This window comes from Leptopilina boulardi, unplaced genomic scaffold (genome assembly GCF_019393585.1).
Source record: "Leptopilina boulardi isolate dan_hultmark-lab unplaced genomic scaffold, ZJU_Lbou_2.1 LbouV2_386, whole genome shotgun sequence".
Taxonomy (NCBI): domain Eukaryota; kingdom Metazoa; phylum Arthropoda; class Insecta; order Hymenoptera; family Figitidae; genus Leptopilina; species Leptopilina boulardi.
In genome coordinates this window covers 1,173,947-1,424,864 of record NW_026137958.1, presented here as the reverse complement: position 1 = coordinate 1,424,864, position 250,918 = coordinate 1,173,947, and the positions used below count along the sequence as shown (strand labels likewise).

General features: G+C 28.6%; 2 protein-coding genes across 7 annotated transcripts; one reads left to right on the top strand and one right to left on the bottom strand.

Annotated features, from left to right (window-relative positions):
• The first annotated feature begins 62,667 nt into the window (after positions 1-62,667).
• On the top strand, positions 62,668-85,664 carry LOC127288404 (UNC93-like protein). Of its 3 annotated transcripts, none has more exons than XM_051315822.1 (8): positions 62,668-62,719; positions 67,857-68,332; positions 68,449-68,735; positions 70,899-71,115; positions 71,963-72,122; positions 72,355-72,622; positions 73,470-73,745; positions 85,395-85,664. In XM_051315822.1, the coding sequence occupies exons 2-7, from the start codon at positions 68,073-68,075 to the stop codon at positions 73,724-73,726; spliced, it is 1,449 nt and encodes a 482-aa protein (XP_051171779.1). In that variant the 5' UTR covers positions 62,668-62,719; positions 67,857-68,072; the 3' UTR covers positions 73,727-73,745; positions 85,395-85,664. The 3 variants fall into 3 exon arrangements, with proteins under 3 accessions (XP_051171779.1, XP_051171778.1, XP_051171777.1); XM_051315821.1 differs by lacking the exon at positions 85,395-85,664 and adding an exon at positions 74,092-75,581; XM_051315820.1 differs by lacking the exon at positions 85,395-85,664 and having other exon boundaries at positions 73,470-73,947.
• On the bottom strand, positions 75,717-240,457 carry LOC127288403 (POU domain, class 6, transcription factor 1). Of its 4 annotated transcripts, none has more exons than XM_051315817.1 (12): positions 240,399-240,457; positions 215,278-215,573; positions 94,948-95,110; positions 94,658-94,813; positions 93,813-94,007; positions 89,075-89,233; positions 88,733-89,001; positions 88,415-88,610; positions 87,000-87,180; positions 84,905-84,988; positions 79,612-79,763; positions 75,717-78,941 (listed from the first exon to the last, which is right to left on the bottom strand). In XM_051315817.1, exons 2-12 carry the CDS (start codon positions 215,542-215,544, stop codon positions 78,817-78,819), a joined length of 1,947 nt encoding a protein of 648 aa, XP_051171774.1. In that variant the 5' UTR covers positions 215,545-215,573; positions 240,399-240,457; the 3' UTR covers positions 75,717-78,816. The 4 variants fall into 4 exon arrangements, with proteins under 4 accessions (XP_051171774.1, XP_051171776.1, XP_051171773.1 ...); XM_051315819.1 differs by lacking the exons at positions 84,905-84,988; positions 240,399-240,457 and adding exons at positions 86,210-86,275; positions 227,771-228,844 and having other exon boundaries at positions 79,612-79,748; XM_051315816.1 differs by lacking the exon at positions 240,399-240,457 and adding an exon at positions 227,771-228,844.
• Positions 240,458-250,918: the final 10,461 nt, after the last annotated feature.

Below are 250,918 nucleotides of genomic sequence, written 5' to 3'. Positions count from 1 at the left end.
CACATCTTTGAGATTGCTGCCGCCACTCGTTTCTTTATCGAGAGAATAGTTTCTTATCTGTCTGATAATAAAGTTTCGATCAGAATCCACATTCTCTAACCATTCTTCATTTCGTGAATCGTTGTTGGAATTTGAAAATACTAGACGAGAAAACTTTGATTCCTTATTTTGTTCTGGGAAATATTTCGTTAAAATTTTCGATTTATTATCATTATTATTATTATTATTATTATTATTTTTATTTTTATCATTATTATTATTATTGTTGCTATTATTATTATTATTATTGTTAAATGAAGTTGGATATTTTAAGTGATCTTTTAATGAATTCCGAGTAGCGTTATCGGTTGACGTTAAAAGACTCTTGACTACTTGACCCCTTTTCGTTTTTCCATGCGAATAATTTAATTTACCCTTTGAAATCAAACTGCCTGGGCCTGTATTCATTATTCTTGAAATATCATTCAAAGTATCATCTTTCTCTCGGTTTACTCTTGTATTTTGCTTTATTTTATTTACATTCATTATCGTTGTATCATGTTCTAATGATTCGTTTAGAATTTCAAAATTTTTTTTCTTTTCATTGTGATAAAATTTTTTCTCCTTTAATTCATTATTTTTTGTTAATTGAAATAATTTAATTTGCATTTTTCGTAATAATTGATAATTTTTACGATTTTTTAATTTACGATTGAAATTTATTATTTTTGTTAAATTACGTTGAATATTATTGAATTTTTTTTTATTCAATTGTGTTGAATTGAATTTTAATAAATTTGAAACAAATAATTTTTTTTCACTTATGTTAAATTTGAAATTGTCTTTAACTTTTTGGAATAAATTCACTTTACGTGTCGGTGAACCAATTTCGGATTGAAATTTACTTGCGTCGTGGAATAAATTTGAAACTTCACGAGTCGTTGAATCTTTATTGACTATTGTCGATGGGAGAATTTCACTATTTCGATTTACTGTTTGAGAAAAAGTTTTGTCACTTTGAATTTGCTTATTTAATACACTCGCATTTAATGTTATCTCATGACTATTTGAAAGTTTCATCATTGAAGTTGAAAACTTTGATTGGGGAAACTTCTTAATGGTAAATAAAGATTTATCAGAATTTAATTTAGTTGAAGCTTTTTGTATATTGATACTATGATTTGATGGTGTAAAACTATTGGAATGAGATTCTTTAAAAGTCCGATAATTTGTTGTTGAAATGTTATTTTCAATAGTCGATAAAATTGATGATTGGTCGTTTAAAGTGAGTTGAAATTTTTCAGTAACATTTCTTGTTGGTTGAAGAACTTTTGAATTAATTAATTGATCATTAGTATAATTTTCCATCGTTGAGGAGATAATAAGTTTTGAAGTTTTATGAATATTTGAATTGGTAATCTTTTTCTCATTTTGACGTTCATCAGAGACGATGGTGAATTGAGATTTTGGTAATTTAACATAAATTTCATTTGGATTTTGATTTGCGGTTAAATTTTCACTTTGAACAGTTGTAACTGAATAAACATTAATTAATAATAACTGAGTTGGAAGTTGTGTAGTTATGGTTGGTATGAATTTAGTTTGTCTAGTGGTGAAAGTTGTTTTAGGGGATTTTCGAGTTATCATTTTGTGTTCATCTTTATGGAGGATTGAAGGAGATTTTCGGTTTTCCACGACGATGGAAGTTTCTTCTCTTTCGACGATGCTTTTTCGCTCGAGAGATTTTCCAGTGGCTGGGGAATTTGGCGAAGAAGTCGAATAAGTTATAGGTTGTTGAGTAAAACCGTTGGCGAGAATAATCAGCGAGGCCACCAGGGCCGTAAAGCCATAAAATCGCTTCATCAGCTTGGCGATTCATAGATCATTTTTTTAATTCTGAAACAAAATGAAAAAAGTCAAAAATTAATTCTTAGTTTGGTTTACAATTTTTTCAAATTTATTAGAGTTATTTTATTTAAAAGAATTTTAATTTTGTTAAGTAAAAATTCGTGTAAAAAGTAATTCTCCTAAATTTACAACTATTTATTCTTTATTTTCAATTAAAAAATTTCTCCACATCCAAATAATATTTGTATCAATATTATTTTATTTTTTTTTATTTTAAAATGAAAAAAATTTCTGTGGTGAAATATTTACACTGTGTGTGTAAAATTATTAAAAAAAAAAAAAAATATCCAACTTTAATTGAAAAGTCATGTTTATTTACAAATGCATTATTTTTGCACGAATATTTTTATATGTGAAAACAAATTTTAAACGTAGATATATATATATTAGACTTTTTTGCATTTGAAGGATATAATATTTTATTTTCATATTCTTTGAAAAAAAGAAAGCAAAAAGAATTATATTATTTATTTTTGTTGGTTTATTTGTAATAGTGTAAAAATGTGGTGGCTTTTTTATTTCATTTACATTCACTTTGCGTTATATTCATGGAAAATGTTTCATCAATATTTTAGCAACATTTAAATGGAATAATGGTGAATTTAAAAATTCTTTAAAAATTTTATTCAGGGAATATTTTAAAGTACTATTTTCACGAGAAAAAGTTGATAAAAAAAAAGTATATATATATATAAACCAGAAGAAAATATTTCTAAAATATTCAACAATATTTTAAAAATATTTCAATATTACGTCATGAGAACCATTTACTTAATTGATGGAAATTTTTTTTTGAAAAATATAAAATATATGAAGATATTATAATATATATATATATGTACATATATATTATATACAATATATCAAAGTTTCCCTTTTCAACAGTGGTTACGCCTTGTGAAGCAACGACAGTGGTTTCAGAAATGTGGGTCATGGTTTCGGTAGCAATATGGCATTTTGAACCAACTATATTCTCAAAACTTTCTATTCAGGATAATACATATATATATATATAAAATTTATCTACCCTTTTCCTAGGACATTTAATTAACAAAAATTATTTAGTTCAAAAAATTTACTAATTTCTATTGTTTTGAAAACAATATAAAAATTATAAAATTCATTTCCTTTATATCTCGTTTTTAATCATAATTAGCATTTAACACGGTGTTAATTACCTAATTACAAAATTGTTTGATGTGGTACAAATATTGGGACATCAAATATTTGGTATTATTATGAGTGAAATTATAATTATGTTCGGATAGTAATGTGCGATAAGCATTATTATGCTTTAAAACATAGCCATGTGAAATAATTATTATATGGAAAGAACAATTGAATTTGGATAAAGATTAATTGAAAATTGGTAATGAAATCCCGTGAATATACAAAATTTTGGAATAATGCCACTTTTTTTCGGGACGGGATTGGGAGGGAGGGGGAAATATGATATTTTTAATAGACATCTGTTCAGAAGTGCGTTCAGAAATTTACAGTTGATAGTTTGGACTCGTGCCAAATGATGCTTCCATTGATGTATATTCACCTAAAAATTCTTAATAATTGCTATACATATAGTTAAAATCAGTATCTTAATTTTGAATTATGTCTAAAAAATCAAATTATAAATTAAATTTACAAATTAAATTTAAAAATTAAATTTAAAAATTACTTTAAAAATTAAATTAAGAGACTATTATTGTCTAAGATAGTATAATTTGTAAATTATATATATATATAATTGGAAATTAATGAATCAGTTACATAATTGTAATTCAATTTAGTTTGATTTTCATTGTATTCCGCCTAATCTATTAACTTCGGAAATTGATTGTTGTTCGTTGAATTGACATTAAGTGATAAATTATACCCTCAGAGTACAAATATTGTTCTCTATCGTGGAATTTCCTTCATATATTGACAGATAAAACACATAATTTTCTATATAAAATGCGTAAAAAAAAAAAAGTAATATTTTTCTTCCTCTTCTTGTGTTTTATTCTGCAATGTATATATATTCGACTCAGAAAATTAAAGCTATATATTACTTGTACATTATTGGTTTATTCCCATTGGTACACATTTTCGATCTCCCCATCTATTTGTCTTTGAAACCACATTGGGGATCAAGATTCATGGATTATTTGAACAAATATGAATATGAAAGCGCAAAAACCGATTATAGTTTATTGACTTTAAAAAAAAAAAAGTTATAATATAATTTAATATTTATTGAATTTATATTCGAAATTTCATAACTGTAAAAAAAATAAATAACATTTTAGAGAAAATTATTCGTATCAAAAATTTTTAATATTTCAAAAAATTTCTCTTTCGAAAATTGAATTTATATTCTAAATTTTATAATTATTTATTAAAAAATATAAATAATATTTTAAAGAAATTGATATCAAAAAATTTTTAATATTTCAAAAAATTTCTCTTTCGAAATAAATTATATATCAAATGTTACTGCGAAAGTATTGAGTGTTCAGAAATGTTGATTGAAAAATAATTTGAAAAAATATCGAAAAATTTACAATAGAATTTTCCAATATTTACAAAATTGTACATATCTTGTAATGAAATTCAATTTGAAAAAATTGAATTCAATTGTAGAAAGAGTGAATTATTTTTGAAAAGTGAATTTAGAAATACCTAAATAAAAATGTTTTAATTTTGAAATTATTGATTTGATTTTGAAGACTATTTTTTTTTGTAAATTTCATTTAAATTGTTTTCATAATTATTTGAATATACATAGAATGATATTCTATTTAATGATGTATTATTAAGAACAGAAAATGGAATTTTTTGTTTGTTTGTTAATAAAGTGTTTTTGTTTTTCAGGTTATGCTTTCTTGAATTTCTATTCTCGTGGCTTCCTTTATATCGAATGAGAGAAGATGAAAGGAAATTGCATCAAAAGCTGTGTGTCCATGGCAAAACTTGAAGTTTCCTTTAATGTTCAGCTTGAACTCTGCTCTGTTTGTCTAAAATGAAGTTAGAATACCATCTACTGTGCGTACTCTTATTCAATGTTGGCAGGTATTGTACGCCGATTATAAACAGCCCAGTGAACTTCTTGGAGTTCTAAGTCAATACCTCCTCTTTATATCTAAATAATATTTAGATAATTATTTATAATTGAAAAGTGATTTATATATGTTTGTATAATTAAAATTATTTCTCTTTACATTTTAACCTTCGCCGGACTGGATACTTTTTATATACACGGTTGACAAGATCCCACCCAGGGTGGGCCAAATGTTTTCTTCTTTGTATATTGCAATAAAAACTTAGAATCATTCAGTTTTTTTCCAAAATTGTTATATGTTACCAAATAATATATTTTATTAATGTTTTGTTGATTTTTTATTTGTTTAAACAATTTATTATTAATAATTTATAACTTTTTCAAATATACATACGACAGTAGAAGAATTTTATAAATTTGTTACCTTTTCTTCGTAGTTATTAATTCAAAGGTTATAAATAAAATAAAATATATAATTCAATTTGCAACAACTATTATTATAAATTGTTTAAACAAATAATTGTTGCTATTTATTAACATTCTTCATAATATTCCTAGAAAATTGCAATTTTTTTCTAATTTTACAACTTAACAAGCTCAACATAATAAACATGAAGATTTTATATGAATTTAGTATTCAAACGATTGTTTAAACAATTTATTGTTGTTATTTATTAACTTTCTTGTAGTGTACCTAGAAAGATGCAGTTTTTTCCTAATTTTGCAATTTATCAAACCGAATATAATATAGCCAGACAGATTTGACATAAATTTACTAATTTAACAATTGTTTAAACAATTGTTGAATTTAAAATTTTACATCAAATCTATCTTTTATTATATTCGGCTTGATGAGTTGCAAAATTAGAAAAAACGGCAATTTTCCAGGTGCCGTACAAAAAAAGTTAGTAAATAACAACAATAAATTGTTTAAACAATTGTTGAATTAATAATTTTACATCAAATCTATCTTTTATTATATTCCGCTTGATAAATTGCAAAATTAGAAAAAAACTGCATCTTTCTAGGTGCAGAACAAAGAAAGTTAATAAATAATAACAATAAATTGTTTAAACAAATGAAAAATGCAATATAATATTTTTTATATCTATTATTTGACATCATAAAACACTCACAGTGAAAAGTCTGCATGATTTCAAATCTTTTTGTAAAATAGAATTAAAAAAATATCTGAATCATCCCGGTTATCTCCGTACATACATTGATAAAAGTTATAAATAATCAAGAAGAAATTTTTTTTAAAAATTTGTTTTTACATTTTTTGAAAGTTCTTAAGATTTTGTTCAGTGACTTAAAATCGCGATTCAATTAAGGCAAAACTTTAGAAGATATGGCAATTTCAATTTGTCTGGCCCACCCTGGGTGGGCATCTTGTCAAGCGAAGGTTAAGATGGAAATTTTCTCAAATTAAAGAAAAACTGTCTAAGAAGAAAAAAATTTTTGTATCCAATGAATTATTTTGTAATTTATTTTTTTTCCTACAAATAAACAATAATGTAAAAAAAAACTTTTTAGAATTTTTTTTTTTGTAATATCCGAATGTCTTTTATAATTTGTTTCTTAGTTCTATAAGTCACTTTGTTATAAGGAATCTTAAAAAAAAAAATTTTTTTTCTCTAAGGAAAAAATTTACCATTTTGGTTCACAGTGAATGTCTCACTTTCTTTTGTTTTGATATATATACATTTTAATAACAGTCCGGAGCATCGTTGCATAAAAGAATGCACCCCTTGTTAAATAAAAATGTAGAAACAAAAAATCATAAACAGAAAACATTTCTGATTTAAATATAGACGAAGAAAATTAGAATTAAAAAAAAATTAATTAATTTTCTTCAGAAGTCATTTTTTTTCTTTATTTTTAATAAAAATATTAAATATTAGAAAAAAGTTAAATGTTACTCTATCTTTAAATTAGAAATAATAAAATATGTTGGTTTTTACTGTCAATTTATGTTTGAGTAGTAAAAAAAAAAAATATTACAAAATATTCATGTAAAAGTTTAAATTCGACTAAGTGGAAAGTTGGTTTCCTTGCATACTTTACCTACTTGTTCAGTGATCTGATAATAATTTAAAATGACGAGTCCGGCCCTTTCACATGAAAATTATGATCCATGATGTTCTCAAAAATGGAAAACTTTAGTATTCAAGTTTCACGAAACTGCGCGGGTTTTATCATAAGTCGTCCAACTTTCTAAGCGTTACTTTTAAATAAAAAGACAAAGAGTGTATAATAAAAGACTCATATTCATATAATTAAAGTCATTGAAAATTCAAAAAAAAGCCACATAAAATATATTTCCAAAAAAAAATATCTATATGTATTGAAAAAAAATTTATTTGATTTTATTTATTTGAAATAAATATGTATTTGTTATTTGGTTTCAAAAATCATTTGGTTCAAGTAAATATTTATTTCAAATAAATTTGATAATAGTCAAGTAACTGATTATTTGAAGGAAATAAATTTTTTTGTATTTATATTTATATAATTATTTTTATCAAAAAAAGTAATAAAAATTAATTCACATTGATTGTGGATGAAAAAATATATAATTAAATGAGAGAAAACTCGCAATTGATGTTATTTATTGGAAGATTGCCATACATTTATATGTCAATAAAACTCGTCCTGAGCGGTTTCTAACTGTCTCGAAGGAATCTGTATTTATATATATATATATATTGTATATAAAAGGAGCGTATACACCTTAGGTGCATTTACAGGACTGACGTTTGTTATTGTCAACTTTTACTACCTTCTCTGACTTTTCCTGAACTTTTATCTCGTTCTTAAAATGAACCACTTTTCGTATTTGTTTCTCCCTTTTACATTGTGAAACTTGGAAGTGGATTTCAAGGATAAAATGTGAAAAAGACCCCGCTGAACGAAAGAATATATGACTCTATTAATTTTATTTCTCAAGGCACTATTCGCGCGAAGATTCCATTTTATTTTATTTTAATTTTCTTAAGTGAACATTTAACCCAGTGACGTCACATTTTCAAGAAGATATATATAAGAGAACATTTTCACATTTTATATAGAAAAATTCAATCACCACATTTTTAAGTCAATATTTAGAAAGCGATATAGCGATATAGCGATAACATATATATGTTTTATATAAATATATATATAAAAAATTATTGAACAAATACCTTTTTTTGCTACAAGTAGAAAAATCAGTTTTTAGTCAGACTTTTCATTTTACATTTTTCGATTTACAATTTCAGTAGTAGAAATCAGTTTTCGTCTGGAAGATTGACGTTGCTAGTAGTGAAAGACAATTTTAGTCAGACATAATTTGAATACTTTTTTGTAAACAGTGAATGCGAATATTATTTAGACTTAATTATTACAAATTTTCTGTCACAGGTGGAAGTAAATTTTAGTCAGACAGAATACTTATAGTTGTATTATTTTTATTAGTAGTTAAAGACAGTTTCAGTCAGACAGACTGCTTATAATTTTTCGTTTGGCAAATTTATAGTTATTTTGATATTAGTAGTAAAAGGTAGTTTTAGTCAGACATTACTTTAAATTTTTTGTCAGTAGAGAAGGTCAGTTTCACTCAGACAGAATACTTATACTTGTATTTTTGTTACTAGTAGGAAAATAAACTTTCAGTCAGACATAATATTATTATTATTATTTTTGGTCAGTAGTGAAAGACAGTTTTAGTCGGACAAAATACTTATTATTTGTCCTTTGTAAAATTAATTGTAATTTTGATATTAGTAGTGAAAGTCAGTTTTAATCAGATATAACTTCTATAAATTTTTTATCAGTAGAGAAAGTTATTTTTAGTCAAACGGAATATTTATAGTAATATTATTTTTATCAGTAGTGAAATACAGTTTCAGTCAGACAAAATACTTACAGTTGTGTTACTTTTCGTTAGTAGTGAAAGACAGATTAAGTCAGACAAAATACATATGAAAAATGTGAAATTGATAGTAATTTCAACATTAGTAGTAAAAAGCACTTTTAGTCAGACAAATTCTATAAATTTTTTTATCAGTAGTGAAAATCAGTTATTTTTAGACAGAATACTTATATTATTTTCTATTAGTAGTAAAAGCCAGTTTATGTCAGACAGAGATTAATTTTTGTAATCGTTATCTTTAGTAGTAAAATACAGTTAAGGTCAGACAAAAATTGATACCGAGTGCTTATAATTTTTCCATCAGTAGTAAAAATTAATTGTAGTCAGACATTCAAAATTTTTCCAATTTTGATAATAGTAGTAAAAGGCACTTTTAGTCAGACATAACATTTTTTTCACCAGTAGTAGTTAAAGAAATTTATAGTCAGACAAAATAATTTCTAAATTTTTCCAGTACTTATAGTCAGTTTTAGTCAAATTGAATTTATTTAAATAAATTAAATGTTAAAACTTTTGCAATTTCGTATATTCTTGAAATATTTGAATATTTTTTTAAGCAAAAATTTTCTAAAGATTTCAATGGAATATTCCAAGAATGGAATATTAAATTGATATTGAAGTTGAAATTAACAATTCTGATTGTGGTCTTTAAATATACATATATATATATATAGCAGAACTAGATATTTGTAATGACATAAATGTCACATCCCAGAGGACAATATCAACTATGGACAGTAAAAGTAGTTTACGAAATTCGTTCTCTGCCTGTAAAAGCCCCTTTGTGCATCTCATAGAGCATTTCCGAGTTGTAATAAACTAATTACTCACCTCTATAAACTTGTCATATAATTAGTTTTAAATTATGTATGATTTCAGTATTCGTGTTTAAATAATTATCAATTACTGTTTTTTAGAATATTTTATTTGTTTTTTAATATCGATAATTAAAGAAAGACGACAGACAAAAAGAAAAATATATAATTACAAAACTTAAAAATAAAAAATAAAATCTTTCTTCATTTGTTTTTAAATTAAATTGCATTTATATACCGTTTTATTTTAAATATGATTAGAATTTTCCTCTGCATTGGGATTTTAAAGGAAAAACATATTGTTGGCAATTTTCGATTGTTGATATATTTGTAATGTATTAAAAAAAAAAAAAAAAATTTTCGTCCTGACCCTAGAAAGAGAATGAATGGACCGGAAATAAAGGTACTATTGGGAAATCATACAAAATTAAATTTCCATTTGGTTTATTCAGATCGACACTAGAAAAGCAAATTAGTTTCTCCTCAATTTTTTCGTATATAGTTTGGAAAAATGCAATTTTGTTTAATCTCATTAACATGAATGTTTCGAAGAACATTACTTTTAAAAACTAAAAAAATATAAAAAAAGTCTATTTTAAAAAAGTATTAATTTTTATTATTATTATTAATATTGAATTGTTTTATTTTTATATTAATAATAATTTTTTTTTTCAATTAAGATAAAAAAAATAAATTTCTGAAAATGAATTTTCTTTTTTTAAATTAATTTAGAAAATGTATATCAATCAATTTGAAAATATTTTAACATGATAAATTTGAGAATATTTATACTATATTTGTCATTTATTTGACAAATTTCGATGAACTGAAACTCGTTAACATTTTAGCTTTTAATGTTTTGATGCATTAATCAATATACACTAGAACATGATAAATTTTAGCCATATGACGTTTGTTTGGAGAATATTATTTACAATGACATACTCATCAATACATATATATGATGGTTAATATAACATAAATTAAACACTTGCTCTAAATATGAAATATCACAGTTGCGTTTGGGGAATTAGAATTTTGAGCTTATATATATATACGTACGTTGAAATATGTTTTATTACGAGAAGAATAGAAGCTATTAACTACATCCACTGCGTGCGCTATCGAACAATAATTTAATGCATGTAATTTGCATTTTAGAACAGTTGAAAGGACGTATATTGAATATGTTATTAAATTAATAAGATTTCAAAAAAAAATTAATTGATAAAAATTAAATTAAGGTAAATCTTACACGCAGAGAAATATTATATTTTAGATAAATAAAATTTATTTGAATCAAATAAAGCAAATTTTTTTGTTTTTAGAGGCTAATAATTTTTTACTTGTTTCAAATCAAATTTTATTTAGCGCTAATAAAATTTTTGTTTAATCACAATCAAAAATTTACTAATGGCGCAGTACTGGCGCAGTACTGGCAAATACTGGCGCAGTACTGGCACCCAGTATTGGCGCCAGAGTTGGCGTAACTTTGGGATGATAATATTTTACCAGTATTGGCTACCAGAGTTGGCACCAGTATTGGTAACCACTACTGATTCAGTACTGGCGGAGTACTGGCAGTTTTGTAATTTATTGTATACGAAAAGAAAGCTTTAACTGTAACAGAGATAAGTTTCACTCCAGGTAATACTTTTTTTTTAGGAAAAAGTGTGTGAAATTTTTAGTAACCCAACACAAATTAAATATTAATTAAATTAGTCAACTTACTAATTAGTATTTTATTATATAAAATCGAAAACACCAAGAATTTTTATTCTTTCTTATAATATATAATATTATTATTAAAAAATCAAAAAATAAACATAAAAATATGTTTATTACTCTCTAAATCTGAATTAGTAAAAAAGTTTACTAATTTGAATTAGTGGCTCACTTTTTACTTCTCAATTAGTAAAATTTTACTAATTATTAGTAACTTTTACTAACAATTAGTAAAATTTAACTAATTCTAAAGCAAAAAGTGAGTCACTAATTTAAATTAGTAAAAATTTTTACTAATTTAGATTTAGAGAGTATAAAATCAAAGTTTTTATAATATATAAAAACAGTTCAGTAAAAATAAAAATGTTTATAAAATAATTATAATGTATATAATTATGCAATTAACTATTTAATTATTTTATTATTCACTTTAATTTATTAATTATTATATCAAATATAAATAAATTAACATTGAATTCAATTCAATTTACATAAAAAAAAATTAGTTTACAAATTAACTCATCACAAATATATAATGATTTAATAAATAATTAAATACTGAATTCCTGAAATTAGGTAATTATTAAAGAAATTATCTAAATTATTTTTAAATTAACATTAAATTTATGTTTATAATTCACTTTTGGAAAAAAACTGAAGAATAACATCCAGAAACAAATTACAATAATTTTATTGATCATTGAAATATATAAGTTTGTAGGTTTAACTATTTTTTATAATTTCTATTAAGAAAGGTTAATTATATATTTTATATTATTGATAATATAACATTTGTGCAATTTTACTTGCGATTGTATTTAATTTTTTAAATTAAATTTATATTATAAATTTTATTTTAAAAAATATTAATTTTCTATAAACAAATTTATTTATTTTTAGTTTGATCGTTTAAAATTTTTTTTGGTTTATTGCATATCTGAAAACAAATAGAAAATATTGCAAAATGTTTTAAACTTGGTCTCAGGAAACTTTTTGTTGAAATAATTTTACCCACAGAAAAGCAAAATAAAGTACATTTTAATTTTGAAAAATAAAATCAAGTTGAAAAAATTTTGATGAACAAAATATTTAAACAAAAAGATTCATCGGGTTTACTCTAGAACTTTTTGTAAACTAGTATTAATCAAAAAGAAAATATATTTGAGCCAGTACTGGCTCAATATCGGCTCAGTACTGGTTTGACAGTACTGGCTCAATATCGGCTCAGTGCTGGTTTGCCAGTACTAGGAGGGTGGTACTGCAACAGTACTGATACAATGAAAATACCAGTACTGGTTCAGTACAGGCTGCCCAGTTTCGGCAGCCAATACTGAACCAGTACTGCGCCAGTAGTCAACTCTGGTATAATACTGAAATTTTTGGTTGGGATCCAAATAAAATTTATTATTTTTTATTAATTTATTTTTTTTTTTTTATTAATTTATTATTTATTTTTTATTATTTTATTTATTATTTCTCTGGGTGTATCATTTATTTTATTTCATAATTAATTTTTTATCATAAAGATTAGTATTTGAATTTTTCTTTCATTTTTTATTAGAAAATTTTTCTTCTAATTGTGATATGAAATAATTTAATGAAAAAAAAAATCCTTTTTAAATAAAAGATGTTTCTATACTATCACTGTGATCCATGGGTCACTGTTTCTGAACTATTAAAATTATAAGGCTTCTTTAAGAGGCTTACTTGTAAAAAGATTAAGGCAATTGAGAAGCAACTTGAATGTTCGAGAGTTGATGATTTTCAATCAAAACTACAATAGAATTTGAAACCGTTGTTGTATTATTTTATAATTGCTGTAATAGATAAATGTACATTGAAAAAAAATTATTTTATTTAAATAATCGGTTAGAAAATAATAAATAATAAATAAATAAATTTTGTTATCAATTTGATATTTTTGGTATCGATTTGATACTTCAAAATTAAATGTGAGTGTAAAATTCTTAACTTTTAACATTCTGAGTTCTAAAATTTTATAATATGATTATGACTTTGCATAGAACATTTGAAATTTTCGCTTTTAATGCTATAATATGAATCTATTTTATATAAATACCCGCATGTACAATATATATATATATTTATATATGTGTAAGGAAGTATATATGAAGATAAAACATTCATCTGCTCCAGTTACTTTAAATTGCTTACTAACCTACTTGTTTATTGGTCCGATGTAAAACGAAAAGTTTATTCTATCCATTGAGAGAAATTTTTCAAAAGAAGACACAAACCATATAGACAAAAAAAAAAGTGAAACAGGAAGTTTACATAATGCCTCAAGTATATTCCCTTAAAGCTTAAATAAATTTTTCGTGCATTTAAAATTTTGATAGCGTTTGTTTTGTTTGTAAAAGGTGAATTTTATAAATTTTTTTTTTTTTTTTTATGAAAAATGTTCAAAGTATATAGAAAAATTGATTTTGATATTCTCATTTATTAAAAAGAAATTCAGGAACTAAGAGAAATTGGTAAATTAAATTTATTTCATATCAAATATTTATTTACCTCTTAGATAAATATATATCTATTTTTCTCTAAATGTTTGTCTAAAATTTAATCTAAACTTTATATAATTTTTTTTGGGAATTTTTTTCATAGATTACTAAACAGATTACTTGATTAATTTTCAGTGTTATATATTATGAAATGCATCAAAAACATGTTATAGTATTGAGAACACGAGAGATTGAATTCGAAACACGTAATGTAATTTGCTAATGTAATTTCGTCAGTTTCTTGTCAATTTTCAATTTTATTAATTCAAAAACTCTTTTTATACTATCATTATCTCATTAATAAAGCTTAAATTTTTTTTTTATTCTCTTTTTTATTTCTTTTCATATAAAATTAATAAAAGTTAATATTATCATTATGATATTATTATATTATATCAAAAATAAATGAGAATATAGTTGAAAATTATATATTCTAATTATGTTTAAAATTTTAATTGAAAATTTAATTACGATGATGTTTTCTTCATTTTATGGGTATTAAATATATATGGGGATTATTGGATTATTTCAATGTTATATATATATTATCAACTTTGTATCAAGTATATTATAGTTGTAATATTGAAAATTCGAAATTTAATCTCATATTCATAATGTAATCTACTAATTATAATTTTATATCATTTTAATTTTCACTAATTTTGAGAAAATTGCTTTTCATTACTTATTAAATATTTTCCCAAAAAAGAAAATGGAATTAAAATTTTTTTTTTTTTTGCCAATATTGTGATAGTCTATCGTAATGGTAAATTATTTGAATCGTTTATTTTCTTTTTAAATTCCAATAAATCTCAATTAAGGTAAAATTTAAATTCAAACCAATCTCTGCTGTGATTTCTTGATTATATTTGTTTTTCACGTCGTGTAGACGTAATTTTTTGTAAATTCAAATAAGTGACGAAAGAGTCGATTTTTATTGATACAGTTTTTTTTTTTTTTTTGCACAAATTCACTGTAATTCCATGAAATGAACTTCCTTTTTGTATAAATAAGACGTGAGAAACACTTTAAATGTGAAACAATTTATATCAAGTGTCGGGTGAGATTTTTCTTGATTCTTCAAGGGAGAAAATATTTTTTTTTTCTAAAATTGTATTTGGAAAAATTTAATTTGAATTTTTTTTCTTTTTTCTATTTTTGTAAATTTGGCCTTATGGGGTTTTTTAATTTTTGACGAATCTGATTATTAAAAATGGAGATTAAAATTTGTTGAAATATATATAAATATCATTTTTATTTACTTGCAGTGGAGTAACTTTAAGGAGTAAATATAAATTCCTTTACATCTCTATTCTGCTTCTTTGCCAGGATATTAAATTTTTCCCTGACTATATATTCGAATTTTTAGCGTTGCAGAATTTGTACTTGAAAATTAATTTTTGTATTCGTAATTATTAATCATATTGTTCCTTTCTTAAAAAAAAGGGACTAGAAAAAATTATTTGATTCAAATAAACGTTTACTATTATCAAATAAATATTTATTTATTTTTATTTATTTTTATTTTTTTATTTATTTTTATTCAATTAAATTTTTTTTATTTATTTTTATTTTTTTTATTATTTTTATTTATTTTTATTATTTTTTATTTATTTTTTTTTATGAAAATTATTTTTCCTCAAAAGTTATAAATAATTTTCATTAGAATTTCTTCTTGTACATTATTTGTAGTATATTTGTATTATTTGCTTTTTTTATAAAGCACTTTTTGATACTATCGAGAAATCAAAGTGAAGAGTTTCATTAATAGTAATACTTGAAGTAAAGATGAAAGATCAGTTTCATTTAGTAATTGAAAAATATTTCCAATTTTTCTTCTTTGGATTTTTATTTTTAAAAATGATATATTTGAAATGGTTTGAATTATGATTTCCTAAAAATGAGTATCAGTTGAAGAAATAAATGAATGGAATTTAAAAAGAAATTAAAAAACTATATTAAGGTTCGTTAATTTGTAAATAAAGTTATAAATAAAAATTTATAATAGTAAATAAAAATTTAAAATTTTATAAATAAATTTCTCCCTTCTAAAATATAAATAAAAAATTGCTTTTCAATATCGTTTTGACGAATTTTCCAGCTTATTTCCATTGATTCATCACGCAGTATATGAATCGATTTGAGTCAGCTGTATATAGTAGCTGAGCTGACAAATGAACGAAATTTTGCTAATTCTGATTTAGGAGAGTGATTCGAAGAGATTACGTGAACCCCGTGTGTTCGTAATTTCCCAGTTACTCCAACTAATATCCCTATATTTGTGTCTATATAAAAAAAAACTAAAGAGTGAGAATTTTTGTTTAAAATTTTCAACAATATATATTCTACATACATTTTTTTCCTCTCTTTTCTTCTTCAATTTTTCTTTTCTTCTATATATAAGAAATTTCCCAATATCACAAAACATTCGTCGCAGGCATATTTTAAAATTGCATTGGCATATTACCATATCTCGTTTACAAATTTTTGGTTCTATTTTTTTGTTCTAAAAAAATTTTTCAAATAAAAAATTTGCTATTTGAAAATTCATTTTTTTCCATCATTTATTTATTTCTCAATAGTCGTAAATAGAAGAATTTTTCTAACCATATGCGATATAAGTCATGTGAAAATATTTTTCTCTGAATTGAATTCTTTTTGAATCAATATAATATTTTCAAGGAAAATGATTTACTGTTCGTACAAGAGAAAACTAACTTCTTTTATATGAAGGAAAAGAACATTTATTTTCTAAACTTTTTTTTTTGATCCTATATGAAAATGACCTGAAAATTTTGTTAGACCCAGGTAGAAAAATTAACATTACTAACGTTACTAATATTGCTAACGTTAGTAATGTTACTAACGTTAGTACCTATAAAAAAATTAAGAAAATGTTTCTAAATTGTATTTTTGCAGAAACTTGTCGAAAATCGACCACCAGGAAGTATTTAATGTTCTTACCCGCACTTATTATAATTTTCATTTCTATTATCACTTCCACTTTTTTATTTTCATTACCGTTTCCACTTTCACTTTTTCTAATTCCTCATTCGCACTTCCATTCCCACTTCCACTCTTTCTAATTCTAATGTCCACTTCCACTTTTTTATTTTCATTACCACTTCCACTTTTTCTAATTTTTATTCCCACTTCCCTTTTTCTAATTTTCATTCCCACTTCTACTCCCATTTTTTCCACATCTAATTTTCATTAGCTGTTGCCATTTCGACTAAAACTCTTTCTAATTTCCATTTACACAACCATTTCCACTTTTTTTAATTACCATGGATGGAAATTAGAAAAAGTGAAAGTGATAATGAAAATTTTAAAAATTAGGAATGGAAGTGGGAGTGAAAATATAAAAAAGTTGTAATGAAAATAAAAAAGTGGAAGATGAAATGGGAATGAAAATTGGAACAAGTGGAAGTGAAAGTGTGAATGAGAATTAGAAAAAGTGGTAGTGGCAATGAATATAAAAACCTGGAAGTGGAAATAGGAATGGGAATGAAAATTAGAAAAAGTGGAAGTGAAGTGGGATTGAGAATTAGAAAGAGTAGAAGTGAGAATGGAAGTGCGAATGAGAATTAGAAAAAGTAGAAGTGGAAATGGGAATGAAAATTATAAATAAATGGAAGTGAAAGTGGTAATGGAAAAGTAGTGGCAAAGTTTCTGTGAAAATATATTTTAGAAACTCTTAATTTTTTTATAGGTACTAACGTTAGTAACATTAGTAATATTAGTAACATAAGTAACGTTAGTAACGTTAATTTTTTCACCTGGGGAAGGGATTCTTAATCATCGGGATCGTTGAGCTTAAGTGTATATATATATTGTAGAGGTTTAATGCTCCAGGACTTTGTGATAAATAATTACAAGGATTCTCAAACGACTTAAAGTGGACGATGTGTTTCCATATATTGTGTATTAAATTATATATATAACGCTTTTCCAGTAGGTAACTTTCGAGTAAATATATTCTATGTGAATATTTCTACGCGCAATATATAAATATATATGTTATAATAAGAAATTTTAATATTCAATGGAATATTGAATAATATGGATTCTCTCGCTTAGATTCGAATATTTATATGAATAATTACACACGTTCTTGGTTTTTGACTTGGTGTATATATATATATGTTTCGTCATAGGATGTACAACTAGAATAGAGACTCGTGTAGAAATTCCTCTTGTAGAGAAATCCCATTTGAGGTAAGTCAGCTGAATAAATTAATTATATTGTGTTTCAGTGAACATGACTGGTGTAGATTTCGTATTTACAACAAATGATTTATTCATACACATGGGATGTAAATTTGCCTAATGAAGTTGGTTATATTAATGAATAATTTACATTTTCACATTATCAATTTTTAATCAATCAATTTTTCGACCATTTCGATTAAATGATCAAAAATTTTAATTATAATTGTATATTTCCCCTCTGTTGGTGATTCATTGTTTTATCATTCACAAAAAAAAGTTTCAATTTATGAGAATTTTTTCTTTAAATTAAATTAAAAAAAAAGTTTTCTTTGCTATTCTACATTTTGCTTTCGTTCTAAAACTTTTTCTAAAGAAAATTTAAATTTTCAAAAAAAAACTTTTATAATTTCTCTTATCTTTTGGATATAAGGAACTTGGAATTCTGATTTAATTTTTGTTTGAAAAAGAGAAATAAAATTCAACGATAGAAATCTATCTTTTTTTAAATTAAATTGTGAATTTCGAAAAGTGATATTTATTGTTTGTACTTTTATAATTTGTTTTTGAATTATATATTTGAAAAAAAATTTGTGATTAATGGAAATGTGGTTTTTTTTCACTTTAAAAGTACTTAAAAAAGTATATTAAGTAATTTCTTGAAAGTAGCTTGCATTTTTTAAACAATGAATGTCGGAGAACAATAGGCCTTCCCAGAAAATAGCAAGACAAAAAAGTATGAAAAGTGAAGAGTAAGCATGAATAAGGGGGTTGACGAGAGGAGAATGGATTAAATTGAATTACTGTCTTCCGGTGTAAATTTGAGTAAATGGAACAAGTAAGAGAGTTATGTGCGGAGAAGAAAATTTACTGTTAAATTATTTTCCTCGGTATATCGCAATAATAATAGCTATATTTATGCACGATAATTATAAAATTGTTAACGAGAATTAATCGTTTTGTATAAATATAAAAAATTGTCAAAATGTTTTTCTTTTATTTTCTTATTTTATATAAATCAAATATATTATATTTTCTGATCTTCTCCAAGTTGCCAGGAAAATGTTTATCTAGAGAGAAATATAGCGATTTATTAGTGATTTTAAGAAATGAAATGAGAAAAGCTTTTCTCTTCAAAGAACACAGTTTTTATATATATTGTGACCTCTATTGGAATTTTTAAAATCAATTCTCGAAAATGTTGAGTGTCTGACGTAAAACGACAATTACTACTAATTCGGACTATATAGTTTTACTGTTGAAAAGTATTTTAATTAAGTTAATTTTTCTTTATATGGCTCTTCAACTTTTTTGCTTTTTCGTTAAGAAAATATTTTTACAACTGTGAAAAGTATTCTTTTATTTAAATTAAAATCTGTTCTTATTAGAATGTATTTTTTTAATTAATATTTTTAAAATTCGAATATATTTTTTGAATTCGAATTTTTTAAATTAAAATACATTTTTTTTATCAAAGTGCAAATTAAAAAATTGTTTTTTCCATTTTAAAAATATGGGCAAAATATTTTATTTTCTGACACTTTGAACAGATTCTAACAATTGAATATTGTTAGGAGAAATATCATTTTCTTCAATAGAGAGACCCAAGTATGCATATATATATATACAAGGTTAGACTCAGTCACTGCTTTTCATGTTAAAATTCTCTTTGACCATCGTAATACAATTTCGAGTAGAATTTCCAGACAACTTTTTCTCTAAAGAAGATTATAATGTTAAGATAATTAATGAATAAATTATTTATAAATAAAATTGAAATATCAATAAAAATTAGTTTTACTTCTCTAATCTGTGAGATTAGAAGCTTAAAATAGTCGCAGATTTTATCTTAAAAAAAATAAGATTTTATTTTTTTTCTGTGTTAAAAAAAGAAAAATTTGTTTATCGTTACTTTTAGAGTAATACACACTGTCTTTTTATTTATTGATGAAATTTATCTGAATTACATACGTGACAATGTCATGGGAATTCATTCAAATTCAACCCGTCCACTTGTCGGTAAGAAGTACCACTTCCGACATGGAATGGCGGAAATGGATAAACCTAATTTCCAGAGAATAGACTTACCTCTCTAGGTTCAAATGGAAATCATATTACAAGTTTCTTTCAAGGACGTGACTAACTTTCCGAATAGTTTCATGATTTCCTGTCTTTAAGGGAATTTCATATTTAAAAATAATTAGTATCAATCGTTTATATATACTTCCAGAGAAATGATATATTTGTCTAAGAGCCAAATATTTATTTGTTTCAAATCAATTTTATTTACACTGAATAAAATTTTATTTGCGCTGAATAAAATTTTATTTGATTTAAATAAAAATTGTATTTTTCATAAATAAAATTTTTATGCCAAATAAAATTGTCTCTGAGACAAATATATGTTATATTTGGTTCAAATAAAAAAATTTCTCTAGATGCTATAAGAAATTTTTTTTTTTCGTCTTTATATATGAAAATTATACAAATTAACGGGATATTTGTAAAATCAATTTCTGTTTTATACACGCGTATACTCTCGTATAAAGCTTGTGATAAAAATGCAAATATAGGGGGAAATCCTTTGCCAGTAAAGAACTGAAAATGACATCTCTTGGAATTCTGGTCAACGATTCGTTTTGTATTTGTCGTTTTCAATTTATTAAAAAAAAAAAAAAAAAAAACGAGGCAAAAACAATCGATGTTAAATATTCAAAGACAATGGTAATTTTCAAAATAGGACATATGAATAGAACGAAATTTCTATTCATTTGCAAATAAATATAAATATATTAGTAAATTATTTTTTTGTAAAATCAATTTTAGAAATTATTTTTAAATTCTCTATTTTGTGATTGATGAAATAAAATTTGATTATTCTTGTAAATAAATAGTTTTTCAACTCAAGTTATGATGTCATTTTGTTAAACATATATATATATATTACATTGTCTTGTGAAAGTTATACGACTTTACACAAAAGAGGCGTGAAAGTGACAAAAGATGAAAATAAATGCATCCGACTTCTAACGAGAATGTCAATTTCTCAAGTGATTGATGCTTTTCAGCAATGCGCAAAACATCTGAATGTTTTCCCCTCCCCTACGAATAACGAAGATAAAAGAGAACTCAATTTATGACTAAAAAAAAAAAAAAACTCTGCATTTTATTACTGAAAAAAAGGAGATGAATTTTATCAACATTTGTTCATGTGAAAAAAAATGAATATTTAAAATAAAAATTTATTTAATTTTTTTTTATAATTAAAACTTGACCGATAAATGTCATTTTTATTCTTTATAGAATTTTTTTCGTCCATTAAATTATTAATCGAACGTAAAGCAATTATTTTCTACTTGTAATAATCTTGTAATACAATATTCGCTTCCATCAATGTTACACTTTGTATATGAAAATAGAAAATTAATTAAAAAACTTTTCATCCCAGTTTGATATTTAAAGCAAAATTCAATTATAAAAAAATTAGATTTCACTTGAGAATTTTATTTTTAAAAAGGATTAAAATTGGATTCATTAAAATCGATCCTTATGATAAAAAAAAACGTAAATATAATAAAAAAAAAAAATCAACGAGAATTTTTTCAAAGGTTGAAAACTATTTTTATTCGACTAAAGTGAAAAAAGATTAATTTCCACTGTGCAATGAAGTGATGGAGAGACAAATTTGAAATTGAATAATTGAATATGAGAAGATTGGAGGAAAGAATTGAAAATGGGTCTGATGTACTCGACGTTTTCAATATTAAACTAGAAGTGATAGGAAACGTGCCTGAAGAAAAAAACAACTTGAAAGACGAATATATACATATATAGGAGATGGGCGCGTAAAGGAGTCTTGCAGTGATAAGATTTTTCTTTTTTTTTTTCCAATGGCTTTTATGTAAGGCTTTTTTCCAGAAAACGCTTACTCTTATTTTTTAAGAAAAAATAATAAAAAAAAAAAAAAAAAAAATAGCAGAAAAAAGAACCTCTGCAGACAGTGTGAAAAGATCTAAGATTGAATTTTAAGTGGAAAATCTTAACTTGGCTCTCACTTTATCATTCGGCACTGTATGTAGCTGAATCAACTTTCTCCAAAAGAACGTTTTCAAGAGAACGTAAAGAAAAAAAAAAAGGAAAATTGCTGTAAATCATATTTGAAAAAGAGCCATGGAAGTAGAAAATTGTGAGAATATATAAAGAAAATGGAAAACAAACTTTAAAATTCTCATTTAGTGCAGGATTCTTTTTTTTGGGGGGAGAAAATAATTTATTCCATTTATGCATATAAATAAAAAAATATATATATATATTTATTATAAATTAATATAACTAAATTATGATATTTTTTGGGTAATTTTTTTTACTGATTTTTAATTATTTTTTTAGGATTTCGTGGCTTATGCTCGAAAGCCTTATAGTTTTGCTTTAGCGTCCGTCCGTTCGTTTATACATTCGTACGGTTGCCATGGTAACCATTACCATAGCAACCGTTTCCATGACAAGCGTTAGTTTCCATGGCATCCGTTTCCATAACAACCATTTCCATAGCAATTGTTTCCATGATAACAGTTATCCTAGCAACCGTGCGTTACCATAGCAACGTTAAGTTCCATAGCAACCGTCAGTTTCCATAGCAACCGTTTCTATGACAACAGTTGCCATAGCAACCGTTAGTTTCCATAGCAACCATTTCCATGACAACAGTTGCCATAGCAACCGTTTCCATGACAACAGTTGCCATAGCAACCGTTAGTTTCCATAACAACCGCTTCCGTGACAACAGTTACCATAGCAACCGTTTCTATGACAATAGTTACCATAGGAACCGTTTTCATGACAACCGTTACCATAGCAACCGCTTCCGTGACAACAGTAACCATAGCAACCGTTAGTTTCCATAGCAACCATTTCCATGACAACAGTTGCCATAGCAACCGTTTCTATGACAACAGTTGCCATAGCAACCGTTAGTTTCCATAGCAACCGCTTCCGTGACAACAGTTTCCATAGCAACCGTTAGTTTCCATAGCAACCGATTTCATGACAACCGTTTCCATGAGAACAGTTGCCATAGCAACCGTTTCTATGACAACAGTTACCATAGCAACCGTTAGTTTCCATAGCAACCGGTTTCATGACAACCGTTACCATAGCAACCGTTTCAATGACAACCGTTACTTTATTCGAACATAAAGTACGAATTATCATCTATTTTTTCTTCCACTGATCGTAAATGTATTTTATAAGAAAACAAAAAGTACTTTTCGTTGGCAAAAAGTAGAAAGATTTAGAAAATCCTAAGAATTTAGTTTTTTTATACCGAAAGAGACTATTGTGATTGGCCATCTTTTTAAAGAGTGGGGGGAAATTGAAAAGCGTTCATTGGTGAGCGCACCACCGCACTAAAAACTTCATTTCCCACTGGACTGCGGTATTTCTTTACTGTCCGTTTTTTTTTTTTTTTTTATCGAAATTCTCACTTATTCCCCTATTTCCGTTTCACATCAATCAGATTTTTTTTTATGCTCTTTTTCCACAAATTTAATCCATGTGAATGAAATTTCAATTCCTTTGTGGATTTTTTTTTCTGTGTGTGTGTGTGTGTGTGAATATTTTTTGACTATTAGATTAAATAGATTGACCAACTGCGATGATGAATTACTTATCATAATTTCCTCTTGAGAACCGAGGAAGGACTTAATCTATGCTGGTGGAATGCTTAATCACGTAGATTTTTTTTTCCCCACTTTTTTTTTAATTGAAGTAGTTTGGATTTTAGAATAACTTTATGATCTGATGCAGAATTAACGAGGAGGAATAAATTTGTTAAAGAATTTGAGATTCAATTTCATGACAACGTAAAGTTTTGTAGTTTAAAAATAAAATTCAAGTGTTTTTTTTTTTCTTTCTTTTTTAGTCACTTTATATCAAGAAAGGCAATATTCGTGGTAAACTGTCGCCAATTATAACAAACAAAAAAGAAAAGAAATACGCCCGAGGAAAAATTATAAAAGAAAAGCCTATTGGAAAATCGATATTTCGCAGCGTCGCTTCTAAACTGCTGTTATCGGCGAAAAATTATAACTGCACTTAATTTTTTTTTTGTGACAAAAATTCATTTTTTGTTTATTAAAAAAAAAAGAAAAATTTTTTTATTTTATCTTTGGAAAATAATGAAGTAAATTTGTAATGGTAATTTTTGGTAAAAATTAAGAGTCGATGTAACTTAAAACATAAAGTAACGCTTAGGTTGGGTAGTAAATTGGAAGATCGGGCTCGGTATAAGTTCCTCGCGTTGTAAGCAACTTTATTTACCGGATAAGGAAAATTACACTCTTGAAGTTCAAGAAGCGGTTTTATCCTCTAGCTGGGAAAAAATATCACCTTAAGTCGACATTTTCTTGTGGGAGTATAACTTTTCTCGCTGAGATAAAAAGCCCCCCCCCCCCCCAACAAAAGTTAAAATACGATTAAATAATGAAGACATAGTAAAAAAAAAAAAAACCCCACAAGTAGAGAATTAAGAAAGCCTATTTTTTAATGAGAGATATTTCAACAATTTTATTGTTACGCTCTGAGTATAAATTTACTTTTACGTGCTTTACTTTCTTATTGCGGTTTTCGAACTTTACGTTGGTATATATATATATAGAAATGTTTCTCTTCAATAGGAAATAAATTTTACAACATTCGTTGTTGATGTGAAATGATCCTTTAGGGAAAATAAAAAAGTTTTCGTCACACTTTTTTTTTATAGTTTTACTCGCAAAAAAAAAAGTTTTACAGACAGTAGCTAATAAAAAAGTTTTAAATTGCGCAAAAATAAAAGGAATTGATTTATTTAATTCAACAAATGCGCTTTTAATTAGTTTTAAATGTTGAATATTTAATGTTTGTTTCGCCTCTCTCTCTCTCTCTTTCTCTGTTTCTCTTATCTTTTAGATTCCGACTAAATAGAGAATTTTGAACATTTATGCGATGTGGTTCGTAAATTCTTTCCTAATGTTACGACTTAAAATGCTCGAAACGATATAAGATTATATTTTGCAATGTAATTTTACTCTATTTACTTTGAATTAGATTCTGTGTGTTATTGTTCTATTACTAATTTTCCAGAAACTAATTCCAATTCTAATTGTTGCAAAAAGATATAGAAATTCTTTTCTATTTTAAAATGGGGGCGAATGTTATTATTTTTAATTAGAAAACGAAAAAAATTTAAATATCGAGATAAAACAAAAAAAATTTTTTTGATGTAAATAAATTATTTGGATTGTAAGAGATGAGAAGGGAATACATTGAAAAAAATTACGAATATTTTTAATAAATATTTTATAAGCACTTTACAAAGTTCATTAATGAATCTTCATATTTTTAGTTGCTGTAAATTTCTATATAATTTAAGGTATTATTATTACTGTAATTATTATTATTATTATTTATTTCAAAACTCATACGGGTTTATTGAGGAAAATTATTATTATTATTATTATTTTTATTATTATTATTACTATTATTATTATTATTATTATTATTATTATTATTATTATTTTCTTTTTTAAATTTATGTTTTAATTTATGTTTTAAGGCATTAAAATATTTTCGAAAAAGCAATACTTTGGGGAATTTATTTTGTGAACGAAAAAAAAAGAAAAGTTTTACAGTCAAATGATGTTTTGCATGTCTTAAGGCTTGAGATAAATTGAGGTCAACGAGAAATAATTCTTCACTTTGGTATGGAAACGAAGGAAGATGTCTTGTTATTTATGTAGAAAGTTGTCAAGGTGGAGAAAATTTACTTTCTGAACATTTTCCGATTTCAAATGTCATATTTACCACCTTCGTGTTTTTTCTATCTCTCTGTCTCGCTTATATTCGATTTTTTATCTCACTTTTATTTTTACGCCTGCCCATGTTTAGGTATAGTATATGACAAAAACCTTTTAGTATTATAGCTGTAGATATTTGCGTTTTGTAATTGAAGTTTTTTCGTAAAGATCTTAATTGTAAATTATTACCTGACACGAAAAAAAAAAAGAAATTTCTTTTTTTCTCACTTGTTTTTTGAAAAACGAAAAATTTTGTTTTCTATATTTCTTATATATATGTGAATAAATGTGGTATTTATTAATTAAAAATAATATTTAGATTGGAAAACGAAATGAAAATAAAGAAGAAAGAAATAAAATCAGACAGAAATTGAACATTTTAATTACTTTTCTCTAAGAGTAAACGAATTGGTTTTTGTTTTGGCGAAAAACATGCACAATTCACAAAAATTGTCTCAATTGCAAAACAGTTTCAACTTTATAACTTTATTTTTAAAAATTTTAAAGAAATAAAAAAGGATAATTTTAAATTAAATTTTTTTAAGAAACTAATCAATGAACTATTTTTCATTTTAAAATTTGTGGTTGAATAAATATATAACATTAATTTGGTAACAAAGAAGAAAATTTTATGAAAAATATATATATATCTAGATAGAAGTTATTATCTCACTTGAAGTGTCAAACGTTTGATGTGATCTGATGTAAAAGAAATTTTTTACGTATAATTAATATTCTTTGAAAAAAAAACGACACATTTGAGTGTTTTTCTTTTTATAATAAATATATAGATATCGATAATTTATCGTTTTTTCCGCACTGAAACCATGACACAGATGAACAATTTTTAATTAACTCTTTTATTTCAATGTTCTTTTAATGCTGTATTGCAATTCAGATAAATGCAAAAAAAAAAAAAAAAAAAAATTTTTGTAAAACATTGATAAATAAGTGGCTAAAACAATTCCTGATGGAAATTTGTTTTGTTTCGACTTCAACACTGTACGTGTACAAATTGTATCTGCTTTCTATTTTCAACTTTTTTTTCTCTCGATTTCTGTTTATAGTCCCCTGACTACAGCGGAATTTGGTCCCTCGTGCTAAACATTTATTGACACTGCATTGGTTTATTTTGTGACAGCAATTCGTTGTTTTTCTATTTTATTGGATAACATTTCATCCCCTTACAAATTTATCCCAAAGGTGAAAACATGTTTATTTTCAAAATTATTTATTATGTCAAAAAAAATTTATTATCAAATAATATTTTTTAATAATAATAATAATAATAATAATAATAGTAATAATAATTTAATCCGAAAATTTATTAATAATAAAAATTAAACTAGTAATTTAAAAGTGATTCTTTTATAATTTGTTTGAGTTCCTTTTCAGAAAAATGAAATATGAGTGAAAAAAGTTTTCGCTCACGAGTACTTAGATTATGGGGATAAAATATAGTGGTAATCGATAATATCCATCAAAATCCGAGATTAACTTTCTGCCTACTTATAGCGACCTTTCGCTGACATTTTTATTTTTAATACGTGATATTCTTAATTAATTTGAAAATGCCAATATGCTGTTCAGGGGAAAATTATTTTAAATTCAACAATATTTAATAACGACTTTATGAGTTTTAATTATAAAATTGTTTTACATATAATAATAAAAAAAAAAAATTCTGCTTTTTGCGTGGAAAGGAAAAATAATTCCAATTTTTTTGTTCTTTATTATTACATTAAACATTTATTTGTAATTTCTTTTCTCCTTTTTTATTTTTCATCAAATTCATTTGGATTTTTTGCTTTTAAGCTTAATAGCTTTATAACAACGTTTCAAAACAAGAAAACAACTAATTTACGACTAAAATACATTCGACCACAAAACTATACACAGGATTGTGTTGTTTCTGTTGTACTTTGTCAAAACTGTTTCAGCAGAGCTTGCATACGTGCAGAGCTATAAATAGAAACAGAGAGACGGCAGTAAACTCGTGTGAAATCCTTACTGAACTCAATGTCGTCGGTTTAGACGTAATCCACTTTAATCTTCCGCAATTGCAGTAGGCGTTGCAGCCAACATAAAGTGGACTGAAAATTATCATCATATATATAAAATAATTTTATTCGTCAAAGATGATATTTAAGATTTGGCGTTTTTGCGGAAAATATTAAAAAAAAATTTTTCACTAAATTTAGTTTTATATAAAATCACTTTCAAAGGATTCAGTAGGGAAAAAAAGGGAAATTTTTTTTTCTTTTTGTCAGTAATTCATCTTAAGAGGGGAATGCTCGAGAATTGTAAAAGAAAATTACTCATTTTTTTTCTGTTTACCAGTCTATATATGAAGAGAAGAAAGAGAAGAAGAAGAAGATGAGACAATTCATCTTTTTTTTGCGACACTTTTATTAGAGAGAATAATGATTAAAATTCATTTTTATTTATGTAATATCTTTAATATAAATTAGTAATTTTTAAAATTATTTTTATTTTTAAATTTTATTTTGTGAAATAGTATTTAAAAATGGAAATAATTATGACAAAAATGATAATTTCAAAATATTAAATCATAATAAGTAATAATAAATAATAATTATAATAATAAATAATAATTAGAATTTATCGAAAAGATTTTGGAAATTAGGAAAATTTGAAACATTTTGTCTGACTATAATTATTTGTACTACTGAAAAATATATTTACTACTTATTAAAGTAGAAAAAGAATGTAAATCGTGCTGTCTGACAAAAACTGACTTTTACTACTGAAAAGTATGTATTTACTACTGATTTTAATAAAAAAGTATAATAAGAGTGTACTGTCTGACTAAAATTGACTTTTACTACTGAAAATTATATATTTACTACTTCTTTAAAATTAAAAAACAAATATTGTCTGACTAAAACGGACTGTTTCTATTGAAACGTTTATTTTCTACCGATTTAAAGAAAATAAAAAATAAAAGTGGACTGTCTGACTAAAAGCGACTTTTACTACTGAAATTAATATTTTCTACTAATTTAAATAATATATAAGAACTTAAAGCGTACTGTCTGACTAAAATTAAATTTTACTACTGAAAAAAAGTATATTAAAAAAAAGTATATTATCTACTGATTTTAATAAAAAATGAAAAAAGTGTTCTGTCTGACTAAAAATTACATTTACTACTGAAATTTATATTTTCTAGTGATTTGAATATAATAACAATTAAAAGCTGATTGTCTGTCTAAATCTGACTTTTTATACGGATATTAATTTTTCAAAAATTAATAGCATTATCTCTGACTAAAATTGCTTTTACTACTGTAAATTGAATTTAATACTGATTTTAAAAAAATTGGACTGTCTGACTAAAATTGCATTTTACTACTGAATATTATATATTTCCTATTTATTTAAATTTAAAAAATATATATTGTCTGACTAAAACTGACTTTCACTACTGAAACGTATATTTTCTACCAATTTGAAGAAATTAAAAATTACAAGCACACTGTCTGACTAAATCGACTTTTACTACTGAAATTAATATTTACTACTAATTCAAATAATATATGAGTTTGAAGCGCACTCTCTGACTAAAATTGAATTTCACTACTGAAAAGTATATTAACTACTGATTTTAATAAAAAATGAAGAAAAGTGTTCTGTCTAACTAAAACTTACATTTACTACTGAAAATGATATATTTCTTACTTATTTAAATTTAAAAAAATATATATTGTCTGACTAAAACTAACTCTTACTACTGAAACGTATATTTTGCACCAATTTAAAGAAATTAAAAATTACAAGCGCACTGTTTATTATACCTTTAATATAAATTAGTAATTTTTACAATTATTTTTATTTTTAAATTTTATTTTGTGAAATAGTATTTAAGAATGGAAATATTTATGTTGTGACAAAAATCTTTTAAAATATTAAATAATAATAAGTAATAATAAATAATAATAAATAATAATTATAATAATAAATAATAATTAGAATTTATTGAAACGATTTTGGAATTTTGTTATCTTTCTACTTGTATCTATGTTTACATTGAACCTTTTCTTATTACGAAGGACATAACAATATGGCTGAAAAATCCCAAAGCTAATCAGTTGCAATTCATGTATTGACCTGTTCAGAAGTGGCTAACGTGTAAATTTTTTAATTTTGAAAACAGCTTTTCTCATGTTTGTAAATTTTTTCTGTGTTCGTAATTTTTAAAATCGCGATTCTTTAAATATTTAAAAAAAAGTATTTTTCCAAATTATTTAAAAGTAATTTCGAGAGTGTTCGTAATTTTTTAAATCACGTGTGTGCGAAAAAATTATCCACCTAAATACATCAGTTGCAGACTAAGGTTAGAGATATTTTTCACAAATAATAATAGATTAATTAATTAAATAATAAATCGCAATTAATTACTTTTACTAAACACTTCATCTATACATTAATTTTTCTATTAAAAAAATGGATAATTTTAAAAGTATTGCCTTTTCAAAGTGCTCGCTGATTAGTACAAAACGAAAATAATTTATTAACAATTTATCGCTTATTGTTGAAATTAAAATTTTATAAAACAAAATACGCCTCTATATAATGTACTTTAAATGGATAAATGTTGTCGACTTAAGTGCATTACATGAACGTACTTTGTTTTACAGTGGCACTTTAGAATTGTACATGTGTTGGGCTTTCAGAATCTGTAAATGTTGATGCAACAGTGGCTGATTGTGTGTATCAGATTATGCAGAAAGGTATATCATTTGGTTGTGTTTACTTCACACACGTGTAAATTGTGAACTGAATTAAAATACCCGAAATGCTTTTATACCCCCAGATATAGCGAGACTGATCCAATGCCATTTTAATAATAAAAATAGTTTACAAATTTATTTTTAATAAATAATATACAAAAATATATATAATTATTACTAAAAAAAAATTTATTTAATTCAAATAATTAATTGACATTATCAAATAAATATTTACTTAAACCAAATATAATTTTTAGTTGAATTAGAGTCAGCCGGGGTAAATCCGAACGCTTTTAGTAAGTTTCAACAATAACATAAGTTTTTTCTTTTAAAAGACAATACTTCCGGTATTCTGGTGCATGAAGTTGTTACATTACTTCCATAGAACAATTTTATGGGGTAGCAAAATTTTTTTATAAATTACAATCGCAGGAAACTTAGCGTTCGTATTTACCTCGATATTTTGCAAATTTCCTAAAATACCGGGGTAAATACGAACGCCACTGTATTTCAGAAAAATCTTAGGGAAAATAAATTTAAAGTATTGCAATTGTTAAACTTATATAAAAACTCAAAAAAAATACGATAATAAACCTATTATGTAATAATGCATCATATATATAAATACAAAAATCAAACAGGTTAAAAATTAAAATGCATTACACAATTAAAACCTTCAATAACTTTATCAAATCATAACGGATTTTTGCAAAACTTGGTACAGAAAGTATTTTGGAGTAATTGAATGTAAATACAAAAATAAAAGTCAAATTTTTTTAATTCAAAATGGCGGACTTTCCTAAAACTTATTTTTAAAAATGATCAAATTTGCTAACTCCAAATTTGTAATCAGCGACCCTGAAACCCCCCGAGTAACAATTTTCGAGCGAATCCAATGAATTTTTTAATTCTCGTCCGCCATTTTGAATTTTGAAAAACTGACTTCAAATTGGTAATCAGCGACCCCAAAAACCCTAGAATACCAAATTTTATTAAGATCCTGAAAAACCTTTTTTGAACAAACCATTTGGCAAAAAAAGTGGAACACTCCTTCGAGAGAACAGAGATTAAGTTTCTGCTTATTAATTACTAACGAGAGGATACATATAGAAAGAAAAACTTTTTTCTATGTACTTTTATAATGTTAAAATAATAGTGTAATCAAATAAAAACAATTTTTGATATAAGAAAAAATTATTGAAAATACCGTTCGGATTTACCCCGGTTTTCCAATTTTCCGGGGTAAATACGAACGATCTGATATTATTAATAAAATTTTACAGAAGGCAAAAATCAAAAATGGTTTCTGTTCTAGTATTCATAACAAACAAATAAAAATTATCTGAGGTCAAAATTCTCATGTCTAACTTATTTTTTAAAATTTTAATTAAGCTGAAATAATTAGCGTTCGGATTTACCCCGGCTGACCCTATAATTTTTAGTTGAATTAAATTAATTTCTGTATTTTCAAATAATTTCGGTATTCAAAATAATTTCCGTATTAAAAATAATTTCTGTATTAAAAATAATTTCCGTATTCAAAATAATTTCTGTATTCAAAATAATTTCTGCATTTACAATAATTTCTGTATTAAAAATAATTTCTGTATTCAAAATAATTTCTGTATTTAAAATAATTTCCGTATTCAAAATAATTTCTGTATTCAAAATAATTTCTGCATTTAAAATAATTTTTGTATTAAAAATAATTTCTGTATTCAAATAAATACCATTTAATTGACTAAAATAAAAATTATTCACTTCAAGTAAATATTTATTTTACAATATAGTCAATTAACCAAATTATTTGAATCAAATAATTTTTTTTTTTTATCTTTTCAAGAAACCTTTTTCTGTGAAATTAATTCTCAATAACCAGACTGCATGATTTGAAATGAAACTAATATATTAAAAAATAAAATTAATCCACTGTTCCCTCTCACAATTCTATCAACATGATGATGAAGAGATAAAATGCAGCGTTTGTATAGGGAGAATTTATTAATTTTTATTTTTTTTTTCTAACCACAATTCTAAAAGCTGTGAAAAAAAGCTTTTAACTTCATAATATAATTTTTGAGATATATAGCTTAGCTTTTTCTTAATATTTATGATGCTGGAATTTTTTTTTATTTTTTCTTCGGTTAAATCTCTTCGTACAGAGAGTGAAAAATAAATGAATATTAAAGATTCTCGGGAGATAAATATTGTAAGAAAGAAAGATAAAAAATTATTCGGATAGTTTTAGAGTTAGAACCAATTTGTTGAAAGAAGAGTGTAGACTTTTCTTAAGACTTGCTTTCGTTCTTTTTTTTTTTTTTTTGTAGTTATAAATGCATAATAACCACTTCTTTCCCCGAAGTAGTTAAATTGCCTAGAAATAAATTTTTCATGTAGAGATAAGAGTTGTTGCGCTATCTTGAATTCTTGTTCATGGTTGAAACTTTCTGTGAGTGAAACTTTTCTCACAACGTCCATTTTAAATTGGATTTACCTTTCCTCTCAACGAAGTTCTCTCTTTCTCTCTCACTCACTCTCTTATTTTTGATCTCTTTCTTTCTTGTGAAAATGTATATATATATATATTTATCTCTTAGTTAGTACATCAGTTACCTTCTAATTAGTTTTCTAACACCAAGTAGTCTGTTGATAAATTTCAGTTCTAGACAATTGTTTCATAAAATAATGTTGGAAAATAAATTCTTGAAACAATTTTTCTTTATTAGCGTTTTGAAAAAAAAATATTTCAATTGTCTTTCGATCATATGTGAAAATTAATTTTAATTTGTCTTTTGTTTTTTTTTGTATCGTTTTTAGATTTTTTTTTATTACTATTTCCATTTGAATTTTGACAATTCCTATTTACTTATTATATAGAAAACTGAATTTATTCTTTTGGACTCATCTCTATTTATTCTCAAAGGAAAGAAAAGATAGTTGATTATTTTTATCTGGATTTTCTCTACCATAGAGACTTTACTTTTCCTTTCGATCCAATTACATTTAAGCCAAGATATGATTCCTTTTCTGTTTTTGAATTAAATTTTGAGTATTTTATCATGAAAGTTGACTATTGTGTTTATTAATAAAAATTTTATTTTACTACACTACTCTCTTTTTTGGTGATAAAATTTTTAGTTTCTTAAATTAATTAAAAAAAAATATAAATGGATTATTGACTACAATATAAATTTGTTTATTGACAGAAATATATTTTAAAAAATAGTTATTAAATCCGTCTCATCTTTATTTCAAAGTGCAAAAATATAAACATTTTCAAATGTCAGACTAGAATCGCTTCTATCCAATATGTCATGTGTCAGGTTTTTTCTTTAATCCTTTCTTTCTATTTTATTTTTTAAAATCTGTTTTATAGGTCACGAAAAGTTAAGTATAAAATATAAGTGGCATTAAATATGAAAAGAAAAAAAATAGAGTATACGTAAAAAAATATATAGAGAGAGATAGAGAGAGAGAGAGAGAGAGAGAAAAGTTTCTGTACTTGCTATATAAGAAAGTGCGGAAATCCTTAACCTCAGCTTTCATAGAAGAAGTTTCACTATTTTATTAAGATATCATGATCGAAGGTTGAAGTTATACGTCAAGTGTTAACGAGTTCAGTAGAAAAAAAAAAGTTGACTGCATCTCCTGTAGATTCATGGATATATATACTTTTAGAAGAAATTCAATTCTAAGATTTATAAAAGTTTCTTATTAAAAGGGTTGGCAATTTTTTTTTTCCCTCGTTTCAACTTTCAATAAGTCAATTTTACAAAAACACAATCAATGTAAAAATAAGTTGTTTTTATTAAAGTTTTTAATCATAAAAATCTTTTTTACCATTAACATTAATTCGTAAACAATTATTTCTGTTGAATATTTCTTTGGAAGAAATAATTTTTATTTGACTCTGATAAAAATAATAATTTTTTTATTTCAAAATAATTTAAAAATAATTTTTACAATTGATAGAATAATTAGGAAAATTTAAAACATTTTGTCTGACTATAATTATTTGTACTACTGAAAAATATATTTACTACTTATTAAAGTAGAAAAAGAATGTAAATCGTACTGTCTGATCAAAACTGAGTTTTACTACTGAAAAGTGTATATTTACTACTGATTTTAATAAAAAAGTAGAATAAGAGTGTACTGTCTGACTAAAATTGCCTTTTACTACTGAAAATTATATATTTACTACTTATTTAAATTTAAGAAACAAATATTGTCTGACTAAAACTGACTCTTTCTACTGAAACGTTTATTTTCTACCGATTTAAAGAAAATAAAAAATAAAAGTGGACTGTCTGACTAAAAGCTACTTTGACTACTGAAATTAATATTTTCTACTGATTTAAATAATATGTAACAATTTAAAGCGCACTGTCTGACTAAATCGACTTTTACTACTGAAATTAATATTTTCTACTAATTTAAATAATATATAAGAATTTAAAGCGCACTGTCTGACTAAAATTAAATTTTACTACTGAAAAGTATATTAACTACTGATTTTAATAAAAAATGAAAAAAGTGTTCTGTCTGACTAAAACTTACATTTACTACTGAAATTTCTACTGATTTGAATAAAATAACAATTAAAAGCTCATTGACGGACTAAATTTGACTTTTTATACTGATATTAATTTTTCAAAAATTAGTAGCATTATGTCTGACTAAAATTCCTTTTACTACTGTAAATTGTATTTACTACTGATTTAAAAAAAACTGAACTGTCTGACTAAAATTGCCTTTTACTACTAAATATTATATATTTCCCATTTATTTAAATTTAAAAAATATATATTATCTGACTAAAACTGACTATCACTACTGAAACGTATATTTTCTACCAATTTGAAGAAATTAACAATTACAAGCACACTGACTGACTAATTCGACTTTTACTACTGAAATTAATATTTCCTACTAATTCAAATAATATATGAGTTTAAAGCGCACTGTCTGACTAAAATTGTATTTCATTACTGAAAAGTATATTAACTACTGATTTTAATAAAAAATGAAGAAAAATGTTCTGTCTGACTAAAATTGACTTTTACTACTGAAATTTATATTTACCACTGATTTGAATGAAATAAAATTTAAAAACGCATTGTCTTGCTAAAACTGACTTTTTCTACAAATTTTAATAAATAAAAAAAAATTAATAGAAGTCTGTCTTACTGAAACTGTCTCCTACTAACATCAATTTACGTTTATTATTACAAAACAAAAATACAAGAAGGATTTTCAAAAATATTTTCAAAATCACATTTTTTAATTTTTAATTTACATTTACATTTTAAGACTATAAAAACTCGTTGATAAAATATTTGAATTTACTTTCTTTTGTGTAGAAATATTTTCCTAACTAATGGAAATGAAATTTAAACCGCCTGTCAATATTTTACTTATACTATTATAAAATAAAATAAATTAGTATAAAGAATTTTTCTTTAATAACATAAAATTTTTCGATATTATATGCATTTTCAATGTATATTTTAAAGATGAGATTACAAATTTATTTTACCCCAAAAAGCTTCACTGTTTTTATATTAAATTACAGGATAGTGTTTTTCTATTTATTCGCGCTTTTATGTCGATAAATCACTAGATCGAGAATAATGGATTTCTTGAAGACAAAAAAAAAAAAAAAAAAAACTATGCATTCCCATAATACTTTTCGCGCGGTAAGGAAAATTTATACACACACATTAGTATATACGAAAAAAAGTCGATTCCTTTTGTTTTTTTGCTGCACTTTTATTTCAAGTATGAAAATCGTTTAGAAAGCTGCACCGCGCACACTTCCACTGTAAGTTCCTTTTATATACGACTCTATTCAATCATGAAATTGACATTTACGGGCAATTTCTTTTTCTCTTTTTGGGTTAAGAATTTTTGTTAGGAATTTGAGGAATCGATTGAATAATTCTTTTTTTTCTAAAATTTAATTTTTTTTTTAAAATTAGGTTTATTAATAATCGGGAAATTAAGAGAAATAATATTTTTCATTTTGGATTAATTGTAATTAATTCTTAATTCCCACTTGGAAAGATTCCCCGGAAAGTGCCCGGAAATTCCAACGTAATTCCGTCGAAATTTAATCGGAGTTCCCAAGAATTTCCGATGGGATTCCGACGGAATTCCGATTAATTTTTTTTTCAAAATTTTTAGAGTCCTACTTCCGTCAGAATTCCGTCGGAATCCCATCGGGAATTCTTTGGAATTCCGACAGAAGTACGTTGGAAGTTCCGGTGGAATTCCCTTACAACAAAAGGATATCCTGAGGATATCCTAAACTAATGTAGGATATCCTGAAAACGTCCATAGGATATCCTAGGATATCCTGAGGATATCCTCAGAACATCCAAACCGCCGTTACGTAGGATATTTTTGGGATATCCTGGGGATATCCTGAGGATATTTTAGGGATATCCTGAGGATATTCTAGGGATATCCCTGGGATATTCCAGGGATATCCTAGTGATATCGTGGGGATATTCTTGGGATAAACTTGGTATATCGTTAAAATATTTTAGAAATATCGCTAAGATCTCCCTAGGATATCATTATGATTCAAATTTTGACTATTTGAGATAGCGATTTTTTGATACAAATAGTTAGCGCTTGAGTTGGTTTCAAGATATTTTTTAAAGAAAAAGCAGAAAAAAGAATTCTTGTAGACAAGGTAAATCATTTTAGATATCTTGGAAATACATTATAAATACATCCAAAAAATATATTTTACATTTTTATTTAATTAATTTGTATGTTGGGGTTGTTTTATGGATACCTTAGGGACATTTTTAGAACGACTCAAGGATATTCTAACCCTTAAGATAATATAGACATATTGTGGATATCCTTAGGACGTCCTAAGGGCATCTCTAATTATTTCAGGGATATCCTTGGGATATCCTTAGGACGTCCTGAGGATATCCTAATAATATCCGGGGAAATAATTAGGATATCCCTGGGACGTCCTAGGGACATCCTTTGATATCCTTAGGATATCCTAACCGCCGCTACTTTGGATATCCTTAAAGTATCCTTAGGATATCCCTGGGGTATCCCTAGGATATCCAAGGGATGTTTTTGGAATATCCTAGGATATCTGGTGCTCTGAGGGTTCTGATAGAACTTCCAGGGGGCACTTTCCGGGGAATCTTTCCAAGTGGGTTACTTACTTTTAATTAATTTTCAATTACTTTAAATTAATTTTCAATTACTTTAAATTAATTTTCAATTACTTTAAATTAATTTTCAATTATTTTAAATTAATTTTCAATTTCTTTAAATTAATTTTGAATTAAATTCTATTTATAAAAATTAGTTTTTATAAAATTTGATAATATGGACTCAATTTTAAAATTTCTTGGTGAAATATAGGGAAACAAATTTTATTTTTCAGGTGCTTTCGTATATATTCGGAAGAAACGCATTTTTGTTGAGAGGTGAAAAGAAAATGTATGATATACACATAATAAATCAATCTTCTTTTTCCTATTCACAATAGATTTTTCTTGCCCATTATAAAACATTGTACTGCCAAGTCATGCAGCTTTTCTATTGTGATTTCAGAGAAATGTTCCATATTTATGAATTTGAAAACCTTATTTTACTGTGTGAAAGTGATACGCAATTTCTTTTTTTCTTTTTTTTCTTGCAAAACTATTCTCTAGTTTTTATGTAACATTATTTTCGTTATATAAAAATTTGTCAAACTATTTAAAAAAACAGATAATTTAAAAAAAAAAGTTAGGAAATATAAATTTTTTAATTTTCTCAAATTCAATTAACATAATTAATATTTTTTTTTGGAATCGAGGAAGAAAAGTGAAAAAAAATTTAATTTTTTTAATTTTCTAAAACTTAATTAACATAAAAGATATTTTCATATTTTTTTGGAATCGATGGAAGAAAATTGAAATATCCTCTAGAAAGTTTACTTTGCGATTCCTGTGTAATCATACGAATGGATCGCTTTTCGAAACGATATCATGAAAGAAATCAGGAGGAAAAAAAAAAAAAAAAGTTTTATTGTAACTTTTTTTTTCTTTTCTTTTCATTTTTTCTTTTTCTCTTGTTTTGTTTGTAGATGAAATATAAAGCGCATATCCAACAAATGTTTTCTGTCGTTTGATAGGTGAAGCATTTTAGATGAGAAATTGGAAAAGTCTCGTAAAACTTTATATAGGGACATATGTATCATCCCACCAAGAGAGTCATAAGACTTTGACATCCATCGTCGCACTCAGTGCACATCTCATTCAAGTTTAACTCGATACAAACATTTCCTTAAAAAGAGAAAAAGATCTTTTTACTCGAAAGATTCTCTCTTTCTCTTTCTCTCTGTTTATTCCCCCCGGGGACATATTCTAACGAACATTTTTTTTCTAATATTCCAAGAACTAAATCTTTGACTCTTCGCTCAAATATTGTTGAAAACTTTTCATTGACATTCTTTCTTGTCTTGAGAGGAAAAATGCTTTATTACAAATTCACATTTTTCTAGAAACGAAGTTTTTTTTCTCTCTTTCTAAAGAAAATTAATTAACTTTTATGTCGATTGAAATATTTTATGAAAATTTTATTTAAATGAAATAATTTTTTGTGAAACAATTATATTTTTTAATTTTAGTAAAATAATATAAATTTTAAAGAGGAATAAATTAATCGTCTCTCTGTTAAAGTAATAAGGTAAAATCGATTAAGTGACTTACTCATATTGCATTTGGTTTCATGTAATCAAATTAAATGGGCAGCGTTACGTGTATAATTGGGGATAAGAGGAGAGCGAGTATTATATTAGGTGAAATGCTTCAAATCGTAATATATATATATACAATTCAAATATTTCGTCAAATTAATTTTCTTACTCGCAGGTACTTTGAAAATACTTCTATTATTCTTATTATTATTTTAATTATTATTCTAATTATTATTCTAATTATTATTACAATTATTATTACAATTATTATTATTATTCTTTCAACAAATGAGTTTGTTTTATTTTATAGAAAACTTCATGTGTAAACAATTTAGTTTAATTATTCTAACATTAAATTTTATTTATCTTGGGTATTTTAATGTTTTTCTTTTCTTATTTTATGCAAAATGTACCTTCAGTTAGTTCTACATTTCGTAGCAATTGTAACTTCATTTAATTTTCTTTCCAAACAATTGTGGCTTCACTTAAGTATAATTTATAATAAATTCAGTATTATTCATTTTAGAGTATTAAAACAATAATTATATAGTTCCAAATTCTGCTAATGATAAAAAATATTACAAGAATTGAACAAAAATTTGAGTGCACTGTCTCTGACTAAAAGCGACTTTTACTACTTATTTAAATAAAATAAAAATTAAAAGCATAGTGTCTGACAAAAATTGCCTTTTACTACTGAAAAGTTTATATTTACTACTTATTTTAATACAAAAGAAGAATAAAAGTGTATTGTCTGACTAAAACTGACTCTTACTACTGAAAAGTATATTTTCTATTGATTAAAATAATAAGAATATGAAGCGCAGTGTCTGACTAAAATTACCTTTTACTACTGAAAAGTATAGTAACTACTGTTTTTAATAAAAAAAATGAATAAAAGTATACTGTCTGACTAAAATTTTCTTTTACTACTGTAAATTGTATTTACTGCGGATTTTAATAAAAAACAATGAAAGTGGATGTCTGACTAAAATTGACTTTTACTACTGAAAAAATATTTACTACTGATTTAAATAAAAAATAATATAAGTGTACTGTCTGACTGAAACTGTCTGTTACTACTCATATGTACATTTACTACAGATTTATATATAATTGGTATATGAATTAAAAGGGCATGTCTGACTAAAATTAAATTTTACTACTGAAACGTATATTTAATACTACTTTAAATAATATATAAGAATTTAAAGCGCACTGTCCGACTAAAATTGGATTTTACTATTGAAAATTATATTTACTACTGATTTTAATTAAAAAAATAAAAGCCGAGTGTCTGACTAAAACTGACTTTCACTATTGATTTGAATAAAAAAAGAATAAACATTTAATGTCTGACTAAAATTGCTTTGTACTACTGAAAATTATATATTTACTATTGATTTACATAAAAATGAAGAACAAAAGAATACTGTCTGACTAAAACCGACCTTTTCTACTGAAAATTATATATTTCTTACTTATTTAAATTTAAAAAAATATATGTTGTCTGACTAAAACTAACTCTTACTACTGAAACGTATATTTTGCACCGATTTAAAGAAAATAAAAATTACAAGCACACTGTCTGACTAAAAGTGCTTTTACCACTGAAAAATATATTTACTACTGATTTTAATAAAAAAAAAATTAAAAGTCCAGCGTCTGACTAAAACTGACTTTTACTACTGATTTGAATAAAAAACATAAAAATTTACTGTCTGACTAAAACTGAATTTTTGGACTGATTTTAATTTAAAAAAAAAGGAATTAAAATAATTCTGTCTGACTGAGACTGATTTTTACTACTGAAAAGTGTATATTTACTACTGATTTTAATAAAAAATGAAAAAAGTGTTCTGTCTGACTAAAACTTACATTTACTACTGAAATTTCTACTGATTTGAATAAAATAACAATTAAAAGCTCATTGTCTGACTAAATTTGACTTTTTAAACTGATATTAATTTTTCAAAAATTAGTAGCATTATGTCTGACTAAAATTCTTTTTACTACTGTAAATTGTATTTACTACTGATTTAAAAAACTGAACCGTCTGACTAAAATTCCCTTTTACTACTAAATATTATATATTTCCCATTTATTTAAATTTAAAAAATATATATTGTCTGACTAAAACTGACTTTCACTACTGAAACGTATATTTTCTACCAATTTGAAGAAATTAAAAATTACAAGCACACTGTCTGACTAAATCGACTTTTACTACTGAAATTAATATTTACTACTAATTCAAATAATATATGGGTTTAAAGCGCACTGTCTGACTAAAATTGAATTTCACTACTGAAAAGTATATTAACTACTCATTTTAATAAAAAAATGAAGAAAAGTGTTCTGTCTGACTAAAATTGACTTTTACTACTGTAATTTATATTTACCATTGATTTAAATGAAATAAAATTTAAAAACGCATTGTTATGACTGACTGAAAATTCTTACTATTGTTTTAAAAATGAAACTTTAATAAAATTTTGTCTGACTATAATATATTTTACTACTGACAAAATAAGTAAAAATATTTTTCCTACATTTTCCCCCAAAAAAAAACAGTAAAATTCTGTCATTGATTTTCACAACTTACACTAAAAATCATATAGAAATTTTGTCAAATGACATTTACCTTTTGATATACTAAAATATACGCCTGCTACTCAAATTATATATAGTAAAAGGTTAATTAATAATGTAGAATTATTTCAAAGCTTTTATTAATATGTCAGGCATTATTACTTTGAACTATATAACTAACTTATTTTTCCTAATTGTATAATGTAATTTAAATAGCGTTCATTTTACAAAAATTTAAATTAATGCTTCTTTATAAAACAAGCTTTGCACACACTTTTTTTTTTCTTGTTTGGTACTGAAAATAAAAAATGCCACAACAGGAGTGTTTTATTTTCACTTGTCCGGAAACATAGATTGTAGTATAACGTGAAACAGAGCGAAACAATATTTATTTTCCGCCTTGCACAGAAAATAATGTTCTTTGGTTTAGATAGTGAAATAAAAAAAGAAAAGAAATTATTTCCATCATTTCTTTAAAAGTGTTTATAGTGAACGTCATTTTCTTTCAATATGTGAATTATTTAAAAAAAAAATAATTCAAAATTTCGAAAATAGAATTTTTTTTTTAAATTCTAAAATTCGATATAAGAAAATAGTTGATATAAAAAAAAAAAATATTTGAACAGTTGATTACAGTGAATTTAAAATTGTAATATTCTTTACACATATATATAGATAGAAAAGAATATAACTTTACAGAAAATTCTTTTTGCATTCTCGAATGATGTCATCTTTTTATGGAGACAACGAAACCCGTGAGATAAGAAAAACCAAAAGTGTTAAGCTATATAAGCATTCACTTCTTTCGTCCTTCGAGTGTCGTAAAAAGGCCACCGTTATCGTTGGCGAACATTTTTCAATGTTATTTCCAAGCTACTTTCATCTGCTTTCATCCAAGCATGGAACTTGAGTCGAGAGTCAACGTAGATGACTTGTTCGAGCAAAAAGAAAAAAAAAACGAGAAAAAAAATAAAGACTTCCAAAAAAAAATTTCTTCTTTTCTTTAACGATATACAATTTCAGACATTAATTATTCTTATGAACATTATATGCATATCGTTAAATTTTAATTATTTTCTTTTCATTTTTATTTCACTCTCAGACTCATTATAAAATGAAATTTTTTTTTTTTTTGAAATGGAATGAAAATTAAAAAGATTTCATATTCATTTCCTAACTTAATGGAGGTTATTTAAATTTTTACAGAATATTTTCGAAAAAAAACAGTATTTAAAAATAAGAAAATAATAAAACAAAATAAGAAAATCGAAAAATAATAAAATAATTTAATTTTAATTTTATCTTTTATTTAATATTAAGGTGAAATAATAAATTATTATAGAGTATTAAATTTTAAAATATTAACGAATTTCGAAATAAAAAAATTATCACTTTTACCGAATGCATCTGAGAGAATAGTTTAGTGTCGGTTAAAACTTTTAGAAGACGAGTGGTAAAGTTTACGAGTTCTAAAAAGATTCTTTACAGCTTCAAGCGGAAAATAATGTGATTGGTATAAACACGTTAATTTTTTTTTTTTCATTCATTTAAAGAGAAAAATAAATTATACAAATGTTAATCTTTTGTTCCGTGCTTATTACTTTCAACTCTTTATTTTATTTTAAGATACTTTTTGCTAAATCTTTTTTTTTTCATGAAAATAAACTAAATCCTACATTTCAAAGTACTTTATTTTCAAAATCGGATTTCAACTTTTCCAACGACTGAAGAAAATGATAAGTGAAATATTAAAAAATAAAATAAATATTAGGTACTACTTTATTAATTTTCAATTTTTATTAATTTTTTCAAAAATAAATTTAAAAAATAAATTAATTATTTTATTCCGAAATGTAACTATTTTCGAAAAAAGATTTTTAATCAAAATTAATAATAATAATAACAATAATAATTATTATTCTATATAGATGTGTATTTTCATATTCTGTGAAATATGTCTGACTAAAATCTGAATATTCTACTTGTATGATTCTACTTTGGAGAATATTAGTTCCTTTTACCGCAGCTTCAGAGTCTAATTTGTGATAAATATAAAGGACAAACCCACCTGCTTCATGTCAAAGGCATCTCTCTAGGATTCTCATTCGAAATCTTTGCCAAATATCTCAAAATCTGGGTACAGTATATACTTACCAGAAGGTAACTGTTTTTCTTTGAAGTCACAAAGGTAACTTTTTTAACACAAGTACCGTTTTTTTTTTCTTTCTTTCTTTCTTCTTTTTTCTTTTTTTTTTTTTTGCTCTCATTCAAGTGAGAAATGTTCCTTTTTCATAGTGAGCTGAGGAATTGGTTCTTTGCTACGGCTCCTCCAATTTACTTTTTATTTTTGACCTCGTTAAAACGACTTTGTTAATAAAACGTGATCAAGGTAGGAAGAAATCGCTGAATGCAAGGAAGTAGCAAGATTTTATTTTTTATTTTTATTTTTCATTTTGTTAGAATATATTATTTTTTTGTACTATTATATAATACAGAAAAATATATAAAAATATTTTATATAATATTATTATATATAATAATATAATATATGGAATAATAATAATAATGAAAAAAAGCATAATACACTGAAAAAAAGGGTTTGGTATTGACAACCAAACGTTTGGTTGGTGTTTAAGCAACAAAAATTTTTTTTGTTGAATCAACAAAATTTTTGGTTGCCCCAAAATAGAAAAAAAAATAAAAAAATTTAAGGTTATATATAATAAAATCGTATTCCTTACGTCAAGAGAGAAAAATCTTTAGTCAGAGCAACCAAAATTTGGTTGGGCCAACAAAAATTTTTTTTTTTTTGGTATTTAAGCAACCAAACTATTTGTTTGAGTTAACAAAAAAATTTGGTTGAGTGGTTTTTGTTGGCATAACAAAAATGTTTGGTTAGCCCAACGAAATTTTTTTTGTTAGGTCAACAAAAATATTTGGTTGATCAAACAAACAGATTTTTTTGTAAAATTAAAAATTTTATTCTACCTTATTTGGTTGTCGCAACCAAATTTTGGTTAGGACAACAAACGATCATTTGGTTTTTTAGACCAAACAATTTTGTTGTGTTAACCAAATTATTTTGTTGTCGAAACCAAATTTTGGTTGGAATTTAAAAATGTTCAACCAAATAATTTTGTTGGCCTGACCAAATATTTGGTTGAGATAACTAAAATAATAATAATAAATAACTAAATACTAAATTTTTTTTCTCAGTGAACTCAAATGTATACTCAAATGTTTATATTATTATATTATTAATGTATGTTTATTTTAATGTTAATGCTTTCTCCACGAGGAAGCAAATTTTTTTGCTGCTCGTAAAGAGGAAGCAAAATGTTCATGTAATGAATATCTGAATTTACATCTTGTTTTTCTTATTTTGGTCGTGACAAAAAAATTTTGATTGAGTCAATTAAAATTTTGTTAATTCAACAAAAAAATTTTGTTTGCTTAAATACCAACCAAACGTTTGTTTGTTAATACCAAACCCTTTTTTCACTGTAATATTATAGTAAATTTATTATATATTATTTATATTTTTTATATTATTCGAATACATTATTCAAAAATTTAATACAAATTTTACACATTCGATATTCTTCGCGCAATGATGTTGCAGTGAATTTTAATGGCTTTTACCATCAATTGAAATTGGGATAAAGAATAATTTACGTGTTCTTCAATACGTGAGAGGAAACCCACGTAATAGCTTTTATATATTAACTTCCGGAATTGATTCTGACAGTGAAATTAATTATCTCTCTCAACAAAAAAAAAAAAAAAAAAAATTCTTATTCCTACGTGAATTTAAAAAATAAAATTTTTATCAAAAAAATATTTATTATTAATTTCTATTTTTTACATTGTTTTCCATTTTTATTATTTCTACTTTTTTTCATATTTCGATAAAAATTTCTTATTACAATGGATAAAACTTATTACAATTAAAAATAAAATTAAAGGAATTCTATATAGAAAAATATTTTATTTTCATAAACTTTGTCTTTCTGGTTTTTATATATATATATATACAATTGTTTGTATTTCGTTTCGGTAAAAGCTTTGTTCTTTGGTTTCCTTCTTGAGTGGCTTTTCCACCCTATTGCCGTATAGCTTTCAGGAAAGCTCCAGTCTTTTATCAGTTACATCGCCGTGGAAGTGAGATTTTAACTTTTCAGGATGTGGAAGTAGCAAAATCACTTTTATTGGAGAAAATCCGCAGCACTTTAAAAATCAATGACTTCAAAGCAACGTGTATAAAGTATAGCTTATTGTGATGTGACGATTTCTGTTTAAAAATAAAAAAAAATAAATAAATATATATACACACTAAGCTCGTTTTTAAAGCTATTGGAAACTATTGAAGCTATCAGAGCTAATGCAATTAATTCGCGAATAAAACGCTTCGTTGATTGCGACATTCATTGAAATTACACACAAAACTTAATACAGAATGTAAACTGTTTCAAATAATCAACTGAAAAGCGTAACAAAATCACGAATTTATTTAATAACTCGTTTTCAAAAAACAAATCAATATTCATTGAATAAATAGTATGATATTGATTGTATCAAAAATTTATTTTTATCAAAATAAATATTTACTTTTCAGCAGAATAATTATTGAATTAAAAAGGCAAATAATTATTCGAATTTGATTTAAATAAAAATTATTTCAAATAAATAATTACTTGGTCCAAAAAAATAATTATTTGATAATATTAATATTTTTTTTCAATTGATAATCTTTGAAATAAATAATCATAAAAAAAAGGTCTATTGTTAAATATTTCGTTTTCCATTTTTTTCACCGAAAAAAAAAAGACTTGAAAATGTCAATTAATTCCTTTAGCCGTTTCTTTTGATACATATATGTGTATTGCTAATTTGATCTAATTAATGGCAGTAGAGCATTTCTTTCGTGCTCCGCTAATTAATTTGTCCCAATTCTAATTAGAAAATAATTCCCCTTTTAAATTTTAATCAAAGCATCAAAATGATGTGAAAAAGCGTCGAGTAATAATGCTATTTGTATGTAGAAAAAAAAAACCCCCGTATGTACTATCAAAAAATTATATTATAATTTTTCCGTTATAAAAAGAATAATATGAACTAAAACTTTGTTTTGCATATAAAAAAAAAAGCATATGAAATGTTTATTTCCTGTGGATGAATTTGAATTATATTTCAAAAGAATGCTTATTTTATACATATACTTTTGGTATTAAAACACATTTTTATTTACTTTTTTTTTTATTTCTCTAAATTTATTTTTTAATTAATTAAAATTTATTATTTTTTTCCATTTTTTATTAATTTTATTATAGAAATAAATAAATTTATTATAAAAAATTTAAAAATTAGTTTTATTATAAAAAAAAATTACACGTAACAAATTTTCTGGAACAGCGATATGTTTCACTAAAACAGGGAAACTTTTCATTATTCTAGAGAAACATATCGCTGTTTCAGATAAAAATTTTTTTTTCTGTACTGAAAAAAATTATTTAAATAACAATTATAAAAAAATTGGTATTTATAGTAAGGTATTTATTCTTTTCTGATAATGAATGTAATCGAGGAGTTTATATTATTAAACGCTGCTTCATTATTTATAAAAGAATAGTGGATTTTTCAATTTTCTTAATTGAAATTTGAAACTTAATTTTCTTTCACATCAATGAAAAAATATAGATGACAATAAAAAAAAGGGAAATAAATACTTTTGCTTAATATGGGGCATTCTATGGGAAATTTTCATTGAAAATTTTTTTTTGTCCGAAACATTTTTTTTCGAAATCTATATGAAAAATAAGGAAATACGTATTTTTTTATTTTTTTATTTGATGAAAATGAAGGAAGTTATGATTTTTTGAAATTTAACGTCAACGAAGAAAGTGTGTTTTTGGAACATTTTTTAATCTATTGTACTAAGAAATTAAAAATTATGCTATATATGAAATTTGTTCAAATTTTTCAAATATGTGCTCAAAAATAACATACCTATAACAGAAGCAACAAAAAAGTTGAAATTAAACTTATAAAGTGAGTTTTCTCAAAAGAGACACTTTCGACTTTTAATTTTTTTTTTTGCATTACAATCTCTGATGATTGAAGAATTTTTTCCCCTATCTGCGAAAGTCGTATTTTTAGTTTTTAAATTACTATTTATAATTTTTTTAGTACGGCTCACAGAATTTAAGCATTTTTTCTACAAATATAACCTTTTTCCATTAACATTCATTTGTTTTTTTTTAATTTTCATAAAAACATACTAAAAATCGTTGCGTCAAGCTTAAAAATTGTAAATAGTAATTTAAAAACTAAAAGTACCACTTTCTCAGATAGGGGAAAAAATTTGAGAAAAAATGAACAAATTTCATATATAGCATAATTTTTAATTTCTTATTACAATAGATTAAAAAATGTTCCAAAAACACACTTTCTTCGTTGACGTTAAATTTCAAAAAATCATAACTTCCTTCATTTTCATCAAATAAAAAAATAAAAAAAATACGTATTTCCTTATTTTTCATATAGATTTCGAAAAAAAATGTTTTGGACAAAAAAAAATTTCAATGATTTCCCATAGAATGCCCCATATTGATTAAGTAAAATGAATTTATATCAAAGAAAAATAGAACATTTAATAATTATAAACAAATAAAATTAAATTTTATTCTATTTATTTACTCTCTAAATCTGAATTAGTAAAAATTTTAACTAGAATTAGTGACTCACTTTTTGCTGTTGAATTTGTAAAGTAATTAATAAATGAAATAATTGAGTTCGTTAATAATAATAATAATAATAATAATACCCAATAAAATTATTTACTAAATAATAGTAAAAAATATTTTACTATTTAGTAATATTTAACTAATTCAAATTTAGCTAATAGTTAAAAAAATCTACTATTCAGTAAAATTTTTACTAAAACAAATTTTATTATTTATTTCTTTTTTTTTAAATCTATATAATATAATTTAAATTATATTCGTAATGCTCTTTGAAATTCGGAAACGTTGGAATTTTATCATCTTAAAAGTCGGCAAGAACTTTTCAGTTGAATGAGCAAAGAACTACAATATTGATCTCTGGTTGCAGAAGTCTTTGAACGTTAAACTTATTTTCTAGTATATACGATATATCCCAGGCGTGAATGAATTTCCTATATAGTTCCAACAAGTTGGAATTTCAACTTTGTTGATGATAATAATAGCTTTTAAAAAAAAAAAAGGAACATTGTTCCTAACAAGGATGGTTTTATTTTCATTTCTTTTTTCTAATTTTATTTTACTTGTGCGTGTGTACACCCCTATTTTCAACTTTCTTAACCGCTAACCAACAGAAGCAACTGAATTCATTAAAACTTAACACTAATGAGTCTCTTGCTTCGAATTGTTTTGCTTCAGAAAAGTAAAATACAATAGACTTTGCTTTTTTTCTTTTTTACGTTACGTCTCATTAAATTTCCAATTTTCCCCTCACAGATTTCTTTATTGTTCACAAGAATGGTATTTCTTTTTAGTTAAACAGTGTCGGTACAATATATATTTTTTTCAATTTTTTTAATAAAGGAATCGAATATCCAATATTTAATAAAATTTCCGAATTAGGGTAACTGCACCAGTGGTGGATCAGTTAAGCCCCTTAACTTTCTTATTTTGACTTTGAAGTTCTGTATAGGTTGCTTTTAGACAAATTCGAGGTTATTCTTTATAGTATTATGGACCAGATAGTTCCAATAGACATTTCCTTCAAGGTTAGACTTAATTTTGACACCTACGTTTACTTTAATGCTCCATCAAAGATAATTTGTCAATGATCCTATTCTGGATCACTGTTTGCACCAGTCATGGTTATAGATTGCTCCAGTGGTGGATCATTTAAAAAATCATACTAAAAAACATTGCATTTTAAAATTACGAGACTGAGACGTTTTGCAACTTTTATAAGGCTTTACGGACAGATTTTCAAATTCACTTTCCTATCCATATCCCCTCCTCTTTCATTTCTATAGGTATAATGTGACTAAATATTAATTAATCATCTTTTTATTAGAATTTTTGGTAATAAATAAATAGAAACTCTTAAAGCTTCAGTTTCAATGATAAATAACATTTATTAATTCTGGGTATTTTAATTCAACAAAAATTTAACAATTTGAAATCAGAGGGTCGTTTACGTAACTTTCCCACTTCCCACATCTCACTTCCTACATTTTACATCCCACTTCTCAATTCCCACATCCCATTTCCCACATCTCACTTCCCACATTTTACATCCCACATCTCACTTCCTACATTTTACATCCCACTTCTCAATTCCCACATCCCATTTCCCACATCTCACTTCCCACATTTTACATCCCACATCTCACTTCCCACATTTTACATCCCACATCTCAGTTCCTACATTTTACATCCCACTTCTCAATTCCCACATCCCATTTCCCACATCTCACTTCCCACATTTTACATACCACTTCCCACATCCAACATCTTGTTGGAAATGGGAGAGATGTGAGAAGTGGGATATAAAAGGTGGGAAGCGTGATAAGAAAAGTGTAATGTACAATGTGAGATGTGAAGTGTGAAAAGTGAGAAGTGGGATGTGAAATGTGGGAAGTGAGATGTGGAATGTGAAATATGGGAAGTGGGATGTGGTATGTGAAATATGGGAAGTGGGAAGTGGATATGAAATATGGGAAGTAAGAAGTGAGATGTGAAATATGGGAAGTGGGATATGAAATATGGGAAGTGAGAAGTGAGATGTGAAATATGGGATGTGTGATGTGGGATGTAAAATGTGGGAAGTGGGATGTAAAATGTAGGAAGTGAGATGTGGGATTTGGGAAGTGGGATGTAAAATGTGGGAAGTGAGATGTGGGATGTAAAATGTGGGAAGTGAGATGTGGGATGTGGGAAGTGGGAAAGTTACGTAATCGACCCCCAGGTGTTGCCAATTAATAAACATTTGAATTAGTGTTAACTAAAATTTAACTCATAAAATTTTCAATAAAACAATGTGTCAACAGGCGAAAAGTAGGACTGATCCACCACTAGATTTTGTTACTTTTTTGGTTCCAGTCGTGGATCACCCCAAAACAATGGACACGCGCTACTTACAGACGTAAATATTGTTCTCAGGGCTCTATGGGGATGAAACGAAATGCCTCCTATGGTGAAAAGAATTAAAAATTGTCCTAAAATGGCTCCAAAGCTTTCTATTCCAAAATATACTCTTAACTTACATGTTAAGGAAAACTCTTGTTTTCTGTCACCACTTTAGTAATTGTTGTCCTGCTTTCTTCGCGATAAATTTAAAAATTTTTTAAATTGTAATATTGATCTGTATAACTTTCTTAACAATTACCGACACTTGCGGTTCATTTACTTACAAACGTGTAAACACAAATGACCATTTTTCTCGCAGTTGATCCACCACTGGTGCATGATCCACCACTGGTGCAGTTACCCTATAACTTTTTTTTTAATTAAAAAAATTTTTAATAGGATTTTTTTGAAAGTAGTTCATATTATGAAGTAAAGTTAATGGAAGAATGTGAATAAGGAGAGGAAATTTTTTTTTTTTTTGAAAAAAAAAACTTCATATTTCTTGCCCTGCTTCTTTATCAGCAACGATAAAAAATTACACCAAGAGATCTCTTTTTTGCGGCGCAAAGAAAACTCTGTGTGTGTGTGAAATTTCTCTCGTTTTTCGTGTCGTTACTTTAAAATGAAATAATGCTCATGTTGAAAGGTGGCAAATAACTTCCTATGCTTTTAATGTAATAACTAAAGTAACTTTGTACAACAGCATTACTTACGTTACAAGCTACAATCACTTCCATATGCAGGCATTATGTGTGGTAACACGTTTTCTCAACGCCCATATATAGCTTTTGGTATACACCTCACATACAGCCTCTCAATTCAGTTGCACAAAAAAGGAATTTAAATTTTTCTTTCTTTCTTTCAAATTCAGAAAATTTAAAACAAAAAATAAATTAATAATTACAGATTTTCTAGTAATGAAAAAAATTCTAAAAACTCGAAACACTATTTTTTTTCTTTATAAAAAATCTATTGACTTTTTTTCTAGAAAAAAAAATTTTCTGATTCATTAACATTTTCGTTAAATAATTTATAATTGAAAATTTTTTTTTTAATAATTATTATTGACAATAATTATTATATGTTTATTGTAATATAATTTTATAATTATATATTTGTATAATTATTATTTAAATTATTATTATTATTATTATTTATATAATCATTATATTATTATTTATATTTCGAGAGAAAATTGTCATTTATTTTTGAAAAAAAGTTTTTTCTTTTCTTTTTTTGTTTTTGTCTTTTCCTAATGGACTTGGGACAAGATTGAATTTTCGTAACGCTTTTTAAAAGTCCGCTCGCTACAAGGTCCACTCTAATGTAGCTGCGCGCATTTACTGAACAAGTTTTGCCGCGAGGGCGTCGTTTCTAACTGCCCCTCTTTGCAGCATCCCTCGACTCGCGCAATTTTCCTATCTTCACGACCTCCACCAACTCATATTCAGTATTTCTTTTTTCTTTTTCTCATTAAGAAAAAAAAAAGTTATTTTCATTTCTCTATACAATTTTAACTGTAGTTCTTTATATTGTCTAAGGAATTGAAAATTATTTTTAAATTAAAATCTCCTTCTTTTTTCAAATCATTTTTGTAATTCTCAATTTTAATGAGTGGAAAAAAAAATGTAATTATAACGTAATGTTGAGAAATTTAAATAATAAATACTGTTTCTAATTTTTTTCGTTTTTGCAGGTTAAAAAAAAATTTTGTAACAGATGCAGATGCCTCGAGAGTAATTTAACGATTAGTGGTATATGAAAAACATTTGGCGCGCGAGAGCAAAAGAGAGAGAATGATTCGCGGGAAAATTTTATTTGATTTTTATCTACAATTTTTTGCGACAAAGATCTGATTTCGAGTCTCAAATCTCAGTTAACCCAGTTGGTTATCGCTTCAATACTCTTTGACTTTATTCGCATATCTAGCTTTTATTGCTCAATGATATCTATTATTTGGCACCACAAAGAATCCAAATTGACGGCGTATTTTCAAATAATGGCAGGAATGAATTTCAAAAATTGTGCTCACCTTCAGTTTTTCGAGGTGGAGGATTATTTTTATTTCACAAATTGTATATTTTTTTTTTTCAAACATTTCTCTGATTTTTATTTTTTTTAAAATTTTAGTAATTATTATTTTTAATGTTTTTCATTATATAATAGATTTTTTTTTTTTTTCATAAAAAGTAGCGCCATTTAAAATTTTTTTTTATCATTTATGCAATAAAGAGTAAAAGACTATTTAGTCTTTTTAATATGTTTGAAGAGGAACTCTCAAGATGGATTTTGAATGCATATGGTAAATGTGGTTTTAATTTCACTAAACGAGATCAACATTTTTAAATATGTAAATGTTTTTCGACCACATTTTCATTTACAATATTTTTTTTAAGTGTATTCATATTAAAACTTTAATTGCAATTAAAATAATTTTTAATTAACTTTTTAATTATGTAATTAAAAACTTTATTATAGAAATATTAAAAAAAAAAACTGCATAAAATGTCCAATTAACTTTTTAGATATATTTTTTTTCATTTATATAATTTTTAAATCTAAAATAAGAAATAACGAAAAAATTTCTTATGCATAAAATTGAAAAAAATACTATATTCCTATATTTAAAATGAAATTTCGTAAGCACAGGTTTGAGAGAGAGTTTTTCTCAGGAGTAAAATTTTCGATATATATTTTTCTATATCTAAGCACGAAGAAAAGCATTATATTACATCATTTTTCGAAAAAGCACGTTATATAAAATATATGTATATATATCTTCATGAAAATCGACATAGACAGTTTGAAAAATAAAAATAACAACACCTATTTTCAGTCCGAAGAAAATGTCAAAATGAGAGAAAATATTAACTATGTTTAGACGTGACTTTTTCCTTACAAAAATATGATGCGAGAAAAATATATATTGAGGTATATATATATATATATATATATATATATATATATATATATATATATGTAGAAAGAAAGAAAAATCGAGATATGATGATTGAATGGACATATTGAAAGGATAACAATCGGGCAAGGAAAGTCTTATTCTACTTATCACAAAAGAAGAATAAGAAGTACTTTTTGGAAAAATAACTCCGATTTCAATTTTTTTTTTCCTTCTATATAGATATATAAAATAACAATGATATAGGCAGTATCGTTAATATTAACAATATAATAAAAAGTAAAAAATATAGATAATAAAAAAGAGAAAGAAAAATAAAAAATAAAAATAATATTAAATATAATAATAATAATAATAATAATAATAATAATAATAATTATTATTATTATTTCCATTAATTAATAATAAAAATAATTTTTATAACTATCATATGAAAAATTTCAGAATTTTTAAATTATTAATTTTTATAATAAATGTGAATTGAAATTATTATATTCTTATTACAATTGTTACCTAAACATTTGCAAAAAAAAATTTACCACTGAAAAGCGACAAATCTTCAACAATTTCAGGTGTTTTATTACAACATTATATATATATAACGTAAAAGTGTATTCAAAGTCGTGACCGATAAAATCTCGGGAAATGTTTTATAAACCTAGTTTGACACTTTAAATACCGTTACTTTATGTAGTTGTAAAACAACTTCCATTCCATGACAAAATGACTAGAATATACTCGTTGTTCTAGATAAAAAGAAAAAAAATATCACTTGACAAATCACGGTGCGCCAGAAGGTGGTTTAAATAAAAATTAATTGGCACTTAAAAATTCTTTTTGCGATTATGATTCTTAGATGAATAACAAACATTTCTCAATAGTTTTTAAAATCAGTTTACGTGCCCGATTTAAATAAAATTGAGTTTTTTATATAAAAACAGTGTTTTAGTGGGGAATCAGAATTTATTTAATCTAATAAATACTGTAATAAATGATAAAATAATTACTTATTTTCAATTTTACATATAAATAATTATATTGCTGTAGTGTTTGTGTCCGATTTTAAAAAATTAAATTATAATTTTAAAATAACGATTTTAAGAGTGACAAAATTTATTTAAAAGAGTCGAATGATCTCTGAAATTTTTTGGCAAGAAGAGACCTTTAATTATCGCTCTATAAAAATGGCACTAAACATGAAAATGATAAACATTGATTTTAAAATACTTTCTTCTCGAAAGACGGACACTTTTTACAAAAGCAGCTAGAGATCGTTATCTTATATAAATTTCCTAAATCCGAAAGATTATGCGAATCCATACAAAAACACGATTGCAAAACGAAAAGTAATATAATGAGGGGTTCATTACCTCCTGTCGCCGTCAGATGGCAGCAGCATGCAGGGCGCACAAAGTCGCAGCTGTTATTAGATTACTTTTCTACTTTTTGTTTTGCAACCATGTTTTTCTATGGATTCGTACAGTCTTTTGGATTTAGGAAATTTATAAGATGAGGATTTTGGCTGATTTTGTTAAAAGTGTTCGTATTTCGAGAAAAAAGTATTCTAAAATCAATACTATTTCACGTTCAGAGCGATAATTAAAGCTCTCTTCTTGCCAAAGAATTTCAGATACCGTTCGACACTCTTAATGCATAAATATAAAAACGAAACAAGAAAATAACTTCATTGTTAATAAATTTATATGAACCCAAATCTAAAACATCTATTATCTATACGCATATAAGTATACATTCTGGTTCCTCATAAAATACTATTTTTAAATATTTAAAACTCAATTTGTTTTAAATTCGGCACGTAAGCTGATTTTAAAACCTATTGAGAAAAGTTTTTTTATTCATCTAAGAACCATAATCAAAAAGAATTTTTAAGTGACAATTCATTTTTATTTAAACCTCCTTCTGGCGCATTGTGAAAGACAGATTGATATTTTCAAAAAGAAAAAAATATCTTTCTTAATATTTTTTATTTTTCAAAGATTTTTGAAAAAAAAATCAGAGACAAAAAATAATCAACTATTAATTTAAATAAAAAAATAATCATTAAAAATCTCATTTTTAAAAAGAAAATTATCAAAAACTTTTTGATAATTTTTTTTCCAATTTTTTTTTTTTTTGGTTAATTTCGCATTATTTTAAAATAATCTCCCACCTTAATTTATAGGTAAAGTAGATCAATTATTTAAAAGCTCTATTAGGTATAAGCGTCCTTGAATGTCCAATTAACGGGTAAATTATCAGTCGTATTTGGTTGCATTTGCACTCGAATATGTGTGTGGCTCTTTGTACAAAAGCAACTGATGGATTTCACGCTTTAGCTCATTTTCAAGAACTGGGTTATTAGATAGCTGTTTATTGGTTGAACCGAAGCTTCTGTGCGCGTACTGCAATCTCATGTTATCACGCTTCACATGTAAATGTGTTAATACCCTTTTACGATTTACGCAAAATTCACCCTCTTGGTTTATTTATAAAAAAAAAAAATCATTTTCTTTTTTGTATCTTTTTATCAATAAAAATATATTTTTCTTTTATTTTAAACAAAAAAGGAACAAAATTTTTCATTCAAAATAGTTATTTAATAAAAAATAAAATAATTTTTCAAATTATAATTTAATTATTTATTAGAATAGTAAATAATAATTATTATTTTTGTAAATCAATAATAATTTTATAAAAAAAATGTTTTTTGTGGATTTTTTTTTCTATTGAAATAATTGAGTAGAATTATTAGCCACTCTCTTTTTCATCGTGTCTTCTAAAGAGATATTGTTCTAATAAAGAGCCTATATAAGAGTGGAATTATAAAAGTGGTTCGTTCAGATAGTGTGCGTTCACCTTTTTTTTTTTTTTTTTTTTTTTCATTTTCCCTGCCAGCCCGTTGCGGCTTGTCATCCGAGAAAAATGTCACGACCCGTTTCTAAGACTTGAGTTTGACGATAGCAGTTTATTATGTGAAAAGTAGGTTTCTATAAGATTGGATTTCTATTTGAATAATATTGAATAATCTCAGCAAATGTTACCAGAACGAATCTTTCAGTTTAGTTGGAAGTTATTCATCGTGGCGAATTTCGACATTTGCCAATCGTACCTTCAATTCTCTGAATCTATATTTAATACAAATTTGATAAAATCTACTGCAAGAAAAAGAGTGAAAATAATTTATTACAAAAACTAAAATATTTTTATATATTTTTATATATATTTATATATTTTTATATATTTAAATATATTTTTATATATAATTTAATATTTATATGTAATTATAATACATTTGTATACTGATAATAAATTTTTTTGTATTATAGAAATAATACGATCCTCACGGAAAGTGTGAGAGTGGGGAGAATAGCGTTTTCTATCCTTCTCGCACTCATTGGTACCCCCTCTACTTTGTTTCCCACTCCGAGCGCACAATTCCCTTTCGCGTTACATGATTGGTGCTTTTCAGAGCGCTCCTGTTTATATAAATAGCTTCCTTTGTGGAATGTAATCAGTTCGGGCTTCAGCCTCTTCACGAGGAGGATCTACCCTCCTTCAATAATAATTTGATTTACTGTTTATTGTGCTATCATTCAGATAATGAACATATTATCTCTCTCAACTTATGACTTTCATAATCCACTCGTAACTTTAATATTCAATATAGCTCTGTTATATAGATATTTGGATAAATAATTAAATATTACTATTATCTTTATAGTATTATTAATAATAGTAATAAAAATTAATGTTAAATTATAATAAATATAAATTAATAATTAATTCATATTTTAATAATAAAAATTAAATAATAAAAATATAAAGAAAATTAACTAAAAGCGCATGAAATTAATAAAAACTAATTTTTACAAGGATATGAATAAATTATTTCAGTTTACAGTAAATAATAGTTTATACTGAGGAATAGGTGTTACTAATGAGAAACTATTTCTTTGAAGAAGAATTCCATCAAGTTCACAAGCTTCTAACTCAGTAGGACCTTGTTCGTTAAGGGGCTGCGAGAACTAAAGTTAGTAAAGGTCATAATGACATTGAGCTTTGCCAACAAGTTCTTGTAACTTCCACTTAAGAACCAACTTGAATTATTAGTTGAGTACTTTTAGATTCTTGTTGATTTACAAAAGTTCAGTATTCTTGGTCAACTGCCAACGATTTGAGTATAGAAATCATTTTCCAATTCATAAATCTCTCAATAAAAAATTTCTTCTATCTTTTCACAGATAATAAAATTTTTATACTAACAATATTACAAAAATGAAATATCTATTGACTATTATTATTATTATTATTATTATCAAATAAACAATAAAATTAACAATCGATGCTATTATTAATATTATTATCTATAATAAACAATGAAATTAACAATCGTTACTGTTATTATAATTATTACTATTAATCGAAAATTGTTATTAATAATGGAAAATGATGATTAATAGAAAAGTATTACCACTGAATAATAATGTCAGTAATTATATTGAATGAATGGTCGCGAAACTATACATTGATCATAATTTTCATTGGAGCGAAATTCATGCTTGTCATTAATTATTTCTGAAACACTATTAATTATTTACCTAAAACGTTGAATGAGATTTCGATTATATAAAGGTATTGTGATGAGAGATAATTTATGCCAATGAATGACACGTTTTAATATATATATATATATATAATGAAATTCTGCAAAATTAATTAATAACTCAATGAATTCTTAATATATATATATGTATAAGGATTCAAAGGAGAAAAAAAATATATATATAAAAAATCAACTTTCTCGTAGAGGAAGCAAAATTTTGCTTTTCTATCTAAATTTTTATTTTTTAAATAAATTATTCAATAACTAGCGAAATTAAACAAAAATTATTATTTATTAAATTAACAAAATTATTATCAATAATAATTTAATTTATTAGAATATTATTACATATTAAATGATAATAATGAAAATTGGATTATACGACTTTTTCCGACTTTTTTCAAAAATACGACTGTTATCGACTTATTTTAATAAAATGCGACATTTTTTTTTTCATTTGAAAAGAAAATGTAAATAAAATACATTTTTTTAGTATAAAATGTAGATCTTCTTCAGATCTTCTTCAATTCAATTATTTAACAAATTTTGAACTAAAATGATTCTTCACTAAATTAATTTTTTTTAATAATTTTAATGAAATACATCACAAATTCAATTATATCAAAATTACTTTTTCAATTAAAATTTTTATGAAATTTAACAATTGTTTATAATTTAAAAAAAAAATATCACAATAAAATTGAATTATTTTTTAAAAATTTCAATTCAAAATAAACTAAAATTCAATTATTACCCGAAATTTTAATTCAAAATTAATTAAAATTCAATAATTATCAAAAAATTTTCAATTTAAAATTTACCAAGTTTTCAATTTAAAATGAAATAAAATTTGATTATTTTCTAAAATTTCTATTCAAAATTAATTATTTAGATTTTGAATCAAAAATGAACTTAAATTAAATTATTATCCAAAATTTCAATTAAAATTCAATTATTTCCCAAAATTTTCAATTCAAAATGAACTGAAATTCAATTATTACAAGAAATTTTAATTCAAAATCAATTAAAATTCAATAATTATCAAAAATTTTCAATTTAAAATTTACCAAGTTTTCAATTTAAAATGAAATAAAATTCGATTATTTTCTAAAATTTCTATTCAAAATTAATTATTTAAATTTTGAATCAAAAATGAACTTAAATTAAATTATTATCTAAAATTTCAATTAAAATTCAATTTTTTCCCAAAATTTTCAATTCAAAATGAAATGAAATTCAATTATTTTCCAAATTTAAAATCAAATAAAATTTAATTATTCTCAAAAATTTGAATTCAAATTTAATTGAATTTTCAATAATTTGAATTTAAAAGCATCTAAAATTTAATTATTTCTAAAATTTTCCAGCGAAATTTTTTTTTTTTTGAAATTTAATAATTTCAATTATAACTCTAAGGAAATTCAATTATTTTTAACTATTTTAATAATATTCTTTGAAATTTCAACTATCTGAAACCATTTTTCAATTAAAAATGATTTTCAAATTATTGTATTTTGTCCGCATTTTCTAATAAATTTTTAGTGAAATCATTTAAAATTTTAATTAAAAATCACTTAAAGTTTCAATTAATTTCAAAAATCTCAATTTTACATCTTTGAAAATTCAATTAAATTAAAAAAATGTTTTGCAAAAATTGTTTGATAAATCATTTTTACTTCTGTAAAATTTAATAATTGTTTGAAAATGAACAATATCTTTTGAAATTTAATAATTTCTAAAAATTTCAACTTTAACCCTTCGAAAAGGATTATTATTAAAAAAAAAAATTTTTATTTAAAAATCTGTAAAATATTTTTGTTAAAATAAAAAACAAATCCACTTTTTTTTGGAATATAAATCGACTAAAACGACTTTTTTGTGACATTAAGTTGATTCGAGGCCTGTGTTTTTATAATTAATATTTAATAGGTATTCGTTGACCCCTGGTACCTTAAAAATAAATTTTTTTCAAATTACTATCTTGTACGAAATTTCCTGGCGCATCTTTTTTCTCATCATAAATTTTTTGTATTTGTATACAATTTTTGAATCAATATACAACCTTAAAAAAAAATTTCGTTGGTAAACGTTGTGTACTTCAGCTTCGTGAATTGAATTTTCGAATTTGGAATTTTAAAGAAACTTATTCCGAAATTTGGAAACACAATTATACAACTTTGGCAAAAATGAGAAAAAGAATTGTCAAAATTTGATACGTCATAAGATTACTATTCAAAAAAAACACGTGAAATCAGAAAAGGCCAACTTAGGACAGAAGGACAGACCAAGCATTTTATTATTATATAATTTTTATATTTTTAATTTCATGAATGTGAAATTTGATTTTTTTCGAGTAAAAATTAAAAAAATAGTAAAATACTTTTCTATCGTTTAACTATTCGTATAAAGTGAAGAAAAATGAAGATAGAATACTTTAATTTTCAATGCGCGATTTATCAAACTGATCAATATTATTGGCGAGGGGAAAAAAAAATTGATAGTGCTTCTTCTTCTTCTTTTTTTTTTTATCTTGTCGATACAAATTAGCTTTTGTTGATGTATACAGATTTCACATTTAATTGAAGCAAATAATGCATTGTTGGCAAATTCGTACGTAGATATATAATTAAATCCCTTCTCTCAACCCTTCAGGTAGACCTAAATTATATTATTGCTCACATTGCATTCTCTACGGATCTTAATTGGAAATCACAATCGCGTCACATGAACATTAACATGCTGCTTGGTAAATTCAAGCATATTAGAAATGTTGCTTTAAATTTACCGGTTTACAACATCCCCTTTATGAATTCCAAGAATTCCCACACAAATTTATTGTAATAAATAAATATTTTATTTTCTATTAAAATATTTAATTTTCTTTTATACTAAATATTCATTTCTATTAAAATATTTATTTTTTTAATGAGAAAAATAAAAATTAATTATGTGTGGCTAATTATAGAAACGGAAATTGAATGGATTAAAAAATGTAATGTAACAGATGTCAATCATTGATTTTATATGAGGGACAATATTTATTAATTTTAATGAAAGATTAGAATCGACATATATATATATTTCTTCGCGTGTCACTTTATATAGGTAATGTACGTTTAACGTTCTACTGAGCAAATATTTAATGAGTGGAAACATTAATTTTTTTTTTGCCATTGAATTAATGAATACTAATGAGCCATGGATTTTGCAATTTAATTTATCTTTGCCCCTAATTCCACTTGTGGAATTTCCATGGGACTTTTTTTTTTTTTTTTTTTGTAAAGTTGTTTCAATTAAATAAAATAAATTCTGGATATAAAGCGTGAAAATCTGAAATTTATGAATTAACTTTTTTTTTTTGGGTGAAAAAAAAAAAAATTTTCGACTTGGCCAGGAGTAAGAAAAATCTTAATACCTCATTAAATCCACTAATTGTCGGACTCTTAAAGTCATGAAAAGAATAAGGGTCTGTAATTAAGAAAGTTCTACAGTTACTCGTTAATGTAGGTCTCTAATTTTTGTTAAATACTTTACTTTTTTTTTTCTTTGTACTTTTGGATTTTCATACAGATTCTCTTGATTAAAAAGATACAGTAATATTTTTAATTTATTAATTACTGTTCTTTTTTAATTTTTTATATTTTTAATAATTTATAGTTAATTTAATAATTTTTGTCATTTAATACTTTCCGTCAATTAATTTGGTAATTAATTAATTAATTAATAACGTTAATTGTTTATTACATTAATTAATAACATTAAAATTTTTTTATATCAAATAATTTAATTTCAATATTCGAAAATTTTGAGAAAAATATTTTGTAATGAGTCTCTAAGAAATTTTATAAAGATTTAATTAGAATTGTTAATGTAACTATATAGATATTGTAATTATATTATAAGAGGATAAATATCGAGAATCTGATTGGGAGAACTTGAAAGAACCTCGAGATATATGTGAAAGCATGTGGAGGGGAAAAAACATATGATCTCCCAGACTCAATATGTAATCAGTTTGTCGTTCGTAGTCTATAGTGACGATTTAGTGTTTTCATCATGTAAAAATGTAAGTTGAGTAAAAAATACCATTTGTTTCTTGATTTTTATTTTATTTGTTTACAATATAGTTGAAATTATTTTTTTAAAAATTGCACCAATTAATTGTTAATTAAAATTCAAATTCTTTATAATTATTTATATTTTACTAAATTATTATTTTATTTATTTTATTATTAATTGTAATTAATAATATAATATTTAATTATTATTAATTATAATTAATAATAATAAAAAAAAAGTTATTGATAATTATCAAAATTTATTAATTTATTACGGAAAAAAAACTTTATCTGGAACAGCGATATGTTTTTCTAGAATAGCGAAAACTTTTTCTGTTTTATTGAAACATATCGCTGTTAGAGTGAAATTTATCGATATTCCAGGTGAACCTTTTTTTCCGTAAATAAAGTAATTAATAAAGTAATTAACTTTATATGTATAATTAATTAGATTAGCTTTTAAAAATTATTGTAAATTGTAACAATTAATGTAAATTTTCAATTACAAAAAACTGAAGAAATTGTTAATTGTTTGAAAAAAGTACAATAACGAAAATTATTAAATTAAGAAATCCAGGACAAAAATCCTTGAAGTTAAATGAAATACAAGACAAGTTTTATAAAAATTTTCTAGATAAAATCTAGTTATGTAAATTAAAAATGCGACTTGGTGTTGCTCTTTAAAATGCAACAGAAGTACATGAAATTTTTTTGAACTAAAATTTTTATTTATTTACTATTTATTATTTTTCATTAATTTCTGTTTTTGTTATTATTTATAAACAATATTATTATTTTTTATTTTTATTTTATTATTTATTATTTATATTTTATTTTTTTTTATTCCAATATTTAATTAATTTACTACCATATTATTTCATGAATTTATTTCCATTATTTAATAACAACAGAACAGTAAAAGAAGTATTATTATAAGACAAAGTATAATAATTAATTGGTGAAAAATTATAAATGATAAATAGTAATAATTATAAATGACAAGTATATTAATAATTATGAGCATTATGTGTATAATAACAATGAATAAAATTTACGTATCTTGAATTATGATCATCGTGGAGACAAAGCATTTTTTTTTTTTTTTTTTTTTTTTTGAAGGCAAAAACAAGGCCATATTGACTTTTACATTTTCATGCAAAAAAAAAAAGAAAAACGAGGAAATGAAATTGAGTAGAAGCAAGAGGATGGCAAAGTTCTAGTGAAGCTTTGTGTATTGATGAAGTTTGGGGAGGAATATTTTAGAGTCCTTTTGCTTTACAAAATGATTGATCGCCATGTAATTAATAACGTTTCCTAATGGACCAATTATTTGCACTATTAATTAAAATTCCGTCTCACTGATCAATGGAAATTTATCTTTTTCCCACGCTAAGAAATTTATATATATATATATAATATTTCCAATATGAAAATGATTTACAAATATACCATTAAGCTAATTAATAAATAACAATTATTCAAATATTCTCCCTTATTCATATTTAATTAAAAATTTTTCATTGAGAAAATGGAAGAAAAATATTCTTTAATCAAAAGAAAAATCATAATTTTGAAATTCCTTTTTTTTTATTTATGTAAAAAAAATTTCTTTTTATTTTCACCTTTTCTTTCAAAAATGAATAATTTTTTTATAGTTCAGTTTTTTTATTATTTTATAATTTATTTTATAAATATTTTATTTTTATTTTATTTAGTTAGTTAATTTCGTATCCAAAACGTTATAAAACCTTGAAAAAATAAAAATTATTTTTTTTTAATCAAATGAGAAGGGCTTAAAATTAGATTAAAATTTTACGATTGTTTCTAATCTAATCTTTCTGTTTTAGATAAGCCTGTTTCCACTAATAAATTTTGTATAATTTATTCTATCGATCTATTTATTAATTTAGTGCGTAAAAATGAAAGTTTTGTCCACTTATTATAAAATTATAAAAATTTAATAATAATAATAATAATAATTTATTTTCTTTACTATAAAAATTTAATAAATATTTTTGTTGAAAATTAATTTTGATTTAATTATTTAGTTAAAAATTTTTTTTTTTGAAATTGAAATTTTTAAATATGAGTATTTTATTAATATAAGTTGAGTAAATCAAAAGTTATAACTTTACCCCAGTTTTATTATCCTTAAATATATCCTGTTTTGTTGATATGAAAGAGGTTCTTGAAAAGCGAAAGAGAAGTTGAACCCTCATCTCAATTGACAGAAAGCTGTTTTAGCAATGTTCTCTAAAAGTTTTTTCATGTCAATGTGAAGTACTGCGTGAAAATTTTATCGCTCACTATTTGTGAAGTTCACCCTAAAAGTTGCGTATTACCCAAAAAATTTATTGTCCCGTCAAGTCGCTTGACTCTAAAGTTCAATAAATCCTCAAGTTAACTTTTTCCCATATAAAGAAACTTTATTTTAATTTTTTTCTTTCATTTGTTTTTTGTTTCTTTCTTTATATTTATTTATTTTTATTTATTCCTTTAAATTTAATTTTTAATTTTAATTTATTTAATATTTTAATTTTAATTTAATTATTAAAAATTATTGTTTATTTATTTGTATTGATTTATTTTTTATGAAAGAAAATAATCTCACTTTCTAAATCTACGATATACACGTGTTGAAATGTATAAATGGCCTTGAAGACAAAATGCATACTCATTTTATCCTTTCATGTCTTGTTTAGAATTTTCAGCATTTGAATATTTTATTGAAATGATAGAATTAAATTTATTTGAGAGAAAATAATTTTGTAATATATTTATATATATATATATAGTTGAATCTCAGTTATATAGTTTCATATATAATTGCTCAGTCATTAATCAAACCCTATTTTCGTCTATAGTATTGAGTAATAAAAAAATATAATAAAATGAAGAAAGGTGTACTATCTCTTTATGAGATGTGGGAGTAAAAATTTTTATGCTCTAATTAAAAAATTTCTTGAGTGCCTCATGACACTTTTATAACTATCTGTTTCGTAATATCCTTGTTAAAAAGTTGGTATAACTGAACTTCCAATATGATAAAAATATAAGTGAAATATTTGCCATAATTTTAGCTTGTATATTTTTCGATATAAAAAATAAGAAAATTTTTTTTTTTCATTAAAAAAAGGGTTTAATGGAAAAAGTTTAATTTTATGTATAGAGTAAAAGTTGTTATATTTCCTAAAAAATACTTAAGTCTTATTTTTTAAGTAGAAACAGTTATTTTTGTTAGACAATATTTGTTTTCAAGTAGATAAACATTCCTTGGTTGGATAAAACTTAATTTTTTTAAAGAGAAGAAGTATTTTTTCTCAGAAAATACTTAGTTATAACAAGAAAAATTAATTTTGTCAACTAAAGTTTTATTTTAAGTAGAAAAAATTGTTTTGGTCAGACAAAAATTAATTTCAAGTGATAAAAATTTCCTTGGTCAGACAAAATTTAGTTATCAAGCAGAAAAATTTGTTATTTCCAGAAAAAACTTGATTATAAAAAAGAAAAAATTAATATTGTTATGCGAAACTTTTTTTTAAGTGAAAAAATTAGTTCTGGTCAGACAAAAATTAATTTTTCTTAAGGAGAAGAAGCATTTTTCTCACAAAAAATTTAATTTTAACAAGAAAAATTAATTTTGTTACGAAAAATTTGTTTTTAAGTAGAAAAAGTTTTTTTGGTGAGACAAAAATTTATTTTCAAGTAAAAAAAATGTCCTTGTCCAGAAAAACATTACTTTTCAGGCAGAAAGCTTTTTTGTGACAGAGGAAGCTTCTTTTTAAGTAGAAAATGTTGTTGTGGTCAGAAAAAATTTATTTTCAAGTAGAAAAAACTTTCTTGGTCAGACAAAACTTAATTTTTCCTAAGAAGAAGAAGCATTTTTCTCGGAAAAAATTTAATTTTAACAAGAAAAATTAATTTTGTCACGAAAAATTTGTTTTTAAGTAGAAAAAGTTGTTTTGGTCAGACAAAAATTATTTTCAAGTAGAAAAAATGTCCTTGTCCAGAAAAACATTACTTTTCAGACAGAAAGCTTTTTTGTGACAGTAGGAAGCTTCTTTTTAAGTAGAAAATGTTTTTGTGGTTAGAAAAAATTTATTTTCAAGTAGAAAAAATTTCCTTGGTCAGACAAAATTTAGTTCTTAAGCAAATAAATTTGTTCTGGACAGACGAAAAGTATTTTCAAGTAGAAAGAATAATTTTGTTTGACATCGTTTATCTTTAAGTAGAAAAACAGTTTTTTTGCAGAAAAACCAGTTTTTAAGTAGAGAAGGTTATGTTGGTCAGACCGATCTTAATTTCTTTAAGAGAAAAAGTTTTTTTTAAAAAAAAAATTTGTTTTAACAAGAAAAATTAAATTTTCAAGAAAAACTTATTTTTAAGTAGAAAAACTTGTTTTGGTCAGACAAAATTTATTTTCGAGTAGAAATATCTTTCTTGGTCAGACAAAACTTATTTTTTTTAAGAGAACGAAGCTTTCTTCTCAGAAAGAACTTAGTTTTAACAAGAAAAATTAAATCTTGTCAAGAAAAGCTTCTTTTTAAGTAGAAAAAGTTGTTTTGGTCAGACAAAAAATTTTCAAATAGAAAAAGATTCTTTGGTGAGACGAAAATTAATTTTCAAGCAGAAAAATTTGTTTTTTTGAGAAAAAACTCGTTTTTAAAAAGAAAAATTAATTTTCTCAAGTGAATCTTCTTTTTAAGTGGAAATTTTTGTCCCAGACAGTCAATCTACTTACTTTAATGTAGAAAAACTTTCTTTTTTATAAGCAACGTTTTTATTTACTTATCTATTATTCTTTTTATTTAGTAACGTTTCTTTAAGTTAAAAAAATATTTCTGTCAAACAAATCTTATTCTTAAGTAGAAAAAACGTCCTCGGTCAGACAAGCCTTTGGTTTTTAAGTAGAAAAAGTATTCATTTGTCAGCCAAGGTTTTGTTTCAAGTAGAGAATAAGCATTTTTGTCAGACAGAAGTTATTTTTAATAGATAATAGTAATTAATTAACATAATTTAATATCATTAATATAAATATAAAATTATTAATATAATATCATATTATTAATATTATATAGTATTATATAATATTATCAATACCGAATAATATTATTAATATTATATGACATGCGTTTTACATTTCAGATAACACGTCATGTAATATTACATAGATGGACATACTGTAGAATATTATTATTATTAGAAAAAAAAATCATTAATTATGATAATATATTAATTTGACAAATAACATCGTATTGATTTTTCTCTCTTAAATGTGATGTAATAAATTTTTTCTATAAATTAATATACATACATATATATGTATTATATAAAATACGAGAGTCAAAAATAAAATCAAAGATGACTGTCGATAAAATTGATAGATCACAACAATTTGTTAAAGTCGATGATAGAGGTTTTCAGCCATCAGAAAAATGGAGAATATTAAAAAATATTTTAATGATCGGATTTGCATTCATGATACACTTCACTGCCTTTATGGGGGCGAGTAACCTTCAAAGCTCGATCAATGCAGATGAATCTTTAGGGACGTTCACTTTAGCCTCAATTTATGGTAGCCTCATCTTCAGCAATATTTTCCTGCCAGTGGTTCTAATAAGGTATTTTTAAGTTAAATTATGATTATTATTATTATTATACTTAAAGGGGCAATTATTTTTAATATTTTTTTAAAAAATTAATTTTTGAAAAAAAAAATTAAATTTTTTCTTTTTAGTTGGTTAGGATGCAAATGGACCATTTCATTGACCTTCATTGCATACATGCCATTCATTGCTGCTCAGTTCTACCCTAGATTTTATACGATGATTCCTGCAGGATTAGCAGTCGGTCTTGGAGGAGGACCACTTTGGTGTGCAAAGTGCACTTACTTGACGGTCGTATCAGAGGCTTATGCCAGTGTCTCAGATTTAAGTGCCGATATTCTAGTCACGAGATTCTTTGGTCTTTTTTTCATGTTTTACCAAATGGCTCAGGTCTGGGGAAATCTCATTTCATCAGCTGGTGATTATGAATTTTTAGAAATTACATTTTTATTTTTATTTTTCATTTTATTACATTCTTTTCTAAACATTAAAAAAATAACACACAAAAAAAATTGTTTCAAAAATTCTACACTGTAAAAAAATTAGAGAGTTAACGTTACTGGGAGTTGGGAGTTAAAATTTTCGAGTTAAATATCAACTCAAAAAGGGAGTTAATAATTAAATTAACTCCTTAAAACCAACTCCCACTTGGAAAGGTTCCCCGGAAAGTGCCCCCTGGAGGTTCTATCAGAATTCCGCCGGAACTTCCAACGTAATTCCGTCGGAATTCCATCGGAGTTTCATAGAATTTCCAATGGGATTCCGACGGAATTAGGACTCTAAAAATTTTGAAAAAAATTAATCGGAATTCCGTCGGAATCCCATAGGAAATTTTTTGGAATTCCAACGGAATTACGTTGGAAGTTTCGGCGGAATTTTGATAGAATCTCCAGGGTGTCAATTGCGTAACTTTTTCCGGATCCCACATTCCAGATTCCACATTCTGCACTCCACTTTTCACATTCTGTATTCCGGATTCCACTTTCAAAATTCTGTATTCCAGATTCCACAATCTGGATTTCGCTGTAAAAATTATGTCTTCTATAATCCGGATTCCACTTTTCACATTCCGTATTCCATATCCCACATTTTGAAAGTGGAATCCGGAATATGGAACGTGGAATATAGGATCCGGATTTCGGAATTTTAAAAGTAGAATCCGGAATGTGGAATATAGGATCCGGATTTCGGAATTTTAAAAGTAGAATCCGGAATATGGAAAGTGGAATCCGGAATGTGGAATATAGGATCCGGATTTCGGAATTTTAAAAGTGGAATCCGGAATACGTAATGTGAAAAGTGGAATGTGGAATCCGGAAAAAGTTACATAATAGAGCCCCAGGGGGCACTTTCCGTGGAATCTTTCCCTGGGCATAAAATTAACTTGTAAAGCATTAACTCCCTTCGCTTTAACTCCAAAAGGGTGGGAGTTGAATCGAAATTAGGGGGGGGAACTCCTGGGGAGTTGAAATTTAACTCCTTTTTTTACAATGTAGTTAGCAAAATTAAACGTGAAATTTTTCTCCAGTCAAAGAAATTAATTATCTCTCTCTCTCTTATATTTAGAAATGAATTTTTTTATTTTATATAATTTTTTTTTTTTTTAATTGAAATTTCAAATAATGATAACTGTGATGAGTGATAGAAATCGAACGTAAAAATAAATTGAAAATATTTATTTCTTCGAAAAAAAAAAATGAGGTCAAATGTGCAGTAAAATAATAGCTATCAAGTTGTTAGAAAAATAATAAATTTTTTTCTTCTATCCGTTTATAACATCGTAAATTCTCACGTTTGCTTGATAATGCTACACATCATATATATAACGTTGAATCCATCGTGCAACCATGGCACGAATTGTTCAATTGGTAACGGATATATATATATAAATTGAGAGTACTCACGTTCACTTTTAAATTATATCAAATCATCCCAATGGTACCTATAAATTATAGTTCGTTTTAGTGACAGGTATTTCAATTTATTTAAAAGGAAAAATTAACGACAGTGAATTAAAAGCATATTTCAATCACTATTTCCGAATTTTTTAATTCACATTTTTTTTTCAATTTAAATTTGTTTTGTACATAAAGAATATTATACAAAAAAAAAAAAATTTATTACCACAATTTTTTGGTAGGGTTATTTATTAATTTTGATAATTTTATTTATCATAAATATTTAATTTCGAGTCATTCTTTTCGTTTTTGTAGATTTTTTTGATTGAAAAGAAATTTTTTAATTATATAATAATTTTATTTTGTTTAAATATTAAATTTTTAATTCTTCTCTTTTTGATAAATATTTTTATAAATTCAAAAGAAATTTTTCATTTATATATAATAATTTTATTATTAAATATTTAATTTCGATTTACTCATCACTTTTTTTGTAGATTTTTTGATTAAAAAGAATTTTTTCATAATTTTATGATTTTTTTTGTAATTGACGAATTGAAAAGTTTGTATAAACCCTATTGGGTATGCAAAGAAATAAATTATTATTATTATAATTTTATTTGTGAATTAAATATTTAATTTCGATGCATTTTTTTTAATAAAAAAAAAAAAAAAAATTCCAGTACTCTCATATGGAATGGAAGCAAAGGAAGTGGAAAATGTATTAAATAGCACAGTGGTATCAGAAATTTGTGGAGCACAATTTTGTGGTATCGTTGAAGCAAATCCAAATTTAGAAGCACCAGCACCAGAAAGAATTTGGATGATTTCAGGGATTTATTTAGCTTGTATGATCATTGCGTGTCTGATCGTTGCATTTGGCGTAGATTCCTTGTCAAGGTAAATTATTAATTTATAGGTCAATGTTTAATTTACGATAGGTAGTTGACAATATTGACACTGACCATTGCTAATGTGTATGTATTATATCAATATACAGTTATATTAAACTCTCCTTTGACAAAACATATATATATATACATATGGTTTTGAGAAAAAAAATTTCCCAATTTTTCTAATTTCAGTGAAATATTCCTTTAGAATATTAGAAATAATTTGTTTTGGTAAAATATTCCATTTTTATTTCTAGAAGTAATTTTTAATGGAATATTTCATTTTTAATTTTATTAATACTGAGTAATAATTCATATTGGAATATTAGAAATATTTTTTCAAAAATATTCCATTCATATTTCTGGAATATTCAATTTTTAATGGAATATTTCATTGAAATTTTACTAATATTCTTGAATAATAATCCATATAATAAAATTAGAAATATTTTATTTAAAAAATTCCATTATCAAATAAATATTTATTTGAACTAAATAATTTTTATATAATATGAAGATATATAAAATACCACCGAGTGATAAATTCATATTATTATTAAATAATTTTTATTTGACTAAATAAATTGTAAAACGAATCCAATAATTTTCTTTATTTAAAACAAATAAATATTTATTTGATTTGTAAAGTATTTTAATAAAATAATTTTTACTTAATACAATAGTCGTAATCGTGGAATATTTCATACGTGAATATTTAGATTAAATTTATTAGTAATTAAAAATTAAAAATTAGAAATTAGTAATTAGAAATTAGTTTGAGTGGAATATTCCAAGAAAAGTAAATGGAATATTTCCCATATACGAAACTGGGATTAACGGAAAATTTATTATAGATACGATAGAGGCAGAAAGGGATCAGCAACTGGAACATCTGGTTTGAAATTGTTAGCAGTGACTTTGAAATTGTTGAGAGAGAGAAGTCAATTATTAATTTTGCCACTGACAATGTTCATAGGAGCCGAACAGGCCTTTCTCTTTGCTGATTATACTGCTGTATGTATAGAGACAATAGAAAAAAAAATACAAACACATATATTAATGAAAATTCCATAAAAATTCATTTTATTCTCATTTTTTTTTGAACGCATGAATATATTCTTGTTTAAATAACAAAAAAAAAATATATTTTTCACTGGAGAATGAAAATGAAATATTTGAAAATATTCCATCGTCATATATATATATATATTGGTAGGAGCTTATGAGATTTAATTTTAATTTTCAGTCGTTTGTTTCCTGCGCCTGGGGTATTAATAATATTGGATATGTGATGATATGCTTTGGTGTGACTAACGCTATTGCAGCATTGGCCACTGGTTCAATAATGAAACTGACGGGAAGGATTCCCGTAATAATCTTTGCTTTTTTTCTCCACATGGGAATTCTCATTGCCTTGATCCTTTGGAAACCTTCGCCAGAACAAGGTCCCATATTCTTTGTTATATCCGGCCTCTGGGGAATTTGTGATGCAATTTGGCTTGTTCAAGTCAATGGTGAGAGTATTTTAAATATTTTTTTCAAAAAAAAAAAAGAAAAAAATTGACAAAAAACAATTCTTAGTTTTTAATTAAAAAATATTTTTTTTCAATTATAAAGAAAATTATTTTTATAGGATTTTTAAATACTTTTTTTTAACAATTGGATTATATATTCAAATAGATTGCATTAAACATTTTTTTAATTATTAATAATTAATAATTAAAAATAATTCGAATATAGATTAAAAATAATTCAAATCCGAAAAATAAATTATCCCTTTAAAAAATCAAAAAGTTAAATGGTTATTTTGGTGTTTTTTAAATTAACTTTTTATTTAAATTGAATATTTTTTTTTAATTGTTTGCTATTCTCGAAATTAAACATTTGAAATTTGAAGAATCAATTTCAAATTTTGGTAAATTTGAAATAAAAATAAAAACCAAAAATCTACCAAAAGCGGAAGCGAAGCTACCAAAATCTTTTTCGTATTATTTCCAATAAATTTAAAATTAAATAATTGAAATATTACTACTAGCTCCATATATGGGATTTTCGGTGCAATTACTTCTTCAATATTACAGATTTCTTCGTAGGATACTTGTTTATCGATCAATGGTTAAATTTACCATCGGTCAATCTCTTTCTCTTTTCAAAAAATTTCCTCTCAAAATGGAAATAATTGTATAATATTTCTTTTTTTTTAAATTATAAAATTTTTATTCTTTAAAAATAACAATTTTACAAATTAATTTGTTTTAAGGAAAAATTTTTAACTGTGTAATTTTTATAATCTTGATAAGGTAATATCTATTGCTGTAAATTCTTCCTTATCATCGTATGATAATTAATATATGGTTTCAGCGTTATGCGGCTTGCTGTTTCCAAATAAGGAAGAAGCCGCGTATTCAAATTTTCGATTATGGGAAGCAACAGGATCTGTTATTGCCTATGCATATAGTCCCTATTTGTGTACAGTGAAAAAAATTTATATTCTCATGTTTATACTTTGTGTTGGTATGATTGGTTATGGAGTAATTGAAAAAACTGGCGCAGTGAGAAGAATTAGCAAAGATCAAAATAAACCCGATTTTGAACTCGTTGCCTCATTGGACAAGTGAACAAATGAATTTTATTCTCGTGAGTGAAATTTATTTTTAAAAGTATAAAAAAATATTGTTAAGCATGCAGTATTATCAGAATAATTTTTTAAAGTAATTTAATTAATACAGTCGTTAGGTTTTATTTATTTTTTAAGAAATTTTAATTGTTTTTCAAAAATTGAATTTATAAAAATTCTTTTAAAGGATACGAATAAAATAAAACTAAATTGTTAAAAAAAACAGAATTATTAGCTTTTTAAGGAAATAATTTTTATTAGTGATTTAATAATTTAGAATAATTTAGAATAATTTAGAATAATTTAATATTAAAATAAATAATAAAATATTAAAATAAGAAAATAGTACTAAAAGTAATTTTATAGAATCAGAGTGGGAAATGAGCATTAGTCTTTGTTTTATATATGATTTGTACCACAATATATGTTTTTATTTAATTCTTGTGGACACCTACTAGATTTTACACAGGTATTCGCTTATTTTCTAATTTTCTTCCTTCGTTTAAATACGTTGTTTAATGTTACATCGTGGTTAGGTGCTAACATTCAAATCTATAGCTACATTTTTCGCTTAAAATCTAATTCTATGTATGATTTTTTTATCTTCCAACTGCTTCTTGTGTGCTTTACATATTTTTTTTTTTCTCTATAATCGTGGTCAATTCAATTTTTATTTTCGATATTTTAACTCTGTACATTGCCAATAACGCTTTTTTTTATTACAAATAAAAGGGGGAAAAAATTATACAAATTAATTAATTTTCATTGAGAATAAATTCTATTTCCAAGAATAAATTTTACTTTCTAGATAGATATATATATATATATATTTATAACATTTGATTAATTAACTAATTAATATAGGAACATTCAATTGATATTTGAATGTTTAATCTTCGAGTATTTGTATCCATTAATTAATCAAAAATTAATAACTCCAATTAATAATTAAACTTCAATTAGCTTCAATTGGAAATAAATTTAATTTCAATGAAAAAGAAAATTCGCGTGGCAGTTATTTCATTTTAAGATACAATTATAATATGCTTTTTATTGACCACGAATTTAGGAGAATGAATTGTCTTTTTTTTTTTTTTTTGATAAAAAATTTCCTCATTGAAAAGGAAGATCGTCGAGAATCTTAAGTTTATGGATTCTTTTTCTTGTTCATATTTTTTTTTTTTTTTTTGAATCGTTTTCTGTGTAAAAGATTTTTTTTTTTTGCTTTAAATATGTGTCTTGATAGTGTCAAGACCTTGATCAATATAATGAATCAAGAAGTCAAATGATCTTGATTCAGTCTCGGATCATCTGATTGTATCGCGTGAGATTTCTAACTTAACTTCGCACCTCTCTGTATTATATGTACAAATTTTTTTTTTCTTTTTTCTTCATGTTAATCGCATTTTATTTTTTATAAAACGTAATAGGAACTTTGGTTTCGCTGGGCAATGTTTTATTAACAGTTTCCTTGAAAAATTGAAATTTTTTCAATAATAAAATAAAAATTATTTAAACTTTTTTGTAAATAATAATATAAATACTTTATTTCATATTTAATTTTTATTTGATACTACAATTTAATTAAATATATTTCTAGATTCAAAAATGATAATAAATAACATTTGTATAAATTTTTATTTTAATTACAAATTTTCTATATTTTTAGAATCCAAAGAGTTGTTGTTCTAATGGAAATTGTTGTAAAACATTGCCTTGTGGATTTGACTTCCTTAGAAATATGACACGATTATACTTTTAAATTCTTAAATACTTATAGTAATTAAGATTTTTTTTTTTTTTCATAATGTTAAATGGAAAAGTTTACGAAGAAAATACACATGATTTCTCGCTTATTTTATTTTTCCTAGTTTTCGTACACATTCTTATTAACATTCTTTCCTATCACTTTTTATTTTGTTCCTATCAAGCTCGAGTCGCTTCATATTAATTTCGATAATAAAATTTAATAACCAGAATATTTCTGTACAAATTTTTTTTTTTTTGGTAAATTAGCTTCTCTTTGTTAATTTTTATCAAAATGTCAACAGGAAAATTTGGAATTTAAAATTTTGCTTCTCAAAAGGGCTTATTATAGAATACATTTTTTTTTTTGGAAAAGAAAAAAAAAACGGTAAAATATTTTCTCTTTCTGATTATTTTAAATAAATATTTTTTAACCATGTACATTTTCTTTGCATCTAGCTATTTTATAGCTTCGATTAATAATAAGTTTATTACTTTAGCAATTGCAAATGCGTCTATCTCGTTATCTAGCATTATCATTATTCATATATTTACAGATTGAAAACTACGATTTTTTAGTCAGTAAAACCACACGTGTTAATTAGCGGATCGTCAAATATTTTCGTATTTTTTATTTTTATCTAAATGTACATGAGCTAAATTAGAAATTCAAATTTTTATTTCTTCTTTTTGGTTAAAGGCCAAAAATTACAGAAAGTATTTTTGATTTTTGTTTTTTTTTTCTATATATTAAAATGGTGAAATAATTAATCAAAGAAACTTGAATTAATGAGAATATTTTTAATGTATAGTACTTTTTATTGTACCTTATCAACACGAAAAGATTATTTGCAATCCGCTTGAGAGATGCAGATAACAAAATTTGCATGGCCTAACTTTCGCGACTCAATTATGATCATGATAAGATAATTTAATTAGCATTGTAAAAAAAGTAAATCCATACAAAAAAAAAATGTGCAATTTTTTTTTCAAGGTTTACGTGACAAAAAAAAATTAAAAATTTTTATCTTCACCTTTTTTTCTGATACCAATTATTGATTAAATCTAATTAATCAGCAAATTTTTTTTTCAAAATTCCAAATATTTTTTTATTGGAATATTTTTTTTTTGTGTGTATATATCTTGTTTTTGACTAATTTCCTTTTTTTGTTGAAAATTCTGCTCAAATCATCACACGAAATTAATAAGTAATTTCAGAAAAATTTAGAAATTACGATTTTTCGAAAATAGTTATTAAATTTTTACAGAAAAAACAAAACAAAAAAAAAATTTTTTTTTTAATAATTGAGTTATATGTATAGTTAATTTTGAGAAGGCACAATGATTATCACTTGGATTATATAATTTAAAAATTTTCCCATCATGAAAATTGTCAAATCCATGTTTAAAAATGTATTCTTAATTATATCTTAAATTAATACTTAATAAACAAATTCATTAAAAGTAGTCAGTAATTTTATCGTGAGAGAGATTGTGAGCAAAATTTTTAATTATTCTTTATTCAACGATTATTGAAATAATAATAAAAATTTTCTTAATAATAGTAATAAAATTAATTTATCTAAATAAATAAAAATTCTAAAAAAAGATATAAAGAAATAATTGAAACAAGAATAAGAAACTAAATTTTTCAATTTGAATAATAAAGTTCTATTGATTATAACTTTTTAAAAATAAGAAAAATTTAATTAAATTCTATCATTTGAAAAAGTATAAAATAATTTATAAAAATAAAATTTTTAAATAACTCTACCTTTTGTGTGTGTGTGTGTGTTTTTTTTTTTTTTTTGAAATTAATAATTAATTTTATTATCAACGTCAATCAAGCTTATCGGGCGTAATGTGTCTCCTCACTCGATTTCTCCATTGATTTCTCTTTCGATTTCCAGTTGTCTCGTAATTCTTGATATTATGCCGATATCACAGTTCCTTCTATGAATCAATCCACCCACAAACTTTCACGAATCGAGATTTAAGACTGTTCCTAATTTCAATCGTTTTATTTTTATTTTTTTAATATTAATCAATAGAAGAAAAAAAATGGAAAATATTATTTTCCACTTTTACCGAGAGGCGAAGAAGTAAATTATGAAATTTCACCTAAAAACAAAGGTTTAAGCGTTTCCGTTTTCTCATTTGAATTTATTAAAAAGAAAATTAAAAAAAAAGCCTAATGACTAATAGAAAAAACGATTCTTTTCTTTTTTTTTTTTTTTTTGCTATAAAAATTAGTCTTTGATAGATTGAGTATTAAAAAGTATGAAAAATTGGAAGTTATAACTGCGCTAATTGTAAGTAAAAGATCACATGAAACTTAAATACAATAATTCGAGAGATATTATCTCATTTTTCTTTTGCGATTCCAATAACTTGTACACGAGTTGTAATCGATTTCTGCTAAAGAGAAGATAACTTTCACACCACCAATATCAATAGTAATAATTTTTCATCAGCATTTAATTTAAAAATGATACTTTATTGCTTCTTTTTTTTTTTATCTCAAAGTTTTTTCCTCTTTAGCTCGAGGTTTTACATCCCGTCTATAATTGCAAAAAAAAATTTGTTTTTTTGGGGTATGTACATTTATTTTTTTTTTTTCAATTTTTTTGTTAAGATTTATAATATCTAGAAACATATTTACAAAGTTTGACGATTTTTTTTTTTTTTTTTTTTTTTTTTTGTTCGTCTGTGTTTATAACTTGTCGTCGCGGGATCACATATCGTCGAATCCTAATATTAAAATTATTTACAGAATAATACACGCGTATACGTTTTTGCGATCACAATGCTCGCGAGACGAATCGCGATTTTCCTCTCAATTACCCTGTTCGAGATTTCAGAAATCTGTCGATTCGTCATCGCCTTTCAGTCGTTATGGCTACGTTCACTAATTTTTTTTTTTTATTTATTGTAAATTGGAACGTTCCGAGTTTCATTGAAAGCTAAATAATTAAATGAGTCCAAATGAAAAGTATTTTTTTTAGCCATACTTTTCATTTTTTTTTTTTGACAATTTGGCTATTAATTTATGAAAACCTTCTTAGACAGTGTCAAATTGGGTGACATTTAAATTAGTTAATTTTGTTTGGGAAAAAATTAAATTATTTTTTATGTTGAAAAATTGTGTGATTTAAAAAAAGGAAATTAAATATTTTGAAATAAAAAAAAAAAAAATTTGTAACCGTCATGAGTTACATTTTTCAAAAAAAAATACGAGTTGTCCCCAGACACGTGAGAAGACGAATGTCACCAAAAAAAGAAGCTTGTTTTTGGCGCTAGTATTTTTTTTTTTTTAATATTATGGAAGATATAGTCGATTTACATTTATACAACGCCCTTTGACATCATTCGTACAGTATTCTTCAGAGCTTGCCTCTTATTGCAGAACCAAATCCTTATTACTTCCCTTTCGTAGCCCAGCTGATGCGCCAGCGTCGTGATCTCGTTTCCTGGGAACAAAGTTTAATTAAGTCAGTCGGCAGTTCATTGACGGTAGAATGAGAGGAGTATATATGCTATTTTAATGAGCTTTCGTCGTTGGAATCGCGCGGTTTGCAAGTTATTAAATTTTAATTAATATTATAATAGAGGTCATAATTAAATATGTGTGAATTTGCATCAGGCGATAGGGATACTGCCAATAGAATGTAATTGTTTAACTTCAAACTTATATGTAGAGGAGAGGGCTGACTGCACCAATTATTGGTTACTCAATCAAGATTATATTTATGCGCGGGTAAATAAATTAGTCAATGTCGTCCGATAAGTAGATTATTGACTCAATTTAAATTCATTTTGTCTATATAAGTATTTTGTATAATTCATATACACGTATACAATTATATAGTATATATAATTAATAAATTAATCAACATTTTTTTCTGTCTAGACAGTGTTGTCATATGCTTAAGATTTCTTTTTTTTTCTGTAATTTATTTATGTCTTTTAAATTTATCTGACGAAAACGAAATTATTAAAATAGTTCTATAAAGTTTTTTTCAGATTATAAAAATAAGAAATTATAAATTATAAACTAACTATAAAAATTATAAATTAAATTAATTTTCTTATAATTTATAAATTTTTTTTCTTCTGATTTTTTTTATGCATAATTCTTACCATTTGGATGAGTATTTCTGCCAAAGTGAGCATTCAACAATTCAAGAGCTTGGGGTGTAAAGGAAGTGCGTCGTTTTCTTTTTTTACTCGGTTCAACTCCGATGAAATCCATAAGATGATTGGCACCGCTTTTATTCCTATAATCAAAAGTACTACTCTCACTCAAATTCTGGCATTAGCTTCAATTATTGGAAGAACAATATTTAATATGGGGCATTCTATGGGAAATTTTCATGGAAAATTTTTTTTTGTCTGAAACATTTTTTTTTCGAAGTCTATATGAAAAATAAGGAAATACGTATTTTTTTATTTGATGAAAAATGAAGGAAGTTATGATTTTTTGAAATTTAACGTCAACGAAGAAAGTGTGTTTTTGGAACATTTTTTAATTTATTGTACTAAGAAATTAAAAATTATGCTATATATGAAATTTGTTCATTTTTTCTCAAATTTTTCAAATATGTGCTCAAAAATAACGTACGTACAGAAGCAACAAAAAAGTTGAAATTAAACTCAAAAAGTGAGTTTTCTCAAAAGAGACACTTTCGATTTTTAATTTTTTTTTTGCATTACAATCTCTGATGATTGAAGAATTTTTTTCCCCTATCTGCGAAAGTGGTATTTTTAGTTTTTAAATTACTATTTATAATTTTTTTAGTACGGCTCACAGAATTTAAGCATTTTTTCTACAAATATAACCTTTTTTCATTAACATTCATTTGTTTTTTTTTTAATTTTCATGAAAACATACTAAAAATCGTTGCGTCAAGCTTAAAAATTGTAAATAGTAATTTAAAAACTAAAAGTACCACTTTCGCAGATAGGGGAAAAAATTCTTCAGTCTTCAGAGATTGTAATGCAAAAAAAAAAAAATTAAAAGTCGAAAGTGTCTCTTTTGAGAAAACTCACTTTATAAGTTTAATTTCAACTTTTTTATTGTTTTTGTTATAGGTACGTTATTTTTGAGAACATGTTTGGAAAATTTGAGAAAAAATGAACAAATTTCATATATAGCATAATTTTTAATTTCTTAGTACAATAGATTAAAAAATGTTCCAAAAACACACTTTCTTCGTTGACGTTAAATTTCAAAAAATCATAACTTCCTTCATTTTCATCAAATAAAAAAATACATATTTCCTTATTTTTCATATATAGACTTCGAAAAAAAATGTTTTGGACAAAAAAAAATTTTCAATGAAAATTTCCCATAGAATGCCCCATATATAAATTTTTTTATTAAAAAAAAAAATAATAAAATACTCAATACCAAATTTATTCGAAATTTTTCAAATTTTATTTTACAGAACAAAATTAAAAATTACATGTTATTTAAGAAAAAAATACTAAATTTATTTAAATTAAAAATTCACAGAAAATTAAAAGGCATTAAAATAAGCTTATTATTTTAATCCAATTTTGCTTATTTTAATCCATTTTAGTATTAAAATAAGCAAAATTGGATTAAAATAATAAGCGTTGCAGCTAATTTTAATACCTTTTAATTTTCTGTGAAATCGACGAAATTTTGAAATTTTTTTTTTCCTACATGTAATCTTTAATCTTGCAAAGTGAGAGTCGTGTTGTTTTTTTGTGGATTTGTTGGTTGTGTTGTTCTTTTTTTTTGTAAGGGGTGGAAGGGAGGCGGAGATCGTCGTTTGCCGGTTAAAATTTATGTTTTTAATTTAACTCTGAATGACCAACTGTCGAGCGACATTCGAGGACGTGCGGAGGGTTTTTGGCGAAGGGTAACGACAACGAGAGGGTAGTAGGAGAGAGAGAGGGGGGGGGGAGGGAGGGAGCGGATAGCACGAAACAAAATTAGCATCGCGCGGTGATATTTCGTCGAATTCGCGAAAACAATATGCTAATGGAGAGAAGCGAGAAACCAGTAGTAGGTGGTATATATATATATATGGCAAAAAAGTACCTATATAAACAATTGTCAAAAAAAAGTTCATCTCATTACAAAAAAAAAAAAAAAAAAAAATGTGTTTAAAAAATAATTTTTTTCTTTGCCCAAAAATTCGTCAATTATTTAATAATATAGGTTGTTAATTTTTTTTGTTTAATGATTGGAAAATTTTTCAAGTAATTAAAAATTTGTACACTGAAAAAAATTTATTTATTTAATAATTAATTAATTTATTTATATATTAAATTATTTAATAATTTATTTATTATTGGTTCATATACCACGGGGAAAATTTATTTTACTGATTTTTGAACCCCCTCCCCCCATTGTAGATACAAAAATACATTGAATCGTGGACATTTTTAAACACCCCCTCTCCCTAAAGTCTCAACGTGGCATATGGACGGCCCCCGAATTAATTAATAATTTATTATTTAATAAATAAATAAATTTAAATAAATAATAAATATAATATAATATATAATAATAATAATATTAATAATATAATAATAATATATATATATATATATATATATATATATATATATATATATATATATAATAAATATAATATAATAATAAATAATAAATAAATAAATAATAAATTAATAATTAATTAATTAATAATTTATTTATTTAATAATAAATTTAATAATTTTCAAATAATTCGAACAATCGGTTACTTGACTATTTAATTAAATATTGATTAACTTTTATTAATTAATAAAAAATCAATTAAATATTGATAGATTTTTATTAATTAATAAAAAATTAATAATTAATTTTTACAAAATCATCCCTTATTGGTTTATCGTTACTTTTTTTTATTTATATTATTCCAAAGTCGGTTTATCGGGTGAAGAAAGAGAGAGAGAGAGAATTTGAAGATGAAGATTGAGACGACAGGACACTTTGTGGAGGGGAGGGGGGGGGGTGTAAGGAAAACGTGAATAAGAGAGTAGAGAAGCAATGTGGTGGATGGTAAAGGGGTGGTGTAAAAGGTGGTACTGGAAATGGTGCTAGAGAGAGTGAGAGAGAGAGAGAGAGAGAGAGAGAGAGAGAGAAGGCGGAGGTGGAGAGTAAAGAGGGGTACATCAGAAACCTGATTTTAATTAGTCCACAGTTTAATTACTCGGCAGATAAATCGTGCACGTGCACCGCATAAACCAGCCGCTTTCATTTTTCCGCCGCGCGCCACCTCACCAAGTATAGGTAAGCAAGTAGATATTTGTATATATATATGTGTGTGTGTGTGTGTGTGTTTGTAAGTATATAAGTAAAGTTAGTTGCGCGCGTCGCGATTCAAGCAATTGTGCACCACGTGCTTTTACCAGGTAAGTCGCGCACTTGTTTCCACACGCGTTCAAATAGTAAACCAAAAATCATTTTTTCCTCTTTTTTCAACTAATTTGAAAATTAATTCCCTACTCTATAATCTTAACTTCGAATATTTATTAATTAATTTATTATTTATTTCTTATATATTTTTTTAATTTATATTTATTTACTACATTTATTATTATTATTAATACTATTTATATTATTATTATTATTATTATTATTATTATCCTAATATTGGTACCAATTTGATCCAATTTGGTATCAACTTAAATACACTGAAAAAAAATTATTTGATTCCAATAATCGGTTACTTGATTATTATCAAATAATTATTATTTGAAATGGTATTTGTTTCAAATACAAAAATTATTGGTTCAAGTAAATATTTATTTGATAACAGTCAAGGAATCAAGTATTTGAATCAAATAAATTTTTTTGTACAGTGTACCTTCAAGAATAAACCACTTGGAAAGATTCCCCGGAAAGTGTCCCCTGGAGGTTCTATCAGAATTCCGCCGGAACTTCCAACGTAATTCCATCGGAATTCCATCGGAGTTCCAAAGAATTTCCGATGGGATTCCGACGGAATTCCGATTAATTTTTTTTTCAAAATTTTTAGTGTCCTAATTCCGTCGGAATTCCATCGGAAATTCTTTGGAACTCCGATGGAATTCCGATGGAATTGCGTTTGAAGTTCCGGCGGAATTCCGATGGAATTGCGTTGGAAGTTCCGGCGGAATTCCGATGGAATTGCGTTGGAAGTTCCGGCGGAATTCCGACGGAATTGCGTTGGAAGTTCCGGCGGAATTCCGACGGAATTGCGTTGGAACTTCCGGCGGAATTCTAATAGAACCTCCAGGGGTCACTTTCCGGGGAATCTTTCCAAATGGGAATCCACTTATAAAATTTTTTGATACATTTTCTTTTCGATGTAATTTTACACTGTCAATCATAATAATTGACCTAATGACAAAAGACACATAGTGAAATGCATATTTTAAGAGGTAAATTTTTTTTTCCTACTTTTGTTTTTGTTAGCGTGTTGGAAGACGCTAATCGAACCGGTATCGGGCGAGACCGCGGTGTTAATAAGCATGAAAGAAGGATTCAAGAATTTCTTCCTTAAGTATTTGGATTTTTTTTTTGTTTTTTTTTTTGAAAGACCCCACACTATATATGTGAAAGCATTGAATCGTAGTGCAAAGATCACAAGACGATATATATGTATGTGGTCACGATCTTTACGCGCGGCAAATTTGCCCACAATCTCTTTCTCTTTTTCTCTCAATTTTTTTTTTTTTTTTTACTTCTTCGTCACTCTAATTAACATTCCATGTATTTATTACACACGGTTTTGCAATTAATCAGGTGAATTCAATTAGCAATTTAACCAATTAGTATACGCATGCATTCGCACTATCGTTTCTTCTTTTATAGACAAAAGTCACTTGTTAGGATTTTTTTTTGTTAAAAAAGAAAAAATTTTATTAAAAAAAACATAGATAAAATAAATAGGTCTCCAAATTTAGAATATATAAAAATTATGAAGGAAAGTTTAAAAACTAAGTTGAATGATTAATAATAATTAATTAACGTTCACTTGTTTATGTTTCAAAAATTATTTTTTAATAAAAAATTATTACAATAAAAAATATATAATAAATTGCAATTTTGTCAATTCAAAAAGTTTTCGTTTATTTAATAAAATGATTTGCGTGTTGATAAGAAAGAAAAAAATATAATTTAAATAATCGGTTACTTGTCTATATTATAAATAAATATAATTACTTCAATTAAATAATTTTCACCTGAAGTAAATTTCGACTCGTATAATAATTATTTAATAAAAATAAATAAACATAATTACTTGAATTAAATAATTTTCACCTGAACTAAATTTTGACTCGTATAATAATTATTTAATAGAAATAAATATTTATTTCATAATAGTCAAGTAACGGATTATTTGAATCAAATAAATTTGTTTTTTTTTTCCAAGGGAGAAAGGAATTCGCTGATTACTGATAAGTAACTCACCTCTTTTTAGATTCAATTATAAATTTTTCCAAGACAGGCTTGATCCTCTGCGCGCTCTTTGGTGTAATGTCTAGTTTTTCAAACCTATAGTGAAAATGACGTTTTTGCGTATTTTTTTTTTTGTTATTTAAAGCATATTAAAAAAATGCTGCCGTAAAAAAAACATAGGAAAGCCAATTTTAACAAAAATAATAGAGAATATTGTGATATTGAAAAAAAATAGTTTAAAAAATTAATTAATTTAATTATTAATAAATAATTAATAATGAATGATAATAATTAATATTATTATCAATATTAAGTATTAATTATTAATTAATGAAAGAATAATTTCATTTTATTAAGTTTTTTTTTTCTCCAATTATAAAAACTGATTGGAAATTTAATTTTAATTAATAATAATAATGAAAAAAAGACAATATTCTCGTGAAAACAAATTGTCTAAAGGAGCACTAGAAAGGCATGCATCATTTTTTTTTTTTTGTTACAGGACATTGACAATGCGCGCATGCTTCTTGACTTGGTGATACGAAATGCACGATGTTGCCAACACGTGACTCGGTAGCGTGCAAAATCGTTTTTCTTTTAATTCTTCATCTATATAGGGTTGATTGGGAAATGAATTGAGTGTTTCAGTATTTTACAAAATATTTTTCATAAAAATTGTCAATGTGTATTTATAGTTATAATTTTATCTATTTTATATATTTATATTTTTATATATATACATATAAATAAATAAAAATATATTTTCATTGTATGTATTTTATTATTATAAAAATTTGTATAAAAGAAAGAAAGAGGGAAGGATTTGTGTTTGAGGTGTAATTATAGAAAAAAAAAATATGGATACGAGTCTTTCGCGTGTTGGCGACACCGTGCCCAAGCTTGCCAATGCCCTGGCTCAGAGAAAGTTTTTAAAAAATTTTGCTTCAAAAGTGCTCCTTTTTCATTTCCGTTCTTTTACTATTCTCATTAAGCATTTTTTTTTTCAAATCATCGCTTTTTCGTAAGAAAGAGAGAGAGAAAGAGAGAGAGAGAGAGTGTGTGTGAGAAATTCTGGATCTATAGCCTTCTTTTTTTTCAGCGGCGAAAAAAAAAATATTGGAAGAATTTCTTGAACACATCACGCTAATTTGATTTACATATATACATAGTCACGAAGATGGTATTCCTAATACGAGAAAAAAGGGACTTTTTTTTGGATATAATAATTTTGAATAAATTAAGTATTGAGTATAAGTGATTTGGTTAAATTTTCAATTAAATTATTAAGTAAAAAAAATGATAAGGGGTTGAACGTACATAGCTTGCTGTTGTTTCTCGTATTCTGCCAGAAAAGCCAGGGCACTGGGATACTTGGAAATCACACTGGGAAATCACCAATATTTTCAAATTAATCGAAACGATTCAAGTCTAACGTTCTTTTTTTGGTGGGTGGCTCTTTGGTAGCATGTCATTTTTGTTTACCTTTCTTTTTTTAAAAAGGATTTTACGAAATTATCCTTCCATGTGCCAAAATTCGTGTTGTATTCAATTTTAATTTTTTTTTTTAGCCCAATTTTTTGCATTAGTACGGATTTAATTTGTAATTATGTAATCACTTTATTTATATTATAAATAAAATTCATCAAAAATATTACTTATTGTTTTTAACGCACTAATTATATTTTTACATTAATCAAAAATTTATTGAAATGCTGCTAAAGTTCCACCCAGCATTACTTAAAATAAGTTCAATATTCAATCATTGATTACGTGAAATAACCCTCTGTCAATTTTTTCTAGTTCATTTTGCAAAAAATTATATAAGTCTTTTTATTTAGTACCAAATTATCGAAAAACTAGTGCAGATTATTAAATTTTCTTTTGTTTAAAAAATTAATTTTTTCTTCTATTTACAATTTATTTAAATAAAAAGATTTTTTTTTAAATATAACAAAAATTGAATTTAATACGGGAATAATTGATCGAAAAAATAAATAATTTAGTATTTAAAAAAAATCTAATTTTCTCATGCCATTTTCAGTGACCAGACACAATAATATATATAAATTTAAATTTTCAGGATTTTTTTTTTTCTTGAAAAACTTACCGGCATATTGCACTTTGACTGTAGGCTGGACCCTCCGTAACGCTAAGAGCTTGGCCAACTTGTGTTTGCGTTAATCCTAAAGCAAGTCGATCAAGTTTAAATCTTTTGGAAAAATCTCTCATTTCGTCTAAATCAACTCCTTCGACAATATTACTGGTCGCTTCGTTAATTGTTGGTTGATCTGTAAATATCAATTAAAATTCCAATCATTCATTGATTCGATATATAATTCGAATTATTTCATATTTTAAAAAAAAATTATTATTTATACAATTATTTTTTAAAAAATTATAAAATTTCAATAAAAATTCTAAGATTCTGTAATCGTAAAATTTGATGATCAATATGTCCAAACATTATAAAGGGACTCTCATGATTTGCAATCTAGATTAGTTACCCCGGTTTCAGGTAATAAACTTGCAAAGTCCTTCGATCATTAATTTCCAATCAAAGTTACCAGGAAAATCATACACGGTATCTCAAGCAAGTGATAAGCGAAATTTGTAATAATTAATTTAATGTTTCAAAAGTATTTTTTTTATTCGTTCCAACCATTTTTTTTAATATTAATTTCACTAAATTGAAATTTTATTCTCGACTTATTTTACAATAGTAAATTTCGTATTATTGAAAAATAATATTAATTTATCTCCAATTTTTTTTTTGGAATATTTTGGAAATTACTTTGGGAATATTTCATTCATATTTCAAATATGAAAAATAAAACTTATTTTTAATTATCAATTTTTGAAAATACTTTTCAAGTAAGTAAATTGGGAATATTATTAATTACAGGAATATTCGACAGGGAATGTATTACTATATTTACAAAATTCGGGAAAATATTCATAGGTGGGTTTGGGGGAAAAAAAATAAAAAGTTTCTTTATAAATAACATATAAAATTGAATTTAATTAACATATTTAATTATATTTAATTAACGAGTAATGTTTAAGACGAAAGACAAGAAACTAGTTAAAAAGATAGAAAGGATTATCGTGTTTATCATGGTAAAGAGGAATAAAACTATCCGATAAGTCTAATTAGAGTAGTAGATAAATTGATAAGAGAAAACTAAAACGGAATCATGATTTATGAAAATTATTTCTCAAGTGTAATTTTAATCGCATGAATGTTTTTTGTTCCAAATATTATTACTCGAATTAATAAAATAATCGGACTATTATCAAATAAATATTTACGTCTACCAAATAATTTTTGAAAGCAAATAAAAAATAATTTGTATTTGAAGCAATAATTTCTGTATTTGAAGCAAATATATCAAATAATAATTGATACAGCTATTTATTTGATAATAGTCGATTATTAATTAAATAAATTATTTTTTCAGTATGGGAATGGGAATAATAATAGTAATAATAATAATAATAAAAAAAATAAATTTTCACACGTACTAGGTGAATCATTGAGAAGATCGTCCTCCTCATCCTTGGAACTGTGCAAACTGCTTGGCGATGCTTTGACAACTGTCATAGTTATTTCACCATTATTGTTAGCCAGTCTGTTAAGAGCGGAAGCAGCGGAAACCACACCACCGTTCAAAGGCGACGATTGCTCCTGTCTATTATCTCTATGATGTTTTTCCGTCGGCTGAAAAATAATAGTGTTGCAGATAAAAAAAAAATTTGGTTTTACAGTTACCTTTTTGCAATACAATACCCCCTTTTTGGTAATGGAATTACGTTATTAAATATTGAGAAAGAAAAACTCACCGCATAATGGTTCATATGAGTAGTATGCCGATGGGCATGTTGTTGAGGTGAAGTAGTTAAAAGTGGTTGCGATGCTTGAGCAGCTTGAACAGCCTGAGCTTGAACTGCCTGAGCCTTAACTTGAGCCTGAGCTTGCGCCTGAACAGCCTGAGCAGCCTGCAACAATTGTTGTGGCATCAACAATTGTTGACTCGCTGTACTATTACCAAGAAGATGCGGTAACGCTGCCGGATTCAATGCTAATCCCGTCGCCAAACTCGGACTCGGTACTAGAATGAAAAAAGCATTGTTAATTCCAAATCAAAATTGGGAGATTAAAAAAAATTTTTTTGAGGAAATTACCATTACTTGTTGGTGTATTCATTAAATTTTGAGGTTGTGTAATCGACTGAAGATTCGCCAATGTTGTGGAGACAACTTGTCCATTGCTTAAGGGAAAGTCGACCATTTGATTATTGACATGATTGACAGGCGCTGCAATAATCGTCTGTGTAGAAATGCCTGAAAGTATACATATATAAATTTATAGTTTAGAACTCCTATTGATTCAAAATGGTTTTGGTAAACCCATCAGAGTCTCATAGAAGGATTATTAGCCAAACCCATAGGGCAGAAATAGGCTGTTCCGGTGTATATAGTTCGTAAACTATTATCGTCATCTTAATATCGAGGTACAGGTACTGGGCTTCGAGAAGGACGCCTAATCATACTTAGAATAGTTTCAGGATTACCTCCAGCTCCGCTAATCTGATAATCCTATACACTCGCTTAATATGATTACTGATCCTTAGAAGGCACCTGTGCTATACTATATTTAAGTAAATCCAGTTTTCTCAACAAAACTTTATCGAATCTCATTAATTTATTTTTTGAAATTATTCCGATTGGTTGCAGCCAATAGAAGCAGACAGACAATAGGAAAGAGGAGATGAGATTTGTTTTTGGTTTCTTGCGAGGTGTTACAGGAACGGAATTTTTGTTGTCGCATCACGCGAATAGTCACGTGTAGAAAGGACCCTGCACTTTTTACATTGAAAATGGCTTTCAGTCAAATCTTTTGAAACTCTGTTGTTTTGTAGTTTAAGGCTTCCTGAACAAAAAATCCTTATGCCAAAATTCAATCCTACACTAAGAGAAGAAAAGCACGGAATCTGAAATAGAGAAGTTCAGCATCTGTACACCAAGTTGAGCGCAGCAGCAGCGTCACTGTGTGATAAATGCCGTACTAAAATGTGAAATGGATGTTGTGCTTGGTGGTTCTAACTTGGCAGCGATAGTGACCGGACGGAATTTATTCCGGCACTCCATACATTTAACATTGATTTTGTTCTACCTTTGATTTGTTCAAATAAGTTTTAGTTCATTTTTAGCCAAGTTCTGTGCTGTGAATATATATGATTTGTTCTGCTTTTAAAAGCAACTTTTTAACCTTTTTTTTTAAACCGTTCGTTCTACCACGTGCTCTCCGAGGTGTTCTTCGAAGTTTGTTCTAATCCTGATGTGTGACTTCTATCCTCGCCCATTGTAATCTTTTTGTGAAATATCCAAATTTTTTGTGTCACCCTGAGGACCCATTTTATTGTTTTATTCATGACTTTTCATGAATTTTACTGGTTGTATCTGAGTTTGAAGTGACTCACTATTATCGTGCTGTGACCTCTGCTGTTTATAATGCTTTGTGGAACTATGTAAACATCTTTTGTATATCTGCGGTGTCACCTTGCAGTGTTGTGGTCTTCGACAGTTTAATATCTTAACTGTTGTTTAGTCCTAATAGCGTTTTATACTTTTATAATATGAATTTGGACAAGAACTTTCTAATTTTTATGATTGTTAAACATCTGCTGTGCAAATGTTTAGTACGAAAACAAAAATATTATTCTTAATCCTTAAATGGTGAGCAATTGAGTTATTTAGTTAGGATTTTTACCTTCGATTGTAAATACATTCTACATCGACTATTTTATAACTATAAGCTCCTTTTCAAAGTTTAAGAACTCATTTAGTTTATTAGGGGTAAGGAATATGTACCCATGTCGGCGCGCCAACATCGACCCTTTGTACCGAAATCCAGGTAATTTTAGTATCATTTTCAACTATTGTAACTTCGTTAATTTTCGTTCATTTTCGCAATATTTCGGAAAATAAAATACATACTCCACTTCCATACTTTTGAAAAAGACATCACTATTCGTCCGACCGTCTCTTGAAGTTGAGCTCTCGCTAAACCAACAATATTTAAGATGTAAACGCGAATCATATTTTTTTTCGTCCTTTTAATTGTACATTAGGTTAAATATTTAATTGAATAAATAAGTTTATATTTATCTAAAATATAACAAAAACCGAATCAAATTTTATTTCAATTTCTAACCTATTTTAATTCAGTCACACTAATGAAGAACTGTATACCCCTTATTCAAGGTTTAAGTATATTTAAGGTCTTTGAAATCCGGTGTGAACATTTTCCCCCCTTACAAGTACAATTGATGTTTCTCACTCAATCTGAGTTTATGTCTCATTGTTTTACCCAAAGGGAGCTCGACTTCAGTAGTCTTACTTTAACCTTCCATGGTTTTAATTTTCTGATAGAAAGTTAAAAACTGTTATTGAGATCAATTATATATATATATATATTTCAATGTATGCCCTATACGCTTAGAATTCAATTCTCGCATGTATTCTTCTCATGGGAATTTATTATGATTCATGAATGAATTCAACGTATGGCAAATTCATTTTCCTTGTACTCGACTTGTCCATTTCCAAGCGAACAATATATTTGATTCAATCTCAAATTTCCTATAAGCTGGATTTACTTTGCTGTTTTCTAACCTGTATTACCAACAGTGTAGCATATAGTGTATTCTAGAAATTTTTCGTCTTCTAAGTTTATTGTTCTGACAGTTGGCTAAGCCTCAAGTCATTTAAGAAGAAGAAGAAGGTGTTGTGCTTGGCTTGAGTATAGATACTGTACACAGATATGGAACTGTTTAGAAGTACAGTATCTGTCGGTCGCTATGAGACAGATTCCGTATAACTTAGTTCACACCGCTGCCGCGATGCTAGAGCTTAGTATCTGAACTATGAACGACACCAACTGAACAAAACTAAAGAACGGATACTGACACCCATTTTACACGTCCGGCGTTCGTCACAGTACGGATTTTGTGCTTTTCATCTCTCAGTGTATGAGTAGTTTTTTAGCTACAGCACTTTAAAGTTAAAAAATAATGTATTTATGAATGTTTTCTTTTTCACAAATGAATCAAAATCGCTCAAAATCTGTTAATCGGGGGTTTTTGGGGTCGCTGAGTACGAATCTGTGCTCAGAATTTCGGAATTCAAAATAGCGGATCCAATATGACGGACGCCCTTTCCTATTGTGTTAGATTAGGTTTAACAATTTTTTATTCGTTTATTACTTCAATTCTTTCTTCCTGTCGTATTCAGCGATCCCAAAAACCCCCGAATAATGATTTTGAAGTGAATTCAAGTGATTTTTCGAAAGCGTGTCCGCCATTTTGAATTCCGAAATTCTGAGCACAGATTCGTACTCAGTGACTTCGAAAACCCCCGATTAACAGATTTTGATTCATTTGTGAAAAAGAAAACATTCATAAATACATTATTTTTTAACTTTAAAGTGCTGTAGCTAAAAAATTACTCATAGGATTGAATTTTGGCATAAGGATTTTTTGTTCAGGAAGCCTTAAACTATAAAACTACAGAGTTTCAAAAGATTTGGCTGAAAGCCATTTTCAATGTAAAAAGTGCGGGGTCCAAACCCTACCAGGGTTTTAGTAGGATATTATTATCTGGCCTCGATCAGGGCAAATGTGGATTTCCTAATCAGTACCACATAAGGCACGGGTTTGCATTAAAATCCGATTAGGTCCCGATCTGAGCCATAGTAAAATTTCTACACGAAGTTGGATCGCGGTTATTATTAAAAATATCCACGACTGATTTGAATTGGGATAGTTGGTTTGAAATGGAAGAAAGTAAGATGGACATGGAAGAGTAAATTAGAAACTGTAGGCAACAAGCTGGCGTTCAGCTGCAACTTGGAAGTTAACCTCTAGAAGGTTTCTGTAGTGACCGACACTTAACATCATTCTCTCGATGAAAACTTTTGAATTCAAGAGTTAGAGGAAGCCATTCAATTGACGAAGCGTGTTACTCGTGAAGCTTATAATTCCATCGGTCCACGAGGACTGGTTTGATGTATATATATATACATACATGCACCTATATTTCGTGATAACTTGAATCCATTTAACCGGAATCCTAGAAGTTGTTGTCTATTGACAGAGAATGGAAGTCAGCAACTTGGTTAGAAACGAAGTTAGCGAGGAAGAACCACAATCAATATAATAGCGGAGGCAAAATTCGCTGTGTGTTCGAGGCTAGCCCAGGGTTAGCTGGACAAGTGTTAGTAATGGTCGAGAGGGTTTGTGAAGGACAGAGAAGATAGGGTATAAATGGGAGTTGGAGGAGGATGACGTCGTGGTGGTGGTGGTGGTGGTGGTCGAGAGTCGAGAAAGGGGGATGGTAGTGAGACGTTAATTATACATTGAAATTAGTTGCAGAGTTTGCCCTGTGCTTGCTAGTCTAGGGGGCCACACTAAGTATGGAAGGACGGCACCGGTTTTGGTCCCGCACTGGATGGTCCGAAGCTATGGTCAGAGATAGCCGATATTATAACGGCGCAAACTCGATTGTGTAATATTATGCAGACCCCTCTCTGCTCTTCCCCCCTTCAAAGTGTGATTAGGACTTTATCCTAACTCATACCAAAATCCCAACTTACGTTATAGCGACGGATTGAAAACGTCTCACCGGCGGGAAGCATTAGAACGAAATCATGTTATTTGCATTTTCAATCCCTCGTTACAAATATATTCAAATAGCTAAACAATTTTGGCTACATTTTCAAAAAATTATTGCTTTAATTTTTGAATTAATTTTAATTGAATTCTTAATACAGAATTTGTTGTTGGATTAAATTTTTTGTTTGGTTATTTTCTTTTATTGATCGAAGAGATTTAAACAAGTGGAAATAAAATAAATGACTCACCCTGAGAAGTTTGTATAAGAAGTTGGGCATGCTGAACATTTTGAATGAATTGACCCGACAATAAAATTAACGTCGGCACCGTAACGGGTTGAGGTTGAGAGAGAAGTTGAGGAAGTGTCGCCATGGGGGCCGAACTTGGCGGTGGCAAAAGATGAGACGCCACCGTTGTACTTGATGGAGTTGGTACTGTTCCGGCTGTCGAAATGAAAAAAAATTTCACAAATACATAAAAAAAAATTTCTAAACAAAAAATAATATTAAAAAAAAATAAATGTATTTAAAAATAAAAAAAATATATTTAAAAACGGAAACTTGAATAATTAAAAATAAAATCATTCGTTAATTAAATATGACAAATTATTTTCTCTCTTTTTCAAAAGTGAAGAATTAAATAAATAATTAAAAAATGAATTAAATAAAAAATTAAATGAAAAATTAAATAAAGAACCAAATAAAGAATCGAATATAAAATTAAATATAGAAACAAATAAAGAATCAAATATAAAATCAGAGGAATATAAAATTAAATATAGAACGATACAAATAGATCAAAACGATAAATGTACAGATACGAAACATAAAGTCAGTTACCATAATAATTAGATATAAATGATTTTGTAATTTGCTTTACATGATATTATTAAATTTTATTTTTTTCAACAAAGAGAGATTTCAAATAAAATTATATTTGTCGACTTGATGAATTCTTTAGACTCTTTAGAGAAGCAATTATTGTTAAACAGTCAAATATTAAGCAATGAAATTCTGAGATGATAATACAAAAATAACTCATATTTTGAAAGGAATTGTATATATATATAGTTTAAATATTTATAAATACAAACCTGACGAACTAACTGTGAGATTTAGTGGAGTATTAATTAATTGATTATTAGTTAATCTTGCCATTCCTTGAAGACCAGCCGCCAATGATGCTACTTGAGGTAAATTTTGTAAATTAGCCAAATTTTGATGATTCAAAAGAGTCACCATGTCAGCCACTGTAATTAGAACATTTTTCTTTTTTCACTCAATAAAAAATAAATATATTTTAGAATTTGTTAAGATTCAAAATAAAAAAAAAAGTGAAATTTAATTTTTTCTCATATAAAACAAAAAAAAAAAATGAATTTACTTGTGCCATTGAGATGAGCTTGAGCTGCACGTTTTACATGGTCCAAATTTTCCGGAGAAGGACTTCGTCGTCTTTTCCTTTTCATCCCTTCCAAAATCATTTGATGTTCTTGTAAAGTAACTGAGGCTGGCTCTGGACTTCCATTACTACTTCTGTCACTCTCCTAGAACAGAATATGAAAAATGTTAAAATTATAAATATTTTTTATAGTTAATTTTTAATTTTATAAAAAAATATAATCTTGCGATTATATTGAAAAAAAAAATGGAGAAAATAATTATCAATTTCATTTTCTTTAATTTACGTGTCTAAAAAAAAAACGATCGAGCATCGAAACATTAACATGAGTGCATGGTTAACGTATGTGTCGCCTTTTTATTGCGAATATTGAATTTAACGTTGAAAATTGATTAATATTCATTTACGACACTCGTTGGCGGAATTGTCGGATTTTGAAATGCGAAAATGGCAAAAGTGGAATGAGCATTGATAGAAATTTAATAATTTTTACCAACAAAAATTTCACATAGAAATTGCATTTTTGCCCGTCAAGATGAAAAAAAGAACACGTTTCAATGAATTGCATATTTTATCTTTTATCGACGCTTTATGCCCTGATTTAATTGCAAAAAAAAAATAAGGCAGGTTTTATTTTTCATTTGAATTTAAAAAAAAAATTTATTTTTTAAATATTCTCGTAATATCGTTAAATATTAAAGAAAATCTTTAATAATTAGAAATAAAATAAAAGTTTAGAAATGAAAAATATTTAATACATTTATTTTTAAATTATTAAAAAAAGTTTCAGGTGAAAAAGAATATTTTTTTTTCCCAAAGAAATAAAATGGTAATAAATTAAACACGGGGCAAAAAAAAAAAAAAAAAAAACTAGTAACGAACTATGTGTTTGTAGAAATGTAAAAAAAATCACCTCGTGTGGTCCTCTTTTTTTTCATGTGGAGCGGGGGTTGGTTGATTAAAATTGAAGGGCGATTTTTCGGGGAAATCGCAGGACATTTGGGGATTACAAGAGTGGTGGCGCTTTGTCGTATAAAAAATAGGTAAAAAGCGCGGTACAAACGACAATCGCCTCCATCGGAGAAATGCGGTTCAATTTTTTTTCGCGTAAATTCGTAAATACGCCCGGTAGGCAGACTATGCATTCACCCATATACATACGGTATAGCAACCGCAGTCAAGGGGATTAGCGAAACACGCGAGCCTCGGTGATTTTGCTTATAAAAGTGCCGAGAATAATGTGTTATCTCTTCACTCGAGAACATGTCAATAATTTCTCCCCCGCTCAAAAAAAAGGAAAAAAAAAAATTATTTTTCTAATAACACTCGCAAAAGTTAAAAGTATTTTTTTTCAGTAGTCAGACAAAAATGTTTATATTTTCGAATTTTTATGAGTAGTAAATAACAATTTTAGTGAGACAGAAAATTTAAAATTCTTCTATTTTGGTTATCAGTAGTGTAAAGACAGTTTTAGTCAGACTAAACGTTTTAGATTTTTTTACAAATTAATATATTTTTAGTAGATAATTTTAGTTTTTAGTAGAAAAAGGAAATTTAGGCAGACAATTTTTCTGATGTTACACTTTTTATTAATTTTGTATTAGTAGTCGTAGACAGTTTTAGTCGGGCAAAAAAATTTATTACACTGAGAAAAAAATTCGTTTGAAGCAACCAAATTTTGGTTAAATCAACAAAATAAATGCATTGATATACAATTAACCAAACATTTGGTTGCATAAACCAAATGTTTATTTAGCTCAATCAAATTTTTTCTTTGTTCAAAAAATTTTTTAAAATAAACCAAACAGTTATTTAGATCAAATAAATATTTATTTGAATTAAACAAATTTTGTTTGAACTAACCTAAAAATTGGGTTAAATATAAAAAAATGGTACATTTGGTTCAAACATATCTTTTTTCTGAGTGTAGTAAATGTAAGTTTCAGTCAGACAAAATTTTTACGAATTATAATTTTTAAAAAAGTCGTATAGTTTTAGTCAGACAAAATTTTACTGAATGCTAACTTTGATAAAAGTAGTAAAAAACAGTTTCAGCAAACAAATTCTTTCAGTATTTGTTTCAGTAGTAAATGTTAGTTTCAACCAGAAAATATTTTTCCGAATCCTAATTTTAATTTTAGTAGTAAAGGCCAGTTTCAACAAGACAAAAATCTAACGAATTTTTCCAGTTTTGGTATTAGTAGTAAATGTCAGTATCAGTCAGACAAATTTTTTCCAAATTCAAATTTGTTAAAAAAGTAGTAAAACATAATTTTAGTCAGACAAAATTTTACTGAATGCTAACTTTGATATAAGTAGTAAAAAACAGTTTCTGCGAACAAATTCTATCAGTATTTGTTTCAGTAGTAAATGTTAGTTTCAACCAGAAAATATTTTTCCAAATCCTAATTTTAATTTTAGTAGTAAAGGCCAGTTTCAACAAGACAAAAATCTAACGAATTTTTCCAGTTTTTGTATTAGTAGTAAATGTCAGTATCAGTCAGACAAAATTTTTCCAAATTCAAATTTGTTAAAAAAGTAGTAAAACATAATTTTAGTCAGACAAAATTTTTCCGAATCTTAATTTTAATTTTAGTAGTAAAGGCCAGTTTCAACAAGACAAAAATCTAACGAATTTTCCCAGTTTTGGTATTAGTAGTAAACGTCAGTATTGGTCAGACAAATTTTTTCCAAATTATAATTTATTGAAAAAGTAGTAAAACATAATTTTAGTCAGACAAAATTTTTTCAAATCCTAATTTTCATAACAGTAGTAAATTCTAAAACAAAAAACTAATTTAAATTAGTAATCATTTTTACTAATTCAGATTTAGAGAGTACAAGAAAATTTTAGCCAGACAAAAATTTTCCAAAACAAATAATAAATAACATTATCAGGAAAAAAATTTAAGAAATAAATTATCACCTTTTATCTCTAAGTTAGGAAAAATTGGTAACCAAAAAAAAAAAAGAGTTAAAATTCACATTTACCAAAAAAAAAAAAGGAGGGACGACTAATAAAAAAGGAAGAAAAGTACAGATTCGAAAATATAGAAATAAACATTGCTTATCGACTTGGGCACATTTTTTTTTAGCATTGCGATATTCTCGTTTGGCGATCGCGCAAAAACGCAAGTTTTTTGCAATAAAGTCATTTAACCCCCGCCGTTGAGTTATAACTCGCGCGCATATATGTGGAGGGTTTTTGCTCTCGTTGCTTTGGGTTCCGTCCATTGATTAGTATTAATGACTTACTGCACTCATTTCGTCCGAATAAAAGTAATTGGATTTGGCGCTTCGGCCTCGAATCGTTGCCGCCACTAGCAACCGATATGCGCCCTGAAACTCCCTCCCCCCTTCAAAAAAAAAAAAAAAAAAAAAAAAAACACAAAAAAACAAAACGACGCGCGTGTAAAAATACATTAATATCTGTTTGCGCTTAATAAACGATAGAAGTGCACGCGTTTTTGAATTTTTGGACTAATGGCTCAGAATATAGCCTGATATAAATGTATATCTACGCATTTTTTTTATATACGATAATCTACGTACTTCTTTCACCCCTCCCCCCTCTGGTGTACCATTAACTCATTCCCTTTCAGTTACAATATCATTTTTAGATTTGGGTCGTCATCGTTTATGTTTACTGCCAATTTTACAATAACCATTATTAAAATTTTTCGTAAAATTCAGAATTCTTTTTTTTTTAATTTCTTTTGTTTGTTTTAGAATATAGTATAAATTTTCTTGATCCCTAATATATTTTTTTTATATTTTTCATTATAAATTAAAATATTGAAGCATTATTTTCATTAAAAGTATTTTTTTTGCCTCATTCCGATTGTTCATATAAATTCCAATGTCAATAACAATGTTTGCCTCTGATATTGCGATGAAAAATGTTATGAATGAATAAATAAATGAACGTTGGTCAGTTGTAAATATACTGATGCATAACGCTTGATTCAATTATGAAATTGATCTGGGTTATTACGAAATACCAGTTCTATTTGTAAATTTTCAAAATCACATTGTAATTATACTCAAGTTAAACAAGTTGTTAGTTATATAAAATTTATCATTGTTAAATTTACTGATTAAAATTTTCAAATTTATTCTCAATTGGACAGAAAAAAAAAGAGTTTAAATAATATATTCACTCTAATTCAAATATAATTTTGATACAAATGATAATAATAATTATAATTAATTAAATTATAATAACTCATTTCTAGTAAAGAAAAATGGTTTTTAAAAAAATTAATTTACGAATATTAAAATTATGTTAATATTAACAACATTTTTTTTCAAGTACAAAATTTGCGGATTTTTAAAAAATTGTAAATACTCATTATCATAATAATTTGTATAGCACAGGGTCTTTAATGAATTGAGGTACTTGTGTGCTTTTAATTATTTGTCTAATTTTATTGCCTCTTGTTGCTCATTATTTTCAGGCTGAAAGAAAAGTTAATTGGAATTGGAGTTTCATTATATATAAACATATTACAAGACAGTTTTTTTTTTTTGATCTGAAAAGTGAGATTTGAAAAAATTATTTTTATGACAGAATGAGAAACGATTGCAGACGCCTATTTTGCTAAGCGAAGAAGATTGTAAACAAGCACATTGTATTCAGAATATAAACAAGCTAATTCGTTCCGACACATCGGGATTCGTTGAGGCAATAAAAGCTTAGATAAAAGCGCAGACCGTGGACGATGCACGGGTACGTCGAAATCGCGCCATATAAAGTATTCCTGAGGAGATTATCATTCGTACGTTTTCATTTTTATAGCTCTATTTATCCTTATCTGTCCAGATGCGTACGAACAAAAAAAAAAAAATATTTTTATCCTTTCTGATTTTTTTTTTTATCATCAAAACTTGAATTACTAATTGCAAGTATAAAATTATATACTTATTTGCAATTTTGTTTTGCAAAGAGAAAATTTAATTACAATTTTTATAATATATTATATTTTGTATAGTAAATAATTTTTTTTATGACCTTAAATGAAATTTAAAAATATTTTCTCTAAACAAAATTTCTTTTAATAAAAGAAATACATATGCATTTTAAATAATGTTTATTTATTTTTATTTTCTACAAATAATATATAAAAACATACATTTCTTCCGACCAAATTGATAAATATTTTAATTTAAAAAAAAAAAAATAATTTTTTTCCACAGAATAAGTGCGTGTATTTATGTGTGTATGTGTTTAAAACGAATCAGGTTGGACTCGTTAATTTAAAATTTTATTTCTTCCAGTTAAGTGGACTGATATTCAATTTAAACAAGTTATTTCTTTTAATGAAATTAGTTTTTTTTTTTTAAACATTGTATTAGTGAAGATTAAATAATTGTTTATTTTTTCTTCTATATATATAGAGAGCCAAATGAATAATACAAGTGTAAATTCATTAACTAATTATTCATTCGTACAAAAAAAAAGTCCCCTACTCTTTTTGTAAATTATATTTATTAAATTATAAGTAAAAATTAAAATAATAATAATACTTCTGTACGATGGAATAATAATAATAATAATAATAATATGTAAATATTTATTTAAACCCACTTGGAAAGATTCCCCGGAAAGTGACCCCTGGGGGTCGATTACGTAACTTTCCCACTTCCCACATTTTACATTCCACATCTCACTTCCCACATCCTATATTTCACATCTCACTTCCCATATTTCATATCCCACTTCCCATATTGCACACCCCACTTCCCACATTTCACATCTCACTTCCCATATTTCATATCCCACTTCCCATATTTCACATCCCACTTCTCACTTCCCATATTTCATATCCCACATCCCACTTCCCATCTTTCACATACCACATCCCACATCCCACTTCCCACATTCCACTTCCCATATTTCACATTCCACATCTCACTTCCCACATTTCACATCCCACTTCTCACATTTCACTTTTCACACTTCACATCTCACATTGTACATTACACTATTCTTATCACGCTTCCCACCTTTTATATCCCACTTCTCACATCTCTCCCATTTCCCACAAGATGTTGGATGTGGGAAGTGGTATGTAAAATGTGGGAAGTGAGAAGTGGGATGTAAAATGTGGGAAGTGAGATGTGGGAAATGGGATGTGGGAAGTGAGATGTAGGAAGTGAGATGTTGGATGTGGGAAGTGGTATGTAAAATGTGGGAAGTGAGATGTAAAATGTGGGAAGTGGGATGTAAAATGTGGGAAGTGAGATGTGGGATGTAAAATGTAGGATGTGGGATGTAAAATGTGGGAAGTGAGATGTGGGAAGTGGGATGTAAAATGTGGGAAGTGGGATGTAAAATGTGGGAAGTGGGATGTATGAAGTGGGAAAGTTACGTAATCGACCCCCTGGAGGTTCTATTAGAATTCCGCCGGAACATCCAACGTAATTCCGTCGGAATTCCATCGGAGTTCCAAAGAATTTCCAATGGGATTCCGCCGAAATTCCGATTAATTTTTTTTTTCAAAATTTTTAGAATCCTAATTCCGTCGGAATCCCATTGAAAATTCTTTAAAACTCCGATGGAATTCCGACGGAATTACGTTGGAAGTTCCGGCGGAATTCTGATAGAATCTCCAGGGGTTCACTTTCCGGGAAATCTTTCCAAGTGGGAATTAAAAAATGATAAAAAAGTAAATTTATTTTGTTGTAAGTAAATTAAAAGAATTAAAAAAAATTTTTTTTTTCTATTCACCTTGAACTAATATTTGCACTCGAGGGGAAAAAAAATGAATATCTAGTGAGAATTTAAATCTAATCATTGAGGAAACAATGAATTTCCAACAGGCCGGAATCTTGCCAACATTATACATAGCAGTGGGTCGCAATTATCACGTGGTCATTGCAAACCAGTGTTATCAGTAGTAGAGAACTGACCGTCCCTCGACTCAGGGTTCGCTTTGTCTGTAAGTGTAATTAGTTCAGGGTGGGGTTCCTAGCTCGGTATTCGTGAGGCGGGGGGGGGGGTTGAAGTAGGAGGGTTAGTTCATCCTATACACTGTCTCCCATAGAATCCTTCTCTCTCTCTCTCTCCCTCTCACCCCCTGCCACCCATCCTCAACCTTATTTATATGCAAATGAGCTTCATTTCGCGATATTAATGTTCCCATCCGAACCATGGGATGCGCGCCCCGAAAGGGTGCGAGGATACGCGGAAAAGGGTTCGTTTCGCGTTCATATGCTTACGCTCGTTTCATTCGCTCTTGGTTTTGGTGAGAGCATCGAAATTGCCTGAGCTACAACCCGCTTATGCACCCTCTTTAATATAAAATCTTATATTATATATATATATATATATTATTATTATTAAAATGGGGATTATACTTTCAATCGAAAAAAAAGAGGAATTAATTTTATTTTTTAATTTACTTCTCTCTTTTTACAATTGAAGTAATTATTTTTTTCTGTCAATATAATAATTAATCAATGATTTTTATGAGGAAAAAAAATTTCTTGTATTATCTACATGATTTCATGTGTTATTTACAAATTGCAGTTGTATAGTATCCACAAAACAGCTTGATTTTGGGAAATACACAAATTCGACTTGTAGACAAAAAATTTTTTGGCGCACACTAATTTTTTTTGTGAAAAAAATTTTGTAATCTTCCTAAACCTGTTGGAAACACTATTTTCTTTGTTTACTCTCTAAATCTCAATCAGTTTTCTACTAATGAAAGAGTACGGATTCGTTTACCAATTGAATTAGTAACAGTTTTGACTCTTTTTTAGTAGAAAACTACTAATTCATGGAGTAAATCGGCTTACTAATTTAAAATCGTAAAAAATACGATTTACTTCATGAATTAGTAGTTTTCTACTAGCAATTAGTAGTTTACTACTAAAAAAGAGTCAAAACTGTTACTAATTCAATTGGTAAACGAATCCGCACTCTTTCATTAGTAGAAAATCTACTAATTCAGATTTAGAAAGTACAGCACAGTTTTTACAATTTGTCTATTCTAGAATTGGAGTTGTGGCTTTTTTCGTGTAATAAAAGTTGTAAAATTCTCCTATACTTTGGTAATAAAAAATATATTTTGTACTCTCTAAATCTGAATTAGTAGTTTTCTACTAATTAATCAGTTTTACTACTAATTGGTAAACGAATGTTTACAAATTGCATTAGTAACAGTTTTTACTAATTTTTAGTAAAAAACTACTAATTGCTAGTAGAAAACTACTAATTCATGGAGTACATCGGCTTACTAATTTAAAATAGTAAAAGATACGATTTACTCCATGAATTAGTAGTTTTCTACTAAAAAAGAGTCAAAACTGTTACTAATTCAATTGGTAAACGAATCCGCACTCTTTCATTTGTAGAAAATCTACTAATTCAGATTTAGAAAGTACAGCACAGTTTTTACAATTTGTCTATTCTAGTATTGGAGTTGTGGTTTTTTTCGTGTAATAAAAGTTGCAAAATTCTCCTATAATTTGGTAAAAAAATTAAAAATATATTTTGGACTCTTTAAATCTGAATTAGTAGTTTTCTACTAATTAATCAGTTTTTCTACTAATTGGTAAACGAATGTTTACAAATTGAATTAGTAACAGTTTTGACTAATTTTTAGTAGAAAACTACTAATTGCTAGTAGAAAACTACTAATTCATGGAGTAAATCGTATTTTTTACTATTTCAAATTAGTAAGCCGATGTACTCCATGAATTAGTAGTTTTCTACTAGCAATTAGTAGTTTTTTTTACTAAAAAATAGTCAAAACTGTTACTAATTCAATTGGTAAACGAATACTCACTCTTTCATTAGTAGAAAACTATAAATTCAGATTTAGAGAGTAGAATTATATTTTATATATAAGATACTCATTTACACTGAGAGAAACGGTTGGTTCCGAGTACCATTTCGTTAGTAAGAGTATTTTTGCTAATTTATATTAGTTACTGTTCCCATTTAGTTAGTCAGCCTAACTATTTAATTAGTAAAGTAACTAATTAAACAGATAAACAAAATAATTAGTTACTCTCTAAATCTGAATTAGTAAAATTAGTGACTCACTTTTTGCTTCTGAATTAATAAAATTTTACTAACAATTAGTAAAATTTAACTAATTTAGAAGCAAAAAGTGAGTCACTAATTCAAATTAGTAAACATTTTCACTAATTCAGATTTAGAGTGTAGAATGTAGAAATTCTATTAAAATTTTTTTTAAGCAATTTTTTAGCTACATAAATTCAGATCAAAAAACTATTTTTACTGAACGGAGAATCACTATTTTTAACATATAACAAAACAAAAGGATATAAAATTTTTTTTGGTTAATTTTTGTTTAAACTAATAATTATTAGAATTTGACGAAATGACCATTTTGTTGTATTTGGATTATACATGTAGAATGAAATTTGCGTGATTCGTGGGATTGGAAATAAGTCGTGAAGTTGGCACGCTCTAAATATCACCCCCCCCCCTCCCCTCCTCTTTTACCTCCTTTCGCGGAGTGGCTCTTAGGCGGTTATATACTCAACATTCTCTACAATCTACCCTTTCTATCGGTCCTAATTTATGTTGAGTAAGGTAACAGCTAACCCGGCAGCCCGCCTTGGTGCACATAGGAAAGGCTCGGTAATGTTTCAAGTGGCTTGTCTGTTGTTAATTTACCCCGCTGGGGGCTTGATGGGGGTCTGTCTACCCGCTTACCCGACCGTTACGATAAATCGGTCACGGTAGATACGTTATAGTACGTATAGGTGAATATTCTCTCTCTCTCTCTCTTTCTCTTTCTCTTTCTCTATATATGTATATACACTTTGAAGAAAACCTGATCGCAGTTATATCAGTCCAATTTCATTTATAAATCTCTTTCGCGTCCTTTTAATATACACGCCCTTATAAACACCTTTTGGTTCTCCATTGACACTTTCCAACCAGTTTCCCTCGACAAATTGAATATAATTACACTACACGCACGCGAATGCATTATTTTCTTTTTAAATTCACTTTTGCTCTATTTACAAAACAAGGCGGTGCAAATCGTTCGCAAATAAATTTTATACATTTCAAAAAAAAAAAAATTGTGCACAACTAATTTTAGAGAAAATAAATTCTATAGAATAAAGTATACTCTCGAAATCTAAATTAGTAAAAACTAATTTAAATTAGTGACTCACTTTTTGGTTTAAAATTAGTAAAATTTTACTAATTGTTAGTAAAAGTTACGAATAATTAGTAAAAATTTACTAATTCAGAAGCAAAAAGTAAGTCACTAATTCAAATTAGTAAACATTTTTTACTAATTTAGATTTAGAGAGTAAAATTAAATTATAAATTTAAATTTGACTAATTGTTAGAAAAAGTTACTAATAATTAGTAAAATTTTACTAATTGAGAAGCAAAAAGTGAGTCACTAATTCATATTAGTAAACTTTTTTACTAATTTAGATTTAAAGAGTATAAAAAAAAAATTTACTACCAAATTGGTAAAATTTAACTAATTTAAAAGCAGAAGTCACTAATTTAAATCAATTAAAATTCTCATTTAAAAAAAGAGTATATTTAATTAAAAAACTGAGATCCCAACAATAAAAATAGAAAAAAAGAATAAAAATTTGAGTTAGTAAAAACTAATTTAAATTAATGTCTCAATTTTTGCTTTAGAATTAGTTAAATTTGACTAATTGTTAGAAAAAGTTACTAATAATTAGTAAAATTTAACTAATTCTAAAGCAAAAAGTGAGAGTCACTAATTTAAATTAGTAAAGTTTTTTACTAATTCAGATTTAGAGAGTATAAAAAAAATGATACAGTAATTTTTTTAATTTAAAAATTACAATAAATTTTGAGGTGCTACATTTATTTTTAAAATAAAAAGTCTCAGTGTATACCAAATTGTGCGCCACGCGGAGAATCGTATATATATATATTTTTTTACATATATGAGATTTTAAAGTCAAAGAAGGTCCATATGATCCCTTTAGTGATGCGCGAACTCAATTCTCAACCCTCGGAAAACTTAATTACCGACGACTCCTCACTGTAGAATAATTCGAAATACGAATAAACGTTTGTGTCGTGGGATTTGCATTTAATGGATATTAAAATGAATGACCATCGCTCATTAAGAATGCGTGGCATCGCTCGTGATAAAATCACGGGTAATGAAGTCGTGACGCAATCTTACTTGTAAATGGATCCTTCATTATATTTTTCGATATATTTTTTTTAATTTTTTCTCTTTTTTTTCAAACTTATTGAAATAATATCAACATTAGTTATAATCAAATTTAAAATACAAATTATTTTCATCATTAAATATTAAAATAATATATAATTATTTTTCATTCATTCGAAAAAAGTGTAAAAATCCGTTATTCTCTTTATTCGAGAATATTAAATAGCCCGGAGGGTAAAAAAAACAAATATATATATATATTTTTTTTCCAAAACAAATTTTAATGTTTGCAATTATATTTGAAGCAAGTTTTGAAGATATTAATAAGCGCACAGTTATAATGCTCAATCTATATTCAATCGTAAATTAAACTGTCATATCTCCTTTTTCAAATTGTAATGGAGTACATATAAATGTATATATATATATATATATATAGTGAGTGGTTAATGAAGCAGAAGAGCTGGGAGTAATAATTTTGAGCCTTTAATTCCTCGTCGCGCGCGTTTTGAATCCGCGATTCGCTATTCGTATTAAACCGCGCGCGCGTTCAAGAAGCAGCCGATAAAATTTTTATAGGCACACACTCATACACACACAAGTCATAAAGTCTGGAAACGAGGCATAAATCTATTTTCAACCCTCTTGTTTAGTGTCGGGTCTACTCTAAGGGTTTTGTGAAAGGAGGACGCGCGATAACGCAAAAGGAGAGTTTTCGAGCTAAAGAGAATCGGGGGAGGGAGAGAAGGATTTGAAGAGAAAGAAGGGGGAGGGGAGGGAGTCGACCAATGTATGAATATACATGACCTTACCCGCCAACCCTTACACCACAACGGAGCTCTGCTTACATTATTGTATATCTAATTCTGGCAGAGGTTCTCCTAATTTCTGTCGATTCTCCTATAGCTTCATTTCTTGCATATGTATATATATATATATATGTGTGTATGTATAAATTCTCCTCAAGGTTTGTTGGGAATTTTCCTCGAGATTCGTGTGTATTATATTGTGAGCACCCCTGCTAGCCTCACGACATTATGCAGGCAGTCTACATATTATACATTCGGACTGGGATTCAATTAAGTTTTGGTTAGACCGTCCTTCTGTGCCTGTACACACTGCCATGCCGCTCCAAATCGCGTCTCCGTTTCGAATCATTCTGGACTTTTGGAAAGAGAGGAAGAGAAAGAGGGAGAGAGAGAGAGAGAGACTAAATAAGCCGTCAGGGAAACACGACAGTTTTTGTCAAAGAAACCCTTTTTTTGAATTCACTTTTAATTTTTCATTTAACTGGAAAAAAAATTGCATTTTCGTATTCTAATCTCTGAGGAGCTATGTATATTTAAAAAAAAAATAGTTTAAAAAAGTATTAAATTTTACAACATGGAACAAAATTTATTGTGGCAATCACAATTCTAATTTTAAAATAGACAAATTGTAAAAAAAACTGCTGTAAACAAAGAAAATACCTGTTTTCAACAGGTTTGGGAAAATTACAATACAATCTGTATTTTTTGCAAAAAAAAATTTTGCGGGCGTCAAAAAAATTTGTTTTGTTCACAAATCCGATTTGTGTATTTTCCAAAATATGCTATTTTGTGGAGACTACAACTGTAGTTTGTAGATAACACGTGATATCCTGTAGATAGCGAGAACATTTTTTTACTCCAGAAATAGTAAAGTATACTCCGAAAATAGTAAAATTGAATACTGAAATAGTAAAAATTATTCCGGAAATAGTAAAATTTAATTCTGAAATAGTAAAAATTACTCCGGAAGTAGTGAAATTTACTCCGAAAATAGTAAAATTGAATACTGAAATAGTAAAAATTATTCCGGAAATAGTACAATTTAATTCTGAAATAGTAAAAATTACTCCGGAAGTAGTGAAATTTACTCCGAAAATAGTAAAAGTTAATTATGAAATAGTAAAAATTACTCCGGAAGTAGTGAAATTCACTTCGAAAATAGTAAAATTTAATTCTGAAATAGTAAAAATTACTCCGGAAGTAGTGAAATTTACTTCGAAAATAGTAAAATTGAATACTGAAAAAGTAAAAATTACTCAGGAAGTAGTTAAAATTTTTCCGGAAATAGTAAATTTTACTATTTCTTGAGTAAAAATTGCCAGAAATGCGCTGAAACTGCCGACAGTTAAGGTTTTTACTCTCTAAATCTGAATTAGTAATAAAGTTTACTAATTAGAATAAGTGACTCAGTTTTTGCTTCTCAATTAATATAATTTTAATAATTGTTAGTAAAAGTTATTAATAGATAGTAAAATTTTACTAATTCAGAAGTAAAAAGTGCGTTACTAATTCAAATTAGAAAACATTTTTACTAATGCAGATTTAGAGAGTAAAGTAGTAAAAGTTTCTTTATTCGTTTTTCCATTCTTGTCTGTGTCTCTATATTAAATAATAAGGAATATTTCATTCATGTTCCAAAAATATTTCATTGGAACGTTCTGAACATTCCTTTGAAATATTTCATCCATATTCCAGAATTATGAAAATATTTTGATCTTTGCAACGTTCCTGAGGAATGTTTTAGAAATATTTTTTACTGGAATATTGAGGAAATATTCCATTAAATCATTGAAGGAATATCCCATTGAAACATTTTGGGAATATTCCATTGGATCATTGAGGGAATATCCCATTGAAACATTTTTGGAATTTTCCATTGGATCATTGAGGAAATATTCCATTGGAGTTCCAATGTTCCAATAGAGTATTCCTTCAATATTTCAATGGAGTATTCCTTCAATATTCCAATGGTGAATTCCTTTAATATTCCTGGAATATTCTTCAGAGACGCTTCAATGGTCAGACACTTTCATTTTCCCCTACTCTCTAAATCTGAATTAGTAAAAACGTTTACTAATTTAAATTAGTGACTCACTTTTTGCTTTAAAACTAGTAAAATTTTACTAATTGTTAGTAAAAGTTACTAATAATTAGTAAAATTTTACTAATTTTTAGTAAAAGTTATTAATAATCAGTAAAATTTTACTAATTCAGAAGAAAAAAGCGAGTCACTAATTTAAATTAGTTTTTACTAATTTAGATTTAGAGAATAATATCGGTGGAATATTCCAAAGAAATGTTTTGAATATTCCAAGGAAATATTCCCGTAACATGAATGAACCGTATCTACTCTCGAAATTTGAATTAATAGAACCGAATTTAAATTAGTGACTCAATTCTCGCTTTTAAATTAGTAAAATTTAACTAATAGTAATCTCGAAATTTGAGTTAGTAAAAACTAATTTAAATTAGTGTCTCAATTTTTGCTCTAGAATTAGTTAAATTTGACTAATTATTAGTAAAAGTTACTAATAATTAGTAAAATTTTACTAATTAAGAAGCAAAAAGTGAATTCCTGATTCAAATTAGTAAACTTTTTTACTAATTCAGATTTAGAGAGTATAAAAAAAAATTGACTACCAAATTGGTAAAATTTAACTAATTTAAAAGCAGAAGTCACTAATTTAAATCAATTAAAATTTTCTCTTAAAAAAGAGTATATTTAATTTAAAAAAATGAGATCTCCACAATAAAAATAGAAAAAAAAAGAATAAAAATTGATAACCGAAAAAATTGACCAAACAGAAAATTCACGTGTCATTGCTTTAAATTAGGAAAATTTCGAGGGTGAGAAAGAAATGTATGTATATATATATACGAATATATATGATTATGGCATATGTGCCGCATGATTAAAGCTAAACAATTCTCGTCTGTTCGAAAAGCTTTTTGTTGGGGTCTCGTTACAATGTCACGATTAGAGTCGAGCTTGAAAGCTCGTCATCTCTCTAGGATTGGTGGGTTATGAACATAACGTCTAGTTAGGCAGTAGAAATGGAGGGAAATTTTCGGGGGGGAAGGGAGAGAGAGAGAGGAAGTGAAGGGAGTATGAGAGAGGAAACAATAGGCATAGCCGTTTAGTTGACAACGACACCCTGTATGGTTAGCATACGTTCTCGTAATATCGGCGTGCTTGTTTGACATTTTGGCGGCCCGAAACTACCCACGGCAATAAGGTTAATTGAAATACGTCAAGTAGCAACGCATTGGGAATACTTCGACGAGGGTTTCTATGTGCTCGATACCAATATATATACACTCACAAACTAATACTTATCTGCATGCACTCGTATCATGCCTTCCTATATATCGACAGTTCAGTGTAGCGTGGAACACTATACACGTGTATAACTATTTCACACTGAAACGAGAGAAAAACAGAGGGAGAGAGAGAAAGAGGGAAAATACACTTTCGTGTGCAAGAGGATAGGTAATTAGTCGAACCACGTGGATGCGCACAGTTTCCAAAAGTAAAGTGGGATAGGGTCGAGAGATCGAAAAGTTCAACAGGGTTACATTAATTCGAGATCCATTTTAGAATTTTAAATGTCTTATTGTTTAATTTTCCTCCACGAATATAAATATAGAATGAAATTGTTCATTAAAATTTTCAACTCAATTCTAAAGGGTGAACTAATTTTCTAAAAAAAAAAAAATGGAAAAAATTTTAAATAAATCTGAATTTGTAAAAATTTCCTCTCTAAATTTGAATTAGTACAAATGTTTACTAATTTAAATTAGTGACTCACTTTTTTCTTTGGAATTAGTTAAATTTTACTAATTTTTAGTAAAAGTTACTAATTGTTAGTAAAATTTTACTAATTGTTAGTAAAATTTTACTAATTCAGAAGCAAAAAGTGAGTCACTAATTCAAATTAGTAAACATTTTTACTAATTCAGATTTAGAGAGAGACTTCTTGCTTTTTAAGTAAAATTTAACTAATTTAAAAGCTGTCACTAAAATTTTTACTAATTCTTAAAAAAAGGAATAATAAATACTAAATTGTGAAAAGAAAAAAAAATTAGTAAAAGTATAATTTTTTTTTTTAGTTTACCACTACATACAACTCGTAGAATTTATGTGCATACTTATATAATTATGACATATTCATAATTTTCCAAGTATCGTTCAATTGCAGTTATATTACTTGTTTCATCATTTACCCCGTTAATGTATAATTAAAATATTTATTATGCATACAGTATATTAAGCTACATTTCATTATATACACAATAGACTCTAACTTTGTCATTTGAAATTTACAACACGCGACATTTGTTCTTTTGCCCAAAATGAGTCATAAAATTTGAAAAAATATTTTAAGAAACAAATTTTTAAAATTTTCTTAATAAAAAATTTTGTCCCTAAAAAATGACTGCTTTATTAAAAAAAAATAAAGTAACTAAAAAATTTGAAACACTGAGAGAACTAGTTTCAACCTTTAGAAAATTTCGCAATGAAATGAGAGACACATGAAACGACGTACGAGAATGCGCCCTCTTGATAATGACAGAAAATTGCTCGCTTCCAGCTTACACAGCTAGCTTACCCGGCACTTAATTCAATTCAATTGCGATACAGTTCAATAATTCGATTAATTAAAAAATATCGCAGCGTCGCTCAGCCTCTATCGGTTCAATGAAAATAGCATTTCAAAAACGTCCCGCCAACCGATATAACCAGTGGCAACAAAACCAAAGGCAGGAGAAGGGGGGGGGAGAAACAACCGGAAATAACCCCCTAGTGGCCTCAGAGAGAACCACTGACACTGACGCGCGCCGAGTGCTATGCGAATTCAAATTAATTGATACCAAGTACAGTATACATACATATATACACGACCTCGATATATTCCCATATATCATCTGTGATTACTTTATTATGAGCTCTAAGTGGACGAGAGAGATACTTCTAAAAAAAAAAAAAAAATTAAAAAAAAAAAAATGAGCAAGAGAAGCACTCTGTCCATTTGTAAATTTCTTTTTTTTACCCCGAAACAAACAACATATATATATATATAGCAAAAACTTTTCCCTGGAGGCTTACAATCCATTCGTTAAAAAAAAAACCCCATTATCCAAGCGTAATAGACAAATCGTGCTTTCGTAAACTGTTTTTGTCCTGCTTCGAAAAGGAAAGGAAAATTGTATTTCAACATTTTTATATATCAGACAAATTTTGCAAAAGTACGAAATTGAATAGATTTTACAGGACATTTTTTTTTATATAATTCCAATATTCATTGTTAAAATCGTTGAAAAGGATAATTAAATCTTGAAGAATTTGAATTCATTTGGAGAACAAAAAAATTTGTAACAATTAGTTAAAAATAGGAAGAAATAAATTTTTTTTTATAAATAAATCACAAATTATGTTTATTTTAATATTGAAAGTGGATTAAAATAAAGTAAAAAATTGTTTAAAAAAATGAATTCTATTATTATAATTACTTTTTAATAGAATTTTCATTTTTCGAATTAGAATTTAACGGAATTTCTTTCTAAAGGAATTTTAAACCAAATTTTTATATATCGAATTTTTATTCTACAGAATTTTTATTTATCTGAAATTATAAATGACCGAAAAAACAATCACAAAGATTTTTGTACGATTTTCAAAAATTGACCAATCAGAAATTGTCAAAAAAAAAATTGTGAATTTTAAAAATTGCGCCGAAATCTTTCTGCCGTTTGTTTGGTTATTTTTAATTTCGGACAAATGAAAATTCGGCGTCTTAAAAAAAAATTCTGTTAAATTAAAATTAAATTGAAATTATATTGTATTATTTTAAATCAATTTTTGGAAGACAGGTGAATAAATTGAAATTCATTTAAATAAAAGGTTATTGCAAAGAAAATGGCTAAAATAAAAATTCTGCAAACTAAAAATTTGGTAGCTTAAAAATTTTTTTACAAAATAATTCGTATAAAAAGTAAATCTGTTGAATTTTAATTCGAAAATTAAAAATTCATGTAATACGATAATTATTTCTAATAAAATAGTTTTTAAAAAAATTTAATAAATGATTTTTATCGGATATAATCGAGCCAAAAAATTTATTTGATTCAAATAATCGCGGTTACTTGACTAGTATCGAAGAAATAGTTTTTTGTAAGTAAACAGATTTTATTTAAATCGAATAAATTGTATTTAAACCAAAAATTGCTGTAATTGAATCAAATAAATTTTTTTCAGTGTATAATTAAATTTTACTAATTCAAAAGCAAAAAGTCAGTATAATTCAGATTAGTTAAAATATTAACTAATTCAAAAGGAAGTATGTCCTAGTTTACAGTGAGTAAAATATTTGAAAACAAAATCAAAATTATATAGAAACAAAAAAATTGTGAATAAATTTTCCTAGTCAAATCAAAAAAATATTGAAATCAAATGAAAAATATGTTTTTTTGTTTTTGTAAGGATAGTTATGAAATTGAGCATGAAAATAATAAATACAACGACCGCACAAGGCGTACGATTTTACTTTGAATAAAATACGCTCTCGAGATTTATTTTTTTTTTTTTTTTTGACTCTCGTTTGAAAAATGGCGACCGACAGTTTTCTCCTTTCCTGCCGTGAGACATTCAAGATATTATAATTCGCTGGGGTATCAGGATGATAATAATAACGCGTTAATTAAAGCCGTTGATTTATGCGCCTTTCATATTGTAATTACCTACCGAACTTGACTCGACTTCGAGCGAGCAAACCCGAGAGTCTGGAGACAATCTTTAGCTCTCCCCGGAAGGGTAATGAGAATAAATTAATTAATCAAGGCGCAATTAATACCAACTGTAAACCCCGCACGCTACGTCAAGCACTTTTTAAGTACACGGATTTACGTTTTTTTTTTCTGTTCAATTCTTGATAATTTTACGTAACTTTAACAACCTATCAATTACCTAATCAAAAACCTGTACATTAATTTTCAATTCTTTTATCAGTAATAATTTTTTTTTTTTCGAGGGGGGGATTGTAAATTATAGTAACGTTTAATAATAATCGTTAATTTCATATACATTTCCTTATTACTTGTTTATTTATATGTTTGGAAATTTTTTTTAATTGTTCCCTAGAAAATGGATATAAAAACTAACAAGTAGTTTAACAAAAGAAAATAAGTTCTTTTTTAAAAAACGGTAAAAAAAATTTAGTTTTTTTTTATAAAATTAAATTTTTGTTTAATAATTGAATAGTAAAAAATATTGACTAAAATTCGTGTTAATTTTAAGATGAAAGAAATGTGTTTTTATGTAAAAAAAAAGGATAATTTTGGAGCCTATAAAAAAAATATAAGTGATCGACAGATTGATGGTATTTTAGGAAATCTGTATATATGTATATAGATAGGGGTTAGGGAACCTTTTGCAACAAAATCCACTAGGGTGCCTCAAATTGAGGCAGAAGAGGCTCAGCTCGTAAAGTACAGGAAGATGCATGCCGGGGATATTAAGGCCATTATCGCCGTTGCATATTCATGCTGTATTATAATGAAAATACAGTTTATTACCAAAGATTAACAGCTTCTTACGACGACGTGCAGTTGCCACCGTGCAGGCCTTCTTCACTATAACCACACAATGTAATCGCCCTTCTCTCACTCTCTTATATACATATATACCACCCTCTTGGTTATTTCTTGGGAGAATTGTGATGCGGCCGCCGGCCTTTTCAGAGTAAGAGAGAGAGAGACCTTTAAAAATTTTCCTATTGCGCTCTCTCTCTCTCTCTCTCTCTTGGCACAGTAAGTGAATGAGAGCACAATAATACTTATACACTTTACGACGAACTGAACGTCACGAAATTAAAATACGAAATGAATCGTAAAAATTACTATTAAATTCGACCAAAGTGTACCATTATGCTTTTGTGAAAATATTATTAAAATATCTTAATTAATTCATTAAAGTATGAAAATTAATTAATAGTAAATTAATTAATTAATTACAATTATTTTCGTTATATATTTTTATTATTAATCATTTCTTTAGGTACCTACGCTCAAAACCTGAGTTAGTAGAAATTTTAACTAATTTTAACTAATTTTAACTAATAATTTATAATTTGAACTAATTTCAATTAGTGACTCATTTTTTGTTTTTGAATTAGTTAAATTTTACTAATTCAAAAGCGAAAAGTAAGTCACTAATTCAAATTAGTTAAAAAAATTTAATACTGATACTATAATAACATGACTTCAAATCCTTGTCTGAATAAATATATTTTTTACTACTGATGACGAATTAAGAAGAATTTGCTTAGTATGACTTCAAAAATTTTTTTAATAATAATACAAAATTAGGAGTGTTTGTATAGTCTGACTAAAACTAACTTTTACTACTGAATCTACAAAATAAGAAAAAATTTTAACAATGACGTCTGACTAATATTTACTTTTACTACTGATATTAATAATATATTAACAATTCTGTCTGACTAAAATTTGCTTTCACTACTGATATTAAATTAATAATACAGTTCTAACTAAAATTTGCTTTCACAACTAATAATAAATTAATAATACTTCCAACAGTTCTGTCTGACAAAATATGCTTTCACTACTAATACAAAATGGAAAAAAAATTAAGTTATTTTGACTGAAATTTACTAACACTAAAGTTTCAAGAATTTGAACATTTTTGAAATAATAAATTTTACTCTTCCTATTGATAAAAAAAATTAAGACTTTAGAAAAATTTTCTTTTAATAATAATTATATTTCATATTTAGTCTGACTAGAACGGACATTTACTACTGACATATATTGTCGAAAATTTACAAAGTCTGACTAAAGCAAGTTTTTACTACTAATACTAAAACAATAATCATTTCAATATTTATGTCTGACTAAAACTTACTTATACTACTGATATTAAAATAAAAGTTATAAAAATCAGATAACAGTTTCAATATTTGTCTATGGGTCTGTCTGACTTAAACAGACTTTTACTACTTATTGAAATTTCAAAAAAATTAAAATATAAAAACATACTTTTACTACTACTACAAAAATTACTGGAATTTGTATATTTATGTCTAATAATAAAATTACTAGAATTAAAAAAATTTGTCTGACTTAAATGTACTGTTACTACTAATAATAAAATTACCAGATTTTAAAACTTGCGCCTGACTAATATGGACTTTTACTACTTATAGAAATTGCCACGAATTTTTGTTAAGTCTGACTTAAATCTACTTTTACTACTGATACAAAAATTAGTGGACTTTAAAACTTCTGTCTGACTAAAACGGAATTTAACTACTTATCAAAATTTCCAAGATTTATTGTTAAGTCTGACTAAAATTAACACTTACTACTTATAGTAAAAATACTATGAAACCACAAATTTTTATAGTAGGTCTGACTAAAAACGACTTTGACTACTTATAGAACTTTCCAAGAAATTTTTGCTAGTCTGAATAAAATTTACTTTTACTACTGATACAAAAGTTACTACAACTTAAACATTTTTGTCTGACTAAAGCTGATATTTACTACTGATACAAATTTTTCTAAATGTCTTGTTAAGTCTGACTAAAATATACTTTTACTACTGATAAAAAAATTAGTGGAATTCAAAACTTATGCCTGACTAAAACGGAATTTAACTACTTATCAAAATTTCCAAGATTTATTGTTATGTCTGACTAAAATTAACACTTACTACTGATAGTAAAACTACTATGAAACCACAAATTATTACAGTATGTCTGACTAAAAACGACTTTGACTACTTATAGAACTTTCCAAGAAATTTTTGCTAGTCTGAATAAAATTTGCTTTTACTACTGATACAAAAGTTACTACAACTTAAACATTTTTGTCTGACTAAAGCTGATATTTACTACTGATAGAAATTTTACTAAATTTCTTGTTAAGTCTGGTTACAATTTACTTTTACTACTGATACAAAAATTAGTGGAATTTAAAACTTCTGTCTGACTAAAACGGACTTTTACTACTTATAAAAAATGGCACAAATTTTTGTTATGCCTGACTTAAATCTACTTTTACTACTGACACAAAAATTAGTGGAATTCAAAACTTCTGTCTGACTAAAACGGACTTTTACTACTTATAGAAATTTCCGAGAATTTTTGTTAAATCTGACTAAAATATACTTTTACCAGTGATACAAAAATTACTCTAATTTAAACATTTATCTTTTACATTCTAACTTTGGCAATATAATTATAAAGAAAAGCGAAAATTGGTCCGTTTTAGTTAAAATATTATACTCGTAATTTTTTTTTTAAAGATTAAAAATGAATAAGAAAAATTGTGCCTATTTTTCGCATTCTAAAACGACTGTCACATTAAATTTGATCTCTTTTTTGTTTCTTAATCTAACCCAAAGGTGATTTAAACACATTTCTTAATAACCCCAAGACAGCAAATATTTTTACGATTCCAAGTATTAAAAAAAAGGAACCAAAAAAGTAAAAAAAATCGTCGAAAGAAAAAACTTTTGTTATTGCATCCTTTCTTCTTTCTATACTTGTTCATGAAAACTTGGTGACAATCAGAGAACCGTGTAATCCATTGCCCCGTCACTGTAGTCGCAAAATCGTGTTTATGTGCCGTAAATAAGTAAATATTCATTCTCCGAGTCGCTTGGCATCGCAACTATACTACGTTACTGTAAGTGAAGGAAGGAAGGAAGGGGAAGGAACGAGGTGGGTGGAGGAGCGTCAGATTTTCTATTCGTGGGGTTTGAGGGAGGAGAATGCAAAACATAGGGGGGGGGGTGGGTTTCAAGAAGAGAAGAGAGAGAGAGAGAGAGAGGAGTAGTGCGAAATCTGCATAATATCGGTAATGCTCAAAATGCCAGTCGCGTAGGTGCCTTGCTTACTGCTTTACTCTCTCTCTCTCTCTCTCTCTCTCTCTCTCTCTCTCTCTCCTCCACGGCTACGTCAACTAAAACTTAATTATAATTAATTAATGCGACTGCTAACTGAGTTGGGTGGACAACTATTGGCTGTCCTCAGTAACGCTTGAAACTTGATGAACCAAAGTCTCATTCATGTAATGAATTTCGAATTTCTAATTTACTCGCGATATTCAAATTGATCTCTCTCTCTCTCTCTCTCTCTCTCTCTCTCTATGTACTATAAATTTTCGATTTTGAATAAATACCTCCTTTCCCCCCTGACGATGAAATAATTTTGTGATTTTGAAATTTTGACCACTTGACTTTTGCGTAAAGGACCAATTCCTCGAATATCAGGAAATATCATTGGGGGGACATAATTTTCACTGGCAACCGCGGTACTAAGTCTATGGCACCATATACAGTGCGTAATTAGAAACCTTTGTGCAAAATGAATACTGTTAATTAACGTACCTAAAAAGACATTATATCCTGGTGCCGTAAACTAAACATGGCCTCCGGCGAGCATATTACACCGTTCTCGTTGTAAATAAGCGATTTCTGCTTTCTGCTATATAGCTTTAATACTCCCTCCCTCTCTACATTTCGTATATTATATTAGGCTTCATGCGTGTAGTTTCCTTCGACATGTTTTGGTTACTTTAGTGTTTCAGAGTTTTTTCAAATTTTCTTTATGTAAAAAAAAAAAAATCTTTATCTGAAACAGCGATAAATTTCAGTGAAACAGGAATATGTTTCACTAAAACAGCGAAAGTTTTCGCTATTCTAGAGAAACATATTGCTGTTTCAGATAAATATTTTTTTCCGTGTTCCCTTTTCCGTTTATTTTTTTTAATTGGTAAAATCGATTAGTTATTGTAACGATCGAACTTTCTACTACTGAAAAAAAAATTTATTTGATTCAAGTACTCGATTGCTTGACTATTATCAACACAGAAAAAAGCTGGTGTTATTTTTGTTGCGGGTAATTTTCTGATGTTAAAATAACACTTTGTTTTTCCTGTGAAAAAAAAAAAAAAAAAAAAACCTATTTAATTAATTATAATTAACGATTAATTAATTCAATGTATTTTCATCTCTCATACACAATATTTATTTTTTCGAAAAACGGTAATTTTTTTTTCTTAACAAGTTATTGAATAATTGTCTAATAATTAAAAAAAAAATTATTCAATAAAACATCTCATATTCGAATACGAACTCGATTGAATGATATAATTAATCGAAATCTTTTTAGTTAATTGAAAAAAAAAATTTAGTTATAATTAGATTGACTTTAATTAAAAATTTATTTTTCTCATATATAAATTAAAGGAAAATAATTTACAATATTAAAAAGAATATTATTATAAAATATTCCAATTATACTCATTCAAAATTATAATTCAATCAAAATTTTGTTGATGTAACAAAAAAAAATGTTGGTTCTTCTTTTGAAAAAAAAAAAATCATAATAATTAAGTTTTTTTTTTGAAAATATTTTAAATAAAGTGAAACAAAAAAAAAATTACTAAATAAATTACGAGAATATCGTGTGAGATTTATAAAATTCATATCTATCAACGCTCAATCCTTGTGGTTTTGCAATGAACATCCTTAGGACTGACGGAAGAGTGTTCTTTGCAGCAATAAGTAGCTTTGTCGAATTGGGTGCTTGTAAGGCTTTCCAAGCGAGGCGGTGTGTTCATTACGTGAATGTCACTGCTAATTAATTCTGAGAAATGCATTTTATAATGTACCGGAAAATTATTCACTTGGCAATTCACTCTGATTATATATATATATATATATATCCATTTTTTTCTCAAAAGTATTAAAAAGAAACATTATATATATTTACCATTTTTCCCCAAACTTTTTCTTTTTAATTTTAAATAAGTACTCCAACAGAAACCATTCATGAATTTTTCTTCGTATTATAAACAAAAGGTTGAATTTTTATTTATTCTCAAATTTATTTTTTCTCTTCAATTCTCAAGGAAAGTTACCATTTAGCTTAATAATTTATTTTTAAAAAATATTATTATTATTATTATTATTTATTTCGAAATGCAAAAATACAAAAATTATTGAAAGTTAAACATTTTTGTCTGACTGAAATTGACATTTACTACTTATGGAAATTATCAAAGAATTTTTGTTAAGTCTGACTAAAATATACTTTTACTACTGATACAAAAATTAGTGGAATTTAAAACTTCTGCCTGACTAAAACGGACTTTAACTACTTACAAAAATTTCCAAGATTTATTGTTATGTCTGACTAAAATTAGCACTTACTACTGATAGTAAAAAATACTATGAAACCACAAATTATTATAGTAGGTCTGACTAAAAACGACTTTTACTACTTATAGAACTTTCCGAGAATTTTTGTTAAATCTGACTAAAATATACTTTTACTACTGATACAAAAATTAGTGGAATTTATAACTTCTGTCTGACTAAAACGGACTTTTACTACTTACAAAATTTTCCAAGATTTATTGTTATGTCTGACTAAAAATAACACTTACTACTGATAGTAAAAATACTATGAAACCACAAATTATTATAGTAGGTCTGACTAAAAACGACTTTTACTACTTATAGAAATTTCCGAGAATTTTTGTTAAATCTGACTAAAATAAACTTTTACTACTGATACAAAAATTAGTGGAATTTAAAACTTCTGCCTGACTAAAACAGAGTTTAACTACTTACAGAAATTTCCAAGATTTATTGTTAAGTCTGACTAAAATTAACACTTACTACTGATAGTAAAACTACTATGAAACCACAAATTATTATAGTAGGTCTGACTAAAAACGATTTTTACTACATATAGAACTTTCCAAGAAATTTTTGCTAGTCTGAATAAAATTTACTTTTACTACTGATACAAAAGTTACTACAACTTAAACATTTTTGTCTGACTAAAGCTGATATTTACTACTGATACAAATTTTTCTAAATTTCCTGTTAAGTCTGGCTACAATTTACTTTTACTACTGATACTAAAATGATAAGAATTTAACCGTTCTGTCTGCCTAAAATTTGCTTTTACTACTGATATTAAATGAATAATACAGTTATGTCTGAGTAAAATTTTCCTTCACTACTAATACCAATTTAATAATACTTCTAACAGTTCTGTCTGACAAATATATGCTTTTACCTCTGATACCAAAATGAAAAAAAATGTAATATTTTTTTAAAAATAAAATTACTAATACTCGATCTTTTGAATTTGGGTAAAATAAATTTTAAATATATTTTTAGTTATGTTTTTCCTTTTTATTTTGCAATTACGTCAATGAATTGAACCTCCTTCACAGAAAATTAAAAGGCATTAAAATAAGCTGCAACGCTTATTATTTTAATCCAATTTTGCTTATTTTAATCCATTTTGGTATTAAAATAAGCAAAATTGGATTAAAATAATAAGCGTTGCAGCTTATTTTAATATCTTATAATTTTCTTTGTTAATAGGCGCCAAGAAAATATTAATTTCTTTTTTGTTGTATTTAATTACAATAAAAAAAATTCTTCTGACAATTTCAAAAAGAAATCCCTTGGTCTTATTTTATAATTACCAAAAAAATTAGTTATCTTTGATTTCCGCGAAATTATTTTCAAAAATTCTCCATTCCTTTACAAATATAAATAAATTGTTCAATTTTCACATGTATAAATAAAAATAAAATAGAGTACAGAAATCTCATATACACAAACACACACATGTAAATATCATTATACGAGTAAATAAATCGAAAGAAAGCGATAAGCGCACGCGCTTATATAGTTATAGACAAAAAAAAAAAAAAAAATAATAAAAGAAAATGAAATAGAAAAAAGCAGATTTAAAAAAATAAAAAAAGGAAAAAAAAATTGTGGCTCCGAACACGGGAAAAATGTTTCTGGCATAGGATATAATGGGTGCATCGTACAGGAATATAATGAGATTTTACAGTGCAATTCACATAAAGCATTGGAAACAACGAATGTATAGGAGTGGGGGTAGGAGTTGGGGGGGGGAGGGAGGGAGTGAAGCAGGAGGAGAATGCGAGCGATAAAAAAGCCTGCGCCTAAACACATTATTTCTGTCCCGTACCCCTGGCTTTGAATACCCTCCTTTTTCTCTCTCTCTCTTTTTTTTGTCCCCCCAACGATTTCAACTGTCTCTCTCCTTTCCACTTCGATCTACCCTATGTTTTACCCCTTTTACCCCTTAAAATCCCAAACCAACCCCCCCCTCTCTCTCTCTCTCCTCACACCAATGTCCCCAGTCACCCACGCAGTTTAAAATGCAACGTAAATTATAACCTCCCTTTTTATCTGAATGCGCATTAATTAATCGCTTGATTAAAAGAGAGTCGCCCGTATTTTTGTGAATGCACATTTTACCGAGTCGCGCTTTGATAGGCTTGAATAATCGATTTCTTTAGGCGTTGATTTTCAATTTATGTCACCGATTTTCAATTTGTCAGTTTTTGAATAAAATTATTTTCATCTATTAATATATTGAGAGAGAATCACATTAATGGCTATATATATATATAATAAACCACCAATTAAAAGAATTAGAATAAATTTTTTTTACAATAGAATATATTTTTTTTATATTAAAAGCACTGAAATGGATACAAAAGAATTTTCGACGGATTGATTCATCAATCGGTGTTCATAGGCGATAAAAAAAAAAAAAAAAAAAAATAATAATAATGAAAAAAAAATAACAAAGAGATCGATCAAAAAGGTAAACCGTGCATGTCCCTTTGTTCGTCACTATCATTCTTTTCGCCTGATCTTTTATAATTCCGACATATTTTCGTCTATACACATAAAAAATGGTGGAATATTTGTGTCCCCCCCCCTCTCCTCTTACTAAACGAGTGATAGAGAAAGAGAGAGAGAGAAAGATGTCTCTTTTTTTTCCTATTTGCGTTTGAGTGGAGACAACGAGGGCAATATTCAAGCGCATGGAAGATGGTTTGAGAGTGGAAAAAAAAAAAAAAAATTATTGGCGACACGAAAATTTTTGTCACGAATGCGCTCGCGATCCTGGACCTATTAGTCTGTCGATAATGATCAAAAAATTGTGGCTTAAACAAAAGATTGCACGGATGGTGAGAGGCAATCTTTTTTCGTGGGTCATCGAGGCAGACCAACAAGAGAAGAGGGCTTTTTAAACTAGAAAAAGGCTTTGACTCTGCCCTCTATATATTGGCGGCATCCAAACCTTACGGGCGGTTATATTTAAAAAATCAGGGCGCGTTCTCCTGGAAATTCCCTATACAAAGAGTGAGAGAAAGAGAGAGAGAGAGAGAGGACCAGTCGGTTACATCGTGGGGGTTTGTTAAAAATCCAACGATAATACTTTACGTAACGATAAATATGAAAAAAAAAATATATAAAATACCAAATTTTTCCTCTAATTACGAAATTTTTGTTCCTTTTATTTGTTTGTTTTTTTTTGCCGATAATCAATAAAAAATTATAAAATTTATTTAAAATAAATTTTAATTTAAATTAAATACAAATAAATTATTGAAATTTTTATTATTTTCGACAAAATAAAATTTGTTTCAAAAATTATTTAATTTAATTTAATTAAATTACTTTATATTATTTTCAACTCTTTTCACATTACTTAGATTTAGTAGTAAAAGTCAATTTTCGTTGGACAAAATTCAAGTTTTTGTAATTTTAATACTAGTATTAAAAGTGGGTTTTATTTTCAAGCAGAATATTTTTGTTAATTTGATATAAGTAGTAAAAATAAACTGAATTGCTACATTCAGGTAATTTTATTATGAGTAGAAAAAGTAAATTTTTTGTCAGACAGAACGGTAAAATTTTTGTAATTTTATAATTAGTGGTAACAGTCAATTTTAGTCAGACAGAACTGTTAAATCATGTTTATTTTAATGTTAGTAGTAAAAGTAAATTTTTTGTCAGACAGAACTGTTAAATTCTTGTATTTTTTAAAATTAGTAGTAACAGTCAATTTTAGTCAGAACTATTAAATTATATTAATATTTTTATTATTATTAATATATTAATATTTTAATATCAGTAGTAATAGTAAATTTCAGTCAGACCTTCAAATTAGGATAATTTCATTATTCGATATTATTATTATTATTATTTAGAATTAGTAGTAACAGTAAATTTTAGTCCGACAGAACGGTTAAATTCTTATAATTTTAGTATAAGTAGTAAAAGTCAGTTTAAGTTAGACAAATTAAGTTAAATTTCGATTTAATTATTAGTAGTAAAATAAGGTTTTAGTCAGACATAAATGTTTAACTTCCAGTAATTTTCGTATCAATAGTAAAAGTAAATTTTAGTCAGACTTAACAAGAATTTTTGGAAATTTCTATTAGTAGTAAATGTCAGCTTTAGTCAGACACAAATGTTTAAATTGTAGTAATTTTTGTATCAGTAGTAAAATCAAATTGTAGTCAGACTTAAAAATTAATTTTGAAAATTTCTATCAGTAGTAGAAGTCAGTTTTAGTCAGCCAAAAATTTTACTTTTCCAATAATTTTTGTATTAGTGGTAAAAGTAAATTTTAGTCAGACATGAAAAAATTCTTCGAAAGTTCCATCAGTAGTAAAAGTCATTTTTAGTCAGACCTACTATATTATTATTTATTTTCTTATAATTTTAGTATCAGTCGTAAAAGTCACTTTAAGTAAGTCAAATCGTGTTAGTTTTTGATTTTATTATTAGTAGTAAAATTGAGCTATTTTAGTTAAAAAAATTAAATTTGTTTAATTTTTGTATTAGTAGTAAAAGTAATTTTAGTCAGACTTAACAAGAATTTTTTGAAATTTCTATTAGTAGTAAATGCCAGCCTTAGGCAGACAAAAATGTTTAAATTGTAATAATTTTTGTATCAGTAGTAAAATCAAATTGTAGTCAGACTTAAAAATTAATTTTGAAAATTTCTATCAGTAGTAGAAGTCAGTTTTAGTCAGCCAAAAATTTTACTTTTCCAATAATTTTTGTATTAGTGGTAAAAGTAAATTTTAGTCAGACATGAAAAAATTCTTCGAAAGTTCCATCAGTAGTGAAAGTCATTTTTAGTCAGACCTACTATTATATTATTTATTTTCTTATAATTTTAGTATCAGTAGTAAAAGTCACTTTAAGTAAGTCAAATCGTGTTAGTTTTCGATATTATTAGTAGTAAAATTGAGCTATTCTAGTTAAAAAAAATTAAAATATAATTTTTGTATTAGTAGTAAAAGTAAATTTTAGTCAGACTTGACAAAAATTCTTGGAAAGTTCTATCAGTAGTACAAGTAGTTTTAGTCAGACTAAAAAAACAAAATTCTTAATATTTTGATATCAGCAGTAAAAGTCAGAAAAAGTAATTAATTAAATTAATTAAAAAACTGAGTAAAAAAAAATTATATTATTATTCCTAAAAATTATATTCGCGAAAAAGAATATTGAAATTTACAAAAATATTTTTCCAATCACAATTCTTTTGTTTTGCCAAGTTATAAAGAATACAAAAAAAAATTGAGAAACAATGTCATTGTATAATTTGTACATCAAAATAAATACGGATAAGAATATTATTGAAAAGTTATTGAATACTTTGGGAAAATTTTTTTAAAAACCTGATTACTGCCGGGGGGGGGGTGGGAGTGGGGGAATAAAACTGTATTGTCAATTACAAACAGCTATTGAAGTAACATTGATTTTCTCATTGTATTCTTTGACAAGTTAATTAATTTGAAAATATTCATTTGGCTAATAATGTTGCTGTCTATACAAATAAATGAATTTGATTTATAATGATATACCGAATGAAAATTATTTTTATCATCGCACATTCAATTTCTCTCTTTTTCTCTCTCTCTCTCTCATCTTTTCGCGAATTACTATCAAAATTCGAGTGTTACATATAATAAAAGTAAATTACAATTTTTTTCTGGTCTGTTTATTAGCACATTAATTATAATGAAGCAAAAATGATCGAACTGGCGTGAAAATACAAAATTCAGTCGTGAATAAAAACTTATGAGCGACAATTTTATTTTTTATAATGGACCTTCAACACGAAAATTCGTATAATTAAACAGAATATATGTGATGAAAAAAAAAGAAAATCAAAATAAATAAATGCATCTATCGAGTATTGACAGAAGCTTTTATATAACCGACACCAGTCAGTATACACATCGATGTATATATATATATATGATCATGGCTTCTCTGATTTAGAGAAGCGAGCCAGATTCATTATTTTTAATTAAACGTAACAATAATACGGTTATTAATTGATTAATTAAACACGACGTATCTGAATTATTTTATCCTTTTTGTTGGACCAAGGTAACCCCCGCACACATTCAGTTATTTTATATTTCTTCAAAGAATTTTCGAATTAATTAATTTTAATTAATGATCTCTTTTTTATAATAATTATAAGGAAAAAAAAACTACAATATCAAAAAATTCATATAATTAACAAAAGTTACTGTTTTCAAAAAAAAAAAAAAAAATTCTAATAATTAATACACTAAATTGAAAAAAAAAATTAATTAAAAAACAAAAATTAAATTTTATACACATGAAATAATAAATCTACTTGGATAATAAGTATCGTTAGATGAATTTTATATTTTTTTAATTGTGTGTTCTTTTTAGCTCTCAACATTATACTAATGTCCGACCATTCATGAAAATAATTATACAGCAAAAGCGACCTAACTACTTTATTAAGCCAACAATTTTTACTCGCGTTCATTAACCAAGTTGAGGAGTTGCAAACAATAAAATTATCCAGGGGATGGAAAATCGTAATTTTAGTTGTAAAATATAATTTCATCATGCACAAGCGAGAGGTTCTCTTTTTTAAATATATAAAAAAAAAGGAACAAAAAAAAAAAAAAAGGTTGAAAAAAAAATTCGAGTCTCTACGAAATAGAAGTCCTTGCGCGGTGGCAAATGCTTTGCAACGTTAGTATGAACTGCCTTTGTCTTGCAAAAAACCCATGGACATATATATCACGCGGGACCCAAGCCACCGGCATTGTTTCACTCTTCGCATAATTACTGTGAGTCACGTTTTAAAGTTAAATTCCACCTAAATAAAGCTTAATGTTATTATATCGCGGCTCTCTCTTTCTCTCTCTATCTCTCTCTCTCTGCGTGCATCGCCATCGAGGCAGTTTGGCTCATTACACATCGTCCCAGCGGTTTCGAATGTCCTTTACTTTCTTCATTATATATCATTATAATATACTTTATACGACATAATAGAATATAATGCCACACTCTTGACGCCAAAGGGCGGTTCAATATATGCTTCTATTTAAAGCCAATTTTCTCATTACAAAAAATAAAAATTTATACAAAATAACGAGAGTAAAAAAAAATTTATTAAATTATATATTAAAACGTATTCTCAATATCAGAATTATTTTTATTTATTATTTTTAGCAAAGGGAAAAATTAGTTTTATTTTTTTACTTTTTCTATATAATCTAAATCTGAATTGAAACAAAATTTTAACTAATTATAATTGGTGACTCACCATTTGCATTGAAAATTAGTAAAATTTAATTAATTAATCGTAAAAAATTTTTTACCATAGAATTAGTAAAATTTAACTAATTCTAATTTAACTAATTAATAGTAAAACAAAAATTTATTATCGAATTAGTAGAATTTTACAAATTAACAGTAACAAAAAATTTATTACCGAATTAGTAGAATTTTACTAATTAAAATATAACTAATTAATAGTAACAAAAAATTTTATTTTTTTAATTTTTTTTTTTTATTTAATTACAATTTAATTAATTGAAAGTAATAAAAAAAATTACTATCGAATTAGTAGAATTTAACTAAGTAACAGTAAAAAATATTTACTATCGAATTAGTAGAATTTTACAAATTAACAGTAACAAAAAATTTATTATCGAATTAGTAGAATTTTACTAATTAAAATATAACTAATTAACAGTAACAAAAAAATTTAGTTTTAAATTATTAGAAATTAACTAATAACAATTTAATTAATTGAAAGTAGTAAAAAAATTTACTATCGAATTAGTAGAATTTACAAATTAACAGTAACAAAAAATTTATTATTGAATTAGTAGAATTTTACTAATTAAATTTTAACTAATTAACAGTAACAAAAAAATTTAGTTTCAAATTATTAGAAATTAACTAATTACAATTTAATTAATTGAAAGTAATAAAAAAATTTACTATCGAATTAGTAGAATTTAACTAAGTAACAGTAAAAAAATTTACTATCGAATTAGTAGAATTTACAAATTAACAGTAACAAAAAATTTATTATTGAATTAGTAGAATTTTACTAATTAAAATATAACTAATTAATAGTAACAAAAAATTTTATTTTTTTAATTTTTTTTTTTTATTTAATTACAATTTAATTAATTGAAAGTAATAAAAAAAATTACTATCGAATTAGTAGAATTTAACTAAGTAACAGTAAAAAATATTTACTATCGAATTAGTAGAATTTTACAAATTAACAGTAACAAAAAATTTATTATCGAATTAGTAGAATTTTACTAATTAATATTTAACTAATTAATAATAACAAAAAATTTAGTTTCAAATTATTAGAAATTAACTAATTACAATTTAATTAATTGAAAGTAATGAAAAAATTTACTATCGAATTAGTGAAAAACTAATTTCAAATTAAATTAATTATTAGTAAAAATTTCAACTATCAAATTAGTAACATTTAACTAATTCAAGAAATTTTTATCAAACCTGTTTCACGTATGCTGCTTCAAAATATCTCACCTGAAACAAAAAAAAAAGTATTCATTAGTTTCGAATTTTAATTTAAACGATAAAAATTCTAATCTACAATAATTTTTTTAAACTAAAAATCGATTACAGAAAATTATTTTCATAAAATCCTCTTTATTGTATAAATATTCTTATTAATTTCAACTATTCTTCTTTGTAAAAAATTTCATTTCAAAAAAATGCCATAAATAAAATATTCCTTTTTCATATTTTTCACATTTCAAAATTTATTTAACAAATAAACATTTCGCAATGTGAAAACGAAATATCGAATTAAGTTCCATAAAGTGTTTTTTACGTCAAAAAAAAAAAAAAAAAAAAAATCGGAAACTATTCTAACAAAATTGGCCATTTCGAGCAGATCACCTTGCCAAATAAATGACACGAATTCGAGTCACAGACTCGTATCGTCAACTTTGGGTTGAATTCGCAAATTCACGATGTGCCAGTATGGAGAAATAAAATTGCATTCCATTTGTGCCGGCGCGAAAAACGAGAATTTTTTTTTTATAGTTATCCATATATATATATATAGGTACCAGTAGGCTAATTGACCGAACGCTAAAAACGAGTGCAGAAAAAAAATTTTTTTTTTTCCACCGAACAAAAAAAGAAAAAAGTTTTTTTTTTTTATCACAACGCTTCGTTGATTCGTCTAGGCCATCAAAAAAATGGGTGCAAGTAAATTTGTTTAGGTGGAAATGTCGAGTGGTACCCCACTACCACTACTACCTGTGTCGACCAGTGGTGGCACGTGCATTAACGTTGGTACGTCAATGATAGCCATTCTCAATATCCATAATTATTATCACCGTCAGAATGGCTGTTGCCGTTTCAATCCCACCGTCACCCTACTTCACCCCCCCTCAACCCTCTCTCCCCAAAAAACCCCCCTCCCATCACAATGTGTATAGTATATAGCTTTTCAACCCCTTTCACTCATAAAATCCATCTCTGACAAAATATAAAATAATAACTTTCATCTGTAAATGTTTCCCAGTTTATTACTTCTATTGGTTTATCTCGAAAATGAAGTTGCTTGTTGTGAATTTAATAATCTCGTATTAGGACACCTATCCAGTAATTAATTACATACATTGCTTATTTTTCAATTTAATCATACTTTTTCAATTTCATTTTTTTTTATTTAAGAGAAAATTTGCTGAAAATAAATTTTTTGTGTTCTCTACTAACTGCTGTTGTAGTTTTTACAAAATAGCAGATTTTGTGGAATACATAAATTAGACTTGTGAACGAAACAAATATTTTTGTAGAAAACACAAATTAATTTGTAATTTGCCCAAAACTGCCTGTTGAAAACACTATTTTCTTTGTTTACAGCACAGTTTTTATACGGATGGAAAAAATTTACTGTGGCAGCGAATTATTTGCTGCCACATCAAATTACGTTAGCTAATATAGGGACAGCGAACAAATGTTGTAGTTTTTACAAAATAGCAGATTTTGTGGAATACACAAATTAGACTTGTGAACGAAACAAAATTTTTTGTGGCAAAAACAAATTAATTTGTGATTTGCCCAAAACTGACAGTTGAAAACACTATTTTCTTTGTTTACACTACAGTTTTTATACGCATGGAAAAAATTTACAGTGGCAGCGAATTAATTGCTGCCACATCAAATTACGTTAGCTAATATAGTGACAGTGAACAAATATTGTAGTTTTTACAAAATAGCAGATTTTGTGGAATACACAAATTAGACTTGTGAACGAAACAAAATTTTTTGTAGAAAACACAAATTAATTTGTTATTTGTACAAAAGTGCCTGTTGAAAACACTATTTTCTTTGTTTACAGCACAGTTTTTATATCCAGGGAAAAAATTTACTGTGGCAGCGAATTATTTGCTGCCACATCAAATTACGTTTGCTAATATAGGGACAGCGAACAAATATTGTAGTTTTTACAAAATAACAGATTTTGTGGAATACACAAATTAGACTTGTGAACGAAACAAAATTTTTTGTAGAAAACACAAATTAATTTGTTATTTGCCCAAAACTGTCTGTTGAAAACACTATTTTCTTTGTTTACAGCACAGTTTTTATAAACATGGAAAAAATTTCTGTGGCAGCGAATTATTTGCTGCCACATCAAATTACATTAGCTAATATTACAGCGAACAAATTTTGCTGTGGGGTCTTAAAAGTTTTCTGTGACAGTAAATTTTTAAAAATTAAGACTGATATTTTTTATCATAGCATACTTTTTCGTTGCCATAGTGAAAAATTTAGTTCTGGTTACTAATTTTCATAGATCCGATAGCGAACATCAGTTAGCATTTGTAAATTTCTTTTTTTCCGTGTAAAAAATGGCTATTCTACAATTAAGAGTTGTTTTCACAATTAATTTTTTTTCTTGTAAGAATTTTTTCAATAAAAACTCGATGTCCCTCCCCCCGTTGACAAAATGTTCATGAAGTTAGCAATCATAGCTAATATTTACCAAAAAAAATGTACTAAAATTTTTTACTAAATTTGATTAATTTACTTAATAAAAATGTATTTTATTACTCGAAAACAAATTTCGCAATGTCTCGGAATATTATAAAAACTGATAAAATTAATTCCTAACAGTTATTTTAAATTATTAAATCTTTCTTATTCAATTGTTTCGATGAAATTTTATTGCATTTCGGAAATTTTTTTTTTAAACTTAATTGTTTTCTTAAATTTCAATTTTATTAAAATTAAGATACTATTTACCGTACTTGTATCAATAATTGATAAAAATTTCATACTTTTTTCATACCTCCCCCCCAGCAAAAAAAAAGGAAAAACAAAATAAAAGCGTTAAATCCAAGAGAGCTTGTTGCTTTAATAGTTTTTCACGCAGAATGGCCGCTGATCAGAATAATAAAAACGGTAATTTGGAAAAAAAAAATTTTTTTACAACCGCATAAAAAGTCTTTTATACATAAAAGCATCAGCCAGAAAAGTGGACGAAAAAAAAAATTGGAAACACGACCCATGGGCAGTCGTAACGAGTTGACGAAATAGGATTTCGAAAAACGCCATTCCGGATACTTTTTTTTTACAGGCTTACGGTAAAAATGACTGTGACCGTAAAATCAGTCGTTATCCCACCACCACCACCACCACCCAATGTCCTCTCCTTTCCATTCCAACAACCCCCCTTTTGGTTCTGGTATGCAAATCGTGAATAACGCGTCGACGATTATAGCAACGCTTGCGCTGATGTAAAAATAAAAAAAAAAAAAAAAAAAAAAAAAAAGAAGAAAAAAAATCAGCGACTGGAAAAGCGTTTGTAAAAATCCCCAGGCCTGCCAATCGAATGTATTGTATCCGTTGGTTGAACAATACTGTCCTGAACGTTGCAGTCAGCAGTTGCGACAACAGTCACACACACATTTTTATTCCAATTGCTGGGCATTGTGGAAAAAAATTTTTTTTTTTTTTAATTTCTTGTTCCTAGCTACTTTCACCCACTATTTCCCTACACATCTGACAAAAATATTCATCAATCGTTTTACAAAAAAAAACCACTGTATTTTATTTTTCAAAAAAAAAAAAATCACAAAAATGATTTGCTCCAAAAAGACATTCTTAAATTTATACACTGAGAAAAATGCTTAGTGAGAGCAACCAAAATTTGGTTGGGCCAACAAAAAAATTTTTGTTGATATTTAAGCAACCAAACTATTTGTTTGAGTCAACCAAAAAATTTGGTTGAGTTTTTTTGTTGACACAACAAAAATGTTTGGTTAGCTCAATCAAATTTTTTTTGTTAGGTCAACAAAAATGTTTGCTTGATCAAACAGACAGTTTTTTTTGTAAAATTAAAAATTTTATTCTACCTTATTTCTTTTCTTTTTATTCTTTTTATTTATTTCATTATTTATTTATTATCAATTTAACATTGAATTTATATTTATCCAATTGAAATATTTATGGACTTTGAAAAATCTCTCTGGGATCGAACCTCTGTTTTAAAACTAAAGATCGGGAGCTCTGACCACTGGACTACCCATCCTTGTGAAAGATTTAAACTAACTGTTCTTTTAAGCTATGAGCTGAGAGCGAATCAAATTATTTAGTAGTCGCAACCAAATTTTGGTTAGGACAACAAACGATCATTTGGTTTTTTAGACCAAACTATTTTGTTGTGTTAACTAAATTATTTTGTTGTCGTAATCGAATTTTGGTTGGAATTTAGGAATGTTCAACCAAATAATTTTGTTGGCCTAACCAAATTAACTCTGCGACTTTGTTTCAGCCAACTAAAATTTGGTTACAAGAACCAAAATTGCCTAATCAAACAATTTTGTTGCAAACACTAAATTTTTTTTCACAGTGTAATTTTGTATGAGTTTTCTTGATTCTATTTTTTTGCCAGTGTACAAAAAGGAATATATATATTTGAAAGTATCGAATATAAGAGATAGCACCTAACAGTGCCACCTTGATCCTCCAGCGATACAATCAAGAGCAAGTAAAAAAAAAAAATGAAAAAAAAAAAGAAAAGGATCTCGCTTCGCTTGTCTGCATCGGGCATTCCTAGAACAGTAATCTTATTAAATTTACATATTAATCAACGGATTTTAATTATCCCCAACCCCTAACTATGGTGCAAGGAAGAAGGGGAAGACGAAGGTGGAGAGGGAAGGGGAAGTCGGAAACAGGAAAGAGAGACTAAAGCAATGTGTGTGGGTGAGAGACAGAGAGGGACATTTAGATAGGAGGAGAGAGTAAGGGAGAGAGAGAGAGAGAGAGAGAGAGAGAGAGAGAGAGAGAGAGAGAGAGAGAGAGAGTTCCACCCTTGTGCGGCGGAGACCGAGCCAGCTCTCGTAATTTACATTAATCCAATAATTGCATGGAGGTTTCCTAATTAGAAATTCAAATGAGGTGGTGGCAGGCAGGCTGGCTGGCTGGCAGGGCTACCAACTCAGCAAGCGGTAGCACCGCCATCGTCGAGCAAAGTCCGTTGCAGACCAAGCCCCCACGTTATACGTCTCTCTCTCGACCTAACACACAAGTTCGTGTAATACCGCGATGGACGTAGAGCGAGACCAAAATTACCGAAATCTGCATCGAGTTACTGACCACCGCTTCCCTAAAGTTTGTGGTTTCTATGCGAATATGCTGATTTTTTTTTTTTTTTTATTCTATAAATAGCTTTTTCGAATATAAAAACATCGATAGATCAACAGAAGGAAAAAAAATTACGTCACAGGTTCAATTTGGATCAAGTGCTTCAGTAGTACAATTAATTGTAGGTAGACAATGATTATGATGATAAAGAAGATGAGGATGAAGAACAGAAAGAAGTGGACGATGCTGATGATAAATAGGAAAAAGATTTATGATGAAGAAAGGAAGCAAAAGTTGAACTGCAATCATTATGATGATGAAAAGGACAGAAGGAACAAGATGATGAAGAATGAAAGCAAAAGTATGATTTTTATGATTATGATGATGATGAAAAGAAGCAAAAGTATGTTTGTTATGATTATGATGACAAAGAAACGAAGCAATTGTATGATTTTAATAATTATGTTCATAAAAGACAGAAGGAAGCAGATGATGAAGACAGGAAGCAAAAGTATGATAGTTCTTATTATGATGATGATAAAGAAAGGAAGCAAAAATATGATTTATATGATTATGATGATGAAGAAAGGAAGCAAAAGTATGACTGTTATTATTATGATGGTGAAGGACACAAGGAAACAGATGATGAAGAAAGGAAGCAAAAGTATGATTGTTCTTATTATGATGACGATGAAGAAAGGAAGCAAAAGTATGATTGTTATAATTATGATGTTTGAAGAAGAGAAGTAAAAGTATGATTAAAATCATTATGATGATAAAGAAAGGAATCAATAGTATGATAGTAATAATTATGATGATAACGGACAGAAGGAAGCAAAAGTATGATAGTTCATATTATGAGGATGATGATAAAGAAAGGAAGCAAAAATATGATTGTTATGATTATGATGATGAAGAAAGGAAGCAAAAGTATGATTGTTATTATTATGATGGTGAACGACACGAGGAAGCAGATGATGAAGAAAGGAAGCAAAAGTATGATTGTTATGATTATGATGTTTGAAGAAAGGAAGTAAAAGTATGATTACAATCATTATGATGATAAAGAAAGGAATCAATTGTATGACTGTAATAATTATGATGATAACGGACAGAAGGAAGCAAATGATGAAGAATGGAAGCAAAAGTATGATAGTTCTTATTATGATGATGATAAAGAAAGGAAGCAAAAATATGATTGTTATGATTATGATGATGAAGAAAGGAAGAAAAAGTATGATTGTTATTATTATGATGGTGAAGAACACAAGGAAGCAGATGATGAAGAAAGGAAGCAAAAATATAATTGTAATAATTATGATGATAAAGGACAGAAGGAAGCAGATGATGAAGAAAGGAAGCAAAAGTATGATTGTTATTATTATGATTGTGAAGAACACAAGGAAGCAGATGATGAAGAAAGGAAGCAAAAGTATGATTGTTCTTATTATGATGAAGAAAAGAAGCAAAAGTATGATTGTTCTTATTATGATGAAGATGAAGAAAAGAAGCAAAAGTATGATTGTTATTACTATGATTGTGAAGGAAAGCAGAATATCATACAATAGTATGATTGTAATAATTATGATGATAACGGACAGAAGGAAGCAAATGATGAAGAAAGGAAGCAAAAGTATGATTGTCACTATTATGTTGAAGAGAAAAAAGAAATAGAAGATGCTGATGATAAAAAGGTGAAAAAAGTAGAACATATGATGATGAAGATGATGAAATTGCTATAATAAATTTCATCATTTGATGATGATGATGATGATGATGAAGGAGGAAAAACATTAGAAGAAGATGAAGAAGTGCAAAGAAAAAAATAGAAGCTAAAAAAGAAAAAATCCTTCTCTATATATATGCGGAATAATAATTTAAAAATACATAATCCACTTTTGCATTAGGAATTAAATGCATTACTGAATAATGGTTATTAGTTTTCATAAATCAAAACTTGAAATCTCCACACTCTCGTCAAGAGAAGTTCACCTTCTACTATCGAATCAGATGTTTGACTTACACTATATATATACCGTTCCTATAAATGTTCCTCTCAACAAACTCAAATCGTGACTTATCTAAAATTACAATTTAAATCCTCCCAAGAAATTTAATTCCAAAACAAATAAAAACTCATTCATAAATATAAAGAAAAAAAAGATTTCTTTTCAGAAAGAAAGTTAATTCAGAAAAAAGTACATGAATCTTAATTTAATATCTTAATTTAAATTAAAATTGTAATTTAAATTAATTTAATCTTAATGTAAATTAAAATTCTCATTTAAATTAATTTAATCTTAATGTAAATTAAAATACTAATTTAATCTTAATTTAAATTTAATATTACAGTGATCATTTTGAAAAATCTTCTTTCATTCTAGGATTATAGTTTTTTTTTTCTTTTTTTTAATAAACGTCTTTTGCAAGTGAAAAAAATAATTTTTGAAAAAAAAAGAATGAAGAATATATTTTATGAGATTCGCGCAAAAGCAATTCGGGTGCAATATGACGTTGTTCGTCGTTACGTCTCGTTGCGTGTGGTGTGGTCCTTTTGTTGTTCCCCGGTGGGATCCACCGACAACTCTAACACGTCCCTAATACAGTTGCAGACTTGCTTGACCTCTATATAGCTATATCATTGGGATTCTATTGCCAGCCATTCCTGATAGTCTCTCGTAGTGGAACGATTAGCGCAGGTGTCAACCTGCTAAACATGACATAGGTGGGATCAAGTCGATAGTCTCCGACAGTTGATGCATATATAAATATATAGTTCTCACTTTCAATTCGCAAATATATTTATAAATTAAAAAGAAATTATTCAATAATTTGATAATAGGAAAAAATTACAATTAGTATACATCTCAAATTTTAATGAGATTAAAACGAAATTAGTGAGCAAAAATTATTTTAAATTATCATGATTGATTGTCCTCTATATCGATACTATTTATTTGTATATATAATCACTTGCAAACGCAAGAAAAGTTATTTAACGTTTGTATATAATTAAAATAAAATTATGTATAAATGATTATATTTACAATGCAAAAAAAAGTCGATTACAAAAATAATTTATACAAAACAATATATATTTGAATTTGATTACGGAATTTATTATTGTATTGATGTAAAATTTAAATTCTACAAATTGCTAAATAAATAGGCATAGTATTAAAATTAATTCAATAATTTAATTTAATAAACTAATTTAACAGTTGAAAAGAGATTTAAATTTTACTGAAAAAAATGAATATGTATACTAGAAGATATATTATTAATTACAATAATATTAATAATACAAATGATATCAAGAAATTTACATATTCATTTATGTTACAATTTAATACAAAAGAAGTTATTAAAATTTCACTCCATTTTAATACTCATGATATTAAATTTAATGCAGAATTTTAATAGTCAAATGTATTAAATTTCCTACCAAATTTTAATTAGATTAAGTCGCAGATAATGTTTATAAATGCAAATAATTTCATGTAAAATTAAATTTCAAGAAAATATCAATAATGAAATAATTTTTAGTTACATTGCATTTCAGAAATTTACTGAACAGTGTGAAATCTTGATTAATCAGTGTAGCTGCTTAATTAGTTAAAACATTAATTAATTAATCATTAGTATGTTAATGGTTAATTAATCAGTTAAAAAATTATTACAATAAAAAAATTATTACATAATCCATTAAATAATTATTTAATTAGAATGGATGCTTAATTAATGTGGTAAGCAATTAATTAATCAGTTAAATAACTGATAAATCATTGTAAATCCCTGATTCATCACAAAAGTCTTTGTATAATAAGTTAAAGAATTGATTAATTAGTATAAATCATTAATTTATTAATTAAACAATTTAGACAATTAATTAATCAGTGTAAATCCCTTATTAATAAATTTACATATGAATGTTCAATCTACTGATTAATCAGTTATTAAACATACAAATTAAACATTTATGTGGTATTACTAAGTATAACCTGATTAATCTACTGATTAATCTACTACTTGAATTATCAATTAGATAATTGATTAATAAGTGCGAATTCTAATTAATCAGTTAAATAATTGATCAATCAGTGTAAATCCTTGATTATTTAGAATAAATCCTGATATAATTAAGTACTATAAGTATTTAATTAATCAGACAAGTAACTGATTAATCAGCAGAGTAATGTAGCAATATGAGTCAGTTCCTGATAAACAGACGAAATTAATTAATACCATATAAACATTTCATTCATCAGGTTTGTAACTGATTAATCTGTAAAATAATTTACTAATTTATGTAAATCCGTTATTAATCAGTGAAGTTTTAGATAATCAGTTAAATATTTGATTAATTTGTATAAATCCTCAATTTATCCGTTAAACAATTTAAACAATTGATTAATCAATGTACATTTCTTATTAATCAGTTAACAATTGATTAATCAGTGTAAATCCCTTATTAATAAGTTTACATATAAATGTTCAATCTACTGATTAATCAGTTATTAAGCATACAAATTAAACATTTATGTGGTATTACTAAGTATAACCTGATTAATCTACTTCTTGAATTATCAATTAGATAATTGATTAATGAGTGCGAATTCTAATTAATCAGTTAAACAATTGATAAATCAGTGTAAATCCTTGACTTATTAGAATATATCCTGATATAATTAAGTACTATAAGTATTTAATTAATTAGACAAGTGACTGAATAATTTGCAAAGTAATTGAACAATATGAGTCAGTTCCTGATAAACAGGCGAAATTAATTAATACCATATAAATATTTTGTTCATCAGGTATGTAACTGATTAATCTGTGAAATAATTCACTAATTTATGTAAATCCGTTATTAATCAGTGAAGTTTTTGATAATCAGTTAAATATTTGATTAATTTGTATAAACCCTCAATTTATCAGTTAAACAATTTAAACAATTGATTAATCAATGTAAATTTCCTATTAATCAGTTAACAATTAATTAATCAGTATAAATTTTTTATTAATCAGTTAATAATTTAATAATCTAAGTAAATCCCTTATTAATCAGTTAACAATTGATTAATCAATCAAATCCCTTTTCAATCAGTTAACAATTGATTAATCAATCAAATCCCTTTTCAATCAGTTAACAATTGATTAATCAGTGTAAATCCCTTTTCAATCAGTTAACAATTGATTAATCAGTGTAAATCCCTTTTCAATCAGTTAAAAATTGATTAATCATTGCAAATCCTTGATGAATCAGAATGAATCCTTGGGTAATTAATTAAATAATTGATTAATTACTATAAATCTTCAATTAATTAGGTATATTAATAATTCAGCTACGTTAAAAATACTGATTCATCATTTATATTTTCTTCTAATTCCCTATCACTTAGCGAAATTCTATTGTTTATAAATTTAAAAAATATTAGATTAACTAACACAAAATATTGATTCACCAACGTAAATATGTTTCACTCTCGAAAAATATTCTACATTACTTAAGGCTTAATATATTGTCGACAGAAAATTAATTCAGTGATATATATAGATATATATATAGGTTTTGATGAAGTTTATGAAATGAAGTTTGAGTTTGCTTCCTCTGTTCAAAACTTGATAAAGCGATTCAACCCTTAAATCTCAGGTCTTTGCGCAGATTTTGCAAACGCAATGGGTCAGTGGAGTTTTGGACGTAGGTATATACAGTTCATGCAATTATGATAATGGCGAGCGTGTTACGCGAGTTGAGGTGAGAAACTCTGTACGTTAGTTCTGGTAGTTCTGATATCGTCTGTGTTTAAACAGAGCCCAAGCCTCTCTTGCTATCCTATATGTGGTAAGCATCACTGAAATGGTATAGATGGAGAATGGTGATGGTGGAGGAGTAACTGAGTGAGAGAGAGAGAGAGGGCGTCGGAAGAAGAGGGAGGATTGCGAAGGCTACGACGGAAATCTACATAATATAACCAACTATTGTTCAAATAGACGGCGCTCCACAGATTCAATTACCATTGTGATACAATTAATGTTGGAAATTTCATCAAATCGAGTGCCAGGCACGGCTCTTACATATGCATAAGTGAATCGAACAGATCGCACGGATTTCTGAATTCTAAGAAAATCCCACGACAAACTCACCATCGCACCGATAGTTGTCTGACATTGATTCACAATTGTTGAAAATTTTCAATATTTCATATTCTTTTATTAAAAAAAAAAAAAAAACAATTTATCCTAACATTTTAATTTATTTGAATTATTCATTATAGTTGATTAACTAAAATGTTGACTTGACGATATGGAAAAGGGTTGAGAACGACTGGTGGGTTCGCGTGCGAGGAACCATATAAATTCTGATTCTGCAATCAGCGATATCCAAGTTGGTTCTAGGCCGATCCTGGCCCACTAATTCTAACTACCAGAGCCCTACCTTCTTATATTTACCCGACAGTTTGTATAATGGCCATAATCAAGGGTTATAAGGTTTATAGCGAATTTGGCTATAATAATAATTACTTGAAAGTTTGAATTCTGGTGTTACGCGCGGCGCCGCCGCCACCGATCGCAATTCACCACCGCACCTTTTCATAATCTAACGAGGTGTGAGACGAAACTTTGTCTTCAAATCCCTAAAAGAAACGATTTGAGTTTTTAAACTTTATTTTAATATAAAAGTTTCACGATTTTTTTTAAATATATTTTCTTATTGTCGATTTTTGTCTGATTAATCAAATTAATGAATAATTACAAAATAGAAAATGAACTAAAAATTTATGAATAATTATTTTTTTAAACAATGGAATTTATATTAGATTTTAATTGAATGTTGCTGTGGTAAAAATTCGGATTATTAATTCAAAACTTTATTGAAATCACTGATTAGACACTGAAATGGAAATCCTGCAAATCTCTTCAATCATTAATCAGTTATTAAATTCTTATGAAAGAAATATTTAAACAATGAATGTTTATGGAATCACTATTTTGATTGATAAAAAATTTGGAATTAATCAGTAGATAAATAAAAAAAAATTAATGGATCAATAATAAAATCAATTATGATTTAAACTACTACACTGAGAAAAAAGGTTTGAGCTGACAACCAAATATTTCATTCAATATATGTGCAACTAAAATTTTTTGGTTGACACAACTAAACTTTAGTTGACAACAACCAAAGTTTGTTTCAGACGACTAAATAAGAAAATGAAAAAGAATTTGGTAGTCTCAACCAAACTTTGGTTGATGTCAACTAAAGTTTAGTTGTGTCAATCAAAAAATTTTAGTTGCACATATATTAAATGAAATATTTGCTTGTCAGCTCAAACCTTTTTTCTCAGTGTACAGATTTTTCAATTCAGTGGTAAAACACATTTTATTCATCTACTAAGAAAAAATGTAATTAATAAATTTGCATAAAACCTTAATTAATCTGATGAACAATTGATTAATCAGTAAAAATAGTTGATTAAAAATTTATTTATCAGTCAATTAATTATATAATCAGTTTAACAATTGATTAATCAGTGTAAATCAGTGATTATTAAATAAAGAATTTGATTAATCAGTAAAATCATTGTATAATCAGTTAAATAATTAAATAATTAATATAAATCACTAGTCAATCAGTTTATTTAACAATTGATTAATCCGTGAAATTCTTAATTAATCAACAAAGATCTTGAAAAATCAGTTAAATAATTGAATAATTAGTTAAAATCCTTAATTCCTCTGTTGTGTAACTGATTTATCTGTAAAATAATACACTAATCTATGTAAACCCTTGATTAATCAGTAAAGTTTTTGATAATCAGTTAAACAACTGATTAATCAAGGTAAATTTCTTATTAATCAGTTAACAATTGATTAATTAGTAAATATCCCTTATTAATCAGTTAACAATTGATTAATCAGTGTAAGTCCCTTATTTATCAGTTAACAATTGATGGATCAGTGTAAATCAGTGATTATTAAATAAAGAATTTGATTAATCAGTAAAATCATTGTATAATCAGTTAAATAATTAAATAATTAATATAAATCACTAGTCAATCAGTTTATTTAACAATTGATTAATCCGTGAAATTCTTAATTAATCAACAAAGATCTTGAAAAATCAGTTAAATAATTGAATAATTAGTTAAAATCCTTAATTCATCTGATGTGTAACTGATTAATCTGTAAAATAATACACTAATCTATGTAAACCCTTGATTAATCAGTAAAGTTTTTGATAATCAGTTAAACAACTGATTAATCAAGGTAAATTTCTTATTAATTAGTTAACAATTGATTAATTAGTAAATATCCCTTATTAATCAGTTAACAATTGATTAATCATTGCAAATCGTTAATGAATTTAAATATATCTTTGTATAATTAATTAAATAATTGATTGTATAATTATTTATTGATCAGTTTAACTATAATTAATTCGTAAAATTCTTGATTAATTAAAAAAGATCTTGAATAATTAGTTAAATAATTAAAAATTAGTAAAAATCTTCAAAATATCTAATAAAAAATTGACTAATCAGTAAAGGAGTTCAATAATTAATTAAATTATTAATTAATTACTATAAATTCTTAATTAATCAGTAAGTAAATTAATTAATCAGTTTAAATCCTTGATTCATTAGTATGTAAATTAATTTATCAGTGTAAATCCTTGATTAATCAGTAAGTAAATTAATAAACCAGTGTAAATCATCGATTAATCAGTAATTAAATTAATTAATCACTGTAAATCATTGATTAATCAGTAAAGTTCATTAATAAGTAGTCAAATAGATAATTAATTAGCACAAATTACTAATTAATCAGTAAATTATATGTTTAGCTATTAATTATTTCCCCTAAAAATTACTCCTCAAACATAAGTAAAAAAATGCATTATTTAATGGATTTAATTCGTCATTCCTGACTAATCAATGAAACTTCTCCATCACATCTGATTAATCAGCGTAACAGTATTAAAATTCCTAATTATACAATTCAAACAAAATATTCAACTAATTAATTGATAAATTCCTTAATTGATTCACATTAAAATCACAAATCAATAAAAAAAATATAAATCAAAAATTTTCACAGGAGTAATACGATCAAAAATTAAAAAATATGTACAACACGTAATTTAAAATTGTAAATTTAGAGGAAAATGATTCGTGATCTTCTTTTTTCTCCTCCCCCCCACACCCTTGAACTATAGGCAAATAATCGATTGAATAATTATCGTGATGTACCTACTAATGCCATGAAAATCAGCCTCTACGAGCTGATAGTCGGCGTAGGAAGCTGACGCCAGGTTAGGCGTTCGGAGTAGCGTACGGTAATTATATTAGTGACTAATGGATATAGTTAATTGCTAATTATGAGACCTGCCGAATGATCGATAGTACCGAGGTAACGTGGCGCAATTGCTCGATGAATTCGTTTCGGATAGCATATAGTGAACGTTGCCGATGAAGGGAAGGGAGGGGGGGGGGAAAGGCAACCAGGGGATTACCAAGAGTGTCATTCTGGTCTCTCCCGCTTCTGTTATCCTAACCCTTTCCATCCTGGATTAGGGCTTAGTAATTAGCAATTGGTGGTTAGAAATTACAATAGCATAAGCAATCGATTTTCCCAATGCTCTCTTCTCTATCTCTCCCTCGATTTCTCCTTATTATATAATGTCAAAGATGAATTTCAATTTCATAGAAAGTTTCTTTAATTTCATTTTTTTCAATGTTGAATCAATGAGACAATGTTATTTCAATCTTTGTCTCGAATAAGCGAAGGGTATTTCTGACCCAGAGTAGGTTAGAACATAACGTAGAATCTAATTTTGCAACAATTCAATACTCTCTAAATCTGAATTAGTAAAAATGTTTACTAATTTTGAATTAGTGACTCACTTTTTACTTCTGAATTAGTAAAATTTTACTAACAATTAGTAAAATTTAACTAATTCAAATTAGTAAACATTTTCACTAATTCAGATTTAGAGAGTAGTAATATTAAGTCACCGATTTAAAAATTCTAATGGCTTTCGAAAAATGTATCAATAAAATTTTTTCTATCGAGACTTTTATATCTAATTCAGATACTAATTCAGATTTAGAGAGAATATATTTTAATTTTATATTGTTTTTTTTGTTTAAAAAATTTATTATTTACTAACTTGTATTTTAGTACACCAAAAGAAATGCAGCTTTTTTGTAATTTTGTAAAAAAAAAAATTAAACCGTAAGGAATATGGACAGAATTGTATTTATATATATATAAGAGAATGGTGCTTTTAGCATAAAATTATTATTGAATGTATTGCATTATAGTTGGTAACGCACGAAGCTTGACGTATACAAACTGCATATTAAAAGATAAAGTCACTTGCCGCTGACTAACGAAGACATCAAAGAGCGCAAGTATACTGCGAAAGCGCCGTTGAGAGAGAGGGAGAGAGAGAGAGAGAGATGGAGGGGGAGGGGAGACTTTATTAGATCGACTATGTAACCTCGACGATAGTGTAAAATCTGACAAAGTGCTCTGGCAACATTCCTCGTCTTTGCCACGCTTTTGCTTTCAACGCCAACAAAGCAACGCATTGGCGAGTATACACGATGAAGAAGGAAAGACGAAGGAAAAGCCACCAAGGGTTCTTCTTAAGTACAAGACTTTGTTGTGAGAGACCCGCTCTCTGTATATATGTAAAAGGTCCTCAAAAATCAAGAATGGATGGAAAAGGAGAGGGGGGGGGGCAAAGAAGATTGCGGAATTACCTAATACAATTTTACTCGCGTGCCAAAGGATTAGAAATTTCCTCGCTAGTAAATTAACATCCTTATAATATCAAAGGTAAATGTGCTCTAAAAATAATTTAGTCACACACAAAGATCAGGTACTGAAATGATTCAATGACAATCAGTACTGATAATAATAAATACTGATTAATTAGTTGAAAACTGATAAAGTCTGCTTATGACTCATCAAATGATTTAAACCATTAATTAATGAGTAAAAATCATTGTTTAATCAGTGAAGAACTTGAATAATCAGGACTCTTAAGGTGAATTCAAGATCAATCAGTATAAATCCGTCACTAATTACTCAAAATCATCGATTAGTTAGATTCTTAAAATAATTCGTAAAGTAATTGAATTATCAGTTAAGTAAATAAATTATTAGTTGATATTTAATTCAATACTTCATGAATTATAATCTAGTAAAATAATTGATTAATCAGTCAAAATCATTGATTAATACATGGAACAATCAATTAAGTAATTGAATTATTAGTAAAGTAATTAAATTATAAATTAGGTAATTGAATTATCAGTTGATATTTAATTCATCACTGCAATAAATGTTAATTCAGTAAAATAATTGATTAATCAGTTAAATCATTAGCTATCTGATTTATGTAAATAATCGAGTAATCAATTAAAATCAACGATTAATATATGGAATAATCAGTATAATATTTGCCGAATCGATATAAATTTGATTTATCGATTGATCCTTGATTAATCAGTAAAGTAAACGATTATTGGATTTATCAATGATTTACAATTAATTTATCATTGTAAATCATTGATTTATCAATGGGAATAATAAATTTATTAATATAAACAATAGATTTATCAATGTAAATCATTGATTAATCAGTGGAAATAATTGATTTAATGATTTATCAATGGAATTAATTAATTAATCAGTATAAATAATTAATTTATCAGTGTAAATCACTGACTATCAGTATAAATAATTAATTTATCAATGTAACTAATTGATTTATCAGTGTAAATCATTGATTTATCAGTATAAAAAAATTAATTTATCAGTGTCAATCACTGATTATCAGTATGAATAATTAATTTATCAATGTAACTAATTGATTTATCAGTGTGAATCACTGATCTATCAGTATAAATAATTAATTTATCAGTATAAATAATTAGTTTATCTGTGTAAATCACTGACTCAGTATAAATAATTAATTTATCAATGTAACTAATTGATTTATCAGTGTAAATAATTGATTTATCTGTATAAATAATTAATTCATCTGTGTAAATCACTGACTATCAGTATAAATAATTAATTTATCAATGTAACTAATTGATTTATCAGTGTAAATCATTGATTTATCTGTATAAATAATTAATTTATCAGTGTAAATCATTGATTTATCAGTATAAAAAATTAATTTATCAATGTAACTAATTGATTTATCAGTATAAATAATTAATTTATCAGTGTTAATCACTGACTATCAGTATGAATAATTAATTTATCAATGTAACTAATTGATTTATTAGTGTAAACCATTGATTAACAGTGTAAATCATTGATTTATCAGTATAAACCATTAATTGATCAGAGTAAATCACTGATTATCTATATAAATTATTAATTTACCAATGTAAAGAATTGATTTATCAGTGTTAATCATTGATTTATCAGTGTAAATCATTGATTTATCAGTATAAATCATTAATTGGCCAGTGTACATCACTGATTATCAGTATAAATAATTAATTTATCAATGTAAATAATTAAGTTATCAGTATAAATCAATGATGTATCAGTGTAAATAATTAAGTTATCAGTATAAATAATTGATATATCAGTTAAAATAACTAATTATAGTGTCCTTTCATCCATCGCTATAAAAACGAGATCAAATTGAGAAATAGAAAAATATTTTAATTATATTAACAAGAAATGCAAATTTGAATTAACTAAAGCAAAACAAAATTAAAGCAAATAAAATAGTAAAAGTTTAATAACGCAATAAAGAAAATAATGAAAATACACATCATTTTTGGTATTAATGTGCATTATCGCTTAATTGAGCTAATTTGGTGATTTCATCTTTATCAGACTGTTTCGATCTGATGCTCATCAATTTGAGTTCTAGGGTATTATGTGGAATTTATGTCGCTAATAGAAGCTTGGACATGCGGATTCTCATCGACTGAATGAAGTAGGAGGGATCATCACTGTGGCTCATGGATATTGTATATACATACATATATATATATATATATATATATATATATAGTATCGCCGGAATATCTGGAATTACGCTCATTAACACCGAGGCATTCGCTAATGATTCTACTTGGCTTCAGAATTGTATAACTCAAGGACTGCGTGGAAAACGCTCGGCATGAATACTATAAGCTTTCTCAGAAGAGAGGCTGTACATGGATTACAAGTGAATTATAAATTAACTCATCGAATCCAATATTATTACAATTCAAAATAATTTCTAAATTGTATTTGTAAAATTATATTCAAAAATTTTATTTTATCAGGGAAAAAATTAATTTTTTTATTTATAATTTTTAAATTCTCACCTCAATAAATAAAAATGAACATTATTTTTAATGATTGACAATAATAATTGTTTATGAGGAATAGATCGATCTTATAATGTGATTGATTGAACATAATTTCTAATATGACTAATAATATGAACCAAGGAGATTGAGAGTTACATTCTGAGAAGCAATTGGCCATTTTACAAGGCGAACTAACGTTTATATAGTTATTGCAAGGCGCATAAGTTTCTCATATTAAAATCCATCTAGGGAGTTGTATATAGTATAAGATTGGACGGATTTAACGGCGCAATAATAATAATTTATTTCTCTCGGATGAGCCGGCAAGTAGATATCTCTTAACGTGTCGAGTGGTCGGTCGCACTGATGGCTTCTGGGAAGTCTTCACGGTGACTGGGCTCAACACGCGCATATATTGAGGAAAACGTCAGCGCATAATTACCGTAACGATCATAATGACCAAAGCGGCAAATGTATAATAACCAAGCATCTTTATATATGTCTTCAAAATTTTGCTTACAATGAATTTTTTATTTTCCTTTATTCAAATATATTTTTGTCAATTTTTTTTTCATTTGGGATATAAATCAATATTTAACGTTTCTGTATTTAATACCATTAAATTAATTATGCTTAATCCATTATATAATAATTGAATTGTAATCACTCAGTTTAATTGTTCCATAGTGCATTTCAATAATATAATTATATGATATTTAGTATACACAGTATGTATATATACGAATTCATTATATCATTATGTCACAAATAATCCATTGGCTATCAAAATTCATTCGAAATTGATAAAGAATTGACGGTAAAACTTTTGCTCAAGTGTGTTAAATTTACTGAGTAAAGATAATTAACATTAAAATTATTCTCTCTCTCTCTCTCTCTCTCTCTTCAATCAAAATGTTCTAATGGATAACAGAACACAAAACAGATGTTCTGATAATTGCATATATGACATCAGAAACTGTAATTAAAATGCCAAATTAATTCCTGGTAAAATAAATTAGAACTTTAAGAGCTATTTATCGTTTCTATACTATTTCACTAATTAAATATAAACCAAATTAAGAAACTATTATTATTTTATTATTTATTCAAAAAAATTAATTTCATTTTCACCAAAAGGTATATAAAAATTATTTTCCAATTGTAATTTAATTAATTTGATGTGAAAATTGGAAAAAAATAGGGGGGGGGGGAATAAATTTTTCATGAACAATAATAAAATGGCATTGTCTTTGAGGTCGGGCACATTTGTAAAATAATTCACGATAACTTGCCGCGCACGAGGAGAAGTTATATTAGGACGCGGCTTAATTAACTCCCTTCTCCAAACGCCCTCGCGATCTTCTCCCTCCCTCTCAACCCCTTCCTTGTTTTCGCAACATTCCCTCTCGATCCAATTCCATGCCACGAGGTCTGTCTTATAGCCCATACGTAACCTCTCTCTCTCTCTCTCTCTCTCTCTCTCTCTCTCGCCGCTCCTTATCCACTTTAGCTCATTAGAGATTACTTATTACGGAAATAGATTATGGATTAAATCTTATCCCCAAACTCATCAACTTTAATTACCTCCAGATAGAGTACATACACATATATATATATATATATATATACACGTTTACACGTGCTTTCATTTAACAATTTTATAATACCACGAGGACCTTGAAAATTTTCCTATTGTTTCGCATAAGCGCTAATTCACCAAAGCAGCATAAAATTCAAAATAAATCATTGCGTTTTAAAATTAAGAATTTAATTTCATTTTCGTATGTGAAAATAATAAAATTAATCCTTAGAATTAATTTAAGAAAATTAATTAGTATAATCAATTTAGGAAATTAATTATTATAATCGAAATTAATTATTGTAGTCAATTGAAGATTAATTAAAAAAGAAATGATGAAAAGGAAATATAATAAAAAAAAGTATTATTAAAAGTAAATTACTAACATTATTAATAAGAACTTCCTGAAATTTATTAAAATTGAATATATTTTTAATATATTTTAAATTTATTTGCAAATTAAATTCATTTCAAAGTAGAAAAAAAATTTGTGTTTTTGGCGCTACTTTTTAGTTCATGAGTGATGGCGCTGTAAACGGTGATTCCCCTAAATTGATCATTAAACATAACCTAAAATCATAATTTTATACTGAAAAATATTCAATCCTTTCCCCCCTAAAGGAATATAATCGATTCTTTTTTTTTTTAAGAACGAAAAATGCAACAAGAAAAGAAAAAAGAGAGAAAGAGTGTGTTGATTGGATAATTAAAGGTGTCAGTTTGTAGCTTTAGGAAAATCCAATTGCAGAGAAACACTATTTATTACAAAGTTTCGACGGCTTTGGAAGTCGAAGGCAGCTCACTTCAAGGTAATTACGAGGATTGTGTGTCCTTGTCGGGTATGTCGGGTTGGCGACTATCTTCATCTCTGTTTATTCGTCGACGTAAAGTATAGCACTGTCTCATTCTCACTCGCCGATTCTATCGGGCATAATTACCTTTTGCTGTCCCTCTCGGATAATCATTGTAACACCTAAGCACCCTACCTAACCTATTCAAAGCCTAGCCAGCATTTCCAACATTATTCTCCGCAGTCGATCGATGAACTTTCATGATAATTTCCGTGATATTCCTATATTATAACCAATCGTCACCCCTTTTAATGTATCCCCCCCCTTTTTTTTGTAGCACATTATCAGAAAATAATGTCACTTTTTTAATCAAAAAAAAAAAAATTAAAAATTGTTTTATAAAATTTTTACAATAAGAAACTAATTAGTGAATTACATTAATTAGATTCAGTCTGGAATATGTAAAATCAAATGAAAAGATGTTTTTAAATTTTAAACATAATTCATGTTAATTACATTTAAGTAAAATGGAAATTAAACTTTATTGAGTTTAGAATGAGATCATATTTAAATTTTTTATTTATATTATATTTATATGAAAAATGTTGAATTATAAAAATTATTATTTTTTTATTTTTATTTATATTTCTGAAACTCGGTTAAAAAGGAAACGGTAATCATTTAATCAATTGCTTAATATTTAATTAATAAAAGTATATATATATATATATGTTTTAACTTAAAATAACTGAGAAGTTTGCTAATTTTGATTCATTAATTTTATAACTGGTTATTTCATTCTTTAGCATTAATTGCAATTATTACGTTAATTTAAAACATAATTTTAATGTTATTTTAAAACTTAATTTTTATTTAATCTTAATGTAAACCTCAATTTTAATTTAATCTTAATTTAAACCCAAATTTTAATCTTAATTTAAACCCAAATTTTAATCTTATAATTTAAACCTAAATTTTAGTTTAATCTTAATTTATAGATTGAAAATTATTATCGTTTTCTATTCGCAATTTTGTATCATTAAACTTTTTAATGTTTCGTTCTAGGCTGCAGGTGTGTATTCTCGGTCATGACCAACTGATAACGCTGACGCATAATATACACGTGACAAAAAAAAATTTTCTCTCAATGAATATAAGTAAAGTGCATTTAAACTTTGCTGTCATTGAACTTTTCGTCCTATTTCTTAATCATCGATGATAACAATTGATAATTTTTAGTTTTATTGTAAAATTTTGACGCTTCTCTACGATCGACCGTTCGTCGCGATACACTTTTTTTTGTAATCTTTCTAGTCTTGGACAACTGACAACTCTGCTTTTTTTAAATCTTATAATCCCAAATCTTGTTAAAAAAAATTTTTTTTTAATTCTCGACCATCGCGATCGATTGAGTAATATAGAGATCGATGGTAAGGTTTTATCGATTCTCGTTTTAAACAAAGCTAGTATAGTCCACCCGATGAAGCAGCGGCGCGTGTGACGCATTAAATCATTGAAATTTATGCGGCCGCGTTCTCTCTGTACAGTATCTTTCACTTTTCATTACGGGATCATTTGTCATGTGGCGCGGATCCCTTATCACTTGGCGATCATAAACAACCGAGCATAAATTCCAACTTTCGCGAATAACCTGACGCAAAGCATCGACCGGCGCCGGCAATTTATTACTTCAAAACGACGAGCATACGTTTACCTACTGATAAACTTCTCTCTGTCTCGATACATTTTAGAAATTCTAATCATTTTCTGATAATAATCATCACTAATCGCAATTTTCGTTTTTTATGCACTTTCATTTTATATATTCTTAACAGAGATTTTTTTTAAAATTAATCTTTCTCCAACATTTCCACATGGGAAAAAAAAAATTATTTGATTCAAACAAACATTTACTTGAACGAAATAATTTTTTATTTAAATTAAATAAATTTTATTTGAACCAACAATTTCCGCACTGAGAAAAAAAATTTAGTGTTTGCAACAAAATTGTTTGGTTAGGCAATTTTGGTTCTTGGAACCAAATTTTGGTTGGCTAAAACAAAGTCGTAGGGTTATCTCAACCAAACATTTGGTTAGGCCAACAAAATTATTTGGTTGAACATTTTTAAATTCCAACCAAAATTTAGTTACGACAACAAAATAATTTGGTTAACACAACAAAATAGTTTGGTCTCAGAAACCAAATGATCGTTTGTTGTCCTAACCAAAATTTGGTTGCGACAACCAAATAGTTTAATTCGCTCTTAGCTCATAGCTTAAGAGAACAGTTAGTTTAAATCTCTCACAAGGATGGGTAGTCCAGTGGTCAGAGCTCCCGACTTTCAGTTTTAAAACAGAGGTTCGATCCCAGGCGGAGGTGAGATTTTTCAAAGTCCATAAATATTTCAATTGGATGAATATAAATTCAATGTTAAATTGATAATAAATAAACAATGAAATAAATAAAGAAAATAAAAAGAAAAGAGATAAGGTATAATAAAATTTTTAATTTTACAAAAAAAAACTGTTGGTTTCATCAACCAAACATTTTTGTTGACCTAACAAAAAAAATTTAGTTGAGCTAACCAAACATTTTTGTTATGCCAACAAAAAACACTCAACCTAATTTTTTGGTTGACTCAAACAAATAGATTGGTTGCTTAAATACTAACAAAATTTTTTTGTTGGCCCAACCAAATTTTGGTTGCTCTGACTAAACATTTTTCTCAGTGCGTATTTGAAACATATACCATTTAATAATAATAATTTTTTAATATTTATTTGATAATAGTTAATTTATATTTGAATTTTTTTTTCTCTGTCCAAACATTGTGAATTTGTTTCCTTTTTCTTGTTAATTGTTAATTTTATAAAATTTAATTTCTGTGGAAAAATTAATTTTCTTATTGCAAAAATTAAATGAATTTCATACGGTTAAATTTTTTATAAAAATAACAAATGTCATACATTAGATTATATTTATTGTCTTGTAGATATTGAGTTCATCTTTATATACAATCCAATTTGGTTGCTAGGTCCTGTAAAATTAATGATCGAGTGCTCGATTGAAACTGCCTATTTATGGGCAATAACCCAGATGCAGAACGGTAAAGCAATTTCTGCGACTATTTGAGAAATCATAAAAAATACAGAAATCCTTGTTGAATATACTTTTATAACGTCTCAAATATTTTATCGATTTATCTTAAAGTTTCCAGTAATATAGAGCTTTGACACAATTTTTTTTTTTTTTCTACTTTCTTTGTAACAAAATATTATTTCCGATATGAGAAAAAAAAATACATTGTAAACAGATTTTTAAGTTTAGAAATATAAAAAAACTGACTATTATGTAATAAATAATTTGGAATAATTTTTTGAGATTTGTTTCAAATACAAAAATATTTTATTTGCTTAAAAATTATTTGCTTTGAATATAATCGATTTGAATTTTTTTTTTTTAAATCGGTTTTAATATATATATTTATATAGAAAATGTGACATTTGTTGGCATAAATTAAAGACGAGAAATTGTATATAGACTGGTATATAGTCATCGTCGTTTCGTTAATTAAAGCTTATTGTAATAAAGATGACTTTTTATTCACTTCGTCTCTCGTTCAGTCAGCAATATTAGCGGGCACAAGCGTCGAGTAAAACGCACGTTCCAAGTGGACTGGGGGAATATTTTTATGCTTTAATTATGTTAGGTTTTACGAGTTTTATACGCTGTCTTGTGCCAACGTAAAATGGCCAATGTTAAGCTTAAAACTTTAATTGTCAGGCCATTTTGTGGTATTCCCGGAAATGTGCTTTTCACAGGCGCCTATCTTCTCAAGAATATTGCATCTCTCTCTCTCTTTCTTTTTTCAATTCTTAATATTTATATTCAAATAAAAATTTTAATACGTGTTTCCCGATAATAATATAAATTATCTCAAAAAATGAAAAAAAAATTATTTATAAATAAAAATGAGTAAAATTTTATATTGTTACATAATATACATAATTTTATTTTTATAATAATAGAAGCCCCCCATTGTCTGTGTATCACAAAGAACTTTTCATAATAAACAAGTCGACAATGTAATTAAATGCTCTCGAATAATTACATTTTTCGACTGTTGAAAAATCCGAGTGGAAATTTTCACGCCTGTCTTTAGTATATATATATATATATATAACAGTGGCGTTTTATATTGGCTTCGTTTACAAACAACATGGAAAAGGCCAGCTTTTTCATCACACACGTTGAAGGCATGAGAGTGTCCGCCACAGTGAAAAATACGTCGATTTGCAAAAGTGTGAGAATTTTGTTCGGAAATAACGAAGCGTGTGCGCGGGGTGCTTTTTCGGGTGTCGCCGATATCAATTAGCACATCGGGGAATTAATCTCGGGAATTAATGTCGCGACGGTCGCCAATTAATTTTCGTTAATTTCGAATCAGCAGTTTCCAGAGCCATAGTATAACCAGGATGTTCTGCAGCCCTCCTTTGAACATCTCTCTCTCTCTCTCCCTCCCTCATATCGAGCTACGACCTACGGATTTCCCTTAACCGTAGCATAATTCTCAGCCCACGTCAATGTGCTCTGTAGACACTTCACTGAAAGTTTTGCACGTGGCTTATATATGTAGAACGCTTTACTATAAACGAACTCTCTATCATCAATATGTACTTCCACAACACCATCACTTTCATAAGTAATCTTTATGAATATGTCGATTAATGTCATAGTAAACGTTTAACTAAGAAAACTTCTTAATGGAAATTACTACACACTGAGAAATTTATTCAAACTATTTAGGAGATTATATTTTCTATTTTTTTTTTTTATGTAAAACGATAATAATTTTTAAAAAGAAGAAATTTAAGATTAGTCTTAAAAAATGTTGCATCTTAAAATAAGATTCCTTTTCTTACCTAAAAAGGCCCGTGCAGAAATTTTGCCAGGGTCCAGATCGGGGCCAGACCAGGCTGCCCTATTAGGCAATAAAACGCCGTGCCTGATTTGGAAATCAACATTTTCTGATCGCCCTAATTTGGCCCTGATCAGGTTTAGCGTTTCATTCCCTACTAGGGCCCTGGTAGGTCAATTTCTACACAGGGGGGGGGGCATAATTATCCCATAAAAATCATTAGTTAGAATTTTCATTTTAAAGAATTTTATTAATTATTTTGCAGACGAATTTTCATTTGTCGAATTAGTATTTTAATTAATAATATAATAATAATAATAGTAATAGTAGTAATAATTAGTATTAGAATTTTTCTTTTTAAACGTATTTTTACTTAATAGAATTTTTATCAAACTTTTTTTGTTCGTCAGAATTTTTAAAACGCTGAATTTTTGTTTATCCGAAATTGCAAATTTCCGAATACAGAAAAGATTTTAATTAGTGCGAATTTTTAAAATCGCGCCGAAATCTTTTGGTCGATTGTTTGTTCGCACAAATAAAAATTCTAAGGAATAAAAAATGTGGTACCCAAAAATTTTTTTTTTTTAAGTAAAAACAAGAATACGTCAGAATTTTTTATTTGTCCGAACAAATAATTGACAGAAAAATTTTGGTGCGAATTTTCGGTTCGGTCATTTGAAATTTCGGACAAATAAAAATTCGACGTTTTAAGGATTCTGTCGAATAAAAGATTAGGTGAAAAATTCTGTTGAATAAAAATTCGTTTAAAAAAGAAATTCGATAAAATTATAGAAAAAAGCCGACGCCATTTTGAAATTTTTAATTCTAATATTGGATTTGTTATCAGTGACTGAAAACTCCCAAATAGGATAAATTTTGTTTAAATTCCAAATAAAATTTATATTGGATATAAAATTATAAATTTCTGAAATCGAACTTTAAAATTTTGATTTAAAATTAAAACACGGTAATTTTTTGAAAAATTTTCGAGAATAGGGTAAATAAATTAGGATAAAAAAATATTGTACCTTACTCACAAAAAATAATGAGATACACACACTCATTTTCATTATAACAACTATAACATTTCGTGGTAGTCTCATTGATTTTATAATTATGACAGGCGTTGTACTTATTAATTATAATACATATATAGTCATTAATTAAACATATATTTATGAAGAATATTATTTTATGTGTTTGATTAATTATGGTTGTTGGTAATAATTATAAAATCAATATATAATGACCACAAAATGCTGATTGAGTGAAAATTCTAAAAAGGGGTTAAAAAAAACATTTGTGAAATAAATATTTTCTATACATAATTTAAATACATTTTCTGAATAATAAATTATCTTAGAAAAGAAAATATAAATATATATGAAATAATATAAATAAAGAAAATAAAAATTATGTTCTAAATCAGAATAGAATTTTCTTTTTTTTTTTTTTGCAATTTTTTAAGAGTATAAGAGGTGTTAATATGCAAAGAAGAGATAAATTTAAGAACGAAAAGTGCGGGCTCCATTTCTTTCGATGTTACCTACGGTACATAAAGCGCGCGTCGCGTTATATGCAACCACTGCGTTTGTTAGAACACACATTTAATTATGCCGCGCATTGTTACCAGAAGAGGATACCGCCAGCGCTGCGTGTTTAATTCACACCTGGAGTCCCCCGTGACGGAGCGACTAACGCCGCTTAAATTAAAGCCGGATAATAAAAGTTCCCGCGCGCGTTACGACAGTTTCTCTCCTCTCTTTTTTTTTTTTTTATCTATCTCTCTCTTTCTTTATTATCGCACCCTCTTTTTTTTCAAACCGGCATCCGGTTAACGCGACGAGTACAAACTCTCTCTCTACATCTATGAGGAATCGCTATAATTTACCTTGAAAGAGATACAAAAACAGATTCCGTTCTTTTTTTTTCTTTTTTTTTTTTTTTTTTTTGTTATATTTGTGAGAATCTGGTTAAAATACAGATAAACATTTACCACACATTCGTCAAATGTGCACATTTGTCCTTTGTTCTCGTTTTCATTATTCGTTAATTTAAAAGCAATTATTTTATTTTTTTTAGTAAAATAAAGTGGGAAAAATGTTCTTTTTAATTTCAAATAGTTCGGATCCAGTTTTCTGGAAGATGATTTAAAAAAAAATTTTTTAATACAAAACCTATTTATTTTGTTAGAGTTTTTCTAAATCATCTTAAAGAAAACTTAACTGACCCACTGTTGCAAATTCTCCTACTATTTTAAACTAAAAAAAAAAATTTGGCACTATTTATTGAAAAAAAGAATTATCGCTAAACTGGTAACAGTTACCATAGCAACCGTTACCATAGCAACCGTTACCATGAAAACCATTACCATATAGCAACCGTTACCATGAAAACCATTACCATATAGCAACCGTTACCATGGAAACCATTACCATATAGCAACCGTTACCATGGAAACCATTACCATATAGTAACCGGTACCATAGCAACCGGTACCATAGTAACAGGTACCATATTGTAACCTGTATCATAGTAACAGGTACCATATAGTATCCGGTACCATAGTAACAGGTACCATATAGTATCCGGTACCGTAGTAACCGGTACCATAGTAATCGGTACCATATAGTAACCAGTACCATAGTAACAGTTACCATATTGTAACCGGTACCATATAGTATCCGATAACATAGTAACAGGTACCATATAGTATCCGGTACCATAGTAACAGGTACCATATAGTATCCGGTACCATAGTAACAGGTACCATATAGTATCCGGTACCGTAGTAACCGGTACCATAGTAATCGGTACCATATAGTAACCAGTACCATAGTAACAGTTACCATATTGTAACCGGTACCATATAGTATCCGATAACATAGTAACAGGTACCATATAGTATCCGGTACCATAGTAACAGGTACCATATAGTATCCGGTACCGTAGTAACCGGTACCATAGTAATCGGTACCATATAGTAACCAGTACCATAGTAACAGTTACCATATTGTAACCGGTACCATATAGTATCCGATAACATAGTAACAGGTACCATATAGTATCCGGTACCGTAGTAACAGGTACCATATAGTATCCGGTACCATATAGTAATCAGTACCTTAGTAACCAGTACCATAGTAACCGGTACCATAGTAACAGGTACCATATAGTATCCGGTACCGTAGTAACCGGTACCATATAGTAACCAGTACCATAGTAACTGGTACCATATGGTTACCCTTTCCGTAGTAACTGTATCCATATAGCAACCGTTACCATGGAGACCGTTACCATTTAGTAACTTGTACCATAGCATAACCGGTACCATATAGTAACCGTTACCATAGCAACTGTTTCCACAGCAAACTTACCATAGAAACCGTTACCATAGCAATCGTTTCCATGATAACCGTTACCGTAGCAACCGTTGCTAACGATTTTTTTCTTTAGCAACGCTAATATTAATATCGGCCACAAAACCAAGTATCCAAAAAAACTAAACTGGTCCACTACTGATTTTTACTTTTTTTGTTTAAAATATTCCACATTTTTCGAAATTAAATATTGTTCTTACAAATTTTTGCAAATATAAATAAAAAAATAATTGTTAAATCATTAACGAGAATTAAAAAAAATAAAGAGGGGGAGAGAAAGAAAATTGGGTAAATTTTTTTTCCCTAAAATAATCTCCTTCTTAATCTAGGCCTATATGAATAAATGTCTCATTATCGACACGTGCATGCATTCGTATGAAAGACATGGACATTTCCGTGCACGTGTGTATATACGAAAGGTACATATCAGTACCGAGAGTGTGTGTGTGTGTGTGTGAGAGAGAGAGAGAGAGAGAGAGAGAGAGAGAGAGAGAGAGAGAGAGAGAGAGAGTCATAATGGTATTGACTGTATGCACACTTAAGTGCACATTTGTACACAAGTACACATATAGCATTGTATTCAACCTGAATACAATTCATACCCACATCATCAAATCTCACAATCAGTCAAACATGATTTTCAATAATATTTATCTTCTTCAGTATTGCTAATTAAAAACAAAAATATTATTGTTTTCCGTTAAAATTCTTTTTGTGTATTTTCGCTTAAAAATTTCAAAACATAATCTACAATTTTTTTGCTTCTAACGTCCCTTTCTTCGCGATGCATCACATATTTATTAAAATTTATTTATTAATTGTCAATTCTAAATCATAATTAAAAAAGTACTATAATTATAAATATTTATTAATTATTAATATTAAAGAAATACGATATTATTTCCCATAACTAAATTTATACTTTATTCAAATTCAGAAAAAAAAAACTATTAATTTTACCCTCTATCACATTATTATAATTATACGTCTGTCATGCGCGAATAGATTAAACTCATTATAATAAAATTAAACTGAAAATATAACTAATCATTTAAAATAATTATCGCCAGCTTTTTTTTTTTTTTTAATATAATACTTTTTTTACATTTTCATTTAGTGAATACATTTTTCAATGTCATGATGAATAACGAAGTACACGTTATATATGTATATATAGAATAAGAGAACTGATTTAAATAACGAAATGCAGTTAATCAAAGGATTAATGAGGACTTGTGAAGGAAGAGCCTAATGAATTATGAATATATCAGGAGGGGGGATATGCGCGCGAGATAGGAAAGAGGATATAATATCTACCATAGAAGAGATGAAGAAAAGTCGCAAATATAATCGTAATGAGGGTGTAAAAAGGACAGAGAGAGAAGGGTGACATTCAGCGGTCCTAAATTTACTTTGTCACTGATGAAGCAAGGGAGAGTGGGGGGGGGGGGTGAGGGTGAGGGTGGCCAGAGTTAAAGTCAACCCCCCTTTTTGGCGAAGGACAAAGAGGGAAAGAGAGAAGGAGTTAGAAGAAGGTGGTGGGTACAGGAAAACTTTGTCTGCTCTCAGTCTATTTGCATAAAATCGTCGTGCCAGCGCCTTCGAAGATAATGAAATGAAACTAAACAAATAATGTAGATGTTAAACATTCATTTTGTTCGGTGCGCAAAACAAGACTAAAAAAGGGTATATCTCGAGAAAACCTTTCTGATAATAAAAATTATTTTAAAAATTACATTACATTTAAATATTATTAAATAATATTAAATATTATATAAAAGAGATAAAAAATAAAAAAAAAAACCAAATTGCATTTAATTTCTAGGACATTTCATTATAAATACAATTTTGTATGAGATTTAAGTTTCGATTTCTCGAAAGGTTCATAGAAAAATATTGAGTTGAAACATTATGCTGTACGTTGTATGATAAGCGAAAAGGGGGGGAATTGCCATTTTACCGAGTAGTATATATGCATTTTACGAGGATGTTGGCTCTCTTTCGCGGAGACATTGATGGACAAGCGTGGCTTTATATGGTGCTCACGGAGACGTATGTTGCCGTTTACATATTTATGTTATGACTCTGCTTCACTCGACTTAATTGACGGAATTGCCATAAATTTACGAATATCGCGTGGAGCCGCGCATCTTTCTTTTCCTTTTGTCCCGCCGTCTATGTACCTGTAAAACTTGTCGTACGATTCTTTTTCACATTTTCCATTGTTTTTAAATCATATCAAAAGGGGAAAAAAAATTGTCAATTTACCTGATCTAAAATACCAGTGGTGTATTTATAAATAAATAAATATTAATTTCATATTAAACAAACCATATCTGTTTGAGGAAAAAGGAATTTGCTTCAACAAACCAAATCTGTTAGCAGAAGAAAGAATTTGCTACAACAACAAGGCAGATATGCTAGAGGAATAAAGAATTTGCTATAAACGAAAAATAAGATTTGTTAAATGTACAAATACTTTATTAAAATAAAAAACCAGATCTGTTAGATGAACAAAGATTTTACTGCAACAACAATCTAGATTTTTTTAGATGTACGGAAAATTTGTTGCTACAACAAAGCAGATCTGTTAGAGGAACAAGAAATTTGCTGCAACAACAATCAAAATCTGTTACAGGAGCTGCAATAAAAATTCGGATCTAGATGTACAAAAAAAAATGTGCAACAAACAACCAAATCTGTTAGAAGAACAAAACATTTGTCCCAACAACAAACCAGATTTGTTAGACAAACAAAAATTTTGTAGCAATAACAAATTAGATTTGTTAGTTCCATATTAACAATCCGATTGTGAGTCTAACAAACCTTTTTCTCATATAAAGTAAGATAGTGAATAATAAAAAAAAAAAAAAAGTATATTCTAGAGACAAGGCGGAAACATTCTTCGAATGATGTAGAAGAGCATAAAGTGGACAAACTGGGGGCCATTTGTCTGTGAGTCGCTACGTATATACGACAACACTGTTGGAGAGAGAGTGAGTGAGAGAGAGAGAGAGAGTGGACGCGGGCACGCTGGTTTATTTCAGGGATAATCCAAACAAATGTACTCGGTAGCTAGAGAGTAAATAACATGCAAATGCCGTAATGCTGGTTGACCGATGGCTTCGCTCGTCTCCGGCTTTGGTATACGTGCCTCCTCGCGAAATCTGTTCGTCGCTTTTCTCTTTCGAAAACTGTTTGTCAGAAACAAGTTAGAAAGGCGGAACAAAATTTCCATTTTCCACTTATTATTTTTTCTTTTTACTAAATTAATTTTTTCCAAAACATTTTAAAGTTCAAAGGGAATATTATTGACCATAAAATGGTAATTCTGATGGGATGAAGAAAGAGTGTGTGTGTGTGAGTGAGAGAGAGAGAAGATGGAGGAAGACGAAACCACAGATGGGGTGTTGGCTAGTGGCTATATCTCAAGACTTGGCTGCTCGTCTTGTGTGCTGGCAGACGACCTCCTTTCTCCACCCCTGACATCGTGTTACTTCCATCCCTCCCTCACCCCCTTTATCCTCCACCCAGAACACCTTCGGGCACCCTCCTTTATCCATTCGCTGACCAACCACCCTCATAGTTTCCTGCAAGATCGATTGTTATGCATAGCTTGTATTTGCCCATCTACTACCATACCAAATACTATTATATCTTCTCTGTTGGTGAGAGTCACTACTACAAATGCTTGTAAACTCTAAGACGACTGGTCAGTCTTGGAGACCAGAAGGGACCAGCCAATTTCAAGAAACTCCTTTCCGAATACACTAGATACAATAAATTAAAGATTGATGATTGAATTTCCTTAGTAATTCGAAAGTGGAATATTCGTCATTAGAACAAATAATGGAGAAAAAGAATTGGTACATTGACAATCGGATTGTTAATACAAAACTAACGAACCAGATTTGTTGTAACAAATTTTTAGTTTATCTAACAAATATGGTTACTTCAAGAAATTTTTTGTCCTTCTAACAGATTTTGTTTGTTGTAGCTTTTTTTGCATCAAACAGATTTGGTTTGTTGCAGCAAAAGCTTTGAACAGATCTGGTTGGTTAATTGAATAAAGTATTTGTTCCTCTAACAGATTTGGTTTGTTGTTGCAGTAAAAATTTATATCAATATTAATATTTACATTAGTACAATAAATGAAAATCAAACTAAAAAGAAAATAACCGAAAATTTTTACAAGTGTCAATAATGACTCTAAAGCGAAGTTTTCTCGAAACTATTCTGGAATTCTGTATATATATATTCCACATCGTCGATCAGTCGAAAACGATTCATCCATCTGCATTTTTGCAGCCCGTCGTGTATCTACAAAAAAAAAAAAAAAAGAGGAGGAGATTTCGTCGGTAACGAATTTCGGATGTTTTTTCAAAGCTCTTCGCACGATCATTGTGAATCAATGGGCGAATGTACGCGCGGCATGAAGGGGGGGGGGGGGTGATTTGCAAAACGTAACGTGAAACGCATCAATGGCCATTCCAATTCGGCAAAAGGACGCATCGAGTTGATCAACGTAATAACACTACCGACTTTTACATTTGCGCTCATAATGGAGAATTTGATGCTGCACGATAGGGGGTGTGAGAGGAAAAAAAAAAGAATTTTTTTCGGGGGAGGAATGATAAAAGCCGGCTTAAAACATTATTATTTTTTATACATGTAAAAACAGAAAACAAAAATGTTTCAATTAAGCTAAAAATTATTTTCCAAAATGGCATTTTTTTCGAGAGAGAAAGATAATGATAGGGACGCACCAAAAGGATAGAAGTCAGGCGTGTGAGTTTAGGGGAACGTCGACAGCTGACAATAACGATGGAGAAAGTGGGATCCTGATAGAGATGGAAGATTGTCTTGATAAGAACGATGATAGAGAGAGACACACACACACACTCTCTATGAGACGGACTTTGTCCAGCTTCAAATGTTTATTCTTGCACAGAGCAGGGACATTCGATGCAAACAGCAAAATGCAAATTGAGATTACCCTCACTCGCTGTTAACCTGAATTATTCGAATCTTAATGAGGGTTTAGGTGCTCGCCCACTGATCTAAGGGATTAGGCTGTGAATATTGCGAGGTTTAATGAACGGTTCGGAATTAGGTGCCGCTAGTCAGGATTTTCTACTGTTTGGGGGGTTTGAAAAAAAAGAGCGCAACCTATTGTTTTTCTTCATTTTCTATATTGATCCATTCTATTTTTAATTATCTTTTGACAAAAAAAAAAGATTAAATACTTGTTTTTCTATAGAAGCAAAAAAAAAAGTCTAAAAAAAAAATTATCCTAAATACTTTTTTTCCCCTTCTGGATATAATGTTAAATTTAGAAGAAAGAGCACTTGAAAGTGATAAACGAGAATGTAGAAATGATATAACATATACCCCCTTTCGAAGATAAGGTTGTTGAAATATTGAAGCTTCCATTTCTTGTGCAAGCCCTGACGTGTATAGCTTTTGGCGTTTATGTGTTCATAAAGTCCGAAGTACATATCTCGAAATCGCTTTGAACGCACGTAGTAGTCGAGAAACTATGTCGAAGGGAAAAAGAGAGGGAGTGAGGATAAGAGAGAGAGAGAGAGATATAGAGTAAAATAGAAAGAGAAAGAGGTTGTGTTGGTCGTGGAGGGTGTTAAAGGGGGGGTGACCAGAGAGAGCGAACGAGGGTGTTTTTCCACCACCAGTTGCTCGCGGCATCCGCAAGCCTCTCTTTCTCTCTCTCTCTCTCTCTCTCGATCCGAGACTGTAAAAGTCCCAAACTCTCAGCTTGCCATTACTTCCTCCATTCAGTACCATAACTACCACTCTCAATTTCTACACTCAAAAAAAAGTACTCTTTTTTTTCCATTCAATTTATTCATTCTAACATTTGTTCCTGAAATTCGTCGTTGATTTTTTTTTTATTGAAATAAATTTCTTTTTTCAAATTATCTTTTTTTTTTACTCTGACAGTTTTTGACACTAGTAAAAAGACATTCAACTTTATAAATATATACGAGACTCGTAAAATTTTGCCAAAGATTTTTTTTTATAAAAATTAACAATGCACATTCATTTGTCAAATGTGTCCAATATTGACATAGTTATTATAAGGGTATAAAAATTTATTCACGATACAAAAAAAAAAAATAAGACATAAATTTTTTTTTTTTTTTTTTTTTACGATAACCAAGCTGTGATAGTCGAGATGACGTGTCAATGTAGGTATACAATGTGACGATATATAGGAGGAGCGATTCGTCGAGGTTTTGGGTGGGATGAGAGATGAGCAGAGAGTGTCCAGGTTGGAGGGTCGTTTATTGATCTCTCAAGTCTGAACCTCTCTCTCTCTTATGTAGACGGGACCTAGTGTCCATCCCCCTTCGTTCCCCTTAACCACTCTTGTGACTGGCCACAACCATCCCCGGCGGCCGCACGCCGAGACACTGGACACAACGACTACTACCTCAAACCTCCTCCTTCTCTACCTTATTCCTCAAGCCCTCTTGGGATGATGGGTTCCCAACCCGATCCTTCTCACCAAATGAGAGGAAGAGAGTGCATCATTAAAACGTCTGACAAAACCAAAGAATCTCTTAATGAAACTTTCTTACATATCCTCTTTACTTCGAGTATATACAAAATTCGACAAATTTTACCTTAGGCAATAATTTCCCAAAAAAAAATGAATAATCTTAATCGATGAATCAATTATATAACAGGAGATAAAATTAGATTTTAGATTTTTTGATATTAGAATTAATAATTTGTATATGGAAAAGTTGAAATTGAGAACCATCCACTTAGGAAGGGTTGCTAGTCAGAGATAACTTATTCCAACCTAGCTCTACCCTCTAGTTCATCCTTAGCCCCTCCGACACAAAACCCTCATGTACATCTTTGGCTACATTGGTGAGCGAGTGGTCATCTTTCCTCTCTCACTCCCTCTCTCACCCCTTATACTTCCAACTCCTCTCCATTGCACCGCACAATATGGATTGCTGAATGCCCCCTGTTTCGACAGCATCTTCCCATAGACAAGTCCACTTAGTCTGTCGATAAATTCAGATCGTCTCACCGAAAACCCTACATCTATTCGACACCTTCATTCGACATCGGTCAGCCCCTCATCTATACGTGTTATGCACGAATTAACAAAGTGCTTTCACTTCCAATCAATCCGACGAAAAAGCCATTTGATAAAAAATCATATTTCAATTGGTCAAAATAGGTGAAAAGTTGTAAAAATTTTTTTTTTTTACAAAAAATAGTTAATTCTAAAGTCTAAAGTAAAAATCTATATCAATTAGAGCCGAAGAGTCAAATCTGCATTATCATTAATCGGTAAAACAGATTTCAATCGAAATCTGCATTATCATTAATCGGTAAAACAGATTTCAATCGAAATCTGCATTATCATTAATCGGTAAAATAGATTTCAATCGAAATCTGCATTATTATTAATCGGTAAAACAGATTTCAATCGAAATCTGCATTATCATTAATCGGTAAAACAGATTTCAATCGAAATCTGCATTATCATTAATCGGTAAAATAGATTTCAATCGAAATCTGCATTATTATTAATCGGTAAAACAGATTTCAATCGAAATCTGCATTATCATTAATCGGTAAAACAGATTTCAATCGAAATCTGCATTATCATTAATCGGTAAAATAGATTTCAATCGAAATCTGCATTATTATTAATCGGTAAAACAGATTTCAATCGAAATCTGCATTATCATTAATCGGTAAAACAGATTTTAATGTTCCAATGAAAACCTGCTTTATCATTAATCGGTAAAACAGATTAAACTATTTCAATCAGTAAATATTTCTACAAATTTCCAGTAAATTATAACTGAATTTCAGTGGTTTTCAGACGAAAGAAATTTTGTAATTGACAAAATGTTATTTCTCAAATAAGGATACTTGAGTGTATTCTGACATTCTTTTTTTCTTTCTCTCTATACTTAAAAAACCCTTTCTCTCTCTCTCCCTTCACCACCCAAGAGGATTTTTGCATCTAACTCCTAATAATAGCTATCGCTTCATACATTTTCATGGCATTACAAGATCGGAACAAATAGAGTGTGCATGCGGCAATTACGAATGCATTATGCAATATAAATATTGATGCTTCCTGCAAAAACGAAAGCCAGGACCGAAGCGAGCGAAATGCAAAACGAATCAAGTAGAAGGCTCCAGGCAAGGGCAATGGAGAGGGTATAGGGATAAATCGACCAACTAGTTTCTACCTTCTTATAAATTCTATACACTGGAAAACTTCCACCTTTCTTGCCCATTATTCCAAGAGAAAGAGAGACCTCTATCACAATATTCTACAATTTTCTCTAAATTTACATTCGATCATCAAAAAAAAATCAAATTGAAGAAAATTCTTAGTTTCTCAACTGGGACAACAAAATTGTCGAATGTGCTAGACTAAGAGTCCATATTTTTGAAATAGAAACCTGTTAAACCTGATACTTAATATGCTATGTAACGCCTGGTAGACTTTGCTTCCGTCCATCCACGCTCGTGTTCAAGCGGTAATTCAGCACACTCGTAATTAATCCCACGTAGGTAAATCACTACCTTCGACAGGGGGAGATGAAAAAAGAGAGAAAATCCTCACTGCAAAGAATATAGAAAGAGAGGCATAAAAAAAAGGAAGAGGGGATATGGAGGAGATAAGCAGAGATAAAACATATTTTACTTTTCACGAAAAAAAATCGGGGACAACTTTCCCGCAAATAGGTGTGTGTGTCTGTGTCTGTGTAACCTGTATTTTACACTACGTGGGAAAGTCGAGTAGCAACTCGATATATCTCGTTATGTTGCAATTATCTTGAAAATTTATTGTGCTTATTACGATAGACGAGGGGGCCAATTGATTCGTAATTGAGATTCAAATCTGTGTCACGTGACACCCTTTAACAACAACTGGCATTATATTGCTATGCCCGCACGTAATTACTGTCGTGCAATTACAATTTCTTGTTCTCCTATTTAAAATAATATCAATTACAAATGAATGAAATTGAAAAAAGATTTTAAATCTTCGATAGCTGCGGTCGTTAAGTGCTTCGATTTCAATAATACATTTGGGGTTCGATTCCACTGGAGTTAAATTTTTTCTGATTGATCTATATCTTAAAATACTGTATTAATCATTAAAAATTGAAAAATAATTAATAATTAATATTATAATATTATTAAAATAAAATAAATAAAAAATTCAAATAATTTATAAAATTTTCAAAACTGTTATATATTTTTTTTTTTACATTAATAAAACCGGTGGGATAATATTTATCGTATATAAGTCTCAGTGGATATCGTATTAGTAATTAGTTGTATAATATTAATGTGTCAGTTTTGCAAAATGAATATAAATAGCACGGTCGTTTGTCTCAGATTCGAGTTAATTGAACAATCTTTTCTGGACACTCGAATTTTCTCAGCGAATTAAATGCTCTCTCTCTCTCTTTCTTTCTCATTCTCGGTAGCCGTGTAGGCGTTGCGTATATATTCGATAAACTTTATGACGCTCTATTATAATAACCATCGTCTGTGCGTATATACACGTGCTTTTACTCTCACGTACATTTACATATTAATTATGTGCGTACATCCAGCGGCTATGTAAAATCTCAAAAAAAAAAAAAAATTTAAAAGATATTACCTTTGCCATATCATAAGACTTCGTTTTCTCAAGAAATTACATACTTAATAAACTGAAAAACAAAATTTGCGAACAAATAATTTTCTCGGAAAAAAATTTATACAATTTTTTTTCGAGATAAAAAAAGACAATTAATTATAAATATTTTAATAATTAAAAGAAATGTTAGAAAAAAATTCTAATTAATCGTCAACTTGATAAATCAATGACATTTTATCGTTTTAATCAAGAGTTCTAGAAGAAGTTGATGACAATTTCTCGACACGCGTGACTCGAAAGCATTATAACTGCTTGCATTGTATTTAAGTCCAACTACTTCCACAACCACATCACACGTGATGATAACTCGAGTGCACAACATATATATATATATAGTTACATAAATGTGACTATGGATATACGCTGTGGCGAGTTAGAGGCCAATAAAACTTAACTCCTAATTAAGAAGCGTGAAGGATGAATCTATTATCCGTAAACTAAACGCAGAGGGAGAAGCGGAGAAACTGACGAAGAAGATTTAAAAAAAAAAAAAAAGAAAAAGACGAAGAATTAGAGGAGTGGGGAGAGAAATCATATACATATATATATATACAGAGTGGCAAATATACGAGAGACAAGTAATGTTGCCAATGTGATACAAACATAGCAACGAACATGGGCAAGCATACGTGTTCATTAGGCGTATTTGCTGTTTAGCATTTCAAATTTGGCCAGTGCCACAAACGATATACCAAGATGTAAACTTGTCCCTCTCCTATAATCCTTTTGGGGGCAATCAAATATTTTAATTTAATCGCTCTACTAATGATCCACCTTACACGTTTGGTACGTGGGTGCCCTTTTGGTTGCCCTTCTTGTTATGTCTCAGTACCTCTTAATTCGAGCTCAATTCGAAAGAGAGATATCGAACCAGCCTTCTTAATTTCTTTATCGCGCTTTCAACTTGTTCCGATAAATATATATATATATATACACTTGAGAAAAATTATTTTCACTCTTCGGAATGTGTTAATTATTTTAATTTCTTTTTTTTAAATTAAGAATGTTTTTTGCATTTATACCTTTTGTTGATTTATTTTTTATTCTCTTATCATACTAAAAAGAGGGTTTGGTTTTGATAACAAAATGTTTGGTTGGTATTTAAGCAAAAAATATTGTTGTTGCTTCGACAAAATTTTTCGATTGTCTCAATCAAAATTTAGTTGACACAAGCAAAATTCGAAAAAAAGGATTTTTGTCAAAACTGATTGGAACAACCAATTTCTGTTGCGCCAACAAAATTTTGGTGCCTTTGGGATTTAAATACCAACCAAAAGTTTTGTTGGCAAAACTAAACCCATTTTCAGTGTATTATCAAATAAATATTTACTTGTATGAAATAATTATTATTTGATGCAGTAAATTGATTTTGTTACAAATGCAGAAATTATTTCTCCATATAAGGAAATTATTGGTATAAATACAGAAATTATTGTTCCAAATAAAGAAATTATTGTTCTAAATACAGAAATTATTGGTACATATACAGAAATTATTGGTACAAATACAGAAATTATTGTTCCAAATAAAGAAATTATTGTTCCAAATACAGAAATTATTGGTACAAATACAGAAATTATTTGGCACAAATAAATATTTATTTGATATTAGCACAAGTAACTAATTATTTCTATCAAATAAAATTATTTTTCCAGTGCATATAAACAAAATATTCATTTAAATTTATCCATCTTCATTTTGAAATGATTGACATTCATGACCCTGAACCTTTCGATAATATAATACAAATGCACGTGCGTCTGTTAACGCGCGTGTTTAATTACGCAAATTTTCAAAAACCGATAAGCAAGCCAGAATTGTTTAACAAAAATCATTTGTATTAACTTTTGAAATTTTTGTTTTCAACATCTATTGTTTATATATATACATAAAAAAAACAAATTTATAATAATTTTTAATTCTGTATAATTATTTGAAAAATTCGTGCTAACTAATAATACCATTGAAAATTAACCATTGATAAGAATAATGAATTTATCATTTAAAAAATATAAATTAAATTTTTTCTAAATAGTTAATTTCTTCTGTTTTCTTTTTTTAAAAAATGTTTTGTTGTGTGGTTTCCGTTTTGATGAATAAAATCAATATTTTAACAATGGTCATCAGAAATTGATATTTTGATATATAGGAATGTTAAATTACGTTGAAAGCCGATTAGAATCGTGCTATGGACGATGCATTATGAGGTACTGATGACGTTATCTTGTTCAATGTGCTCCTTCAGTGAATGCAGGATTGTGTTAGTTACTCGAGACAAGTCTAACCCCACTTGGCGAACAGAGATGCTAAATGTCGTATAGTCGGTCGTCGTCGTCGTAGTAGTACTCGAGGCACTGGGCATTACGAAGCCCCTCGAGCACTGTACCCGGCAGGCACTAGTTACATTGTCTAAGGTTTCAATAACCTAATGAACCCCAACGTGCAGACCAAACCCGCACACCGCCGCGCTTATTCCTCTCTCTCTCTCTCACACCATCTCATATTCTCTCTTTCGACCTCTCCTCTTCCCTTTAAGCATGTCGCAAGATGCAGTTAATTAAATAGAAATTATTCTCTTCTTTTTGTACGATTTTTTTACCCTATATATTTACCCCTAAAAAAACAATCTTCGTAAAAATTTTCGAAAAGAAAATAGAAAGTCACTATTTACGCGGAATAAAATATAAATTGTTTTTTACTATTTCGGGAGCTAAAGTTGCCGGAATAATTAATTAATTATTAAACATTGTTCATCTGTTGTACACACAAAAAACAAATACTGAAATCGTTAACATCTTAAAATCAAAATACCTGAAAACTAGCGTAATTTTTATCTTAAAACTAGATTAAGTCAATTTTAGGACTTAAAATCATACACTGAGGGCTGAAATTCAGTAAAAATTGTTCTAATGTTAACGGTTTTAGTCAAAAGTAAACTGAAAGTAAGTATTATTTTTTAGTGTGTACATTGAGGAAAATTGGTAGCAGTACAAAAGGTCCAAATTTAGAAGGTCCAATAATTAGAAAGGTCCAAAAGCCTAACAAATTAAAAGACCAAAGGACAAAAGGTCCAACATAAAAGGTACAAATTTAAAAGGTCCAAAAGCCTAATAATTAGAAAGTCCAAAGTACAAAAAATCCAATAATTAGAAAGTCCAAAGGATAAAAGGTCCAAAAGCCTAATAATTAGAAAGTCCAAAGTACAAAAAATCCAATAATTAGAAAGTCCAAAGTACAAAAAATCCAATAATTAGAAAGTCCAAAGGATAAAAGGTCCAATAATTAGAAAGTCCAAAGTACAAAAAATCCAATAATTAGAATGTCCAAAGGACAAAAGGTCCAATAATTAGAAAGTCCAAAGGACAAAAGGTCCAAAATGAAAGGTACAAATTTAAAAGGTCCAATAATTAGAAAGTCCAAACGACAAAAGGTCCAAAAGCTTAATAATTAGAAAGTCCAAAGGATAAAAGGTCCAATAATTAGAAAGTCCAAAGTACAAAAAATCCAATAATTAGAATGTCCAAAGGACAAAAGGTCCAATAATTAGAAAGTCCAAAGGACAAAAGGTCCAAAAGCCTAATAATTAGAAAGTCCAAAGGACAAAAGGTCCAAAATGAAAGGTACAAATTTAAAAGGTCCAATAATTAGAAAGTCCAAACGACAAAAGGTCCAAAAGCTTAATAATTAGAAAGTCCAAAGGATAAAAGGTCCAATAATTAGAAAGTCCAAAGTACAAAAAATCCAATAATTAGAATGTCCAAAGGACAAAAGGTCCAATAATTAGAAAGTCCAAAGGACAAAAGGTCCAAAAGCCTAATAATTAGAAAGTCCAAAGGACAAAAGGTCCAAAATGAAAGGTACAAATTTAAAAGGTCCAATAATTAGAAAGTCCAAACGACAAAAGGTCCAAAAGCTTAATAATTAGAAAGTCCAAAGGATAAAAGGTCCAATAATTAGAAAGTACAAAAGGTCTAATAATTAGAAAGTCCAAAGGACAAAAGGTCCAAAAGCCTAATAATTAGAAAGTCCAAAGTACAAAAAATCCAATGAATAGAAAGTCCAAAATGTTCAAAAGGTCCAAAATAAAAATAATACTATAACCGAAAAATTTTCTGTCCAAATAATACCGATCCCTATAAGGAAAGAAAGAGTTCAAATTTTTCTTTAAGAGAATAAAGATTTTTTTCACCCCTCTTTCTTCATTCTATAGATTCGTTGTAAATCTACCCGCATTCGGAATCTTAATGTCTGTCCAAGAAGTTCAATCCGATGCGGGTAAGGTGTATAAAATTCGTGAAATTGCCACATAAAAAAACGAATTTTCAGAAAAGATTTATTATTATTTTATTTAATTTCATTTATAATTTAAAAATTATAATTTTTTTCCACATTTATATTTAAGAAACATATACAAATCCAATTGGATTAATTAGTCGGGGGAAAAAAAAAAAAAAAAATTTTTTTTTAGAAACTTTTTTTTTATCTCTAAAGTAATTATGTACAAAAAGGGATGAAACAAGTGTAAATCGCGCGCGTTCCTTTGGAACCTTTTGAAATTTAATTTTCAGAGTCAGTCGCCATATATATATATATATTCAGAGAGAGAGAAAGAGAGTTGCCTTCGTCCTATTCTAGGTGGGTTTCGCGCGCGTCCATTCCGGAAACGCGAATGAAACCCTTGAAGATCACACGAAAAATGTATTCTCTCTTCACTGTTCAGGAAAATGTCCCCACTGTCGGTTATATATACTTCTCCGCGGATATATTATATATACATGGCGAATTAGGAATTTCACTAACTCGGATAGTCACATTTAATTTTAAGCCCGAAACCCTATGACTCCATTTCGTGCGTGTATTACATTACATATAGTGGCACTGCCACATATATTTCGGAGTCGGTAGGGTCGTCCTGGAGTATTAAAGAATATATATATGTATATAATATTTGAAGCGGATTATCCTTGTTCCGTCGCAGAAATACTGACTTCCATGTCTCTCTGCATCACTAAAAAAATTGTCCTTTCATATTTTCTATCTCTCTTTCTCTCAAACCCCCTTTTTACGAATCATCATTTACATCCAACGCAATGGTATAAAAAAATTCATGAAAATTCGCTATAAATCAAAAAAATCAAAAATTAAACTATTTTACGAAAAACAAAATAATATCCAAATCTATTAAATTCTGCAATTTCTATATTTGTTTCTATTTTCCTTTTTTTTTAAAAAAGTGAATTATCACTAAATTTTGTCTATTCTCTATTAATAGTATAAAAAATTTTGCATGGCGACAAATAAATTGCAATGCAGCTCTTTTAATCAATAATAATTACTTCTTTTTTAAACTGATAATTAATAAAGATATAACTTTTTATTATTATTTACTTATAATTTTTATTTTCAATTTCAATTAGTAATTTCTTTTTTTTTCAAAAATAAAATAATGAAATTTTTTTTCAATGAATTATTAAATTACTGTTATAAATTTAAGAGAAAAAAAAAATGGTTTTTTTTTCATATGGAAATGGTAATAAATTTTTAATTATTATTATCATTATATTAATTAAATGAGAGAGGGAAAAAAATCCAGTTGATCGACATGGGAGCAAAATAAATAATTGTTATTACATACGTAATTTGATTTAAATCATTTTTTTATTTCTCCCCCCAAAAAAAAACAATTTGTAAATATTGAATAATTGTGAAGAAAATTTGTATATATACATATGTGTGAGAAAATTTGAAACACGTTCTAGAATTTCGCTGTACTTGAGATTAAATTCATTGACCGGCATGATCGCAAATTACAATTTGTATTCACACGCGTGGAGATTATATAGATTGTTGCGCAGCCTGCGGGACCGCCACTAATTAGGTTCTTCAATCGGCACTTATTGTTTCGTAGAGCCCTAATTTAGGAGCAGCAGCTGCCACCACGAGAGTGAACGCTAATTAAAACACCTAATTGTGGCCATTAACGAGAAATGCGCGATAGGCACTCTTGCGTCGCATAGCTTATATATATATATATACCAATCATGATTATTAGATTCAAAAATCTGATAGTCGTTAATATTGCGTCAGTTACTCTCCAGCCAGTATTTAATAAAATTTTAAGCATCCAATGTCAATGTAATAGTCTATTCTCGTAATAGACTTAATCTAATTTATACGCGCTAATTTTAATATTAATAACTATTAAAAAATTATGTTTTATAATATTAAGCATAAAATTTAAAAACTCGTATGTTGAAAATAAAATTTCCTATTTAGGGGGAAAAAAACTTTTTCTTTTTTTTGTTTCAAAACAGTAGAAACACAAAAGGAAATTTGAATAAAAAAGATAGGACAAATCCAATTGAATCGAAATGAAAACAAGAAAGATTTTAAATATTCATTTTATATCAAGAAAGATTTTAATTACACCGAATCTTCTTCGCCCAAAATTTAATTAAGTTTAATTAATTCCTTTTCCCTTTATTCTTGCATTAGATATTTAAGTAAGGAATTTTCGATCTTTTTTTTTCTTCTTTATTTTAATGATAATTATTTTTTTTCTCAAGCATATTAATTTTGTTTCTATAATTATTTGTTAAATTTAGTTTCAGTACAAATAAAGATATTTTTTTTTGTGTCTGCAATTATTATTTCAAAATTTATATATTTCTAACGATAAATCCCACCGCTGTCACCTTTCTGTTCGAATTTCAAAAACCTCTTATAACTACATCAGTCAAAATTTTTTATAGTGCCAAATATAGAATAATCCCACCGCTGTCACCTATTTGTTTGAATTTCAGAAACCCCTGTAAGTACATCAGGTAAAATTTTATTGTGAAATAAAAAATGTAGGAGAAATCCCACCGCTGCCACCTGTTTGTTCAAATTTCAAAAATCTCTTTAAGTACACTAGTTAACATTTTTGTACAGTGGCCAAATGTAGATCAAATCCCACCGCTGTCACCTTTTTGTTCGAATTTCAAAAAACCTCTGTAACTACACTAGTTAAAATTTTTTTGTAAAGTAAAAAATGTGGAAGGAATCCCACCGCTGCCACCTATTTGTAAGAATTTTAGAAACCCCTATAAGTACATCAGATATATGCCACTGAGGAAGAAATCCCACCGCTGTCACCTTTCTGTTCGAATTTTAAAAACCTCCGTAACTACACTAGCTAAAATTTTTTTGTAAAGTAAAAAATGTAGAAGAAATCCCACCGCTGTCACCTATCTGTTCGGACTTCGAAAATCATGTTAACTACACTAGTTAAAAAAATTTTCAAAGCATAAAATGTAGATAAAATCCCACCGCTGCCACCTAGCTGTTAGAATTTTAAAAACCCCTATAAGTACATCAGATATATGCCAAATGAGGAAGAACTCCCACGGCTGTCACCTATTTATTCAAATTTCAAAAACCTCCGTAACTATACTAGCTAAACATTTTTTTGTAAAGTAAAAAATGTAGAAGAAATCCCACCGCTGTCACCTATCTGTTCGGATTTCTAAAAGCTTCTTAACTACACTAGTTTAAAAAAATTTTCAAAGCATAAAATGTAGATAAAATCCCACCGATGCCACCTAGCTGTTAGAATTTTAGAAACCCCTATAAGTACATCAGATACATGCCAAATGAGGAAGAAATCCCACCGCTGTCACCTATTTGTTCAAATTTCAAAAACCTCCGTAACTACACTAGTTAAAAAAATTTTCAAAGCTTAAAATGTAGATAAAATCCCACCGCTGCCACCTAGCTGTTTGAATTTCAGAAAACCCTGTAAGTACATCAGACACATGCCAAATAAAGAAGAAATCCCACCACTGTCACCTATTTGTTGAAATTTCAAAAACCTCCGTAACTACACTAGCTATAATTTTTTTGTAAAGTAAAAAATGTAGAAGAAATCCCACCGCTGTCACCTATCTGTTCGGATTTCGAAAATCATCTTAACTACACTAGTTAAAAAAATTTTCAAAGCATAAAATGTAGATAAAATCCCACCGCTGCCACCTAGCTGTTCAAATTTCAGAAACCTATTTAAGCAAATACATCAGTTAAAATATTTCTCCAAATAAAAATTGCAAATGAAAAGCAAAAAAAAATCGAAATATGGATGGAAAGATTGAACTTGGAGTTATTATTTGATTAAGATAGACGATATAGAGAATAATGCTTGACGATCACAAGTGTGTTAGAAACCCAGGGTGTGATATGTATATACACACATGTATATATATATAGCGGATGACGAAGCGACTATTTTCCAGAGTTGTTAGTGGTAAGAGAGAGAAATTTTGCGGTTGCAAGCATGGCGTGCTAACACGACCGATATACGGGTTTTGTATACTGGTATATAGAGTGTATATGTAACATTGCCCGGGGTGCCGCAACGGTTCAGTCGCACATAGCAAGTTGGTGGCCAACACAATGACGTTATAATGACTAATGATCATATCATTTAATTAACATCGCACCTAACTAGCCCCAGCTTCATTAGTCGAGACGCGGTCTTAGTTGCCTTATATACATATACACCCGCACTTATTATGTATTCTCCATCCAACGGCGATTGTCCAGTTAGTTGTGTTAAGGCCTCGTGTTAAAGCCTTGTGTTATACGCGCGACACGGTTACTAGCTGACCCTCGAGCAGTGTTAAGTTCCATTGTCATCGTTGACGAGTACATGAAACTCGTCGGATAATACACGTCTCTTAACATACCCACACTATATATATATATACGTATACATCATGCTTCGCTACGCACGTCTCAAAGACTTTTTTTTTTTCATTAAAAATTTACTTTCATAAAAACAGAAAAATATTTGATAAATCCGCATTTACTTTATAATCATTATTATTGAATTTATCGACTGGCGGCGTTTTGGCGCAGTCTGATTTATTTAAACATTAATCAAGTTAATGATGTGCCGGTCGAGCCACATTCGCCCTTTCCGAATCGCCTTCGAAAACCCCTCGCGCGTTCATCCCAAACCCACTCACGCCCTTGTCTCGTAACGCTCGCCTAAACAGGAAATGAGCATTTCGATCAGTATCGATCGTCACAATTATCAATGTCCATCATATTATAAAGCTTCTTTTTTTCTTGCTCCAAAAAAAAGGGGGAAAAAATTTTAATCCTACCTTATTTATCACAGAAATGCTGGTGAAAAAAATCTCGCTTACCTGTAACAAAAAGAGAAAACATTTTTTAAAAATTAGAACAAAAATTGAAATTTAAAAAAAAAAAATTTAAGAATTTTTTTTTTAAATGATTTTGATCTTTTCTTGACATGAGATTAGAAACGATAAGTTTCTACCACGTGTTTATGGATTATTCGCTTTGGTATCATATAACTCGTACGCAGAATAATACACGTGCACGTTATATAGTACGAATTGTCGAGCAAGAGAGAGAGACAGAGAGAGAGAAAGGCTGAAAATGGGTGGAAGAGAGAGAGAGGTACACTGCGATGATGTAACATCATCAATCAGCTGGCGAACATCAACTCAACACCAGCTCCCTGCTCGGTCCAGACTGATCTCTGTGCCGGACTATATGCGTCGATAATATCGCCACGGCAGTACCACATCATGTCCGGTCATAATTAATTATCCTCTACTCTTAATAAGAAAACCCCGCGCCACACATATATATATATACATAAAATGAACGACGTGACATATGACTCGAGTATAAAATAAAGACAAAAAGACAAGAAAAAAACAAATTAATATACACATGAAATTCAAATAAAAGGATTATTCGAATCGATATTACAAAGACACTTGTCAAGGTTGTCTCTATTAACACACAGGTGTTATTAAATGCTCGTAAAAAAAAAAATTACACATAATTAGGAAAATTATTTCCCATAAAAAAATTTATTTGACTTAACACTCGGAAAGAAAATTTATTTGAAACAACGAAATTTTGTTTGAACAAAACAAATTTTGATTGAAACAACAAAATTTTTGTTTGAAATCAATAATAAATGTATCGTTTATAAATTTAACCAAACTATTGGTTAAATAAACTATACATTTATTTGTCACAAGCAAATTCTTATTTCATTCGAAAATTTTTATAAAAATAAACCAAACGTTTATCAAATAAATATTCATTTGAATCAAACAACTTTTATTCACTTAAAAAAATTGTGTTAATACAAAAAAATAATTTCTTTGGTTCAAACAAAATTTTTCTCCGAGTGAAATAAACGGTTGCATGACAGATAAATATTTACCTGTATCAAATAATTATTTGTACCAAGTATAATAATTGAACTGCCGGATCAAAGAAGGGCACATAACTAATGTAATTCAAATGGCTCATGTGCCCTTTTTTCATCAGCCAGCTCAAATACTATTTGTATCAAATAATAAATATTTGAGTCAATTAAAAGTTAATTTTATTTAAAATACAGAAATCATTGATTTGACTACAGTTTATTTGATTCGAATAAAAATTATTTGGTCCAAATAAATATTTGCCAATCAATTATTTGAACCAAATAATTTTTTTTCAAGAGAAAAAAAAAATTCTCATATATAGAAAACATAAAAATAATAATAATAATAATAATATTCAAATAGTTTGATAAATAAAATACTCTAAATTTAAAAAAAAAAATTTCTATATAAGATTGAATAAGTTTATAGAACATTGAGAGTCGTTGGTATAGAGAATATATAATCTACCCCCACAGCCCTCATAATGTGCATATCCCTCTGGCCCGTAATAATGATGATTTATTTCGGAGGTAAAAATTGCGCGAACGCCGAGGAATGAGTAATGTTCCAATGTGCCTCCACCCCCCCTCTACCCCTCACCCAACGAATGTGCAGTGCCAGACTAAACCAAACCAGCCAAAGCTTTTTTTTTTATCCGCGTAAACGTTATGAATTCCATTGACCCATCGAAAGAGTAGGGGTCGCGCCGAGAGGGCTGGTCCTCCAGATAATGGCGCGGACCCCTGTTTATTTATCCCATACGATCTGACCAGACGCGACCTGTCTTCCTCTCCTATATATATATGTATATGCTTTTTTCAAAAAAAAAAAAAAAATTTATATATTCCGATTTCCTAGCCAGGCTGAATGTAATTTACGCGTTTGCAGAAGAGATCGGCTAAAAACAGATCGCATATATTGGAAAACTGCTTCGTTGCTCAAAGGTATTTATATTTCATATCGTTGATATATATATATATATATATATATATATATATATATTAAGGATTTCAAATGAAATATTTCATATAATCAATACACTAGTCGTCAAATTATTCACAAACCTGCGAAAACAAATTTTGCATTTCTAATAAAAAGGAAGGATGATTTCAAAAGAGATTCTTAAATTTTCTTTTGGAAATTTAAAAATTAAATGTTAATTACCAAATATGAATATTGATGATAAAATAAGAATACTTTTACAATTTTATAAATTGCAGCTTCTGAAGATACACTGAAAAAAAAATTTATTTGATTCAAATACCGGTGTATTTGGTTATTATCAAATAAATATTTATTTGAATCAAATATTTCTTATTTGAATCAAATATATAGTATTTGAATAAAATATTTCAGTATTTGAAGCAAATACAATTTTTTTGATTCAAATAAAAAATATTTGATTCAAATAAATATTTATTTGATAATAACCAAATACACCGGTATTTGAATCAAATAAATTTTTTTTCAGTGTATATATTATTATAATTGTTAATAATTTTCAATAATAGTTGAATTATAACCAAACCTATATTTGAATAATTTAATTCGTCGATTTAAGGGCAAGAGATTTTTTCGATCTTAAAAAAATTTTAAAAGTTAATAAATATAGAATATTAATGATAAAATAAGAATAATTTTATAAATTGCAACCTCTGCTGATATATGTTATCAGTTAATAATTTTGAATAAAAATTTGAATTATAACCAAACCTATTTAAATAATCATTTAATTATAGTCTAAGAGAAAGAAATTTTTTTGTTCTTAAAAAAATGATAAATATTAATGATAAAATAAGAATACTTTTTTACAATTTTACAAATTGCTGCTTCTGCAGATATAAATATTATTATCATTCCTTGTTAATAATTTTGTATAATAATAAAAAAAAAAAGGTTGAATTTATAATAAAACCGATTTAAATAATAAATTTTTCAATTGTCATGTTTATTGAAAAATTACATTTGAATATTAGCTTGCTGATCACATGCGACAAAAAGTCAGATAATCAAAAATGTGAAGCCAACTAAGTACAAAGCCGATAATCTCATACTGACACGGCTAGAATGCGATTTCATTTGAATTACGCGAATATATATATATATATATATATATATACGTTTCATATTTTTACGCCACTGTTTTATACAAATAGCACAAGAATCCTTTATAAACTTTATGCGCAAATATTTAATAAACTGAATATTTTATTCACGTTTCATCAGTTTCCAGACGAGATATATTTCTCTCTCTCTCTCTCTTTCTCCAACACTTGAGTTATTTAAAATAGAACAAAATGGACTGTTACTAAGAATAAGTATTATATACAATTGCGCAATTAATCAACAAATTCCAAATTATATTTTATTCTCTTATTCGATATCTCTAAAATAACTAAAGAAAACTCTAAAAAAAAAAAATTAAAAAGTTTTTTTTTTACCACAAAGGTAATTATATTTATAGACATTCTTAACAATCAAGTTTCCTTTTTTTTCCATGCAATTGTCGAAAAATACAAAAAAAAAAAAACAAACTTTTCTCGATAGTTTAAAATACCTACTTTTACATTACGGGAAAATTTGAAAGGGTTGTATTGTAAGGGAGAAAAAAAAAGTGAGAGAAGAAGAGATCTAGAGAGAGAGAAACAGTGGGGTTGGTCCGAGCGGTAGGAGGTGCGTGTCCTGGAAAAAAATCCATACAATCCGATCAGGACAATGTATTCGTGCGAATGCGCGATCGTCTGTGCATACTTCCCCTCTCAGTCATTGCTCTATAGCTTGAGTGGCGAGTTTTTCCTGGTGTGTATGCACACATGTGCTACAAAAACATAGGCAATCGGACATTGATATCGAAGCCAGATCAGAGCGAGAAACACTCTGATAAAATGCAACGAAAACAAAAAATAGGGAAAAAAGTAAAACAAAATTCCAATTTTTAAATGCTTGTAACACATTTTTTTTTTGTCCGCAAATTATTTCTCTAGGTCGTAGAATCAACCCTTAAAATCAACAAACAAGAATCATCTTGAAAATTTTTTCTCTCTTCTATTATTGCAAAAAAAAGGAATATCATTTCATTGCAGGCGGATTGATGACAAGAGAGGATTTTCGAATGATTAAATTATAACAAATTGTGAAATTTTCAGATTTATGTCATTTAAAACGAGGGTCTTTTTTTAATAGTAGCAATGATCATGCTCGTCAATCAAGTGACATTTATGAATTCAATGTTTCCTGTATTCTCATTAATTATTGCCATTTTTTTTTTTTTTTTTTTGACATCCAAATTATGATTTAGAATCGGATGTTTTAATTTATTTGATAGACTAGAAGTAACGACGATTTTAATAAACAAGTGTAGCTACAAAATTAATGAATTAATTTTTATATACTTGTTTTTAATATCAAAATTCTGTGCTACAACTGAAAAACATACGTAAGTGACAAGTAGTTAAATGTCACTTACATATGTTTTTCCGCTGTAGGACAGTAGGTATTTAATACTGCCCTACAACGGAAAAACATACGTAAGTAACAAGTAACCATCACTGTCGTTAATCCGCTATAGGACAGAGTGTATTTATTTCTGCCCTACAGCGAAAAAAATAAGTGACAAGTAAAAATGTAAATGACATGTAACTACTTGTCACTTACGTATGTTTTTCCACTGTAGGACAATAAAATAATACAATAAATTAATACTGTTCTACAACGGATAAACAAAATGTAAGTACAACGTATTTATGTCACTTGTAGGTCAGTTCTCACTTGGAAAGATTCTCCGGAAAGTGCCCCCTGGAGGTTCTATCAGAATTCCGCCGGAACTTCCAAAGTAATTCCGTCGGAATTCCAAAGAATTTCCGATGGGATTCCGACGGAATTCCGATTAATTTTTTCAAAATTTTTAGAGTCCTAATTCTGTCGGAACTCCGTCGGAATCCCATCGGAAACCCAACGGAAATTCATTGGAACTCCGATGGAATTCCGACGGAATTACGTTGGAAGTTCCGGCGGAATTCTGATAGAACCTCCAGGGGGCACTTTCCGGGGAATCTTTCCAAGTGGGTAAATATCCGTATGTTTTTGAGTTGTAGGACAGTATTAAATACATACTGTCCTACGGCGGAAAAACATATGTATGTGACAAGTAGTTACATGTCATTTACATTTTAGCGTCACTTATTTTTTCCGCTGTAGGGCAGAAATAAATACACACTGTCCTATAGCGGAAAAATATAGGTAAGTGATAATTAGTTACTTGTTACTTACGTATGTTTTTACGATGTAGGGCAGTGTTAAATACTTACTGTCCTACAGCGGAAAAACATATGTAAGTGACAAAAAAAAATGTGACATTCAACAACTTGTCACGTATGTTTTTTCGCTGTAGGGCAGTATTGAATACACACTGTCCAACAGCGGAAAAAGATAGGTAAGTGACAAGTATTTACACGTCATTTACGTATGTTTTTCCATTGTAGGACAGTGTGTATTTAATATTGTCCTACAATTGAAAAACATACGTAAGTACATTCACAGTGACACAATACGTTGTACTTACGTATGTTTTTGATCTGTAGGACAGTATGAAACATACACTGTCCTACAATGGAAAAACATACGTAAGTGCCACAAATTTATACGTCACTTATGTATTTTTATCCATTGCAGGGCAGTATTAATTCAAATTTTCCCAAAACAAGTAAACATATATTTCAAGAATCAGAATTTACAACAAGAACAAACATCCAAATTCATTTATGAAAATCGAAATAAATATCTTAAATTCAATTCAGTATTACAGTATAAACAACTTTTTCCTATATCCAATTCAAAGGTGGAAAAAAATTAAAGACAATCCCCCCGAGAATAATGTTGCACAGCACATATAATAATAATTGATATATTTATCCTGTTCATGATGCAGATCAATCAATATGAATCGCAAAAAAAAAAAGAAAAGGATGTCGCCACCACCACCCCCCCAAAAAAAAGAGTTGAAAAAAGAATGTTGAATGTAGATAGAAGAAATATAAGAGGAGTATAGATTCGTGATAGAGTAGGTACGTACCTACCAATCAAGCGGCTCGAAACCTCATCAGTTTTTTCACCTCTTTCCCTCGCCAGCCACTACTACCATCAAACCACCCCCCCCCTCCTCCCACCACCGCCAGTCGTTCTTCCCACCAGGTTCCATTTTTTTTTTCCCAAGCCCGGTCACCGCGTCCTCGCAATCGCGATGCAATTATAATCCAGCTTTATGAAAAAAATGCATCGCAAATGTGATTGAGCACCGATACTCGCTACCAACGAGATTGGTCGAATGTATGTGAGAGTTTTGGAGGCGAAAATCGGGTTGTGCACAAGAGAGAGAAATACAATCGAGAGAGAAAGATATATATATATATATATAGGTGGAAGGGCGCGAGAGGGTAGATGCAAGCATCGAGAAGGGGGGGAGGGGGGTTTGAGGGATTGGTCAAAGCGCTTGGTGCCAGTGCTGATAAAAAATTACATCCGAAAAAGTATCGCCTATACAACTACCACCCTCTCTCCTCTCCCCCCCCCCTATTTCTACCTTCAATGGCATTCAACCATCCTTTTCCTCCCACCACCTACGTTACAACCCTCTGAAAAACCTCGGACGTACATTATTCCTGGCGTCCAAACGTTTTGTACAACCATACATCGAAAATTGTTTCGAACAAATTCGTCGGAAACGTTATATACTTTTCCCAGAAATCTCACTTTCGAAGAGTAATGTTTGAAGCAAGGGGTGAGGGGGGGTGAGAGTTGTAGTAGTTTAGCACAATTAAAGCTGAATTTTCAATCATGTTTATCTCGATTGTTGTCCCAGTCAAAAAAGGGGGATATTTGACTTTACAACTGGTGTTAGATTTTGTCTGAAAAAAAATTACGTATATTTTACACAACAAGAAAAAAATGTTCTTTCAACAATAATGGAAACAAAAGAAAGTGGGAAAATTATTTTGATTTTTTTTTTTTTGCAAATTATGAGGCTCATTTAAATTTTTGGAGTACGATTGTGTAATTTCACTTTCACATTGAATTTCATTTTGACTTTCACCTTCTCTTGCTCTTTGACTTTGACATTAAGTTTCACATTTTCTTCAAAAATTTTATTTTGATTTTGATTGCAAATTTTCACTACAAAATGAAAGTGAAAATAAAAGTGAAAATTAAAGTTAAAGTCAAAATGAATTTATACACAATCGCTAACTCTTGAAGAAGCTTTACCAATAATGCAAAAATTATTATTGATTTTTTTTTTAATTTTGAAACTATATTCCTCCCGTGCATAAATTTTGCCAGGGCCCAGATTGGGGCCGGATCAGGCTGCCCTATTAGGGAATGAAACGCTGCGCCTGACGTGGCCCCAAATTAAAAAATCCACATTTTCTGGTCACCCTGATTTGGCCCTAATCAGGTGTGGCGTTTCATTACCTACTAGGGCCCTGGTAGAGCAAGGGTCCGTCCATAAATTACGTAAGACTTTTAGGGGGGAGGGGGGGGGTCAAGTATTTCTTACGACCAATAGGAAAAATGGCGCTAATGCATATGTAAAAAATCTTACATAGGGGAGGGGGGGGGGGTTCAAATGACCAGAAAAAAGTCTTACGTAATTTATGGACGACCCCCAATTTCTAAACGGTCTATAACTAATTCTGGGAACCTTTTAGGAATATTCCTATGGAAAATTTTAATATTCCACTGGAATATTTTTGAAAGAACCTAATAAGAAAATTTCCTCTTTGATTTAAATGGACCAAAGGATTTTCCGTCTTCCAAAACACTTTTAAAAAACAAAATTTATATCTTCGTAATATTCCTTTAAAATTCGTGGGAATATATTATGCAATTGGAAACCAAAATAATTATAACTATTTTCAAAAATTATTAATAATTAAAATAAAATTTTTTTTATAAGAGAAAAATATTAATCTCGAGACGATAGAGATTTTTGGCCGTGAAATTTTAAATGCCACAAAATTTGCTACCGCAACGTTTACGCGCGGAATGCGATTTCGTGCCAAATTTGATGCCAATCGCCCGCACAAAATCGGCTTGCGGTCATCGAATCCACGCGCGCGTATATAGTTATTTTCCAAACGCGAACTCGATATGATGATGATGATGATGATGATGAAAAAAGGAGGGGGCTTTTCCTTCAATTCAGAAACGAGATAGAAATTATTCACGATACCCAAATTTTTAGGGTAAATATTTGACATGGAAATAAATGAAGTCATTGTCGTTTGACAAAAATGTCTGGTTGTCTAGTCCAATGTATTCCTATTCGTATTCATTCGTTTGGAAAAATGATATTGATGACTGATAATCAAATTTTCTCATATATATATATATACATTTATTTTCCCGTTTACTTTTTTTTAGGGGAAAATTTATTTCAAACTTTTTTTTGGTCCTGTTTTTATTTTATTTTTTTTAATAACTCCTCGAAGATGAGCGAATGTTTAAACTTGTGTTCTGACGCTACTAGCCGAATGAAAATTTATTATATCGAATAAGCGACTTCTTATAGCGTCATTTTTATATAAACGAAATAAAAAGGGGGGTCGAAATGTGCATTACAAAATATTTTTATAATGACGTCGGCACAGCATTTTCTCGCCCCGTTTCATTTACTAATTAGTAACGAGATCCGTACTGTTTTTCTACCCGGGGGCCCCTAATGAGAAAGGAAATGAGCACGGTTGGTATAAGACTTTTGGCGAGTTTCATTTTAAATGTATAATTGTTCTCTGAGATTTCCTACAGTTTAACAAGAACTGGATTACTCTTACGTGGCAGAAATATCCCATTTCATTTAGAAAAATGCAGACAGGATACCTGATTTTCGTAATTGTGTTGAGAAAAAGGAAATAAGTTTCTTTTATTTTTTTTTATCACAAACTTCTTGTAATAAAATGCTACCGCGCGTCTTTATAGAATAATGATATTATTTTTTTTCTCCTTAGAATATTATTTCTATATATATATAAGATTGTATTTGTTTAAGAATTATCAGAAAATGAAAATACAAAAGAAAAAGGGAGTTTCGATTTGGGATGGAAAAAAAAAAAAAGTTGAGCGCCGTATCTCGAGGGCTATTTGCATAATTAATTAAAGAAATACCTACTGGGGTCTTAAAAAGAATTTCTTTGCGCTTTTGTTGTTCACTCGGAGTTGTTGGGAGAAAAATTAACCCACCCCCCCCCCCCCTTCACATCCTATAGGGAAAATAATTTTTTATTTTAAACCAAAGTTAAAAACCAAAAAATAAATTGCCAACTTTTCAACGCCACTTTGGGGGATTAAAATAAATTGCTTGTAACGAGATATCCCTTTTGGGAGAAAACGAATATTTTATCCGAAATGAAGAAGAGAGGTGAGGAGGGGGGAGGGGGAGAAACGAGCGCGCTTATACAAGCCGACAGTGTTAGCTTCTCTATGGCGACCTAATCCTATATTTTTCCATTGATTCGTCCACTGTTCGTTCGTATCAAGGCCGTTGTTGGAGGGAGGAGGGAAGAGGAAAGAGGCGAGGTCGCCACGGAGGTAGAGGAGAGACGAAGGGGGGGTAGGAGGAGGGGGCAAATGTAATTAATTATCCCAGTAATGACTCTGACTGATGAGCGAACGGACAAGTCCAGTCAGGTCGAAATAGCACAGAAAAGTGGTGAAAGATATAAGAGGAAAATTCACACAAAAAAAACAAACATTTAAGATATTTGTCGTTTTATTTTTTTTTTCGAAAAAAAAACGTATTGCAATTAATTATTAATTAATTATTATTAATTAATTATTTTAAAAATAAATGATTTTCTGTTATTATTACAGATTAAAAAAGCTCATTTAGTAAAAACATTTTTCCCTTTGAATATTGGTAAACAAAGAAATGAATTTTGATTGATTAATGGAAAATGAGCTTGATTGTTACAAAATTAATTAATAAATGTTGATTTAAAAAAAAAAAAATATTCAAACAGAAATATCGTGAGAATGAAAAAATTTTTTTTATATAGTAAAATTAGAGAACGATGTAACGTACTTGAAAAATGAAAAATTGCTCTAATTACAGGAGAGTTTGGAGCCATCGCTGGAGGCAAGGACAGGGAGAGAGACAACGAGAGGTAGCGGTGGAGGGCTGTGCATGACATGGTAGATTTATTTTTTTTCACACCACCCGCCATGACCCACGGGGGCTGGACGAGGTGTTTTAATATTTTAATAGGACGACGGAATGGCCGGTTTCGTGACTTGGCGTTTTATAATGATATTCTCTGCCTCACATTTCGTTCGTCGGAGCGCGTGAAACCGTGTAGCTCGAGAAAATCAACCACTCGAAATAACCTATTTTGTGCACAGCCTGGTCTCATGAACTTCAGAGCTTTTTTTTTTTAAAAAAAAACCTCCAGTAAACGAGAAGTTATTTGTTGTAAAAAAAAAAAAAATTTCAAATATATTTACGAATTAAGAAATCGAATTTCTATATTAAAATTATTAATTTAATAATACACAAATATTTCGATATTTTAATTGTTAACGAAAATTATTTTCTTGTTTTAATTTCTTTTTATTACGATAAAGATCTAAAAATATCGATTGATTAAAGAATCTCATTTGGTTTTTTTTTTTAAGGTCAATGGAATTGGATCCTTTTAGAATTTTTGATGAGTCATTGTATTCCCCCTTTATTTCTAATCAACAATAATTTCTCAGAAATTACTATTCCGTTACTATTATCATTATAAAAAAAAAAAAAAATAATTTCTATTAAAAATTGCGTTATTTTTAATATTATTTCACAAAATCACAACTTGTAGAGCATTGACCCACAGACAATTCTTTTGCATTTGAATAGAGGGTAGAAAAACATGAGGGGAATTCATCGAGATTGATGCTTTCGACAAACAGCATAGGCGCGCCCTTGTCTATACCAACGTAAACGAAGCTCCCAATTAATCGTATATATATATATATAAATATATATATATATATATAGCTAGAATAGTTAATGACATCTGATTTTCCTAATGTCTGTCTCCCTGGTATATTTCGATTCACAATTAACTTCGCATCAGTAATTCCTTTATTGAAAATTATCTCTGAAATAAAAATTCCATTCAAAGAGTTTCGACAACTAACAATAATATACTTTTCAAGACAATAAATAAATAGATACACATATATATATATATATATATATATATATATATATATATATATATATATATATATATTTATTGTCGAGTGTTCATTATCTGTATTGTTCAATACATATTGTATAGAGAAAAAAAAAATTCACAAAAAAAAAAATCAGTGACAATTTTAATTCAATGGCGGAAAAAAAAAAATTATGTCTTTTCATGCAAAACATTTTTCCGGCTATAAATTCAATTGTGAAACAGGCAAAAAAATTCTCTTCTATAAAAGACGATTTTTTTTTAGAAAAGACTTCGTTATTATAATAAAATAAAGACAAATGACAACGCAAAAAAAAAAATGTAGAACTAATCAAAAATTTGAAATTTGTTAGGCATATTGTTTGAGAGAGAAAAAAAGGAGAATCCAACTATTTATAATCCAACCAAATGTGAAAAGCGCGCCAGCAAGCGCCATTTTAATCGAAATAGGTTTTTGCGCCGAAAAAAAAAAGTTCGTATTTAGAGAGAGAGTTCACCTCCGGCACGATGAAAGACCGATAAGCATAGCTGATTTATACGCGGCACGATCGAATCGAACAGTTCGTTCACTCGTTCGTACCTCGGAAAACGATTCGTTCTCTCGTACGAGAAATTCCATGAGTATACATATATACGCATAGGTATAGTTGTTCTCCGATCGCGTACGGGTGTCAATTCTTGTGTGCGTACACTGCAACTCTGGGTGCATCGACAGATAGTTAGAGGTAGAGGCGATTTTCAATTAGATTCTCGCAACGATCACAGAGAAAAAGAGAGAGAGAGAGAGAGAAAGAGGGGAGAAGGACGAGGTAGACCATTTTAAAAAAGAATCCTATCATTATTTTTCACGAGTTCAGCGAATATAAATCGCGATTTCAATGCAGATGCATCACACACACACAGTAAAATAAAAAAATTCTATGAAAATTGAAAATTAAAAAGTTTCTATTTTCATTCTTTTTTTCAAATATTTACATTCATATTTTTAAAATTAATACAACGAAAAAGGGACAAATTTTCCAAAAAGATATTTTACAAATTAAAAAAAAAAAAAATCTGGGTGCGAAAATAATAATACCCTATGGCCGTTGAGACTGGCCATTCGGTCCGTCAACTTGTTTTGTTCTTCAGCCAACTGATTTCCGAACGGCGTTCGCTGCTATACTCATTTAGAGAGGAAAAAAAAAAAAAAAAAAAAATGAGCCCAACCCCAATCAGACAAAAGAATGCCTAGTAGTAGTCCACAGCTATACCAACGTGTGCCTTGTGGAAAAACACATACCAATAGGGTGAAAAAAAAAAAAAAAATCCCCAACCAACACGACAAAAAACACCCTTCCACTAACCGAAATGGTAGTGTACCTACACACCACAGACATCATCCACTCCTTCACATTTACACAATTTTCATCTACATTCAAACGCCTAAACGTTCACGAGCGCCTGACGCACTCACGGCCCTTTTCATTTTCATTTATTCACTCGCTTACGCGTTCTATTGGTACAAAAAAAGGGTTTTTTTTTTTTTTTTTTTTTGTTTAGCTGGATTGGAAGTGGTATAAATTGGTAAGGGGTAGCAGACAAGGGGGGTGGGAAGGACGCTGATTAGTAGTGAACAAGAGGGGAGGGGGGGTAATGAAAATGATAAAACCTTCAGCTCATTTGAGAGTCGAATAATAAAAACAAAACAATAGAAAGTTTAGCATTAGAATTTGCAATAAGTACATCGTGTATTGATTAGCTTATTATCTTTATATCAAAAAAAAAATGTATATACACACGTTTGTAATAATCACAAGGTTTCTATAATAGTATGCGAAGCAATTAGAGCTATCACGAAAAAGAAATCGATAAACACGAGGTCTTTTTCACAATATATATATATGTGTATTCACCCTTGATTCAAAAAAGAGGATTTTATCATGAGTATTTTTTTATTCAATTTTAATATCAACATTTACGTTAAAAATAATTAAAATTAGGTAATTTTCAGTTTCACTTTCACTATCGTTTTGATTTTGAATTTCACTTTCACTTTGAATTTCTCTTCTATTTTCTCACATCCGTGTAGAAATTTTGAAAGGGCCCTGTCATGGCCCACATCGGGAAGCTCCAAAATTCGCATGAAACAGGGAACCCGATCGGGGCCACAGAAGAGCGCCCTATTTCAATTCGATTAAAATCGGTGCCCGACCAGGGCCTAGTTTGGCCCCGGTTGTATTTACTATTTTAACCAGGTCAGGGCCAGATTGGCGAATTTCTGCACAGGCAGAAACACAGAAAATTATAATAAATAAGCTGCAACGCTTATTATTTTAATCCAATTTTGTTTATTTTAATACCAAAATGGAATAAAAAAAGCAAAATTGGAATAAAATAATAAGCCGTGCAGCTTATTTTAATGCCTTTTAATTTTCTGTGAAAGCAAATAGTGAAAATCAAAATAAAAATCAAAGTGAAAATGAAAGTGAAATTCAAAGTCAAAGTTGAATTCGAAATAAACCCGTGTAGAAATGCCCTACTTGGGCCCTAGTAGGGAATGAAATTCCAAAAACCTGATCAAGGTCAAATTAGGGCGACTGGAAAATTTTGACTTCCTAATCAGTGCCACATCAGGCGTGGCGTTTCATTCCCTAATAAGGCAGCCTGATCCGGCCCCGATCTGGGCCCTGACAAAATTTTTGCACGAGAATTTAAATATTTGCACCTTTGATATAATTTTATACTTTGCATAGCGAAATACCTGACAAACAAAATATTATTTCACAGGAAAAACAAAGTGTTAATTTAACACCAAAATTGGTGTTAAAATAACACGCAACAAATTTTACCCTAAATCTGGGTTAAATCTTATGGGTTTTAGCATTTAGCACCTGCTTTTTTCTGTGTTAGATATCTGAAAAAATTCTCAATTTTTCAATTAAAATAATTTTTTTCAAAAAAGCGAAATTTATACCTAAATAATAAAAAAAAAAAAAAAATCATAAATCACCGAAGGCAAATATTCGCTTATCATTGTGAAATAAGAAAAAGAGAAACGTGATTGTCGAATGTTTGTGAAAATACGATCGTCCCTGAGAGATTCTCTCTCCGCGCGAGAACGTTGAATTGCCATTGAACAACTTGAACTTGGCCGCGAAGTTCAGAGTTTTCTTGTTCGGTTGAGAAACGAGCGCCAACGACGCCGCGCGAAATATATATGTATATATATATATATATATAGTAGAGAGCGAAAGCTTTGCTTGCGTCTATTTCTAGCGCCGCGGCGCCCGTTTCTTCTCTTCACAAGTTGACGCACCCCCCCTCCGAACCCTCTGCTTGTGTGTCGAGTCAGTGGGTTAAACGTACCGAGATCGACCCGTTCACACGGAATAATGTTCTTCTCTTCTCTCTCTCTCTCTCTCTTTCTGTAACAAAATCTCGAATTATATCAGAGTCACCGCGAGACTCTTGACATTTTACTTTTGTCCTCCTCTTCCTCGAAACCCAATAACAAAACGACACATTTCTTTCCTATTCATTACGTGTTCATTAACGATTTATTTTAAAAATGAGAGAGAGAGAGAGATTATTCGCTGTGGTTATTATGATAACAAATTTTATTACAGTTCATTGGACAAAAAAAGAAACGATTTTCCGACACTAAATAAAATAGTGAAACTTGACATTTAAATAATAAAAACAAAATGTTACGAAAACGAAAAAAAATTTTATTTTGCGGTAGAAAAAAAAATGAGTAAAAGTTGTCGTTTCGTTAGAAAAATTTTATTTTTAAGTAGAAAAAGTAGTTTTAGTCAGACGAAATTACAGAAAATAATTTTTTTCCGGGCAACAATTTTTTTTATACAAATAGTTTTAGCCGAGAAAAATATTTTTTCAAGTAGAAAAAGCAGTTTTGGTCAGACAAAGTTTACTCTAAAGTTGAAAAAGTTTTATTGTCAAGGCAACACTAAATTTTTAAGTAGAAACACTTTTTTTTGTATTAAAAAAAAATATTTTCTTTTTGGACTAAAACATATAGCTTCGTGAGATAAATTTTTATTTTTAAGTAGAAAAAGTAGTTTCAGTCAGACGAAGTTTAATCTTAAGTAGAAAAATCTTTATTACCAAGGCAACTCTAAATTTTACATAAAAAATTTAGTTTAGTCAGACGAGGTTCAACTTCATATAAACAATATAGTTTCGTTGGAAAAATTTTATTTTTTAAGTAGAAAAAGTATAGTTTTGATCAGACAAGGTATATTTTTTAAGAAACAAATTTTTATTTCTTAAAACGATACTTATTTTTTAACTAGAAAATATTTGTTTAAAAAGTATTTATTTTTCAAGTAAAAATTGTAGTTTCGATAGAAAAATTTTTCGATAGAAACATATACTAAAAAGTAAATATCGTCCGACAAAGACAACTTTTTCTACTTAAAATTCAGATATCTTTGACGCAACTACTTTTGCTATTCAAAAAAAATTTATCTGACAAAAATCAATTTTTTTACTTAAAAATTAAAAGTCGACTTAATCGTAAAAATTTTTCTTTGTATGAATACACTTTGTCTGACCAAAATTAATTTTTCCACTTAAAAATATTTTTTTTCCTACCGAAAAGAAAGGAAAAAAAATCCTTAGCAACCGTTGTTAAGGAAATAAAATCCTTAACAACCGCTACTAAGGAAAAAAACAGCCATGGTAACGACTATAGTGTAACTGTTGCTTTGGTAACTGTTACCATGGATAACTTGTAATTGTAGTTTCGTTAGATAAATTTTATTTTCAAGTAGAAAAAATAGTTTCAGTCAGACGAAATTTACGCATAAATAGAAAAATCTTTTTTATTAATACAATACTTCATTTTTAAGTAGAAATTCTTATTTTGTATAAAAAAAAATATTTATTTTTGGAGTAGAACATGTAGTTTTGTCAGATAAATTGTAGTTTTAAGAGGAAAAATTAGTTTTGGTCAAAGTTTATTTTGTAGTAGAAAAATCTTACCGTGGATGTCCCAGTTACCGTCCACCTAAGACCTAGTTTCCGTCCAGTTTAATTTTCAAAATAACATTTATAAAAAAATTATTTTCTTTTATTTGTTTACTTAAACTAATAAGTCGATTGTGTGCCAAAAGGAATAAATTATTGTTAAAAAATAATTTAAATTACTATACGAGATATTTGTAAAATGGACGGAAACTGGGACATGGACAGTAACTGGTACATCCACGGTATCTAACACGTAATTTTTACATGGAAAATTTAGTTTTGTCACAAGAATTTTAAAGTAAAGTAAAAAATATAATTTCGTAAGACAAATATTTTTGAAGTAGAAACAGTAGATTTAGTCAGACAATCCATACATTTGCAGTAGAAAAAGTTTATAACTCCCCAAATATTTAAAATTAAAAATTTCTGTACTTATATCACTTTTTGTAAGAGTATTTGTGAGATAATGTGGATAATTTTAGATTAACTGATATGAAATTCTGCGCTACTCTTGTTCGATTAATAAATAATAATCAACGATTCCTCTTACTGTGCTGTGTGTTAAAGGTTTCTAGGTTTTCTCAAGTTATTCTTGATGCAGGCCGTACAAGAATAAAAAAAAAAAAGAAGATGTAAATATGGCATTCATTTCCATACGGTTATATAGCAAAAACACAAAACTCATCGGTACATGATTGTGCAATCAAGCAGTGCAATTATCAGTGCCTTTGTTCATGAATAATTACAAACAAGGGGAAAGAGAGAGAGAGAGAGAGCTCAATGATTCACTCCAAACCCTCTATTTATCCCGTCTCTTCTCTTCTATGGTTTATATACCCTTTTATAAGATGCAAAATAAGGGCGAAACCACTGAACTTATGAATCGCTTAATGGAATTCTATATTATAAAACTGATTAATGCTTTTTAATTTCGGAAATAATTTTCTTTTTTTTTCATTATAAAAAAGGGCGAATTTTTTTTCACTATTTTATTTTCAGTCTTTGTTTATTTTTTTTCAAAATTGTACGATAATTAGAATTTGGAAAGAGATTTTTTTTTCATACGAGGCAGAACAAAACATTGTTACAAATGGAAAAATCGATTAATCATTATGCAGTAAACAACGAAATGATCGTACGACGTTTAATCTGCGAGAACGTTAGCCAATATTTTCTCGACTTGAATTGAAAACGAGTAATATGGACAAAAAAAAAAAAAAAATGAAGTGTTGAAAGGATGAAAGATAACGAATCGCGTTTGACGAGGGTTCCATGATGCGCTTCTACATATATATATATAAGAGAACGCGCGATGGACATTGGCGCATCGATCGAGCGCACTAATTGCAGCGCAAATTTCGTTGTCATATAACGATGTACGTGTAACTATATGCAACGTACACACTTTACGAATTTGCAGTTGTATAACTGGTGGGTAGAATCGCCAACTATACGACGCTACTAGGTAACTGCTACGGACAATAATGAACGACCCCCTGACTGTATCGCAACGCAATCTGCACATACTTAACAGAGGAAAATGCATATTCATGCCGAATTCTCTGCTAAACAAAACGAGGCGCGAGTGACGCGCATTTTTTTTTTTTTAAATATATATCCCCCTTTTTTATTACCAAAACGTTTACGCTCTTCTCTCGTATATAAAGCTTTGCCTTTTGCGAAATTATTCAAAATAAGACATAATGTAATATGTCCGCTCAAAAATAAAGGCACATTTTTATTATATAAGTGTTGGAAGGGAAAAAGTCTTAGACAATTACAAGTGTAATTTTAATCTTAAAACTAGATTAAGTCAATTTTAGGACTTAAAATCATACACTCAATGCTGAAATTCAGTAAAAATGGTTCTAATGTTAACGGTTTTAGTCAAAAGTGAACTAAAAGTAAGTATTATTTTTTAGTGTGTATTGGAGAAAATTACCCGCAACAAAAATAACACCAAATTTTTTCTGTATTACCATGGCTGTTTTTTTCTTTAGCAACTGTTGTTAAGGATTTTATTTCCTTGAAAACGGTTGCTAAGGATTTCTTTTCCTTTCTTTTCGGTAGGAAAAAAAAATATTTTTAAGTAGAAAAATTAATTTTTGTCAGACAAAGTGTATTCATACAAAGAAAAATTTTTACAATTAAGTCGACTTTTAATTTTTAAGCAAAAAAATTGGTATTTGTCAGATAAATTTTTTTTTAATAGCAAAAGTAGTTGCGTCAAAGATATTTGAATTTTAAGTAGAAAAAGTTGTCTTAGTCGGACGATATATACTTTTTAGTATATGTTTCTATTGAAAAATTTTTCTATCGAAACTACAATTTTTACTTCAAAAATAAATACTTTTTATACAAATATTTTCTAGTTAAAAAATAAGTGTCGTTTTAAGAAATGAAAATTTGTTTCTTAAAAAATATACCTTGTCTGATCAAAACTATACTTTTTCTACTTAAAAAATAAAATTTGTCCAACGAAACTATATTGTTTATATGAAGTTGAACCTCGTCTGACTAAACTAAATTTTTTATGTAAAATTTAGAGTTGCCTTGGTAATAAAAATTTTTCCACTTGAAATTAAACTTCGTCTGATCACAACTACTTTTTCTACTTAAAAAATAAAAATTCTTCCATTGAAACTATATTGTTTATATGAAGTTGAACCTCGTCTGACTAAACAAAATTTTTTGTGTAAAATTTAGAGTTGCCTTGGTAATTAAAATTTTTCTACTTGAAATTAAACTTCGTCTGACCAAAACTACTTTTTCTACTTCAAAAATAAAATTTGTCCAACGAAACTATATTGTTTATATGAAGTTAAACCTCGTCTGACTAAACTAAATTTTTTATGTAAAATTTAGAGTTGCTTGGTAATAAAGATTTTTCTACTTGAAATTAAACTTCGTCTGGCCAAAACTACTTCTACTTACAAAATAAAAATTTGTCCATTGAAACTATATTGTTTATATTAAGTTAAACCTCGACTGATTAAACTAAATTTTCATGTAAAAATTTAGTGTTGCCTTGGTAATAAAGATTTTTTAAATTGATATTAAACTTTGTCTGACCAAAACTACTTTTTCTACTTAAAAAATATTTTTTCCGATATATCTATGTTTTTATTTAAAAAAAGTGTGTTTCCTTTATAAAAATTACTTTTTTACGTAAATTTTAAGTTTTGTCTTGACTAAAACTACTGTTTCTACTCAAAAACTTTAATTCTATGAAATGCATGCAGTTGTTTAATTTTTAATAGTGAAATAAAAATTTTTAAAAATACAGGTTAAAAAAAAACAAAAAAAAACGAAAAAATAAAATTAAAAAAATGTAAAAATTGGATTTTTTTTCTTATGGACATTATTTATTGACCCTACTCTCTAAATCTGAATTAGTAAAAATCTTTACTAATTTAAATTAGTGACTCACTTTTTGCTTTAGAATTAGTTAAATTTTACTAATTGTTAGTAAAAGTTACTAATAATTAGTAAAATTTTACTAATTGAGAAGCAAAAAGTGAGTCACTCATTCAAATTAGTAAACTTTTTTACTAATTCAAATTTAGAGAGTATTGAAGATATATTCACAGAAAATTAAAAGGCATTAAAATAAGCTGCAACGCTTCTTATTTTAATCCAATTTTGCTTATTTTAATCCATTTTGGTATTAAAATAAGCAAAATTGGATTAAAATAAGAAGCGTTGCAGCTTATTTTAATGCCTTTTAATTTTCTGTGTATTTATTGGTCTTTGTCGTAATACTATAAAACTTTTAGGAGGAATAAAACTTCAAAAAATTCAAATTAAGAAAAAATTCCAAGACCTCTTTTCAATCTCTAAACATGCAGATTTGGAAATAAGCGCATGATTTCAGACTGAAAAGAGGCTGAGAAAATCGAGGGTGTGAAAAGAGGGAAAAATTTCGACTCGGGGACTTCCGAAAAAGTTACCTATTAGAATTTTTATAAATACTTTGGAAACAGTTTTCATAAATTTAACTGAAGTCATTTTCACAAATAATTCTAGACAACAATTTTCAATATAATTAAAAAAAAAAAATAAAAAAAAATTTTACGTTTAACATTAAATAAGATTGCGAGTAATTATTGATGAGAATGACGATTCTCGTTAAATTACTCGTGCGATGAAAGTCTAGTGTTCTGGGGCTAGATATAGTCGTGTAGTTTAAATGAACGCGTGTCACCGCAGAACGATGCTCAGGAAGCCGAGAGAGCGAGAGAGAGAGAGAGAGAGAGAGAGAGAGAGAGAGAGAGAGAGAGTTCGAGATGAAGAGATGCGGAGGTGACTATGGATGGTTAGTGAAGGATGAGAGGGCAAGGGAGAGGCATAGATGTACCTCGTCAGCGTTAGAGACAAGAGATGAGGCGACAGGAAAGGAACAAGGTACGAGCTTTAGAGGAAGGGGGGTGAGGGATAAAGCGGTGGGAGAGAGGGGGAGGGGGTAACGTATTAAGGGCGTATAGGCACACTGCGTACATTGCCGCCGCGTTCACCCTCTCCATTGTGCAAACAATGCTCCGTATCGTCGTTGATAATGAACGTGGCGTACGTGCGCCTAGGTACACATTCTATCGGCCCCCTTACATTTCTAGTAATAATGAGCACGTAGATTATGCGTAGTGATCGGTACTCGATACATTCAACCCTCCGGAAAAAGAAAGAAAGAAAAAATAGTCTCAACCTTTTCATATAGTCCGTATGGCTATAAACGAGGGTTAAAAGCTTCACAAAATGAAACCGAGACATAAATTTGAAAAAAAAAATATTGAACCTAGAAAAATAATTATTTCATTCTGATTGGCTATTATTTATTTAGAACCAATAAATATTTACTACCAATAATTATTTATTTCAAATCGATTATTTATAAAATATTTTTTTTTTCTATGCGAATTGTAAAATTAACTTTTAACAATTATGATAAGAGTGGAATTAAATTCTGCTGAATTTAGTATCTTAATAATGTATTGCGATTTTGTGTTTTGCAAAACCGCAAGAAGTTAGGTTGGTAAATTGTGTGGATGTGTTGGAATTAGCGTACGCTGCAAGTGCAAGTCGATAGGAGCCAACTTTAGTGTGAATGCGCCAATTAGAGGTTTGAGAGATTCCACGATGATTCTGAAACTCCCTTATATAGAGATTCCTACAGGACCTCGTCGACGACATTTGTCCGGTGGACACACACACACACACACTCACTCTCATATTCTGTATAACGATTCGATTTTAGATTATCTATGGAGGGAATACCTTTGAGAGTCTGGGACAAATGTCTGCCAAGTGTAATTTTGCATATTGATAAAGACGAAGTAATTTATTGAAAAATTTTATTTTAATTTTCACTTTGACTAACCTTTTCACTTTGAATTTCACTTTCACTAATTCTATTTCAGTGAAAAATTAAGAGAAAATAAAAATGCAATTCAAAAACAAAGTCACAAATAGTAAAAAGTAGAATTACAAATTTTGAATAAATTTTTAGTTTGCATTGAGAAATACCTGACAAATAATATAGAATATTTTTTTATTAGTAGTAAAGACCAGTTTTAATCAGACAAAAAAAATTTTTATACACCTGGTGTAGTAAAAGTAAATATTTTAATCAGGCAGGTTAAAAATTTGGTATCAGTAGTAAAAATCAGTTTCAGTCAGACTTGTAAAATTTATTTCACTTTCAGTAGTACAAGTACGTTTCAGTCAGACTTAAAAGTTTTTTTTTGTGTATTTTCTGTCAGTAGTAAAAGTCAGCTTCAGTCAGACTCGAAAGCTTCTATAAATTTTTCTATCAGTAGTACAAGTAAGTTTCAGTCAGACTTGTAAAATTTATTTTACTATCAGTAGTACAAGTACGTTTCAGTCAGACTTAAAAGTTGTTTTTTTGTATTTTCTGTCAGTAGTAAAAGTCAGCTTCAGTCAGACTCGCAAATTTTTCTATCAGTAGTACAAGTAAGTTTCAGTCAGACTTCAAAAATTTATTTTACTATCAGTAGTGTCAATCAGACTAAAAAAAGTTTTTTGTACCTTCTGTCAGTAGTAAAAGTCAGCTCCAGTCAGACTTACAAGTTCCCATACATTTTTTTAACAGTAGTAAAGGTCACTTTTAGTCAGACAATACTCTTCTCCAAATTGATATTAAAATTAGTATAAAATACGAATTTCAGTGGATTTTTTCCTAAAGTTTTATGTAAAATAATTTCCAAATCTAATTATTGATCTGATTATATTATTATTAATTGAAAACAATCAATAACTTTTGTCATTTGTCGTAAACTAAAGCAACGCTTTTTCATATTATAAATTCTCCTGCTCTGGACAGTAACGTCAGAAACATCCCTGCATAATATAATGTTCACGCATTCTTTCTCATCATATAGATATATATATATATATATATTCCTAGCGAAAGGGAACAATCGGAATGTATGTGTTGCACACAAATTCATATATACAGAGAGAAAGTGATTATCACGTGAGTCCAAATTCACGTTGATGAAGTGAAATAGGGGTGTGTATCGAATTCGAGATTCTGTGGTGGAGAATTGTGGTTTTGAGGGTGCAAAGGCAAAGAAAAGAATAGAAATACTGTTGGAAATATGATAGTGTACTCGAGGCCAATTGTTTTCCAATATTCTCCCAAGCCAAAAAACAAGCGAACATCATGTACACACACACACAGCACTCATTTAATGAACGTCTAAATTTCATTATTTTTATGCTGACCGATTTTAATTTTTAACGAATCAAACCCTCTCTCTTTCTCTCTCAAAAAAAAAAAAATTCATTTTTTATTCATTTCGATGCATTATTATGCCGCACACCACTCGTGATTGAACTGCCATATACTCATCGTTCGCGGAATGCGAAAAAATATGTAGCCATTAAATTTTAATTGCATTTATTAATTATCAACTCATATAAGCATCATTAGCTTATATTTTCAAGAATCTCGTAACTCTTCGAAAATTTATAATTTCAATTATTACAATTTTGTTGCTTCAATTATTGATTTTTTTTTAAAATTTTTTTCTGTTTGAAAAAAAAGAGAAAAAAAAACAATTTGAAATTAAATTTTTATTCACGCATTCATAGATATAATGTACGTCCTTGACGTTATTTTCTCTAAGTGGTTTCACGATCTTTCCGTAATTGAATAAGCAGACACTCAACGTGACAACAAGAGCATTTTGAGATAAGGCGAAATTACATACGCGTATGCATCCGAGTATATACATATACACTGCATGTGCTTCAGCGTTTAACCTAAATCGCGAGATACACCGTTTATAAATCATTAGGCATTAGGCGAACTCATTTCAAGTGTCTCTAAACAGCAACATTAACAACTGGCTAAACTGGATTTGCAACTAGATTAAACATGTGCAAATAATATTTAAAACTTTTTCATGTTCCAACATTTACTAATTTTTTTTCTCTATAACTAAAAAAAGAAAAAAAAGTATTTTTTTTACACTTCTGTATTGGAAATTAATTTCTCCATTTTTTGCACCATTATTATAAAATTGAAAACAAATAATAATTATAACACTAATAATAACAGTGAATTTAATTAATAAGCCAAAAATTAATCGCTTCATAGAAATAGTAATTAAGAGACGAAAAATGAAAATGAAAATTGTATCGCAAGTCAAACAAAGGAATTATAGTATGATAAAAAAAAAGGAAGGGTAAAAAAAAGAAAGAAACGCATCGCTTAAAATTGTAAATCATTCAATTTCATTCGAGCCGGGAAAAGTGCCAGTTTGAGTTTCACTATGAAGAACGGAAAGAAGGAAATAAAGAGGGAGAATCCGATAGAGAAGTATAATGGATGGTGTGAGAGGGATGAAAGTGGGACGAAAGAACGGGAAAGAGGTAACTTCGGTAACCATTGCTCGAGTAATTGTTACGGATTTTCCGGATCTAATTCTCCGGACCGCGGTAACACGTCACAATTCACTCACGCAGATTGCGCACGAGAGGATGTAAATTCCTGTCGGTCCGACGGTCCATTTTACCTCTTCTTTTCTGTTCCCTTTTTTTTTCCCCCACCCCTTACCCATCCAACTTCATCCCTCACTCCCTTCAACCATTCCCATCACCATACTAACATCTCGTAGCCGAGAGTCGAGGTCGCACCAAGGCACCGGGACCGATTATTGCGTTTTCCACCTCGTTTTTCGCCTCAACTTTCTGCCACAGAAATTCCATCCAAATACAATCTTTCTTCTCGTGATTTATAATGGGTTTAAAACATCCGCATGTTAAATCGTAATCTTTCAACAATTCTCGTTACTTTTTTTTTTTTTCAAAACAGACTCCAAAGTTCATCAATATTATTGTTATTATTTTTACTATTATTATAATCGTTATTTTTATAATTATTATCACTATAGTTATTATTTTTACTATTATTGTATATAGCAAAAAAAAAAATTGGTGAGATTTGTAAAAGAATTTGAAAAATTGTTTTCTCTTTAATCAATGTCGAAGGGATAAAATTAGAAACCTTTTCTCTCTCTCTCTCTGTTCCTCTCTCTCTATTTTTACTGCTCTCCAATTGCTGTTCAATTTAAATTTCAATCACTTTTCCAATGTAATCCAAGTTCCCAACTCAACGAAAGCGGTTGGATTAGATTCTAGCTTTAAAGAATTGAGAGATGAAAGTTAGTTGCAATTTAATTTTTTGTTTAGAACTTTTGATTACAATCTCTCAAAAAAAGTAAAAAAAAAAAAAAAAAAAATGTGAAACAAAAATAATATGTAACAAATAAAATATAAAGAAAACAAAACTCTTTGAATCTAACTACGGACAAATATATTTTGTTCATAATCTTTAATTTTTCATCATTTTTATTTTAGATAAATTTTCAATTTAGAAAAGAATTCGTAAAGTTGAATTTAGTCACAGAATGGATAAATCTACATCAAGGTCAATTGTCGATAATTGTTATTATCAATTGTATATTCATATGAAAATTGTGTATGCACGGAACATATATATATATATCTATATGTATAAAAGTGATTGAAGCTGAATGACGGTCAATGAAAATAGTGATTATTATATTCTGCGAGATATAAAGAGCGAGGGACTTAAACTATCATCAATATCGATATTTGCACTTCTAATGTGAGGATAATAAAAGATTCAGGTCAATAGCGATGTAATGAGGTATCTGGAATCCATCAAAGATTCATACCTTACACATATATAATAGCGGTCACGCTAGTTAGACGATTACACGTAAGTTCAAATATAATTTACCCCTGGGGTCAAACGAATAGACTTTCGACATCTTTAATTAATTTTCCTGTCAAATTAAACTTTGCAATATAATTCAAAAAAAAAAAGGAAGTCTATTCCGGAAACTTTTAAAAAATCTTTTTCTAAAAATATCAAAAGAAAGAACAATAAATTAAAAAAAAAAAAAACAATTGTAATTGACTATATATATATCGATAGAAATAATGTGGTGGCAATTTAATAAGTACCAGTCACAAGTCTTTTGGCGATTAATTTGTGGTAAAAAGTTTTTGCCAACTTTGTAGATTCCCCTCTCTTGTGGATCTTAACTTTCCTACGTCATTCCCACCAGTCGCACACCCCTTCACGTTCATGGCAGAATAAACTTTTGACCCTATAGAAACTCCCAACTTTCTTGGCGGTAAAACAGCTGGCAGCGTTACCACCTTCACGCCCGTCTCACAGATTGTCGACACCTAATAACCTTAATTTCCAATTATTCACTCCACCCACGATCAACCGCATTTTCATTATTATATAGCTTCAGAAAGAAAAAAAAAATTTCTTCTCGCTTCACTTTTATCAGTTGCCAACAAAATTTTAAAACATGCTCTGCGCGATAATTGGCTTTAACTCTACATTGAATCTACTTAGAGCCTACATTAAATCTAGAATCCACCTTGAATCTACCTAGAGTCTTCCTAACACCTACATTGACCCTAACTTGAACCTACTTTGTGCTTATATTGAACCTATTTTGATTCTACTACAAACCTATCCTAAACCTACTTTAATCCTCAATTTAGCCTACTTTAATCCTCAATTTACCCTACTTTAAACCTAATTAGATCCTACATTGACCTATTTGAACCTAAAAATGTACTATTGATGTATACGTTTAAACAATTGACTTAAACCCTACATTGAAACAACTTAAAGCCAAAGTTAAACCTTCTTAGACCCTAACTTGAACCTACATTGCTTCTATTTTGAACCTTATTTTCCCATACATTGAACCTATTTTAATTCTACTTAAAGGCTACGTAAAACCTCACATTTTCCAAAATTTACCCTAAATTTAGCCTATTTAGACTCTACTTTGTCCAACTTGAACCAAAAAAGTAGTAATTGACTTCAACTCTATAGAACCTACTTTGATCCTATCTTGATCCTACTACTTAAACCCTACCTTGAATTGACTTTGCTTTAAAACTATTTTGACTAAGAGTCTGTACCTTAAACCTACTTTAAAGAACTTACTTTTACTTTACATTAATTCTATTTTCAACCTTTTTAAATCCTACTTTGCCCTACTTGAACCTAAAAAAGGAGTAATTGATTTGAAACCTTTATTTAACCTACTTAGAACCTACTTAGAACCTATTTTAAACCTACCTTGATCCTACCTTGAACCTACTTTGAGATTATACTTGACCCTACTAAGAGACTACCTTAAACTTAATTTAATTCTACATTGACCCTATTTTGAACCTAAATAGACCTTATCTTGTCCTACTTAAACCTAAAAAAGTAATATTGATTCATATGTTTTAAAATTTGACTTTAACTTTACCTTAAACCTACTTAGAGCAAACCTTCTCCCTACTTAGACCCTACATCAAATCTACATTGCTTCTACGTTGAACATTCTTCGTTCATACATTGAACCTATTTTGACTCTACTTAGAGGCTACATTAAAACCATTTTAACCCTACATTTATCTACTTTGAACCAATTTAGAGCCTACATTGACCCTACCTTGAACGTACTTTGGAGATTATATTCCACTTAATTTGACTCTACTAGGAGACTACCTTAAACCTTATTTAATTCTACATTGACTCTATTTTGAACCTAAATAGATCCTATCTTAACCTACTTAAACCTAAAAAAGTAGTATTGATGCTAAAAAATGGACTTTTACTTTACCTTAAACCTACTTAGAACCAACCTTCTTCCTACTTAGACCCTACATTGAATCTACATTGCTTCTACGTTGAACCTTCTTTAACTCTACATTGAACCTATTTTGACTCTACTTAGATGCTACACAAAACCCACTTTTATCCTACATTTATCTACTTTAAACCTATTTACACCCTACCTTCACCTACTTGAACCTAAAAAAATATAAAATTAGCTAACACCTAAAAAATTTATTAATTCATCTCTTGAAACAAAATTGTACATTAAAATTAAAGTATAAATTTTAAATAACCCAAGGAAAATAAATTATCGTCATCAAGTTTATGGAAATATATCATATAGTTTCTCGAAAGAATCTAATAGTGAAATGGCCTTAATGGTTTTCGCTCTTTGGAGGGGTGGCTAAATTGAAATAAGTTAGCAACAACTTGGGCAATTATGAAGATAATTGCGACATACATTATGCTAATGCTTGGCGCTCATTTATTTCTGGTTCGCAACGGCTTTGAGAGAGAGAGAGAGAGAGAGAGAGAGAGAGAGAGAGAGAGAGAGAAGAGTAAGGGCTTTATTTGGCAAGTTTTGAAAGACCCGTTCGACTGTAGATAATTGGTTCCCTTTATTCGTTCTCCCTCGAAAAGTAACATCCACTTTTGGGGTTGCTTCAAGTAGTTATCGAATATTATTCTTTTCATATATCACATCTCTCTATAGTTCAATAAATTATTTAAATTCTTTCTATAACCATACGATTATTTACGATATTTAACGAATATTTTAATGTGACGTCATCTTCCCTATGTAGCGAAATTGTTATTTATTTATATATAAAGATCGGTAAAATAAATATCTGCGCAAAAATGTTCTTTCAAAAATTCAGTTTTTTAATTTAAAAAAAAAAAGAAAAGGCGTACTATTTATTTTAAAGTGTTATAATAAAGTTTTGCATTTTTGATAGAGCACCCTTATGCATATGACTTGATTTCTGATGTATCTCTGTTGAAATCCCAGAAGCCATTAAAATAGAAATGGGAAATCCAGCCCTTCCAATTTCGGCATAATATTGTGATTACGATATATGTATATATATATAGCCACTGTTGGATATTATAACCGTTGGGTTGCTGAGCGCGAATGCCCCTTGCCCACTATATACTATATATACGTTGTACATATATCAGAATCGCCCTTTCTCGACTTCTCCCATACATTTATTCCTGCATAAGTAAGCACGGTTGTGAATATTTTCCCTAGATTCTAATGTATATTTTAATAATGTTTTCGCATTGCTAATATCAACGTCAAAAATCAATATCAAAAATTCATTTCTAAAAAAAAAAAACCGCACCTTGAATAATATCTACAAATAATAAAAAAGAATACCTACTAAAAATCATAATTGTTATGAATATAATATAAAAATTTCTTTTAAAATATCGATTTAATTATTGTAAATCGTATATCAATTCCCTTGGTTGGAAATTATGCACACTCGACATTAATAAACCCATAAATTGTCCAAGTACCTTGCATTGTCTTCGAAATTTCATGCCCTTCATTCTCATGCAAAGGCTTTTCCTCTCATTATTATTTGTGAATTGGTTTTATATAAATTTTCCTCATTCAGCGTCTAAAATTGAAATCGTGTGTGTGTGTGTATGGCAGGTTAATTGCATAAGCAGGTGTGTGTTCCTTTTTGGAAAATAATATTTATATAGTTAAAAAATGATAAAAACTCTCAGGGAAAACAAGACTATACCGCATGCTCGCGGTAATATCATCATAAATCCCCCTCAATGTATATATATATATATATATGACTAGGTAGTATTCGCGCGCGTGAGATAGTGCTCGACTCGGAGAATGTATCAAAATCAGGCGCGAGGTTGCTTTATGGACGGGAACGCTCGTAAATACGCACTTCTGGTATACTCCTACTCAAGTGTATGGAACGCTCACGACTCGGAGAGAAACTACCCGGGTTAGACGATAGAGAAAAGGGGGGAGGGGAGAAAGAGGGGGGGGGCTACGAAATAGCTTCTACGGGATGCTAATAAAAGATAGAGCCTTAGAGATAGACCCCCAAGCCATGCGGAGAGATATAGGAAACATTCGCCTTTCCATTGTTTCCACCATATACCAGTTACGGAATATAAACAGGAAGCCATGGTCACTAATATTACTTTGGCACACTCTTGCTTAGATTAATAATGTCCTAACGACATGCTTTATATACGTGCGAGTACATGCATTCAATAATCCCGCACAAAGTTTTCAATAGTCGCAATGACTTTTGACACAAAACTTTACCTTCCTGTTTTCCACATTCCAGAAGTAACAATTGAAAAGATTTTTTACACATCTAAAAAATGAAAGAATTTTACATGTTGTCATAAAACTGAAACGATGTTCCTGGGAGCAAATTCGCAAGTGATCGATAAGTCGTTTCGGTATAGACATATATATATATACCTCGCGAGATACTAATAAAGACGGCTTTCTCACGGAAGGTTGTTCTACTTTGTACGAGCTTAGGACGATTATCCTCAAGCCGCACTCGTCTCGAAACTATGATAACGTTCCACAGAAACGTTTCCTCGTTCTCTAACTCCTTTTCCCCCCTGAGAGAGAGAGAGAGAGAGAGCGTGAAATTCCCTCGGAAGCAATAGAAACAGTTATGATCTTCCCTGAACACCTCCGTCGATGGAACAACAAAATTAGATAGGAATTTGAAAATTATTTCAAAAACAATAAAAAGAAATTTAAAAATCTTAATAAAGAACAATATAAACTGTTTGTAAAAAAGAGTGTGAAAACCTTAAGAGATTGTGCACTCCTGGCATAGTATCAAATTGGATGGTCGCCAAAAAAGACACCTAGTTAAAGAAAAGAAAAAAAAAAAAAAAAAACAAGGGTAGGAGGAGAAAAAAAAAACTCTCGAGTCCACAGTAAGTCGAACTCGAACGAAGCGTGAAAGCTACTATAAAGGCGTTAGACCGCACGGAATTTCCTACGCGCTTGATGCCGGACACGAGGCTTAATTGCACCGGCGCGCAATGTAAATATGCCGCGTCAGTTAACCGTGTGCTGTCCACACACAACACGCATACGGCGGCACGCAGGGCATACACTTTCGCGTCGATGAAACACTCTGCTCTACTATCTCTCTTTCTCTCTTGTCACTCACGGTTAATGCCTATGTGTCATCGCTCACTACCGCATCAACTGTATTACCACAAAGAATCCTTGCTTTCCTCTCATCAAAAATACATTCGCAAGCCCGCAGTAACAGTTCATATTAATGGAACGGATGTGTGAATAAAAAATGCTCTCTAAAATGTGTATGTCTAAAGTCCCTTTTTTGGGGGAAAAAATTCAATTTTTTGAAAAATTCCCGTACAGTCAATCATCGAAAAGTTTGTAGAAATTATAGAAAATTTTTTTAGCAAGACACTTATTGGAGAATATTCTCTTGGGAGAATAATATATTCTTAATTCCTTAAAAATATCCTTATCCTTCTCAAAGATTTCTGCTCCAGTTGTCCTTGTCTTCCAATTTTAACCATCATGAAACGAAGGCTCTATAGTCTCATGCTTTCAAGCGTCCCTTATAAATCCTGCAGGACTCCAGCGGGCCACTAATGTACGACTGTTTGCGGGTATAACTTGGCCCCAACACGTTGGATAGGGGATAGTGTTGCTGGTTCATGCTAAGCTGGGCTAAAGGCTTGCTAGACCTAGCCATTTCTCACTTGCCCTATACGACTCTCGCATCTCACACATATCTATATGTATACAAACACATGGACTTGTGTGGACACTTGTGTCAGAACACTGGTCCTTCTTATCCCATAAGCAAATGTTCTCACCGCCAGAAAGTCGAGAGATGAATTTACGAGTTTGAAAACTTTCGAAAATATTTCACAATATTCCCCTCAATGTTTGCGAGCGTTTGCAAATTTTTTTTTCCTCTTCTTTTTTTAGATTCATATCAACATGCCTACCGTGAAAGAATTTACGCCCTCGTAAAAGCCAGGTACAAAAAAATTTCAATTAGATTTTATTACACGACGATGCTGGAAAAATTAAATGAAATTATTTTTTAGAAATGAAGTTTCATAAAATGGAATAGATCCGCAGACATTCTAGAATTTGAGGAATTAGATGTCAGCTTAACTTAAAGTCATCTCACAAACATGAGAACTCGTGGATATAGCAATTTCGAAGTCGTAGATTTTGAAATCTAAAGGGACCAAAACCGGGCGATGTTAATATCGCGGAGAGAGTTACTTGCTAAAGTTATTTGACCACCACTGTTCATCCTAAGGGGAGATAGTATTAAATCCCTTGCCCTACCACATCAGCCTCCAAGCAGTAGTTCGGACAGACTTGTACGAGCCAAAGAACAGAGCGAACTAGGCACCAGTGTCCGGCGGTGTCGTTGGCAAACGTTTACTCGGCAAACAAAACTCAACTATACCTATCCCTAGCCTGTTTCACTTTACTATACGAGATACTGTTTTAGTATATAAATGGCAAGATCACCCTAAGTACAAAACAGGAAGGGATGATACTGACTGGTTCGTTCCACACAACGATACTCCCATTAGTGTACTCAAACGTTCATCATCCTTCAAATAACACTCGGTGAGAGAAAGAGAGAGAGAGAGAGAAGGGTTCTAAATAAGTTCATTAAAGACGACTCCTACAAATGTAGGATCAAATTTTCTTACTGAAAAATTTTCAAAAAAAATAGAAATCCTCCACCTGAAGACACAACAAACAGAGACAAAATTTCCACCTTCGCTTCACTATATTTGTACAAGAAGCAAGACCAACTCCCAATGGACTTGGTGCTTGTAAAGTTAGTGACCATAGTACTGACCAAGAATAAGATAATCCGTGAACATACTCCGACACTATCCACTATTAATGTTTGCGTTCACATCTGCAAACAGCGATACCTTCAGGCACCACGGGATTAAGTATTTAGTTATATTAACTAAACACTTATATGTTTTGGAAACACTCCTTCGTACTTGTTCTACATTAATCACGATCAAGAGCAAAAAAGAAACCCGGTCTTAAATCCGTATGGCCAAAAAAAACCAAACGGAATGATGGTAACAAAATCACCAATACAATATATGGTTGGATTAGCTAGAATTTTTTCTGCATTTACATCTATTGAAAGACATTTTTCTTTGGGTGTACACTGAAAAAACTATATTCTAAAAAGTTTAGCCAGTGCTTCTAATACAGTCTCTTTACAGGCGTAAAAATTTAGAGTTGTTACCTTTGAAGGTTTTAATGCCACGGAGAGAAATTTTTAGGAATATTTATCATGCTGCCACCTGAAAGTAAGTGCAAAGTGAATTCTGGCGATTTTTACTGTGCTAAAATTTTGCATTACAGATTGTAGAGGCAGCATAGTAAAAATCGACAGAATTCACTTTGCACTTACTTTCAGGTGGCAGCATGGTAAATATTCCTAAAAATTTCTCTCCGTGGCATTAAAACCTTACAAGGGTAACAACTCTAAATTTTTTACGGCTGTAAAGCGACTTTATTAGAAGCACTTGCTAAACTTTTTAGAATATAGTTTTTTCAGTGTACACCCAAAGAAAAATGTCTTTCAATGGCTGTAAATGCAGAAAAAATTCTGCCAGAATGCACTTTGCACTCACTTTCAAGTGATAGCACGGTAAATATGCCTAGAAATTTCTCTCCGTACAGTACGGAAATTGTAAAGACTCCTAAAAGTAAACAAAGAAATCGCAATATTATTTATTTCTCAGTATAAAGATAAAAAAAAAATTGAATCTAAAGACAGTCTAGAACATTTTCTTGAGAACCAAGTTAAATTTTATCAGCAAAAAAAAAAAGAAGTAACCAATCGTGACAAGTTGCTTAATTCAAGTATCAACACTTGGAAGTGTATCTTGTGATTCATCAGTGCATAACGTAAAGTTATAGGGAAACATTTTCGAGAGGTCAACCCCTTAAAGCAGAACCCTTAACGAGCAATTCGTAGAAACTCAGATGTTGAAGGACGAGTTGCAACTCGGTTCCTGGGACCTCGAAGAGTTTAGTCTGGTACGTGAGCACGTCGCCAGGGGGTGGAGGAATCGAGGGAGAGAGAGAGAGAGTGAGGTGGGGGAGGGGGGGTGGTTGAGTTCAGGGATTGGGGAGAGCAGAACCAGTGGTCAGCACACTTGGCCGACCCTACTTCGCTAACTAGTTTAATGATATATGTTGAGCTACAAGCGCCTTGATTAATCGTTAACTAATGTTGGACCTTGCAGTGCACCACCAACACCACTACTACTCTGCGGAGGATCGGAGTAAAGAGGAGTGAGGAGAAAGGAAAACTAGAGAAGCGAGCCTCCATCCTCGAAAGCCGCAACGCCCTTACCCTCAACGAATCTGTGTCCTCCAACTCTGACCTAGCCAAACAGAAATCTAATCTCTCTCTCTCTCTGCGGATAATTTAATTTATGTCTCGCGGCTCAATGATGAAAAACATATTGATTAGTTAAATTACCTATTCATTTTGGTATTAACAAAATAGATTTGATAATTATTGAATTGAATAATACATATATGCGAAGGTGTTATGGAGACAAGGTTAAAATAGGGGGAGGTTTACGAAAGGAGCGAGAGATGTACAAGGTGATTGTTGCGAGGGCTAGTACTGTGGAGTTGGGGTGGCTCAGAGATGCAAGACACCGTGAAATTACCAGCAGAGTCTCTCTCATACCCGAGAGGTTAGGGTGGGCAGTGGAACGGACTCTGTCCACTCGGAGGACCAACGTCGGCTGGCGGGTATTTGTCTTGTCTCCTTGTTTATGAGATTCAACATTGTTATTTGGCACCGTTAGGGAGTTGTCTCTCTCTCTCGTTGTCTTCCTCATTTGAAAATGTTCCTTCTCCAACCTTCTCATCCTCCTCTTTCTATGTGGACCGACTTGTTTCACTGAGTTTCCTACTTTAAAAGGCCTCGTCGCCAGGCGCGCACAGACGTATATCTCACACCAACCGGTAATGCCACGTCATGGTCAAAACTTAATGCCAGACCTGCTTTTGATCCTCTAAATTAGATGATTCTGGGTTCAACATCCTTTACATATTGTCAATATAATAATTATAATTTTTTTTTTTTCCCCTGACTTATAATAAATTATTTAATTTCTTTTTTCTCTGATGTTTCTAAATCTCATGTTTGCATGATTACAAAAGTAAATTATCAATTTAATATATACATTGAATTCGTGGTGGCTTATCGTGAAGGTAATAAGCTTTTGATTGCAAGCGGCAAACATCCTGGTTCGGACAATGGCGTCGTACACAAGGATATTCAAGCGAATTGCAATTATGCTCCAGTGTCGCTTACAACACGTTACGAACAAATCAAGCTAAGATAATGTTATATCCTTTCTAAAATTCCCCTTTATGAAAAATAGTTCATTATTTTCTATCGCTAAAAAAAGAACCACCAAATAGTAAAATCACGCTTAAACACATTGGCAGCCAGGTGATTAATTGCGAGAGAGAAAAAAAAAAGAAGAGTAAACGTCGTCCAAGCGGACGTCATCAAAGCGAAGGGTTATCTAGATGAGTTGTCAAGCAGCAAGGTTCTGCATCGTTGCTAACCACGTATAATGTTTAACATCAATATAACATTTCTCGCGGACGCTTTTTCCTAAATTGACAGATTTTCAATTTAATCAAGTTCCAATCTAATGGAAAAAAATACTCGATCTATTGATATATGAATCGCGATGAATATAGAAAAAAAAAAAAAAAAAAAAAGTAAAAGAAAATAAAAAAGCGGCTACCCACATAGAGAAAGAAAAAGGTGGAAGAGAGTACAGTACTGAAAAAAAGGTGTGCAGAGTGGGACGAGAGCGCAATAGTGGAAGGGGAACTCAATGTAGATTGAAATAATTCTTTTATGTTTAATCGTACAAAGAGACGGTCGACGAGATTGTACATGAACAGTACGTCGAACTCAGGAATTAATCTATTGATATAAACATTTCATCAATCACAAATATCAATCACACTCCTTTATTTTTTTCCAATTTTTTTAAATAAAATACGCAATGTAATATTTTTTTTACTATTATAAATATTTTCAATTTGTGTTAATGTCAGAGAAAATGTTTTTATTAAAAATTTTCCCCGCCTTCAAAAATGTGTTTATGAAAAAAAAATTTTTTTTGATTAATTGGACTCGAATGTAAACAAAAGTTGAGGTGTAATAAAGTAATCGAATTTCTTAGTACCCCCGGGGGAGTATTGGAGACCCCTGCGAAGGCAACGCATTCATTGCTACCGACACGAGACCAATAATAATAATAATAATCGCAATTGTGAAATCCGATCGAGACGCAATTTAGAAGCTGAAATGAGCCTTCGAGGTAATGAGATTCCAACGTTAGAGAGCTGGTTTTGCACGCCTCGATCGTTTGCCTTCAATCACTTCTTGACAGATGCACTTAGGTGGGACTACGGCCCATCAAGTAGGAATGCGCCTTCGGGCTACCTTCGGCCATCGCGGTTGGTCGATTTCGTTTCGCGCCAACTCTTGACTGACATTGATAAACGGAATATGTCCTAATTTACACTCACTCGAAAATTGTTTTCAATAATTCTCGAAAAGTGAAACATCATATCTAATTTTACAAAATAGAATTCTATTTTTATCCTCTCCCTCTACTTTTTCGCATTTTTTTAAAATTTTATATTGACATTAATAAAAAAGGAAATTTTTTTTTTTTTTTTTAAACAAATACATTTTAATTGGAATTATAATTGGAGAAGATAATGTTGAGAAGATTAATTAACTTTACGATGGTTATAAAAAATGTATAATTACAGTTGTCATCAGGCGCGCATCTCGTGAGATCACGAGGATGGAAGGCTGTTAGAGTTGTAATAAAAGTGAATTGCAAAATCACTGTGCGGTCGAACCTTTGTGAATTCTCCTCAGTAAATTATCAGTTTTTCCAGATATTTTATTATTATACGATAATTAGAAAAAAAGAATGTCCCTATAGAAAAACAGCAACCTACTTGAGAATTCTACGATTGAAACTGAATTTATAGTCCTCTTATCGAGCAAGTTTCTCTATTATATTTATTGTATCGGCAATATTTCATTACGTGAACACTATTAATTTATTTCCCTTAACCAAAATCGTCCATTCTGATAAGCAATCGTATTTATCTCAATCTCGAAATTATAATTTATTTTCCTTAATCGAATAAATAAACGCCAATTACAATTGTCAATATTAGCCAATTATTTTTAAATACTATATAACAGAAAAAAAAATTGTAGTTTCCTTTTTACAGGCATAAAAGAAAATCTCAATTTTTATAACAGTTGGAGGAAAAAAAAAGCAAATTATCTGCTACTAAAATTTATGTATACCTTTAAACATTGAATACGGAAATTATTTTAAAAGCTTTTTGAATGTTTCCAACAAAAAAAAAAGTAATTAAAGCTTTTTTCAACATTTTGCCCGTTTTAAAAGCGCGAGTGCGAAACCGTTTTTCTTGCAGTTTATATTTGGTATCTTAAATTCATGTTACACGCGCAATTTTTTTTTCTCTCACAAGTCTGCAAAATCTGTCTGCAAAAGCAAAGCTTCACGAATATTAAAAGGCCTTCACTTTGCCGTGTAAATTACATACTCCTCTTTCGTGGCCCCGAGGCAAAAAAAAGTCTCTCTACACGTGCAACACATATATATATATATATATGTATTTCGATGTATCTTGCTGTTTGTTGAAGGGATAATTGTATAATAGATGAAATGTGAGAAAATGCCCCGGAATCAATGTTCATATTTTTTGGCTATCGCATTTAATAATCGAATCGTGAAAATTAAAAGGATAATTTAAAAATTCTTCCAGAATTTAGATTTATACTTGATTTCAAAATATTTAAATTTATCCTTTAATTCATAATTATGAAATTCAGTGAAGAGGGGAAATTAATTTTTCTTCCTCTACTTGAAATCAAAAATGATAAATTTCTCATTCCCCATGGTAATGATTAAAAATTGGTAAACTCAAAAAAAAGCTGGTAATAAATTGTAAAATTATAATTAAGATAAGCTAAAAAGTGGATGGCTTTGGAAAATTAATTTTTCCATGGTGTAAACTCGAGCACTACTTGGAAAATTGCAATCAACAGGACAAGGATAGCGCGCTTCAAGTTTGCTTCAACGTTAGTCCGAAGTGTAAGCAATGCTCGGTAACGGAAACTGATGCTGACAGTGGTCCTCTGAAAAGTGGAGGATACATAAGCTGCGTGCAAACAGCTTTCATTCAACGTCTCCTATAGGGAGACCCTCTCCCCCTATATTCCCCTTTACATGATCAAACGTTTTGACCACAGATTTTTCTCTTACAAGAGAAAAAATTTTTAAAATTCGAAAACAATTCTGCAATTGGCTATAATTAATATTTTTAATTAAAATTAAATTATCACACAAATAATGATTTCAAAATCTTTACAAATGATTTGGAATATTTTACAAGTCAATTTAATTTAAACGAAACAAGAAAATGAGTTTGTAGAAGCAGTATAAAAATACTTCTCGCTTGAAGTCATCACTAATGTGACGCGGGGATTCTCCCTTCTTAGTCAAACGTTGTCTCAAGCCTCGAAAGCGCGTATGCTCTCATTCTATTCCCGGATCTGGACTGCGGACATGATTAATTTAAATTGCACACATGCCTGAAGCAATTCACCGACATGAACGAGAGAAAAAAAAAAAAAAGAACGATTTCAATCCTATTTTAAAAAATCACTCATTTGTTTACTTCTGAAATCAAATTGAAATCGCTCCGAGACAAATAATTTTAAAATTAAACTTTTTATATGTATCATGGTATGTGATATTAAGGTTGCGAGCAACAAGACTTAAGTAGGCAATTGATTGTCATTGGCATACAAAACCAATCCCAACGACCCGTCTGATTATGATAGGGACGTTGCACTTTCTTGTCATTTATATACTTTGTGGCGGGTGTTAAATCGTTAAGGCTAATTTACTTTTCTATTGTTGGTGGGTACAATGACAACAATAATAATAATTTAACGACTATCATATATAGTGTAATATCCGATTTTAATGCTATATTTATTCTTTGGAATTTTACCTCGCTTTTTAAGTTGAGAGGAAGATCACAGGGATTGTCCATCTCCATTTCCGTTTTCACCTGATGCGATAGCATGCTGTGACTGTGCCTGGGTGGGACGGCAGTGGCCAGCATGTTGGAATGCTGTCGATGCTGAAGATGCGACTGAAGACAAGGTTGATGCTGATAAGTTGGCGACAGCTGTGTATTCAAAATACGGAGGTCAGCTGGGGGTGAAGCTGGTGCAGCGGTACTGCTCTGTTCCTCCTCTGCCGAGCCCTCCGCCATGTCAGCCTCGCATCCCGATGATTCACAATCTGCAAAAAAAAAAATGTCCAACACTTCAAATTTGCCTTTTCTTCCGCTAAATATCAAAATTAATACATATTCAAATTAAAATGGCTACAAAAAATAATCATTCGAAAAAAATCATGATTCCAAATTTGGATTTGTAGGTAATTAAATGGGAACTGTCTAGATTTCAGGATATACTACTAATTACAGAAGGTACATTGGATGACCGAAATGTTTGAGGGTACTTGTTTAAAGAATGCAGACAGAGAAAATTAGAAGGAGCATCTTTCAACTTCAAAGGCAGAAAACTTTAGGTCTCGGCACCTCTTGCGTTTTCATTTAGGGTGGTATTCTCTCTTCCAGTATATGTGTGTGTATATTGAATGCCATACACAGTGTAAAGATGTGTGAAATTGCTCAGAAACACTGTGTACTTACAAGCATCGTGAAACTTATCCGGTTAATTATTTTTATCTAAGCGCTCTGTTAGTAAGAATTCAAGGGCAATGAAATCACGTTTTGGTTCATGCCGTCTGCTCATCTGCTTTTGCCACACACACACACCACCTAGCTCTCTCCCTCACGCAGTAAAAGAGTTTCGAGTTCCTTGTGCTTTCCCTCTTAAAACTTCGTCTTGGAAACGCCACTAACAACATCTGCTTCTATTTTTGCGCTGGCCCGAGTCCAATGCTTTTACTTTTTAAAACACATCTATGACGAACGTCTGGATAAATCGTATTTAATGCAAAAAAAATTGATTTTAGATACAATTTTTCAATCACTTGATACGTTCCTCCTTATTGCTATTCGATACAACTTACAAATTTTTTTTTGGTAGAATAATTTCTCTACTAATGATTACTTAGAAAAACCATATTAATTGTCTCTAAGGAAATATATTACGTAATAGTTGGAATTTAATTTTAGGTGACGTTAGATTAAAAAAATTTTTTTTGCAATAAACTCGGTTGGTTCTGTATTATAACAGATTGTCAGTGTAACAATTCTTTTTCTCACAGAAAATTAAAAGGCATTAAAATAAGCTGCAACGCTTATTATTTTAATCCAATTTTGCTTATTTTAATACCAAAATGGATTAAAATAATAAGCGTTGCAGCTTATTTTAATGCCTTTTAATTTTCTGTGCTCTGATCCATTTAGGATTACATTGAAGGAAGCAAAAATTTGTTTCAATCAGCAAAAGTGATTGGTAATTCTGATTTGAAATAAAGAGAAAAATTTGTTTTTACTAAAATCGAAAGATTTAATCAGTTTACTGATGGTATACCGTTAAAAGATGAATTAACAAGGATGCAAATTAATAGATTTTTGTCAATAGAAAACTGATAGTGATGTACATTTGTACTAAAAAGCTATTACTATATATTGATAAAATCGCGTAAAAACAGACTCGTGATATTTTCAATAAAACTAATAAAAACTTTCGTAAAAGAGTTATATCCAATTATTAATAATAAATTAAACTCGGTAATTAAATTTCCTACGTTAATAATTAAGCAAAAAATTAAATTTTATTTAAAAAGTTTAAATATGGATTCTAGAAGAAATATTCTTCCTCTCTGAAAACGGTTCTTCAAAAATAAAAAAAAAAAAAACTAAATTTTATATCGACTAGAAATATTTTTCTCCTTCGGCGATTTCGATCAACCATCTAGGGATACGCATTTTAATTGCTGAAATGCTGCAGAACGAAAATTACTAGGTCTTTATAACCACCGGCTGTCGTTCTATATATCGTGGCACTCGATTCGTAAGGGTTTTTTGAAAAAGTAATAAATGGGTTTCGAAAAAATTCTGCCAACTGAAATAGGATGACTTAATGAGGGCTTAGTTGATTATCAGTAAGAAATCTGTGCTTTCTCTCTCTCTCTTTCTCAGTGGATGAAATAAATAATGCTAATTTATAGAAAGAAACCTGTTATTATACATCAAGTCAAAAAGAATTTGCACCTTTTACTCCCCGTACAATATGACGTAAGGATAAATTTTTTTTTAAAATTTTTATAACAATAAATTAAAAAGAAAGGAAAAAAAAATTAAATTTATAATTTAATTAAACTTTATTTTATTACTTCTATTAATTTTATTTCACTTAATTATTTTTACTACAACACTTAAAAATAATTAAGAGCAATATAATAATATTCCAATACGATATTAAATGATCTTTTTAAATTTATATGAATTATAAAATTAAAATTTCTCATTTAACGATGTTAATTACAAATATACAAAATTGATCATTAATAATATTATTAGCAATATTTTTTAATGATTATTAGAATATTTCTTAATTAATTATAAAAATAGGTATAATATATTATAATATTTATAAATGAAACGATAAAATAAATTTATTATTCGATAGAATTTCATTCAGGAATAATTTTTAATTGATAAATTTTGAATATTTTAAAACTTCGCACTCTTTAAATTGATAGAATTTTTAATAGGATATTATTTATGGATTTTATTGAAACTATATGTATTGATAATGGAATAAGAATTACCTGAGACTATTGTAAAATTAAAAAAAAAAAGTTGTAAAAGATTCAAAAAAATTCATTGGAAACAGAATGGGGAATCATATTAAATATTTATTAAAAAAGAGAACATATGTTTTTCTACACGTTATTTAAAATATTAATATAATAGCCGTCGGATAAAATGGAGAAAAATGATGATAAATTATAAATAAAAATTCGTCTCAATTTTCAAAACTTAATTATCGCCTAAATTGAAATATATTGAATGTTTAAAAAGTATTGAAAATTTTTATAGAAGAAAATAATAATTTTTGTCCTCGGAAGGATTCTTGAAGAGCAATTTTGTTTTAGAGAAAAGGAGAATGAGGATGATAGCCATAAGGGCCCGGGAGGTATATAGCATCAGCATTGGCGCATCAACGGGAGCAGCGTGTAATTAAGGGGGTTGATTGATGTTAATTCAAAGGGTAATTAAGAATGTTGCGCATAAAAATCTGGTAATTTATGGTCATTGGGGATAATTATATGTTGACCAGCTTGTAATTGCAAGCGCTTCGTTGTGGCGTCCTTAACGTTGGCTGTGTTTCACATACTTGAGAGAAGAGAGTCTGAATCGCCCTTGTACAAGAGAAGAGAGAGAGAGGAGAGAGAGAGATTTCTGGCATAAATGCGCGCACACATTAACCAACACAACACAGACGCACGTTTTCTCCGCATGAATATACGGTCTCAGATCGCAGCTTATTATAGGGACTAGTATAGATAAGGTGGGTTTAGAAACAGCCATGCCTCTGGCAAGAGTTTCTCGGAGCGGCTTGCAGGACGCTCCAGGCGCCATACAATATATATACACACAACTTAGGTAGCACCGATTTATGGGCCTCGATTCCTCACTCGAGTCGAAAAATACTTTTAGAAGTTTTAGGCCTTGCGCGAAACGATTCGATATCAACCGTAGAAATAGGGGAACACTATAAATAACATGCTTTTAATCGCCATATGTTCGACAAGAAATTTTGACCTTCTATTCAATTATATCTGTATTCTAGAAATTAATAGCTAGTTGGTTCTAATATTTATTTAAAACAAATTTCTCTTGTTCTATCCTTTCTTTGAAAAAGATTTTAAAAATTTTTGTCTAATGTTGATAAAATTGAAGACGAAAAGAATTCTTAAAATGTATATACATCCGTTTTCGGAGCATGAAACTGTAAATAAAGCAAAATGTAACATCGGAAATGAGAAAAAAAAAGTACAAACCAAACAAATTCTAGGAGATAGAATAGTTCTTAAATTCCAGAACATAGTACAGATTTATGTGAGAGAAATTTTCGTCTTTGGTACTAGAATAAAATTACTAGATTACTTGTCAAAATTAGCAAGACTAACAAAAATATTTGCACTGTACGGAAAAAAAGATTTGTTAAAGACAACCGGATTGTTGGTATAGAACTAAGGAATCGGGAAATTGTTTTCTCAACTTTACTGTTATCACAATTTCGAACAGCAAAATTTTTTGCAACAACAAAGCAGATTTGTTTAATTTCAAAAATCTGTTGGAACAGCAAACCGGATTAGTTGGATGCTTAAAAATCTGTTACAACAGTAAGACAGATTTGTTAGATGAAGAAAAAATGTATTGCAACAACAAACCAGATTTGTTAAATACAAAGAATATGTGGCAACAGCAAAGCAGATTTGTTGGATGAACAAAAAACTTATTACAACAACAAACAAGATTTCTTAAATACAAAAAATCCGTTGCAACAGCAAACCAGATTTGTTAGATGCTCAAAAAATCTGTTGCAACAGCAAACTAGATTTCTTAAATACAAAAAATCGGTTGCAACAATAAACCAGATTTGTTAAATACAAAAAAATTTGTTGCAACAACAAAGCAGATTTGCTTAATATCAAAAATCTGTTGGAACAGCAAACCGGATTAGTTGGATGAACAAAAAACTTATTGCAGCAACAAACCAGATTTGTCAAATACAAAAAATCTGTTGCAACAGCAAACCAGATTTGTTAGATGCTTAAAAAATCTGTTACAGCAGTAAACCAGATTTGTTAGATGAAGAAAAAATGTATTGCAACAACAAGCCAGATTTGTTAAATACAAAGAATATGTTGCAACAGAAAAGCAGATTTGTTGGATGAACAAAAAACTTATTGCAACAACAAACAAGATTTCTTAAATACAAAAAATCCGTTGCAACAGCAAACTAGATTTCTTGAATACAAAAAATCGGTTGCAACAACAAATCAGGTTTGTTAAATACAAAGAATCTGTTGCAACAGCAAAGCAGATTTGTTGGATGAACAAAAAACTTATTGCAACAACAAACAAGATTTCTTAAATACAAAAAATCCGTTGCAACAACAAACCAGATTTGTAATTGCTCAAAAAATCTGTTGCAACAGCAAACCAGATTTCTTAAATACAAAAAATCTGTTGCAACAACAAACCAGATATGTTAAATACAAAAAAATCTGTTGCAACAGCAAACCAGATTTGTTTTTGCTCCATACTAACAATCATTATAACAATCCTTTTTCTCCGTCAACAACAAATCCAAAATCACTAATTCTTATGGTAAAATTTTGTTTATTTCATAAGAAGGAATGCAAATGAAATCTTGCGGGGAGGAAAGAAAATGTTGTCGGAAGTATATTAATAAAATATTAGAAGCGAATAAACGTGTTCATGTTCTAATCAGTGTTCATAACGAAGGGCAGTATCACCCTTATCAGTTGGGTCGTGCTGGAAACGATTTCCGCTAAATCGAGCCCCCTTCCGATTTACGGGAGACCCTTCGTGCGTGTTGAGAGCTCACACGTACTCAAATCTGTATATATATATACACACACATATATATATCGAGAAATGAAAATCATAGAAGGCGTTCACACAAGTAACACATTTAAACTGGTGCGCCGCGCCCGCGTTCAGTTTAATCCTTACGTTTCGTGACTCGGGACAAAGCCCCGTGGATTTCTGACAGAATGGTATCGCACGTAACGACTATTACCTTCGCACTTACTCGACTTTCTATATGTATGTATATATATATATACGTACAAGGTTGGTAACCATGACTCTTTAAACACACACACAATGTCGGGAGACGAGTTCCTTTTATTTGTTTCTCCTTCTCTCCTTCTCTCTTCCTCTCTCTTTCTCTCGCCGTGTCAATTTCTCTCCAACTAGCATTATGACTCGTCGACAAAAAGCGCGATTATGTCTACTATATTAATCCGCTCAATTGATTACAGAATAGTTGAAAGAACTCGTTCACACAATGTCCCAATAGGCGGTTGCCAACTGGTCCTGCTGGGATCATTTTCTTTTTTCTTTTTTTTATCATATTCCCTTGTTTTTAATAAAGGTCTACTAGTCTTTTTGATTTTTCTCTCATATTAATTGTTTCCCGAGCAAATTTTTTTAAGAATAAAAATTCAGTAATTTTTTTTCGATTATTTGCGGATCAAATAAATTTTTTTCTAAAAGAATTTTTAAAATTATTATTATTAAGAGAAATCATTCCTCCTTGGGAGAAATCTTATTGTGATTGACGAAAATTTAATTGTGTAAGCAAAAAAAAAAAAAGAAAGGAACGATTGCGTTGTGTTGATTCATTCAATTGTTAAAATCAAGGACAGTAAATATTGGAAGAAAATTAATTATTTTGTCTCAAGTTAATTATAATACGAAGGAAAAAAAAAATTCAACTCATTTAATAAGAACGTGATTTACCTCTAAAGAGAGTGGATTATCAACACCAAAATAAGCTTTAGCTTCATTTATGTAATTATGCTGAAATATTCAAGTCGCAAATAGCTCGGGGAAAACGTGACATGTTAAATTATTGGAGCAATATATTTAATGATTTTCATGTTAGACGTATATATATTTTGATCCATTTAAGATAATGTATAATTAATAACGGAATTGTTTTATATCTGAAAATATGTGCTATTAAATTCAACAAATTCAATATTGGTAAAAGTTATTTCCGTTTAAAATGGCAAAAAGCATTCCATTAATATTCAGACTGAATATATAGAAGGGTAGGGAAAAAAAAAATTGTAATTGTATGAAACTCAGGACTTTCAGATATAAAAGTACACGAGCAATTAATTACTGAAAAAAATTAATAATATCACTTTACGGGAAAAAATGCGCTTTATGTCACTGGAGACTTGTACAATTTTTTTTTTTTTTAAATTCATCCTTTTATTTATTCCTCTCATGTGACAAACAATGAGGCTAATTTTCGAGAAGATAGACATTTTTTTATTAGCCATGAATTAAAAATTTTGAAATAAATTTTGAAAAATTTATATACAATCGAATTGTATTCAATTATTATCATTATTAGGACTATTAGCAATTAATCTCTTTGCCATTAAGGATAATCTCATTGATATGAATTAGCTAATAGCCTTGAATTTTTATTCAATAATTGTGATAATGTATTTTGCAAGTAAATAATAATTTCCTAAATCAAACTTCCTCTCAATTTCTCATATATAAGTACAGGAAGAATATATTTTATCTTTTTACAGCTTCCGTTAGCGTTAAAGAAATCGCAGAAAAAAAAAACCGCACAGTGAAACAAATCGGACTTTTGAGTACATTAAACCCCGAATTACCACAAATAGAACTTAAACCGCACATGACCATCATAATGGAACCCCCTACTGAGGACGTATTTTAGTATACTAAAACCGCCTTCGCGACTCACGCTGAGCCTTCAGGCCAAACATCTGTTCAAAAAATTTGAACTCAGATTCTTTTCAATTTAACGATCTCATAAAATTTTAAATACAAAACGCACACACATATATATATATAGTAGTTATTTGCCAATTCGAAATATAAACGGCAGGACATATTTTATTTTTAAACAAAAGATTATTCCAACTTTCATATATATATATATATATATATATAAATATATATTGAATGTTAAATTTATTTTAATATAGACAATGCCAATTAACTATGCGCGAATGAAAAAAAACATGACATGCTGAGTGAGTTTCTAGTTAATGTTTTAAAAACATTTTATTCCGCCAAGACTGAAATAATTTGATAGTCTGCTATATTTATTTCAGACAGCGGTTATAAAATACAAAATAATTTATTGAAGGGTGATCAACGTCTGATGAACTATTCTCTCAATTTTGATTTAAAATAATAGCTTCGAGAATATTTCAACAATTTTCTGCAAATTATTATTTAAAGAAGAATTTTATCATGTCGCGTATATCTAAAAATATATTCTTTACAGAAAATTTATGTAGTTATATTTCTTCATTTCAAAATCAAATTGTTTAATTGATCAGTATATATGGACAATTTAATTATCCAACGTTGACAGAATACACTTTTTTTAGCTTTTTATTTATATATATAAAAATCACAACAATTTTGGAATTTTTGATATAATTCTTTTTTTTTCTGAACTAATTGTATTAATTTACCATTTTTGGAATCACAGAAAAAAAAAAGTTTAATTTTATCTATTTTTTCACAAATAGAGAAAGAAATATTACTATTTTTGGATACAATTGAATTTATTCTCTCCCTACTCTTTGTTTTCCTAACTAATTGTATTAATTACAAAATAATTACGTTAATTACACAAGTAATTGTGTCATTAATTTTTTTTTTTTAAAGTAAGTTAATTAAGAGTAGTTTAAAATAAAAATTGCAAATATCTGTTTATCACGCGTTTCAAATCAATTTCATTTATATTTAAAAATGACAAAAAAATTTAAAAATAATTACTTTAATTTTTATTTAAAAATTATAATATTGTATATATGCTTTAAATATTGTAAAATATCGCGTGTTAGTAAAGAACTTTAAGAGGATTCTTTTTTGAACAAGAAGGAAGTTACAAAAATCTCGACACATCTTTTTATACGCAAATTAGTTCTATTAGAAGCATAGAGCGTACACAAAAAAAAAAAAAAAAACACTCGTGGAAGAATCGTCAGTGATATAGGAACCCTCGTGACGCGCGTAACCCTTCTCGCGCGACACGCACGTGCGTGCCTCTTTATAAATTATTAGAATTAATGACGCCGCACGCATAGCCTCACCCTGTAGGGGTGTCACAACCTTCCAATTGTCATTGCACGATTTTGACAAAAAAAAAAAAATAGAAATTAATAATAATTTTGTATTTAAATAATAATTCTCATTTTTTAATTACTATCTACTTTATAATTAATTTATATTATATAATTTACAATTAATTTATATTATATAATTTACAATTAATTTATATTATATAATTTATAATTAATTTTCATTGTATAATTTATAATTAATTTATATTATATTTTTATAATTAATTAATATTCTATTGCTTGTCTCTCATTTAATAAAACAAAAAATTATTAACAATATATAATTTCACAGTTCATTGTATAATTAAACAATAATAAATTTGTGTTATTATCGATATGAAAATTTCCATTAAAAGGAATTTTATTATATAATATCTAATTAATGAAATTTGGTATTTGTTTGATAATTTATATTGAAAATGTCAGAGAATCAGCGCATTGTCAAAACGTGTATATATGTAAAAAGGGTAGAGATTGTTTTTTTTGGGAGGGGAGAATTATCGGGTGTAGGGATCAGCAAAAGAGATGAATTGTGGAGTAAAACGGGGGAGTTGAATGGGCCAGAGAAACGAGGGTTGACGAGCCGAAAAAGAGAGTGAAACGCAAAGGAGGAGAAAGGTGATTCGGGAATAGAATTTAAAGAGTCAAGGAGAGAGAGAGAGGGAAAAGAGCATCGATTTATTTTCTTGACCTCGACAATAAAAAACACTTAACCTTTCTTGAAAATAGAAACAAATTTTTATTTTCTTTCTTTTTATTTCAAAATTTTTTTTTTGTTCTCTGAAAAGTCAATTTTTAAAAATTGATATTATAATAATTTGTCAACTCGTGAATTTTTCAAAGCACGATATAAATATCCCATTATGTAAGTTATGTTCAAAGTAACACTCCAAGACAAGTTATATTGAGCTCGTAAAGCGAGTTACGCACATGAATTTTCCCTCCCTTTTTTTATGTCGATAAAAAAAAAAAAAAGGCGGTTAAGGGTGACTTGAAGGTTATTTAAGATATTCTTTGAAGATACAAGAGTAGGTTTCACACCTTGGGTGTATTATCTATATATATGAAAGAAGATGAAATGTCTCCTTTTTCTATGTTCTTGTTCTTTTGTGCCAAGAGCAAGTGCCTACCCCAACAATATCGCGAGTCGAGAGCTCCTTTGGGATTTTTTCGCCCCAAGCGAACAAGCCTTCACCACTAGACGTCCCTTCGATCGCACTTTTTTTTTTTTTTCTTCTCCTTTTTCTTACTTTTTCTTTTTCATCGTGTTCGTTATTCTTTTTCTCTTGCGCAATTTCCCATCACTCTCTCTCTCTCTCTCGTTTTCCTTTATTTTTTTTTCTCTCTCTCTTTCCCTCTTTTTCGCTCCTTCAAAACCAACCCCTCGAGGCGGCAAAGCAAAGAATTCACTCCCTCCTGTCCTCGGTTATTCGCACTGATTTTCCAGCTCGTATCGCTTCGCAACCACCCCCCTTTCCTCAACCCCTCTTTCCCGGTCCATACGCTCGACAGTCACGCCGGCAACACGTGCTCCTGTTTACCTCTCCAACGAGTCACATGGCACGAGACGAGAGAATACTTTCCAATAATAATTTAATCAAAAATCACAATTTTTTTTTTATGATTAATTCTCTAATTAATTATTATCAATTCTAGTGTCCATTAAAATGGAATAAAGAAAAAAAAGTGGAAACTATGGAATACAAAAAAAAAGGAATTCTAACTGTTAAAATGGAAATAAATTATTGTGTGAATTGAAATTGATTATAGAAAAAAAATAGAAATACAGAATTTTAGTATGAATTAACTTTCTAAATTTGAATTACTGAAAAGTGAGCTACTAATTTACATTAGTATAAGAATTTTTACTAATTTTTAGTAATATATTACTGATTTAGTAGCTTTAAATTTTTGTACTAGTTTTAGTAAAAATATTACTGATTTAGTAGTTTTAAATTTTTGTACTAGTTTTAGTAAAAATATTACTGATTTAGTAGCTTTAAATTTTTGTACTAGTTTTAGTAAAAATATTACTGATTTAGTAGTTTTAAATTTTTGTACTAGTTTTAGTAAAAATATTACTGATTTAGTAGTTTTAAATTTTTGTACTAGTTTTAGTAAAAATAAACTAAAAATTAGTGGAAATTCTTACCCAATTTAAATTCAATTTTTTTAAATTCAATTTTTGCCATTAAATTAGTTAAATTTTACCAATTTCATAACAAAAAAAAAATTCACTAATTAAAATTTCTACTATGATTTATAAGAAAATAAAAAACGAAACTAAAAAAAAAATGATTAAACTAAATTATTATATAAAATTCTAAAACATGAAGGGATTTATTAATCGAAAACAAATTTTGACACATTGGAAACTAATTGATATTCCATAAATTGAATTATACATTTAAGAATCTTCTAGTATTACGGTAACAAATTTTAGGAATACAACTTTTCTCTCTTTCTCTTCAATTAGCATTTTCAGGTCACATTGACTGTGTGCTGTATATATATTTATATATATCTAAGTTTTGCCGCAATATATAACTATTCGCGAGGGCGTGCATAATTATCGCGGTAATTATTAGAACGCAGCTAAGTAGCTGGAGGGAATTATCACTGACTTCGGGCCGCGCGTTGTATATATATATATAACGCAAAGAGGGCTTCGTTTCTACTCTCCTTATTCCCGCATGGCCACAACCAAGTAACTTTCTTAATTACCAAGATTAACTTAATCGTACCCAGCCGGCGATAATCACCGGGCGAACCTGCGCCTCATCGAGCCGTTGGGATTCCGTCGACTTTTTTCACAATATATATATATTATATATTTTTGTCACAAAAAAATAATTTTAAAAAAATCAATTTTAAAAATTTTTCATCAAGATCCCGGTATATTAATTAATTTCCCCGCGAACGCAATTATAATATTCTTCAATTATAATTTATCAGATAATAATAAGTTAATTATATAATATAAAATCTTATTTTTTTTTCCACATCTTTATAATTAAAATTCTATTTACGTCAAATATAATCAATATCTGAAATGTATAGTGCGTTATAAGTTAAAATACACGAATTAGCCCCAATTTCCAAAAATAGCATTGTGACATTTTCGTAATATAGGTTTGTTGGTTATATTATATTCTTGGACAAAAAGACAATCAATGTCTTCTCCATTCCTCTCTCTCTCCCGCGACAATGTACACAATCAATTTTGCCAATGTAAATGTCGAAATGAAATTTTCCAATTAATTTATATCTTTCCATGTCGTTAGTGATTTACAATGTGTCACTGCTTTTTTTTTTAAACAAAAATACTAAAATTAGTTTATTACAAAAAAAAAAATTATATAAATTTTTCAAAACGAGCTATACCAATAAGATAATAAAAACAAAGAAAAATGAATAACGGAATTAAATTCTCTATATATATATATTGGATTGCAACAAGATTCGGTCGATCGAACACATGCAATATAACCTTATCATATTACAGCAGAATTAACTGCTTAATAGCAATATATATATATATATTTTTTAAAGGGGGTGAGACAACTCACCTGAGGGTATCCGTGATTGATGTATATAGAGCGACGTTTTTCTGACGTTGTAACACTCTTGGGAATAATTTATCAGCTTTGAGAAATGAAAAAACGAATCTGCCAATGAAATCACGTTCTTTTCGTGAAGTTTCTATTTACGGAAACACAAAGCACTTGGAACACGCAGTCGTCTATTTTTATGTCTCCTTTTTTTTTTTTAAATTATTTATACGAATCGCAATCTTTTATAAAAAGTTCTCTCCTCTCTTTGAAAGATCAAATGAAATGTCTGAATGACATCAGCCTACTTAATTAACAACAACGGGATAATTACAAGTAATTAAGAGTGATTAAGAAGCAAACGGTTAATTGCAATTGATAAAGAAAATTGAGGATATCAAGAGAGTTTAAAAGTGATGCACTTATGAATTTCATTCACTACTATTACACATACAGATATTACATATATATATATATATATGTAAGTCTTTTTTCTCCTTCTCTATTATTATTATTATTATGATGCAAAATCGTTCTCCTTGAAGGATTCGCGAGTCTTTATAATGGACTTTTAATTATTCTATTTGTGTGTGATGCTCAACGTTGTAATTTCTACTCTCTGACGTATCCTCTACTCTGGATCACGTGGACGCACGCTCGACAATTACCACGCTCCACACTGAGATAATTAGCAGTTTATTAGTGCCAGTCTTGTAACTTCTTTTTCTTCACTGACAAAACATTTTAATCACTTCGAAAAAAAGTATTTTTTTTCTAGTTCTATTGATTTTTAAAAGTAATATTAATAATATTTAATTCAGTAAGTTATCGAAAAATGGCACTAATCACTTGTTCACTTATTTTTTTCAAATTTTTCGTAAATGTCACTTTCAACTATTGCACACAATGTTATTCCAGTGAAATATCAATTTTAATTAATCAATCTTAATGATAAAGATTGAAATTTATTGATGAAAATGAAGCCGGCATGGATGCCACGTTGTACCGGGTTCTTTTTTTTTTCCTCCACTGAATGAAAGGAAACGCGATAAACTCGAGTCTCGCCTGATATAGACCTCGCGATCCGCAGGCTGGCTGCGTAGTGGCTGAAAGTTGCGCGGCGGGAAGCTGGTGAACCCTTTGATTTAACACACGCCGCGCCTGTGTTGTGAACACAGTGGGGGATCAGAGGCGTTACTGGGGCGGTACCAATGCGCGGAGGTGGGCCGCGAGTCAGTCGCGAGATACCGTTGTTATGATTGTTATGAGTGTCCGAGCTGCCTCCGTGTGCTGGGGGTGGTACACGCGGGGAACCCCCGCTGTAATATACCTACCCAAACCCCCCTTCAACGAGACCGAACGAGCTCGTAACCGTGATGCAAATCAGATAGGGGTTGAGGCAGAAACCTGAGGGTGGGGATCAGGAGCGATTGGGTCGCCAACTGCAGAGAGAAGAGAAGATATATATATATGTATATATATATATATAACCCTTATGGAAAATGTCTCCAAAGAGGTCATTCTTATCAAAGGGTGAGGGGTAGCTCTTTAAAAGTCACTTTTCATCTTGAGAAAACGCTTTTCATTCTTGGAATAACCATAATTTTACTGAAAATTGTTTATTATTTTTATTCAACCACCTCGCGAAGTACATATACTCATATTATAGAAGCGTTAGGGTGGAATATTATTAGCATATATAGTCCACTTCAACCCCTAGCGAGCATATTTATTGTTCCACTATTCAATATTCTTCTTTGAAGAAATTGTATAATTATTGGCCGAATAAATTGTTTTCAGAAAGTACTCTCTAAATTTTAATCAGCGGAAACTCGCTGATTCTCATAGTATACCACTGATTCTAATCAATTTATATGCACTAATGAATTAGTGGAATTTCACTGATTTTTCAGCTATCCGCTGATTGATACCAATGGTATACTTATCGCTGATTCAAATTTAGAGAGTATGCGAAGAATTTTAAAAATGATATATTAGAAGAAGATATAATTTTCATCTGGTTGTAGTCTTAAAATAACAGATATTAGTTAATCAAACGTCCTTGAAATGATCCATGGAAATAAAAACCTTTCTCTATAAATTCATATCCGAAGAATCGTGATGACATGCAATTTTATATAGAGAATGTTTTTCTTTTCGATATATATATATTTCTTCTTCTTATTTCTATCAAGACTTCTTCTTCTTCTTGTTCTTTTTTTGTGCCAGAACAACGAAAATGTTTACAAAGAATATTTATTTAAATACTCGCTATGAATTCAAAACTAGAGCAAAAATAAGATTCTCCTTTTATCTTTCCTTAATTTAAACAATTTTCTGCAATGTTTCTTATTTTGTAAATAACTTTTTATGTAGCTATATATTGGTAGGAGTAGCTAGTATATATATATAGCTAGAATTATACATTTGATAAATTAATTTATAAATTTTTGCTTCCAAATGTGCGTTCTTCAAGTATACAAAAGTGGAGATTTTGACGTCGTGAGCGCAACTCTACCCTTCGATAAATTTTCATCAAATCATTTTACGTTAAAGATTTGTTAAATTTAATACAATTACTTCAACATAACGGAACAGAAGATGAACTTCAATACTGATGATGCAGATAAAAAACAATTGAAGAAATTTCTAATCCCTTACAGATAATATTACACCGCGACCAAAATCTGCAAACTGCAGATGATACGACAGCTTACACCATAAAGAAAAAAAAGATATCTTTGTACCTACTAATAAATTTCCAGATGCCAATAGATACAACCATTTAGAACCTAAACAGATTATGTACCAAATGGACTACACCAATTCATCATACCCTTAAAAATCTTATCTACAGATGACACGTAACAGATTGTACATAATTCCTAATTTATACTGAATACCATTTATAATTTAGCTCATGGTAACGGATTGCATCATTTATATAATTTGTAGAGCTGTGCAAAAGTTCGAATTTTGTTAATTCTTATGGAGCGGTACGAATTTTAAAAACTTGCACAGCTCTAATAATTTGTAAATGTAATCAAAATTCTAAATGATCCAACATTAATATTTATAATAATCACTAATGACGTATCTTGATTCTCCTATCTAAATCATCAGATTTTAATATATAAAAGAAACTAAAAATTTTGATGTATTTACAGATTCTAAAACGAAATATAAATAATTTAACTCTCCCTTGTCTGTATCAAGAAGATAAATGCGATAAATTTTGAAACCTGTATGTCCTTTGATTTTGTAAATCACAGGAACAATTAAATACATTGGCGACAAGAAAGATTGCGACTTTGAATAATTTGAGTTGTTTCCCTTGATCCCCATGTCGCGACGCCATTGATACTGTCAGCACCCTTTGTGTTTTAATACACCCCCTTCAATTTCCCTAACGCCAAGCTCGACCCTTACAATTTTACATCCCCTGTTGAGTTTCGGGTGGTCGTTGCCAGCCAAGTTAGTTTAAGTAACTCTCCGATTTGTAGAATTTTGTTTTTCACTGCTCCCTCATGTTTTATCGTATGTGTTACGAATCGACAAATTATATAGTTATAACTCAATTCAATATCAAAAACATAATTTAACTTTATCTTCAACATAATAACAATTTCTTTATATATTTATAGTTTTCTCAATTTTAATTGTCTTTCATTTGTAAAAAAAAAAAAACGAATTCCAATTGAGAGAAAAAAAATGTAAAATAATTGAATGAGATAACAAGATTTTCAATAAGTCAATAGTAATTTGACATTCTGTAAGATTGACTTACAGAAATTGTAGTATCAGATCCTAACAGGAAGAATCAGAAATAGAAAGTTCAAGTGCAAAGTAAAGAAGAGTGAGAAATCGGGTGTAAACGATCGGATTATGGTGTGAAAAGCCTTTCATTCGAAACATAGAAACGAACGAATGAATGGGATACACTTGTCCTTCTTGCTCTCGAAGGTCCACGAGGTTTCTCACATATAAACTCTCAACCCCCTCGAGTTCGTTGAGCGCAGGAGTGTAGCCAGCTGGTATATAGTTTGAAGTTGTAGGAGTCGACTAGATATGGTTCTCTCTCTCTCTTTCTCTCTATGAACTCTCCCTTTAGCTATATATTTCTTTCTCACTTTTTCCTCACAATTTTCAAATCAGTCTCGCTCTCTTTCTCGAAGCCAGCAGCACAACACCACCCGACCTCTCTCATACCATCCAATTCAAAACCTTTTCCTATCGCACTTGTTCGCTTGGTAGTGGTTCCCTCGTCGCAATTTCCCATCTCTCTTACACTTTCCTTTTGCTCTTTCTCTCTCACTCTATTGAGGGTGGGCTTCGTCTTTCTCTTCTCATCCCACTGGATCGATTAAAACTACAAAGTGTTGCCTCTCCATCCGTTGGTACCTCATCCGTGGTCGACTGTACACTGGGTTACCAACTCTTTCGCTTTCTCTTAAGCGCTCTCTTTCTCCACACCACCTTCCTCTCATAGCATCGACGGTACTTTTTATCCTTTTATCGGAGGATCTCCGTATTCATGGACGGCTCGCTTCGCTTCCTGATAATCTCTGCGTAAAAATTTTCCGTCCCCTCGGGATTGCCTTCGCACGGGACTCCCGTCACTTTTTTTTCCTTTCTCTCTCTTTTTTCTTTTCCTCTTTTTTTTTTTTTTTTTTGCTTACCACAGTTAGCGATCCCACTTAACCTATTATCGTACGCACTGATTTTTATTGGATTTCTTTTCACGGACAATCTTTTTTCCTTCCGGAAAAATAAGTCGATGAAAAGACGTGTTCTCATGGATATTATGAATTATGTAACAAGGACTAATCGACTGGAATAATAGATTATTTTTTTTATTTGGAATTCACTTTCTCCTTTTAATAAATCTTTCTAAAGATGTGGTTTTACACACGGAGAAAAATTAATTGTACTTAGTAAATCTGGGACTAACAAATTTTGTTTTTACAACAAATCTGTATTGTTGTATTAACAAATTCCTTAGTAATACTAACAATACATTTGTTACACAAATTTGTTGCAACAAAAGTTTGTTGTAGTAACAAATATATTATTAGTGCAATACAGGGGGTCAATTACGTATAACTGTTTCCGGTTCCCACATTCCGTATTCCACATTCCGGATCACACTTTCAAAATTCCCTTTTCGGGATTCCACATTCAGAATCGCACTTTTCACATTTCGCATTCCACTTTTCAAATTTCACATTCCGAATTCCTCTTTCCAAATTCCGTATTTTAGATTCTGGATTCCACATTCAGAATTCCGGATCCCACATTTCGTATTCCAAATTCCGGATCCCACTTTCAAAATTCCGTATTAGGGATTCCATATTCCGGATCCCACTTTTCATATTTCGGATTCCACATTCCGTATTCCACTTTTCATATTCCGGATTCAACTTTTTACATTTCGTATTCCGGAATTCACATTTCGGATTCCACTTTCAAAATTCCGGATTCCATATTACACAATCTGAAAGTTAAGTCCGGAATGTGAAAATCGAAATATGGAATACGGAATGTGAAATGTTGGATTCGGAATGTGTAATCCGAAATGTGTGAGGTGTAATCCGGAATGTGGAATTCGGAAAGTGAAAAGTGGTATCCTGAATACGGAATTTGAAAATGGAATTCGGAATGTGGGATCCAGAATATGGAATCCGAAATGTGAAATACGGAATGTGAAAAGTGGGATCCGGAATTTGGAATTCGGATTTGTGAAAAGTGGATTCCGGAATACGGAATGTGAAAAGTGGTATCCTGAATACGGATTTTAAAAAGTGGAACCCGGAATGTGGGATCCAGAATATGGAATCCGAAATGTGAAATACGGAATATGAAAAGTGGGGTCCGGAATTTGGAATTGGAATTTGTGAAAAGTGGATTCCGGAATACGGAATGTGAAAAGTGGTATCCTGAATACGGATTTTGAAAAGTGGAATCCAGAATGTGAGATCCAGAATATGGAATCCAAAATATGAAATACGGAATGTGAAAAGTTGGATCCAGAATTTGAAATTCGGATTTGTGAAAAGTGGATTCCGGAATACGGAATGTGAAATATGGAATCCGGAAAAAGTTACGTAATTGACCCCCAGATTTTTTGTAACGACCAAAGTTTGTTAGTTACAGATTTAGTAAATATAACAATTTTTCTCCGTGCTATTATCAAAATTTTAAATTTAGACAAAAAAATGTCAACAACATACTAGATTTAGTTCTATATTAACAAACAATTCTTTTTCTTCCATTCCCAAGAGTATCAGAATCTATTAATAATAATTTTAAAGATTGAAAAATTAAAACCAAAAATTAGATTATGAAAAAGATCATCCTTGCATATCTTATTTTCTCATCCATTTATGCGTTTGCTTTTTTTTTTACAGTAATAAAATATAATATAGTATTTGAAGACTGTAAAACCATCTAATGTCATAATTCATGTCCCATACTATTTTTCAAAAGAAAGAGATGTGGTCTTAAAACAACGTTACCATGAAAGGAATATAAGCGTCGCGTAAAAGTCAAAAAATATGCGTCCAGTTCGCGCAGGCATCGAATACACTCATGTTTGGAGTTGAAAGATTAGTGGGATCGGGTAAAAGACTGAAAAGGCAATGGGTTGCACGATTATAACCCAGGATCCAAACGTCGCTTCTGGGCCTTGCCCCGTTTTAAGTCGCGCTTCTGCTCGGATAATAACAGACTCAGTGGTAGCATGCGTCTTTACGAGCATCTTCTCAGAAGTATAAACCCCAAGTTTTGCTTCTCCCTTTAATTCTTGGCCCTAAATGTTTTCCTTTCTCTTTTCATCCCGTCATATATGTATATATATATGCTGTATACCTTAAACACTGTTGTTCGCCGCGACGAGTTTTGTTGCTAATTAATGTTCATACAAAGTTGTTGGTTGCGTGTGTGCTCTTTGCAGAAAAAAACATCAGCGCACACAATGTATTTAGAAATTATCGATGAGTAGCCAACTTTTATTAATTAAAAATATACAAAAAAAAAATGTATTTTTACGATAAATATAATTCTCCAGTTAGAAAATGGCAATTTCAAGTATTGTCGTATACTTATCGATAATGTAAATATTTTATCCAATATCAAAAAATAAACGATGATCAACTGTTTTAAATTATAAATTATAAAATTATTTTCGCTGACATTTATTTTAAGAATCGAAGAAATCATTCTGTCATTATATCTTTAAATTCAGGTGATGAAGTAGAACATTGTAATAATAAAATAATTCAATTATCTATATTTAAATTCCTTTAAGTAATTGATAAATGATGATCTACTTTTAAATATAGTTTTATAAAAAGTAAAATGAAATATATTAATAAATAATTGATTAAATAAGATTAATAATTAAAAATCATTTTCTTTTTCTTAAAATTTTAAATATTTAAGACAAGCGTTTGTATAAAAATATTATGAATAAAAAAAAAAAAAAAAAAAATCTCTCTGTAAAGGAGGAATTTGATATTCTTCCCGCATCCTGATGCGAAAAGTATTATATTATGATCCTGGTCGTTATAAGCCTTGTCTTCGTCGAAACAGTGCACCAGTACCTAAATAAACCTATACAATTCTATTGTTTCAAGTGATTATATACATCGAACACAAATCAGTCCACTCGTCCATTCTTTTCAAATATTCCTCATCGTTTCTTTTATATCTTTTAAATGATACCCATTTTTTTTCTTCCAAAAAAATGTAAATTATTCACGATTATTATAATTATTTTTCTATCCAACAATTTTTGATAATTATCCTAATTTTGAAATAATAAAAATGTCGATAGTAAAAAGTAAATCTTATTTTCTGCAAGATTTTTAATGCAGCCTTTTGCTTTTTTGTGACACAAAATATTATTTTTAAAGTATTACAATTTTATGAGAAAATTTTTTATTTAATAAAACAAATTTTGAATACCAATGCACAACAACAGTATTAAAATTGAAATACTTGATTTGTAGCATGGTGGGATCTAAAAAGAAAAAAAAAAGAATTTTTGGGATCATTCCTGCAAATCTTGCTATGTAGTTATACGACCGGTTGGTCAATAGTTCCCAAAGGTTATATATACGGGATATAGGGTTCCTCTGCATTTTCGGACAATATTTCAACGCGCGTCCCTGCCCGGTAGCTTCGATCATTAAACGTGCGAATATAGCCTCATAATATTGCAATCCGCGGCCATAATTTTCGTCGTTTTATAGTTCAAACTGCAACCTACGTTGTGCGGCAGCGGCGCTCAAGCTTTCAACTTGAACGCGCCATTCCGTTCAAGTTGTACCGGGTGATCATAAAGCTTCCTCACTTATTCAACGATAGGGGAATGTATATTGTATATATATGCATCATCATCCTCCTCCTCCTCTTCTCTCTCTCTCTCCCTCAAAATAGGCGCTGGTTTCAAACACCTCGTACTGGATCATTAACCAACTGCAATTCATACGATACAATCTTACGATGCCTCCTAGACGATTTCAAATTATATCCCATCCTTTTTGACCCTTATCATATATATCAAATATTATATACTAGTATTGAGGTATTTTTTACATCCTTCTTTTTCGCTTCTTTTCAAAAAAAATTTCGGCATCATTTTGAATTATAAATTTTGTTGTCATCTGTTTCTAATTTAAATGGTACAAATGTGCTGCATCTAAAATTTAATAATCTTACATAGTTTTTAGATCAGAATTGTTTAGTGAAATCTGTTATAAAATCATCTGCGATTCTGAATGTCAATGAATGCAATTCTTTAAACAAAACCTTAAATTTTGATAATTGGTACAATCTGCTTCGGATAATGCAATCTAAATTTTAATTGGTACAATCCATTTGGTTAGCTAAAATTTTGATAATATAGAAATCATCAGATTTGTATCATCCACAACATTATTTTAGAATAATGATTGTTACCATAAAAAGTAAATTATTTAATTTTAAAAATTGGAATTTTAACTAATACGGAATTTATAGTAAAATTTATTACTTTCTAAAATCATCTGTACCACCTTAAAATTTGATTCTAATTGGTAAAATCTGCTTCGGATAATGCAATCTAAATTTTTAATTGGTACAATCCATTTGGTTAGCTAAAATTTTTATGGTATAGAAATCATCAGATTTGTATCATCCACAACATTATTTTAGAATAATGTTTGTTACCATAAAAAGTAAATTATTTAATTTTAAAAATTGGAATTTTAACTAATACGGAATTTATAGTAAAATCTATTACTTTCTAAAAACATCTGTACCACCTTAAAATTTGATTCTAATTGGTAAAATCTGCTTCGGATAATGCAATCTAAATTTTTAATTGGTACAATCCATTTGGTTAGCTAAAATTTTTATGGTATAGAAATCATCAGATTTGTATCATCCACAACATTATTTTAGAATAATGTTTGTTACCATAAAAAGTAAATTATTTAATTTTAAAAATTGGAATTTTAACTAATACGGAATTTATAGTAAAATCTATTACTTTCTAAAAACATCTGTACTACATTAAAATTTGATTCTAATTGGTAAAATCTGCTTCGGATAATGCAATCTAAATTTTTAATTGGTGTAATCCATTTGGTTAGCTAAAATTTTGATGATATAGAAATCATCAGAGTTGTATCATCCACAACATTATTTTAGAATAATGTTTGTTACCATAAAAAGTAAATTATTTAATTTTAAAAATTGGAATTTTAACTAATACGGAATTTATAGTAAAATCTATTACTTTCTAAAATCATCTGTACCACCTTAAAATTTGATTCTAATTGGTACAATCCGCTTTGGATATACTGCAATCTAAATTTTAATTGGTACAATCCATTTGGTTAGCTAAAATTTTGACAATATACAAATCATCAGGTTTGTATCATCCAAAACATGATTTTACAATGGAATCCATCTGTTACCACACAAAAATAAATCTAAAATCTCTATTTTAACTGAGTACAATCCATTACTACCCAAAATTTATTCTAAATGACCCAATCCATTACTTAGAATTCAAGAACTTAAATATGCTATTTAGAATGAAAAATCCATTAGATGAACAAATTTTTAGCTCCTTAGCTTGAAAAAAAAACATTTCCATTTCAATTAGCATCGAAATTTATTACACCTAAGGATAAATTTTATTTGCAACAAATTTTATCCTTTCCTCTAGATCCAAATTTTTATTTCTTGTATAAAATTTTTTACGATTCTTGGTTAGAATAAAAAACAAAGATATATTGAATCGAAAGATTCGAATAAAAAATAAAAATAAACAAGGAAATAATTAAATGAAGAACTGATTTTTCGGAAAGATATATATATATATATTCAAAGAACACCGTTTGTGTAAAGAGAAAGAGAGTATGCACTGCGCCTGGGAATTGAGATATACTGTTTTATAGGGAATCATCTGAATGTGTCAGGGAAGGGTAAAGAGGGGGAGCTTTTATGAAGTTACTGGGAAGGTATACGGTGGCTTGAAAAGTGGTTACTTTGTACGTCAGAGAGAGGTATCTTCTTTACGGTTTGTTCGAGCCATTACTGAAAATTACCGACAATTCGACGCTCGCAAATCAAAATTCGCTGGTTTCTTCTTTAAAGGCAAACGTTCGCGCCTGGCAATTCATGATCCCGCGGAACATTATCGCATCGCGCACAACAAATTCATGACGATCTTTTTCCTTTTTTCAAACACACATTTATATATATAAATCTAAAATGCAACTCTTAAGATAATTTGCCAATTTTACTATATGGGTTTCTTCAATTCTTAAAAATAAAAGCGGAAATGTAACACCTTATATGGAGAATTGCTACATTCTTTTCTCAAAATGTTGTCAATATTTTTCTAAATGAATGAATGAATATTGAATTTTCATCATCTTTTTGTGTCACCAAACTCATTTGAATAAGAATTTCCAAATTATTGAAGAGATTTGAATTTTCAGAGAATATATATATATAATAGATCTAATAGATTGCGATACATAGAAGAGGTGTTGATCGACATTGAAGGATTGAATTTTATACTTTGAGAACCTGCAAGCCATTATGCACCTCACGTCCTCTCTCGAAGGCTGCATAACATGTATATGCCTATACATATACGGCCATAGACCAAAATGTCGTAATTTCGCTTTGAGTTCAGTTTTACTCTGGTCTTCGTACATGCTCATAGCAATATAGATATATGTTTGGAGTTTGGTAGGATGGCGAAACGCTATGCTTGTGCATAGAGGAGAGCAGCCTGACCTAATTTACATACATATAAAGCGCATTCGATGTGTTTTAGGGGTCGTAAATCGACGCAGCTACGCGAATCGTTAAACCCTTCCTTGCCACAACACCCTGACGATGCGTGTGGGAGAGAAATGTCCCATAGATTTGTATAGGTATGCATGTCCTCACTCTCATCAATATATGAGATGGCATATATATATACATACAAGTTTTACAATATTATATTATAATCGAAAATCTCAAATTTCTCTTATACATTATAATTTCACAATAATAAATACCGCTCTTTATTTCTGGTTCTTCGAGACCAAAATTTTTCTCAACAAAAAAAAATCTATTTTTATATATATGGCTCTCAACTATAAATCATTTTGCATAAAAAAAAATTCATTTCCTGTGGCACAACAGGTTCTTTTTTTTTTTTCTAAAAACGATAAAATAAAGTAATATTTTGTTATTACTTCTTTAGAATGTTAAAAAAATATATATATTTGTTACTACTTCAGAATGGATTATTAGTTCTTTACCGCAGAAAGTAAAGATCACCTTCATGGCAGAGAGAAAGATGTTTTTTTCATGACAAAAGATAATTTTATAGGTTTTTGTGTACTGTGAGAAGATGATCAGTTTAGAATATTGCTTTTTATATATATATATACACACACACAAGCGTAACTTTTCAGTTAGCTCAATGGAAGAAGATATGGTGACCATTATTATATGGGTGGTGCTGTTATATAGTTGGTTGTGCTGATGGTATTGGTGACAGTGGTATTTCTAGTATTTGCGGGTAGTGGTGGCCGATAAAGTTAAACCCACTAGCAGGGGTCTCTCGCAATGACAACACATAAACACGTTTATGTCCCCGAGTTGCATTATATATAGTGTAACCTGACAGAACCCTACGGATGTTCAGTGTCTCTTCGGCACTGATGTGAGCGTCTCTAACCCATTGAAATCTTTTCCAAAATATCATTATTACATTCGCTTATAATTCTCCTGGCAATATTATAATCTATTCTTACACGAGGAAAAAGGAATTGACAATTTAATTGTTAATATAGAATTAAATCTCGCTACAAAAATTATTTGTTCTAACAATTCTGTGTTGTGAAAACAGTAAAATTGTTCTGGAAAGAGTAGAAATATTGAGAAACTAAATTTTAACAAAGCAGATTTGTCCCTAACAGCATCGAACATTTCAGAATCCGTATCCGGATGCTGTTAGGGTTTTTGACCAATTGAATGTCCTCCGAAAAATCACAAATGTTTCGAGTTGACAACAAATTAAAATTATTCCGATCAGACTTGGCTTTTTCAGTGCATAAAGAAATATTTTTAGAATAAAAAAAGTTCCTACCTTATATTTGTAGAATCAAGTTGTTTGCCACCTTTCTTTTCCTGCAACAAAACAAATTCTTTCTGTAATTTTTATTTCTAAATTCATATTTGGAAAAATACTTAATGAGTTAGATATAAATGTATTCAGATACAAATTGCACAGGTCATGCGTGCTAAAAGGGGTGTAGTGTCAGAGAAAGATGAGGGGAAGGGTTATAGATGAAAGGTTTGAGAGAGAGGGAAGAGGAAAGCTGGAATGAGATGGTAACTGTAAAGCTCTGCGCGTGACACTGGGTTATGTAATGTTCTTCGCGATGGGCGACTCCATGGATATATATATTTATATATATATATATATACTATACGGTTTCGGACTTTGGTATACAGCTCATACACTGCGTTTATGGCACATAACTGGCGCACAGATTATTTTAGCTTGATCAATTTGATAACTCCATATGGTTATGCTACCTTCCGATTACAAGTGCGAGTTTGTACTTTACCCTTCTGTTCCTAGGAAATCGAAAATTTCAATCTTGAATCTAAACCCCATCATCGTAACCAGTTGGAAATTTTTAACTACACTGTTATTCTATGAGTGATACAATCAAGGGTAAAATAGGAAAATTTTTTTTTTTTTTTTTTTTGGGGTAGTGGGAAACAAAATTTCACTCAGCTATATATGAAAGATGCTTTTACGAGCAATGACCGTAACTACCCTACAAAGATTGTGAAATTTCGTTTTTGGTGGAAAAATCAGATTGGAATCCAATATATAAAGGAATGGAGTTTGGAATATATATTTTTTTTTTTTACAAATTGTCAATTAGAGATACACTTTTTATTATGATGGATGAGTTTTAATGAGTATTTTTATGTTTTATTTTTATCGAATCATATAAAAGGTAAAAAAAAAAATTGCAACATTAATTAAATTTTTTTTAAATTATCATTATTATCCTGTAAATTGATGTAAGGGGGTAATAATTTTATTTTTTCAGACATGTTTCGTGGGAGTTGAGCTGATTAATAAAATTCTAGAGTAAACCGAGTAAAACAAAATATCGATATTTCACTTTTTACGCTCGCTTATCGGTCTTATGGTAGAATTTACAACGTCTCACTTCTCGAGAGCCGCATAAAAAGTGTACCCCTTTTACTTTACGGCACACTTTCAACTCACCCCCTTGTATATATATGTTTGTGTCTGTGTGAGAGTTCAAGCAATAGCGAAAGGTTTAGTTATTGCTGATTTTGCGGACGCATAATAAAAATCTTCACGAAAATAAAATCACCGCTTCCCATTTATATATATATACATACTGCGTGTATATTAGTGGTATAGGTGGATTTACAGTTAATAAATTTTTCTTTCGCGGTTTTTTGGACTTCCGATAAAATTTCTAGTTTACGGTCACGACGAACCTTTCTATATATATATATATATAAATCGAATTGTTACCCATCAATATTTGCTTAATACTCGATACTCCATATGTTATTTTCGAAATCTGATTCTATTCGGCTACACAACTACAAACAAAATGAAAGAAGTGCAAAAAGCTCTGGAAACTAAAATATCAAATATCTGCGTTGAAATAACTAAAATCCAGTTTGGAGAGGTGTATTTTTTTTTTTTTAAAAACTTTACTTTTTGTAGAAAATTTTATTTTCTGTAATTACGAGATTAAATTTAAGAACAATTTATTTTTTTTATATATAAATTGTTTTATTCAAATTATATATTTTGTTAATAGAGAAAATCTTATCAAAATTTTAAAGTACATCTATGAATAAACTTGAGACAGCGAGAAAGCAAATAGAAGTTGTAATAATAAGCTTATAATTACATCTTCCGCCAATTAAAACCACTTAAGAAGCATTCTCTTAATAAAGTCAACGACTATATAGGCAGACTCGATGGCCCGCCTATTAATACTTTGAGGCTAAGTCAATTCGATCAATTAAATATACGTTACTAATAATTAATAATCTCCAATGTCTTGCATGCGACATCCTCTAAATTATATTATATAGATTCACTAAAATATTGGGTCTTAAAAAGAGATGAAAAATTTTCTTATAAAAGAAAAGAACAAACATATCAAATCTGATGAAAATTTTAAAAAACTTTGTTACTTTCTATTTTTCTAAATTTACTTCACAATTCGCATTCATACTCAAAGAAACCTCCCTCCTAGAGAGATCAACTAAGTTGATTTTCATAATTGCTATGGTAACGGTTAGGGATGGGAATCGAAATGAAGTAATCGAATATCAATTAATCCATCGAATCTTCTAGAACAGTAAAAAGAAGTCGATTAATCGACACTAAAATTCGAATATATTCGTCTTTATTCAATTTTTTTAAATCCAAAAATAGGTAAAAAATTGCGTTAACGAAAAAATTTTCAATAAATAAATTCATAATTTATCATTAAAAAAGCATTTATTTCAACAAACAATTATAAAATTAAATTATTAACATTTAATAATTTTTTATAATAAATCTGAAAAGTATAAAATTATTTAGTTAATATTCGAAAAAGAAAAAAAAATCTGAAAAAAATTGACTGATTTTTTTTCATAATTTCTTGTTTCTACTAACCAATTTTAATAATAAAGTGCATGTATCATGATTCCGATAACCTATTATTTTTAATTTTAAATTTTATTAGTGTATATTTTTCTCGAAAGTTTTTATATGTATTTAAGAATATACTTATCTAAAAATTTTGGCAAACACCACTGTGGTAAAACATGGGTAAAAGCTTTGTTATCATTCACTTATCTTCTTAGTTTAACCGGTTTAACCATTAAAGTAGTTAATAGACATTTGACGGTCGTTGTAGAATCTGATTGTGGCAGGGACGATTAACCGCTCATGTTGTGAGCCAAAATGTGTTTCCAAAACTTGCCACGCTTTTTTGCCGATTAATCGAATAGAGTATTCGACTACTGTCGATTAGTAATATCTTACTAATCGATTTCTATTATTCGATTAATCGACACCTACTATTCGATTTTTGATTATAATCGATTTCGATTTTACCATCCCTAGTAACGGTTGTCATGGAAATGGTTGCTATGGAAACTGTTGCTACAGAAACGGATGGTATGGCAACGGACAGACAAACAGACAGACGTCAAAGCGAAACTATAAGGCTTCCGGTTGCTATAGTACCGGTTGGTATGGCAAAGAACGGACACCAAAGCGAAACTATAAGGCTTCCGGACCTGGGCCACAAAACTCTAAAAATTGAGCAACAAGTCTTAATAGAATTCGATGAATTAGGAAAAATGTCCGCCATATTGGATCCGACATTTTGAATTTCTTTAAACCAAGTTAAAATTCGTAATCAGCGATTCTAGAAACCTGTCTAAAGTAAAAATTATCACCATGCCATAAATAAAATGATGCGCCTACTGAATGAAAGTATTTAAAAAACTGCAAAATGATTAAATTGTTTCTAAGTACATTAGTGGTGAAAAATAGTTGCAAGTACATTTGAGAGCTTATTTGAAATATACAGAGAAGGCAAGTCATAAGAGAGAGAGAGAGAGAGAGACGCAGCATTTCACTGCGCTCGATACGATACGCTAGTTAAAAAAAAAAAGAAAAAAAGTCCAGGGATCGGACAGTAAAAAATGTAACTGGTAATTTCGTTAGCCGTTGGTGAACTGGATGGCGCTGCTGGATGCATTCTCTTTTTCTCTCTATATATATGAATATGTTGGTGGGACAGTAATAGGGCGAATCTGTCCAGCCTGACGGGTTTTTATGGGTTTGCGATGCGCGGATTCATCATCCGATATATTACTACAACAGGCGAGAGCTTCACCATCTCCGATGTCACCGTGTTAACCTAACGACCCTTCAAGGCAAAATTTTAGGGACGCCAGTCAGTGTGATTATATATACATATATATATAAAAAAATTGTTATCGAAATTGTGTCATGAAAGCTTTCCTTATTTTCTCATTAAATATATATCGGTATAATTGTACGAGAATAAAATTGCCACGTCATTTCTTCTGTCCCAGATAATTGAAATTAAAAAAGAATATTCTTTGTGCAATTGATATAGAAAATTTCTATGTCAATATATGTGAATTTATATTTCTCGCATGGAAATATTTTTTTTGCCCCTATATACTTTATCAGAAAAATATTTCTATTATTTCTCGGAAAGAATTGACGAAAAAAAAAATCAAGGATATATAAGAAATCATCAATTCATTTAGATGAGCATCGAAAAAATGGAGCAAGCCTCGTAGATTGTGGGACGTTTCAGGGTTTGAGTACGTTGGTCCTTATTGAAAAATTCACAAAAGGGGTCGATTGTAGCTTTATCTGCAGTTTGATTGTAGATTATTGATGTAGCTCCCCGTGTTCGTTCGTCCAAACGCGGGAGCGCCGTCGCCCGTAAAAAAACTCGAAAAATCGACGGTAAAGGGACGTACCACCCCTTCTCGCCCAGACACCCCCCCTTTAAACGAATGCATGTCTCTCTCTCTCTATATATATATGTGTTGGTAAAAAAAAGGTAGGAAAAATCGTCCAGTTATTCATGTGATCACACACATATACACGACTGAAAGATGCGCGTCTGCGAGAGCATTGGCACAAAACGTGGGGGGGGTCCGCTGTTTTCACGCATGTAATCTCTATATTTCACATACTTTTGCCATTAGAGCCGATTCACAAGTGAGCAAACAATGCGTTTTCATTCTTTTGGAGGTTAAAAAAGAATTTTTTTTTAGCACACTTTCTTTCCTTCCATATTTTAAAATAGTCGGAATCAATTATCTATATATAATTATTTTTTATTTTCTTTTATCTAAAAAGCTACAAAAAAAAAATGGAAATTCAATTGTTAGCCAGTGATTTATTGTTAAACTTCAAATTTCATTGAGCTAAACAATTGATATATCCTTTTGGATAGGTATTGGAGAATGTCATTTCTGAAGAATTCGATGATGCGTAACGAATTCTGACATTTATTTTCTGAATTTGCGCACTTTTTATATGTGAAAAAGGTACGATTTTTGGTTTTGATGTGGAGTTGAATTACTGTTTCTATAAAATTCGAGAATAAAAATATCGATGGTCATTTTGTTTTTTGTTTTTTTTTTTTTATGTAGTTTCATTTCGTTTCTGTTCTTTGTGTCTCGGGATATTACGTGTTTTATCAAACTTTGGAAAGAATTTTTAGTCTAAATTCAAAATTGGCATTAAAACGTTTTTTTTTTTATAAAGACTAGAAATTTTATAGAAAAATATTAGAAAATTTAAATATCAAATTTTGAAATTTCAAACTACCTGCCCAATTGGAAAGATTCCCCGGAAAGTGCCACCTGGAGGTTCTATCAGAATTCCGCCGGAACTTCCAACGTAATTCCGTCGGAATTCCATCGGAGTTCCAAAGAATTTCCGATGGTATTCCGACGGATATCTGACGGAAATCCGATTAATTTTTTCAAAATTTTTAGAGTCCTAATTCCGTTGGAATCCCATCGGAAATTCTTTGGAACTCCGAATGGAATTCCGACGGAATTACGTTGGAAGTTCCGACGGAATTCTGATAGAACCTCTAGGGGGCACTTTCGGGGGCATCTGTCAAAGTGGGTGTGTAGAAATTACCAGGGCCCTAGTAGGGAATGAAACGCCACATCTGATCAGGGCAAAATGTGGATTTCCTAATCAGGGCCACATTAGGCGCGGCGTTACATTCCCTAATAGGGCAGCCTGATCCGGCCCCGATCTGGGCCTTGGCAAAATTTCTGCACGGGTACTGTTGAATTTCAAAAATTCCGCAAGAATTCCCTTGTTCAATTCCCAGGAACATTATCACGTGGGAAACAAAAACTTTCCAAATTCCAATGAATATTATTCTACATTTTTTTAATTTGCAATTTAATTCTTTAATTTTTATAATAATTAATTTATTATTTAATAATCATAATTTTAAAAAATTTAGATCTTTAATGACAAATATACATATATATATATATATATAAAAATATGTAAAATTCTCTCCCATCATCGCGAAACAAACCGAAATTATTACCTGGATAATAATTGGTTGAATGTAATCGCTATTTGGTCGATGAACGCACGGTCGATAAGATTCCAATGTTCTTATACATATTATGATACTTCCAGCGCTTAGTTAAGTTAAATCGTGCGTGGCAAATCTGCTCTCGGTAGCTGGTTTGGCATGTTTTTTTTTTTTACTTCTTAAATTTTTATTGTGAATTTCATGACTTTTATTGGAGAGCGGATGTAATCGTGATGAAAAAATAATAATAATAATAATAAAAGACGATGCGGGTCACCCGATTCCTGGCCCTAATGAACTTAACATTTGGATTTTAACAATCTATATATATAAATGATTTATCGCAAATTAAAATGAATTCTTAATTAACAAAACTCGTAATTTGAATATTTATCAATGGTCAAAAAAAAAAGAAATGTTTTAACAAATATAAAAATGAATCTATCAATGTGTAATTATACCTCCCAGCAATAGGAATATATATATGTATACAGATATATATATATACAGAAGAAGAAATGTGAGATATTTCTCATTAAATTCCGAATGCAATGAGATTAATATTCGTTTATATTTTTTCAATGGTATTCCCCTCTCTTTATTTCGCTTAAACGATATCCATTATCGTGGATTGTCAACCGATATAAAGTTTACTTAATTGCTGATTCCTTTATTTCCTCATCTTAAAAAAAAACAAAAAAAATTTATAATTAAAATAATTTTAAAATTCACGCTCAAAATTTTTATACATTCAATATTATTTTAAATAAACATTACTTTCTACTGGTTTGTGTTTTACATTGCATCTTTCGCCTGAAGGTGCGCAAGCATAAAGTCACTTGTGGTTCATTAGTCTCGCGCATTTTGTTTTTTTTTTTTCGACTTTCTTTCTGTTAACAAAGTTGGCTCGAGGTGATCGGGGATTAACTGAAGAAGGGGCTTCGACTTAAGTACTTCTCTTCGTTATCCTTGCAGGTGTAGAATGGATGATACTTTATGTGACTTAAGTGTTTGTGTGAGTGAATCGAGTTCAACCGTGAGGGGCAGAGAAGATTCAAAAAAAAGAAGATTGGGAGTGGATGCTGTGCGAGAAAGAGAGATGAAAAGAATATAAAAAAGAGAGAGAGAGAGAGAGAGAGAGAGAGAAGATAAGCGCGATACGACGTTTAGGGCAAGGATATCAATACTGAAATCAGCTGTAAAATACCTATGCCATCAGTGACCATGGCGTTACAAACTACATTTACATTTCGATATACGACACGATAAAAATGTCATGTCTCTCGCTACTACCTATATTGCTATTTACCTGAAATGCTATATATTAAAAGTTTGAGCTATAAAGTCATTTTTTGCCCCCCTCCCCTTCTATATATGTTATTTATATTTAGAGATGTATCATTCAAATATATATTTTTTTAAATTAAGAAATTTTTAAAGTCGAGAGCAATTTTGTTTTAAGGATGAGAAGTAGAGTCCATTTTAATTTGCCACTGAATGAGAATGAGAGAAAAAGAAAAGAATTTTCTGACATTAATCGACATCAACCTCCTTTGGTGGTACTCTGAATATAAGGTACACAATGTTTGTTCCCTGAGAGAAAGAAAGAGATAGTCGTTTGACTAAATGACTACCTTCCTTTGTGGCGAATTCATTGCCTTAGAATGTAGAGTAAAAAAAAACCCCGCGCCGACCATATAACAATCACGATTGAGAAATTTCTATTTTTTATTAATTAATTTTGAAAATAATAAAAATTCAATTAAGAGGAAGTAATTATAAAAAAAATTAATTATTTTAAAGAATATTTTTAGGAATATTATTTCTAAAAAAAGTTCTCATTTACAAAAGTTCTCACAGCAATAGTAGGACAAGTAGCAAAAAATAAAAACATAAGCGTTAAATTGTTTCTTGGACAAACTCATTTCGTTTTGCGAGTCAAAGTGAATTCGTTCTTTCGATGAAGCACTACTCGTTTAAAAGTAAATTTGGTACGCGATAGAAAAGGTTTTCTTTTCTTTTTGCATTTATAGATGGAAGAAGTTATTTCAACCCGCAAAGAGGCTGAGTCATCCCACGTTTCGGAGCGTAAAATCATTGCGAATCGAGTGTTTTGCGAAGGAGGGGGATTTTTTTTTTGCATCAAGAATCATTCTCACTGATTTAACTTTTTTTTTTTTTGCACTACTAAAGACAGGACAAATGTGTGGATCGAAAGTGTAGTTAATGATAAAGAGAGAAAGAGAGAGAGGGTGAGAGACACTGACGGGTCCAGTGAAGAAGGGATACTCCCTATTTATATTCCGGCTAACCCTCCTCATCAACAGCGTTCATCTTTCCTATTAAAGTAGTAATTTAGCAGGAAATTAAGCTACGCATTCGCTATTGCTCAACACTCTGTGGTCGTTGTCCTCCCTTCAAAATCTCCTTCCTCTTTATTAGTCTTCCTTTTCTATTTCCTTCTTTGTCTCCAATTCATAACTTTTCATATATATAAATTTATTAAAAATTTATTTTTCCTCAAACTTATTGCGTTTAATTAAGGCGCAAAGTTTTTCGTTTTTTAAAAGATCGTCTGATATGGATTCTGTGTTTATTTGGGTTTTAATATATGTCACTGGTCTTTTATGAGCTAAGAAACTATTTTATTATCTGATGCAACTTAAATAGTCACTTCTGGCAGTAAAATGTTTGTCCCAGCGTCTAATAAAACAGTAAATACATATATTATAAACTAAAGAGTTGGGCTTTTATATAACTTTTTTTTTTTTTTAAGGAAGAGAGGAATCGAATACAGAGTCATGTTAACTTTATACTAAAATCTTATCTTGGAATTTTTAATTTATCTGAAACTAACAAAATGGATGGAAAAGAAACATAAACTGCGTTGATCGTTGGGAATATAAACGGGATGTGGAATGAAGGAAAACGAGACGAGTAAGAAGAGTAGCTTTTTGCCCCATAAATTAACGCTCTTATTATATAGTTGTTGCAGTGTTTTGACAGTTAGAGAATTATCGCCCCAGTAAGTAAATCATAATAAAATATTATTCTCTATAATAATATAATTATCGATAATAATAAAAATATAAAAAAAAATAAAATTTCAAAAAAGTTAAATAAAGCGTGGGAGAAATTTTAATTGCTGCCTTATATTTAAGTGATCGACTGATTTAAACTATAGGAACAGAAGGGTTGCATTCTTCAATGAGACAAAGAACAAAGAAACTCACTAGGGTGGGCGGCAATGGAAGGAATGGTACGGGATTCAAGCGGATGAACAGAGGGGGTTGATCCGCACATGAAGGGCTGTCAAAAACCTAATGAGAGGTGTGACTCCACATGTTCGCAGATTACTCAGACACTAGAGCGGAAATCAAAATTCGACTACGTGACTCACGCGCAATTTATAATAATGAAAACATCTCTTCATTACGAAAAAAAAAATATTTTTTCAAAGAATTTTTTTTAGTCTTCATAAATTTTTATTTTACTTTCAAATTTTATTAACCAAAAGTATAATAAAAAAAAATGCCATATTCAACGTGCATTGATTTTGAAACGAAGGACATTTTTTTTTTTTTTTTTTTGTTCCCTGGCGACATATTTCGATGCTCGCGAAACGTTACTGTCGATCACTCTTGTAATTTCTCCGACATGGAAAGTCATACGTCGATAGAAAAAAAATTTTTTTCGCACGCCAGTCACGGGTCAAATTCCTAGTATGAACGTGCTTTTATGAATCGTCGGGATTTACGAAAATCGCGATCCCCATTTTAAAATCATACACACATATATATGCAATATGCCGCACGAGTCGGGGAGAGAACAACTCCGGGAGACAGAGACCTAAAGTAGGGTGGAGAAGAGGGGGGAGGTAGGAGGTTATACCCCGATAAAACAATGCTCCCACATCTGTCAGCCTCTTCTACTTTTCCTCTCCCTTTGCAACTTGCCCTTCAACTTCCTAATTATACCACCCTGAACCACCATCGCGTACGTTTGCATTATGCGTAAAAAACACTTGGGCACGCACGAGGTGCTCTTGAAAAAAAAAAAAAAAAAAATTAAAAAGCTTACGACGGTCAAGACGGGGATATAAATTTTATAACATAACAAAGAGAAATAAATATTTTACAATATCAATCTATTTTTTTAAATGTACAAAATTTTTTCAACTAGAGAATTTCGCGAATATAAAAAAAAAACTTTTGTAATTGCATAAAATAGCGAGGCTTCTTAATATATAGAAAATATCATTGCGGAAAAAAATGTAACAATGTGTAATTTTTGATGATTTTACTTGCATGCTAACGACGTACCCCTTTGAGCGGGGTAGGTATGGAATTACAAATCGATTGATTTGAAGGGGTGCTAGAGGCACTGCGCGCAGAGAAATTAACATCGTGTTTTTAATGCTGGGGATAATTGTAAGGGTGGAATTATACCGAGGGCTGAGCAGACCACGTCAGGGTTC

What these genes read in the sequence shown, in the direction of transcription:
- LOC127288403 (XM_051315817.1), bottom strand. Translation starts at nt 215,544, where the DNA reads ATGGCGGAGGGCTCGGCAGAGGAGGAACAGAGCAGTACCGCTGCACCA. An exon ending in AGCTCATCTCAATGGCACAA is followed by an intron (nt 94,814 to 94,947) that starts GTAAATTCATTT and finishes TTCTAATTACAG; the next exon opens with TGGCTGACATGGTGACTCTT. An exon ending in TCTTCTCAATGATTCACCTA is followed by an intron (nt 87,181 to 88,414) that starts GTACGTGTGAAA and finishes TGATATTTACAG; the next exon opens with ATCAACCAACAATTAACGAA.
- LOC127288404 (XM_051315822.1), top strand. Translation starts at nt 68,073, where the DNA reads ATGACTGTCGATAAAATTGATAGATCACAACAATTTGTTAAAGTCGAT. An exon ending in CTGCCAGTGGTTCTAATAAG is followed by an intron (nt 68,333 to 68,448) that starts GTATTTTTAAGT and finishes TTTTCTTTTTAG; the next exon opens with TTGGTTAGGATGCAAATGGA. An exon ending in TTGGCTTGTTCAAGTCAATG is followed by an intron (nt 72,623 to 73,469) that starts GTGAGAGTATTT and finishes ATATGGTTTCAG; the next exon opens with CGTTATGCGGCTTGCTGTTT.